The sequence below is a fragment of the Zootoca vivipara genome, chromosome 1 (assembly GCF_963506605.1).
Source record: "Zootoca vivipara chromosome 1, rZooViv1.1, whole genome shotgun sequence".
Taxonomy (NCBI): domain Eukaryota; kingdom Metazoa; phylum Chordata; class Lepidosauria; order Squamata; family Lacertidae; genus Zootoca; species Zootoca vivipara.
The window spans coordinates 49,883,430-50,133,523 of NC_083276.1; the positions used below are offsets into that span (position 1 = coordinate 49,883,430).

The 250,094-nt window shown below is 45.2% G+C and overlaps 4 protein-coding genes across 16 annotated transcripts; 1 reads left to right on the forward strand and 3 right to left on the reverse strand.

Annotated features, from left to right (window-relative positions):
• The first annotated feature begins 55,576 nt into the window (after positions 1–55,576).
• CHRM4 (cholinergic receptor muscarinic 4) lies at positions 55,577–57,370 on the forward strand. Its single transcript, XM_035115370.2, has one exon. The coding sequence runs from the start codon at positions 55,606–55,608 to the stop codon at positions 57,016–57,018; it is 1,413 nt and encodes a 470-aa protein (XP_034971261.2). The 5' UTR covers positions 55,577–55,605; the 3' UTR covers positions 57,019–57,370.
• A 4,808-nt stretch (positions 57,371–62,178) lies between these two features.
• MDK (midkine) lies at positions 62,179–85,269 on the reverse strand. Of its 3 annotated transcripts, none has more exons than XM_035115398.2 (5): positions 85,024–85,269; positions 72,187–72,266; positions 71,843–72,004; positions 65,831–65,992; positions 62,179–65,227 (listed from the first exon to the last, which is right to left on the reverse strand). In XM_035115398.2, exons 2-5 carry the CDS (start codon positions 72,263–72,265, stop codon positions 65,199–65,201), a joined length of 432 nt encoding a protein of 143 aa, XP_034971289.1. In that variant the 5' UTR covers position 72,266; positions 85,024–85,269; the 3' UTR covers positions 62,179–65,198. The 3 variants fall into 3 exon arrangements, with proteins under 3 accessions (XP_034971289.1, XP_034971273.1, XP_034971281.1); XM_035115382.2 differs by lacking the exon at positions 85,024–85,269 and adding an exon at positions 83,023–84,062; XM_035115390.2 differs by lacking the exon at positions 85,024–85,269 and adding an exon at positions 83,023–83,983 and having other exon boundaries at positions 62,181–65,224.
• Positions 85,270–96,123: 10,854 nt separating this feature from the next.
• On the reverse strand, positions 96,124–239,016 carry DGKZ (diacylglycerol kinase zeta). Of its 11 annotated transcripts, none has more exons than XM_035115464.2 (33): positions 201,208–201,304; positions 171,384–171,481; positions 139,845–139,953; positions 138,962–139,057; positions 136,686–136,763; positions 136,076–136,132; positions 133,363–133,431; positions 131,623–131,694; positions 131,168–131,284; positions 130,999–131,070; positions 128,898–128,993; positions 128,683–128,765; positions 127,435–127,495; positions 126,363–126,476; positions 125,940–126,080; positions 124,795–124,873; positions 124,288–124,343; positions 123,805–123,867; positions 123,484–123,557; positions 123,235–123,346; positions 122,396–122,595; positions 120,857–120,957; positions 120,147–120,226; positions 119,625–119,669; positions 119,284–119,353; positions 112,307–112,347; positions 111,245–111,426; positions 110,622–110,653; positions 108,574–108,617; positions 105,928–106,048; positions 104,907–104,943; positions 103,777–103,876; positions 96,124–99,380 (listed from the first exon to the last, which is right to left on the reverse strand). In XM_035115464.2, exons 4-33 carry the CDS (start codon positions 138,965–138,967, stop codon positions 99,264–99,266), a joined length of 2,520 nt encoding a protein of 839 aa, XP_034971355.1. In that variant the 5' UTR covers positions 138,968–139,057; positions 139,845–139,953; positions 171,384–171,481; positions 201,208–201,304; the 3' UTR covers positions 96,124–99,263. The 11 variants fall into 11 exon arrangements, 10 of the variants coding, with proteins under 10 accessions (XP_034971355.1, XP_034971300.2, XP_034971323.2 ...); XM_035115409.2 differs by lacking the exons at positions 171,384–171,481; positions 201,208–201,304 and adding exons at positions 141,767–142,653; positions 160,198–162,091; XM_035115432.2 differs by lacking the exons at positions 171,384–171,481; positions 201,208–201,304 and adding an exon at positions 238,136–239,016.
• On the reverse strand, positions 214,113–226,847 carry LOC132592151 (uncharacterized protein K02A2.6-like). The gene has a single exon (XM_060274540.1). The coding sequence runs from the start codon at positions 220,550–220,552 to the stop codon at positions 216,476–216,478; it is 4,077 nt and encodes a 1,358-aa protein (XP_060130523.1). The 5' UTR covers positions 220,553–226,847; the 3' UTR covers positions 214,113–216,475.
• Positions 239,017–250,094: the final 11,078 nt, after the last annotated feature.

The window sequence follows — 250,094 nt, forward strand, 5'->3', positions numbered from 1 at the left end:
ATAAATCGGCTAGATTTGCCCTGGTGTACATACATCTCCAGAGTTTTTTGGATGCAAGGAACTGGAGATGGAATTGGAGGCTGAAGAAACTAGACACAGCAGGGAAAGCCATTTTTGATGTTCCGTGTCTCACACAAGTGTGGGTGCGGAGACGTTGTTTGTGTCTGATTTTGACATCAAAAGGGGCAGGAAGGGGAGGGGAGCTAAGCCAAGCCTTCCTTATGGGAAGCTTTCAGGGCTGGAACCAGAAGCTGTTAGCTTTGCGTGTGACTGTCACAGTGAACCCAAAAGAGTCCTGGTGGATCAGACCAAAGTCCCATCTAGTCCAATATTCTGTCCCTGCACACTGGCTAACCAGGTGCCTATGGAAAACCCTTAAGCAGGGCATAGACCCCAATATCCCTCTCTTCCTCATGTTCCTCAGCAACTACGTAGTATACAGAGGCATACTGCCCCTGATCCTAAAGACAGGGTGTGGCCATCATGACTAATAGCCATTTGAGAGACAGATTTATGGAGGATGAGATCATGGGTAGGCAAAACCCGGCCCAATCACCTTCTAAATCCTGCCCGCGGACAGTCCAGGAATCAATGTGTTTTTACATGAGTAGAATGTGTCCTTTTATTTAATCTCTGGGTTATTTGTGGGGCATAGGAATTCATTCATCTGGGGGGCAGTGGACCGGCCCCCTGCTGAAAAAGTCTGCTGACCCCAGGATGAGATGATCAGAACTGCTGTTCAGAGTATCTTCCTGACTATGAAGTATTATCAGGTTGTAGAACAGCCCACCCAAGCTGGCTGCTGTTACACCCCAGCTTCCCAGACAGGAAGAGCTGTTAAAAAGAGCCTCTTTTCTGCACTGGGACCTTATCTGGAAGGCAGGCTCCTTTTGCTTCAACATGGTTCTGTGCAACCCTTGACTCTGGCTCAAATCCCAGTTCCCAGCCCCAGGCTCACTTCTGGCAGATGTCTATAGCTCAGCCTTATTGCTAGCCCTGCTTACCTCCTTGCACTTCATACACTTTACTCCCAAATTAGCTCACTACTGATATCAGAGCCACACTATGAGAAGAGTGCCTGGACTATGGAGCTTGGGGAGGGAAGAGGAGGTTAGCTCCCCTCACCCCTGCCTCATTTTCAGTGTAAAAATGACCTACAATGCTCTTTTGACACAAGAACGACAAATGCAGTTGCTATTGTTTTTCATCAGATTAGGACCCTGTCTCTCACTCTCTTTTGCAGAAGAGCTTCCCCACCTCTTCCTAGAGGCTTGCTGGACAATGTAGGGAACTTGCCTGTGGTGAGGAGAACAACAAGCATCTCTGTGCCTTGCCTCCAGTGTCCAGGGAAGATGGATTTGTCCCAGGTAGGTGGAGAGAAGCACAATAGGAGCTGCGGCAAGCAGTTTCTGTGCCTGACCTTTCCCAGAGACTGAATGATGCATCTGAAGTGTCTAACGCTGACAAAGTGACGGGAGTGAAAATGGCCTCTGTTACAATATGCTATTATCTTTGCTGTGACTCAGAAATGTATTCGTCTCTCAGGGCAGGAAATTCCAAGCAAGGGCACAGCTGAGACAGCAAGCTCACCCTCCCCCAGCTGATGTCCCTTTAGAGTCTGGGATCTTGAAATACTGACAGTCTCTTAACAAGGGGTTCCACAAAATTTGCTCCATTTCTCAAAGGAGAGGTTCTGGGGCTCAGACTTGCGTGGGAGTCCTGCTGTCTGCTTGGGAGTCCTGTAATGAGGCAAGATGAGGCAGCAGCCTCAGGTGACTTGTCTTGGGTGTCATTAAGGGCAGTAGAGTGGGAAGCAGAGAGTTCAATAGATCTCAGGAAGAAATAATCAACCAAAAAGTTCTCCTGCACAGACCTCACTGCAATGAACTGGAGTTATCAACAGACAATGCACCTTCTTTTCCTTTCAATAAACTTTGTGCAGCAGAACATCTTGGTAGAGTAATGTTCCCTACTAATTAGCAGGAGAGAGGGTACCATTTGGATTTTCTGCCACAGGCACCAAATTGTCTTGGAACTGGCTCCACTGGGAATGCCTATAAAATGTGTCAGGAAGGGAACTGAATTTTGTCGTTCCTTTTCTTTCACTAACAAACCACCACATGCAAGTGAGGAATTGACACAAAGGGAGCAAAGAAGCTGTTTAGGTGTGGCAACTCATTTCTGGAAAAGTGGACTTTGTCATATAAAGCTTCATTCAGTGTGAAAAATACAGAAGTCTTTTTTTAAAAAATGGATAGCCTGTTCCCTGCGAAAGTCTGCTGAGCATTGTCCATGATTCTTATTCATTCCACTCGCAATGCAATTTCAACTTTGCTAGTTTTATGGGTTCCACAAGAGGGAGGGAAAGTAACCAGCCCAGTTTGGATGAGGAGTATTAATCTGGCTTCCAGACACTTGACTCCCAAATCAAATTAGCTAGACCTGGTGGAGCGAAAAGAGACCATTGATCTTCCTCCTGTGAGGGATCTGGAAAGGCAATGCCCCTTCAGAGTCTTATGGTTCAATGGACTATATTGGATGTGATGAACTGGTACCTGTAACTATTATTGTGGTTGCCCTACAAATTGGAGGGGCAGGTTGCTAGGTCTAAAATGGCAGGGAGATCATTTATTTAACTTAATATAGGCTAGTCTTCTGTTTTATTTGAGGTACATCTGGTGCACATCTCAGAAGACTCCTCTTCAAGAGCTGAGTACTGTAATGTATATGCTTCCACTTCATTCACACTTCAAGGGGTGTTTTTATTATAAACCAATCAATGAATCAAAGCAGTGTCTCTTTCAGCTCCCCACATTACAAGTTTCTCTGTTGTGTAGGTGTGGACCCTCTGTCCGTGGTGCTGAATTGTGAGTGGCTGTTCTTTGGAGAGGTATGTAGCATACTGAATTCCAGAGTCAGATTTCCCCAGTAATGTCTATCCACAAGTGTTCTGTTTAAGATGACCACTAAACAGTTTGAGTTACGAATACTTTTCTGTGTGCATTAACCTACAATGACATTTGGGGGGCAGGGAGAAAGGTGCATTGAGAGAGAGAGAGAGAGAGAGAGAGAGAGAGAGAGAGAGAGAGAGGAAGAGAGGGAGGGAGGGAGGAAAAATTCCCCCATCAATATTTAAAATGAATGTCAGGTGAAATTGCAGGGTTTCAGATCAATGTGTCATCTGCTGAAATGTGAACAGCTGCTGCCTTTGTGGATGTATTTCCCTGTTTTTTTATTATAGCATCACTGATCTCTCGTCTGCCTCTGTTGTGCTGACAGGAGTATTTGAGGAATCAGAGTAGGAAAGCAGAATGAGAGACAGAGAAAGAAGTGATAAAAACAACTTGATGCTATGCCTCTGGAGTGAAATTTTATCCCCAGAGCAGGAGGATTTATAGCAAGTTCTGCTGCAGTGATGGAGTCCTGCTGTTCTTACCAAGTGGCTCCTTAGAAGAGTTTCTCTTATAACTGAGGGATTTAAGGTAGATCCTATTGCATCTCAGGGGAATGGGAGAAAATGTCCTGACTTAATAGGATTGCATGTGTTGCAAGTTTTCCATTCCAGCAATGCAGGGCAGGGCTCAGACCTATAGAGGGGAGTTTTATGGAGGAAGGCCGTAACAACAACAACAACAAGAACAAGAACAACAACAACAACTTTTATTTATATCCCGGCCTCCCCGACCAAAGTTGGGCTCAGGGCAGCTAACATAAAATATATAACATTGGTATAAAATCAAACAATAATTAAATTACCTTCTAAAAACAGGTCAGAATCAAATTAAAGTCTAATTAGATGGCTTCCTGCAGGGTTAGGGTTGGGAACAGTAAGTGCTCATTGGCCCATATGCAACAGCAAACTTCTAACTACAAATAGCTGGGTAGATTTAAAGTGATTTAGACCACATTGCCGCCATTGTTTGTTGTTTAGTCGTTTAGTCGTGTCCGACTCTTTGTGACCCCATGGACTATAGCACGCCAGGCACTCCTGTCTTCCACTGCCTCCCGCAGTTTGGTCAAACTCATGTTTGTAGCTTCGAGAACACTGTCCAACCATCTCATCCTCTGTCGTCCCCTTCTCCTAGTGCCCTCCATCTTTCCCAACATCAGGGTCTTTTCCAGGGAGTCTTCTCTTCTCATGAGGTGGCCAAAGTATTGGAGCCTCAGCTTCAGAATCTGTCCTTCCAGTGAGCACTCAGGGCTGATTTCCTTCAGAATGGATAGGTTTGATATTCTAGCAGTCCATGGGACTCTCAAGAGTCTCCTCCAGCACCATAATTCAAAAGCATCAATTCTTCGGCGATCAGCCTTCTTTATGGTCCAGCTCTCACTTCCATACATCACTACTGGGAAAACCATAGCTTTAACTATACGGACCTTTGTTGGCAAGGTGATGTCTCTGCTTTTTAAGATGCTGTCTAGGTTTGTCATTGCTTTTCTCCCAAGAAGCAGGCGTCTTTTAATTTCGTGACTGCTGTCACCATCTGCAGTGATCAAGGAGCCCAAGAAAGTAAAATCTCTCACTGCCTCCATTTCTTCCCCTTCTATTTGCCAGGAGGTGATGGGACCAGTGGCCATGATCTTGGCCATAGTTAAACACAAAACTCTCTTTCACAATAAGTGGGCATAAATGTGCCTCTTTATGGCTAGATCTTGCCTTTAACTTACTGACTACATTTGTGCTTACTTGGGCCCTGAGCTCATCACCAGAGGCATTCCTTTTGGCAGAAGCTTGGAAAGCCTTTTCAGTGATGGCTCCTCACTTGTGGAATATGCTCCCGGATGAGATTTGCTTGGCTCCTATATTAACATATTTTCAGAGCCAGGCAGAGACTTTCCTCTTCTTCCTGGCATTTGATTCTCAATATATTTTGCTTTCTTTGGGCATTCCTTTTTCTACTTGGTTAACTTATTGGTGATCAGGCTTATGCTGTTTATGGGGAGGGGCAGTTTTAGTTTGCTGGCTTCTTTTTTTTACATTTGTGTTACAGAAATTCAAAGATACATGGAAAGTGCTTGTCAATCGCATTGCTTTCATTCATTGTCCAAAACACTAGGAGGTACGTATCATATATCTCAGGCATGTCCAACAGGTAGATTGTGATCTACCAGTAGATCACTAGATCACTGGGTGTCTGTGGTAGATCACTGGCTTGCCCCAAAGAAACTGAACAATTTTTGCTCCCCTAAAAAAAGCTCAACAACTTTGCCCTGTCCTTCAAAAATTGGGTTTTCCTCCTTAAAAAAAAAGCTTAACAACATTGCCCTGCAGAACCCCTAAAAATGGGGCTTTCCTCCTCCCTAAAAAAAATCAGCAACTTTGACCTGAACCCCCCAAATGGGTCTTCCTCTTCCCTAAAAAAGGGAGTAAATCGCTGTCAGTTTTTAACTCTATGGGTAGATAGAAGTCTCTTGGGAGTTGGCCACCCCTGATATATCTCATTAAGTACAAAGGCTAAGGGGTTACTTCTTCTAAGAACAAAACCTGAACATTCAGGGAAGCGGGCTGAGATAACCTGAACATACAACCCACCCACCCCAAAAATTGTGGGTGGTCTAGGGTTTGTACGATGATAAATTGCTAAACACTGGACATTTTCTATGCTGGTTCATATCCCCAGTCTTTTTCATCTTCAACACAACTGTGCTGTGCTAGAATTGTCTTTGAGTCTTTACTCATTACCCAGCCTTCCCTAAATAGTTCTAATAGTGAACCATAGAGGTCTTGGTTGGCACCATTAGAAAAGCCTTTCAGGACTGCTGGGGGCAGGGGGGCATTGAAGCCAGTTCATTCATCTACACCGGAACCCCCTATCCATAGATATTAAGCAGGTGCCTTCACTGCATTGTTTTTGGCAACTGCTAAAAACTTCTTTGTTTAGGTATGTCTACCCAAACTTGTAATTTCATTTTATTTTGTGTGTGCACATGTGTTTATACTTTATATTTGACTTTCTCCAGTAATGTTTTCTTCTGGGTTGTTCTATTTGATGTTTTAATGTGTTGCAAACCGCTTTGAGATTTTTTTTCTTAAACACATAAAGTGGTCCAGAAATGAAATGTGTTTGTTTGTGTGTGTGTGTGTGTGCATATGAAGGGTTACATTTGGTCCCTGAGGTTCTCAGCCCATGTTTTACTGGATTTTCTGCTTTGATGGCAAGCTTTCCACACCAACAGTGGTCTTCCTTGGACAGAGCTGGCCACTGTTGTATGCCTTCAGAGGCCATCTCTTATCCCAGTAACCTTTGCACCTGAGACAGGTCTGCATTATCTCCATATTGAAGGTTGCAAAGAGGCCTGAGGCTAATACACAACGGTATCCCTCACTCACCATGTATGGTATGATAGAGGTGGCATTTGAAACAGGGACTCCCAGTCTCTGGGCTGCTACCCTACGAAGGCCTCTTGCTATGAGTGGGTCCACAGAGTCAGTTGGGTGATTAGACTAACGGCTAATGGATCCCTTTGTTTTGTAGATGGCATCGTATATTACTTCACTTCCTTAAAAATGCAATAAACGAACCTTGCTGCGTCTGGGGCCTTTTTCTGCAAAGTGGGACCTTGAACTTCTGCCCCCAGTGAGGGCACTCTTGACGCCAACAGCCTCAAAACCCAGCCAAGGAGAGATGAGGAAAGGCGTAATAAGCCTTGAGGGAGACGTTAGCAAACCTCTTAGCTGCTCAGCTGTGTCGTTGGGCTCGTTTGCGCGCCCCACTCCGGTAGGAGCTGTCCAGTGCTGAATCGCCTGTCGGGCGCTTTAGCACCCGGACGTGGGCGCTTTCCTCCAAGGCTTCCAGAACAGACACGCTTCGCTCCACCGGAGTTGGCAAATTGCTCTGCGCTCAGGGGAGCCGACGGAGCCACCCCGGCCCTCTGTTTAATCAGGGCTTAACCGGCTTTCTCAATTTCCTCTCCAGCTCACGAACGTGAAAGCTTTTCTCCCAGCAGCCTTAGAGCACGCCTTTGTCCCCAAGCAGAGCCACCCATCTCCGTTTAAACAGACGTGAACCGGCGTCCTCTCCAGGTCGCGCTCATCCAAGCTTTCCCCACTGCCAGGGCGGAGCGCCGAGAGGCTTCTCCAGGTCGCCTCGCTCCAGTGACTGGCTGGGGAGACCCCTCTGACCCGAGAAGATAGTGGAGATAGTGTGCCGAGTGAGTGGTGAGACGGATGACCTCGTGGGTGTCTCCCCTGGTCTCTCCACTCCCCGCCCCGATTTTCCAGCGGCGGCCCCAGTCCCCAGGCTGAAGGGGAACAATAAAGAGGAAGGAAAGTAGCGCTCGCAGCGCCCTAATGATTGGATGAGGCGCCATTACATCATTTTTTTCCCTTTCCTGGGCTGCCTCGCTGATTTTCTTGCATTGGGGAGAAAAGTGCGCGCGCGCTAGTTAGGAGGAGCGGGAAGCACATCTGGGGAAGAGGGAGGACTGGGTGCCCGAAGCACACACACGCACACACACCCTTCCCCCAGAGCGGTGGCCAGCGGCTTGCTCGAACTCCTTCCCAGCCCCAGGTGGTCAGAGAGGAGTTTGAAGAGCGGGAAGATGCTCCGGAGAACGTCCCATGAAGCGGATCCTGGAGGGCAAGGGCTCCTCCGTCTCCTGTGATCCGCGCCTGCCGCCCAAGTGCGGGGAAATGGGCTTTGAGAACGCCACGGACAAGCGGTGGGGCATGGCTGGTAAGTTTCACTATTGGAGAGCGGGCTCTTGCCTTGGGATCGGGGTCGCTGGGAATGCCTTTACTCCTTTAGCGTGCGAAAGGGCTCCAGTAGGTCACCCTCCGAGCTGGCTTTTGTGTGATCTCGACCCCCGCACCCAAATCCCGGGGAGCAAACGAGTTAACCGGATTGAGAGGCGGGCATCCGTTTGGGTCAAGCATCCGTTTCCCTGCTGCCTTCTCTGTCCTGTAGGAACCACTGGGGCGCCAGAGGGGTCCTCCAGCGACCTCTGCTCCGGAGCAAGGACACTCCGGGTACTCCTTAAGGCACACTGAGAAGGGGCAAGGTTGGCACGTGGGATCTAAGGAGAAGCAAAAACAAAAAAACACAACCCCCCACAGTCTCTGGGAAGGGGGGATATGACATCCAGGAGGCGAACATCTGTGGGGAGGGGGAGCACGCGGTTGTGTTCCCTCAAACTTTGCGTTGAGGGACGATCTGGAGGAAAGTAGTTTGCTTTTTTTGTGTGTGTGTGTGTGTGTGCATGAAATGGAATCACCTTTCTTCATTGCTCCCCCACAAACTTTCCCGAGGTCCATTTGCATGCAACGTCTATTGCATGGCTTCTTCTATTCATTATTTCTCTCGCTAGTATTCTAAGCGTGGTGAGAAAACCTGGTGCAGGTTGGATGGATTTACCCCTCTCAAACTGGGTACATATTTGAGAAAGAATAGCTCGGATTGCTGCCAGCTGCCACCAACTCTTGCCTTTGCTCTAGAGTCTGGACCAACATCCCGCAGCACCGTGGTACGTCTGAAAATGGGGTTCACTCACAGCAGTGAGTGTAAGGCAGTAGGATGGAGGGATGGACACCAAGGGCTGAGTTCGAACCAGGACCTACCACATGTTTTCACTGTCCAAGCAATGAGCGAGCGGGCGAGAGAGTTTCTGTGCGAGTGCAGAGTTCATTTAGTTCACTGCTAGAAAGCCACCGCCTTCCCCTCCCCCAAATATCTGGAGCGATGGGGTGCAGGTTCAAGGTGAGAGGTCTGAGCCGCTCGGCTGGCTTGAACCAGTTGATAAATATGAATGATAAAGAACAATCCTCTCTCCACTGCCCTCCCGCCTTCACAGTCTTGCATTCTCCCAAGCTGAACCGAGAGAGAAAAAGCTCTGAGGCAGAGCCCCACGTTCAGGAAGTTGTGGCATCGAACTGCCCTTGTGGCAAAGCGACCTGGCTATGGAAGTTGCGGAAGGATTAACCTGACTTCAGATCCAGCTCCTTTGATTCTGCTGGCTGCAGCGTTCCAGGAGCAGGATTCAGGATTATGTAAATGTGGATCGTCCCTCTTGGTTAAACTCGTACTTATTAGGGGATGAAGAGTTACAGTGCTTTGTCCCTTTCTCCTTGGTCCTTCAGTGTGCTGGAACTGTGGGGATGTTCGGGTGCGGGGCCTTTGGTCCCTGTCCCACGCACCAATAAAAAATGGAACTGATAAGAGGGACAGCTGTGGGTGAGATATGACCGTGATGGAGTTTGTTGTAGCTCACTTAATGCAGGCGCTCCAGTTGCTCTGTAACCAAGGCTAGATGGTGGCAAAGTCTGGGTTCTGTCCCATGTTACCAACGGTGACTGTGAAAGCCGGTAGACTTGATTATTGCTTGCACATTTGCCATCCAATTACTTGGCACTTTATCAATGAGCAAAAGCAAACTAGGACCCTGCCCCATGGTAGAGCATGAGCCTCTTAATCTCAGGGTCGTGGGTTTGAGCCCCACATCGGGCAAAAGATTCCTGCATTGCAGGGGGTTGGAATAGATGGCCCTCGTGGTCCCTTCCAACCCTACAATTCTATGGTTCAACAGTACAGGAGCAACATAAGGGAGAGAGGGAGAAATAAGGTTCATGGTGAGAGGTGAGGCATGGTAGGGGAAGGGTTGGAAAAGGGTGAATGTTAGCAAAATTGTTTTAGATGAAGGACACATACAAGGATGTGATGTGGCATACTCTGTCCTGTTGGGAGTGACTACTGTTCTGGTGACAAGTGTGTGAGAACATCAATATATGTGCCTGTGATGATACACTTTGATAGGACAGTAACTGAGGGGTGGAATCCGGATAAACTCTGAGTCCAGTTTAGGCAGAGTGATTGCTAGGATCTCTGGATGAATTTGCAAGAGTGATTTGGGGGAGGGGAGTGGTTAGTGGTGGAAATTATCCCCCACTAATAGGATACAAACAGGACAGCTTTGCTAGCACCCTGCATTTCAAAAACAAAAACAAAAGTTGACCTCTGGAACTCAACAGATTGACTCATAAATTGTGAAATTTACAGCACAATTCTATGCATTTATTCTTTACTTAGTAAAGTTCAATGCAAGTTGCTGTAGCCTGAAATACATACAATATGGACTACCTCCCCTTGTCTTTGCTCCCAAATGACTTAGAGGCATGCTTCTTTTCAAGAATTTCATCAATCCCAGCAGTAATTCCCCTTCTTTGAACTGCATCCATTTATTTTAATGTAGCTTTTGATCCCACCCATCCATGTGGCATTGCCCAGAAGCCCTTTCTTTTCGTTTTGCTCTATACATTGCAGGGTATAAAATGACTCAGAGCAGTGCTGGATAAACAAACAAGACAGAAGTATAACATGATGTTCTAGCTATCACTGTGCTCTCATTGCTGTGCTGTTTAAACAATGGCTTAATTTGGTGTAATGCTTACATTGTTCATTTCGAGGGCAGACCCATTATGCAAAGGTTGAATTTAGTGACATGAGAGCAGACGCCTCTTGGTATCTGGGCATCAAAGCAGGCACCTGCCTTTCTGCCTTCTTTGCCAAAGAGATGTATTTTTCCAGCAGCAAACTGCCTGCATCTCAGTGGTTCATTTACAAATAAATACCTACCTCCAAAAGTCTATAAGTAAATGATGTGGGTCATGATGTACAAAGTGAACAGGCTGGTGAAAGTGAATCAGGTCCCATGTTGCAATCTGATTGAGTTAGATAAGTCACAACTATTCACATAAAATAATATAAAAACACCTGGCATCTCCCTCTCCTATTTGCGCTGGGAAAAATTGAAAACACATTTTTCTTAGTAACAAAATGCCATATGCATGCAAAAATAAGTGTCCGTGTGGTGCTCATCTAGAAGATATTTATGTACAGTTGGGCTAATTAAAGATAAATGGAACCTTGACTTACCAGAAATAACCCAGATTTGATGATGTTTCAAATAGCATGGTGTTTTTTTAATAAAAAAAATAGGGGGGGGGACAACGGTTGTTGCATGTTGAAATCAAGATGGATCAACTTTTTCAGTGCATGTGCAAGTGCTGAACTGGTATTTCTTGAACTCTGGATTTCCTCATGGTACAAGGCATCCGTAAATATACATTGAACCAGAATGTGGGGGTTTTTTTTGGGAGAGGCAACTTTAATGTACTGGACCATTCTGAAGCTTGGTTTAACCATTGCAAATCTGATTAAAAAGTCAACTGCATGTTACAAGTGCTACAGCCAAATGACGGCCTGCCCTTCAAATGCTGCCCTAGGCACTCGCCAAACCTGCTGGAAAGGCAGCAGCGATGAGGAACCTATTGCTTTCCAGATGTTGTTGGACTGCAACTCATATCATCCCATGCTGGCTGGGGCCAATGGGAATTGGAGTCCAACAACACCTGGAAAGCAATAGGTTCCCTGCCCCTGATTTGCAGCCTCCTGACGAGTCACAGTTCATACAGAGCATATTGCTTTCCTACATGCATATACTGCTTGATTGCAAGAAAAATACTCAAAGCCGTTTATCTGCACCACATACCGGTACTTATTTTGGTTTTATACTGTTGTGGCTTCTCATAAACAACCCTGGGAAGTGTGATTAGGAGAAGTTGTGGAGAAGTTTCCAGTACCTATTTCTAGCCCCCTGCACAGAAATGCGGACCCCAAAGTTCTTTGGGGAAAACACTGCTAAGCCAATAAAAACCGGGCGTGTGTGCCTGTAACTTACAACATTTACACAGCTCATGCTGATTGCGAGAACAAAGAGGAGGCTCCTATGTCAGGAAAAATGGCCAGTAGGAGTTCTAGCTTTGCAGGAGTACGGATGGTCCCTCTCGGGGCAGGTGGGGAATTCATACTCTAGCTTATTGAAACACACCCATTGTCAAAGGAAGGCCTATTGACAAAGAAAGGGATGCCAGTCCCATTCTGGGAATATCATGCCTATTTCCCCAAGAGGCTCCAAATATGCTGTCTAATTGGTAGCTTCTTGTAAGGTAGTTAGTTAGGTAACTAGTGTGGAAGTCAGTAGGGCATAAAACTCATGCCAGCAGTGGAAAGGGGTGGCTAAGTGCAGCTTAAGGATGTGAGGACGGACACGCTTGACGTTAAGCTTATGCCTTCTGATACATGGATCAAGCCAGGAAGGCACAGCCTCGGAATGTGCTGTAAGCCCTGCTGTAAGATTTTGGTGGCATTTAGAAGCATGGCTCTTGAGCAGAAACATATGTCACGTGGAGAAGTTAATATTGCCATGAAAAGTGCTCCTGGCATTGGCTTTCTTTGTCTGACTTACAGTTCACAAAGTCTATACAAACTGACAGAAGATCCAGACAGTCACAATATGATCTTGAGAGAATATAACATTTAAGGGGTTTGATGCATGGGTGCCGTGGAGGCTGGCTCTGTGAAAACGAGGGCTAATGCAATACACTTAATAGGTTTCCTTGGTTTAGATGTATACTGACCTCAATGGGTGACCGTGGTTTCCTTTAACTACAATTCCTTTTTAATCTAAATTTAGAAATGACGTATCGTTGGCGTGGTTCAGTAGAAAAGGGCCATGTTTTCATGCTAAAACATGCCACCTGCTGCAGTCTATTAATCTGTTCAATTAAGTTATCTGAGGGTCTTGAGGTTTCCAATTTAATTGACAGGAACGGGATGGGCTAGTTCTTGCTTGCAGTTTGTTCCCTTGCAATGCAGGCTCAAAAGCAAAACATCATTAATATAAGGCATTTGAATTATCTGCAGAGTGTGCACGTGGAGGGGAGGAATAAGGCATAAGTCAAACTTTGCATGAACATGGAAGCTGTTCACACAAATGACAGTTTACGGATCAAGCCACTTCATATAAGAACAGGGGAGGGTTTTCATGTGTTACTGAAAAAAAATATTCCGTTCGTTTTCAGCCTAAAAAAGCAGGTTGGTGGTGAAAACTTCTGCACCTTCTTTCATGAATTTTATTTTTTTACAAAAGCAGTGCTGTTATGGATAACGAACTGGGGCCTTGTTGGTGGGCTTTTGGTTGCCTAGGATTGCTGTGTGTTTCAGCTGCAGATTGAGCTTCCCTAGCTTGTTGTCCATAAGCAACTTTGGAACTTTCAATACAAACTAGAAGGTCCATTGCTCCCAGGCTCCATCCAGCCACAAACGCACTTTGGCAAGGCCATTTCCTTTGCCTTGGTACTGTCCCTTCTCCATGGCTCCCCACAGCCCACTTGTCCCGCTAGCTAGGGATGATGGGATTTGTAGTCCCAAAACGGCTGGAGACCCATGTTTGGGAAACCCTGGCCTAGCTAATAAAGCTTACTGGACATGGGAAGCACTTAGAAAGGGATTCAACGTAGCACAATGGCAATAATTCCGCCAGATGAAACAATTCCCTCCACTTCTCGCCTTTGTGCTGCTCTGGGGGAATCCAATGGCAGGGGCACACAGGGAGAAGAGGTAGGCAAAGGTCCCCTTGTGTGGTGAAGGTTTTTGTGTGGGCTTCCACCAGTGGGACTTGTTGGCTGACTCAGACCCTTAGTATATAAGAGAAATGCCTTACTTGCCTAATAGTACTGTCTAAGGCAGTTGTTGTTAAAACGTGGTACCTCTACTTACGAATAACTCTACTTACGAATGTTTCTACTTACGAACGGAGCTCCGTCCGCCATCTTGGATGCGGTTTAGATAGGATTTTTTCTACTTATGAATTTTTAGATAGGGTTGCTTCGACTTACGAATTTTTTCTCCCAATGCATTCCTATGGGATTCAACTTACAATTTTTTTCGACTTACGAATATGCGTTTGGAACGCATTAAATTCGTAAGTAGAGGTACCACTGTATATTGTCCACACTTCACCCTAATGCCCCAAGGTGGCTTTCAGCCTTAAAGCACAATATCAATAACAACTCAAAACAACATGCAATCCTAAAAGCAAAGATGTGTCCTTAAAACAAGCACACGAGTGTCAAAAGTCAGGGTATAATGAACATGCCAGGCATGCCTCTGTGCGGAGGGAGTTATCTAGGGGCCAAGGTATACATATGGAAGTCTGTATGTAATTGCCCTAAATTGATCGAGACACAACCAGGAAACCAAAATTGGTGGCAGGGATGAGATCTGGTATCAGCGTACCTGTTTAATGACTTTGAAGACTTCCAAATCCGGCAAATAGCAACCTAACAGTGTGTCCCAATAAGCAGTATCCAAAAGGGAATGTTTATGTGCAAAACACATGCTGCAGTCATTTAGAAGTAAGGAATAGGTTCATACTTTTTTCTCTAGCTGTTCTCTATATCAGCTAAAGTAATTTGTCATTTTGAGATAAAATCACAAGTACAGTATGTGAATAAAATACCATATGTTGTGTGTTGGCAAATAGGTGTTTAGGGCTGAAGAGCAACATTGGTTGTTTGGCAACCGTGTCGCAACCCTGTAGGATGGTGGTGCACCTCCTTCCCAAGCCTCTCGAGGATGCTGCTTGGCCGCAGGTGGCTGAATCAGAGCTACAGCGGGAAGAGCAGCTGGATGCTGCCCGTCAGTGCAGTGCAAAGCACTTCTTCCCTCCAGATGTTTGTGGAGAAGGGGCACCGCTGGATCGCAGCAGGAGATCGTTGATTCTTTTACATCTCACCCCAAAGGGATTTTCGCTACCATGCAGCCAACTGCTTCTGTACCCCCAATACATTAATACTTCACATTAATCTGTGTCAATTTGATTGCAACAGACAGACATGGTAGAGGAAGTTGTTTCTTGAAAAGTGAGGCTATAGCTACATTAGCAGTGCAAAGCATTCTGTGTAGTCACACACACACACACACCCCGGGTGTAGCCAGGATTTTTGTTAGGGGAGCAGGCCATTTTGGGGGGGGGGCAGAACCGCAGTTACCTATGTATTTTTTATTGATTTAGGGGGGCAGCTGCTCCTCCCTGCCCCCCCCGCCTACACCCATGAGTCACACATCTACCTTTTTTCTTTAGGATTGTTCCCTGGGTTGTCCAGGAGACTTTGTCAATTCATTTTCACCTTACGGAAAGTGGGTTGGTAGTGAAAATGTTTATGCCATGACTGCTCCCACTTTTATTGGTTTTATTTTTACAAAAATGGCATCAGTAGGGATTGTTGTGGCTTTAAGATTGCTACCCTACATTTGTTATCAGGCCTGTTCATTTGTGACCCAGCAAGCCAAATGCTGCCTGGCAATCCGCCAGGGATTTGATAAATCTCCTGCTTTTGTTACCAATCAGGGACTTCTAAAACTGGACGGTGGGTATGTGTTGAGCACTGGGTAGGCTGTAATCGATGGCTGAAGTACTTATTCAGCTTGGCGGATCATGTCGGCATGTATATTTATTTACACAAAGGATTTGAAATAATCAGCCCTCATAGCCTCTCTTGCAGGAGTTATGGATAATTGAAAATCATTTGCTTTCTTAAGGGTTTCTTCCAATATACTTTAAAGAAAACAAAAAAAAACATTGTCTCAAGAAAGGCTCTGTTCTGCACAGGTCACATCCTGGTACTACTGGGGGTAATGCCACAGTGCTATATATCTAATTAGTCGATGCATTAATTCATTGCAAGCCTGGCCATAGCAATTTATCATCCTAGCCCTGTACTGAATGCTCCTGAATGGTAACGATACATTCAGTTAGATGACTCCCTGAACCATTAATTGACTGGATTTGTTCCTGTCCACTCTGCTTCTCTTGCCATGTCTTTGTGTTTGCTCCTCTGACTGATCCTGCGAGCAGACTCTTGGTTTTTGCTTTTCAAATTACTGTTTGGCTTTTGCCCATGATGACTTCAAGCCAGGAAATGTGTGGCAAAGCTCCATCCATCTTTTCCCATGATGGGATTAGATACCAAACAGGAGGAATGTAGCTGACACCAATGACAGTGTACAGAGAGTGATTAGCAGAGCCATATCTTAGTTAACCTAGTCAGCTTCCTCCTATAGAAGATTTGCTTTTCCTGCTGAGATGTGTGAGAGGAACCGTTTTAGCAACCAGCAAATGGTTCTGTCTGCAGGCAGATAAGTTCACAGGAACCATCTGTACATAGCTATCATGCATATTCTTTACACTTTCCTTGACTGCTGGTCAATGTGTGATTTATTTATTTTTTAAGCTATGATTTTTACTGACCCCACTAGTTTAACATGACAACTCTCTAGTCTAGGCAGGCATATAGATGAGAAGCTTTCCATGGGTGCTGCAGTGCTTTGAGTGTTATGCAAGAAAAAAAATCTGAGGGCAATTGTATACATTAACAGAACATTACCAGAGCATTCCTGGATCCCAGTTCTCTACCCATGCCAATAATAATTAGACGTTCCCATATGATCTTATGTGATTTCACTACAGTCATACTTCGGTTTAAGTACCCCTCGGTTTGAGTACTTTCAGTTTTAAGTACTCCGCGGACCCGCCTGGAATGGATTAATCCATTTTCCATTATTTTCAATGGGAAAGTTCGCTTCAGGTTAAGTACGCTTCAGTTTAAGTACGGACTTCCAGAACCAATTACACTCATACTTCGGGTTAAGTACGCTTCAGGTTGAGTACTCCGCGGACCGCCTGGAATGGATTAATCCACTTTCCATTACTTTCCATGGGAAAGTTCGCTTCAGGTTAAGTACGCTTCAGGTTAAGTACAGACTTCCGGAACCAATTGTGTACTTAAACCGAGGTACCACTGTATTAAAATGTTGCCTGGATGGCATGGGATCTAGCCATGGGGGAAAGGTGGGTATCTCTGGGTGCCTAAAGGCAGGCCATACATTTAAATAATAAACAAATAAACCCCTGTCATTCCAGTATGAACCAGTCCTTGCCACGGGCATCTGTAAGAACAGGATGCTTGACTAGATAGGCCACTGGCCTGATCCAGCAGGCTCTTATGTTCTTATTAAACTAGGCAGCTCAACTTTTCATACTAAGTGGGCTGCAAGAGGACTTGGAAACTGTGGGTCATAAACTGCCTTGTCATGTGAGGTGGGTGGTGGGGGAGTAAGGCCAAAAGCAAAGGAGGCATGAAGGTCTGGCAAGGTCTTCGAGCCCTCCCACATCCTCTCCCAAGCTGGGAAAGCACTAAATGGGCTTTGGGAAGGAGCTGGGAGGACTCGAGGACCCTGTCTGGGTCATCTAGTCCAACCCCCTGCAATATTTTGCCCAATATGGGACTTGAACCCACAACCCTGAGAATAAGAGTCTCATGCTCTACCAGTTGAGCTATCCCAGGGATCTTCCAGTGTTAAATGGTAACACTGAGAGGGCAAATTATTTTGGTTTTCTGAGCCTGGATGAACACAGCTACTTGCCTGAAATATATGGTGGAAGACCACTGGGAACCTGATCACAATCCTGTAAAAAGGGGCTCTTTCCATTCTGCAGCAACCTGTCCTCTGTGCAGCAAGCCGATTGTGAAAGTATTGCTATTCTGAGTAATCTTCCCCAGCTAGGGCTCTCCAGATATTTTGGAGTACAACTCTCATAGGACACCAGGCTGAGGAAAGCTCAACCAAGCTCATTTCAACACCTTCACAGAAGAACACTTGAAACAGAGAAAAAGATAGGATGCAGTTCTTAGAAAGCTGGGTGGGTGGGTGTGCTCCTTTGCTTTCTTCACCCCTCAGCCAGTTGTCCTCTTGAGGCCCAGTGGATTAAGGCCTTTTTGGTAGACAAGGACTGCACCCCCCACCCACTTCCCATCCCCTGCGGTGTATCTGTGAAGAGCACAAGCACCCTGCCATCTGCCCTGTAATTACTCCCTTAGAACCTGGGAGGGAGGAGTGCATCTCTCAGGGCAATTGCGTAGTTGTACTAACAGCCAAGCTTCTTGTCTCCCAGATAATGCAGATCAGGGCTGCTGGCGGCGGCAGCGGGGGGGGGGGGAGGATCTTGCTACTTACACCTAGCAAAAGGGCACTTCCCCAGTGTTTGGAAAGTGATATACACATTCTCCAGATCTATCTTATTGCGTCATGTGCAGATACTCTGTGCTCGAGTCCTAGCTCGGACCTGTCAGCTGCATTGCTGCAATCAACATAATCAGGAAGCAATTGTAGCCTTAATATTTCGGCTTAAGAATTTACTCCCACCCCTCCAAAGCATCTCATTAAAACAGCCTTGCTTGATTTTCAAATTATAACAAAAATGCTGAAAACTTAGAAAAGGGTTCATGCACAGAAAGCAAAGAAGGAAACAGCATCTCCTTCTGGAATGACACAGGTCTCGGTCCTATGCACATTTGCTCAGCTTTAAGTCCCAGTGGATTCATAGCACCACCTCCTATACCGCTGATGGTTTCAGCTAATGATTAATTAGCTGAAACTAAAATCTGCTTAAAATATGGGGTGTACTCATAATCAAACGCAACAAGAACAACAACCATGAAATTACTGGTAAAAAATATGGGGATCCAGGAAAAAAGTGAACTACAAGAAATTTGTGGTTTGGAAATTAGCAAAAAAGTAAATTATCTGGGTATTTGACTCACGACAAAGAATATTAATCTATTCCAGGACAATTACGTCAAGACCTGGAAGGAGATAAAAAAAAGAATTTGGAGATCTGGAGCAGGCTAAACATCTCCTTTAGGAGAAGAATCTCTACAATAAAAATGAACATGCTCCCAAAAATGATCTTTCTATTCCAATCAATTCCAGTGATCGGGGGAGCAAGCTGTTTCAAAGATTGACAGAGGGGCATCTCAAGATTTATCTGGCAGGGGGAAAAAAACCCAGGATTAAGCACAAGCTATTAATTGATGTTAAAGAGAGGGTTCCCTCCCCCCCCACTGCCAGATCTGAAACTGTATCATGAGGTGTCTTGTCTCTCCTGGATCTGGGAATGGTTGGCACTACAAAATACTGACTTGCTGGATCTAGAAGGATTTGATAATAGATACGGTTGGCTCGCCTATTTCAGATATGAGAAGGTCAAAGTCCACAAAGGCTTCTTGAACCATGTGATTAGGAAATCATTATATATGGCGTGGGACTAATTAGAGCCCAAAACTCCATGGTGACTATCCCTAACAGAAGCATTCTCGGTTTAAAAAAACACATGAGAAGTAATTGGGCAACTTCCAAAGATCTATTGAAAATAAGGAAAATAGGTTTAAATTTTAAAAAAATTGAAGAAATTTGGACCCATTTGACTGATTGGTTGCAATATTTCCAACTAAATGAAACATTTCCAAAGGACAAAGGGAAAGGTTTTTCCACAGAACGTTTAAGACTCGAGAAAGACCTAACCCCGCCCCCTCCAAAAAACACCCCGCTCTCTAAAATGTACAGACTTCTCCTTGACTGGGAGATCAAGGAGGAAGAAGTAAAATCAGTAATGGTACAATGGGCCAGAGACTTTGGTTACAATATTCAAATGGAATCATGGGAAAGGTTATGGAGGGAGGCCCTGAAATTCACTGCGTGCTATGATTTGAAAGTGAATTTCATGAAAATGCTCTACAGATGTAAAATTGGTCAAAATGTATAAATCCAGGTCAAGCGTTTGTTGGAGATGCAGGGAGGCGGAAGGCATGATGATCCACATGTGGTGGAACTGCAAAAATATAAGGGATTTTTGGGAAACAATATATAACGAGCTTTTAAAAATGTTTAAATGTTCCTTCCCTAAGAAGCCTGAAGCCTTCCTGCTGGGCATAATAAATAATGAAATTCTGAAAAATTTAAGGAGAATTTTATATGTGCAATAGCAGCAGCAAGAATTCTAATTGCAAAGGGATGGAAAGGAAATTCTATTCCCTCTAAATAGGATTGGGAGAACAAAATGTTAGAATATGCAGAGCTAGCAAGATTGACAGCAAGATTCTGAGACCATACAGACCAAATATTCAATAGAGAGTGGGACATTTACAGAGAATACCTAAAAGAACATTGTAAAAACTTAAATTCTTTGGCAGTCCTGGATTGACCTCTGCATGAAATAAGAGAACATTACAAAACTAATACAAATGAATAACTTACAAGAGATAAAGTCAAGTGCGTAGTCAAAAATTTAATTTAGGAACCAAAATGGGGGGGGGGGCGTTTCGGAAGTTAAGTTGGAATTAGTTATGTGTGAACTTAAATCTTTTTTTTTGGTAATAAGTATTGATTTTTGATTGTTTTGTTGATTGTTTTGTATTGTTTTGTTTTTCAAACCAATAAAGCATTAAAAAATAAATAAAAATAGAATACAATCTGGAGTGTAGCTTATACACCAGTTGTTGTGCATTTCTAGCAATGCATACCATCTACTGGTAAGTGAAGCTGCTGGTAAGTTTCCAGGCAGAGAGCTGATGAGCTGGGCTAATGATGCTAATGATGCACTACCACGGCGGTCACCAACACAGTGCCTGTGGGCACCAGTGCACCCCCAGAAGATTTTCATGGTGCTCCCCGTGTACCAGATTACCAAAACAATTTGGATTTAAATACTCTGCTTATGCAGTTTCTCTGGCTGCTTGTAGTTCCTTGGTTTGGCACAAGTCCACTTCAACGCTGATTGAGTGGCAGCAGGCCTCTAGCTTGGTTGGAGGGCAAAGAGGACCAGTGGTGGTCGAGTTGTACATGCCTATCTGTACATGGACTGAGGGGAAGATAGGAAATGTTGAATGAGAGGGCAGCACCAGTCAGTATCAGATAGCAGGGAGCAACATAATCATTTAATTTTAAGAATCTCCTTCTAGAATCCTCAGGCTTCCTGGGATTTACAGCTCTATAGTGTCTCCGTCTGAAAAGCCTTTCAATTCACTCTTTAGTTATAACTTTCTGGAACAGGAGGAGGACAGAGATGGGTGCAAGAAGGCTTAGTGGGCTGTGAGGTTTTACATGGGAGACCCAGCTTTAATTGAATCATAACTCTCACTTGTGGAAAACCCAATTGCTCTTTGCTCCAATTCAGTGCTAAACCATGGGTTTTCCTGAGGGGACGTAGCAGGGCAAACGGAAGTGTGGATAAACCCTTAGTTGACCTTTCCTATAATTGGCTCTGGCTCCACCCACTTTGTCTTTGTCCATGGAGTTTTCTTGGCAGTTCCTTCTCCAGGTGGATCACGTTTTCCTTCAGTTCCTTCTCCAGGTGGATCACGTTTAGTCAAAACTCTCCACTATGACCTGTCCATCTTGGGTGGCCCTGCATGGCATAGCTCATAGCTTCTCTGAGTTTTTCAAGCCCCTTTGCCACGACAAGGCATTGATCCATGAAGGGGACGACAGAGGACGAGATGGTTGGACAGTGTTCTCGAAGCTACGAACATGAGTTTGACCAAACTGCGGGAGGCAGTGGAAGACAGGAGTGCCTGGCGTGCTATAGTCCATGGGGTCACAAAGAGTCGGACACGACTAAACGACTAAACAACAACAACAACCCACTTGGGCCTCACCACCTTCTTCCCCACTCATTCAATTGGCATCAGCCTCCACAGGAGATGTAGTCCAACTACAGTTGGTTGTGACTGGCTGCAGTTTTCCCAGCTCTCCCTATAGATTTCAGTGTTTGAACCACTGAGCTGTGGCCTTTCCCCAAGAGAATATTTAGATTGCTTTGGACTGGAGTGACAAAGTGATATCTGCTTACCAATCTGGTTTAAAGACCTTACAGAATTCACTTTAAAGCTATTCTTAAAGTTAATTAACTAGAAGAGCCTGGTTTCCCAAAGGTTAACTAAATCTTGTCTTATTGAATGTCTTATCTGGCCGCATAAAGCTGAAGGGAGCACACAGATAAACTGCTGGCCTGTTCCACAGGAAAGATACACAAAACATTTGCTCATCATGCCCTGACATTAGTCCATTGACTAAGCAGTCCGGCTATCCTTCAGCATCTCTTGCAGAAGGCATAGCTTTGCTCAGAGGGAGGAGGCGATACATCTTTGCTAATACAATAGCACTGTACAGATCTTGAAAAAACCTGGCACTTTGATGCCTGCACATCATTAAAGGCTGCAGTCCTACGCCATTTACACAGAAGTATTCTGCAAAGGGACTTACTTTTGAGTAAATGTGCATGGGATCATAAATTACCTGTCTTTCTATACTCAGGTAGGTAACCGTGTTGCTCTGCCGTAGTTGAAACAAAATTAAAAAAAATCCTTCCAGTAGCACCTTAGAGGGTCTCCAAGGTGCTACTACTGTAGAAGGAATTTTTTTTAAATTTTGTTTCTTTCTATACGGTACACAATGCTACGACTGGGAAATCAATAGGTAATTGGGCTGGGAAGATTATCTTTTTTAATGTAGATGCAAATGATGGTAAGCCACCCTTGGTGTACACTTCATTTAAAAACAGCTTGTCAACTCTATGTAGATAAAGGTAAAGGACCCCTGACAGTTAAGTCCAGTCACAGACAACTCTAGGGTTGCGACACTCATCTCGCTTTACTGGCCGAGGGAGCCGATGTTTGTCCGCAGACAGTTTTTCCGGGTCATGAGGCCAGCATGACTAAGCCGCTTCTGGCGAAACCAGAGCAGCGCACGGAAACACCATTTACCTTCCCACCAGAGTGGTACCAATTTATCTACTTGCACTTTGGCGTGCTTTCAAACTGCTAGGTTGGCAGGAGCTGGGACAGAACAACAGGAGCTCACCCCGTCGCGGGGATTCGAACTGCCGACCTTCCGATTGGCAAGCCTTAGGCTCAGTGGTTTAGACCACAGCGCCACCCACATCCCAAGTGATTAACTTAGGCCCATTTATTTCAGTGAGTTGACTTTGAGCCAAATTCGGTTGGATGCAACCCAGTCTCTGTATGGCAGGTGGCCCATGTGTGCTCTCCATTGACCATTGACCATGCTGACTGAAGTGGGTGGGAAAGGTAATCCAAAACATTTGCAAATATCCCCAGAGTAGATTCTTAAACTCAGGGCCATGGGTTCCAGCCCACACTGGGCAAAAAAAGATTCCTGCATTGCTGGGCTTGCACCACCTGCCCTTCAAGGTCCCTTCCAACTCTACGAGAGTATTATTTTGTGATACGGTACTTTTTTCTGTGAGAACCTCAATGTCTATTTTATTTCTGTAGCGCCTCCATCCACAATTCTCCCGAGCGTCAGCAGCTCTCCATTTTCTCACTGTTTGCTCCTAATGACTATGGTGCTGAGCGTGGGAGGGGATCCTACACAATAGATTGATGGATACAAATGTGCAGGGCAGCGCCTTTGAAAAGGACACTGTGGATAATTGCTTGTGTGCAATTGCATGAAGACAGAAGTTGCTGCTCTGAATCCCGGAAACACACGGCACCTTCAAAGCTTCCGGGGTTCTAGGAACTACCACTGAAAGGCTCCATCACTGATAATTAAAATCTGATTTCATTCATGCCCAACCCACACTGGGCAGGAGGTGTGTGTGCTTTTTTTGGGGGGGGGGAGGCGCTCCTGCAGAAGCAGCTCCGCCGGTAGCAAAGCTTTTGGGTGAACACAGAAATCTGTTTTCACGGATTTAAATGCATTGTTGTTTGTATAGCAAGAAAGGTAAGAACATAAGAAGAGCCTGCTGGATCAGGCCAATGGGTCATCTGGTCCAGCATCCTGTTCTCACAGTGCACAACTAGATGTCTATGGGAAGCCCACAACAGGACCTGAATGCCACACCACTCTTTCCTCCTGAGGTTTCCAGCAACTGGCATTCAACAGTGGATGTGTAATATAGCCATCATAGCTAGTAGCCATTGATGTCCTTCTCCTCCATGACTATGTCTAATCTGTGTTTGTTTGTTTGTCTTTTTTTGGTCTAATCTGCTTTTGAAACCTTTCAAGTTGGTGGCCATCACTGTCCCTTGTGGGAGTGGATTCCATAGTTGAACTATACTTGAAGTTCCTTAGTGGGCAGTAGCACAGAGGGTGCCAGCAACAGTTTTCCTTTCGGAAAATATGGGTAAACGGCCCAGAATGACTGGTAGCTGGTTTTTTCTAGTGTTCTTCATGAGGTAAGAAGACAGATTAGGCCTAGGAAGTAGGTAACAGGGGCACCATTAATTTTATTTAATTTATTTCACTTGTCTCTGACCTTTCTTCCAGTGAACTCGGGGCAATGAACAAGGGCCTCCTCCACCCAACATCTTCCAGATGTTGATGGGCTACAGATGGCCATAAAGGTAAAGGGACCCCGACCATTAGGTCCAGTCGTGACCGACTCTGGGGTTGCAGCGCTCATCTCGCGTTATTGGCCGAGGGAGCTAGCATACAGCTTCCAGGTCATGTGCCCAGCATGACAAAGCCATTACTGGTGAACCAGAGCAGCGCACGGAAATGCCGTTTACCTTCCCGCTGTAGCGGTTCCTATTTATCTACCGGTACTTGCACTTTGACGTGCTTTTGAACTGCTAGGTTGGCAGGAGCAGGGACCGAGCAATGGGAGCTCACCCCGTCACGGGGATTCGAACCGCCAACCTTCTGATCGGCAAGCCCTAGGCTCTGTGGTTTAACCCACAGCGCCACCCGTGTCCCACAGATGGCCATACTGGAGCCCAATACCACCTGGAGAGTTATAGGGTGTCAAACAAGCCACTTCCTCAGAGCAATGATCCCCAGAGTTCCCTGGGAAGAAGGAAAACCTCTCTGAGAACAGTAGGCCCGTGAAGGGAATAGGGGTCTCCCATACCCTCCAACATTTATCTGATGAAAATAGGGATGCCCCACTCTATAATGATAATTTTTACTATTTATACCCCACACATCTTATGGGTTGTGCCAGCCACTCTGAGCAGCTTCCAACATATTTTAAAAAAAATAACTTAATAAAGCATTAAACATTTTTTTAAAAAACATTTCTCTGTACAGGATTGCCTTCAGACAGCTCTGGGGCTGCATAACTCCATACCCTCCAACATTTCTCCAATGAATATAGGGACATCCTAAGGGAAAGCGGGACATTCTGGGATCAAATCAGAAACCGAGACAGCTTCTCCAAATCAGGGATGTCCCTGGGAAATAGGGACACTTGGAGGGTCTGATGTCCCAAGCCATGTCTGTTATGCTACTGCTTTAAATGCATAATGCAGAGGAAAGAGAGGTTCATCTATGGCTATTCACCTTGATGGCTATACAGAACCTCTGAGTTCCATGTTTCTATGCCAATGAATATTGGAAAGCCACTGCTTTCATGCTTTGCTTGTGCACTTCCCAGAAACATTTCGGCACTGACAACTGTGGGAAGGAGAATGCTGGATTACACGGAGCGCTGATCTGATCCAAAAGGGCTGTTCTTTCAGCGCAATGTTCTCTCAGCTCCAGCAATGTGGGCATAGCAACACTCACTGCTCAAAAGGACTGAAGCCATGCATAAGGAGCACTTGGAGCACTCAAAGGGTGCAGCAGACATGCCAAGTATTATTATTATTAGATTTATAAACCAATCAAATCCTGAGGGCCTGAGAAAGATAAAGATCAAGAGCTGAATCTCTAGCAAAGCAGTGCTGGGGCTCCCGCCTGGCTGGAATCAAAGCCCTTCTTTTCCCTAATCAAACATGACATTGTGCTGACTACGGGCAGGAGAGAGCCCTTTGCATATTCCCAGAGGCACTTTGGACTTCACTCCACGGATTTGCAGGAGGAAACCTTTTGTTCAAAACCGTTTTTGGCACTGAGCTGAAGTGAGCCCTGCCACCAACAGAAACCCTGGTAACGACCCCAAGGTAACAGCCAAATAAAATCAACGCGTTATGTAAAGTGTCGATTAAAATAAAAAAATATTCCACCCCATGATACACGAGGTTGTCATTACTGCAGAAGAAGCATTGTCTTTAAAAATGGGAAGCTACTGTCATGCTAATGCCCCTGCTTCTTCTGCTGATAAGAATGTTAATAATTGCTAACACAAATCTAACCTAACACAATCAAAGGATTAATTGAATAAGTTTCATAAAGAGTCATAATGTCAAGGAAATAATGTACTGCGGTAATGTGCGGTGGTTTCCATCCCACCCTATTCTAAATGGAGCAGGCTGTTCTGTGTTGTGTTGTGTTGTGTTGTGTTGTGTTCCTCCCGGGAAATTGCTGTTCAGTATGAAGCCAAGGAGCCAAAGCGCACTTCAAATGAAACATGTGATCATGTGTGACGTGTGTCACTAGGTCAGTCACTCAGCTGGCCTGCTGAGTCAAGGCATTCCTTAATCCTCCCTCAAATAAGCACTTGCCACTACCTACTGATTTGCAGAGGGAAGCAGGACTATTTATTTTCTTTGCTGTGTAGTTCAAAGTCAGCGTGTGGGAGGAGATCTCCTAACCTACAATCCCCCAGAGCACAAGACATGCGTGCATTTGAAAATCGGTACATGAATTTAACTTATGGGAAACAACCACCAGTGCAAGTTATCATTTAATACAGAATAGCAAAATAGTTCTACTATCCTGATGTAGCATACCTGGTGCTCCTCTTTAACCCTCACTTTCCCCTTTGCCTCTTCTCCTCCTCCTTCCCTCTCTGCCTCCCTCCCTCCTTCCTTCTCTCTCCGGACTCTGTCTCAATTGCCACTTTCCCCCTGTCTTTCTCAAGCGACTTTCTCCAACTGTCACCAAGCATTTTGCTGCCTGCGGCAAAGGACAAGATGGTTGTCACCCCCTCCCACCAATGCCATGCTGGACTGGCAGCTAAATTTTAACTTTATCACTGGTGGTGGAAGAGCATCCTCCGCTGCACCTGTGAACATAGCCAGCTAGTATAGTGGTGCTAAGACAGGCCCCATGGCAGATACAGCTCTGTATTCCAAAAGAGGGGAAAGGGCAGGGGACTCTGGAGAATCGGCTGAGGGTGGAGGCTGCCACTGCCTCTCCACAACATCTGCCACCTGAGGCAACTCCTCACTCTGCCTAATGGTAGGGCCAGTCCTCCTTGGAGAAGGAAAGATTAAGACTGTGGGTAGGAGAGACATTATAGCGTTCTTAAAATAAATGAAGAGCTGTCGCACGGAGGATAGAGCAGACTTGTTCTCTGTTGCTAGTGACAGGCCACTCATTCTGACTCCACCCACCATTCCATCATGTTCTTCTGCTGTCACCCATTCTTCTGTTTCAATATGCCTGGCTGTGCTTTTCATTACATAGCAGCTACAATGAGTATGATTAGGACTGAGGCTGCAGCAGGGAGCAAGGGAGGAAGATTAACCCTTTCCCCCCGTACTGAGCTTCTGCAGTTGAGTATTTTACATGAGGTGGCGGTTCACAAACACTAAGTAAATAAATAAATACTGATTAAGTCGCTATTTGGCATTAGAGGGAAGCTGCTATTGAAGGACCAGAGGAGGGAGGGTGATTTACATTGGCATCTTGGCACAGGGGTAAAGAAAATACCCGTTCTGCACACCGAAGTCCCCTGATCCTGATCTCCCCATGGCTTAAATTTAACCAACAACATCCAGGCATGCTGGGTGCAATTGTGCATTTAACATAATGTGTAGTTTGGCCTTGAGAGCAAATGCTGTTGGAACCCGCGAGACTTGCATCTAAGTAAATATGATTACAAGTGAGCTGTACTAGTGGCAATGTCACACTCGTGCCGTACGTCCTCCAAACATCTTTCCTGCTCGAGTTCTTTGGGAGCTCCCTGTGCAGACTGAGATATGAAGGCTTATGTCAATCAACTTGGCATCATTTAAACAAATTGTCTCTTTCCAACAGGAGTCCTTAAACATAAGTCTTGATTCCATCGAATTGCAATATACTTCAAGAGAACTATATTAAATTACAGCTTTACTGTCGGCTATGGAATTGGAATGAGATTCCTGCAAAACAGGCTCATAAGTCATTCCGCACGGTCTACCCTGCCACGGAGTTATTACTAAGTCTATGAAAAGATGTGTCCCCTGGTACTCTCATGTCTGTTCTCCAGAAGGAAGTTGCAACACATACAATATACAACTATTACTTCCATTGGTAGTATTCTGGACAGGAAAGAGCTAAATGTTTATCATATTTGCAGCCTGCCTCAAGTCACTAAGTTATCCAACTTTATCCGCACATCAAACCTATAAGGTGGGATACTGTGAGTTATACTGAACCAGAGAACAAAAAACATCACTTTTTATAAAGCTTTGACCTTATTGGCTCCTCCCTGTTCCCAATGAATTCTGGGAGTTGTAGTTTGTTGACTGTGTGTTGGCAATTCTTTGTTAGAGATCGTCGTTGAGGATTTGGTTCAGCATAAGGAATGGGTAAGAGGGCAAATCCTTATCCTACCTCTTAAATTACATATGAGAGCCAGTGTGGTGTAATGGTTAGAGTGTTGGACTACAACCTTGGAGACCAGGGTTCAAATACCAATCAGCCATGAAGTTCATTGAGTGACCTTGGGCCAGTCACCATCTCTTAGCCTAACCTACCTCACAGAAACAAACGGGGAGGAGGAGAACAATGTACCCCGCTTTGAGCTCATTGGAAGATAAAAGTGGTATATAAATGTAATAAACAAATACTGTGTGTGTGTGTGTGTGTGTGTGTGTGTGTGTGTGTGTGTGTGTATCCCATGCAGTTCTTGTGCAGCTATTCCTGACAAATATATTTCTGAAACCACCCTGAAGTTGACCCACCTTTCCAAAATGTATTTGGGAAATGTCTATCTAGCTTAGCACAAGACCCCTGCCCATAGCAATGGCAGAACAGAGGAGGAAGACCTGAAGCTAGTGTGTGCATTACTCTGCCTGTCTTCCAGCCAAAGAAGAATATTGCTGTTGCAAGAATGCACAGAAGGCTGAGCCAGGCGGTGATGAAAGGGCTTATAGTATGCAGTGGAGGGCACAGAAGAGATGTACTGGTAATGTCTGAGTTAAATCTCAGTTTGTTTGCCCACATCAGTCCATTGCCAAATCCAAACACTGGTTGAGGATCTCAGCCTCTCTGAGATATGTTGGAAATAGAGACATAGTTGGTATCATCAATGCACTGATGGACAATGTGCCCCAAATGGTAGCAGAGGAAGAATGTGGCTGTGGAAAGTCCTGATGCTCCACAGCCAGACTGAATAGGTGGTGCGCTAGTCTAAGCTATATAAATAAGTGTGTTGTCTCATTTGGATTGTAGCATTAAGGATATTGACCATTCCTGTTGCAAGCAGTAGCCTGACATCTCCAGCCAAACCACACACTAGCCTGGCAGATGATCGAAGCCAAGAAGTTGACAGGGAAGCTGGTTCTGCTAGATGCCTTGGGTGTCATCATCAGGGGCATCCTGCTGCTCGGCCAGGATGGAACCCGGGTTCACTGTATTCTTCAGGTTGTGATCCTTTAAAGAGGGCAGGTTTCAGAAAGGAGCACCAGGGGACTGCTGACTGACACCCTGTAAATTTCCACTTTGTCCCCATGCTGTTTAATATCAACATGAAACAACTGGGAGATTTGGGGTGTACATGGATGACACCAATCTATTTCCTACATATCACACGGAGGCTGTTGAGTTCCTGAACCAGTACTTGGATTTGGTAACAGACCAGACATGGGCTAACTAACTGAGATTTAATCCAGACATGACAGCAGAGCTGTCAGTCCCAGGTATGTGAGCTGCTGAAGAGCAACAGCAGGAGAGGGTGATTGTCTCAATTCCCTGTTTATAAGCTTCTTCGGGGTCTTTTTGGTTGGAAAATAGGATGCTGAACTCAATGGGCATTTAGTATGATCCCGGGCTTTTTAAATGTCCTTCTAGAGAGTTGAATTCATAGGCAGTCAATTACGGTAAAAATATGCTTAACATCAGGAATTGCTTAGGCAGATGCCATTCTTCACTTTTGGGCTGGGGTGTTAATGCCAAGTCAATTCAAGACTTGTGTATGTTGCCTGAACTTCAAAACCCAGCATGGCTACCTTTGTTTTATGCACTGTCCGAGAGTACTTCATTTCAATCCCACTATTTGGATCCTTTACACCAGCATAGGCTCTGGAGCAGCCCCAGCCAGGCTTTGTCTCTCTCGAACATAGATGCTGAGACAGAGTTCATTTTTTTAAGATTGCCTTCTCCTCCCTAGATAATGATCATATTTCCACACCTATAAACCCCTGGGTCAATTAAACATGAATGACAACTTGCTCCTGGAGCTGAGTAAACAAATTCCTGCTTGCTAACTAACTTATTAGCATTTAAATCAGGAATTCCAGAAAGAATACAATTTCTGACAACTCTCCAGGGAAGGTTGACCAATGCCTTCTTATTGTTGCCTAGGTGACAGACACAGCAACACACATACCAAGTAAGAGAAAGTAGCATTGCCAACTCCCCAAATGGAGTTGGGTGCTTTTTTAGCTGGAAACCTGGAGGGCCAAGCAAGTGCAGGATCAGCATGCTGAACTCCAGATCATCACAGTCCCATTTTGTTGTACAAAGGGAAAGCTGAGGTGCAATAAGACCTGGATAAGGATCTGACCATTATTCAGCAGCTCCCCAGCCATCTGCTTACAAAGTTAATCAAGTAGAATTCAAGCTTACTGCTCAGGAAATGTTCACTCGCTCACATATATCTTTACAAATTATACAAACACATTACACACACACACACACACACTGTATGTGTTTGTATAATTTGTAAAGGTAAAGGTAAAGGGACCCCTGACCATTAGGTCCAGTCGTGACCGACTCTAGGGTTGCGGCGCTCATCTCGCGTTATTGGCCAAGGGAGCTTCCAGGTCATGTGGCCAGCATAACAATGCCGCTTCTGGCAAACCAGAGCAGCGCACGGAAACACCGTTTACCTTCCTGCTTGGAGCAGTACCTATTTCTCTACTTGCACTTTGACGTGCTTTTGAACTGCTAGGTTGGGAGGAGCTGGGACCGAGCAACGGGAGCTCACCTCGTCGCAGGGATTCGAACCACCGACCTTCTGATCACCAAGCTCTAGGCTCTGTGATTTAACCCACAGCGCCATTTGTAGCCATTTACAAATCTGTCATTTTATACGTCCAGTTTAATGTTGTGATTTTCAGACCTCAGCCTTGGCCATTGTTTCTCCCTGATCATCACTTGCGTGTGATGGGTGGGGGGGGGAGGAAGTGGCTGATGCAGGGATGTTACAGGAGGGCAATGAGTTAAGTCCCCCCTTCCTCACTGGTTCTCTGCTTCACGTTGGCCTCTCCCAAAGCTGCTTTTCCTTAGATTAAGTGTCTGCCTTGGTTCTGTTACACCAAGGTTACCAGATTTTTTCCCATGAATCCAGGGGCACTTTTCAACTTCAATGGATTTTATATAGGGACTGATTTGTAAAGGGGGACGTCTGGTAACCTTATGTTACACATATTTGAAAGATCATGCTCATATGCACACTTTTGCCTCTGAGAAATGGGGCTGGCATATTTCTGTTTGTTTGTTTTCTTGTTTTTTTGCTAGATTTTGTATTGTTTTGAAGATAAAAGAAATATGCAAATAAACCAGGGCCAGCCAATATGGTGCCCTCCAGAAGTTGTTGGACTCCAACTCCCATCAGCCTCAGTTCACATGGCCAGTGGTCAGGGGTGATGGGAGTTGGAGTCACATTATCTGGAGAGCAGCATGTGATCTACCCCTGCCTGGCAGGAGCGGCCAGCAGCATGGGATGCTGCCATGAAGCTACTGCATCTTCAATTCTGATTAAAATTGCTGTACTGGATTATCTCACATGTCAAAGTCACCAGTGTGAACAGAAAAAATTCTATGCCTTATAGTTTTTGAGTGACAGGTCAGTCAGTAGACCATGAGACTCTTGGATCTGTTAGGGTCATGAGTTCAAGCCCCACATGGGGTGAAATATTCCTGCATTGCAGAAGGTTGGACTACATGATACTTGTAGTCCCTTCCAACTATTCTCTGATGTGGGAGTGAAAATTAGGGAAATGTTATATACATGCATGGTGCACTTTTTAAAGCAAACTTTTTAAGCAACGTTGACTAAAGTCACTCCTGGGGCCCTTCCAGGATTTGGGGCCCTTGAAGCTTAAGCTTCATTACATACGCTCCAACTTTACTCTGATGCAAAGAGGGATGTCCTGTTTAATAATAATAATAATAATAATAATAATAATAATAATAATAATAATGTTTGTTTATACGTAACCTGACTGGGTTGCCCCAGCCACTCTGGGTGGCTTCCAACGTATATAATAACATAATAAAACATTAAATATTATTTTAGAAAACTTCCCTATACAGGGCTGCCTTCAGATGTCTTCTAGAGGTTGCATAGTTAGTTACCTTCTTGGCTCGTGGGGCTGCATAACCCCATACCCTCCAACATTTCTCCAATGGAAATAGGGACGTCCGGCCTAAGGAAAAATAGGACATTCCGGGATCAAATCAGAAACCAGGATGGCTTCTGTAAATCCGGGACTGTTCCTGGAAAATAGGGACACTTGGAACGTCTGTCATTAGTTTCATAGTAGATCCATCCCTCTCTCTGAGCAGCACTGAGCTACTTCTCTATCCCAAGACATTTCTAAGGTGCCTAGGAGGTACTTACTGGCATGCGCAAGAGCGCTCTGTTCACACTCTTGAAGGGGTGTACATCTGTCAGCTAGAACAATCGCTTGCTAAATGTAAACCCGGTGCCATGACTCAGTAACTAATTAACGACTATCAGATAAAGCTATTATCGCCGAAAACCATCCCTGACTGCATAGCCTCTCTCTCTGCAAGGCACATGCTTCATAAGCATAAATATCTGTTTATCATTCCGGCCTCCTCCCCCTCACTCTTCATCCTGCCATCACTCCATCCTCCCGCTTCCTCTCTCTCTCTCTCCCACCTTCCCTCCCTTCCATTTCTGGCTCCTCCTCAGGGGTTTAGTTCTAAATGCTGAAACCTGCATTACAGCCAGCAGTTTAACATGACAGAACTAATCCCTTTAGATCTTTACCCTTTTAGTGCTTTATGGCAGGCAGAGATAAGCAGTGTAGGGCTGGCAACTGGGTTGGAATGATTCTCACTCAGATCATCTTTGGGTTTTGGGCAAATTTTCACACTTGCTCCAGGAACCTGACTTCTCATGGCCTCTTGGCATCCCTTGACCTTTAGTGACAATTCCAAGCAGTGACCTTTGCTCCAAGCTCAGCTTGGTCAAGGCTCACTAGAGCTTAGCTTTAAGAGAGTGCCTCTGATCATGTACAGAGTGTATCCCCTCACCAATGAATAATGCCACTCCCCCCCAGTATTAGGTGACCCATTGCCCTGATCCAGTGGAGCTTTTATGTTCTTGATGATGGGAACATTGCCCTTCAGGTGTTATTCTTGCATAAAGAAAGAGCCAGGGCTTATCCACACTTACCTTTAAAATGTTTTCCCTTTTCTTACAAGTCAAATCTTGTTTTTTTCCAAATTAATGTTACATTAATTGATGTGTTGATATTTTCTTTTTATATACGTTTGCTCTTTCCACGCACCTGTACAGCTTAAAAGCTCCATGTCCAAGCATGGGTCTCTCCACCCCTGAACTTTCCCTATGAAAACCTACTCTTTAAAGCTCAACTGGAACAAACAGCAATTTGGGTTTTCTGCGGATCGCCGTGTCCTCCGATGGAGCTTTAAAGAGTGGGTTTTTATGGGGAAAGTGCCAAGGGGTCAGGGAGGGTGTTCGGACACAGAGCCTTAAAGTGTGGACCATGCCTGGAAAGAGCAGAGGAAAAGTAAGTGTGGCTGAGCCCTCTTAGGCACTATGGAGAAGAGCTAGGCTGATTGTGGGAAGCAGAAACATGTGCTGGAGAGCAAGTCTCCTGCTAAACTGCCTCCAGCGCTCTCGCTCTCTCTCCCTCCGTGTCCCAGGGGCAAACAAGAGACATTGCACAGTTGAATAGGTTAATTCATTTAAATGTATGCAAATTTCAAATTGCTCATTGCTTAGCATCGAGGCAGAGCTAAAGAGGAACGGCTGAGTGCCAAAAAAGCACCCAGTCAAGCTGCATTAAAACTAAGTGGCAACTCGGCGCCCCATCTTGAGTCTCCAGGTGATGCTCCTAGCTCTCCATGATTGCCCCCTCTGCCCAATCACGGCAAGGCGGAGCTCACAATCATGGTAATTGCATGGTGGAACAACATGCTTTGTGCGAGCAGATCTTCAGCATCTCAGGTGCCAAGCGAGGGCTCATCTGCATGATGGGTTAAATTGATACAGGGCAATGTAGGGTAATCTATGTCACTCTTACCTAGGCATTACAAAAATTAAAGTAGACAGCTCTTGCTGGGGGAAGAATGGTCTGGTGGCACCTGAAAGGCTCACCAATGTGTTGTGGTATATGCTTTTGCAGGTGGAGTCGACATTCCCAGCATGTTCAGTGACGTCTACACTGGCTTTGTCATGTCCACAGAATGGAAGATAGAAGGATCCCCAAGGATGTACCCTATGAGGAGCTGGCTTCAGGCACCAGGCCTGTTGGCAGACCAAGGGTGGATATTACTGCAAAGTGAGGCCAGACACGGGGGTGGGGTGGGGGGATGCTGTAAATAAGTCATAAATTAAATTGTTATAACAAAAGGGTGGAAATGCTATGTAAAATCACATAGAAAAGTTTTGTGCTCTACATACAGCACATCTGGTGTTGCATGTTTATAACACATTCAAAATGCAGTTTTTTGACTAATATAGCTGAGTCCCAACTCCGCACTACAAAGATGCTTGCAAACGTGACATGACGGCTGGCAACTTCAACTCCACCATGTGCGAAACTAGGCTTCATCTCCCCTAGGTCAAAGACTTTGGCAAAAAACAAAACAAAATCAAAACCATGTGCACTTGTGCACATACAGGCTGTGAGCCTCAATGGTGCCCCTCTAGAGGCTTCAACTGGGCCAAACAAATCTGGCGAACCCTGCCCCACCCTGTAGCTACAGCTCTGCATGTGGGAATCCCTTGCAGACGATCGCAGCTCAGCTCCTGGCGATAGACAGGTCTTGCATCCACAGCACTGACCAGAGGAACAATGACCACTGGGAGGAGTGCAGAGAGAAGAAATGCCATGTTGTGCTTGGAGCAGCAAAACCAGATGCCTTCATCTGCCATAGCTGCAGCAAAACATGTCTCTCCTGTATCGGTCTCTACAGCCACAGCAGGCGCTGCAACCTTTTGGCAATTTGACTTGTCCCCTAATGGTGCATTCCTCCGTTATCTCCCAAGACAGACAAATGCCAACAAGTTTAGGGGTGGGGAGCTAGTGGTGTGCCAAATTTTGCTGGATTACAATCTTGACCAGAGGCTATGCTGGCTGGGGCTGGTAGGAGATGGGGTCCCATAACATCTGAGGGACCACAGGGTTTTTCCCATTTCCATCTATCTCACTAGTTCGTGAAGAGCATCTTTAATGGGCACACACATAAGGCACAGAAAAGGAGAAGGGGATATTACTGCAAAGTGAGGCCAGAAGACCCAGGAATGGTAAAGGGAGGTGCGCTCCACTATTATGCAGAGTCAAATCCTATCGAGGTCCAGTGAAAAAGGGGAGGGGAGGGTGACTCACTACCAGCTGCTAGTGAACGGGCAGAGAATAGTGTACAGATCTGGCAAAAAGATGATCTGGCAAAAAATAGGCTAGAACTCTCTTCAGTCCCAGCCAGCATAGCATCACTTCTTGTAGTAACCTAGTCACTCCCAAGCCCTAGTCCTATGGATACTTTACCTGGGGGCAACCCCAGGGAACACTGTCTTTCTTCTCAGTAAAACATGCACAACTTTATGCTATAAGGGCTTATCCACACTTCTGCTTGTCACACTGCTTTCCCTCGGGGAAGATCACTCTTTGCCGTTTGTTCCGATTTAGAGCTAAAGAGTGGGTTTTCCCTGGGAAAGGAGTGGGGCAAAGGGAAAATGGCTTGGGCCTCTGCTTTCTAGGCACAGGACAAGCAGAAGTGTGGACAAGCTCTTAGCCTCTATTCAGCCCTTGTCTGATCATATCAAATCTGCCTTTGGATTTCTGTTCTGTGGCTTTGCACCAGAGTCTCTTTGTTTGATTTTTGTTTTTAATGCATTTATTTATTTTGTATGGCTACTTTCAAGTGTTGTCCCGAATGCTCTCCCTCTGGTGTCTGAGTTGTTACCATTTGTCATGCCTGATTTGTGCTCGTTTATTCTCGTGCCGACAACACACTTGGCCAATGTAAATGGCAGAAGGCCATGGCTGGCACATGGTGGCATATATATCATGTTAGCTGTGTTTTCCCTGAGGATGAAGAGACACAATAAAGTTGAGTTTATTATCTCATAATGCACACTGTATTGGTTCATGTGTAGAAGTGTCTCCGCTGAGCTATTAATGATGTTTGCATCGATTAAAAATGTTCTCTCTCCATGCTGTGCATTAGGGCTGGTACAAAACATCGCTTTCCTACAGAGCAATTTGAAGGTCTTAGTGCTAGTTGGTGACTTCAGCCCAGATCTTGCAAGAGGGAGAGTTACCCACCCAGAGTTGCCAGTGCTTTTGCTGAACTATTTGTATTCAGGCGCATCCTTGTGTGTGTTTGTGCCAACCTTGGCCATCTGACAGCTAAGATTGCTGAGAAGTCAGGTCACTTATGTGGACAGGTGTTGCCCCCCACCAATGCAGGTGTGCATGGTAATTTTTTTTTAATGAGCTAAACCATTCTGTATATTTAAAACCAGTTTCATAACTGTGAACCTCAATTGATGTTTGGGGGAGGAATAATTTATTATCTCATTATCGGTGATGTTGCAGGCACTGACAAGTAGGTGCTTATTGTACTTCCAAAAGAAATCATTGTATTTGGGGGAACTGGAGGTTTTTAATTTTCGCAGATAGCCTTCACTGTACTACAAACCCCTAAAAAACATTTTGCCAATGACTGACAGTCAGTAGCAATAATTGAATTGTGAATCATACACAGTACTAGGAGCACAAGTCGCCTTCTGCATCTTTGAAACACACAACATTTGCATAAGCCTTCAGCTGCCCTTCTTCTGACAAAGAGTTCTTTGCAGCTCAGATGTTGGAGGCTCCTGACTCAACAAAAGTCAGTAAATATATTATTTTGCATCAGGTGTTTTAAACGGCAATGTAGTCCATCTTTCTCTTGTGTTTTATGGTGGAAGCTTCTTTGAGGTTGGAGATCAGCTGCAGGCAGAAACATAAAGAGCATGGTTAAAAAACCAACCTTTCGCCCATGCCTAGTGTTCTATATTGGAAGATTCTCATCTACAAGGTTGAAAGGGCTAGACTTAAGTATGTATTGACAAAAAGCTCCGCTTTAGTTTACTGGCCACAATATTTGGCAAGGGGACATGATGGAATACTGACATAGGATACTCCTAGTGATCAGACCCTGCCGAGGAAAAGCAGCCGCTCACACTGCTTCAGCCAAATAAGACTACCAGCAGGGCTTCTCCATCATGACAGCAACACAGGTCCTGGGTTGCAGCCCCTCCAAGCCAGGTCCTGCTTTTCTGTAGGTTAATTTGCCCTGCGAATGAAGATGCCACCAAACCCAAACTGGATGCATCCTTTCATTAGCTGTGCATGAATTTTGTGTTGGAGTGATTGAATGTGACTGCAAAGCACATCAGCACTGTTAGAAAGCAGTCAGGCCCTCAAGCTAAACTATAATGAGAGCCTCAGGAAGGGGGGAGGGAGAATACACAGAGTACTCTGTCTGTCCACCACAGGAGTCTCAGCCTTCCCATAGTATGCACTCACAGGGTCAAGCATATTTATCTATATCTCCTCTCTATCTGGAGGGAAAGTTGTCACTATGCTTTCAGCCATACGGTTATATATATTTTTTCTGTTGTTTTGCCTATTCCCACAGTCACTTATGATGGCCTTGCTAATGGTGTTGTTTGGTTAGCCTTCTTGCCTGCTGATCATTACATTTACTTTCAGGTTCAAATTGCTTTCATTTGTGAATTATTTCGGTTTGCTTTGATTGCAGTGGAAGAGGGAAAGCATTTGACAAAGAAACTAGACGGACAGACAGACAGATGAGGGAAAATAATATGTGAAGCAAGTAGTGGATGTTGCAGCAATTGCTGTGACAACGGGAGCTGGGGAGAAAGTGCTACTGAGTACTCGGGCATTATTGTGGTCCATAGTTCTGACGACCCATTTCATACATTTATGTTTTCTCACATAAGCACATGCCTGGCAAGGTTAAGAGGAATCTGTAGAGCATCTGTTTTGCATGCAAAAGGTCTCAGATTCAATCCCTGGCATCTCCAGGTAAGAATGGGAATATCTCCAGCCTGAAACTCTGCTGATCAGTATAGTTGATGCTGAACTGGATGGACCAGGAGTCCAACTCAGTATCGCATCAGTTTGCTGTGTTCCTCTATGTCAGAAGTTTCTCCGCAGGCGAAAAGTGTATTGTCCAAATCAACCTTTGCAAACAACTGTCTGGGGCTCAGCTGGAGAAGAACCCTGCCAGTTAACAGGATCAAAGCTGTTATCAGTAGGATGCCATAGTCTTGGCAGTGCCATACTGATCAATCAGATGTAATAGTATTGACCCATCAACACCACTTACTGTTAGCACAGCAAGAGGAGGCTTTCGCTTTTTAAAGCATATTTCCCAGAATCAAGTGCGCCACCTAGTGGCTGTTGGCCACATGTGCCGGTGAATCTCTTCACCAAAACCAGGTTCCTATAGAAACAGGATTCCTTAGACTCCTGGCACATTCCATGTGTAGGGCACAGGAGCATTAAGGGCTATGGACTTCACAGAGGCAACTTCATTTGCCAAAACAGAGGCTTCTAACCAGGGATAGACTTGCGCTGGAAGGAGGGCAGGCTTATTGCACCCCCTTCCCCCGACCCTACCTATCCTGTAGAAGCTGCTCAGGATCTTTCCTCAAACTCATGTTCCAGTGAAAAGGGCATGGGCATAGCCAGGATTTTGGTTAGCAGGAGGCAGGCCTTTTGTTGTGGGGGGGGAGGGCAGAACCTCAGTTGGTTATGTATTTTTATTGATTTAGGGGGGTGCCCCTCCCTGCCCCCCTTGGCTATGCCCATTGACAAGGGCCCTAGTGTGAATCCTTCTCATACTGCACATTTGCAAAGGCTTCATTAGACATCAGCAAAGGCTTCATTAGATCTTTTTATATGCCGTTTGCTGGTGCAAGAAGTTTCCATACACTAAGAAAGAGGCTTATATTTTACAGAGCAAGTCTATATAAGTCCCATCAAATTCAATTTGACAGCTATCCCATTGAATTCAACAGGATTTACTCTCAGGTTACAGCTTTTAGCCCTGCTGCAGGCTGTAATTACAATCTCTGAAGAGGGGAGGCTAATCTACCTCTGCTTCCTCTGGCTGAGGTAATTTCTCTGTGTTTTTGTGGAACAGGTCAGGCGGTGTTTGCGTTGTGTAGTGGTTAGCACATCAGACTAGGACTAGGGAGATGCAGGTTCGAATCCCCACTTAGCCATGAAGCTCACTGGGTGACTTCGGGCCAATCCCTATTTCGCAATCTAATCTCCTCCACAGGGTTTTTGTGAGGATAAACTGGTGGTGGTGGTGGTGGAAGATTTGCAGTATGTACCTTGCTCTAAACTCTTTGACATAATACAAAAGTAATAAATCCCTATGGAGACTTTAAACATCTTGTGTATGAACAATACTACCAGGCCCCCATGCAGGGGTGCCAACTTGAATAAAATATTCGGGGGGGGGAGGTAAGCCCTGTCCCCATAATCAATCTCACACAAAGCATTTGAATGCCCATCAACTTGGTGGAGGGCCGGGCCCCCCTCAAATATTTTATTGGGGATCCGAAGGGACCTTGGCCCCTAGGAGTTGGCTCCTAAGCCCCCATGCAATGAAAATGTATCAAGATACATTTCTGAAAGTTTAGATCCATTATATATGTCATCCAGTAATCCCAAATCCTGATCATCCCAAACCTTTAAGCATATTAAGACTGCAACCCTATCCATGTCTGCTCAGATGTAAGAGCCATTGAATTCAATGGGGCTCACTCCCAGGTAAGTAAGGTTAGGATTCCCACCTCTCTTTGGCTGTGTACACTTGACCCTTTGCTCCAGGCTCAAACACTATTGGTGTTTGAAGCTGACCACCCACAAGGTTAGCCACAATCTATATGTATCCTGCAGTTTCTTGAGAAACGCTGTTGCCCAAAGAGTTTTCCCTCAAACCAGCTTCCATTTCATTAGAAGTGCAGGTGAAAGGAAATGAAGGAGGCAATGTACCTCAAGTGGTGCAATCCCTGCCCCCTCTCTGGGGTGTACAGTGATATAAAAAAATGTGACTTGAAAGGCAGTGGGGAGAGGGACACATGTAGCCTTTGTCTACCTGATTCCAACCCTCCCACCCCTTTCGCATGGCACACAGCAGTACGTTTAACACACCAACCATTACACCGATAGCAACAAAAAAACACGTTTTTAAAAAATACTTGCAAAGTGCCTTTGTCTACGAGCGCTCCTGCTAAGGGAAAAGGCGTAATGAGGAGGCGGGGGAAGGGAAAAGGAACATGGCGTTCATCATATTTTTGCACCATTATCTTATTCATTCCATCAGTGTTATCCCTTCCACATGAAGGTACAATTTCGTTTATTTTTCAAGCACTTACGCAGTTCTTAGTTCTGTTTCCTTCTGAGTATTCCTTGGTGGCATTTTTTTCTCCTTAGCGACAGTAGAACCGTAGACCGTGATATGTAAAATCCATGAACTAACTGGCTAAGCAAACAACCTCCTAGCAGCATTGCTGCGTGAACGAAAGGCTGAACCACTAAACACCCGGAGCAAACTTCTGAAGGAATGTCTAAGGAAAAAATCTATTACTTGATTTCTTCACACTTGATTATTGTTTATTTAGTGCCTGGCAGATGAGCACTACATCTCTGATTCTCCCATGCAGGCTATAATTGGCTGTTGCTGTCACCAAGCAAGCAACATGGATCGAAAACCAAGATCCCACTTACTGAAAGTAAACCTGTGTGTGTGTGTGTGTGTGTGTGTGTGTGTGTGTGTACTGTATGTAGTATGAACAGCAAGTTGATGACGTGCAGGGAATAGTAGCTGATGACTGGCAGAAGGAGACTTCTCAGAGTCACACGCTGTTTAGATTTTGTACCATTAAAGATCTCCTTAGTTTCTCTGCTAGACCTAGTTCACACAACCTTCTAACCTGTATGTGATGAGGTATGCTCCTTGCCCTCCCCACCCCCCACCCCGGCCACCACGGGGCTTGAACATGTTGTCTGAATTGTCGATCATGAACTTACACATTTTGCACGTTGCCATAGCTCTTTTAAATTGTGGGTAGAAGGGGTGCGAAAAATGGCAGTTTGCAGTTGTGATGAATTATTTATCCAAACAACCTGTTTGACATAAGCAGAATGAAATCTGGGCGAGAGATAAAAAGCAATTATTCATATGCAGAGCAGTTATGTGAATTGCAGGCATTGGAGGAGGCGGAATAGGTTTGGTAGGAAAGGTGAGAGATCGTCCGGAAAACTGTACTCAGCTGGCCATTGTTGCTCATTCTCTCAGAATCCATCATTCATTTCAAGAAGATTGTCCGCCCTTTGATCAATTCACTCACAAGTCTTGTATATGAGAACAACAATCATTCTTGACGGAGTTTTAACCTTTTGTGTGTGCCAAACCTCCATTTCCATATTTTTAGCACTTTTCACCAATTAACCAAACCTTTTCACCAGCAAAAGTGTCTGAAGTGTGTTCCACGTGTGGCCACACCATAGGTTTATTTTAAAAATGACTACCAATTGAAGATGCATGGACAGGCCCTCCTCCAAAACACCACCTACCCTAGAAATCTCCATAAATCGCCTGCCTCCTCAAGCACTCTGCTTGCTTAGCTCATGCCTTAAACCTTCAGCATCCTACATCTGAAGCATTCCTCCACCACAACTCCAGCCCTAACAAGAGCATTACAATTCTTCATTGCCTTGTCACAAATTGTTGTTTTAGAAACCTACCGCAGATCTCTTGTTCGGGTTATGGCTCTCAGTGCGCATACTTGTCACATTTATTGACAGCAAAATTGAGTTTCCTTAGAATCCAAATTTGCAGTGAGGGCTCTGCCCTGGTTTGTTTGTTTGTTTGTTTGTTTGTTTCTGGTAGGGAGAGGTATAGAGTTGACATGGGAAAGGGGGAATATGTATGTTTAAATGCTTGAGGCAGCCTGCTGATTTGGATGGGTACCAGAAAGCCTGTTTTTTTATAATGCATCTAAAAGGAAATAAATAATCACATCAACCCTTTTTGCTGTCTGGGAAGGAGACGGCCCACCAGCCTACCTCTTCCCAAGCTCTGTTCTTCTCCAAAGGTCCTGATTTAATAACCACAGATCAGAGGCCAATCTCCTCTGGGAGGAGATTACATTCATATGGCTTAGAGAAATTAATTGGTTTATCTAATTCATGTTGTTCCCGTATCTACATGTTCCTCCTACAGACTTATTAGTGTTTGTCCTTTTTCTCCCCCTGGTGATTATTCTTATTGGGCAGATGCTTCCACTTAGCCTGTTTTTAGTTGCTGCACTTTCCCATTTAGAGAACACGTCTGAGGGTATTCTAGCAAGGCGGGAGGAGACTTATGCTGCAGTCCTATATATGTACTTAGCTGGGAGCAAGCTCCGCTGAACTTAGTGGGCCTTACTTCTGAGTGGACATGCATAGGACTGTGCTGTCATTTGTGTGCATACACACATGCATGTGTCTGCAGTGTGCAGGCATGCGCACCTCCATACCTCAGGTAGTTCAGCATGGCTGCTTTTTTAAACAGAAATGGCTGAGGGGCTCTAGAAAGAAAATAAATTGGGAAATCTATAAGACAGTGATGGTGAACCTATGACACGCATGTCAGATGTGACACGCAGAGCCCTCACTGCTGTCACGCGCCCCATCGGCCCATTCGCGCTGTTGTTGTTGTCCCCCCCATTTGTTCTCCCGCTCCTCCTACAGCTTGTCTCCACTACAGCTTGTCTCCACTGTTAAAACCCGGATCCTTTTGTTGTTGTTGTTGCTGGTAGCCAGAGATTGTTTTCTAACCCTTTCTGTGCTGTTTTTTCTGGCACTTTGGCAGACGATGATAGGATGGAACAGCATTCATTTTTTAACCCGTTCTGTGCTGGGTTTTTTGGCGCTTTGGCAGACTATGTCGGTGCTGTGTGTTAGTTCCAGCGAAGGTATTATTCGCCATTTATTTCTGTTCTCTTCCCCCCCCCCCAAAAAACCTCCAAAACTTTGGTCAGCAGCTCCCCCCAAAAAGCTCAACAACTCTGGGCACTTTGTGATAAATAAGGGTTTTTTGGTTTGGTTTGGTTAAATAATTAGTTTTTGGTTTATTAAATACAGTTATATATTACAATTATACATTTTTGTTATTTAAACTATAAATATCGCGGAATTATGGTTTTTTCTCTCGAAGTGGCACACCACCTGAGTTATGCTCGGTTTTTTAGCGAATTTTGACACACCAAGCTCAAAAGGTTGCCCATCACTGCTATAAGAGCTGCCTTCACAACACAGAGCATGGAATCTAGTCACTTGCTGCCAGTTTGGGTAGCATACTGAAAACATGAGATTTTATGGTCTGTAAAATCTTATAAATTTTCTTTTTCCTATCCTTCTGATCTCTTAAAAAAATCCCGTCTGGGCAGCCTATCTTCCATGTCTCTGTACTGTAACTCTGATGTTTGGCAATTATGTCTTTGAATATTTTTGCTTTCTTGTTTGCACTTCAATCATTGCCTAAATGAAATGAATTTTTGCCTTACAAAATGGATTTTTGGGGGGAGGGGCATTCTGCATACATTCTTTTTGCTAAACCTTCTCTCCATTCTGGGGACCTGAACTAACATGTTGCCTTCTAAAGTCTAACACATGCTAGATGCACTGAGCAATTCTCCTCCTGCACAAATTCATAGGTGTATCTCAGGTTGGTAGTCCTTATGGCATGGAGAAAAGTGATAAGTAGAGTCTTCTAAGGACTTGAAAACATATCAGAATGATGCAAAGTTTCTAGTCCTCGGACAGAGGGGCTTATGTACTCTCATCATGCAATATGTCTGCGTGGCTGTATCATGCAAATTATTGAAAAGCATTGAAAGTACTCAATGCAGCAGCTAGACTGGTGACTGGGAGCGGCCGCCGAGACCACATAACACTGAAAGACCTACATTGGCTCCCAGTACGTTTCCGAGCACAAATCAAAGTGTTGGTGCTGACCTTTAAAGCTCTAAACGGCCTTGGTCCAGTATACCTGAAGGAGCGTCTCCACCCCCATCGTTCTTGTGGGAATGTTCAGGAATGTGGATGAGGAGATATTGTTTAATATATCCTATCCCCGCTTGCGCTAGCAAGCACAAAACTTTAGCAGAGTAAAACATTCCCCTTTTGCAAAATACACAGCAGAAGAACGTTTGCGCAGGCTTGATTTAAGCCACTAAAATAAAGTGTATTTTCCTGGTATTTCCCCTTTTTCCCTCTTAAAAGAAAAGACACAACACAATGCTCTTAAAAGTATAAAAGATGTTTACTTACAAGCATCTCGAGGTACAGCACACTCAAGAGGTAGACTTGCTTAGTTAAAAGGTAATATATACATTGTGAAGTTCACTTATAAGAAGTGAGACTCCATCTCATCTCTCTCTCTAGGCTGGAGGCCTTGAGGGAGAGACTCACTAAGATGTGTGTAGTCCAAGAGGTCTGGTCCAAGAGAGGGAAAATGGCTGTTTCCTTCAGGATTTATCTGCCACTTCCTCAACTCATTTGCATGTGAAGGAAGAGGAAACTACGCTTAGTCATATCCTCCTCCTCAGTCCTCCAAGTGGACTATCTAGGGATTGTTGTGACTTGACTGCACTTAACCCTTTGCATCCCACAAACCCCTTCTCAGGCAATTCACAACATACACAAAAACATACATAAATAACTTTAATCAACCACCCAAGAGTCCCAGCTTGCCACGAAGATCCTGGAACTTCTCTCTTGGCAGGGGCTTTGTTAGGACATCTGCAGTCATCTGGTCAGTGTTGCAGTAACACATTTCAACAAGTCCATCCTCGATCACCTGGCGTATGTAGTGGTACCTGACCCCAATGTGTTTGGTGCGTGCAAGGAACTTTTCACTTTGTGTCAGCTTCATACTGCTCTGATTGTCCTCCATCAAGCTGACAGGTCCCGTTCTTGGCACGCCAAAGTCCTTCAGGAGCTGATCCAGCCAGGGGATCTCTCTGCAAGCTTCCGAAGCCGCAATGTACTCAGATTCTGTGGACGATAAAGCTACACATTTCTGTTTATAGCTGCCCCATGCAATAGCTCCGTCCCCATACATAAAAACATAGCCACTTGTGGATTTATAATCCTTATTGTCCCCAGCCCAATCCGCATCAGTGTACCCAAGCAGTTTAGGGTCTCTGACAGCTGGCAGTTTTAATTTACAGTCCATGGTTCCCTTTAGATAACGAACAACCCTCTTAACTCCAGCCCAATCATGCTCAGTGGGACAACTTACTTTCCTACTTAGGATCCCCACTGCACTTGCCAGGTCAGGTCTGCATGTGGTAACCAAATACAAAAGTTTGCCAATCGCTGACCTGTATTGCGTGTTGTTTGGCAGCAACTTCGAACCTTGTTGATTCTTCAAGAAGTCTGTGGCCATCGGTGTCGCAACTGGGTGTGCGTCCTGCATCTGCATGCTTTCAATCAGTTCAGTTATCTTTTGCCTTTGGCTGAGTAAGAACGATCCATCCTCTTCTCTCTCAACTTGAATTCCCAAGTAGTATTTCACTTTTCCAAGTTCCTTGACCTCTACTTCCCTGTTGAGGTGTTTGACTATGTCTTTATAGTCTTTCTCATTTGACGTAGAAATTAAAAGGTCGTCAACAAAGGCTAAAATGTACGAAAACTGTCCATTCCTTTGTTTGGTGTACAAGCACTTATCAGCAGTCCCTTGCTTGTACCCAAGCTGCACCAGCATTTCATGGAGTTTCTGGTTCCAAGCCCTCGCTGCTTGCTTCAAACCATAAAGTCCTTTCTGCAGCTTGCACACTAGATGTGCCTCATTTGGTTTAATGAAACCTTTGGGCTGCTTCATATAAATCTGCTCAGAAATTTCGCCGTGAAGAAAGGCTGTCGCAATGTCAATATGGTAAACTGACATTTGCTTAGATGCTGCAATACTTAAAAGTAGTCTGACACTGCTGTATCGAACTGTCGGTGCAAACACTTGATCGTAATCCTCTCCATACTTCTGGGAAAAACCTTGTGCCACAAGCCTAGCTTTGTAGCGTTGCACCTCCCCTTCTGAACCCTTTTTAACCTTGAACACCCATTTACTTCCAATTGCTTCCTTACCAGGAGGTAGTTCTGTGAGTGTCCAGGTCCTGTTCCGATGAAGTGCATCTATCTCCTCCTGAGCAGCTTTCCTCCAGAGACTGGCTTCATCTGGTGGCATCCTCTCTATCTCTTCCCATTTGGAAGGTTCCTGTGGAGACGCCGACCTTGTAAGGTAGGACAGCCGTAATGGTGGAACACCTCTGTTGGTTCTGGATGAGCGTCTGACCTCTGGTCTTTCGACCGCATCAGCTTCCTCATCCTCCTCCAGCAGTGGCATATCCCCATACAGCTGCTCGTCATCATCTTCGTCTCTGGTGCTGCCAGGGGCCTGGACCTCCACGTCTTCTCGGGTGTCACCTATAGGGGGTGCTACGACACTAGAAGTTGGATTAGTACTTTGTATTGGTTCAAAAGGAAAAATCACAAATTCCTCATCCTGTGGCTCCTTGGAACAATCAATGGCAGTGTCCTTTGTATCAACTTTGCCTTGCTCATCGAAGTAAATTACATGCTGCGAACTTGTCTTGCCAGTTTGCGGATCCAAGACTCTATATCCTTTTCCTCCAGAAGCGTACCCAACTAGGATCCCTGCCTTCGCTCTGGAATCAAGTTTGTGTCTGTGCTCCTTGGGCACATGATAGTAGCACAAACTTCCAAATACACGTATATGTGACAAATTTGGGGCTTTTCCATGCCAAAGTTCAAATGGTGTGCGCTCTGCGCCTTTTGTGGGCAGTCTGTTCTGAAGATAGACTGAGCAACGAGCCGCTTCACCCCACAGCCTGTGTGACAAGTTAGCTTCCTTTAGCATGCACCTTGTCATTTCCAAAATGGATCTAAATTTCCTCTCTGCAATTGAGTTTTGTTGGGGTGTGTAGGCAACTGTGGTCACGTGTGATATGCCTTCTCTAGCCATGACGGCCTGCATCTCATGTGAACAAAATTCCCCACCATTATCGGACATTAAAATGGAAGGGGCTCGCTGGAACTTGTTCTTGACCATGTTAAGATAGTCCCTGAACAATTCCACTGTCTCACTCTTCTCCTTGATAAAGTAGGCTACGCAGAATCTCGAGAAATCGTCCAAAAATATCAAAATATATTTATTACCTCCTAGAGAAGACACATTCATTGGTCCACATAGATCTGTATGGACAATGTCCAATACTTTAGTGCTTCTCTTCTCTGCACAACGTGGGAAAGAAGGTTTAGTTGCTTTCTCACTAACACAAGTTATACATTTTGATGTTGGTGTATTTGTGTTGCTTTGCTTTACCTGCAGACCTCTCACAAGATCACCTTTCTGTAGTTCCAGAATAACGTTGGTGTCTCTGTGTCCAAGTCTCTTGTGCCAGAGTTCCAGACTTCCTTCGTCCTTTTGACTTGGTTGCGCCACCTTTGCAGACTGGTTCTGCTGGTTCTCTGAAACATTAAGCTCATATACACCATCCTTTAGTGTGCCTTGAACATAAACTTCATCATGCTTAGTCACAATACATTGTCCTTTTTCAAATGTAATTTTAAAACCTTTCCTGTCCAAACTGGACACGCTGAGTAAGTTGCAATTAAGCTTTGGTGCAAACTTAACTTCAGTTATCTTAGTATTAATTGTTTCATGATCTACGTTGAATTTCAAATTCACAGTTCCTGAACCAATTGCCTTTACAATGTTGCCATCAGCAATCTCAATTTCAGAGGTTTCATCCCCATTAATCTCATTAAAATACTCCTTTTCATAACAGAAATGAGAACTCGCTCCACTGTCAAGAATCCACTTATTGCGCTTATTTTCACAATCCTGGACAGCTAAACTCCTCTCCTGCATCAACATGGTTTGCTCATGACTCCCCTTCTTAACACCTTGTGGTTTTGAGGGGTGGGATTCAACTTTATCCCCATTTTGACTCTTGCAGTTCCTTGCTATGTGGTTTTTCCCATTGCATTTAAAACAAATTATTTCTCTAGATGTCTGTCTGGACTTTCCAAAATGCTTGGATGCATAGCTGCTATCCTTCCTCCTTGGATTCCTTTCTTGAGAATCAAGGCTATCTCTGCATTCCTCTCTTAAATGGTTGATAAGCTCATTAAAAGTTAAATCCTTTGTGTGATCCATTATACTTTTAAATGGAGCAAACGTAGGTCCCAATGATGCAAGCATAAACGTTACTTTAGTCACATCATCAAAGGCTCTGGGAGTAAGGGCAATTCTTTGAACAATCTCAGAAAAATTCTTAAAATGCTCTGTAAACTCTTCTCTAGAATTCATCTTCAACTTGAGTAACTTATCCAGCAAGTATCTATAGGAACTCTCTGTAGATTGTGCATAAATGCGTTCAATGTCCTCTAGGATCTTAGATGCATCATCTTCAAAATTTATCATTGATAGATGCTCATTCCTCAAACTGCTCAAAATTATGTGCTTGGCTTCATCATTTTTAATACTCCAAGCTTCTATCTTAGCTAAAGCTTCTGCATCGGTTCCTGTAGGCTTTTCTTCCTTAATGGCCTGCAGAACACGCCTAGCAGCAAGATAAACTAAAACGCGCTGCTTCCACTGCACAAAATTATTGTCATCCAGCAGCATAAAACTTGGTCTTGCCTCACTATCAAAACTGGAGCTTGCCATCTTAAAACTTCAAAAATTTCCAAAATTCAAAAATCTTTCAAAAATCAAATTCAAAATCTCAAAAATATCTTCACTACCTCTGAGCTTTCTCAGTGCTGTAAACTCTGAGGGAGGGGAGGGGTAGTTAATCCCCCAAGCACACTGCAGAACAAAGAGACCATGTGCTCAACCAGGAAATCTTAACTGGAAAAATCCTACAGAGTTCAAAATCACAATCCAAATCAATCCTTCAAAAATACACAAAATACGCAACTCTGGGCCGCAATAACCCTATGTGGGAATGTTCAGGAATGTGGATGAGGAGATATTGTTTAATATATCCTATCCCCGCTTGCGCTAGCAAGCACAAAACTTTAGCAGAGTAAAACATTCCCCTTTTGCAAAATACACAGCAGAAGAACGTTTGCGCAGGCTTGATTTAAGCCACTAAAATAAAGTGTATTTTCCTGGTATTTCCCCTTTTTCCCTCTTAAAAGAAAAGACACAACACAATGCTCTTAAAAGTATAAAAGATGTTTACTTACAAGCATCTCGAGGTACAGCACACTCAAGAGGTAGACTTGCTTAGTTAAAAGGTAATATATACATTGTGAAGTTCACTTATAAGAAGTGAGACTCCATCTCATCTCTCTCTCTAGGCTGGAGGCCTTGAGGGAGAGACTCACTAAGATGTGTGTAGTCCAAGAGGTCTGGTCCAAGAGAGGGAAAATGGCTGTTTCCTTCAGGATTTATCTGCCACTTCCTCAACTCATTTGCATGTGAAGGAAGAGGAAACTACGCTTAGTCATATCCTCCTCCTCAGTCCTCCAAGTGGACTATCTAGGGATTGTTGTGACTTGACTGCACTTAACCCTTTGCATCCCACAGTTCTGCCCGGACACTGAGGTCCAGCGCCGAGGGCCTTCTGGCGGTTCCCCCGCTACGAGAAGCCAAGTTACAGGGAACCAGGCAGAGGGCCTTCTTGGTAGTGGCACCCACCCTGTGGAATGCCCTCCCACTAGAGGTCAAAGAGAACAACAATTACCAGGCCTTTAGAAGGCATCTCAAGGCAGCCCTGTTTAGGGAAGCTTTTAATGTTTGATGTATTTCTGTATTTTAGTGTTTTGTTGGAAGCCGCCCAGAGTGGCTGGGGGAACCCGGCCAGATGAGCGGGGTATAAATAATAAATTATTATTATTATTATTATTATTATTATTATTATTATTATTATCTTAGGTTCAGTCCCCCTAGCATATGCCTGCCACCCAGCACCAAAATCTGGGGGGTATATTTACCCATGAATAAAGCTCAACAACGTGGGCTGCCCCCCCTTCCAACAAAAATCCTGGCTATGCCCATGTATGTCTATATATATGTCTCATTATGTTCACCGATGCCTACTCTCTTAGTGTGTTTAGGAAAACTATTTCCCCCATTTTCCCACCCAGTAATAGCCTCTCTTGCTTTTTGGATTTCTTTTCTCGAACCATACTGCTCAATCTTACCTCCCAGGTATAACAAGGCCATGAGGATGACAATATATAGGCTGCGAATCCATTACCTGCTTTAAAAGCAGGTTGTTCTTCTTTCTCAACTTGGATCAAAGCTGGTTTGGAGGGGAAATGCATTGAAACTCAGAATTTCATAAGAAATGACAGGATAGATATGGTGGAGGCAGAGTAAAGATCAGTGTGAACACAACCAAACAGGAGGTGGGAGGTAGGGGATGAGGAGGACAGAAATTGAGTTTGTCCCAGATTACTGGTCAAAGTGTGTCTGCGAAGCCATCTGCTGACCTCTCCAGAAGAGTGGCGAGGAGCAAATCCAATTGGCATCTATCTTTATCGCTCCCAATGGTTATCATGCCCAGAGAACCTTTTTCAAAACATCATTGAGTCAGATCTGCAATTTCTCTTTGGCCCTTGCACTCTCCAGATATGCCAGACAGCAGTAAACAGGGGAAAGAGACACAAGAAAGGGAATGAATGACACTGAGGGCAAAGGGAAATGGTCAGGGTTAGGGAAACGTCATGAACAGAAGACGCACGCATGAGAGAGAAGAGGGCGAAATTGATTTGTTGATGTTTTATTTCAGCTCACCAGAACGCTCACTTTGTGCCATGCAAGACTAAGACTCAGAAGCCAGTCCCACTGACTTGGTTTGCACATAATGCTAAGCAATGATTTGTTAAACTATAGTGTATTAAGCCATGGTTTATTCGAGCATCCAAACCACAGCAGCTTAGCTATGGTTTGTTCATTGACTGTTGTCAGCTTATGAACCTCAGTTTGTTTTAATTATGGTTTGGCATTATGTGCAACCCACCCCATATGGCATGAAGAAGCCATTACTCAAAAAGCAAAAAGAAACTGCATCTGAATTCCAGTTGATTCTGATGAAAAGTGGGCTTTTCACGAAAGTTGGCATGCTGACTTACATTTCTTCCAATACTTTCACTGCTTCTACCCAGCATTCATTGCCCTTTGGCAGAAGAAGAAAACGATCTAGCCTTCATCTCAACCAAAATTAGTTTCTGCAGCTAGAAATTCATCAACAAACCAAATTCCCATGATCTCCTCCCTCCCTCCCTCCTTCCTTCATATTTCTACCCAGTCCTATTTCAAAGTGCTCATTTTATCCTTTTAACAGCCTTGCGAGGTTGTCTAGGCCTAGAGATAGTGACGTAGCTTAAAGGCATTCTGTCGGCTTTTTGACAGATTCAAACCTAGCTTTCCACTGCCCATGTATAATAAGATGTCTTGTAACTGAAACATTCTTGTCACAAAACAGGGCATTTCCACGTGGAGTCTTCTTATATATATTGTTCAGTTTTGTTCTGACTTCACAAGACCTTTTCTTATTAAACCAGGCTAATAATTAGAAAGGATTTGCTAATGTTTTATTATTGCCCATGCGGCCTGGTCTCATCCATGCCTTCTCCATTCTAATCTCACTGCGTGGAAAAACTTAACTAGGGATATGGCGCTGTTTCACCAGCTTTCTCTCAGGCTGCCTCTGAGTCGAGTTCATCCTTCATTTATTCCAGCTACGGGGCCTTGGGTGGCTTGGGAGGTTGAGGAGAGAGAAGGAAACAGCCTCAGGCTGTCAGAACTGTTTCCCATCACATGGGGATTGTGCAGGATGATACACTGAAGCCATCTCTGGAAGAGCTTGTGGAAATGGGGGAGCTGCCGATTTACAGAGCAAGGATTTCATTGTCCTATTAAAATCTGCAGAACCTGGCCAGGGCCAGAGGAGATAATTGGTAGCTTCAGGCTGAGAAGCTGACCTAGAAACAGCAACAACTTCTAGGCAGTGAAGTGACACAGCCTGTCTCAGAGACTCTCTCTCTCTCTCTCTCTCTCTCTCTCTCTCTCTCTCTCTCTCTCTCTCCCTTCCCCCTGTCAAGAGTTAGGAATTATCTCGCAAAGGCTTGTTCATATATGTGATGGAATAGTCAAATTGCTTTTCTGATTGGGCGAGAGTTTTGTCAACTAGGACTTCAGGGTTTAATTGGTTCAATGGGTAGATTAACAGACTAAAACTTTGGCTGATTAACTGGTGGGTGCCAATTTTAATCAGCGAGGGCAAAAAAAACAAAAACTGCATTGCACCTATTGCTATTGATTTTGGTTGTTTTACTTACTGAACTTTGTATTTATAAACATAGTATGAAATTTGGTTTTTCGTGTGTTTTTTAAGCTACCGGAGAAGGTTTATTGATAGGCAGCCATTTAAATTTAATAAAGAATAACAATACAGTAATGCACTCATCCAGTCCCAGCTGAATTTAGAGTAAATAGATGTAACCTTGTCTAGAGGTAGATTTCACCCATCCTTTCAATACAGTATTTGTTTCATTGTCATTTCCCCCTCCCCTGCCCTTTTCACCTCAGTGTTGCCTCCTTCTCTCTCTCTCTCTGAACAGGGAATATTAATATTATTCTAACTTGCTTTACTGGGACACGGATGGCGCTGTGGGTTAAACCACAGAGCCTAGGGCTTGTCGATCAGAAGGTCGGTGGTTCGAATCCCCGCGACGGGATGAGCTCCCATTGCTCAGTCCCTGCTCCTGCCAACCTAGCAGTTCGAAAGCACATCAAGTAGATAAATAGGTACCACTCCGGCGGGAAGGTAAATGGCATTTCCGTGCGCTGCTCTGGTTCGCCAGAAGCAGCTTAGTCCTGGAAGCTGTATGCCGGCTCCCTCGGCCAGTAAAGCAAGATGAGCGCCGCAACCCCAGAGTCATCTACGACTGGACCTAATGGTCAGGGGTCCCTTTACCTTTACCTTTACCTTGCTTCACTAGCCTGACTTATGAGTCACTTACTTGAGCGAACTGGATTATTTTACTGAACTATTTGTCAAGAGACCTCTGATGCAACCTGGTACTTGTGATTGCTTGCTCCCCTTTTTTTCTGCCAACATTCCTACGTCTTTAAGAGCTGAAAAACATGCAGAAATTCAACAGGTAAAACCTTCCATCACTATGCTCAGATTTTTTTTTCCTGTTGAGCTGTATGTTCTGTTATGCCGCTGCTAAAAGCAATCCTGTCTACCCACTCAGATCCTGCTTCTCCGAGACAGATCAAGGAGGCTTCCTCTTATTGTTCTCTAGAATTTTAGAAGCGCCTGGGGAAGACAAATAATAATGAAAATAGAATCTTAAATTAGAATTACTGTGGAATTAAGGCTGCAGTCCTAAACATTTGTATGTGAGCCTTATTTTGTAATATTTATTTTCATTACATTTTTGCAGATAAACTATGGATGGAAACAATATTGAAACCAGTGTGACTTCCTTCTGAGTAAATATATTAATGATCAGAACATTGATATGAAGCAACTCTTCCCAACCTGGTGCCCCCCCCAATGTTTTTGGACTATGAAACTGCCATCAGACCTGCTCATTGGCCATGCTGGCAGGGGCAGTCCAGTTGCAACAGCTGCAGTCACAGATTCCCAACCCCTCAGTGAGGAGGAACTTGTGTCTTCCTTATCAAAGATTCCTACATTGCAGGGAGTTTGTCTAGGATGACCCTTGGGGTCCCTTCCAACTCTACAACTCTATGATTCTATTATTCCTAGGAAGGCCGGAGGAAAATGCAGACACTCTGCCCCCTGGGGCAGCCGAATATTTAAAAGGGACCCCCAGGTTGCTAAGTTGTTGAGCTTTTTTTGCAAAACAAAATATGCCGTTTTGGAGCTATTTTTATGGAAAATCGGCATGGGCTGCAAAATGTCTGGATTTTCCTGGACTTTTTTGGGGGGGGGGGGTGGGCTGATTTCCTCCTGGCCACTGCTGCCAACTGCAGTTTTCCGGATATGTCTTGGAAATTCTGGACGTATGGCAGCCCTACGTGGTTGTAGGTGTGGTGTAGTGGTTAAGAGCGGTAGATGGAGAAAAAGGAGAAAAAGGATTTGCACAAGCGTGCTTCCCTCTTAAGCCAGGAATGGTGTAATGTGGTGCACTGGGCACGACAGTGCAAAGAAACAGTGGTGGACTTTGGGCTCACAAAATTTCAGCAGTGCCCTATGTGATGTTGAAATTCAGCTCCCCCTGCCTCTCACACTCCACCCTGCAGCATTGTTTTCATGCCTCTGCATTGTGGCTCCCACTGTGACTGCACTGGCCGCTCTGTAGGAAATCTAGGCAATTGCTCCCCAAAAGCATTCGCAGCCACACTGAAAGTACCGGTAAAATCCCACGGGTCTCATGGGGCATTCCACAAGCTCTGACAGATTTGTCTGCACACAATTTAGGGAAACTGTCTCATTTTAAGTGGCTAAGGTGGCCCACACTCTACTGCAAGCTGTATCACAGGCAAACAGCGAACATTTCGCCAACTTGCACAGAGTGTGTCCCCAGGCCTAGGAAAAGTCTTCTATAAGGGCACACTCTGCTGGAAAAGAGGTGGCCTTTGCAGAAGTGCTTGGGCTGCTGATGGCAATGGTACAATACCAAGAATGTCCAGCAGAGGGTGGGCTCACCTCAACAAAACCTTACAGAATGCAGGTTCCACAACCACCCTCCCCAATCTCACTTATTTTCTCTGGAGCTCCGTGCATCTACATAAACTCATGAAATAATTTGAAAAAGGTTGTGAGCTCCTTCTGAGGCTACCCCACTCCACCAGACAAGCTGCTGCCATAAATAGCTCCTTTGGAGAGGGCTGGAGAGATTTGGGGAGCAGATGGAAACAGTACAGAAGGGATTTTTCAGACATGGGTTAAAGATAACACAGGCCTGGGAAAATGCTGGGCTTTGAAGAGACACGACTGTTCTGGCTGAGCTGACACTCCGTCCAAGGGTGGAATAGGACACCGGCTTCTTTCCCAGTTTGCTTAGCGCCCTCCTACAACTTCCTGGTAGTAACATTCAGGTTTGCTTTAGCTATTGCTGGGTAGGCTGGCCAGGTTGAAATGTTTTCTGAGACCGCATACACACTAGACCTTTAAATCCCATGGCATCACCCAGAAAGTCCCAGGAACTAGTCCCCACAGTGCTACAGTTCCCAGCAGCCTTAACAAACTACAGTTCCCAGGATTTGGGAAGGGGGAAGTCATGTGCTTCAAACACAGACCAAGTCTAGGAGATGGAAGTGCAAGGTATTCAACAAGGTGTTGTTCCACATCTGAATGCCTGGAGTAGTCAACAGGGCCAAGGTGTGAGTGGGGATCTGAGGCTGGGTCTCCCCAGTTCTCATCTGACCCTTTAATGCTTGCACCACACTGACGTTCCTGACCGGGTGTTGCAGATGCAAAATATTTCCTTAATGTCTTTCTCTCCCCGCCTCTCTTTCTGCAGATTCTGCATACAACTTGTCTTCTCAGCTGATAAAGATGCCCAACTTCACCAACGACAACTTCACCAAGGAGGGCACCCCCAAGTACAAGACGGTGGAGATGGTCTTCATAGCCACCGTCACGGGGTCACTTAGCCTCGTCACCGTGGTAGGGAATATCTTGGTCATGCTGTCCATCAAAGTCAACCGCCAGCTTCAGACTGTCAACAACTACTTCCTCTTCAGCTTGGCCTGTGCTGACCTGATAATTGGAGTCTTCTCCATGAACCTCTACACAGTCTACATCATCAAGGGCTATTGGCCACTAGGGGCTGTGGTCTGTGACCTCTGGCTGGCTCTGGACTACGTGGTGAGCAACGCCTCTGTCATGAACTTGCTCATCATCAGTTTTGACCGCTACTTCTGTGTCACCAAGCCACTGACCTACCCAGCTAGGCGGACAACCAAAATGGCAGGGCTGATGATTGCAGTCGCTTGGATATTGTCCTTTATCCTCTGGGCGCCCGCCATCTTGTTTTGGCAGTTCATTGTCGGGGAGAGGACAGTTGAGAAAGAGCAGTGTTACATCCAGTTCCTGTCCAACCCGGCGGTGACCTTTGGCACAGCCATTGCGGCTTTCTACCTCCCTGTGGTCATCATGACTGTGCTCTACATCCACATTTCGCTGGCCAGCCGGAGCCGCATCAGAAGACGCAAGCCTGAGAGCAAGAAGGAGAAGAGGTCCAAGCCGTTCGGCTTCCTGAAGAGCCCTCTGGTCAAGCAGAATAACAACAACTCTCCGAAGAAAGCGGTGGAGGTGAAGGAGGAGGCAAAGAACGGGAAAGTAGAAGAGCAGCCCTTACAGCAGTCAGAGACCACTGGTCACCAAGAGGAGAAGGAGACGTCCAATGAATCCAGCACAGTGAGCATCACCCAGACCAACAAAGAGAAGCCAGTGCTGGAAATTGCACCGGCTGATCAAGGGCAGAGCCCAGCCCCGACACGGCTTAACCCTGCCTCCAAGTGGTCCAAAATCAAGATTGTCACAAAACAAACCGGAACTGAATGTGTCACAGCCATTGAGATTGTCCCAGACAAAGAAGCCAGCTCCACCCCAATCACCTTGTCCAACAGCCGCCCGGCGAACGTTGCCAGGAAATTTGCTAGCATTGCCAGGAGTCAGGTCAGGAAGAAGCGTCAAATGGCAGCCCGGGAGAAGAAAGTCACCAGGACCATCTTTGCCATCTTACTGGCCTTCATCCTGACATGGACGCCTTACAATGTGATGGTCCTCATTAATACCTTCTGCGGCAATTGTGTCCCTGAAACAGTCTGGTACATCGGGTACTGGCTGTGCTATGTCAACAGTACCATCAACCCAGCTTGTTACGCCCTTTGCAATGCCACCTTCAAGAAGACCTTTAAGCACCTTCTCATGTGTCAGTACAGGAACATCGGCACGGCAAGATAATCTGGAAGTGAGGTGTTGTGGAGAGTTGTTCTTTTGTTCTCCAACCAGACAGATGTACTGCTGCAGCTGTGTCACTGGATTGCAGAGGGAGCCCTTCACCAAATGCAGAATTAAAACCAGAGAGAGGACACAACCCTTTTAATCATGATCAGCCTTCAAGGCCCAAAGCAGTCCTTGCGCCTATACGACCCCTGACTGCGCTTCTCCAGAAAACGAAGGAGAAACAAGTCAGGGACTGGATTGTGCAATAAGGCGTCATGGACAGACTTCATGGATCCCACTCCCTGCCTTGTTCCTCCTGAAATGCTGGCTGAACTTCCATTAACCTTTGATATCACTAGATATAAGCAGTGTCCCCTTCTGATGCCTATGCTGATGTGCTAAGTGGGACACACAAACATGTAAATGGAAGTTATTCCTTTCCATGGATGTCTTGGTGGTTTTGCCCTTGTGGTGTGTGTGTGTGTGTGTGTGTGTGTGTGAGAGAGAGAGAGAGAGAGAGAGAGAGAGAGAGAGAGAATGGGAAGGTTCAGCAATGCTAACAAAATGATAAAGTATGAATGTGCAGGCAGAGGGGGACTGTCTCATGGCCAGCCACCAAGCTGGCAGTGGATTCTGCTTGGAGCCTTAGGCTGGGCATACTCAGACTAGATGACCAACCAAGGCACACTTAATCCCTTTCATACACCCTAGCCCTTTTCCTGGTTGAGTTTCCAGTGGGATTTGTTCCCCTCAGGGAGAGTATTCTACAGCTGGAACCAAACTTGCCTGCTTAAGAGGCTTCCTAAGGAACTTTCATCCTGTGCTGACTCCATCTTGTCTCCCCGTGGCAGGCAGCTGTGCCCGCCAGCCAGCCCGCTGAACGGAGAGACTCATTCCTACCTTGAAACAATGACACACCTGAGTTGTTTTGAACAATAAAAAAAATCGCAAACGGCACATGTGTGCACGCCACAGAGAGACAGAGTCAGCACTGTGACATTTTTGACCACATGCCAAGGGAAATGCTTCTACAAAGGTATTTGTGTCGATGTGAAGAGCGACTGTCCTTGAGGCGGCAAATGCTTGACAAGGCCCTTGGAGGGTAACGTTGCAGCAGGCATCTGCGATAGGGGGATATTCCTGTACTGGGGAGTCTTTCAGAGGCCATGTAGCTTCTTATAATGTAAACAGGGTTCCCTTTCATTTGGGGTTGCTTTTTTTTTTTTAGACCGCAGTGTCCTCCTAGCTCCAAGCACTTGGTTAAAGGAGATGCCCTTTACTGAAGAGATTTTTGGTTCCTCTATAGAAGCATTTCTCAACCTTGGGTTCCAAGATGTTGTTGGACTACAGCTCCCATCATTCCTAGCCAGCCTGCCCAGTGGTTAGGGATAATGGGAGTTGTAGTCTGAGAACGTCTGGGAACCCATGATTGGGAAAGGCTGCTCTGTAGGGTAGGAATGGGCAACAGGTGACCCTCATCATGATGTTGGACTCCAGCTCCCATCAGCTGCAGCCAGCATGGACAATGGTCAAGGGTGATGGGAGTTGTAGTGCAGCAAGTGCTGGAGGGCTGCAGTTTCTTCATCCCTGCTTATAGGGGCTGGGGGAGGGAAACTAGAGACCTCCCCGCTTGCTTCTGCTCCAAGTGCCTGTGGGCATATCGAGAAGATAGCCACCGAGCTTTGTAAATGGACTTAACCTCCCTTCTAGTCGGTGTCGTCGTGGAGTCCTCAGCATGTGGGCTCCAGTGTACAGTGTACAGCCTAAATCCCAGGATATTCATGATGTCCAACACAGAACAACCCATTCCAGCTGTTGCTCAGCTTCTCCTGAGCCCAGAGGGTGCCTGCACCCTCAGGCACGTCAGCGAGAAATACAGATCAAGGACCTGGCATAGACTGGGCCATTGTACACAGGCACAGAAGTCTCCGTCTCATGGTAAAGGACTCTCGGCTTGGGAGACACCATTGTAGTTGGCCAAAGGCTGCTGCTTCATTCTGCTGGGGAGGCAGCCATACTGCCACTGCCTTTAGAATAATTTGCATCATGTTGCCCCAAATGCCTTGCAGGTTTTTTTAAATTGTTACAACTAACAGCGGGCCCCACTTAAACCAATAAAGTAATTGAAGTAAATATATTAGCTCCTTGGGTCATTTTTGGGGTCCTCTTTCAATACCCACATGCAAGCAGTTTAGGCATATGGTGGATTAAATTTGAAATTATGAAACAAGGATGGGGTGTCTCTGTGTGTCTTTTATTAAAGGAGTGCAAGAATCATTGTCGATTGACAAGGATGCCAGACTTTTCCTCTCCAGCATGGAATGTGCTGAGCAAACTTTGCAAGCTTCTTCTGCTGGGTCAAGGGAGGAGAACTGCCCCCCACAGGAGCCTACAAACAATCCTTTCCTATGATTAGAGAGTTCCTTGGGTAAAAGGAAATGGATGCTTCACTCAGCCAAAGTAATGGGATGGATCTGGAGAGGGTGACTCTCTGTCTAGTTTTCATGGCTTTGGGACCGAGCCTGAATGAGGTCCTCTGGGACCCCTGGAGACTCAACCCGCACTTTGACCCAGGTTAGCTGGGCACTGCCCTGTACGCTGTCTGCCCAAGGGAGCTTCCCCTGCCCCAGAGTCTGTTTCCAATCTTCCTGCAGCATTTCCAGCCCTGTGCAGGTCTGGTAGCAATTATGCCGCATTAACTGAGGAATTCTAGGGAGCTCAAGCGCCTGGGGCAAGGATTTTGTTCTGATCAGCGAAGGGGTGCACTGGGGGGAGAGCAAGGAGGAGGGATGGGCAGGCATTCAGGCAGCTGTCCCTGCAGGAACACAAAGACCCTCAGAGGCCCCTTTGTCAATAGGTACTGACTGGGCAGCAATGCCTGCACTCCCGACCATGTGGAGGCTATTTTGCTGGCCTCAGCAGAATAGCCGCCTAAACCTACAACAGCTGCCTCCACCAAGAGGTTGAGAGGTTAGGGCAGCTTCAGTGCCAAGAGTTCCCCAATCTAGGTCACTTGACCCATGTGGGGGAGGAGTTGCAGGGAGGCAGAAGGGCAAGCTATGTCACCATCGAAGTAAGAGGCTACTGGGATACAGGGATATAGAGAAAGATAAGGTGCGGTGTGAGATAGCGTGAATCTGAGCAAATCCTAGAAGGGAAGACAAAATATATTTTGCACCAACCCAGCTGTTATAAATGGGATTAGGTGTCTGCAGCTTTTCAGTTTAGGCAAAAGGTAAGAGAGAATATGGTAGAGGTATGTAATATTATGCAGGCACAGAGAAAGTGAGAAAGGTCAGGAGGGCCTGGATAGCTCAGTTGGTTAGAGCGTAGTGCTGATAACGCCAAGGTTGCACGTTCAATCCCCATATTTGACAACTGCATATTCCTGCATTGCAGGGGGTTGGACTAGATGATCCTCAGGGTATCTTTCAACTCTATGATTCCCCCACATCTCATAATATTAGAACTCAGAGCTAACCAATGAAGCTGAACGTTGGACAGGCAAAAGAAACTAACAACGCAGTTAAACTATGAAAACCACTCCCACAAGAGGCAGCAACGGCCACCAACTCGGATGGTTTTGAAAGAGAATTAGGCAAATTCGTGGACAATAAGTTTAACAGTGCCTGCTAGCCCTAATGGCTAGACTCCCACTGCCAGATTAGACAATGCTGGATTAGACAAGACCTGGCAGACTCTTGTTATTAATTTAAATGGATGCCCAATAGCTCCAAGCTAGGAGCATAAGAAATGAATGGATATCAAGGCAAGACTATTGATCCACGTGGCTCAGTATTGTCGATATTGTAGGCAACTAGCAGGCTACTCTCCAGATGTTGTTGTTGTTTAGTTGTTTAGTCGTGTCCGACTCTTCGTGACTCCATGGACCAGAGCACGCCAGGCACTCCTGTCTTCCACTGCCTCCCGCAGTTTGGTCAAACTCATATTGTACCACAATAGCCATCATCCTTGATCATTGGTCATGCAAGTCCAGGTTGACAGTTCACCAAATGGAGGGTTCTTCCTGGTTTACACTGATTGGCTGTGGCTCTCCTTGATTTCAGACAAGTGTCGTTTCAGACCCAACCTGGATATGGAATCTGCAAGGGGCCTTTTGCAGGTGCAACGGGCACTTCACCAATAAACTAGAACTCTTTCTCATTGGGAAACTGGCCTAAAGCTGTTTCTGCAAAAGAGGTTGGAGCATGCCAATTTGGACATACCTGCTGTAGATGTTCTCAACTATAATTCCCATCAGCCCCAGCCAGCGCTGGGAGTTGCAGTGCAAAACCTCTGTAGGGCAACAGATTGGCAGAGGCTATTGTAAGTTTCTAGAGCTCTGAATGCAACCAAACGTGGCCAATGTATCAACTTCTTCTTTCTAGCACTTGTTAAGAGCAGCAGAAAGCAATGCCACATAGCTGCCAAGTTATCCCTTTTTTAAAGGGATTTTCCCTTATGCTGAATAGGCTTCCTCGCGAGAAAAGGGAAAACTTGGCAGCTATGCAATTCCAGGAGGTCCACTTACCCGAACCCACCCATTCAGTTCATGCAACATAAAATATGGCATTTTATTGAATTGCTTCCCAGGTAATTTTATTTAATTGACTTTATGCACTTATAGATTTTACCTTCTGTAGAAAAAGAAATACAACACTATGCAGTTGAGAAACTTTTTTTAAAAAAAGAAAATCATGTTGAGAGAGAAAGCAGCAAATGACTTAATAAGCTTTTGACAACACACCCAAACAACTCAGGATAGAAATGAGTTGAAGGAATCCAGGGAGCAGCTGGTAAAATATTCACGGCATTTGCACTCCTGCTTTCTTAAATGTTTGTGAGGCGGGGAAAGAGGAATGCCATGCCACCTGCCTGTCTAGTTAATTGGAAGCCCATGACCTTGACCCAGTAGTAATCTCTGGTTCCTGCCATAACGAAAGTAGCAGCTTTGTGGCACGGAGAGCATGAGGAATAGGTGTGACTACTTAAAACACAGCAAAAAAGAAGGAAGTGGTCCTGGAAAGGGGAAGTAAGCAGCCTTCAAAGAATTAAACAGGCCCACAAAATGGAGGGCCGCTGCCAGACAACACGACCACAAGCCAGTGGAAGTTGCAATGATCTTCATACAAGAATTCTGTATGAAAGGGAAATATTGCTGATGTTTGCTGCTTGTTAAAAATAAAAAAATATATATGTTAAGTGCTTCTGCACATGAATCATTTCATAATGAAGCACCAGCTCTCTGAAATAAAATGTAAACTATATTTCTTAAAATGAATGGGTGAGTGATCATCCGTGAAAGACACTTAAGACATTTCTCCACACCGGTAAAATTTTGGGTTGATTACTTGTTTGTTTTTTGTTCTGTTTTTTTTTAATTTTTATTGAAGTTTTTATCTCTACAAAATAACAGATAGAAATGTTTACACATATGTACATGTTAGTAACACAAAGCATCCCACCACCTCACCCCCCTCCCATTTACTCCATTTGGTGCCCATTTACTCAACACTAAATTGCTTTCCTTGTCCAGGGCAGATGGGATGAGAAATCACCTAGTAACACTTGGCTTGGTTTAAGATGCAAGGTTAATTTCTGCTGTGGGATTTAGGGTCCAATTGTGACAGCCATGCAAATATGTGCACAAGTTACTTACTAGCTGACAAATAAAATAAAATACCATTAGTCTCCCTGCTCACACATTCCCTCTCGGACATTTGAGGTACAATCAATGCCTGAAGGAATCCACTCTCCTCCAGTTTAGGAATGCTTCCTTCCCTTGTTACCTACAAGGTATTCCTAAGTTGGCACAGGCAAGACTGCATTGTCTTCTATAAGAAGCCCAGTCAAGAATCAACACTGAGGGCGGGATGGAACGAATGAGTCCCATCAGTGGAAGCCCTGTCTAAAGGCTATGTTTTGCATGCAACAAGGCTCCCCCCCAAATCTTTTAGCTGCCCCATACCCTGAAATTGGCTTGGGGGGGGAGGATGGGAACAGCATGCAGCAGGAGGAAAGGAGTGACTGTTTCATCTAGCAAGCCAAAATGCTTGCGCTGACAGAACGATCAGACAAGCGCAGTGCGGAATTCCTCCCCTTAATTGCTGGACTGGATAAAAATCATATAAGAGTTCGGGCAATTAAGGGACAAAGTTCTACCAGTAGTGGACAGGGTTAAAGCCATTTCCGCACCGTATTCACACAAATCTCTCATGGGCAGTTTGACAGCAAGATGCTCTGAAGCCCTACCCCACTGCTCGGACAGTTTCTCACCAGTCAGTCGAATGTGAGGGTGGGTGGGGAGAAGGCTGCCCTGAGATCCCCCATCCTCAGCCCAGTGCTGCTGAGCCCATTGGCAAAAAGAAGGGGGGGGAGCCAAGTAGTGAAGAAAATGGGGGTGCAATAAGGCAGAAGGGCCAAGGAGGGTGTGTATGGCCTTGGAGGAAACAACAGCAGGAGAACCTGTGGACCACCCCTCCTACTGCAGGGGAAATTCACACTCCAGAACACCTACAATCCAGTCTAAGAGGAAAGGCCCTCATCCTGCTTTGTTTAACTGTCCTTGGTCTTAGTTCGAGCCCTTTTTTTACCAGCCGAGAGGCAGGCAACTCAACAGAGACTTTTGCTGTGACAGACCATTTGGCTCTGGAAAGCTGACAGGTATCTGGAGCTCAACGCCATATCACTCGAGTTCTCCTTGGCAGAGAAACCCTGTATTTATTCTCACCTTGCCCAAAGCGGTTGTTTTAAATATCCCCAACGTCAAGTTTGTTTCACTCCATCGGCCTAAAAAAAAAACCACACACACAACAGGGAAATCTGAATGGACAGCAAGCTCCTTACCCCAGCCCTCCAGTCAATGTCTGTCAAATTTTTCCTGGCCTACTGAGCGTTGTCAAGCTCGAAGTGGCGGCCATCCTCCAGTGACAGCTCAGAGTGTTGTTGTGCTCCTTCCCACGGTGGCACTGGGCCCAGCGCGGCCTGGCTAGCTGCGATCCTCCTACACAGCCAGTACTTCTCTAGCACATGGGCTTGCAGCCCTTTGACATAGAAATGCGGCCTAAACCACCACCGCCACCCCGCAAAAAAGAGGACTTTCCTTTTTTTTGTAAAAAGACTTTTATTGGAAAAGAGGGGGGCATTGTAAAAAGCAAAGAGGGCTTACCCAGCACCAGTAAAAGGAGGACAAGGCCACAGTGTCTCAGCAAATATAGAGACAAGAAGGGACAGAAGGAATGAGGACATCGTGACTGAAAAAGATAAAAGACAATGCTCTCTAGGGAGATTTTTGGGTGGCGAAGGAAAGGCAAAAGGTGGTTTGTTGACCAAAGGGCAAACACAGCTCATGGAAAACACACACATACACCTTCCAGATGGTCTGCTTATGAACAAGCCTGTACTGGAGATATATATACTGGAGGCAAAAACAGACATTCACACACAGCACCCCGGGCAGCAGGCACGGATTTAGCCCCTTGTGAGTCTGAAGGGCTCAAAGCGACACCAAAGTAAGTCCTACTGCACACAGTCGCCTTATGAGGAATGTATGGCAGGCATGGGGCCCTCCCCTCCTCATTAACTCCCCCCTTTCCCCTCCCCTCCATTACACTCTCCAAGTCAGTTTCCTTGGCTAGCTTGATTTGAAGTTTTGCCTATGTGGAGTTGCATGGGGGACTAGGAAACCACAGGCCTCGCTGCTAAGCTTGCAAGAGAGAGAGAGAGAGAGAGAGAGAGAGAGAGAGAGAGAGAGAGAGAGAGAGAGAGAGAGAGAGAGAGAGAGATGCGCCAAAGGGCCATATGGCTTCAGCCAAGGAGCCCAAAGGTGAAGAACTCTATCCACAACTTAGCAGAGCCCAGCCCCATCTCAAAACGCATCATGCGGAATTCCGGGGAAACAAACCAGAGCAAAGAGCACCGAGATGCACAGATCGGGAGGAGGGAAAGCATGGTTAAAAAGGAGGCGTTACAGGGAAGGCAAAGGGCGCTTTCTTCACGACAGGGTGGGCTTGCTCCCTAGGAAACTAGTGATTAGAAACGGTATGTCAGTGAAGGGCAAGGTTGTGGAGGCAGAAGAGGGGTGGGATGTGGCAAAAGGGCTGTCAAGCTGGGAGGGACCACGCTGGAGCTCCAAGTGGTGTGTGTCCAAGAGGGTTCAGGCACCATGCCCTGAAGACAGTGGGGCTGCATCCATCGTTCTAGTCCTTCCCCTTTCCTTTTCTGGCTGCTTGAAACAAATGGAAGATCATTAGTGCAACACAGGGGCCCCACATTCTCATTTATTTCTGTGCTGGTCTGGCATTTACTAGCACTCTTAACATGCCAGTTGACCGCTAGTCTCCTGGACTTGCATTAGCATACAAGCTATGCATCTGGAGCACATCCAGTCTTGTCGCTTTTTGGGTTCCTCCTGTCTGGACACTTGCACTTGCCTTGCAGGTGGAACGATTCTACCATTTATTTACATCTCACTCTCCATTCACACAAATGCACCCCTGTGGGACAGACACTGTGGGCTTTAGATTCCTCTCACCACCTGAAGCACCGTGTAATTGCAAACTTGTCATTACCTGGGTGCTTGTGAACTATCACGGGTGTTTTCTTGTAAAAGGTCAGCATGTATAAAGAGACCAGTGAGACAAACACTCAGCTTATGAGTCAGCTGTAGTTCTCCAAGCAATACTGTGTTGCCAGTGTGTTTTAAAGCAATATGGCAATTGCATAGAAAACTCCTCCCTAACACAGAAGTTATATCCTTCTTGGATCATCAAGAGCAATGCGTGGGAAACTATCTAAGGCAGAAAAAGGGAGTCTAAGAGCTGGGACTCACCTTTGGATTTTGACTTGGCCTTAGGAGAGCAGGGCTTGGTCACTTGTATAGTTTCCTGGCACTCGGCATTGTAGAGGGCCTTCTTCAGAGTGCCCGAACGGGACTTCAGACCTGTTGCCGAGTCACAACCACCCCAGCTCTCAAACTTATACTTGCAATCAGCTAGGAGAGAAGTTAAGAACCATTAAATTTGTTATAGCAAACAAACAATGGTCCTGTGCGTGAGATCCCATAGAGCAGGGGTGTCAAACTCAAATTCATCGGGGGCCGCATCAGCAGTTTGGTCACCCTCAAAGGGCCGGTTGTATCTGTAGGACTATGTGTCCACTCTTTATTATCATAAATTATTGTCACTGCATTCAATTATTAGTTTTTTGTAATAATGTAAGTAATAACTAGCTCTGAAAGCAGAAACATAGTCAGAATAATGGTAAGTAGATATTCAAATGTACAATTATTGTACAATTTATTGAAAAATGATTTTTGGTAACTGCACTGGGTGGTGGAGGCTCGCTAGGGTTTCATGCAGGACCTTTGCAGAGCTACTAGTACCTGGAGATGCTGGGGTCCTTCTGCATGCAGGACAGATGTTCTGCCAGTGAGCCACCACCCTTCACCAAAGGGACTGGCTGAGGTTGACTCACTGGAGCTGCTCTCCTGGTTCCAGGGTTTAAGGGCCAGAAGTATAAAGCAGCATCCTATGTTTCTGAGGAGAGGGAGGGGAGGGGAGGGGAGGGGAGGGAGGGAGGGAGGGAGGGAGAAAGGAAGGAAGGAAGGAAGGAAGGAAGAAAAGAGGGAGTGGGAGGGAGAGAGGAAGGAAGGAAAGAGGGGAGAGAAAGAAGAGTAGGAAATAAGGAAGGGAATAAAGAAGAAAAGAAAAAGAAAGAGGGAGAGAAGATGGAAAGGGAGAAAGAAGGAAGGAAGTAGAGGGAAAGAAAGAATAAGAATGAGGGAGAGGAAGAAAGATGGGAAGGACGCAAGGAAGGAAGGAAGGAAGGAAGGAAGGAAGGAAGGAAGAAAAGAGGGAGCAGGAGGGAGAGAGGAAGGAAAGAAAGAAAGAGGTGAGCGAAAGAAGAGTAGGAAAGAAGGAATAAAGAAGGAAAGAAAAAGAAAGAGGGAGAGAAGACAGAGATAAAGAAGGAAGGAAGGAGAGGGAAAGAAAGAATAAGAACGAGAGAGAGGAAGAAAGAAAGGGAAGGGGGGGTCGCTGCCTTGATTCAGCGCCAGAAAAGAGCGCGAAGAGACCCAGGGGCAAAAAGCATTTCCCGTGCAGTGTGAGGCAGCGGGTGTCTGTTTTAGGAGAAGTGCATAAAGCCTCAGAGTTGCACGTTCGTGAGGCTGAGCCGCTGCTGAGCTCACGTTCATGAGGCTGAGCCGCGGCAGGAGGAGGATGAGGTGAGGCAAGAGGAGGCGGAGGCTTGCCGGGTCGGTGCCCGGCAGCGCCGTGCGGAGAGTCCCGAGCCTCTGGGACGCAGCAGTGCTCTGTAGCATTTTGAATCCTCCTCCTCCTCCTCCACACGGCGCTGCTGGGTGCTTTGTCTGTGCTTCAGCAGCAGCAGCCGTTTCCAGGCGCCGAGCCGTGGCAGGAGGAGGAGGATTCAAAGTGCTACAGAGCACTGCTGCATTGCAGAGGCTTGGGACTCTCCGTGCGGCGCTGCCGGGCACTGACCCGGCAAGCTGCCTCCTCCTTCTCCTGTTGTGGCTCGGGGCGCTCCACGCAGCGCTGCTCTGGCCGCCTTTCTACCCCCCCCCCGGCCCCAGCTGTTTGTTGGCGCGGCGCTTCAGCAGCAAGATGGGTCCCGCTGGCTGGGGGGCTCGGCGGGCCACATGAAGAGGTCTGGCGGGCCGGATTTGGCCCCCAGGCCTTGTGTTTGACACCCGTGCCATAGAGCGTTCACCATGGCTATCTACTAGATATGCTATGAATCATGTCCATGTGGCTCAAGAATTAGCAGATCTAAATGTTATTGGGACTAAATGTTAGCCGGATCAGGGTAAATAGATTGGCAGTGACTGCTGCACAACATTGTCATGGAACTAGGAACTTTGTGGTTTGTAGGCCTGACTCTTTAAAATACAACACCAAACAAACAGGTAATTTTCAAGGGCCTGATGCATGGATAAACACCAATGCAGCATAACCACACCTCTTGTATATTTTCCTATCTACTGTAAATAGCAAGCAAACAAAGGGGAGGAATCCACAGTGGAGGGAAACAGGAAGCTAGCACTCACTGCCAAACCTCTCCTCCAGCCAGCCACAACCTAATTCCTCACTAACCTAAATAGAGAAGAAGCAGACACAGGAGCATGGAAGTAACCAGGAAGTGTTTATTTAATGATAATTACCAGGTGGTCTGGAAGGAGATTAAGAGAGATTTAGAAATATGGAATATATTAAAATTATCGTTCTGTGGAAGAATATCAGTGATTAAAATGAACATATTACCTAAGATGTTATTTCTATTCCAAACGATTCCTTTAATCAAGGGTACAGGACAATTTAAAGAATGGCAAAAGGTACTTTCAAGATTCATCTGGCAAGGGAAAAAAACCAAGGATAAAATCTAAACTATTGATAGATAAGAAAGAGAGAGGTGGATTCTCTGTGCCAGACTTGAAACTTTATTATGAAGCATCCTGACTCTGTTGGTTGAAGGAATGAATAATATTGGAAAATACAGATTTATTAGATTTGGAAGGATACGACAACAGATTTATTTGGCACTCTTATCTCTGGTATGACAGCATGAAAGTCCATAGAGGTTTTACAAATCATGTGATAAGAAGATCTTTGTATGAGGTTTGGGAAAGGAATAAAAACCTGTTGGAGAGGAAAACACCATGGTGGATACCACTGGTGGAGGTTCTAACTGTAAAGAAGTTGACTACAGAAGGGAGGTGGGCACCTATGAAGAGATCCTAATGAAAACTGACAGAGGTTGGAAATTAAAGCCGTATGACCAAATTAAAGATGTTTTTACAGGTTGGTTAAAATATCACCAAGTAAATGATGTGTTTTTAGGCGATAAGAAAGTGGGATTTGAAGATAAAACATCTAGATTCCAAATCGAGCTGTTGAAAAGCAGAAGCAAACTATTATCTAAAATGTATAATTTCTTGTTGGAATGGTTTACAAAAGATGAACAGATGAAGGAAGTGATGATAAAATGGGCAATGGATTTCGGGTACAACATTGAATATGATGCATGGTTGAAATTATGGAATGAAAGTCTAAAGTTTACAGCATGTGTTACTCTAAAAGAAAATGTAATGAAAATGATGTATAGATGGTACCAAACACCGGTTAAGTTGGCTAAAATGTACAGGATAGGTAACAAAACATGTTGGAAATGTAAAGAGAAAGATGGAGATTTTTATCATATGTGGTGGACATGCGATAAGGTAAAATTGTTTTGGGAAATGATTTACAATGAGTTGAAAAAGATGTTAAAATACACCTTTAGCAAAAAGCCGGAAGCTTTTTTGCCGGGTTTAATGAGGGAGGAAATTCCAAAGGCAGACCAAATACCATTTATGTATGGAACAACAGCGGTGAGAACATTAATAGCCCAAAAGTGGAAATTACAAGAATTACCAACGATAGAGGAGTGGCAGACGAAGATGATAGACTATGTGGAACTGGCAAAACTGACTTGCAGGATCCAAAACCAGGATGAAGCAAAATTCCAAAGAGACTGGAGTGAATTTATTGACTATATGAATAAAAACTGTAGAGGTTTGAAGACACTAGCAGGATTGAAATAAATCCTACGACATGGAATAGAAGAGACTGTGAGATGTAGAGGGGAAGAAGGAAAGCCTGATGGCAGGATGGAGGGAAGTCACAAGCTCGGCAGAGCAGTGGGAAAAGAGATGTGTTGATGAGTGTTGGAATTTACTGTTTTTTGTTTAAATTGAAAATTAATAAAAAATATTTCAAAAAAAGGAAGTAGCTAGGAAGTGGGAATAGCAAGACAAAGGGAATGTGTGAGGTGTGGCTTAAAAGTGTAGAAAGCTTTGAGTCAGCATTCAAGCCACTTAATTCTCTGCTCAGATCCAAGCTATTTTCTGGAATCTATTCCTGGATCCTCCTGGATCCCACTGCCCTGAGAGTTGTTGGGAAATGCTGGTATAGCAGGAGTTGCTCAGAGTATTGGACTGAGTATGGACAGATAATTTGGTATCTCAACAGAAGGCAAGCGGCGTGGAAGCTGTACATTATCTCTTGGTGATGGCAACCTTTTCAGTGGGACCCAGATAAAAGGGACTCTGCCCCCTTACTGCCATCACCATCTTGTTTCCCTTTGGATCCAAGACCCCCTACCAGAATCTCTCTGGCCTTCAACCATATTCTCTCTCAGCTAAGGAGTAAGGTAGAAAGGTAGAGTGTGTGCTTTGCACCCAGAAGATTCCAGGTTCAATTCCCTGGCACTTGCAGGCTGGATAAGCCATCTAGGCAAAACTGAGCTTGAGGGACTGATAGTCCAAATTGGTATAAGGCAATCTCATCTATGCTCCTAAGCAGAAGGACAGTCTTCCCCAACCGGCTGCCTCCAGATGTTGTGGACTTCAACTCTCATCAGCCCCAGCCAGCACAGTCAATCGTCAGGGATGAAGGGAGTTGCAATCCAACAACATCTGGAGTGCATCAGGTTGGGGAAGTCTGCTTCAAATGAATGACAGCTGCCAGAAACCACAGTCAAGTATCTCTGCGGAAAGCCCAGTTGCCTTCAGAAGCCACAGGATGTGCTTCTAATGCAGAAGTGCTGGATGCAGAACAAGCACATTATCAATTGCAAACTCATTGTAAACAGTAAAAACCAACACTGCATCAATGTCAGCAGTAAGTTAGCATACGGTGTGCACATGACACCCCCCAAGACTGCATGCACACTCCTCGCTAACTGCCTGCAATCATTCCAGGCAAAGAACCACAATTTCTCCAGAATTTGTTAGCCAGGGGACTGGCTGGCTTCCCAAGGTCCCATTTAAGACTAGTTACAGGAAGGTAGCTGTGTTGGTCTGCCGTAGTCGAAACAAAAATTTAAAAAATCCTTCCAGTAGCACCTTAGAGACCAACTAAGTTTGTTCTTGGTATGAGCTTTCGTGTGCATGCACACTTCTTCAGATACACTTAAACGGAAGTCACCCTTATATATAGTGAGAGGGTGGGGAGGGGTATTACTCAGGAGGGTGGTGGGAATGGGTGATTGGCTGCTAGGTGTGGTAAACCTGTTGACGACTGTTAATGTCTGCAATTGGTCTTACAGGAAAAAGCAATGTGTGAGATGCGAGATAAGAATCCAATGTCTCTATTCAGACCAGATCTTTCCAGTCTATTTCTGAAATTCTTTTGTAATAAGACAGCTACTTTGATATCTTGTGTAGAATGTTCTGGTTTCTCAGAGAAACCAGTAGGAGAACACTTCAATCTCCCAGGACATTCTATATAATATTTCAAAGTAGCTGTCTTATTACAAAAGAATTTCAGAAATAGACTGGAAAGAGAAGTTGCTGAATTGCAACTTATTACCAAACTTAAAACCATAGAGCATAGCTGCCAAGTTATCCCTTTTTTACAGGGATTTTCCCTTATGCTGAATAGGCTTCCTCGCGAAAAAAGGAAAAACTTGGCAGCTATGGCATAGAGAGATCTGGTCTGAATAGAGACATTGGATTCTTATCTCACATCTCACCCCTTGCTTTTTCCTGTAAAACCAATTGCTGTCGTTAACAGTCGCCAACAGGTTTACCACACCTACCAGCCACTCACCCAGTCCCACCACCCTCCTGAGTAATACCCCTCCCCACCCTCTCACTATATATAAGGGTGACTTCCGTTTAAGTGTATCTGAAGAAGTGTGCATGCACACGAAAGCTCATATCAAGAACAAACTTAGTTGGTCTCTAAGGTGCTACTAGAAGGAATTTTTTTTTATTTTGTTTCCTTTTAAGACTGGTGTGTCATTCCCTAAGTCTCACCCTTCTCTCTCTCAGAGCAAGACTCACCTCCAAATTCCTTCTTCCAGTTGCAGGGGATCTTGCACTTGAGTTTCTTGGTCTCTTCATTGCAAGTTCCCTCGCGGAAGCCAACACCACAGTCTTTGCTGTTAGGGATGCAGGGACCCCAGCGCCATTCCTCACAATCAGAGCCATTTTTCTTCACCTTTTCTGCAGTGGTAATAGGGGAGCCGGCAATCATTACAATGCACAACAAACAGCCTTTCCCCCCAGGCTGCTGGAAGGCATTAAATGCAGCCCCTGCCCATGCCCTGCAAGCAAGCCCTCAGAATATCAGGCTGCAGACAGGGCCTCATCCCACTTGCTAGCCAGAACTCTCCTAATCGGCTCACCTTTCTTATTCTTGCCAGCCTCAGAGGATGCAGCCAGAAGGATCAGAACCAAAAGCAAATAGAGTCCACGGACCTGCATTCTGTAGAAGGAAAGGATAAGGAGTCAACTCGTGCATCAAAGCCCTGCAGTGATGGCTGGTGCTCAATGAAACTGTTAGGGTGGAAGGCAGGGAGGCTAACAGTAGGTGGCGCCAGAGCCAATGACAGGAAGAGAAACACAGATCTAATTTTGTCCCCATCCACCTTCTCCCTGCTGACTTCTGCATTGGCAACATTAAGAGTACGGAAACTGAAACCCAGAAGGTTTGGGAATCAGTTATCAGTACGGGCTGTATGATTCTCAACATATTTTGAGCAAACAGCTCTCTTTCTGGGGGCTGTTATCAATGGTACTTTCTTTAATAACTGGCACTAAAGGACTGGCAACCTCAGTTACTTTTGCAGAGTGACTCAGTTTGGAGCAAGGAGATACAAACAGTGATCTGACAAAGAGCTATTTGCCTGAAACACACCGAGAGTAGACCCACTGAGGTCCATTAATTTCAATGGGCCTACTCTGAGCAAGACTAGCACTGGAGACGGCCCACTGGGATTAACACAATGCCTTTGAGAGCATTTCTTCCCTGCCATTGCTGGGGTGTCTGCCTTTTCTTGCTCTGTTGTGCTTCCCTTTTTTGGTGTGTTGTGCCACTTGGCAAGCCCGCACAAGGCCTGCACTTACTGAGACACAAACATGCCATTCCCACAGTGATGCGAGTCAATGGGCACTTTTCCTCACAATGAGCCTTTGGCCTACAAGGTAAAACAAAATGACGTTATTCTCCTGCACCTATTGAATCCTGCAGGCCTATTGCAGAAACTGAACAAGACTCGGGGCCTCTCCCCCTTTTAATAAGCAAATAAATAATCCGAGGAGCATTACAAACTTTCTACCCCACCCTGATCTCTGACACCCCCCTTTCCTAGACTGCAAATCTAGAGCAACGAAGTGGAAACTGGGAAAAAGCAAACCTGCCAAAGGGATTTATGCTGCTGCTGCCTTTCGGAAGCCAGAAGGCTTCTGCGGGCTGGCAATAGGGAGGCCCTGCTCCCCACTCCCCTCAAATGCTCCCACATTTTCCTTCATTTCCCACTGCCTCTTTTATCTGGTGCTCAGCAGGCTACCTCGCCGATGCCAAAGCTTCCCGAGGTCGGGGGGATCTCAGCTGCCATGGAATCTTTATCCAGCTCAAAAAGAATCCAGGGTGGGAAAAGAAGCCCCCAACAGGCAGAGATTTTGAGAACTAAAACAGAAGATTAAAAATAAAAGCCCAACACAATTAGATCTCATGTGGAGCTTTAGAAGGCAGGCTGCTCCCCCTGCTGGCTCTCTTAATGTCAGCCTATTACCATATCCCCACAAAAGGTCTATCTATGGAAACAAGGCTCAGCAAGAGAGCGCAAGCAAGAGTGTGCCCGTGTGTATGTGCGCACCATAAAGAAGGGAAACTGCAGGTGTAGAGAAGAAGCAGGGAAATGTGTGCACTGTAGCATTGCAGCATGTAGGCTAGGATGTGTTTCTGCCCACAGATGTCAGTACAGTACACCAAGAGATCTGAACTGCCTCCAGGGCAGATGTTGAGAGTGGCATTCAACAGGCAGTTTGGTGAAGCACCATTCATCTATGCCCTAGCTAGAGTGAACTAGTGGCCAGCCTTGCGGTTCTCTTCTTAAAACAACAGCAGCACTATTTTATTTCAACAAAGAGTCTAACGAGAACATTGGAGGAAAGACATTATTTTATTTTTCTAATACCTGGGAACAGATAATAGGGCACGAAAGCAAACCTTACTCACCTGGAAGAGTCCAGCAGTAAGTCTGACCAATGAAATAATAAATGCAAGGTAGATCCAGCAAACTCATTCACCTGGTGCTCCCACACAAAGTGGTGATGGAGGAAAGTGGGGATGTACCAGAAAGCAAAGGGGCTGCTTAGTTCTACAGAATTTGCTAGAGCATCATTTTCTGTATGTACAATGCTTTTCAATGGCACCAGGATGACAAACTGTGAGTATGACTATACCACAGAATTTTGGTAATTTTGACCTTTATTTGATCAAGTACTGGAATGCTGAGAGACTGCACTGCCAACAACCACTGCTGATGTCAGCTGCAGTTCTGCAAGTCCTGAAATGGTTGCAGGGGACCCCAGAGAATAAGCGGATGGCACAAGTTCCATCTGGGTTTAAAATATAGATCCTCCTACTCTCCTCCACAGTATTTTCATCACAAAACTCATAAATTAACTTGGAACAGAGAAGATTGAGCCACACACAAACCACCAAAATTATCCCCCCTTACACCTCTGAATTCTGCAATTTGCATACATGGTGCACATGTTTATGCTTGTTTTGCATATTTTATTCTAATTTCCATAGGCACGAAGCAGGCTATGCACGGTACCAAAGCTCTATCCTTGAACCAATGAAAATCCTGATCAGCCATTTCCTGGTTTCCAAGTTGTCAACACTGTCTGCAGAGCCTAAAGCTTAGAATCTTTAAAAAGATACATAAAAATAAAACGTGATTCTCAATACCATGATTGAAACATGATTTCAAAGCTGCATGGTGCTGCAGCGGAATTTACATAGTTCTATATACTAAAGGTGAGTGGTAGCACTCTAGGCTGAAGCTAAGGCCCCAGGGACCTGGGCATGAGGACTGGAAGCTTAGCTTAGCTGTTTAGTTAAGGCTTCTGGCAGATGATGGATCTGGGGCTTTTGCAATGCGGTGACTTTGCAGACACGGTATCTTTGTTGTGCTGGGGGATCTAACTAGCACGTCTTCCATTACTGTATACGCACTTGTGGGATATTTAATCCTCTTTCCAGTATGCCCACGAAGAGGAGAAAAGTGGGGGGAGGAGAAAAACAGGTTATAAATGGTGCTTTGGATGAGGCAACTTGGAAGTGTATCAGACACAGTCCTTTGCCTCTGCCCCCACTGCCAAAAGCAGTTCAGAGGAACCGACTGCATCGCAAACTGGGATGAAACATGCCGTGCTCAGTGTAGGGGAAAGAAATAGCCCGGAGTACCGAGGGAAAAGAAACACTAGGTCAGCATTTTTGCCCCTTCCCCCACAGTGTCCCCCAGGCAGCCCACTGCAGAGAGCAGCCCTCTTCATTATTCAGGCTCCACTGGGCTCACCTTTTGTATGTCTGTTGCTGTGAAGCGGCTGGATTCATTCTGAATTGAACTGTCACAGAGAATTACACAGGCTGGGGAGCTAAAGGCAACGCCTAAGGGACGAAGGCCACTTCCCCTGTCCCCTTCAGCAGGGGAACTCCCCTCAGGGGAGACAAGGGCCTGTCAAGGCAGAGCCCAAGCCTCTCTTCCTCCCAGAGCCCAAGAGGGCAGGAGCTCAGCACCAAGAGTGATCCAGATTCAAGCTCTTCCATGACTGGAATATCTGACAAGAAGATTTGCCAGATGTGGGTCATGGCGGTCTGAGCCATTTGTCCCCCTTCCAGTGGGAGTTAAGGAGGCAAAGAATGGCTTCTGCTAGGCTCAAGAACAGATACCTAGCAAGTTGAAACCTAAACCATTTACTGTAAAGCTTAAGTTATTTTGGAAAGAGTAATAATATCCCCCTAGGTGGGGGGACACTTTCATTCTGGACCAATTCTCACATTAGGGTTTGCAATCTGGTTGCTGCTTCCACTTGGTCAAGTTATGGTAAGTTTTGAACCAAGCGGGAATTTGATTTATTTGTTACATTTATATTTTGGCTTCGGATCTGTGGGGATCAGAGCCTGGGTTCTTCAATCTGAATTGAACACCCTTAACCGCTACACAATGTGGGCTGGGCAGATGTTGTTCAACTTTCTATGATAGCCCTGTGGCCTCCAAGAAATGCTGGCAGTGATGTCAGAAGTAACCCCATGTTCTGCCAATCCTTGATGTGTCTTCCTGCTTCAGAAGCTGCTGGCATGGCATGAGACCTGGCTGCACAGAGCAGCAAACAGACCTCAAAGGTAACAAATCAATCCAGGCTGAATGTCTCTCCCCACCAAACAGTGAACATGAATTATTCCCCCAGGAGATCCATCTCCAACTTCTTCTTCTTAATATTATCTGAATAATTTAGAATAGTGCTGCACAGCAACCAGGCATGGCCTGAAGGCCAACTCAGCTCACAAGATCTCTGTGGGATTCCTTGTGTTTTTCCCTGCAGCAGATGATATCTGTAATGGCTGCAACTAGTTGCAAGAAGCTAGGGAAATGATAGCCTAAATATGGAAGCAACGGCAATGCACATTAATGTAGGTTTACTCAGTGCACTTCTGTCTTGAATTGGCATTTTAAATCGGATCAGATCCTGGCTTATCCTAATCTGTTTGGATGTTATGGAGAACTCTGACTTAAATGCAAGCAAGATCGCCACACTGAAACCAGCGTATAAAGGAGGGGCAAGGGAGGAGTACATGGCCATAGTGCTTGTTCATGGCTTCATCTTCTACTATATATTTTGGAATTTTACTTTTTCTGTTTTCTGAGCCTTTGGATATTTCTTAACATCTCTTAACCAAATTTTATGTGATTGTTCCTGAGATTCAGGGGCAAGTCTTTCCTGGATAAAACTGGATTCCATTTTGAATCAAGATGGAGAACTGAACCTTTCAAAAATGTGCATTTTTTAAAAAACTACCCATTACAAAATTTCACTAGGTTTTTCTTCTTCTTCTTAGCATTCCCAATCAACATGAGGTTACAGGGCTGCTAGTAAACTATGGTGTATGAACCCTGGGACAAATGTCTGAACCTGGCCTATTTGGTTAAGTGCAAAAGCATCACTAAAATATCCATTTTGTTCTTCATTTTGCCTTTATTCCTCTTCCTAATGCTGCCTGGCTCTTGTTTGCTACAAATTCCACAGTAAGAGCCTCATCTCCTCTGGACTGGCCTATTGCAGTTCTATCATCTTGGTCTCCTGGAGCTCTAATTGTACTTTTCTTCATGCAAAAAGAAAAAAGAAACACAGATAATTATCATCCTCCTTTGACCACTTCAAAATCCAGCAGAAAACTGTTGTTCTTGTTTAAATATGCTCCATGCACTTATTCTGTCCTATGGGATGGATCCTCTGCCCTTCCCTTCTTGGCATCAGCCTGTAGTCTGCTGTTATCTCCAGCTTCAGCAATCTGCCTCCTCTGCAGTGACTGCTGTCAGGAACATGGCCAATCTCCCAAATGTGCAGTGGGAGGGTATACCATTAAAATGTAACAATTAAATTAAGAGCAAACTCAAGGAACACATTTAGCATGTATGCTGGTTGGGGGAGAAATATGTGGCAAGACAAACCCACCTGAACCTGAGCACGTTTGGCTGTGGCAGTGATATGGTCCAGTAGAACTAAGAGTAGTCATAACTAGGGCTAGAATCACAGGAATTTGCTCACCTTGTTGCAGAGTCCATTTTTAAAAAGTAAACAGAATAGTTATATGCAAGTCCTCAAATGCAGACTCTAATAGGATAGGTGAACAGTGGGCAAGGAAAGAGGGGACGACACTAGTTTGCACAGTAAACAAACAAACAAACAAACAGCAAACCAGCCATGCAAGTGACCTGTGTAACTCAATAGCGTTCTTAGAAGTCAGGACTTGTTTTGTGCTCAGCCATCTGCTGAAGGCTAATTCTGGGAGGCTGCGCTTAGTTCTGCATCCCACATCACTATCACCATCCTGTTTGCTGGTAATTGTGGGAGCAGTTGTCTTGCTGCTCCTCAGCAGAGTGCAAGCATGTAGGTCCTTTACCTTTCAAATGAGCTTAGGGTAAGAGATGGGCTGGTGGCTACTGTGAATTCATCTGAAGTGAAGAGAAAGCAAAAACCAGAAGAAGAAACCAGCCTATTCATTCCTTTTCAGTTTTGTACTTCTGTGTGTTTACTAATCTTCCTCTCCCAAAATTTAAACATTTATTTCAATGCTTCTTCTCTCCTCCAACCCTCTTGCTGATCATTTCAAGAATGTACTCTATTCCCTTGTGGGACAAAGCTTTACAAGTCCAACGGTGACACAGAACGAGACAGAAATTAAAGGGAGGGAGCACACCTACTATCAGATATTCTATTGCATGAGGGGGGGCAGGGGCAAGGAGAGACACAGTTTAAACAATCCCAAATGAGAAATTTATTGTTAAGATGAAACTAATATTTCGGGCAATCCCCCCTCCCCTGCAGAACCCTTGATGTTTTTGGTGAGCTGCTCTCCCTGGATCCTCGACAATTCATTATATGCCTGTAGTGTTTAACTTTTACTGTATCCAGGTCTTAAGAGCATACCTCATTTCTGCTAACACTTTCTCCTCACAGGCTGCACATGCTGAGCTGCAGCTGAAAATTTAGACATACTTTGGCAACAGTCAGGATTGTCAAGGATTTGTCTAACCCTGGACCAAGTCCATGGAAAACCTCTGGGTGATGCTGGAATGGGGTCGCAGGTGCCAAACACAACAATGAGGGGCCCTTTCACTTTCCCTGGCCTCTCTTCTCTGCCAAGCAAGATCCGTTCCAGGTGTCACTTCTAACCCTGTTGTCGGCACTTGGAGATTTAGATGCTGCACTGCCTCTTCTCCACCAGATGATTCATCCCACATGCACTGAGCTCCTTCACAGTGGCGATGCAAGATTCTCTACCACTTCAGGCTCACCTATTTACTTGGTAGTAAGTCCCGTTCAATTAGTGGGACTTACTTCTAAGCAAACACAGGACTGGGCTCAAAGTGTCAAAGAGCAGAGTCTTGCTATTCACACCCCTACTAGAGCCAATGTACTTATCTGTTTTCTGCTGGTGCACAGTCTCCTCAAATAAGTGGGATGGTAATCAGCAGGCTCTCCCCTGCCTCTGAGTTTAAGTGCTTACTGCAGTCAAGCAACTTGTATACTGTATTGCCTCTGCAGGGATCTCCATAAAGGATGGGAAGATTACAGCCCTCTCTCCTCAGTCACAAAACACATTGCTGGAGGAGGCATGATTTTTACAGGAACCGTCCAAATCTCTGTCAGAACAGGAAAAACTGTCAAGTCCACATCCATCCAGCTGTTCTGGTTTGCTTTCTTTGTCCTCAAAGGCATCTGCACTTGTTCCAGAATGTAAGCACTGCTCACCTGTCTTACATACAGAATCTCTCAGGATGGGCTGTTCCCACTTTGGGGGATAAAAAATAATCCATGCTTCTCTCTTCCTAGTACATACCAGCTTATTATGCAAAACTAATTTCTAATCACTCCGAGTTCTGCTGCTGCATAAATGTTGTGAAGGAAGGTCAAAGGAGCAAAGGATTAGAAAGGTGTTAGCAGAGCCACCATATGCAATACCTGACCCTGGGAGCGCCGAGTGAATCCCGCAGAGCTTCTTTCTCAAACCTTCCTACAGAGTTCTCCTCAGCCACTATGCCAAGCCAGCCACAGGGCACATAACAATCTATGTGAAAAACTATATAAACTGCCAAATGCTTATTTGTCATGATCATGGCAACCACCTGCAATCCTGTACCCTTTCCTGAGAATACACCCCATTGAACAGAACAGACCTTACTTTTGAGTGGACATGTGCAGGATCTCACCATATCGTAGGCTATGCTTCATGGCCTAGTAGGAACTTGAATAGTTGCCTTCAACCCTCAAAACTAGCACATGATCCACAAGTGACCCACACTCAAGTTTTCCCTTATTTCTTTGGCTCCAGATTTCCTTCACATCAGGCTCATACCCACACCAAACATTGAAAGCACTCTTGTACCACTTTAAGAGTCATGTCTTCCCCCCAAAAATTATAGGAATGGTAGATCATTAAGGCTGTTAAGGAGACCCCTCACAAAGGTACAGTATAGTTCCCAGCATCCTTAACTAGGGCTGCCATCCATCCGGATTTTCCTGGACATTACTGGGATTTCAAAGGCAGAATTGACATCCGGAGGTGGGGGGCAGGAGAGCCATGACTCTTAAAGTGGTACGATAGTGCTTTAAATGTATGGTATGGATGTGACCCAAAGTTCTTTCCGTGGCAAGAATTGACATCCGGAGGTGGGGGGCAGGAGAGCCATGACTCTTAAAGTGGTACGATAGTGCTTTAAATGTATGGTATGGATGTGACCCAAAGTTCTTTCCGTGGCAAGAAACAGTGTTCCTACACAATGCACTGCAGATGTCAATGTGATTACATGCTTATGTGGCAAGCATCATTATTAGCTCATCACCTAACAAGGTGATGAAGGCAGGAATATTTTAAGAAAAAGAGAGGCACCGCTTGCACACAATAAGATAGCGGTGGCATATCATTCAGAAAATGCTTGGATTTATCATGTTAACTCATTCTGAAAGTAGGTGGGAATAAACAGATTCACAAAACTTTTGAACCATTTCACCAACAGTCCTCAGTGAGTTTAGAGAAGCAGGCCAAACTATATAGAGGTTTGAGAGACACAAAGCTCGCTTTCATCACTATGCAGGACTCACATTTAACTTCTTCCCCTGCATACCGAAATGCTGCCAGAACAAAAATTCTTAAACACTGACCACTTTGAAAACCATGGGCTCCAAAACAAGGGACGTATGATTTCTTTTGTGAGTCCATAAGGGACAAAGAAGTTCAAATAAGAGAGAGCCATTAAATTAAAATATAGGGCATTTAATGGCAGCTGCAGCCATTCTGAATTGCTAAGGTGCCCTGGCCACCCACCTTCTTTTTGGCGTTCGCTTCCTGCACTGTCTCGAGAGCAACCACACGCCTTCTCCTCCCAGCCCTCTCCGACCTGTTTTACCATGAGCTTGGGTCCTTTGTGTTTCTTCATCTTTGGACTTGCCTTGCTCCTTCTTAGAAAAATGCAGGAAAAGTTGGCCTCAACAGTCCCCTCATATTTCCATTTCCTAGAGCCAAATGCAGATTCAACAATATGAATGATTCTTCCACTCTCTCCCACCTCCTTTCCCTCAGGCTGTGTCCTCCTGGCAGGTTTCAGGTCCTTCCTTCCCTGCCTCCTCTCCTACCACCTTCTATTCTCAGGCCCCCTCCCCTTCCTCCTGGGGTATACATGGCACAAGCAAAATCTCTATATAAGGCTGCATCCCACCGAGATTCCTTCCCCACTGGTTGGGCATCCATCTGGAAAGAGGACAAAGCTTACCTGGGAGCAAGTCTCACTGAAGTCAATAGGACAAGACTGCATTGTCAAGGAAGAAGCACCGAACATTGCAAATGTTTCAATTTACCTGGGCTGCCCCTACCTAGCATCTATCCAGCAAGAGGGCTGGCACTATTCCCATGCGGCTTGCTAGCCTTGGATGCCCTGAATCAGCACACCTGGCACTTAAAAAAACAAGACAAAATAATCCCACTGGGAGACACACAACTTTAAACAGGGTGGTCACACAGTGAAATCAAAAATATGTGATGCAGTCTTCTGGGTATATGGCATTTCAAGCACTGAAACCAAGGAAAGAGGTGTAGAAGTGATTATATTGTTGGACTTGGAAGACCAGGCTTCAAACCCCCACACAACCATGATGCTCACTGGGTGATCAGGGACCACCCAGTCTAACCTACCTCATGGGGGGGGTGAGGATAAAATGGGGGACAGGGAGAACCACGTATGCCAGCTTGAACTCATTGGGGGAAAGGTAGTATATAAATGTAAAAATAAATTAATAAAAGTGGTGATTAGCTAAAGACGCTAGGGTATATAAGAGGCTTTATTCTCTAAAAGGTGGAGTGAACCCATGGAGGGCTATGCATAACCAGCCTCAGGAATGGTTGGTAAATGGTTGAAAGGCAGACACAGGGGCTCCTGACTAGGGGTGGATGGATCTGTCAATTTGGGTTCTCTGTTTCTCACTTTTCCAATCTTAAATTCAATTCTCTACATTTCTGTAGCAATTTTCTATCTTCTTTTTTAATTCTCATGGAAATTCACCAGTATTTTAGCGTGAATTTCTCCTAATAAATCCATTTTGGTATGCAGTTTTTGCTCTAATACATTTTTTCCAAAGCAACTTCCCCTAATATTATGCATTTTTACGCGTGTTAGTTTACCCAGCACAAGCATTTTCTTTACACCTTTCTTGGCTGGAGAACTGCACTGCAAAATTCAGGGAAGTGTTTCTGTTTATGTATTGTTTCAGAAAGGATGAACTTGGTTAAGTTCAGCTTTGAATGCAAACCTCTACCTCATCCCTACTCTTAACATGACCTTTCGGACAGCAAAATAACAGGAACGCTACCCTGACAGCATGGAAGAAATATTATTACTTTTCTGATGGTCTTCCTTATAGGTTTATCATCACCAAACACAACGGATCAAATTTTAACAAATCATCATGGCATGTGGAGATGCAGAGGCAAATTGGTATCACCACCACCACCATCATCAAGAAACTCAAGGGTAGGAGAGCATTTGGAGACACAATCAGAGGTCTCAACACTATCATGGCTTAAAATCCAGCTTCAAATTCTGCAGAATTCCAAGATTCATAAAGTGACCACTTCCCCCAACCCCACCAACTCATTAGGACTGCAGATTGACATGAAAGACAAGACCTAAATTGTGTTCTTGAACACCCTCCTAAACACCTACTACAGCTACTCAAAAAATCCAAGAACATGGGATGGAAAAAACAGCATCCTTGCAAAAAGAACAATGAATCTAAAGTTGGTAAATATATGACAAACTGGTCTGAATTCCAGCTGTAGAAGTACCGTAGTTTCAGAAGGTTTTTTAAAGGTGCACATCTCTGTGCATTCTGGCCATAGCCCAAGATCCTGAAGAGTAATTTGGGGGGACGGGGGACGGGACAGGAATTACCTCAGTACCTCCTTGTTGCCAAGAGTTTTCAGGCTTTGGGTGTGTGGAGACCATCCCAGAACAGGTGTATGCATCACTGCTGTTAATCTATCTATAAGAAGGCTGGATAAAGATCCACTTCAAAGAAGCATGGATCAAGGCTTGGTAGAGGAAACACACTGAGCTCTGAGGGGAGCCCCCTTTACGAAGGGTTCTGAACCATGGCTGCAACAGCTAGTGAAAGGGGTTTTTAAAGACTTGGCCACCCACTTCCCCTCTCATAAAAAGAAACACACAGTTTGAGTGTGTGTGTGTTCAGAGTGAAACGAGGTGTCCTAGTTTCACTGGGACACTTCCTTCCTGGAACCAGCCATGGGGTGGCGGTGGGGGATGGAATGGCAGACAGACGACAACAACCTTCTCTCATTCTTCTCCAGGCTGGAGCAGATCCAAGTGGAGGGGCTTTTTCAATAGAGGTGCTCAGCTTAGAGCGAAGCTCCACATTTTGCATGAGACGCATTCTTGTGCTCCAAAATGCCTGGCTCCTGCCTGGCTCGGGGCGTTCCGTGCTGAGCGAGGGTCAACTCCAGCAACAACAGAACCAAAGGAGGAATGCACAGCACTGTCTCAATTGCAGCAGGAGAAAGGACCAGCAGCCATTGAAATTCTCCCTCTGTGCATAATCATAAAGCATACCACCGTGGGACTGACTGAATAGAGACCCCACTCTTCTGCTTCCCCTCAAAGAAATAAAAAATCCACAACCACAATTGGCTTGGAACTGGGTGGGATCTTAAGGGCATCTTTTGCAGACCCTTACAGGGATCAGGAAAACCCAAGTCACTAACACACATCTCCAGTCACTAGCAATATTAGCCCAAAGAATCCGGATTAGAGTGTGGCAGACGCAAAGTGAGCTATATGCACTTCTACAGCAATGTCTGGGCAAAAGAAAGTTTACTAAAGACAATAAGCTCTAGCTCACTTAAGTAACTTAGTGCTCCTTCAGCCCTGGTTGTTCCAGTTGCGATCACTTTCAATATATGCTCGCACAATGCAGACTGATCTTTCAGATTGCTTACTATGGAGAGCATGGGTGTGATCTTGTATATGTGATGCCAGATAGTATAATGAACATAGTGCTCAGAACACAAATAAAACAACACTCCCTGGTAACTAAAGGTCGGGAAACACAGGACTCAAGATGTGCATCTGGCACACAGTGGCAGACCCAGAGAAGTCTTCCCAGTCCCACCCTTTCTCTTCACCCTGCAGCACACCGGGTTTTTCTGGGGGAACTAGAAAGAAACAGGTTGGTTCCCCGTGCAGTGCCAGCGCGCCCGACAGCGTGGCGTCTCAGCATCCAGACTCTTGCCGGACTCCCAAAGATCCTGGGGCAAAGAAGTTTCAACCAACCGATCCGGCACGTCGCTTCACCATCAATGTTATCTGGCCGGGCAGGAAACAACCGGCGAAAGGGATCCGCTCTGAACGGCTATCACGCCGCTCCTCTTTCCCGCGTCCCCCTCTCAGAAAAGGTGACTTCGCGCCTCAGCCTGAGCATCATTTCGGCCCCCTTTTTTAAAAGCTGGAGAGGCTCCGGGAGCGGGGGTGGGGAAGTACCCCTTTCATTTATGATGGAGCCTCGTCACCCTCCCGCCCGCCGTGTCGGTGACCAAACGTGCGTTACAGCGTTTACACTGGGCTGGGATGATCTTCGCTCGGGGCTGCTAGAGCAAAAGTTCCCGGGGAACTCAAAACATGGGCGCTTTATGGTGCTGGGAAAAGCAAATTCAAGCGCAGTCAGGATCCCTCTTTCTGGGGACGGAGGCTTTCCTCATAAAGGTACACGAGTCGCTCGGGGTCCCCCACCCCCGCCCCCGCCCTCGGGCACGGCTCTGCGGAGCGCACCTTCCTCCGCCGCGCGCCACTTTAGGCGCTGGCCTCCCCTTTTCCGCCGGCCGGCCGGCAGCGGCGGCGAAGTTTGGCGCGCAAGAAGAGCGCGCCCGGTGCGTGACTTGCCTGGATGGATGCTGCGGGTCTCGTTGCCGGAGCCTGGGTCGCTCTGTCGTGACGAAGGCTGCTCCTCCTGCTTGCCGTGCCGCTCGCCTGGCCCTGCTCCACCGCCCGCCCCGCTATCTGGCTCCTTATCTCGCCTTGCCTTTCCCTTTGTGTCTTCAGAACTAGTTTAAGCTGGTCACATGTGGGCACAACCTTGCGCGGCACGGCGGCGGCGGCGGCCCCTGACGTCACGCCCAGCTGACCACCAAAGGACAAGGTAGTTTGGGGAGCCCAAAGTTACTTCCAAGGCTCCTCCCCCTCCCCCTCCTCCCCCCCTTCCCTCAAGGAATTGGAGACAAAAGGCGGGCCAGCCCAGAGAGGGTAAACTCAAGCTGGGCCTAAGTTGCTGGAGAGACCCCCAGAGGCTAGTCCTACCCCAATTCCCGCCCTGCGTCTTCCTCCTCCTCGCCTTCTTCCGTGGGGCAACGTTCGCCAGTCTGGAAACTGCCTTCTTGGCCTCTTCCTTCTCTCGGACACAGGCATTGCAATGCAGGCTCAACATGGGTTTCATCCCACAGATGCAATACATGCAACATGAATGTGGCCGTTCGCACCCAAGCCCTTTTTTCACCTCCGTTCAAAAATATCTTCTCCCTCACTTTTCATTTCTTTTCTGCCATTTAAAACCCAAAGATTTGGCTTGCGGACGAGTTTCATGCAACTCTCGAGAGCTTGCGCACTGCATTGTGACCATCAAATCTGAGCATTGTGTTTAGTGGCTTGGGCACTACCATGAGGGTGATGTTTTGGCACCTGTCACACCTTGATTTTGAGAATAAAGCCAACGTCATCTAAACAGGCTTGTTTTAAAACTGCTCTTTTTCACATTTTGTCCCATGCTCAAAAGTGGTGCACTGCACAGTTAAAAAGTGTTAATTGTATCTCTAGTGAAAATGTTGCCCTAGCACCTTGATGTCTGTAAGTTACCAGCCCAGTCTTAGCCCAGAAGAAATTCACAGTGCCATTTTGCACATTACTTTGTGTCATGTTTTTCACTCATAAGAGTCCTCAAAGGATTGCATTGGGAGGTGATTTAGCAACTCCTGAAATCTTCAGAGATCTAGTATGTACCATGTCAGTTCTTGAGACTGTGCTAAATGAACTGCCAGTTTCCCCATTAGATTGCCCTTTCCAGAGAGTGTAACAATGCATGTCCAGTTTTAAAATGACTTTCTTCTGCTTCCTAGAATCATAGAATCATAGAGTTGGAAGAGACCACAAGGGCCATCCAGTCCAACCCCCTGCCAAGCAGGAAACACCATCAAAGCATTCTTGACATATGCCAGTCAAGCCTCTGCTTAAAAGACCCCCAAAGAAGGAGACTCCACCACACTCCTTAATAGCAAATTCCACTGTCGAACAGCTCTTACTGTCAGGAAGTTCTTCCTAATGTTTAGGTGGAATCTTCTTTCTTGAAGTTTGAATCCATTGCTCCGTGTCCGCTTCTCTGGAGCAGCAGAAAACAATCTTTCTCCCTCCTCCATATGACATCCTTTCATATATTTGAACATGGCTATCATATCACCCCTTAACCTTCTCTTCTCCAGGCTAAACATGCCCAGCTCCCTAAGCCATTCCTCATAAGGCATCGTTTCCTGGCCTTTGACCATTTTCGTTGCCTTCTTCTGGACACGTTCCAGCTTGTCAGTATCCTTCTTGAACTGTGGTGCCCAGAACTGGACACAGTACTCCAGGTGAGGTCTGACCAGAGCAGAATACAGTGGTACTACCGGTATTACTTCCCTAGATCTAGATGTTATACTCCTATTGATGCAGCCCAGAATTGCATTGGCTTTTTTAGCTGCTGCATCACACTGCTGACTCATGTCAAGTTTGTGGTCTACCAAGACTCCTAGATCCTTTTCACATGTACTGCTCTCAAGCCAGGTGTCACCCATCCTGTATTTGTGCCTTTCTTTCTTTCTTTTTTGCCCAAGTGTAGTACCTTACATTTCTCCCTGTAAAATTCATCTTGTTTGCTTTGGCCCAGTTGTCTAATCTGTTAAGGTCATTTTGAAGTGTGACCCTGTCCTCTGGGGTATTAGCCACCCCTCCCAATTTGGTGTTGTCTGCAAACTTGCTCAGGATGCCCCCCAGTCATTGATAAAGATGTTGAATAAGACTGGGCCCAAGACAGAACCCTGTGGCACCCCACTAGTCACTACTTTCCAGGATGAGGAGGAGCCATTGATGAGCACCCTTTGGGTTCAGTCAGTAAGCCAGTTACAAATCCACTGAATGGTAGCATTGTCTAGCCCACATTTTACCAGCTTCTTTACAAGAATATCATGTTGCATATTAATAATCACATTCCTAAGTGTCACACCCCACTGTAAATGGTGGTGTTCTTCACGTCACTTGTGAATGTGGCCCAACCTAAAACATGCAATTGACTCTTAATCTCTAGCTATCAAAGTGTGGATGAGATTGACATAAACAGTTGCAAGCAGGACATATGGATGTGGGTGGAAACCTCTTGGGAAGAAGCCCAGTCTAAATGAACCCATAGCCCAAAGCTAGGGAGAACACAGACAGTCCAACCAGAAGGATGGAGACAATAATACTTAGCAGAGGAGTGTGTGCTGGGGGTGGGGAACAGTTTGTCAAATAATGAAGGAATGACGCACTCTGAAAATCCACAGGGGATGAAAACAAGCTTTTAAATTTAGCATCGTGTCCTAATGACTGTTAACCATATTCAAACTGACTGCATCCATGATTAATGGCTTTGTCTTCTTGCAGTCTAACATTAAGAATATAAAAAGAGCTTGCTGGATCAGGCCAATGGCCCATCCAGTCCAGTAACCTATTCTCACAGTCGTTAACTGTGGGAAATCCACAATCGGGTTGGAGCACAAGAACACTTCTTTCCTCCTGTGCTTTCCATCAAATGGTATTCAGAAGCATTGCTATCTCCAGCTGTGGATGTAGGACACAGCCATCATGGCTAGTAGCTATCAATAGCCCTCTAAATTTGTCTAATCCTCTTTTAAAGCCATCTAGGTTGGTTGCTGCTTATTTAACTTATATGCAGAATTCATCATGTGAAAGGCTGGACTGGATGACTCCCAAGCCAGAATTAAGAATGCCGGGATAAATATCAACAACCTCAGACATGCTGATGACACAACCTTGATGGCAGAAAGTGAGGAGGAATTAAAGAACCTTTTAATGAGGGTGAAAGAGGAGAGCGCAAAATATGGTGTGAAGCTCAACATCAAAAAAACTAAGATCATGGCCACTGGTCCTGCCACCTCCTGGCAAATAGAAGGGGAAGAAAGGGAGGCAGTGAGAGATTTTACTTTCTTGGGTTCCATGATCACTGCAGATGGTGACAGCAGTCACGAAATTAAAAAACGCCTGCTTCTTGGGAGAAAAGCAATGACAAACCTAGACAGCATCTTAAGAAGCAGAGACTTCACCTTGCCAACAAAGGTTAAAGCTATGGCTCCCAGTAGTGATGTATGGAAGTGAGGAGCAGACTCTTGAGAGTCCCGTGGACTGCAAGAAGATTAAACCTATCCATTCTGAAGGAAATCAGCCCTGAGTGCTCACTGGAAGGACAGATCCTGAAGCTGAGGCTCCAATACTTTGGCCACCTCATGAGAAGAGAAGAATCCCTGGAAAAGACCCTGATGTTGGGAAAGAAGAGGAGAAGGGAACAACAGAGGACGAGATGGTTGGACAGCGTTCTTGAAGCCAGCAACATGAGTTTGACCAAACTGCGGGAGGCAGGAGTGCCTGGCGTGCTCTGGTCCATGGGGTCACAAAGAGTCGGACACGACTAAATGACTAAACAACAAGGTTGGTGCCTATCACTGCCTTCTACTGGAGTGAGTTCCATAGTTTAACTATGTGCTGTACTTTTATCTATCCAGAATCTTCCAACCACTTTGACATCTTGGTGGAGTTGCCCTAATTTAACTGTGTGATTGCATTTGACTTTTCAACAAGAAACACTTGAGAGAATAAATCACCCTCATAGTCTGGCCATCTCAATGCTTAGATTTATTTGGTCAACTTCTCAACTGGTGCATTATTCCAGGCATAGTTTTTACCATTCTTATATCATCCATCCATCCTTATGCTTCCAATGCTTTGCATTCTGTTTGGGGAAAAAAAGCCCAGCTCCTAAGTCCATGAAAGCTTGTGCCACCATGCAATAAATTTGTTAATCTTTAGACCAGGCATAGGCAAACTTGGCCTTCCAGATGTTTTGGAACTACAACTCCCATCATCCCTAGCTAACAGGACCAATGGTCAGGGATGGTGGGAATTGTAGTCTCAAAACATCTGGAGGGCCAAGTTTGCCTATGCCTGCTTTAGACAGCACCATATTGCAGGATGAGATTTTGACTATGACTTTACCAGCAGTGTTTCCCCTCCACCCCTCTCGCTTCTTTCCCTCTGAGCTCTGAGGGATAGTTCTGTGAAACTCAGAAGCTGGCTCGCTGATTTATGGTTATTATTTGGGTCTAATAGAGTTATTGTATCACTGTTGTCACTTGAGGGCTGCATTCTCCCAGAGCCTCTGCCCTACCTCCCCTGAGTATCTCACAACTGTAAAATCTTAGGAAATGACCCGTTCACTTTTCTCCAGTCCAGAGAGGAATGCTGAGTCTGGCTCTCCTGCTGAGCTGCCAGTAGACTGTGGGAGCTCATGTCATACCTAAGGAATTGGTTTGTGGTGAGGTATGAGACCGTTTTTCCACCACCCCCTCTGGGAGGTTGTGCAGAAGGGGCTGAAGCTGTCAAGGAGTTTATGAGCTGCTTCAACACAATGGTTTCTTGCCAAGCCATCCCTACTCTTAATTCACATATTGCTGGCTGGTCCCCAACTTCAGCGCAAGGATTATCTCATGTGTGTGCGCTAAAATGCATGCACATTTCCCCTGAAAAGTCTCCTGTATGCAGAGCTGCAATAGGCAGAGTTCCAATGAGTACCTTACTTCTGCCTGGCTTCTTTTTCAGTTTGCACTTCAATATATGGGGGATCGACAAACTTTCTTCTCATATGTTTCAGAACTCAGAGACCGGTGCTTGATTTGAGGCACTGCAGCAAACTATGTTTTGCGGAAACTGAGCTTCCAAGCATATAAGCAAACCACGGTTTACTGCTGCTTGTCTGCAGGACGCTAGTATGGGGTGGTGCTGGTACTGCTACAGAAGCACTTTCGGGGTCTAGGCCTGGGCTGTAAACTCTTGAAAAGATGATTGTTGCCAAACAGTCCATTGTCCTTCTTGATTCCCCAACCTGCATCTGATGCCTGAAGCTGCCAACATCAGAGGTAACCAATGAGAGTTAAGTTTTGCAGTGTTACTTTGGATTAGTGTATGAATAGTTCCATTCTGGTAGTGTTTATATTAATTTTGATCTACATATTCACTCTTTCTTTCCCTATACTGCATATACTCCTTTTGTGTAAACTACTGTATTGGATTTCTGTGTTATGTTGGTTGCTGGACGGTTCAAGGGCTGGTCATTCTCCCACAGTTGCTTAGACCGTTTGAACCACATTATCAGTAGTTTAGTGCCTGTGGAGGCAAGCCAGAGTTGCCAAACTCCCAAGGAGACCACCCACAGGCAGTGGGATTCCCACACCCCTTGCTGTAGGGGACACATCAGCAGAGTCATTGAACAGAACCCCCTTTTCTACTGAACTACAAGGTTCACGCTGCAGTGGAGGACACCCTCTTGTTGCATTTGGTACCCCAGGTTTACCCTTGTAACTCTGATGAGAAGGTATGAAGGGTGGTGCTAGCCTGAGAAAGCACTTGGGATGTATCATCAAGCCAGTTGACCGAACTCCTTGCCTGGATGCCATGTGTCCTGCTCCTGGATTGGTCTGGAGGTGGGTGATTCTTCATGTTTGCCCACCACTGACGTAGACATAAACAGAACTGCCAGTGACATCAGCAGCAGCTTTGCGTGTGGATTTTGTCTTGGGTGGGAGCAGGTGCTTGGTGGGGTGGAGCTTGCTCTTCACCATGATCTGACCATGATCTGAGGCATTGCTGGAGGACACTGCAAGAGGGTGTTTGATCACTGGTATTCATAATACATCACTCATTATCTGCTAGCCTGTCTGTTACATAGAGATCCAGGACATTACTGGAACCTTTGTTCACACAAGCATAATAATTCAGTTTCTTTTGGGTGGCAATAACAGCTTCGAAACACAGAGAGTGGCTCTCTATGCACTGGCTGGAAAAAAAATCAGGAAAAAGGACTTAGATAAAATTGCTAAATTGTTGTGGCGATTCAGAGGTTTAATCAGAACTCAAGCTGGATTTGAGTTTGTTGGTGTCCTTGCTAACTTCTCTCCATTTGCATCATGGATTTATTATTATTATTTTTTGGATGTTATCTTAAATTATTGATGTATGTTCTGTATTATTTTATTGATACTATTGCTACATGTTTATCCTGACCTTTGGCTAAAACAATAAACTTATGAACTGAACTAAGAAGTACTGCCATTCATAAAATATTGTATTTCACAGCCTGGTTTTTAAGCATTTTCTACTTCACCTAGAAGAGCATAATATGTACTAATTCAAATGAGAGCACTTGAACCCCCATGTTACTCATCCAGTTCCAGTAACTGGCCTTAGTACGGTTGTTGTAGGGATAGCCAAAATGATCTCCTCCAGATGTTTTGGACTCCAAGCTGCCATCAGCAAAGGCCAGCGTAGTCAATGGTCATGGATGATAGGAGCTGTTTTCCAACAACAACTGGAGGGCCACTGGTTCCCCAGTCCTTAATGTGTATAACAAACGGTGGCTTTGAATGGTGGCATATCTCCCCATGCACACCCACAGATGCAAATTGTGGAACTGGACTGGTGTAAAAAGTCTTGTTATGCCGCACTGGCAAGCAACGAAACTGCTGAAGCTGCGTGGCAAAGTATGGAATACTGGCTCAGTTGCCTGAGCAACAAGAATAAATTTCTCGCTCCAGCAGATCAGAGAAACAAGAATTGCAAATGGGCATGAAAAAGTGGTAGTCCCCTGCCTCTGGCATGAATATTTTTTTGTGCCGCTTGAAATGGCAACCCTTGCAGTGCAAACCAAATCTTGGGAGATGAAGAAAAAAGCATAGCAGTAGTAGTATTTGGCAAGTTCAGTAGGACCCTAATACTGTAAGGCTGATGGGGGGCATGAATTCATTCTTAAGCACACCTGCACCACGCAGAGAAGTCTGTTTCTCCTTTGCTGAATGGGAATAAATAACTTCATATGGTTCTTCAGTGTTGAATATACAATGAAGCAAAACTAAGCACTCAATGAATTTTTCTCTCTCTTGCTAGTGCTGTTGACCTCTGCAAATTTTGAGGAACTCTACTGATCAACTTGTTGTTTAGTCGAGTCCGACTCTTCGTGACCCCATGGACCATAGCACACCAGGCACTCCTGTCTTCCACTGCCTCCCGCAGTTTGGTCAGACTCATGTTAGGAAAGCTAAAATGTATTCTTTGAAGAGAGCTATTAGGGTTAGGAGAAAACGACATCCTCTTAATGAAATAGCAACATTGAAAGTGGTCTGGGGCCTGGAAGAGCTGTCTGCGGACAAATGCCAGCTCCCTCGGCCTGAAAGTGGAGATGAATGCCACACCCCATAGGTGCATTTGACTAGACTTAATTGTCCAGGGGTCCTTTGCCTTTTGCTGCTTAACTGAAAAGGCATTCATGGATGGGTGATTCAATCTTTGAACATGAAAGTTTCTGAAAGAAAAGTGGAGCTGCAGAGAAGTATCCATAGAGGTCTAGGCTGTTGTTTTCTTGGAGAACACAAACCCATGTGCAGGTTTCTTCAAAAGTGGAGTAGGATCACAGTGGTAGAAGGGTGGGGAAAGATCAGCCAAGATCACACTGCCCGTTTGCTTCAATAGCAAACTGCCTGTTTGTCAAAATGTGAATATCTTAGTGGAAGTGTGACAGTGTGCTCAGGGTGTAAAAAGCCTTGGCTTGGTCTTTTGTATTCTGGATTGGAAGAAAAACATAGGTCTGAACACTAGCTCTCTTGTGCATGCTGTCATTCATTTATGGCAAGTTTTCCTGCTTAATTAAGGTGCTGGCAGGATATACATCCAGGCTCGGCTCGGCTGCACACAGATGTACTTGGCATATGAAAGCATGTCCTTGTACTTTTGATTTGCTTGGCTTTGTCTGTTGCCTCCCCCCCCCCACACACCTCCCCTCTGCTTGTCTACAAATTGCAAGAGTCTTCCTCGCACAATTGCAGTGTTTCCTAATGGCCATGGGAAGCCATATGAATGCAATGCCACATTTGAAGACTGATACCCTTCTCAGTAGCATGCAATAGCTGTAATCCTGCGAGAACAGAATTCTAGCTAAAATTGTACCCAAGCTATGAGAAAGTGTGAAGTGGGTTCTAACCTGGGACTTGCTAAGAAGAAACATGGTCAAACCAAAAGGTATGGAGTTTTAGGCACTAAAATATGTAGCCCCCCCCAAAAAACCACCAATGCCGGCAAAGTTCACAACTGTGCTCTTGGAACAATGTGGGCAGGTATGTTGTGCACAACTACACACATAGTCCTACTGCTACCTTTTGCATTGAATGGCATCATCTGAAGCACTTAAGAAAACACCCAAAGGATCCTAGTACACACAGGCAATTTCAGGGGTTAGAGTGAAGAACTAAATTGGACATCTTCTGGCTCTCCAAAGGAGAAAAGGTAAGTGCTGCATTACAGGAAAAAGAACCTCATCCCTTCCTAGAATAAATGTCTTTTCCCCATACAGTGGAACCTCGGTTTATGAATTTTCGGTTTACGAATGCCACAGACCCATCTGGAACGGTTTTATTCACTTTCCATTACTTTCAATGGGAAAGTTTGCTTCAGTTTATGAACAGACTTCCGGAACCAATTACACCCATACTTCAGGTTAAGTACGCTTCAGGTTGAGTACTCCGCGGACCCGTCTGGAACGGATTAATCCACTTCCCGTTACTTTCAATGGGAAAGTTCGCTTCAGTTTATGAACGCTTCAGTTTAAGTACTCAGCGGACCGTCTGGAACAGATTAATCCACTTTCCATTACTTTCAATGGGAAAGTTCGCTTCAGTTTATGAACGCTTCAGTTTATTAACAGACTTCCGGAACCAATTGTGTTCATAAACCGAGGTACCACTGTATTTAGTTTGCAGATGCAGAAGTTTCTTAAAGTCCTGCATTTTAAGGTATGTTCAAATGCCATATATTACTTGTGAAATATGCAGTCTGGTAGGTTCCCCAGAATTTTACTGAATGCACAGCACTACTACAGAGCACTCATCCTTGCAATGGAGCATTTGGATGTATTCAAGGGAGATCCAAAATCTCCCTGCAAAACATTGAGAATTATGGGGAGGGAAGCTGTTAAAAAGGAGGCGGAAATGAGATATCCCCCCCCCAATATGAGTCAGCAAGCTAAGCTGGGAGCAGAATTACAATCAGACCTCAGTCTTAAGTTTGAAACCACATATCCTTTTAGGAGATATGACCAGGCAATTTATGGGCAGGGTAGTGAATGCCAAAGAGTTCTTTTGAGGAGCTCCAAAATAAACATTGATTAAAAATTCCAAGCTATATTATGAAAAAGAAATTCTACTGCAAATGAAAAAGGAAAGTCTGATTCATGTGTGCAAGCTCACTCATAGGAGCCTGCTACCCCCCCCCCCCCGCCAGAATAAAATTGATGATGCAGCCTTCTGGGAGTCCCTGCCCTATACTTCAGGCGCAAAGCTGATCACCTCAGTTAAGCAGGGAATTCTCCACTATTCTTCATGCCAGATTGCAGCTGCAATCCAAAAAGACATTTACATGGAAGTAAACCCTGCTAGAAATAAGTGTGAACTAAAGAGGAGGGAAAGATGCATGTATGAAAAGGGTATATATATATATTTGGATGTAGTGTTACTTGCAGCTGAAAAGGCTCTTCATTCCTGGACAAAACATCATTCTTCTAATCCTGTTCAGTATTAATACCTTCTTGAGAGGTAAGAAACCCTTCCCTCGCTCAAATGAAGTAGGTTGTTTGTCTACTGAAGTGCATACCACAATAAATTGTAATGTTTAAAAAGTTTCCCCAAGACTGTTTTTTTTTTTTTGCAACAACATGTTAAGATGACGACTGTTCCAGGAAGCTGCATGAGGTTTACATGATGCAATATGACAACAGCTTCCCAAGTGTACATTTAAATCCACAGTAACATGTTAAGAAACCGCTACCTGCAATGGCACAGACAATGGGATGGAAACAAAAATGTACATTGGCACTGTAATGTCACATTGTCCACAACTGTCATTCCCACAACACACAGGTGGAAGCTGCATTTCACAGTAAGCTATCAGCCATGGTTTATGGTGCAAAAGCAAATCGTGCCCACTTTTACTGCACGGAAGAAACAAACCATGATGCTTGGGCTTAGCATTGCATCTGGCTGAACCAGGGACCATAGTTTGCTTTTTGCTCAGACAAACCACAACTGGTAAGGTAAGAACAAACTTTGGCTTATCATTGTGGTTTGTCTAGAGCGAAAGAAACCGCAATTCCTGGTTCCGACATAACTATACGTCAGGAATAATGGTTTCTTTCTTTCACATGCTAGCAGTGAAGAACAAAGCAGGCCTGCTTTGCTCATGTGGGGTAAGCCATAGTTTACAACTTACTGTGATATTTGAACATGGCCCATGGGTTGGAATACATGGCAGAAAAAGATTTGAGAACCGGCTAGCAGTTCCACATCCTAAGCTTACACTGCCTACAATAGGTACAGAGAGACAAGGAAACTAAAGGAAGGTGGGCAATCTGATCTGCTGTTTCCACTTCCCCAAAGTGGCTGGGGAAATGCAGCCAGATGGCCGTGGTATAAATAATAAAATTATTATTACTACTACTTAGGCTTAGAAGCCATTCCTAACAGTGTGTACGTCAATGTATGTGGGGAGCCCCTGTTCACAAAAGGAACATAACTCCGGGTTTTCTTGGGGTACAGAATACCTTGTCTATTATAAACCCCACCCACCGTAGGCAGAAAGAGGGAGAAGAAGTAAAATGTTCATCCTTATATTTTAATGGCAAAACCCAACAAAACATTTAAACTGTCAGAGAAAAGCCAACGGAAGCACACGCTTCCAATACAGTTACAAAAATAATAATAATACAGTCCATCAAAAGTGTCCTAATAGTCTGAATCTAGGAGACAGGAAGTAGGTATTGCACAGGGGAGGAAAAAAAGAAGATCCACCCTCAAACACATTCCTCCCCCTTGGAAGTAAAACAAGCCAAGATTTGAATTGCACAGCAACTCGGCTTAGGACACGCACGCGTGCACAAACACACATACAGAGGAAACGGGGGGAACAGTGTGCTTTGGAACTACCTGTACAAAGTTTAAGAATACATATAAAAGGAGAGAAGGAGACGGCAGGCTTGTGGGATATGAATGCTTCCAGGGGGCTCTCCTGTACATCCAGCTATAGAAGACCACTTTTCACAATTTAAGACGACCAAAGCATGAGCCCTGACGTAGCTTGGAGGGGGGAGGGCCCTGTGTGACTTTCTGCGGTGTCACACTTCTCTTCCACCTCACCTGCAAGATCCATTACTGGCTTGGCCAAAAGACACGGCTGATCCAGGCAGGAAGCATGGCTGCACCCTGGCACTAATTGCCAGAAGTGTCTTGGGTGTTTTGCCATAGCTCTGGAGAGGAAGGCAGGGAAATATAGTGTGTGCCACAGATGTAAGAGTATCTGGTTTAGGCCAAGTCCACGGTTCACCTGGGAACTGGGCCCAGAGTGCTGTGTTTGGGTGTGGCCACATCTAGATGGGAAGGTGGATTCAAACAGACATACAGGCATGTTCTGAAGTCTCAGGAGCTGTTGAGGATTGCCAATGCTTCTAATCATAGATAGGAGCATGAGGTACAGAAAGTTAGGAAAGTCAGTCTTGGAGGAGGATAGTTTTCCAGGCAGATGCAAGTTATTTCCTAACAGAGGATAGCTGGAGAGACGTAGCAAGCTCCTCACCTTCCTGAGTCTTCCGAAACATAAAAGGCCTTTGCAGTTCTTTCCCCCCAAATTCAAACCCCTTGCATCTATAGTAAACAAAGATTAGGTTTGTGTGCAGACTTCCTTTACCCACCAGCTTGTCCATGACTCTTATGCCCTCTTAAGATGCACCAATGCAAAAAAAGAGAAGGGGAGAGAGACACTGAGCAAATGCTTCGTTTGCAAACCCCTATTGCTCAGTGCTCTCCTGCCTTCCAATGTTGTCATTATCCCATAGAAAACCATTAGTCTTCTAAACTGTTTCAGAACACAGCTTGCAGCCTCACTGAGGCTAAGTGTTCTTGCTGGAAACTGGAGATTTAAACTTACATGAAACAAATTTTATCCACTGCTAGCCTGCTTTTCCTTAGACTAAGCAGAGCTCTCAGCTCCCTAACCTTCTGACAGGACTGCGTTTATAGGATTGCAAACTGCCCTACTAAAAGTCCGCTGGGTGTCTCTGTTGTTCTTGCTCCCACTCCTGGCTACCTGCTCAATGTATTTCACAGATGACAAATTAGCTTTATTGCAGCTAGAGACATGCAACTGGTTAAATGCAACTGATCCAGAAGACTCTGGAGAAACCACAAGGCTGGAAGCAAGACTCCCAGTATCCATTGCCAGAGCATGTTGAGGAATGAGTTCCTTCAACATTAGGTGACTGCCTTTTTGTGCATATAGATAGATATGCTGGAGAGACCTGGATAAATAAATTGTTTGGGGTAAAAAACCCAGATCAGCTTGCAATAGTGCTGAAGATTCCTGAATACCATGAAGGGTATGGATACCAAACTACAATAATTCAGGGTAAGTCTTGGCAGTGGGACTGCAGGGGAAGTTGAAGGTGTGCATGTGTATGCCTAGGCTGGATCAAGGAATAAATTGTGAAGACTATTCTTGTTCAGAAAAGGAACTGGGGAGGGGGACAGTTCCATCCCTTACCACTAGGGACTGGTCCCTCGACAAATGGATAGTGTGCTATTACCACTGGCTGATGCACTCGCTTCTCTATACTGCAATGTATGATATAGTTACGGCTATCGCCCTATACTGAAAAGGGAACCCTATAGCAAAAGCCCTTAGTTCCTACTGGTGATAAGAGCTGATGGCCAATTCAGGGTGGGCTTTGAGCGCCCCTCTCAGCAAACCTTAACACGTTCCACACACATTCACAACATGTTGCTATCTCCTCCATCACGGAATGTAAAAGGGAGAGAGAAAGCAGCATGTAAGAATGGAGGCAAAAAAATCCCCCCAACCAAACAAAAAAGTAGGAAAGATTGGAAGGAGGCACTTTCTTCTTCTTCAAAATTTCTAGTGCAGCAGACTCAAAAGTCAGCTTGGAGCAAGGAGAGATGAATGCCTGTGGTGTGGTCCTCCCTGGACATACCAGGCACTTTCATCCTGTTACATAGGCACCCCTTACAGGGCTAAAGGGCAAGGGGAGTGGGGAAAGGGCAGCAGGGGAGGATACGTTGTGCTGAGGCTGCAAGACTGGCCCATGACTATTTTTGTGAGTAGTCTGGCTGCTTGCCACTGCGGCTGCCACCCAAGGTTCACACCAGCAACGGAACCCAGTGGTGTGTGGATGGCACAGACAGGGGTGCAATACACCGCCAGCATTTCCATCCCTATGTTCTGCCTCGTCTCAAGAACTGTGGCAGCAACTTTCCAGTAACAGGGTATTATCACCAGGGCAATGGGCGCAGCTCTTGGTCACACTATTGAGAAAGGCAGGACCCGTTGCTGGAGAAAGTGTGGGCACTCTAAAACAGGAGGAACTCTGCCCCTTGGAGACCTCGCATGCCAGGTGGCAGGGCACCCCAAGAGGGGCTCCGACAATGGTCGGAAGAGACCAAGGTCTTCCTTCCCAGTGCTTCAAGGGAGCAGCAGGGCCCTCTGTAGGAGCTGGAGGCAGACAGGAAGGGAGCATTAGGCAGCAGAGCCCATCCATGGAATGTGGTGGTGGGGAATGTGGAGTCAGCGCTGCTCAACACCCACTACACAAATAACAGTGCCATGGCCAAGCCCAAACAAAGCCCCCAGTACTCTCCATGCTGGATATTCAAGGAAAGGCTGGCCAGGCTCCTGTGCCACTCTACTCCTGTTCCCCAAGGCAGGGATAAGGCATGCTCTGAGCACTACACGGCTGTCTCCTGGTCCTCCCGCTGGATCATCTGGTAGTGCTGACGGTTTTCGAGGTAGGCAGCCAGGTCAGGGTCATTTGCCTTCTCGGCTCTGTGCTTGGGTGTGTCTCCCTGCAAGTGGGGAAACAAAAGGCAACAGCAAGTTATTGATTTTAATTTACTTATCTACTTCATTTGTGCCCCACCTTTCCTCCAAGGGGCTCAAGCTGGCATCCTCCCTGCTCCCCACCCCCACCCGATTCTGTCCTCACAACTGCCCTGTGAAGGAGAAGCAGGGATTGGTCCAGGGACCTCCAGTGAGCTTCACAACGGAGTGGAGTGGGGACCTGAAGTATGACAACCCAAAATCCTAGTGGAACAATACACCCACATGACCAGCGGGTCTTCATCTCCTCTTCAGAGTAACCTGTGCAGCAGCAAATCTGCTGTAAGCCATTAAAATGAGTATTACCCAATCTCAAGATTTAGAAGCAAGCTTGAATTCCTGCCCTTGTTTATATAGGTGTTTAGGAATTTGTTTATTTACCCCATTTGAGCAACTTGCACCATCAATAAAATATTAAACACTAAGCTCAACCATAGAATTGCAGATTCAAATGAAAGAAAAATATTTAAGAGCTCTTACTTAAAAGTAAGGTATTTTCCTGGTGCCAAAATGGCCTCAAAGTGGGTGCCAGGCAAGCTTTCCTAGGGTGAGCATCTCTCAGCCAGGGCATCACCACCAAAAAGGTCCTCTCCTTAGTAACCACCCACAAACATTGCATTTGGGGAGACCCTGCTTTTACTTTTAGGCTTCATATCCCCATAGGCACACATCTGGCTTTTGGGGGGTATTGCATGTGTGGGTCTTCATTCAGTCCCCCTCCCGGGCCACGAACACACTAGGAAAGACTAAGAGAAGTATCCAAGGACAGTGGAATGTGATATTCTGGGGTGGGGGAGGATGAGAGAGAGAGGGAGAGGGAGAGGGAGAGGGAGAGGGAGAGAGAGAGAGAGAGAGAAGAAATCTCATCCTTTCTCCCCCTTTGAAGGCCGTTTTTACAATTTCTGCTATCCTCAAAACAGCACGGAAGGCAATCTTACTCGGCTACAAGTGATGGCTAAAGAAGAAGACTGCCAAAGACTGTTTAAAAATACATAGGTAGTGAAAAAGCTCAGAAAAGCTATATTCTACTGAGCTTTAAAACTACCCAAAGACGCCACAGCAGATAGCCAAATTCTACTATAAACAACACAATCATGGCTGAGCAGCATTTGGCGACTGCTTAAAGCCCTTGCGACATTACATGTGTAATTTTCTGCACATGGGGTGGGGTAGGGAAGAGTCTGTAGGAAGGGACTTCCCACGAGTTAAGAGAAACAAGCGAGGGCCTCTGGTATGGGCCTCGGGAGGGACATACGGCTTAGCCTGGAATATCTATGTGCACATGCAAGCATGAGCAGAAAAAGACTCCGAGCCCTTAGAAAAACGTTTGTGGCTGAGATCTGTTAAGTCGAGTGTTGCCTCAAGGAGGAGCAGGAGGAGGAGGGGCGAGACTGGAAACCAAAGGAGCATGTTGGGAAGGAATGCTTAGGGATCTCTGGGAGATTAACAGCTGACAGCTAGATAAGTCCTCAAGGACCTGCTTGCATGCTCCTGCCACCCCCCCTTCCCCTAAACCCAGTTGCTGGGAAAATAAAATAAAGGCCTGCGTTTGAATATCCTCACTACCAATTGAATTGACAGGAAAAAAGTGATTGCCTTGCACAGTTGTACAATGAAACCTTGCCATAGGCAGCTTATTTTCCTGGCCTGCAGAAGCCAGGATAATCCAAGCAAAAAGAGTGGGGGGTGGGCTGGGCTGAGGTGTGTGTCTGGGGAGTGCTCTGAAATACCATCTCCTCCACCTCCCCCCCCCCCCACCACCAGCAGCCTTACTAGAGCTCCTGGTCCCTGTGGAGGCTCACATTTCACGAACTTATTGCAGCCATCTGGACTGCGTCCACTAATGAACTCCTACACTCCATAAAAAGCAAATCTGTTAACAGCTTTCAGCCATGTCTCCCCCTCCCTCCCTCTCTACCATTCCACAAGCCTCTGCCCCCCCTCCCCTCATTAACTACCCCCACCCTCCACCAGCGCAAAGCAAACTCTGCTGCTGAGAAAGGCCAAGGAAAGCTGGCTCTCTGCCGTCTCCATTGAAAGTGGGAGAGGACAGGCCTTCTACGCTCGCATCCCAGTGGGGAGAAGGCAGCAAGGAAGGAAGGGACCTCGAGACAGTCGCCGGCCATGTTTCACAGGGGTGCACAATGGTTTAGATACAGAGGTGTTCTCTCTCTCTCTCTCTCTCTCTCTCTCTCTCTCTCTCTCTCTCTCTCTCTCTCTCTCTCTCTCACGCACACACACACACACACACACACACACACACACACAGAGAGAGAGAGAGAGAGAGAGAGAGAGAGAGAGAGAGCGAGCGAGTTGTAAATACAAGCACCTCCTCCCCCCAAAAAAGGACGGAGAGACAAAGGCAGAGCAAAGGTCATGCACAAACCCTCCCCACAAAGAGGAGCCACAGGTTCACATGTAAGAAAAGGGAAGGCAGACATAGCTGTAGCACTGTGCATGATACCACTGCCAGCACCAAAGGTTTTGCTGAATGGAAGAGATGATTCCCCCCCCCCTTGCAACAAGGAAAACATTCAGAGAGCTTCCCTACTTGTCCATGCAGCATTTAAGCTTGGAATCAGAACTTCAAAGGAGCCTCCCCCCTCCACTGCCCCTGCAGCCGCATAATTCTATGATGGGGGCAACGTGGACCAAGTCTCTGCTTAAAGACATGCTAGTACTATTGGTTAAGAATGAAGGCTCATAAATTCACACAATGCAGTTTCCTCTGTCTGCTTGAGAAGCAGCATGGGTTCCCAGCATATGCCATATTAAAGTAGGTAGGCATACTGAAACCTATGGCACGATGGCAGCCAGGCTGCGTTGTGCCCGTTGCAAATGCAGGAAGCTGTATTAAGAGAGGGTCACCAACCCAGACGTGTGTTCTGTCTCAGAAATGCAAACCCTGCTGGCTGAAGGGCCACAGCCCATTTCTATGAGCAGGGAAAAAGGGGCATTCTTACTTCACACAGTGAAAAAGCCCTACAAGCTTCAGTATGCTGGCAGTCTCAAAATTTCACCTTCCTCTCTCTCCTTGGTCCTCTTTTCCCCATTTCCATGGCTGCTCAAGTTCTGCTTCCAGCTTGTTAACGGAGCTAAAGTCACTTTTGCTTGGGTTGCATCCTGATTCCTGAGCCATCGGCGAAAGGTTAGGGGAGCAAGCGAGTTGCCAAGAATTGGCTATAAAACAACTTCACGCAGTTGGCAAAGGGTTTTTATTGCTTGTCTGAAACGCTCCAATGCTTTTATAGCTCCATTAGCATCGACTTTGGTCAGGTGAACTCACAAGCCCCAGGAGCTTTTGGCTTCATGGCATGAAGCATCCCCACTGGCGCGCTTATTGTTCAGCTTCGGGTCACAATAACCGGCTGGCAGAAAGGCCAAGCACTACTCACATCTCAACTGGCCAGAGAATACATGCTTGCTTCTAGTCTGCCGCTGGCCAGCCCCTGGGAGCACAGGGACCAAGGGACAGTCTCAATTCCTTCTCCATCAAGAAGGAATTCTGGCACAGAGACGTAAGTGCATCTTGTCCATTGTACTCTTAAGGTGCCCAGACTCTCTGACATCAAGCGATACTCCACTCGCATATGGGGGGGGGCAGAAGCCTACCCTACTGCTGTGGAGCTGCTCATTTGTATGCCTTTCCTGCTATGGTATCCCTCCCATGCAGGAGCCTTAATAGTCTACAGCTGGGAGAGAGGGAGAAGTCTACAGTGAGACTGTCCTTGCAGTGACCTCAGGGAGTAGAAAGAGGGGAAATGAGACATTCTGGCCCCTCATTTTGAGATAGAAAAAACAACACTGGCAGCAGAAGAGATAAATTTAACTCTTTACAAAGCTGTTGAGTTAAATGCTCCAGCTCAAGCCCAGATCAACCTTCTGATTCAAAGACACATTATGTCTTTTCTTCCTTGGCTCAAAAGATAAGCATCCTAGCTTTGTGTTCTCCATTCTCTTCTTGGCTAGAATGTCTCAGGGTCAGTTTACACGTTCGGCAGGATCTAACAGTGAAGGTCCCCCCACCCCACTGCTCTGCCCCAAAGTAAATCTACACTGCAGTACTTCACGTTGCACATGATAGAAGTGTACTGTGTGCGTTTGCTTATTTACATTTCCCCCTCCAGAAAAGAATATCTCCCTATACACAGAAAACTAGCATATCAGGGAGTCAACTAACCTCTGCTATTTTCCTTGGGACTCTATTCCTCTATGTCTAAGAAGTGTTTGCTTTGTTGTTGTTGCTGCTGCATATAATGGCCTGCTGCATATCCACGGGAGACTTCACCTGCCAAGCACAGAAGCTGCTCCCTAAAGTTTTGCTCTAGCCATTCCCAGCAAGCTCCTAGCTCAAGCTCTTACCTGCAGATCAGTTTTCATCAGTGAAGCTCCAGCCTCCACAATGTAATGGCAGATGGTACGCTGACGGAGGGCTGCAGCCTGGTGCAAACTGGTCTCACCGCTGGAAGGAGAAGAGAATACAATGGAGAACCAGGATCAACAACAACCACGCTTCTCCTAGCTGCTCCAAAGAGCAAAGGGCTCCAGCAGAGGGCCTGGATGGAGCCAGTTCATTGCATTAATCTCTGCCTGGGCTTAGTGAGACCAAGAGGTGGGCAGAGTGCCATGCAAGGAGGTGGGGATGTTAGCTTCACCTACTGCTCACATCAAGATGGGAGAAGGGCTGAGGGGCGGCCAGGAAGTCTCTCCCTGACATCCCAGGCCCAGCCAGTTTCTCCAGGAGGGCTGGGGAGCTCAAGGGGAAGCGTCTCCACCCCCTCGTTCAGCCTGGACACTGAGGTCCAGATCCGAGGGCCTTCTGGCGGTTCCCTCCCTGCGAGGTTGCAGGGAACCAGGCAGAGGGCCTTCTCGGTTGTGGCGCCCGCCCTGTGGAATGCCCTTCCATCAGATGTCGTCAAGGAAATAAACAAACAAATATCTGACTTTTAGAAGACATGTGAAGGCAGCCGTGTTTAGGGAAGTTTTTGATATTTGATGTTTTATTGCGATGATGATGATGATGATGATGATGATGATGGGAGCAGCCCAGAGTGGCTGGGGAAACCCAGCCAGATGGGCAGGGTAATAATAAATGCCAACTTGGGAGTTGTGGTGAGGGAGATGGACTCTGGGCACCAGGGTTTTTTCCTTTACTTGGAGTGCCTCTGTTATTCCCTTCTCACAGGTATACAAGAGCAAAGTGGAGAGCTGCAGGATGTCTACCTTACTTGTCAGTGTGAGAAACTGTTGACAGGAAAAACAGGATATTCACCTTTTCTGCTAAGCAGATCTGTTTACGAGGAAGAGACCTCCTCTCTCCCCACCCCTTAGTGGAATAGTTGTTCCACCAAGATGGCTGCAGGGGGAGCCAGACTATAAAACGGGGTGGGTGGGTCAAGAGAAAAAAAGAAAAAAGAGCCAGCTTTCTGCCTCCTCCAGCGGCAGACACTTATTGCTAGTAAGAGAACACTAAAAACCAAACCAGAGCTTACTTTTCTTCTTCTGCGACATCCAGGATCTCTACAGGAGCTGGGGAGGAAGAGACAAAACAAAGCAATGAAGCCAGCCTGCCTGACATGAGCTACGCCACTCCTTATTCATTCCGCTGCAGATGGGAGAGCAGAGCCGACTCTCCCACTACGGCCTGGCAGAGCCCCTATGTAGGAGTTGGGGCTGAGCATTTTTTCCACAGACATCAAAAGCCTTTGTGAAAATCAACCCCACAGCTGTTTTCCTATGTGAACAAACATTTAATCTCCTTCAGCCATAAATTATATAGCATTCCAAATGAGCAGTGTTTACAGAACTTTTTTGCATTCACTCCACCACAGCCCTTGTAAGATGGCATATTTGCGGTCTAAGTGTGAGAGACGGCTTTTAAATCTTGATTTTAGAAGATTTGGGGGTAGGGGGAGAGGGAAGCCAGCGAGGTGACCTGGAGTGGGATCCCAGGCTACCTATGACATGTGAGAGGGACGGCTGCTGCTGGCAATGATAGCTAGAGTGAAAACCAGGCAGGTAAGCAGGCCAGATGTGAATCAGAGGTGTGCGTGTGTATACAGATGCAGTATTTTTCATTCCAATGGAAGGAGGATTCCTTCCTTTCCACTGAATGGCTACTGAGGTTCTTCTAAGTGCAAACCCATTTTACAAGAAAATACCTCCCTATTTTTTTTTTAAAAAAAACATTTTTGCACACAGCTACTCTCAATTCCTTGGTGGGGTCAAAACTGTAGTACAACCTTCTTGGTGCAACCCAGTGTACCACTTTCTATAGTGACAATTAAGGAGAGCATCGTTGATCCCATTTTACAGATGGAAAACTGAGGCTGAAGTAATAGTGACTTTGCTCAAGGTCATACAGGACACTCAGAGTCAAAGATGAGAACCTATGTGAAAATTCACAACCTTTACTTCCTGGACTGCACCGATATTTGATTCAAACACTCACAGCCATCCTATGAAACTAACCCGACAACAAAACAACCCAGCACCTTTTCTGGTCTGGCTTACCATTTTCAATTATGTATTTGACAATCTCCTTGCTCCCTGATTTGACGGCATGATGTAGAACAGTTTGGCCTGTCTGATCGCGCATCATCAAATCCCTTCCAGCCTTGTGCAGTTCTTTGAACTGCAGAAAGAAAGAACAACTTGAGATGAGCTAGTCTCTTGTGAGGCAGGTTTTAAATCGAGGTGACTTTCACAAAAGGTTAAAAACAACCCAGCAAAGATCAAGAGCAATTCATTAAAAAAAAAAATGTTAACAGCTGAAGACCACTTAGAAAGGCTGTTGTATTAGGCAGAAGCATTAAAAAAAAAGGCTTTTCCAAACAGGTATGTGTTAATCCTTCTTTTAAAAGATAGTAGTAGTGAGCATAACAAGAGCTACGATGGCCTACCCTTGTCACCAATATAAAACTCTTCTCATACTATGGGCATATGGAGAAGGCTGGGATAGCTCAGTGGGTAGAGCATGAGACTCTTAATCTCAGGGTCGTGGGTTTGAGCCCCACATTGGGTTACAGATTCCTGGCCTGCATTGCCGGGGGTTGGAGTAGATGACCCTTTTTGGTCCCTTCCAACTCTACAATTCTGTGATTCTATTAAAAGGATCTCCTTGTAAAACAAGGTAAACACAGGCTCACATTGGTGCATAATTATGCACAGTAGTAAGTTTAGAAGAAAGAGGGAAATGTAATTTTTATTTTTTAAAAACCAGCACATGGTGAGAAATCACTCACTGTTCCTTGGGTAAAGGTAAAGGTAAAGGGACCCCTGACCATTAGGTCCAGTCGTGACGGACTTTGGGGTTGCAGTGCTCATCTCGCATTATTGGCCGAGGGAGCCAGCGTACAGCTTCCAGGTCATGTAGCCAGCATTACAAAGCCGCTTCTGGTGAACCAGAGCAGCACACATAAACACTGTTTACCTTCCCGCTGTAGCGGTACCTATTTATCTACTTGCACTTTGACATGCTTTCTAACTGCTAGGTTGGCAGGAGCAGGGACCGAGCAGCGGGAGCTCACCCCGTCGTGGGGATTCAAACCACTGACCTTTCGATCGGCAAGCCCTAGGCTCAGTGGTTTAACCCACAGCACCTATAAAATGTACCATATGGGGTTAAAACAGACATGGTTGACTCTGTCTATTGCCAGAGTCACTTTCAAGGCCATTCAATAATAATAATAAAAATCTTCCAAACTCCGAATCTGACGTGAATGAAACAGAACATAGCAAGAGCCCTACTGGATGAAACCAAAAAGGCTGTCTAGCCTAGCATCCTGCTCCCATTGGGCAACCTGAAGCTTACATGCAGGACAGAAGTGCAATTGCCTTCTCCTGTTGCTCTTCCTCAGCAACCAGCACACTGCGTCTGATTCTGGAGATAGTATGCGACAGTCATGCCTAGTAGACACTGATAGCGTTATTCCCCATTAATTTGTCTAATTCACTTTCAGCCATCCATGTTGGTGGTCATCACCACATCTTGTGGTAGTGAGAAGCACTGCAGAGCATGACACTTCAGGGTTAAATTTCTCTCTATGCACAACATTGTCCTGGTTTGCACATAATGCTAAACGGTGGTTTATTAGACCATGGCTTAGCAGTACATGTGAACCCATCCCATTAACTGTGGTTTGTTTATTATGGTTAAAGTTTGCTCATTAACCATGGTTTGTAGTTGGTTTATAAATCTTGGGTTAACATTAACTATAACTTCGTATTATTGTGAACCCGGACCTCCTCCTTCACTATAGTTGAGGAGCCATCACTGCAGCAAAATTAGAGCCATGAGTGAAGAGTGGCAAAGAATTCAAGCAGCTCTCAAGGCTCCACTTCTCTTACTGCTGCTGTTAACTATTCTGTGATGAAATAAACCAAGGTTCAAGTGATAAGTCTGCCAGAAGCCCCAGCTGTAAGTATGGCTACTTATTTATTAGATTTATTGCCCACTCCTCAACATGACGTCCCATAAAAGATTACAGCAAATACAAATTGAAAACAGATTAAAAAACCAACAACAACAAGCAAACCATGGTTTAGTGTTATGTGCAAACCAGGCAATGGTGTTAAATAATCCAGAATTCTATCAGGAGTACAATTTGACATATGTTTCCTAGTGGGGGGTCACTATGGGTATGTGTCTACATTGTGGGACTGCCATGCTCCTGATTTCAAAAGGAGGAGCAAGTTGTCTCTACGCAGAAGTAACCCCATGCCAATCTCACTCCTGACTGCAGTAGGGATGGGTGTGGGATGCAATGAGGATCCTATAAGGAACATTAAAAATGGCACTGATCTTCATGCGCACACCATCTAGGCAGTCTGATCAGATAAACTAAGCACCAGTGTTTTTAAGCCATCAAGGTGTGCTTGTGGTATCCTGACAGCCATAGAAGGTTTCCTCAGTAGGATGTTCACTGGGCACAGGAAGAGAATGCTTAAAAGCAAGCCTGCGTTGCCGGAAGTCATTCATTGGTGAAGGCTAACAAGCAAGTCGTTATCAAAAAGCTAGATGGCGCTACCAGGAGGTTGCAGTAGCAGCAGCATCATTGTATCTGACCTTAGTCAGAGATAGGGACACAATGCCATGGCAAAGATTACCACACCCTCCCTAGCTCTGCAGCTTAGTTTTTAGCACATGGTAGCTGTTACCTTGTGGAAATCGTTATTCTTGGCAGCATCTATCAAAGCATCATCTGCAAGAAGGAGACACAGGTTCAGGGTTACAAAACCAAGCAGGAGGGCAGGGAGAAGGTAGAGTGAGGGTCAGAGTGGGCAGACTGGCCAAAGAGACAGCAACTGGAAGCACTCCCACCATGTGAGCTGGAGGCTAATGAAGAAAAGGTCATGCTCATTACCCAGGGACCTCAAGGGAGATTGCCTGTGACTTTAATCTGCCCACTAAGATGTCTGGACAGTAAAAGGCAGTGGTGTACCACTGCCAAACATCCTCTACACCTCTAGACTTTTCTGACCTCCAGTTGGGGCTGTCTGGAGACTGGGAGAAGGCAGGACAAGAGTGGAACAGAGAGAGACCACAACCCAAAGTGGTGATACTTAGCATAAACGCAGAACGATTTATGTTAATCATTTTACTGTTTGGATTTCCCCCTATTGTTGCTCTCTTCTTATTTACAAAGAGCGTTTGTGCTTGTGAATGCGTGTGCAGTGTATTTGCACACGTGAGTGTATTTGCCTGTGAGAGGGAGAGATGACGTGTGCGTGTCTTGTGGACCATCACTGAATTTGATCTGCCACAGAGTGCTATAAAGGTACTGAGCTTCATATTGAGCAACTGAGAGAATGAGAGGGATCTCGGGAGTTTGGAAGGCACCAAAAGTTGTCGTGAAGGCCCAGGGAGGGCTCACAGTTCCATAAAACCCACTGATGAATAGAAGGAACAAATAATGAAGGGAAGTCAGAGGGGTATTGGGGTGGGTTGAGATGGGGAGCGGAAGAGGCAAGACCACACAGTGATGTATGGAAGGAGAGAAACATTCCAGCAGAGGGGAGGACAATTTGTCAAAGATAACTTGAAACCCGTAGGCCAATGAACAGCGAGCACGAAGAGGAGAAGCAGAAAGGGTGAGGGGAGGAGGGGGGAAAGCAGGTGTCCCCAAAGGGAAAGCGTTTGGGGATGCCTCTCCATCAGTGACCTCACTCACACTTCCAGGAATTAAGCTCTATTCAAGCTCCAGGAAAACACTTTCCATTTGCTCAACCGAGAGAGGCTCCTGAAGTTGTGCTCGCACATCCTGGAACGCTCACTGGTGCCTGGCAGAGACTAACCCTTCTCCCCAGCCATGAATCCCAAATCTCTACAGGTGGGAGATTAACTCTGCACCATGATGTTACTTCCTGGCAGATTTTATAAATGAGGTGAAGAAGGAAGGTGGCTTGTTAAGTCAACGGATGTCAGGTCTCGCCCAGCTAGTCATTCCTGCAGCTGCTCCCCGGAAGGAATTCCCTGATCAGGGCCTCTCTGCAGCACTCAATCCATACTGCAGCAGGGATGAAGCTACTGTACTAAGGAACCAATCGCCCTGCATGCTGCCACACACTGAAGCTCTCAGGCAAATCCACCCCGAGCTCTACTGAAAAAGCCTCTCGTTCCATCCTAACCTTTTGAGGCCTCACCTTTCTGTGCAAGCACAACTGCGACACACACACACCTTCCATCAATATGCATATTCAGAAAGGCACATTGAACAGATGCTTCCCAGGATTACGTCATCAAGTTCCAACGTCAAGTCCCTCAATCACTGGGTAGTAGCCCCATATACCCTGAGCTGAAAAATGTGTATTTCGACTAGGAATGGCTACCAAAGCAGCTACCATGTTCCAAAAAAGCTCCTCTAGCCACCAGAACTCAAGTTGTCCTGGAGGACTGGCTCCCACCCTTTCCAACAGTAGAGAAGCCATGGCATGGCACAACATTGTGTGAACATTCTGGACTAATGTGGAGAACAGTCTGTGTGAGTAAAATCTAGAAGGGCATATTAAAATGCTACATGAAAAAATCACCTGCGGCATTTCACTGAAAGTGATGCCGTGTTTTACAGAAGTTAAATGTAATGTTAGACCAGGGGGTGGAGGACTGGGAGGCATGAAAATGAAGCACATAAAATTACAGGTTAGCATTCACTAATTGAGATAAGGAGATATGCTGAAGGAGCACCCTAAGAGTAAAACAGTCTCACCTTTGAGGGAATTGCAGCTCCCCATTTCTGAGCTGGTAAAAAAAAGAGGAGAAAATGAAAGCTAAGAGACTAGGTCCTTCCTAAAGCAGCTCTATCCATCTGCTCAGCTCACCAAGAACTCTCTACCTGTCTAATTTGAAAGGGCCAATAATAAAATTAGCTGTGCTATATCAGAGATTCAGAATTCTATTCTGCTTTGCTCCATATGATAGATCCAGATGAGAGAAGCACAGAATTGAGGTACGGTATGTAGCAGGGAATTCGCATCCTAGCTATCTTAGTCCTGTTCCTCTTTTTGTTCCAGCATACCAGCTTTGTTTACATCTGCCTCCCTTGCCAGTATCAGCGTACCAGTCATGCTGCAACCCTGGCTTCATATGCAGATGAACTAATCAACAGCTCATCCTGGCACACTGATGCCAACGGTGTAAGAATCCCTATGCCAAAGCATTCTCCGCACCTTCACATGGAACAGAGAGCAAACAGAAGAGGAATAATGAATGCCTGAAGGTTGAACTCTCATCCTCCGACCTGTACCCATCCTTAAGCTATTCTTCCTTGCGGTCCTTCCCTCAACCTTGCCTGGTCTTTCTTACCTCCAGGAGCTAAGCAGACAGCCTCACCTGGAGACTGGTGTGGATGTTGGTGAACCTGGGAGAGCAACATTTTGCCTTATCGGTGTTGAGGGCACATCAACAAGGTCAGGCATGGCAGGAGATGTGCCCACTGTCTGGGTGCGCACCAGCTCTGGGTCCAACACAAAAAGCTCATCCTGAGAGATCTCCGTCACATAATTGAGATGTTCCTGAGAAAGTACACATCAATCATTTTATGGATGGGATTTCTTCATGGTAAACAGTTATTAATGAAGTCTATTTTATGCAATGTGGATTTTCAAGATGAGAGGTCAGCGATTTGAACAAAATCCTGGGAAATTTGCTTTTTTTCCTTAAAAGAAAGCAAGATTTCAATTTTGTTGGTCGTGGGAACAGGCCTGGAGATATAAGTAAATTTGCCTCCCTAAATTGAAAAACAAAGGATACAGAATCCAAAGTGGAATTTGGGCAATCTGTTTATGCAATATATATTCTCTTCAACTCTGCTCTCTGCTTATCCAAGAGAGTCAGTTCTATTTTCCTAGTCCCCAGAAAAAAAAGAGAAAAACCCACAAACAGCGACAGTTACAAATTCTACAATGAAAATTGTACTGAAAATTGGAAATTTGTGCACCAACTTATTTCTATTGAAGAATTTTAGCTCTTTTGTTTCAGAATTTTAAACATAATGAAGCTCCAGATCTCGTGGCCACAACTGTGAATAATACATTATATGGTTTACAGATGTACACTAGCACTACAGAGAAACTATGTAATGTCACTGGGGACAAATAAATAATTACTTTTATTTCAGGTCTAATGTATGCAGTAGCCTTTCCAAACCTCCCTAGTTTCCTGGGCATTATTCTCTAGTGACACGTCACCCTAAATATTTCTTTTTGAATGCACAGAAAATGAAAATATCTGACCTTAAGACTGAATCCCTTTATTAAATAAATATAATGGCAGGGGCCTGAGACATTTGGAAAGAAATGAAAACCAAGTTGCAAGCAGCAATGTCCTCCATGGGCAGAATGCAGGCAAACAGTCTCAGATTCCACAGTCTCTTGAGAACAAATTGGAACTCACCTGCGCACGGTCTATTCTGTAAAACCGATCGGCTGTAGTTGCTGCAAGAGAAGAAGAGAAGGACACGGAGTGTTTAGTATCTAGATATAGCTCCAGTGTATTCAAAGAAATTCATGTAACATCTTAGCAACCCTTACAACAACTGTGTGATATAGATCCAATATTAGCTCTGCACCTGGACTATGAGGGTGATAAAGCAGAGGATGGTTATAAATCAGAGGAGATTAATAGCATGCTTAAGGACACCTAGCGAGTTCTCACTTGCAAGGGGAGATTTGAACCAGAGACAACCCCTGATTTATAGCTCGGTCTCTTACATTACAATCCTATACTGTATATGTCTACTCAGAAGGCAGTTTCAAAAGGGCTTACCACCTGGTAAGTTAGTACAGAACTGCAACCATAGTCACTCTCAAATGATTTGGGTTAGTGAAACTAACTAGAGAGAGGAGAGGAAAAGCAGAACTAGTTCATGAATTATACTTTATGCATATCAAGCATGTCAGCTGCAAAAGGGAGGTATATATGACAACAACAGAAGATTGCATACTATTGTACTTTGTTCAGCTTGCCAGACAGTTGTCTCCCCCACCCCTTGCAGGCCAGGTGGGGGAGACAGGTGGGCATACCTATCAATCACCTGACATCAGGAGACCTTTTGTTTCTGCATGTGGGGGTCTTCAGTCCCCACCCCTCAAAGCACTATCTTGCCCAGAGCAATGCTTTACAATCCTTACTGTGGCTCCTTTTTGAGAAAACAATTCATGGCTTCACTGTATGCCCACCGCCCTTTAGGATGGCAGGTTTAGCAACATTCCAACTCAAAAATACCTAGTGGGAATGCAGGATAATTTTAATTTTTGTTCCTTTTGGTATGACTGTTGTTTGATGAAATATGCCCAAATTATTTGTGTCTCTTCTTGTATTTCTATATGTACTGAATTGTGGGGGGCAATGGCCTTGAGCAGTAAATTGTTATCTTGCCCACAGCTTTGAAAGGCGTTTCTGAAGATCTGATAATCAGCTGATTTTCAGATCTTAAAAAACAAACAAACAACCTTTCAAGTGCTATTTTGCTCTGTCCTTTGAAAGAAGCTTTGCAGGCACTGGGCTTGCAAGTTCCTCACCCCTGCTGTAAGCCCTCCAGATCTTATCAAGGAGGGCCATGGTCCATTTGTTGCCAGGTCCATTTGTGGTGACAATGCTGCAAGGGACATCCCCACGATAGGGTGAGCTCCCGCTGCTCGGTCCCAGCTCCTGCCAACCTAGCAGTTCAAAAGTACATCAAAGTGCAAGTAGATAAATAGGTACCGCTACAGCGGGAAGGTAAACGGCGTTTCCGTGTACTGTACTGCTCTGGTTCGCCAGGAGCGGCTTTGTCATGCTGGCCACATGACCTGGAAGCTGTATGCCGGCTCCCTTGGCCAATAACACGAGATGAGCGCCGCAACCCCAGAGTCGGTCGCGACTGGACCTAATGGTCAGGGGTCCCTTTACCTTTACCAATGCTGCAAGCTGGCAGGCAGCAATCCAAGAGACACTTGCAAGAATGAAACAGCTGCATTTCACATAGTACCGACAATAACAGAATACAACTTTCCAAAATGCAGCTGCTGAACCTTCACCACAGAAATACTACCTTGGGGGAACACAAGCAAATGAGCAACAACCTAAGACTAAGTTGGTCTCTAAGGTGCTACTGGGAGGATTTTTTTTTATTACTACCTCAGATCAACACGGCTACTTACCTGTAAAATATATGCAGACAGGATGTTACCACGAGCAACAGAATAGAAAGGGCATTAAAGGGGGTCCCCCCCCCCAACTTTTTTTTTTGTGCCACCAGAAGTAAAGAGTACTTTTTTTGTATGCTGAGCAGCAGACGGAAGCTTCCCAAATCTGCTTTGCAGCTGCTGTGGGACTTCCCTGTGCATTTGGACGATCTGCTTGCAGGTGTGGGAACTCTTGCCTTTCGCAACAAAATGATCCACATTTAAGAAGTCGCCATGGGAGTTTACATATCTTCCATATTGTGAGGATACGCAGTACGTTTATATAAATGATACACACCGAGTCAACTGGATAGCTTCTGAAGTTCTGACCTTGGTACTGGCAAAATTGATTTCCTAGCCAATATATAGATCTATCTCTGTTTGGGTAGCTTAACTACTTCTTTTCTCATGCACTTGGATTTGGATCAATAGACAGATGGAGCAAGTAGATAGGATACTAACCACGTTGATGCCAATCCTTCTCGTCACAGAGCACCTGTCAGGTGCTTTAAAAAATCACATTGACAGAGCAATCCAAACTGTGGCTGGACAAAGAGCAGGGAGTGGCTGTATGTACAGCTCCATTGCTCACAACAGACAGGCAGAAGGCAGGTGGGTGGAGAGTCAAAAGCTTGAGTTTACACCAGCCTAGTCCTGCTGTAATGATTGAGTGTGACACCATCAAATGGTAGCAGTGGGGCTGGCCTAGGATCCAGGGCCAGCCCAGCTCCTCTCTGTCCCTGAATTGCCCCATTTTGGAGCTGTGCGTTGGTTGCCACCAGCAAGAAACCACCAGTGGTCTTTCCAACCTCCCTCTCTTTCAGCAAGCAGAATGGGGAGGAGGCGCTGGCAGGGGCCAGAAGTTGTTCTGGGCTGGCACCTCTGCTCCACTCAACCCACTTTGCAGCAGATTAGGGTTTGGATTGCCCCCTAAGCACCTGTTGCTTTCTTTCTCCTTTTGCCAGCAGCGGACTAAATTCTCCTGCCTTCTTCTCATTGTGAAAAGTGAAGTTACAGGGAACCAGGCAGAGGGTCTTCTTGGTACAGTGGTGCCTCGCTTAACGAATGCCCTGCTTAACGAAATTTCCGCTTAACGAAAGGATTTTTCAAGTGGAGGTTGCCTCGCTAGACGAATTCGTTTTACGAAAAATTCGTCTAGCGAATCGCGGTTTCCCATAGGAATGCATTGAAATTCAATTAATGCGTTCCTATGGGCAAAAAAAAATCAAAAAAATTTCAATGCATTCCTATGGGATTCGCTAGACAAATTTTTCGTTATAAGAAAAGACCCGTGGAATGAATTAAATTCGTCTAGCGAGGCACCACTGTAGTTGCATCCACCTTCTCATCAGATGTCAAGGAAATAAACATCTACCTGATTTTTAGAATGCATTTGAAGGCAGGGTGGTTTTTAAATGTTTGAGGTTTCTTTGTATTTTAATATTGTTGGGGGCAACCCAGTCAGATGAGCAGCATATAAATAATCTAAAAAGATAAAGGTACCCCTGACCATTAGGTCCAGTCGCGGACGACTCTGGGGTTGCAGCGCTCATCTCGCTCTATAGGCCGAGGGAGCTGGGGTTTGTCCACAGACAGCTTCCTGGCCATGTGGGCAGCATGACTAAGCTGCTTCTGGCGAACCAGAGCAGTACACGGAAACGCCGTTTACCTTCCCGCCAGAGCGGTACCTATTTATCTACTTGCACTTTGACGTGCTTTCGAACTACTAGGTTGGCAGGAGCAGGGACCGAACAACGGGAGTTCACCCCATTACACAAAAGGCATTGTAAAATAGGCAGAAGATTTTGAGGTACACAGCTGTATGATTATGGGAGTGGGGCCGAATAAAACAAATATACATCCATTTGAGCAGGCCCCCAAATACACTCATTTTATTCACTGTATAACTGTGATCTGAGGACTCCTGGGGGCTGTGATCTGAGGGTAAGCTGGGGTGGGGAGAGACAAAGGACTACAGCCCAGGTAAGCTGACCCTGTTGCATTATGGGAGTTCTCCATAAGGCTGAGGAGGTAAGTGGTCAGACTGAGGTTGCTATGGCTGGGCCCTACAAAGACTGGGGAATTCTCCTTGGGAATAGAGCAGAAATAGTGAGGGGAGGGAGGGGTGTCCATGACACAAGCCAGAGCAGATTAGAGGAGTGAAAGAGCCTCGTTTATCCTGTCCTGGGGAGAGATTTACAGCCACAGAACTGTTGATGAAGGCCAGTAATTCAACCATTTTAATGAGCCTGCATTGCCCTTGAATGCCACTCCAACCTTTTTTCTTCCAATGCATTTTCCTCAGTTTGGAACATGCTGCTGGGAAACTGGCAGAAAAGAAGAAAATAATCTGCAGCAACTATATCTGAGAATGGGCTCCTCCTCGTGATACGCGGTGCACACAAGAGACTCTCCCCCCCCACCCCAGTGGGACCCCATAATCATACACACAACAGCAATGCTGGCAATCTTATCCCTTTCCCTCTGGATCAGAGGCTACGTAATGATGTGATTTGGAAGAGCGATTTCCTCTTATTCTGGAGAGAGCAAGGGGCTGGGACAGGGTGAGAGGGAAGCTAACAGTTTTGCAGCTGACTCAGATTCAAAGGTCAGCACCGTGCTATTCCTTGAGTTCTGCGCTGGAGAGTGACTGGAAGGGATCTACAAAATAAAAATAAATAACATCAGACAATTGGGAGGGGGAGACTGGGAAAAGGCAAAATGGGATGAGGAGGAAAGTAGTTTGACGGGAGGGTTTGTCCTTCAGGCTGTAAACACAAAAGGCGCTTGAGGTCAAATCGTTCCCTACCACGTCAAGATGTAAGAATTTAAGAGCCTCCCTGGATCAGGCCAATGGGCCATCTAGTTCTGCACCCTGTTCGTAGATTGGCCAACCATATGCCTGTGGGAAGCCCGCAAGAAGGGCCTGAGAGCAACAGCCTTCACCCTACTTGTGATTCCTACCAACGGGCATTCAGAGGCATATTGCCACTGTCAATGGAGGCAGAGCCCAGCCTTCATGGCTAGTAGCTATTCACAGCCTCATCTCCCACGAATCTGCCTAATTCTCTTTTAAAGCCATCAAAGCTGGTGACTGTCGTTACTTCCTGCGGGGTGAGTTCCAGAGTTTAACTAAGCGCTATGTGATGCCTTGGCATTCAACCCACCCATGTTAGTCTCTTGCTCTCTCTCCAGGGATCTCTCTGGGTCAGTATCAAATCCCACTGAACCAGGTGCTTCCCCCATCCCTTTGGGCCCCCAAGACACTTCTTGCTGCTGCCTGCTATAATCTTGGTGGAGGGAGGCCTCATGGCTTTGAGGTGCAGGGCAGCAAAGAAGCTCAACAGGCCATGCAAGCTGCTCCCCATGTCTTTGGGAACTCATTCCAACATTGCTTACAGGGGCACAAAAGCCGCTATTGTCCCAGCCTGTGGGAGAGTCTCACACTGTTGCTCAAACCAAAACTGAGAAACGACAGAAATAAATAAAATGTGCTAGTTAAAAGTGAAGTCTGGAAGGCTATAGGAACACAGAATCAACCCTTCAGGTGGTGGTGGTGGGGAGGAGGAGGAAGAGAGAGAGTAGGGGCTGAGAGAGGAGCTGGAACAAAGCTGTGTTTGTAAACAAGACTCTGCTGCCCTGCAGAGCTCTTGGGGGTTCATGCAAAAACACAGCCGGTTGGGTCACAGGCCCAGTAAAGGAACAAAACAAAACAAAACCAGCCAGTCTTCCTTCTCTCCCTCTCATTACTCCCCCAATGCAAAAGCTGTAATTGAATTTGATGTACAAAAGGAAACTCTGAATGCAGCATATTCACTGGTCCCAAAAAACTACTGCTGAAGGCAGCTGGGCAAAACTGCCACGTCTCCCTCATGCCTTTTCCTACAGAGCCATCTGCTGGAGAACAGCAAGACTAAAGTAGCTGAGAGAAGATGGCCCAATGTGAAAAAAAATGACAAGAGATGCAAACTTCACTCCCTGCTACTACAGTGCTCTGGTGGGAGCCAGCGGTACCTCATGCTGAGCCAGCGGTACCTCTCTCACTGAGGCCTCGATTCTGCATTGCTGGACCACAGAAAGCTGCCTTAGTTTAGCTGACTATTGTCTTCACCAGGGTTGATGAACTTTCTGCTCGTGTGGCGCCAAATTAAGGTCTGCCAAATCACCCAATTTGGTGAGAGTGTGTGGCTGTTTTGGCCAGCCGTAACCAGCTACCGCTCACCTGATGTCACTATGATGTCAGGTGTGAGACAGGAAAAGCTGCAGCTGCTGAGGAATAACCAGGAATTGAAGAGCATGCTCTCAATGGCTCCTTGGCAACATGGCTTGGTATTTGGAGCTGTTTAAATTAAGCATTGAATGCAAGTTCTGCTGCTCTGCAGTGGGATTAGATCCACCTGATGTCATATGATGCCAGGTGACTGACAGGTATGCAGACTCAGCCACCTATCCAATGTGGCCTGATGGGGGTTGGCTGGTCACTTTTTGATAAGGCCCACCAGGCAAAAGTGCTACCTGCAGATATTAGGGGTTGAATCTGGGTCCTTCCGCAAGTAAAGCATGGGCTTGATCACTGAGCTATGCTATTTACTGTATAAAAGACCATAGAAACAAATAAATGAGGACTTTTTAGGTGGGTTTATTCCAATATAGCCCCTATAACAAGTCCTAAAGTAGCAAGCCCAAATTATCTGCAGCAGGAATGGGAAACCCCAGGCCTCTCTATTTGGCCCTCAGGACTCCCCAGCCCACCCATTCTCCCAGTAGCAGAGAACATGTTTAACACACAAAATGCCACAAGTTCAATCCCGGACAACTCCAGGTAGTGTTTGGAAAGTCTCCTGGTCTGACCCTCTCGAGAGCCACAGCTGGTGTGTATAGATAAGAGAGAGCTAGATAGATCAGTGGTCCGACTGAGGCAATGTCTTGTGCTCCTTTGTACTCAGGAGAAGCAAAGGAAATAATTCAAAAGGCAACATGGAACAAGTGATGTTTCCAACGGTACTGACCAGCACTATTTGAGCTCTACATAAAACAAAATTATAATTATAGAAATATATTCCATTACAGCATCTATGGCTCTGGCAACAAATTTCCGTAGCAGTAGTCATGGAACCTTTGATGCACCGAGCCCCCACCTACTGACTACAGACTTAGTATATATTTACATATCCACTCCACACACACACATACGTATGTACTCACAGTCTAGGAAGCACCACTTGGGGGATAGTTTCTGGCATGACAATGTCTTTGGTTTGGCTCCGTCTCCTTCCTGCATCAAAGCAAGCAAAAAAGAATCAGGTCTCTCTTTTCCTACCCTCTTTTCAAAGCCTCTTCTGGCTTGTTCCAGCATAGATGCTTCAGGTGGACTCAAGGCACTTGCTTTGACACAAATCGTAAGGCACAGAGCACATGGATGCAACTCAACACAGATGCACTGGACAGATACTGATGCAAGTTCTTCATGCACAAGAAAGGCAGAAGGGGGTGGGGGGAGAAGAGTCTTTCAACAAAGGGGAGGTGGAGACAGAAAAGATACACACCTCTGGAAACAGGCTCTGAATAGTGGAAGGGCCTGAAGGAAAATCCTGTGGAAAGGGAAGGAGCTGGGTTACCACTACCATTAGGATATGCTTGGATACTGGCCAGTGTAATCCAAGAACAAGATTGCACCAGCACCAGCCAGGAAAATGGTCTCAAAGTGTGGGAAAGAAATTGAGGAGGGGGAGGAGGAAAAGACAGCGAAGCCATGTGCCACGGCAGTCCAAGTGCCCTAGTTTCACAATGAGCTTCAGGCTATGTTGGCCTTCCCAGCTGGACAATTTAATCACAGCTGCTTCTCATAATCATTGTTATGACCAAAATAAAGATTGAGAGTTTCCAGGTTCTTTTGCACTGAACACTATATCCACATCCAGTGCAGTGTGTTTTATTACCTGCCTGACACCTAAGGGCTGACAAAGGGCAAATCCGTAAAGGGAGGGAAAGAGAGAACACTTGAACAGTAGTAGAATTATAGCAAGGTTACACTCTCCCCTTCTCCAAGTGTTTTGTTTGCATCTCACCTCCTGAAGCCTCTCAATGTGGGTCCGGCAAGTCTCCAAGTCACTGTCTCCTGGCACAACGATAATTCCCAAGGGCACAGCTGGAAAATAAAAAACGTTATCAACAAATACCACTGAACCTGCTAAATACATTCCTGGCGTATCAAGCATTCACTGAGCAGAAGCTAGGGGACAATTCATAGATGCAACACCAAGGTTGCAGGTTTGATCCCCTTATGGGACAGCTGCTTATTCCTGCACTGCGGAGGGTTGGCCAAGATGATCCTCAGGGTCCCTTCCAACTCTACAATTGTATGATTTTATCTCAAGCTTCATACCATCTCACAATGCACACGGGAAGCTACTTATCTGAAGGTTATCTAATAGACAAAATCTTTGTGCATGTGGAATTTTAACATGTCAGGGAGAAATGCTAGACTAGAAGCCTTCTCTCACAGATGTGTTAGCTTTGCACTTACAGGGAATTTTGATGTGAGGCCTCTTTTTTTAAAAAAAGACTAATTATATGGTAAGATGCTGCCATGCTAGAGTAACACATCTGAATAGGCTGACAGAAGGGCAGAAAGTGCCAGCTACCTGCCCACATGCTGTATTGTTATAGACAAAGGTGTGCAAGTATAAAATGGCTCCAGAAACTTCCAGCAAGTTGTTCTGGGCACCCTTTAGCTAAAGAGGCTCCAGCAGCTAGAGCTGTGGAACCAGTTACTCACAGGCCTCCTTGAGCTTCTCCTTGTCGTAGTGAAGTGCTTCGTAGTCATGCATGCCAATTCGGCTTACGCGGATTCTTAGCCGTTCTGGAATGGGCTGCTGACTGTTTGCGCAGCAGGAAGGAAAAGTGCTGATTTAATTCGGGTGGGGCAGCTTAAGGAAAGGAAGACAGCATTGTTGTGGGAGGGAAGGGAGGGAAAGGGGGAGATATGGGGTGGGTGGGGGGAAATCCCAGAATGTGACACAAAATCCCCATGCACAACAACAACAACAACAACAACAACAAGTAGCATTGTACGGTAGTATTTAAAAACTTGTTATCTGGCTAGTGGGCAGGAACTCAAAAGAACAGTTGCATTTGCAACTGGCTCTTCAGCACTAAAATGGGCATCCAGTCTTTGAGAAATCAGAAGAAAAAACAAAGTGGCAGGCAGGACACCCCTGGGTCCCCGTTATGCCTCTAGTCGTGCAGGTTGCTTCCAACACTGGCCCCAATTGCCATCTCCCATTTACAAATGCAGGCAGGCCAAAAGGAAAGGAGGCACAATTCCTGGCTTCTTTGGGAATGTGCTTCTTTATGCAAGAATGATAGAAACTTGCAGCAAGGCCTCATGGGCACTGTAGAGAGGCAGGAGACCAGCACAGTCTCAGCACTGGGACAGAGCTGAAGATGGGGGTTAAATGTTGCTAGTTGAGCACTACAATGCCAACTGGAAGCATAACAAGCAGCCATGTAGATGTACCTTGGACAGGAAAACAGGCTTGCCAAAAAGGGGATGAATGCCAGGGAAGACACAAAGCTTTCACAGATCGCCCCTCACCCACCTTTCATTATGCCTTGAATGGGATAAGCAGCATAATAAAAAAACCTTCCTTCCCACCCAGCCCCTCCCAAGCAGTACAATGTAGGAAGCTGTGCACCTAGGATCTTGTGCCGCTCATTAGTGTCTAGGAGTCTGTGATACAACTCTCCACTCCCTTCCCCCCAAAGAAAATATAGCAAAGAAGGAACTTTGCTTCCACAGAGCCCTCTCTGTGGGCTCATATAACCCTGCTTCCTCCATTAATCATTCAGCTGCTTGCCTTTAGGACTAGGACAAGGCAGAGCCTTCCTGATAAAGCAGTTGAGAAAAGGCAGTTACGCTTTTATGGTGGTTGTGGGGTGGGGAAGGGTGCTCAATATCAGTGTTTTTTGGACTTCAGAAGACTAAGTGCTGCATAGCTGGAGAACCCACTACATTTGTCTGTAGAGACTTTAATTCTGTTGGGTTTTATATATCTTACATTTCATAGTATTAGTATTAGAACTTGCCTTTAGGGTGGTTTCCAATACATTTTAATCCAAACCTCTGGGACATAGTAGGATAGAAATCCCACTCAACTCAACAGCTAAGCTCACAGCAGGCAGCCTTGCTAAAGGATGAGGGAGCTCTAAGGCTCGCCACCATGCAAAAAGGTTTATTACACTTTGAACAGGCAAAGCCACCTTCACTCCCTGCCCCATAGCCTTGGGGGTGGTCCCTTTGTCAGGTAGAACGTACTCATTAAGCAGAGGCATGGAGTTGCGCCTCTTGGTCTTCTGCACCATGTTGGCCTGGTTGCGCAGGGATATGCGAATGCAGGAAGCCCCCAGCTTGCAGGGCTCTCCGTCCACTTGCATGGGGATGGCCTTGGACGTGGTCAACAGCACCTCCCGGCACTGGTGCAACCGCTCTCCGTGGCCGCCCACCTGCAGCGCTGCCTACAAAAGGAAGAAGAGTGTTGAACAGGAAGGGCCAACCAACGTCAGCGGGAGATGGAGATGGCACATGACCTGAACCTGGGAAAAGAAACATTTCCCCATTACCAGCAGCATCTGAAGCTGCTGTGCAGTGACTCAAATCAATGGCTGCTCCAGCGCAGTATTGCCAGCTCTGACTTGCAGTGGCTGCCCCGAGTTCCCAACAGGGGTGCTTCCCAGCTCTGCGTCTTCTGAGGACTCTTTAATGTTTAAGTAGAGATGCTAGCAGATGAACTTGGGAGCTGAGACCTCATGCATGACATATGTCTACCACTGAGCCAGGGGAGTGGGCTAGATGACTCTCGGGATCCCTTCCAACTCAACAGTTCTATGATTCTATCTAGTCTAATACTTGTGTCAGGCAACTCCTCTGGGCAAGCTAATAGTTAAACAACAGATAAAGAGGCTGGCCCTGTCCTTGTCAGCTAGGCAGGCTTAGCGGCAGCTTAACTGGTCTTGCTTACTTGTTCAGGTTCCACCGGTGTTAGTGTTATAGAGGCCAGAAGTTCCAGTCCCCCTCTCCCCCCCAAATCCAGCTGCATCTGCTGTCCTTGATGACCCCAGAGATCAGCCATCAGGAGCTGCCCTGCCCTGGCTTACCAGGGATGTCATGGTGAAGCCGATGACCTCAAGGCAGCCGTCATCATGGCGCTGGGGTTCAAAGTCATGGTGCTCCCCGGGGTTGCCCCAAGGCATGGTGCCTGCGCAGTACCTGCATGTAGACAGGAAGGAGGGAAAGTGTGTTGGGGGCAGAGGATAGCACACCTCTGATCCCTGAGCATTGGGAGGGAGTCAAAGGAGGGGGAACACAGCTTGGCATGCTCCCTGACAGGGAGAGTTACCACTCACCTTGGAATGTTTAGGAAGACGAGGCATTGTGGCTTCAGATCTTGGATTTTGGGGGTCAGGTCTGTCCCATCACACTAAGGAAAGAGGAAAAGGCAACAGTCAGCTGTCAAGGCTGGCTGCTGCACAGAAGAACCTCAGGCGTTCTTTCTATCCCTTTCAAGAGGGAACAAAATTCTTAGTGCCTTCATCTTTCCCAAAGATGCATTTGTCCTCTCAATGCCTTCCGCAGGGTTTATCTTTAACACGGCAGCAGAATGACCTTCTCAACCCAATCAATAACCAGTGCCCTCCAAGTGTCTGTTGGCCCCACAGCTCACTCACCACCACTTTGATGTGTTTCGCTAAGTCTCTGGAGCTCCCCATGAGGAAATCGGAAAATGCAGTCTGCCAGAAGAAGACAAACAGAGTTAGTTCACAGAGGCTGACCAGGCACTGACCAATTTCAAACGGCGCTCTTGAGAAGCGCTTTGATCCCCACCCATCATGCTGCCTTGGCTCCACTAACCTCTTCCCTGCTGGAAACAAGGCATGCACCCCAGTCAGGATTAAATCCCATCTTCCCGCCCATCAAATGATGTCACCAGTGATGTCATCTTATGGGTAGGCAGATTAGGGGAACTGACCCCTCAAGATTGGCTCACAGGACGGAAGTTCCCCACCCCTGTTCTAAAGGCTTCCCTGGAAAGAAAACATTACAGTATGGCCTGCCCTCCAGATGCTCCACATGTTATATTAAAAAACTTTGGGGACACACTGAGACCAAGGCAACAATTCCTAACTGGAAGAACATCCCAGTGAACTTACCCCAGCATAGAACATTTTATTCCGAAATCGGCTGTTAAATTTCTCTGGATTGGCCTCTGCATGAAAAAAAAGGTTGCTATGGGTTACTTGTTGCCAGTAAGTCACATTTCTGTCTTCATTGACTGGTTAAATCACAGAAGCACCTTCTCTGCATGCGCATCTCCCCACATTAGAAAAAAAGCAGCAGAAAGTCTCTGGTCCTACCAAAGTTGACCGTCTCTTGCCGCAATGTGCTCACACAGCACTCTACTGTATGGCAAGATTAGGGTATTAGTGCTAGTTTAGCACAAATAATAACATGGACCTTTACCCCTCTTGTTGAAAGGAAAGGCATTTGTTGTACCTTGAAGCCAATTCCTTGTCACTTTCTTCTCCCTCCTGATTAAGCCCCCTGATTTCAGCTCATGACCTCCAAAACCATAGGTGTAGTTTTCCCACAGGAGGCCATCCCTCCAAGCATGGCATACTGAGAGCACTGCCCACATCCCACCTGTTGTTGCTATTTACCTCGGGACTCGTGGAATTCCAGTGTCACCCGGGCATCAAAACCAAGGCTGAAATAATTGTTGAAGACATCAAGAGGGAGCTAAAATTGAGAGTGAGAGAAACGCCACTAAATCTGAGGCTCTGATGGAAGGTGAAATGACTTTTCAACTACTCTATAAATATCTCTATGTGACTAAGCAAAGCAGAATTCAATGGAAAAATGCTCTCCTACCCATGAGGGTGATGGATGGGGTGAAACAGTAGCTAGGACAACAGTGTTTTGTTATAGAAGTGCCCTGAACATCAAGAGACAAGAGACTACCAGGGATGAAAAGCCCTGGAGTGGGGAGCATTAAAGAGTGCTTTAAGGTTAAAACTAGAGACTGGTGATCCTTGGAAATATGCCATGCTGGATTTTTGTTTTAATTTTAATTTATAACCAAGAAACAAAACCTTTCAATAATCATTCAACAATATTTCTAACGTTTTAACCTCGACTTCCATCCTCCTCTTTCTGCAGTTCCTTAAAGTTTTTTCCCCTCCCCCCCTGCATACCCAATTGTTTCAACTTATTCTTTTGATCATCTGTTATCATATATGTTTTAGAAACTGCAAGTTTTTACAGCACTGCTGCCAGTGTCTTAATCTGTTTGCAATTTGCTTGTAAATATTCAACAAAACATTTCCATTCCTTAATAAAAAGTTTGTCGTCTTGATTTCTTAATTCTTCCGGTTAAGTTTCTCAATTTCTGCATATTCCATTAATTTCTGTAAGCCATTCTTCTCTGGTTGGGACTTCTTCTTTTCATTTTTGGGCAAATATCATTCTAGCGGCTGTAGTTGCACACGCAAATAAGTTTCTATATTGTTGAGGTAGCTCTGATCCCCCAATCCCCCAAAAGAAATATGCTGTGGTTAACCTTTTCACACTGGGCAAATTGGCTATCCTCCTCCTTTCCCCGTCTTACTTTCTTCATTGCTACCCTAGTTGCTTACTTTACATACATGGGGGGGAAAGCCATTAGGTTAGCTGGGGGCAGTTGCAGTTGCCATAACACACCTGACCCACCATGAAAGAAACCAGACAGAAGCATACTAAGAATATCTTTGGTGGGGAGACTGTAGCAGCTGGCCCTAAAAGGGCATGATGGTGTTGTGGTCCTCACCTTGTCTGCCGCCGTCTCATCCTTCTCTTCAGCGTTTGCCTCGGGATTTGGCTCCACCTGCAGACTCCAGCGGTCCAGCTGCACAATCTCCCCCTCTTCTACATGCGACAGGATCTTTGACAAGGGCTCATCCGTGTAACCCTGTGGGTCGAGATGTTCTCCGTGAAGGACTGACGCAAGATAGCAAGCATTGTGACCTCCTTTCGGGAAGGGCTGTGGCTGACTGCCAAAGGTCCCAATCCCCAGCATATCCAGCAGGGCTAGGATAGACTTATTCCTGAAAACCTGGAGAGCCACTGCCAGTCACTATAAATAATACTGACTTAAGGAGGACTGACTCAGCATATTCCATTTAATCTCACACCCCACTGCTGACCTGGAACACAGTAAAGTCTAGCATTGGTACCGAACTGGCAGTCTTACCCCACCCCAGTTCAACGTCCTTGCCAGGTCATTTCCGGTCCCCAGGGGAAGAATGGCTACAGGCGGTGGAGGGTTCAGGCGCAACTGGTCCAAGATGGAGAGGATCCACCCCACCTATTTAGCCAAGAAAGACAAAGGTTCAGACAGAAATTCTGCTGGGAGCTTCCCTTGCTTTTGTTTCGGCACATGGCTGTTCATTCCAAAAAATGGCAAAAAGAGAGAAGCTGTTAGGAACTGGGGGAAGGCCCCATGATTGGCTACTAGGCCATACATTGCCAGTTAATCTAGTTTGGAACCGACTGGTCACAAGCAAAGCAAAAAAAGAATTACCTGTGAATACTAAAGAGTTATGCAGAAGCAGCTCATAGTTTAGAGTAGGCATAGGCAACCTTGGCTCTCCAGATGTTTTGGAACTACAACTCCCATGATGCCTAGCTAACAGGGCCAGTGGTCAGGGATCATGGGAGTTGTAGTTCCAAAACGTCTGGAGAGCCAAGGTTGCCTATGCCTGGTTTAGAGAGAAGTGGCATGTTGAATGAAGGCCAGCAGGGTAGCAGTACCTGAGCAGTCACTACAGTGACTGACCCACCAGCCATGCTAATCACAAAACCACCAATGCAGGCCTTGCTCACAAAAACCACTGTCACTAGCATGCAATTCAGCTAGCATCTTGGTTGAAGAGGAAACACACGGCATCCTGGGCAATGTAGTCTTGAATGATGATGAGTGAATTATAGGACTTGGTGGACCCATGTTTCTCATTTGATTCAGAGCCAATGAACTGTTTCTTAATTGGCTATCCATGACTACTATCCATGGTGGTCGTGTTCTATCTGCACTGTTCAAGGTGGTACACCTCCAAATGCCAGTTGTTGGGAATGAAAAGTAGGGATAGTGCTGTTGCACTCAGGTCCTACTTGCAAGCTTCCCAGAGGTGTCTAGTTGGCCATTGTATGAAGAGTCCTGGGCCAGATGGGTCTTTGGCCTGATTGTGGTCCTCTTGTGGTGTTATGACATAAACCCTGGCTTTCTTCATAACTCATCAAGTGCTTAAGGGATCGCAGCCACTTACCGTACCATCTCCCCCACATGCCAGAATTCGTAGGTTGTGCACTTTGCGATACATCTCCAACCTGCACAAAGCCCAGAAGAAGTGATAGTTAAGAGGACAAGAATGGAATGCGCCACATCAACAGGAAGCACCCCCTCGTTTTCATATAATCTTTCAGAAATGTAGAAACCGAGTAAGAACCCATCAAGACACATTCGTCTTTGGAACCAGTCCTCAATCTGGCAATCTCCATGCCACCAGAAAGAGCTGTATGGACAAAATCAGAGGAAGAGGGTACTGGGAAACAAGGACTGTACTTTGGATTATGTAATTTAGACTAGGAATTCCCAACCTCACTTATTTGGGAGAAAGCTCCACTAAATTCAATAGGATTTACTTTTGAGTGGACAAGGGTAGGACACAACTATTAGATTCTCCTTCCTCCAGGAAGCAGAAGGGGTCCTGGTTAGAAGGTGTAAACAGTACAGTGGTACCTCGGTTTACAAACACAATTGGTTCCAGAAGTCTGTACTTAACCTGAAGCGTACTTAACCTGAAGTGGATTAATCCGTTCCAGACAGTTCCGCGAGTACTTAAACTGAAAATACTCAAACCGAGGCGTACTTAAACCGAGGTATGACTGTAGTTCTTTTTTCTGCTGCACTTGGTCCCTAACTGAAAATAAGCATAGGTGCTAAGGATTTGTGATGAATTTGAGAAACGAAGGTTCTGCCCTGAAGTCTGCTTCATCATCTATGTGTGAAAAGTCTCTCTCTTAGCCCAGGTGGGCCCTTCAGATGTTGCTGAACAATAATTTCCATCAGCCCTGGGCAGTGGCCAAGGCTGCTGGGGCTGATGGGAATTGCAGTTCCGCCAAAGATTCCCTAATTCACCTCATAGGACTGTTCATTTTGTTCCATTCCACTCTTCCTTTAGACCATTATCAGCACTTTTCAACTGAAAGCATTTCACTGTATATCAAGCAGTACAAGTACCACCAGTTGAAAAGCCCTGCTTTACACAGTCAACAGTAGCTTAGATTGTATGGGTCATCCAGCTTGAAAAATGACAAGAACATCAGGTGTTCCCACTCTTCTGATACTAAAGTGCCACTCTCTGCTCCTTGGAAGAAAGACAGGATGCAAATGTAAAAACACACATGCACACACGCACACACACACACACTTTCTTGGGAATTTCAGTCCTGTGTCATTTAGAAAAGGCCTCTCTACTGGGATGGAGCTAAGACTCATTCAGACAGATACTCACGCTTCTTTGGGGCCTCCCTGGCTGAGATCAAAAACTTGTCGAGGGTTGAGGTACCACATAAATGACTGGATAATTTTTGTTCCCTAAAAATTATGGAGAAGAGAAGAGAGTCAGGAAATAGGGAAACAAACGGAAGAAGGACGGGGGCTAAAATGCAGATGTGTCAGCATATGGTCTGCTACCAATGGAATAAAATGCTTGAAAAATACACTTACCTGATTCCCACCACTTTTGGGGTTCACAAACACAAGCAGCGGCTTCATGAGAGGTGCTGGGACAGGCTTGATGACGAAGGGTTTCCATCGCCCTTCCTGCAAAATAACATTAGTAATGATTAAGGATAACGACCCAGATTATGGTGAAATAAGAGCTTATGCCCAGGAAGCTCAATTTGTTTGTTTTTGTAGGACCCCAGTTACTACCGGTATCGCCATTAAAGTCTACACTACTCTGTTAGTACAAGTTGCGTAAAATTGGACAAACATGCACGATCTGTTCTACATGGGCAAATATAAGCAGGGATGTATTTTGGCTTTGGCAGAAGTTGGAGTTCAATGTTCATTTCTGGTCAAGGTCTCTGGAAACAGGCATAAATATAACGGGGGAAGTTGGGCCACTGGAAGCTTCAACCATCGGTTGCCAGCCTTCAAGGTTTCATTACAAAAATGCAAAGTTGTTTTCAGCCTTTTCTCCTTTTGGGCTTCAATCCCCACCATCCTGAGAAACAAGCTGTCTCCTTTTGGACTGCCACTAATGTTGCCTCAGGTAGGGAAGCAAAAACTCCCCAAGCCTTTAATCCCACGTGATCAGTTAGCAAGGTTTAGGATTTAGTGATATCAAAGCAGCATTAACTAAGCTCTCCTCCGTTCAAAAACAATACTTAAATTCAGTGACTAAACCTTAATGATTTAAAATGTATTGCTTGGTCCTCCATTTGCTGCAGTGCCTCTCTGCTAAGAGTCAAGAGCCATCCTGTTTACTTGAAAGGCATATGCACACAGCACCCTTAATAAACTGACAAATAAAGTGACAATACAACTAAACTGTACATTATTAGTGATCACCGGAGACTAGTAATTCTATGACAGAAATGGGGAATCTGTGGCACTCCAGATGTTTCTGAACCACAACTCCTATCATCCCTGGCTAGGGTTGATCAGAATTTAGGTCCAACTCTCATCAATCCCAGGATTATATTATAAAGGAGTCGGTGGAGGGAAGTCAGGGGATTCAAGTAATCCCATACTGTGGATTCAATATGGATTGTATATATAGTTGTTCTAAATGTTTTATTTTATGCTTTTTCTTCTTCTTAAAAGTAATGCTTTTGTTTTTTGTGGAAATTAATAAAAATATTATACAAATTTTTTTCCCAGGGTTCCTATCTTTGGAAAAGCAACAGAATGTGTTACTGAACCATATTCCCAGCAGAAATAGACTAGAATTCTATGGCTGACCCCTTTTCTCCCCCCTTTGCAGAACAGCACAATGAAATGTTGAACCCTTCAGTCAACCAGAGTTTCCCGAGGTAGCAACCACGACTTCCCAGTTTGGACAAACTGGGAAATTATGCTTAACTGGAAACTTCCTCATGTTGCTGAAGAGTGCTGCAAAGAGGATGCTTGAGCAATCAAAATGCTCATACATATGTTTGCTTATGAAGCCAAGATAAAATCATTCAAAGACAAATTATTTTATCTTTTAAAATTCATCACAGATTAGATCAGAGAATTCATCATAACTGCTTTTATCTTGCATGGTTGATCATCAGTGTAAGAGGTGGGTTTCTCCATTTTTTGTGGTTATATACATTTAGTTACAGCATTTAATCCTTCTCATGTTTGTTATGCCACCTTTAAGATAAAAATGGATTTTCTATATACAATTATTGGTTTATAATGCAAGTATTTATATTATTACATTTTGTTCAGTTCTTCTTAATTTTTGAACAGAGGATGCAGATCTGCACTCTCAGAGATTCCATTTGGGAGATTCCATGCAATTTCACTGTTTTTCTTGAAACTGAGGAAAATCAAAATACCTCCTCTATTTTGCTATGTTAGTTAGAACGTTTGTCATTTGTAAATTAACCAAGCAATTGTTTATGAGAACACAGGTTTTTAATTTTTTTAAAGTGTTCCACTCCCCCCAGCATACTAAAAACTTTCATCAGTAAAACACTGGAGAAAAAACCCAAACACTAGTCTATTGCCTGGTATTTTTTCCACTGATCTCTCAGCACCACCAGCTCTTCAGTTTGTATCTTACGCCCCTTCTAGTTCTCAGTCTTTCCCTATTCTAGTTCTGTTCTCTGACCTCAGGACCCTTCTTGCTGGATTTCCTCCTGAACGATGTCCTCTTTTTCTTCTTACTTGACTTTAGCGGGTTCTAGAGATGAGGGAAAAGAAGAAGCAATGTAAACAAAGAACTGGTTTAAATGAGGCCCCTATTTTAAATGGAAAAGGAACCCGAGGAGGCGACCTACTTGTGGATGCCGGACCCGTAGGATCCAAGTGGGGGGGATGACAACAGCGGCATGTGCCCCTAGTGAGCAGGGCTCCTCAATGTGCTGCAGCATGAAGCATGAAACTTTACTGTGATACTGAAAGGAAAGGAAAAGGAGAGAGCCAGTTAGTGTCTACAGAACTGTCCAGGACAATCACAGTCTTTAGTGTGTCTGTTCCAAACACTGGCCACGTCTACCTACACAGCAGAATGATGCAGCAATCAGGGGGTAAAGTGATAAGGAATGGGCTGTACCACTTCAGATTGCAGGGGGCAGGACCACCATTTTAAATACTCCCCCTACTTTAAAAAAAACAACGAAACAAGAAGAAGACTAGTACTTCCAAACTCTGGGGCGAGGGAGGCAAAGGAGGCAGAGGTGTTTGTGTTTAGAAAGGGAGGGCAATTTAGCAAACAGATACATGCTGCACTCACTGCTTGCTTACACCAGGAACAGCTGATGGCTACAATCTCCTTGCTGTGAAAGGCAAATTTTTGCTGGAAACCCTGCACAGGGAGACAGGAAAATAAGGAGAAAGTTGCACGTCACTTCAAGTTTCTTTTTATATCATAGCAATAAACCCGTGGTCCATGAATTTACAACAACAAAGAGTCCTGTAGCATCTTAGAAACAAATAAATGAAATGCAACATGAATATATTGTGGACATTGGCACAGAAAAGACTATTTATGTGTGCGACCATGGCTGCGTGGATGTTATTGACCCAAAGATGGAAAGAAGATAAAGTCCTGATCAGAGAAGAATGCCAGATTAAGTTGATGGATTATGCCGAAATGGCAAAAATAACCGGAAGAATCAGAAATCAAGAAGACCAAATTTTTAATAAGGAATGGGGAAAATTTATAATTTATCTTAAAAAACCATTGTAATCAGTTAAAATCATTAGTAGGATTGGAATAACACTCGTAGTTTAATGGTGAATTTTGGATATAATGGAGATGTAAAAGGTTTGGATTATTATAAAAGATGCAGGAGGAAATGACTGACAATAGGACCCACAAAGGGGAGGAGGGAAGTCCAGGAGATTCTTTGGAATCTTGCTTTTATGTTGTATGCTGGATGTGTGATTGCAAAACTTTTAATTTGAAAAACCAAATAAATAAATTTATTTTAAAAAAGAAAGAAAGAATATACTGTGGACAAATATCCTTCATCAGACACATAACTCTTGTCCCAATGTGCTAGTGTTTGAAGCACCAAAAGGAAGTGTATTCCCACCCACCCTACAGTCAGGGCTTGTTTCCCGGTGAGTTCCGGGACCTCTGTGGTGCATTCCAGCACCTCTGTAGCATTGCGGCATGGTGCTTGGGACTGCATGCCAGAGGCTGCGGGTGGAACAGTGATTGGTGGAGTGCGGAGAGGCGAGCTCTACAACTTTGGGTGGGTGCTCCCCCTACGTTTCTGAAAATGGTCTGTGAGTGAGAAGTTTGCCATGAATCTCAGTTATGACATAGGTGTGGTTGTTGTTGCTGTTGTTGTTAATGTGATTATATATAAATTATAATATGTTGTTGTTGTTTGGAGAAGGAAAACTGATCCCACAGCACCTTGCGGAATATCTTTGGGAGAAGAAAAGGCTAAGGAGTAGAATCTACACAAATACAGATTAGAGTCCCTAAGACTGTTGAATGGCGCCTTGTATGCCGCCTTCCAGCAACTCCTGAAACCTAGCTTCAAATACATTTGGTGCTGCTCATACAGTGGTTTGACTTCACCCCGCGAGGCACACTCTATTGTCTCTCAAGACAAACAGATCCCAACAATAATAGTAATTTATTTCTAAACCACCCATCATTTGAGAATCACAAGGCTGCATACGACAATAAAATTCTACATTTTTTAAAAAATAAAAATGCCAGGCAATTAAAAACATATTGTGCAGAAGACTCAAGTTCTCTCAAAAGCCTGAATAAATATGCTTTCAGATAGAAACAAAGAGGTGATACTGAAGAGGCCTCAGAAAGACGCAAAGGAGTGTCAGAAAACAAAACTTCAGTATCGCTTCCCAGCAACTGAAGCGCCTGATATAAGCTCAAGTTGAGTAAGAATATTGACCTGCAAAGTTTTGTTTTATTTTGTTTTTGTTTTTTGCAAATCCCAGTTCCAGCTTCATTGTACCCTTCAAACTATATCTGCAGAGGCATCCCCCTCACCTTTCCACACTGTCGACATTTCCCTTCCTGACGTCTCCGGTGTACCCAATGATGCCGCACAACTGTAGGCTGTGAAGAAACAAGTGAACAGTTTAAAGGACGAGGAAATGGGAGAGACACATATACCATCCCCTGAGCACACATCTAGGCTGGGATGCTTAGAAACCGAGGCCTCCAATGCTGCCTTGACAATCCAGAATGGAGTAAGCCGGCTTCACCTCCCCCTGCTTCAGAACCCCCTCAAACTCAGAAAGTATGCCTCAGAGCCAAATACTACTTCTAAACAAGGACAAATGCAGAGCACTTCCGAAGGAAAGTATTCATCAGCACCCATTACTGAAGATGAAGCACCAAACCAAAACTATTCAAAACGATATTTCATGGCACTGAATACAAGAATAGTCTACCATCTACGTATTTGCTGCGGGTAATACCTCAAGGCTATGAGCAAGCAATCCATGTTGCAACACAGAGCGATTACGCTATATGGAGCTTTTCTTTCTGAAACGAGGTTAAATACACAGGAGTAAGGGGCAAGGCTGTGCTTAGCGGCAAAAGGAACAAATCCCTGGTGCCATTTAACAATAGGGATCCTCACAGCTTCAGATTTCTTAAATTGTTAGAAGTCGAATGAGTACAGGTGGTTTGGTGAAATTACCTTATCTTAACCACAACTTGAGATAGCTGCTCATTTCATGATTATGTCGAAAATAAAGTTTGGGGGGTGCAGTCTGTAGCTTTGAAGGTGGCTGACAGGATGATTTTCAGCAATCCCATGCACTATCCCAGCATGCCCCAGGCTGCATTTTAAATTTTAATACTGTATTTTAATTGTTTTATTGTAATTTTATTGGTGAGCCGCCCTGAGCCCGGTTTTGACTGGGGAGGGCGGGGTATAAATAAAATTTATTATTATTATTATTATTATTATTATTATTATTATTAAGACTTCTCTCATTGACTGAAATCAATGGACAGGGGCAAAGAGCAGGGCTTTCTCTGCAATTAAGTGCCCTCTCCTTTATTGGATTTCTTACTCTTCCCCACCACACTGCCCCGTTGCAAAAAAGGCCTTCCTGGCTATCTTTGTCTCTCAGAAATTAGCTAAAGGCATTTTATTTCAGCTGGTGTTCAGAGGCAGAAACAGATGCCAATTTCATGATAACTTATTTTTTATTCCCTGTAAATGTTTAATTGCATACATATTTTTATGGTTGTTAATGATTTACTACCAACTATTGCTCTATTTTTAACTGTAAGCTCTCCCAAGAGCCATTTTTTTAAAGGCCATGTGGTAGGATATAAATGCAATACATAAATAAATTTGAGCAAGTATTCAGCACAGACCAGAATTTACTTTTTCCCCTAGTCTCTGTTGAAAGCAAAAGCTGCGAGCACTGCAACTCAGGAAAATGTGACCAGGTATTTATTTTTACGTCTTTTCCTGTACAATCTTCTTAACATTTATTGATTACCCAGATATTCACCAGATTCATTCCAATAATGATCCTATTAGGAGTCAGAAAGGTGAGACTCAAAGACAGGCTGCACTTCTAATGCCACCAAGCCAAGAGAAAACACACCAAAAAACAAGTCAGGATAAAACCTAAGGGTTACAATAGTGACTTGGTTACTAAGAATGAGAGTTACAGTGGTACCTCAGAAGTCGAACGGAATCTGTTCCGGAAGTCCATTCGACTTCCAAAATGTTTGGAAACCAAAACTCCTGCAGCCAATCAGAAGCTGTGGAAGCCGTGTCGGATGTTTGGGTTCCAAAGAACGTTCGTAAACCGGAACACTCACTTCCAGGTTTGCGATGTTCGGGAGCCAAAACATTCGATTCACAAGGCGTTTGGGATCCAAGGTACGACTGTACACCTTCCTCCATTGGGAATGCTATGTCTGTATGTTAAAATTGCCTGACTCTTTAAAAGTATGTTCGAAGGAAGATTTCTTTAGGTCTATATCCAGTTTGAAAGCTGGTGCAAAGTCTGTTCAGCTGAAGCACACGTTCAAGTTTTCTCTATGAAGCTGTAAGCATGTGGATGTATTAAAATTTCCCTTCAAGTATGGACGCTGCCTGGTGGTTTGCCATTATGGCTACTCATTGGCCCAGCCCTCTACCTTTCAGCACCATGGAGAGTTCTCTTCCTCTAGGGACAGAACTAAGTGGTGGAAGTATGCAGTGACTAGCCACGCACGCCCCAGCATGCACCAGTCCCTTCAGAGGTTATCACTAGTAGCTCAGGAGTAGCCAATGATGTTTTTGGACTACAACTCCCATTACCCTTGATCATTAGTCATACTGGTTGGTGCTGATGGGAGTTGTAGCTCAACAGCATCTGAATGGCATAGCACTGGCTACCTCTGTACTAACTGGCAAATTAGCCCACTCTTTCCTTAGATTAGAAAACTCTACTCATTACTATAATGTATCAATAATAGATAACGGGTGGCATCTCATTGTTGTACCTCAATGTGCAGATTTTCAAAAGAAATGCTCAGGAGGGATGGACCATAGCGTGTCTTTTACTGCTCAGACGCATGTTAGCACCTCAAATTCAGGGAGGTATACAACTTTAAACCTGGCTATGGGCAGCTTGTCACGTCAGAACCAAATGAGGCCAAAGATTTCAAAGCCACCTGCATCAAAGGGTGCATGCACACAATTTCCTTGTGCTACAAATCAATAAACAGTCCACAAAGCTCTTACCTCTCGGACATTTCTTGATCCAGATTCCCTGAAGGAAGGCTTGCATCGGAAATTTATCTGCAGATTTAACAGAAAGATGGGTGAAAAGCTTTTTTTTTAATTAAAAATAATAATAACGTAAAATGTGAAGCATTTCTGTCCTGTGAAGAATACATTATTTGACATTCCCTCTTTCCTCCCACTCATTCTTCTCAATGAATAATTGAGCATAGGCACATATGAGATTACTTTATATTGAGTCAAGCCATCAATTCATCTAGCTCAATACTATCTATTCTAACTGGCAGCAGCCCTGCAAGGCCTCTCACAGAGGCATTTCCCAGCCCTGCTGCTTGAAATCATTTAAGTGGAGATACCAGAGACTGAACCCAAGGCCAACTGAATGCAAAGCTATCGGCTTTGGCATCTCTAAATGCAAAAGTTATTTGCCTGCAGAGTCAAGAAGGAACAAAATATGACAGAGAGAGCTTGGTTCTTAGGAATTTCTCCTAGCAGGCATATAAGCGTTCATTGAAATTGGATCAGGCAGGAATGTTCCTTTTTTTAAAAAAGGAGGTTGATATCCCATCTCTCCAAGTACAGCACAAGAGCTTAACTAGATTTTACTCACTTTCTCTAGCTGTTCTATGCAGGGCGTGTGGACTACAATCTTGCAGGCAGCACACTTGCGCTTGGAGAGAGGTTTTTGCTGCAAGACAAGGAAGACAAGAAGTTTACATCATCTGCGAGTGACTGGCAAGCCTGCAACAAGCTCAACACCCAAATAACTGCTTGCGCAGAGAAGAAAACATATGGAACACACAAGCATTGGGTATGAATGCTGCAGGTAATGGCCTCCTCTTCGTTCTTCCATCCCAATATATGCACCAGGGGAGAGGATGGAGATGGAATGGATTGTGGCTGGAGTGCATTACCTCCCACTTTTGTTGGCCATAATGAAGCAAATGGAATCCAGGCACTGAAATATATTGACCGACTGATCACAGTCCCCGACCCGCAAAGCAAAGGGTGCCATCAAAGGGATAGCTGGAAATATGTATTTATTTCTATCGTTCTGTATACTTGAGGTGGATTCTCATTTTCCCCCAAAAGCCTTATAAATTAAAAACATAAAAACACCATGCAATCAGGGGGAGAATTACAAGCTAATTTAGATGAATTTGCATCAAGGAAATTTCTTCCAGCTCTACAAGATAAACATAAAGCCTGTGATTGCATTTCCTCCTGCTTTTCTTTATTTTTAAATCTTCCTGGAAAGCTTTTTCAGTGTGACTCATCCTATTGAGGCAGCCAAGAAAGCTACAGAGGCACAGTACAAAAAGTGTGGGGGTGATCCTGAAATCTAATACTAATAAGATACAGTGGCTAGAATGAATAAAACTCATTTAGGGCAGTTTGTAGAATTTGCTACTTTAAAAAAAAAAAGTTGGGAGGGCAAGGAAGGTCACCGAATGCTGAACAACAAGTATGCACAGATATGGAGTGTGTGGACATTCGGCAGAATAACCAACTTATCATCACAGAATAATAGAGGTGTAGAGTTAGAAGGGACTCCAAGGGTCCTCTTGTCCAACCCCCTGCAGAGCAGGAATATCAATTAAAGCATCCATGACTGATGGCCATCCAACATCTGCTTAAAGGAAGGAGTGCCCACCACCCCTTGTGAGAGTCTTACTGTCAGAAAGTTCTTCCTGATGTTTAGTTGGACTCTCCTTTCTTGTAACTCGAATCCACTGGTTTGGGTCCTACCCTCCAGATCGGGAGAAAACAAGATTGCTCCATCTTCCATTTGACATCTCTTCAGATATTTGAAGACAGCTACCAAACCTCCTCTCTATCTCCTCTTTTCCAGGATAACCATACCCAGTCTGGGTCCTTATGGGTGGTATTCAACTAGGTTTTACCCAGAATCAACCCACTTATTCATATTCATGAATTCCAATGGATCTACTCCCAGTAAAACTTAGTTGAATACCATCCTAAGGACACAAAGCGTGTACTCTGCCGCTGAACCATCGTTCTCTATTACACTTGAAGCTGCTTTGCACAGCATGACTAGTTTGCCCTTGCGCTGCTTTCCCTCAAACTGTTAAAAGAAGTCATGGGCGGGGGGGGGGGGGAGGCAGGAGAAATTATTTTGATCGGGGCCATGCAAGGAGCAAAGAGTTTAAGCCCTGCTTGGTGGTCCCAATCCAGTTCAGGCCCTCCACATGCAGGTTTTGTTTTTGTTGTTGGTTTTTTTTTAAGAGCTACAAAAGAACAACCTATGCAGCAAAGATCACATCTAGTTTGACCCAGAGGATGTTTCCTGACTGGCAGAAGTTCTCTGAGGTCTTGGCAGAGTTTCTTCCTAGTCCTTGTTTCAGAGACCCTTTTAAATGGAGTTCCCAAGGACCTTCTGCACAAAAAGCTCATGCTCCGCCACCAATACATTGCCCCACTTTTACTTAGACATTTTTGTAGAAATACGCTGTAAATGTGCAGGTTCTCTCTGTGCAACTAATAACACTTCACACACACACACACACACACACACACACACACACACACACACAATTCAAAACAATAAGCAGAAAGGTTTCTCATGTTCATACTTCCAGATTTTGTGCTAGACACCAAATCCCACAAATTATGCTAAGTATCCTTTAAAAATCACCAGGTGCCAATACCCACTGCACAAATAGAAGTGATGTGAAGGGTCACTTTCCCCCCCATACACCACCCTCATTTTCCTAAAGAAAAATATTTGCTCACATAACCTCTGCTTGATGGTGTTCTGGGATGTGCAATATAAGGCTTTTTTTTTGTTTCCTCCACTAGATGGTGGTGCAGACTCACACAAAAATCAAGTTTACAAGTTAGGGGCATCCTCTTGCCAAGACTTACCAGCATTTTTGCAACACAGTTTTGTTCCCCCACATAGCAGAAGTCCCCAGAGACATTGGTTTCAAACCAAATGTGCTCCCCGTAAACTGCAGCCTCCTGAAAGACACAAGTAATGTCATTCCACAGTACTGTTGCAGGGTCACACTCAGTTCAGAACCTGGCCACAATTCCATCCGGTCATTAGCTTCAGGGGAACTAACTTGACACTCCACTTCAGCCCCACAGATGAACTGAGTCAAAACTACACATTGCTTTAACCAAGCTTCTTTCTGGCAAGACTCCACACATGCTGCGGCATCATTCTGTTGCACATTCTGCTTCCCTGTTCCCACCAGTTATTTGCCACTGACCTAAAGCAGGCACAAGGAAAGGATTTGGTTCAGCCTACAAGCACAGCATACCAATGGCTCTGGCCAACGGGAAGCATAGAATGGCCAAATACTTTGGATATGGGGACTTGCCAACATGGCAGGAAGTAAACAAATTTCAACACGTGGCTCCCATTTGACCTTCACGGGTTAGCTTTGAGTTCATCCACATGCTGCCAGTTGATTGCTGTAAGGCAGAGCACAACCAGAGCTACAGGAACCATCCTTTGGAAACTCAGGTACTATCACTCCAGAGAAACGCACTACTTGTTTCCTGTCTTTCTCCCATGGAACTCAAGGTGATACTTCTACGGTTCCGTGCCATCTCCCATATAGGCACTGACCAGACCTGCTTGGCTTCAGCAAGGCTGATGCATCAAGTGACTCGACTTCAGACTACCCTTGTTCCAGAAAGTGTGTGGATTTGTACTGGGCAAAACCTACGCAGCCAAGCCAATGGGAAAGAACCCGTCCATTATCTTTCCCCGCCCCCAAAGGGAGAAGGTAGAACTTACGCCCCAGTCGACAGTACTGCGGATCTCCCTGTCTGAATCGCTTCTCAGGGCTAGTGGGGGGGTTGGCTGGGCTACCAGGTGCTGGAGACCAGACTTGGCAATAGCTTTTCTGAAAGACAGGAAGAAGATTGTCCATAAAAACACCTGGAATCATATTAATCGTTATTATTCCTAAATGCAGCATTTGCAAGCCTTCTGGGAGAAAAGGATGCTAAAAAGAAGGGCATTCCATGTGTTAATATCAATCCCAAAAAGCTGCCCAAAATGAGGCAGAACTTATCAGAAATCACAGAGCAGCTAATACTTACCCAACTCAGCAGTAGGCAGTGAGTTTCATTTTCTACCTTGTGGCAGTGAAAAACAGACTATTCTTCATAACCACTTTAAGTTATGCCACACAGCAACTACTAATAAATGCCAAGTTACTGGCATGCTGAAATTCACCATGTGGATTGGGCATTTTTTACCATGCCACTGCAAACACAAGTCATGAAGGTGGTTTAGTTAAAAAAATCCAAGTGGCAGTTGAATGAAAACTATTGCCATGAATCCTTCCTCCTAAAGGGGTGTGTGTGTAGAATATTCCATGAGCAGATCACTATTCCATGAGCAGATCACTAGTGGTATGAAGACTAATACCACAATAACACAGGCTTGTGAGACTCCTGGGAAGATGAAACAGAGCCCAGGTTTCCTGCTGCTTCTGAAGCAAAACATTCCAAGGCTAATTGGGGTGAGAGTAGGAGAAGCAGCTGGGAATCTCAGAGTTTTAGAGCACATATTTAAGATCACACATGTGTTTTACTCTAGATTAATTTATCAAGGACAAATCATATTCGTGTTTTTTTGTCTTCCTCATAGTATGTGTGTGTGTGTGCACGCACACACACACACACACTTTTATCCCATCCTTCTTCCAAGTAACTCAAAGGCTTTTACCCTCAAAAACTCTCGGATGCAGGTGAGGCTGAGAACACACAAATGGCCTGAGTTACCCCAGTCAACTTTGTAGCTAAGCAGGGATGTGAATCCACCTAAGTCAAACATGATAGCACTACACCACACACAATCAATCTTACAGTCATAAAGGCCCTTTAAAACTATTATTATTATTATTATTATTATTATTATTATTATTATTATTTTCAATCTTTGGCACTTCTGAATGCTTTTCCTTCTCTCTCTCTGTGTGTGTGCGCGCGTGCTGTGAAATTGTGTAAAGTGACATTAAAACCATACATGAAATCTTTTGTGTGCATCTTAATACATTAATTGGTCAGAGTTGCTGCTCGTTTCATACAAAGACCTTTTACAGGAATCTGGCTTCTCCATCATTCAAACACCACATCCAATTGGCAATTCTTGCCCAAGGTAAAAGGCGACCTGCAATACCAAACAGACTTCGTGGGAAGATGCAGGAAAACAGCCAGCTCTTTGATGGAAGAGCACCCTCAAGGACCACATGAAGGATCCCTTTTTCATGACCGATCCCTTATTCAACCACATTATGCCACTATTGGGGGTGGGGGAACAGGAAGCAGGGAGGGAAGAGTCACGGCAGCCAGGAGACCAATGCAGTGCATAGGTTTAAAATGTCACACTTGGAAACTCCCATTTTCAAATCCCTGCTTGGCTATGATGCTTACTGGGTGTCCTTGGGTGACTCACTTTCTCTCAGCCGAATGAACTCAGAATTTCTTGGAGGAAGAGCCAGACAGAAGTGCAACTGGCAGAAATGGGGGGGGGGGACACTCACTGCACCTGTCCTGTTCTCAGAAAGACACAGCTCAAGCGTGCTTCTTTCATAACTGATCAATCCGCAAGAAAGCACTGTGGTTGTGCGTCAGAGCTGTGCTGCTCCTCTCCCCTCCAATGAGCTTGTACCCCAATGTGCTTAGTACCCCTGATAAAGCCATACATACGGCAGTAGGGCTCTGCAACCTTCAGGGGAGTTGCTGCCGCAGCCATTGTAGACAGGATCCATTCCAAGGCATTTATGGGTAGTCAACGCCAGCCAACTGGTCCCAAGAGGAACCTTCCACCTCCTGGCAGCCCTTCGCGTCCTGCATGACTGGAGCAAAGCACCTGGCTTGAGGGTTTCACTTGAGCGCCGCCTCTGGCTCAAGCATCTGTAGCTGCCTTGTAGCCCGTAGGCTGCTCTGCTGTGCACAAACTCTGCTGGGAGGAGGTGGGAGGACCTGCGGCGCAAGTAATGAGGGTCTCGCAGGAGAAACCTCAGGTCGGCAGGGTGCTGTGTGGCAGGACCGGGACACCGCGAAAGCTCGGCTTGCAGCTCTTTCCTCTCCTGCTCTGTTCTCAGGCCAGACCCTTCAGAGCCTGAAGAGGCAGCTTCCTCACTCCAGTCGCTCTCCTCAAGCCCCTCCTTGGGGGACTCTGAGCTGGAGCTCTCAGTGCAAGGCGACTGCCTCCTTTCTTCCGCCTCATACACCTGGATGAGGCTGGCCAGCAGCAAGGAGGGCCCTATGAGATGAGTATCTATGGTGTGTACTCGCCCCCCGCGCTTCTTCTGGACGGAAAACCGAGGACTCAGGCGAGGGGTCGTGGTGCTGGATCGCCTCCTGCTGGAACTCGCCCTGTGTTTGTGCCGGGAGCCCAAGCAAGACAGCCCGTGCAGCTGAGAGCAGGATTTGCGGCGGTGTTGCGCTAGGGTGGCAGAGGGCTGGCCCACCACAGAGCGCCGCCTTGCTTTGCTGGCTGGCAGGGCCACCACACTGGTGCGTCGGGGCCCTAGTGCTGCAGGCTTCTTCCTGAAGTGCCTTTTGAAAAAGGATTCCATAGCAAATGGGGGCTGTTGACAAAGAAACCAGGTGTTTTAAATGAGGACTCACCCTCCCTCCCAACTACCTAGCCTGACCTTCAAGATCTAAATGAAGAAATCATGGGGCACCCCAGACCCCAAGCACTACTTGGACACCAGACCAGACCCGACCCTCAAAGCTCCAGCCAATTCTTTTTGGCCATAACCAGTCCTGTGTCAGCTTCTTACGCCCAAACAACAAGCCATCTAGAACCCTCTCACTCAGTGGAGCCAAGTCCCCCAAAATATCCAATTCACCACACAGCACTAAGGGAAGAGGAAGGGGGAGAAAGAGAAAGAGTTTCACTTATGGGGAGATTACCGAGTCAGAAAACTTGTACAGTCGTACCTCGGGTTGCGTATGCTTCGGGTTGCGTACTTTTCGGGATACGTACTTGGCGGACCCGGAAGCGTTTACTTCCGGGTTCGCCGCGTGCGCATGTGCAGAAGTGTTCTGCGCAGTTTGCGCATGCGCAGAAGCGCGCTTCCGTGGTTGTTTGGGTTATGTACTTTTCGGGTTACGTACCGCACCCCGGAACGAATCAGGTACGTAACCCGAGGCACCACTGTACTGGTGTTATTGTTAGTTGTGGCCAATCTGAATGTGGAAAATGCAAGAACTGAAAATGGTGCCGAAATGGCTACCATGTGGCACTTGGTAATTCCCAACACAAACTCTGTGGCACATGGGTGAAATCTAAGTGTCAGCAAGTCAATGGTTCATACTAAAATTATATGCTTTGGCTCCATGGACTTTTCCTGCATCTGCTGTATCCCACAACAAGCAGCAAGCATTTATATAAAGGCACCACCACTTGTATATAAACATGCAAAAAAATAGGAAGCAGCTAACCTTAAATGATGTGTCAAGGATAAAAGCTGCTCAGGCTACTTTTGCTCTATTTTAAAACAGCCTGAGCCTGAGTGCAAACAAAATGCACGTTGGTTCAATCTGCTTCCTGCTTGTCAACTGTACACAGAAGATCAAAACTGGAAGAACAGAACATTTTCCATTTCGTGCAATCTAAAGCTCAGTTTAGAAAATTTTGTCCAATAAAAAAACAGTCAGAAGCAGACTAATGAGACAAAAGATAACAAAAGGCGGGTCTGTGAAGCAATAGCAGAGCTCTACTGATGGCTAATAATGGAACAACAGGAATTCTTTTTCTTTTAACTACTTGCCAGCACTCACTGATCGGGTGAATAGATGCTCAATGAATAACTGATCAGAGTTCTAAAATACAATTGTACCCAAGGTCTCTTATCTTCCTATACAGTATCTGCAACAAGCACTCTGTTCAATCACAAGTGTAAAACGCATTTTAGGTCCCTGTTAGTCATTCTCTCTATATGATGCGAGTAAACTTTAAAAAGATTGCTTTTTCAAGCAACAGTAATTCTTAATAGTCAAAAGTATCCAAATCTCACTGCAAGGCTCAGCAACCATTCCAATCTGCAACTGTATATTCATACGTTTTGTGCAGAGCAAAAATGACTCATGCTTCTTGGTTTAATCTATAGCTCTTAGTTTTGATAGGATATCAAGAGAAAGTAATCTGATGATATCTAGGTATCCCACACACCTGCCATGAGGCCAAAACTTTTCAGAAGTCTGTTAAAATTGGGCAGGCAGATTATGTGGCAGTTACCCTGCATTAGCATTTCTTTCAAGCAGTCACTTTCCACAGCAAGTAATTAGGGATTCCTTTAACTTTGCATTTAGCTCCTACATACAGCAACGAAAATGTTTTTGTCACTCAAATCTGGGCAGCCGAATTTGTGCATTATACAATTTGTTTGCTAATTCTACTATAAATATGAGGCATTTCCTAAGAGCTGCCCCTTGCACATGCTACAAAAAGTTGAGAAAGAAGCAATGGAAAACTTCTCTTGCCTTGACATTTGCTCATGGCACTAAATAACAGTCCTCTATTACTCTTGCATTATTTGTATAGTGAAACCACTTATACACAACGTGCCCTTTCAGCTGTCATTGTTCCTTAAGGCTGAGAACACAGCAAAGCATGTGATGAGACTCCTAAGGTAAAGGACTTCTAAATGGTAAAGTCCAGTCAAATTCGACTATAGGGTGCAGCGCTCATCTCCGCTTTCAGGCCAAGGGAGCCGGCGTTTGTCCATAGACAGCTTTCCAGGTCATGTGGCCACCATAACGAGTGCCAGAGCGCACAGAAACTCCGTTTACCTTCCCAACACAGCAGTACCTATTTATCTACTCGCTTGGATATGCTTTCGAACTGCTAGGTTGGCAGGAAGACTACTATGACAGGCTGCTGTGCCATAATGTCCCTGTTCTTGCTGCTTCACATTTAAAAGTTACAAGGGGGAATCCTTGCTTCTCTCCCAGATTTTGAAACTTTGGCAGAACAAAGCACTCTCCCTTAGCCTGTAGAATTCAGCCCAGATTTGAAGGAAATATAATGCTTTTACACTCAGCAGTAAGGAGTAAAGCTAAAACTACACAATCTTTATTGGGAATAAATGCTGGCGTTTTGTTCTTCAAATCTATTCAATTCAGTTCAGTTCAATGGAATGTATTGTAAAGTAATTGTGAATAGGATTGCTACCTTAAATATATATTTAAACTTGTTAATTTTAAAAAAATCAGCTTCACAGCCAGGGTTCATTTTGCCCTCCGCCCCCCCCGCCCCTCGTACAGCAAACACATGTGCATTAACTTTCCCAAACACCTGAGTAATACTTGTCCCTTTGATTCTCAAGAGAACGTTATGGGTATTGGTGGTTTAAAGTGAATTTCTCGTTTCTTGACATAAGTCAGGAAAAGGAACCATATGGTCCCGTTTGACTACACTCGTTACCCACCAACTATGGAGCCCCTCCCCAACCTGGTGCCCTCCAGCTGTTTTGGACTACAACTCCCATCTACCCCAGCTGCACTGGTGGAACTTGTAGTCCAAAGTATCTGGAGGGCTGGTTGGGCAAGGCTGTGCTATGGTGAGTCAACTTCTCAGGCAATGTCACTTGCCAATTTCTAGCATGCCCTGCATAGCATATCCAGACTCAGATTTCTAGGATTTGGAAATCACCTTAGAATGAGTGTGTTTATTTAAAAGAAAGTTCCAATTGTTTAATTATTCACTTCCAAGCAAGAATGCTTAGTATTACAGTTACAGCATTTAGAATTTGGCCCTAATCCTATGGAATACTGCAAACAGGGGAGGAAATTCTAACCTCTTGCTACCCAGTGTCAGTTACTCAGCAAGCAGGGTTGTCACAAATTACTTGCCAACAGCTACTAAACCAGGCATCCCCAAACTTCGGCCCTCCAGATGTTTTGGACTACAATTCCCATCTTCCCCGACCACTGGTCCTGTTAGCTAGGGATCATGGGAGTTGTAGGCCAAAACATCTGGAGGGCCGCAGTTTGGGGGTGCCTGTACTAAACCCTTCTTCATGCTCATTTTGCTACCACCTTTTCCTAGTCTTGCTCCTATGCTTTTAGCAGCAGCTGAGATGAAGAAATTAAGAAAGTGACGCATTTCCACATCACTTTTTCTCTTGCTGTGATGCTTTATCTGTGTGTCAGGTTGCTTTTAAAGCAGCAGAATCAGAAAGAGCAATGGCTGCAGCCCAAGGACCACAAGAAATGCAAACAGGTAAGTGATAAGACTGGGAGAAAATGAATGGGTGGCTCATTCTGTCCCTCCTTCTGTGCACAGCACAGAAACCAAGTGGGCTGCCAGAGGAGGGCAGTCCCCTCCTTTCACATCCAGGACAGAAATGCAGTAATCTTCTTGTCCCTCCTCTGCCAGCCTCCAGCACAACAGGATAGTAATGATTTGTTTTGGGGTTTGGTGGGCCTATTTACAAAGCTGCCTAACACTATCCTTTCACTCCAGCAAACTGAATGTTACTGAAGATTCCCAAGTCAAAACATACACTGAAGATCAGTAAGAGACCATGCGGGGATAATTAATTCTCAGTTTTAGAGCCTGTGCACTGTGCAGTATGACCAAAAGTAGACCATAAGGGAAGTTATGTCCCACTGAATTTGGCGAGATTTGCTCCTGAACAATTGGTACGAGTGCACAGAAACATATTCCTTGTGTGAATAAAAGTTTTCCTGGACTTCAGTCTGTTTGTGACAGTACAGCATGTGCTGGTATCCTGTCAGACATTTGAAATACTCATTATGGCATAAGCTTTTGTGTGCTTCATCCTGCAGTTGACAGAGTGGGCTCTAGTAGTCCATGAAAGTTTACACCACAATAAATCTGTTAGTCTTTAACGTAGCATAAGACTTAGTAAACTTATGTAGGTTTTGCTGCAACAGCCTAAAACGTTGCTAAAAGCTGAGTTTCGGAACAAATCTGTTGTTCTAGCATATTGTTTGGCTTTAAGTTCATAAGTTTATTGTTTTAGTGATGTCTTCCATCTGAGGTTGACCAAAAATACGGGCTGATTTCCTTGAGCTGGCCATCCAAGACTGCAGTGGGCATCACATACAGCTCAATAAAGGCAATTCCTGAGGAAGCTGGTGAGAGTTTGGTCGAAAAACTAGCTTTAAAATGCTGTGTTCTCAAGCGTGGATACCAAGGGGAAAATTTGGTGTTTCTTATTAGTTGCAGGTCCTTTGAGTCAATCGCCAAGGTTAAAGCAGAGCTCAGTTCTGGAAAATAATAATAGACTGAAACATCTTGATAAGCTGCTTTCCAGAGAAGAGCTGCTGATATTCCTGATGGTAGAGAGTATAGCTTCTGGAGGGGGGATATTTTGCAGGGTTTCCAAAACCTTATTGGCGTGTGAATCAGTGCCACAGATTTCAATGCAATGGCAAAAAGCATTTGAGCAAGCACTTTGTTATCTTTAGGGCAGGTTCCATCAGCTGCCCTCTTTTACTGTAACTGAACTTAATCAATGCACCTATGGTTTGTGTGCTTTGACTTGCACTGCCTCCATACGACACTTTCCAAGAGAAGCCTTCGCTAAAGGGTAGATCCAGGTATCTAAATGAACGAGTCTGCTCTATAGTTTTCTGATCTAAATACCACCAATAATCTTGGTCTTAATTTATAGATAGGATTTCCTGTTTACTGTATGTGCTGAACACCTCCACGAGATTTCTGAGGCCCAATCAAGAAAGAGGGAAGCACTAAAACCATATGTATCAAGACTGGAGATCTTTCTGTTCATAATTACTGGAGCGGGGGGGGGGGTTGCATTGGCTAAATATGACACCAAATCATTACTATAAAAGTTAAAAATAGTGGGAGCCAGAATGCAAACTTGCTTCATTCCTCTCGAAGTCTTAAAAGCATCGGTCATACCATCATTTAAACCTACTCTGACCCTCCTTTCTGTGTTACTGTATAGTTCTTGGATCAATAGCAGAAGTCTGCAGCCAACGTTGGCAAATTGAAATTTCTCCTACAGCCTATTTCAATTAAGAGTCGAATGCAGCAGAAAGATCAATCTCAATGTATATTTCCTTACAATATGGTTCAGAGTAAAGCACTGATCAATTGCACTGTGTCTTCCTCTGAACCCTGCTTATTCTTCATGAATAATGTTGTTACTTTGCAACCAGTCTGACAATTTTTGAAGGAGATACCGGGAATATACCTTTGCAGAGATGTCTAACAAGCTAATTGGCTGATAGTTTGTTGAGCATTCCGACCTCCTTTTCTTGTAAATCGGGAAACTGATAGTCAATTTCCACCCAGAGGGCATTTGGCCAATGTTATTTATAGTGGTAAATAAGCCAGTCAGGATAGGCACCCACCATTCTGCATATTCCTTATAGAGCTCAGGTGGAAGCTTTTATCTTCTCCAGGAGCTTTATTTTATTTCAAGCAGGAAACCGGGCCTTTATCTTATTATAGGAGGCTGGTTGTCATATTCAGGTAGGTTTGAGAAATCCTTACACACTGCTGGTAAATGTGATTGCCCAGATTGCCCACCAAATACGTTGGGAGAAATATTTAACCCAATCAGAGGCAGGAATCGAGGATTTCTGTAGTGATCTCACTTCATCTAAACCCCATAACTTGTCTTCCTTCTGCTACATTACTGCTAGTCCCAATTCCTGCCTTTCCTTTGTAATATTCATGACACACACACACCTCCTTCCTATCTCTTTGGTAAACAGACTAGGACTATACTCATATAACAGCTGTCAAATGAGGACACCCCTGTAGCCAGTGGGGCAAACTGATGCACCACCTCCCCTCTCAAGCTGTGTTCCCCCACTCTCTGGATTTGGGGGAAATTGTGTTTGTGTGTGACATGACAGCCTCCCTTTTAAGAATGATAGCTTGCTTCTAGAACAGGAGCAATTTATGAATACAACCTCTGAAAAATTCAGTGAACAAGTCAGGACAAGTGCGCAACAAAAGCCTCATCTGGGAGAGCCCCCCAAATTCTGCTCACTCAAGACTTTCCCTGACTGAGGGTGGGTTTTTCATTATCACAATCGTCCTGTAATCACTTAAGCGATTCTGTACTGATTCTTGAAGAGTTAAATATTAGAACTTTGTATTTATTATGGGCTAGTCTACCTCAGATTCTCCTTTTGCTCTGCTGTTCAGTTTATCGGTAAGTTGTGTTCTCTAGTCAGACAGCAATAAGGAAGCATGCCTGCAGTAAAAAGTAAGAATTTGTTTATTCTGCAGTTATTATGATGAGCACAGGAGGACTGGGTGCTCATTGCTGAAAAGGTGAACTGTGAACCTACCATTGAGAAAGTTCACATGTATACAAAGTATTTTTATAAGTTTATAAAATGACATCTACAATGTAGTATGGTAAATATTTTACAAAGTTAAGGACTCTATCTCACTGACTTCAACAAAAAAGTTCTGCATATTTTTCTCAGCATCACTCTCCCTAAATGCTTGACTATGGTTGCATTGTAACACACTCTTACTTTGCTTTTAAACCTGTTTTTGTTTCTTGTTTGTATTGGTGTTGCAATACAATATTAAAATTTTTTTTGAGATACCTCCTCACTCCACACTAATTTTTAATCTCTAAATTACAGCATAAACTAATTTGTTTGCTTTACACCTTTTGGTATCCCCCTTGTTCACTGTATCCCTAACATCCTGGGAAAACAAAACATATGCCTGTCATTTAATTCCTGGTGTTCATACTAAATTTTCTGTTAACTTGCATAATTAGCTATGTAAAGGTCAGGTTAGCAAACTCCCTGTATTAACTTACATAACACTCCCCTTTAGGAATGGGGCTGCCCCACCTACAGAGCTGAGTGAAGAGATCTTACATAAACCAACCTGACTTTCATGTTGAACCTCAACATGAGTTTCAAACCTCCTATCAGGCTGGCAAAAGAATTCATTTAACAATCAAAACTTTTTAATGAACAAAACCCGTACTACGTTTTGCCAAAGTGAACGATATAATAATCTAGTGTTTGTGTGATGAGAATGAAAAGCTTTAGGTAGAATTAAACAACATGTTATGGTGATTGTCCTGTCACGGTAAGCATTGCAGCTTGCTAGGTAGAACGATCCCCACAGGGTGTTCTCCCGACCCCCCCCCCCCGAGCCAATTCTGGGGAGCGTTGGGGGAGGAGAGGAGAGGGGTGGAATGACAATGACAGCTCCCTTTCTCAAGCTCTGGGAGGAAGACCTTTCATTGCCTACAGACAGCCACCCAATCTTAAACAACTCCTCACCCACAATAATACAACCACCAGACTTAACATGGACACTGGTACCAGAGCCTGCAATAAACCCAGATGCCAACTTTGCTGCCACATACACTTGGACAACATCATTACTGGCCCCAACAACATCCAACATACCATCTCAGGACTATTTAATTGCTCATCTTCTAACATTGTGTATGCCATCAAATGCCAACAGTGCCCTTCAGCTCTCTATATTGGACAAACAGGCCAAACCCTACGCCAAGGGATAAATGGACATAAATCTGACATCAGGAACCACAAGACAGAAAAACCAGTAGGAGAACACTTCAATCTCCCAGGACATTCTATACAAGATCTCAAAGCAGCTGTTTTATTACAGAAAAATTTCAGGAACAGACTGGAAAGAGAAGTTGCTGAATTGGAACTCATTACCAAGCTTAAAACCATGGAGCCACCTGGGATGAACAAAGACATAGGATTCTTATCTCATTATGCATGATCAAGCTTTCTTTAGCGCCTCAGCCCTTGCTTTTCCCCCGCAGGACCAATTGCAGTCATCAGCAGTCGTTAACAGCCATCTACAGGTTTACCACTCCCATCAGCCCATCACCCATTCCCACCCACCCCCACCACCCTCTGTATATACATAAGGGTCTGACTCTTCTGTTTCAAGTGTATCTGAAGAAGTGTGCATGCACACGAAAGCTCATACCAAAATAAAAACTTAGTTATTTTTTATTATTAATCATTATGTTTATGGATTGCCTGTCCTCAAACAGATACCATTGCAACGTACAATGAATAATAAGCAACAAAATTACATCTGTAACTAAAACATATTCAAAACTAAAATATCCACAAAGCAACAAACTACACAGCTGGTGCTGCATATCTAATTGAAAATGGCCTACTGCATTTACTGAGAGCTGCTAATGCATGCTGAATCTTTGCAGCAGAATAAGAACATTTGTTGTTCTATCATTTTTGAGTACTGTATCTGAATATGCTGCATAAAGAAGTCTTACAGAATTTATTTCTGATATCCTTAAAGTCTGGGGTGGGAAGGGGAGGGGGAAGAGAGAGCAACACACAACATGCCCACACAGTTTCTCTAATGGCCCTGATTCTCAGTGCATTCGGAGCATAAGCGCTTTCACTAGCAAAGCCTGGGCCTTTGATCTGCTAATGATCTGTAATCAGGGTTGTGATAAGCTTAACTTAATGGGGCATGTTTTCCTTTCAAAAGGCAGCTGAAACTCCAGCTTAATAACCAAGCTGGGTCAAGTCACACAAAGCACGTTCCTTCCTCTCAGACTTCTCTAGCAGAAAGTGTGGGTGCCAAGATCAAGTTCCACACATTTCACTACATCTTGCCTTATTCCTTAGAGAGCTAAACAGAGCAAGGAGAGTTCGGTGCAAAGGGCTGTCAACTGAGATATCCCCAAATCCAAGGAGAGTGCCATCTTATTGTCCTGCACTGTCTCCCCTGCATACAACAGGCTTGGCAATCCCCAGCCACAACTCCCAACTCAGGAATCCTGCAAGTCACCAGGCAGTTGACTACAAAGGCTCCAACCATCAGTGCCTCCTGTGCGTCTTTTGGTGTGTAGAATGGTGTGTAGAATGTGGGTATTCCTGTGGCCCTCGCTTTGCCACTTACCCCTAGAGTAAGACACAAAGCCTGCTGTATTAAATGCAGCTAGCTTGGGATTGGTTTACTTGCCACACAGGTTAAGAGAGGTCACAGGAATGTCCATTTCTCTCCCTTCCAAAAGGCAACAGACTGCAAAGAGAGCATATTGCAGGAAGGGCAGACCCTGAAGCCTGCCAAATGGGGTTTTTCCTATAACATCAGCTACTAGCATCCCCAGGATCAGGAAACTGCTAGAAGTACAAGCGCTATTAATAATCCCCACTGTTGACACAGGGACCTCGTGGGCCCTGCTCACTATCGCTTTGCCATCAGAACGCTAAAAACAGGCAGCCGCAGAGGCTTGGGAAGCTTGGCCGGGGATTCCGCTACAACTCCGGTGCGGCTCACATGCCAGAGCTTTCCTTCAGCTCGTGTTTCCTTACTCCCACACCCTCCTGACATCCCAAGCTGCATTTTCTCATATACGAAGCTGCCTTTGCCTCCCCTCTCGATCCTCTTTCCATTCTAGCTGGGCTGTTGCATTTCCTGATCTGCAGCGGCTGCACCACACAGCACTCGACCATGCTGAGCTCGTCGAAGACATGCGGAAAGGAGGAGGGCTTTCCTTGCTATGATAGTTGCCAGGGCCTATGCTCCGCTAGATGCAGCGCACCAGATTAGATGGGCCATTTGTGGTTGAGCAGCATGACCGAAAGCCACCGTGGCTTGAGAAGAAGGAGAGTGTGCATTTCTCACAGGGTCTTCCCCTGACTCAACAGAGTTAGCTGGCCAGGCCCAGTTCCCCCTTTCATTTCCCAGTACACATGGCATATGAATCATACACCACATGCACCCACCTGGCACCAGATACATGCAGGGGATGATCCTTGAGATGCAAAGCCTCTTGAATCATCTTAGGCACTCAAGTTCTCAGTTATCGGAGAGGGATACTCAACATTTGCCTGAACAGAAGTTCTTTCTCTCTCCCCCACCAACTGCCTTTTAACCAGAAAGGATGTGCTTGTTAAGCTGCCAAGAACTCTGAAGTACACAGGCAGTTATCACAGAAGCCTCCGCAGTTTGAGTGCCTGGCCTTCAGAGCCAAGCTTGCACGTACATAACAGCCTTGTGGGGCGAGAGAACCAAGCTGGCTGTGCGCGAGCAGCAGCCAAGTCTTATTTTAGGGCTCACTGAAGAACCACAACCAAGTGCCAAGGCCTGCTCGAGGAGCAGGTGTGTCTGCTCACACTCAGACTTGCTACTGAGGAAAGCAGCATTGGCAATAAATGGGACAACAGAAGCATTTTAACCACAGCCAACTGCCTCTACCAATGGAGGATTTCTGTTCTCTTCTGCAGCTAAACAAGACTTGCCCTTGTGGCAGGGACTGGCTGGACAATGAGACTGGATACTGAGGAGTGGGCACCAAGAGAACTGGGGTTGGAGACTGTCTTGGAAGACGGGATCAGTGGTCTAGGGGAGCCTGTAACAGCTGGAAGATGAGAGCCTGAGGCAGAAGAAGCTGCAGGATTGGAGAGTGAAGAACAAGTGCAGGAGGGAGAGGTCAGGCTGGTGTAGAGAAAAAGGCTTCCACACCTCCTCCTCCTCCTGCCCCCACCTCTCCTGCAGCACTGTCTCCCAGGATCAGAGGTGAGAGGAGCAGAAGTAGGTTACATGCAGGTAGAATCTTCGCCTGCCTGTGTGCAGTTCAGGTGGGGGAGATACATAAGCTGAGGTCGGGGCAGGACCTCTCTGTTGCAGCAACTGCCTCATCAAGTGTACACCTAGAAGTACCGGTAGCTGAGAGACAGAGGAATGACGGACATGACTTTTCCAAAACTGGGAGTGTACTTTTGACAATAAAGAGACAATTGCTCACACTGGACATTCCTTGCCTGACGGCACCGTGACACCTGGCCAGGCCAGGGTAGTCACAGAAATAATTCTCCAGTTACATGTGCAGGTCTCTTGGAATGAATGTGCAAGCAGCCTCTATGCCAGAGGGGGGGAACCTACATGCTGAATAGGTCTGATGGAAGTTGGAGGCCAACCAAGTCTGCAGGGTCACAGGCTCTCCATCCCTGCTCTATGTGTTTAGTTCTTGGAATAACTACCTTACACACTGAAACCATCATGGCCCCTTCCTCCAAAGACTCTGGATACTGTACTTTTGTGAAAAGGCTCAGAAATCACGAACCCTCATCACAAAATGATAATGCCTGGGCTGAGCACCATTATGACCATTAAATGAATTTGAAACTGGTTTAAATTTGATGTGCAGGCACACTTAACTCACACGTGTCCTAACAAAGTCCTAAAGTACTTATGGAGTGCATCAACATGAAGAGGTCAGTGAGGAAAGCTCTACAGTAAGGATCAAAGAACACTGCCAACTTATTAGCAAATATTCCTTTTCTTATTATTTCAGCATTGAGAACCCACAAAGAATCAGCTCATATCCCCCCCCAAAAACACACAGAGCAACTCCATCCAACCACATCAGGAGTAACCTTTGTTCCTCTAGAAACCCTCTGAATGGACAAAGAAATTCCATTATTTTCTTTTGGTCTGTGTCTTTCAAAGTATAAATCTATAAACATATGGCACAACAATGGAGCAAACTGCCTAGGCAGGCTGTGGAATCTTTTCTTGCATTCGCCCCCCCCCCCGGTGAAATGATGGATATCCATCTATCTCTACTGGGTACAGAAAAACATATCTGATAGTCTGACTAGATGCCTTTCTGGGGATCTTCCAACCCTGTGGGTTTGATCGGACAAGCCCATTTGTAAGCCTGTGTAACTAACAAAAACAAATAATACAGAGAAGGTTTATTAACTGAGATGGGTGGGTTAACAAGGCGACCCAAAAGAGAGACATTGACCTTATTCTGAAATACCATAACTCCCCCTTACCTTTCCTTCTTCGTACCTGAAGGAGTGACAGAATTTCTGGACTTGCAGACTTTTGATAAGGCAGTGGAAATATTTTGCAGCCTTCCTGTTTTACACTTAGGTTTATTTATACCCCAGACTCCTATCATAAAGCTTAGAGCAACCTTCTCCAAACTGGTGCCCTCCAAAATATTTAAATCATACCTCTCGTCAAGCCAAGCCAGCATGGCCGATAGTCAGGAATGCTGAGAAGTGGAGGCCTGATTTGAACAGTTTACAAGAGGCTACCAACCATCTCCCTTCCCAAGCTCTGTTCAGGACACAGCCAGCTATCAAATATGACAGGGCAGGGGAGCATAATCCATAAAGCTATTTCATTTCTGTCTTGCCAAGCAGAATGCCATAATCCAGCCTTCACTAAAATACGTGTGTGTGTGTGTGTGTGTGTGTGTGTGTGTGTGTGTGTGTGTGAAATTACCAACTCCCCTGTCCAATAAAAGTTCTGTACTTCTGAAATTTAATGTAGAACCACTCTGCAAGTTGAAGCCATCAGATAATACTATAATACTACCTCAAAAAGTTGCAGATAGTTCTTCTTAATATCATTTTGTGTTTGCTGGCTCCAGTCTGCCCAGTAACCATAGCTCTTCAATCTTAATGTTACACTGATGCTAATATGCTTTTGCCCAGGATGCAGAACCAGACACAGAAGGTCACAGCAGGCAAGGGATGGCAGACTCCTGGTTCCACAGCTTCGTTCCTTATCCGTGTATCAAGCCTAATGCGCAGCAGCAGGATATATAGTCTTACTACTTAGTTACCCAAATCTGGCAGAAAGGCAGACATTCTTCACATTCACGCACACGCAAACATCACATAGATAACCATCTAGACTAGGGAAAACATGCCGTAAAATGCATTCACTGCCATGTTTAAACAATGCTATTTACACTAAAATAAACTGTTAGAAGGCTGCACTCCAAGCAGAAGAGACAAGCAAAGCAATGCTGCATACTGTGTTCATGGAAAATGGGCATTTGTGGGCTGAACTGGACCTGCTACTCACCAGGGCCCAGCCCTGCATCCTGTTTTAAATGGCAGGAAGGAACATGAGAAGCAATAAAGAAGGAGTTGCTCTCAACACATCCAGATAGGAAATAGGAAATGCTAAGTAACTATAGCCCAGCGCCCCATATCTGCAACAAGATGGAAGGTCAAATGGTGCAACTTTCATATTTAGTTCACAGGAACATAGGAAATCTGCCTTAGTCAGAACATTGGTCCATCTAAGCCAGGCATCCCCAAACTTCGGCTCTCCAGATGTTTTGGACTACAATTCCCATCATCCCTGACCACTGGTCCTGTTAGCTAGGGATCATGGGAGTTGTAGGCCAAAACATCTGGAGGGCCGCAGTTTGGGGATGCCTGATCTAAGCTCACTGCTGCCTACATCAACTGGCAGCAGAAGCAGCTCCTCTCTGGGGTTTCAGATAGTATTCTCTCCCCATCATGCTTGGAGATGCCAGGGATTGAACCTGGGTCTTCTGCATGCCAGTCTGCTTCTGAATAACAGTTGCTAGAGCTGCAGGAAGCGAGAGCACTCTTGCACTCAGGGTCCTGCTAATGGGCTTCCCAAAGGCATCTGGCTGGACTAGATGGCCCATTGGCCTGTTCTTTTATGTTACCACTCTGCTACAGTCCTTCCCCGTTAATTCTCATTAAAAACTTCTGATATGCCCAAATGGCTGAAGTGATGCATACCAAGCTGAAATGACGGAAAGTGTGCGTGTGTGCGTTTTGTAAATATATTCCTCCAACCGTAGCAGTGCAATCCCCATTTGCCTTGGGGGTTTTTTTTGGGGGGGGAGTGCAAAAGGTGCTAGAAATCTTCAATCCTCCATACAAACACACGCAGCCACCCACTTTCCAAAGCGACCGGCCACAACACTGGGTGCGCTAAAAGCAGAAACATGATCTCCCTTCAGCACCCGCCTCTCCATATACTGGTATTTTGTAGCTTGATTGCATTGCAGCCCCAATTGCCTGCTTCTTCAGCATCATTTAAAGATGGTCTGCTTCACAAACACAAGTTAGGTCATCATTAAGTCAATTAGTTTTGGCTGGATTATAAATTATTTATTTTATTTACTTAAAAATATACAATCCGCTCTTTCCCTGTTTAGGGAAGTTTTTTAAATGTTTGAAGTTTTATTCTGTTTTTAATGTTCTGTTGAAAGCTGCCCAAAGTGGCTGGGAAAACCCAGCTAGATGGATACGGTAGAAATAATATATTATTATTATTATTATTATTATTATTATTATTATTATTATTTCTTAAATCATAACAAGCCAGCTTATCTGACTGGCTTTGTGAAAACCTCATTGTTTATTAAATTTGCAGGAAGGAGTTAGATTTTTAAAGAGTGGTGCCAAAATAGCAGCTGATGAGGGCTGTGAATAGCAGTAAAACAGCTCAATGAAAGAACAAGAATCTTCCCCGTCCAGCTTTTCACCCCAAAATCTGAAGTGAAAAACATAGTTTCTCAGCACCATTTAACATGTACCTCAACTCTCAAGAACTGAACAGAGAGACCCTGCTATTCCCAAGGTCCTAAAGGGATGGCACAGAGTTCTTTGTGATATTTTTTAAAGTAAATAATTACATGCCTCCTTTTAGGGCATATCCCTCAAAAGACAAAATATAACTTGAGATATATCTGAATGATAGAAAACATAAGAATCCAAAACTGTAAGGGAATAATAAAGGAATGTGTGGTGTTCTCAACCCTTAACTGCCCACTTGTGTTTGATGTACATCCTCAACGTACATTATTATGACATTTCCCTTGCCAGAAGTATTAGCCTACTAAACTTTAAACTGGAACTATGGTAACATATTTTATAGTGCCCCCTCCCACCTTGACATTCAGACATATGTTGTTGTTTTTTGGTTCAAAACCAAAAGGTCATCACAGAAATGTCAAGCATTGCAGTCATAAAAGAAATCCAGCCTGCCCAAGAGGAAAGAGACCTCTCCCTTTGGGCTGACGTGTTTTCAAATTATGTAAAAATAGAGCTGTTCCATGCTTTAATATTACCATCTCTTTCAAATATGCAATAAGTAAATTTATACATGTATGAGTGCCTGGGCACATCTGCTCCTCAACTGTGAAGCCTTGACAGCTGGTTGGAACAAAACGTTATTATGGAGCCTGACCAACCTTGTGCAGAAAAATAATTAAGCGATCGAGAATACAGATATTGGCTATTCTAGGTTCTTAGGCTAGGTCAAGTGCTGTGAAAACCCAATCACCTGTCGACTAGGAAGGTGAATGGCATTATTAGTTTATCTAGTAAAAATGTCAGCAGTTGGGGTTCCTAAACACCTTGCTCTTTGTTTGGTCAGCAGGTACCCCGTTGGTCTAGTCCAGACATCCCCAAACTTCGGCCCTCCAGATGTTTTGGACTACAATTCCCATCTTCCCCGACCACTGGTCCTGTTAGCTAGGGATCATGGGAGTTGTAGGCCAAAACATCTGGAGGGCAGAGTTTGGGGATGCCTTTCCTACAGCATGTGTACATGTTTATGGTAGCCATATAGGGGCCATTTTAAGTCCCTCCACATGTTGGCTTCCACCATTTAGAAAGCGACAGCTCAACGTTCAGAACAGACCATTTTCGCCACTATTCTATACCTTCAGGTTTGCTGTGGCATGGAGGAAAGTCACTTCATCCAAGCCATGGAGAGCACGGCATGACACAAACCATTTGCCACTCTACATATAGATTGCCAGATGGCATACTTTAAAAAGGGTATAGTTTGGAACTACTTCTTGTATAACATCTTCACATTTCACCATAGCACACGGTACCTTGAGAAGATGAAAGCATTCTTAAGATACCTAAAGCCCAGTCTGGAAAATTTCAGGCGTAATGTTAAAAGGCAGAAGGCAGCCTTGAAAACTATGGGTACAGTGCTAAATAGTTTGGCTACAAGGAAGTTAACCTATGGGAGCTCCGCTTTGGGAATACAGAACCCTTGTCTCACACAAGTAAATTTAGACGAGCTTTGCCAGAGGGACTTGCTCTTTACAACTGGTCTGTGTAAGGAAAGCAGCTGTTGGTTCACAAATCCCTTGACAGAACAGAAGATGGGGAGGAATTTTTTAAAGAGTTTCTTTCATATTTTTTTTCCAGCATAGAATCTGAACAGGGGGAAAACAAGGCCCTGCTGCAGTCCCAGGCCTGTGATCTACTGATAAAAAGAAAAAGCCACCACTGTGTATCCTGTGATTGGGGGCAGAGACTCAGATGCAAACTCTGAAAAAACTGCTGAGGACCCTGCTCAATAAACCAAACAGGACCTCTGATACCCTCTTGCCAACCTGCATCATTCAGCAGACTAATGCCCAGTAAGGCTGCATTAACCAGACAAGCCTGTTCTATTACTACTGCTGCAGCTGTCCTCACCATCTCATCCACTTGCCAGTCACACTACCATCTGGTTCACGAGACTTTTTTTTTTTTAAGATGGTGAAGATCTTATGGGTGACTTAACATTCGGTCCTCATTTCTTTGCAGTGAGATGTCTGTATGAATCAACCCCCACCGCGAGCACTAAAAAATTGCTAAGGTACAGCACAATGCCAGTTTAATGGTTTTCTCCTAACCAGATAACTCAGGTTCTTCAACATGGATGCAGGTGCATACAAACACCTCATGGGTGAAAATAAAAACCCAAGGGGTAAACGCAAAAGCACACTGCCCTGTGCTAACTTCTGTTTCCCCACCTTGTGAAACCAAGCTCAGCACATCCCAACATATTAAAGGCAACCTTTGAAGGCTACACGACATCCAAACGCAACTAGTAAATTGGCCTCAAGTTTGTTACAATAAAATAAAAATGAAGTCACTTTGCACCTCCAGCCTCAGGAAACTCTCTCTCTTTCAAGGCCAGGTTCATAACAAAGCAGAGAGAAGACGGAAAACTCTCCCCCCAAGCTGGAAACAAAGGGGGCCCTAACTGCAAATCCCCTCAAACCTATGGTTACAAACGACAAAAGAACTGACCTACATTAACACTCCCTCCGGAAGCTTCTGAAGCTACTGTTGAGCAGCTTCCAACAATGTTTAACCCACCCGGCAAAGGATCTCATCCTGTTCTCCTGCCATGGCTAAATTCTCTTGCAATGTCTCCAGAGTCAAAGGGTGAGGCTATTTCACACAGAGATCCAGCATTTCCCTTCCCGCTCTCAAAACCGCCTCACTTCCTCACCCTGAATGGCAAACCCTAAGCAGAGAACGGTTAAACACGGGGTGGGGGAGGAAGAGGAGGGGACGGGCAGAGCCTTTGTGACCTGATCCGAAGCTGAAGGGAGAATTCTTGCAGGTGAAGAGGAGCCTGGGCAGCAGCTGCAGGAGGAAGAGAGGCTGCCAGCCCTGAAGAGATTCAGTCCTAGTTTGGAGAGAGAGGTCTCTGTTTATCCCACTGCCTCCTCCCCATGCTGCAAATCATGACAGCCCTTTTTAAAATAACCAACAGGCACTTCCTCCTACGGCAGCTATGGGGGCGGCTACCTCTAAGGGGGCGGGGATGAAATGAGTGAGTGAGTGAGTGAGACACAAACACAAACACACTTACTGACCCCAGCTAAGTTCAGCGTTCAGGCAGTCCTTGCAGAATATGAAACACACAACAGAGCTATATTACTCAGGGGCCAACTAGCAACTTTTTATTTTATTAATTCTATCTTAAAACACAACATGTCAGTGGTGGATGGCAAGAGAGCATGCAAACAATTCTAACTTCACACACACACTTTTGATTCAGAAGTATTTTATTGGCCAAACTTTTTAAAAGCATTGCATACACATCCCTTAAAGGGGACTCAAGAGAATCCTGATCTCTTGAGAAGACACCTGCATTGACCCACTTCTGCTTCAGTACAATTGCATTGACCCACTTTTGCAACTGCAAAAGGTCACTTTCTTCATTGCTTCATTTCCTTCCCATCCAGTCGTTTCTCTGCTTAAAGAGACCTTGCACTCAGTCATAAGCTTTGCTTATCAGTGACATATCTATCAAATAGTGCAGACAACCATATTGGCCCATTAGGAAAACACCTTAGTTTTATTACTTGGTTCTAATGGGGGTACTGTGCCACTGCTACTGCTTCAATTACCTGAGTGAAGAGTGACAAGCAGCCCCACCCACGGTAGTCAAAGCAAAGTGCCATTGAATGATATCCTACTCCATGATGACAACAAAAAATATTTCCCCGAGTGACTTCCCGTGCAAGCTGCGAACAGCTATTGCACTTGATACAACTCCTTTAAGTTGAGCCCTTGATATCTTCTCACATGCAATGTACATACAGATGGAACCGCAGATGGAAGGGAAGCTGATAAATTTTACAGAGGTAGATTTGCATTTCTGCTTCCTCAGCACAAATATGCACATTTTCCAGGTCTCATTTTGCACAATGTTTGTGCTATACTGCCTCTTAAACGTGGACAATGGAATTATGGGAAAGGAGCCAAGAAGAATCTTACGAGTCACACCTTTACTTTGTGAAAGTGAAAGATGTGAAACACACATGCGGGCATTAAATCAATAAGATAGTTTATTTTTGCTACAATTAATTTGTTAATAAGCTGGACACATTTTTAAAACATGTAGATGAAAGCAGCTTTCAACAAGCTTTAGTTTTCCTTTTGCCCCCCCCCCAACAAAAAGGAGATCCATCAAAGTTCACTACAATCTTCCTCTTAACTAAATAAAATACATATTACAGGATCATCATACAGGAATACATTTTAATATTTAATGAAGATAATGCTTTCTTCTCCACTGTGTAACAGAGGAATAATATGTAATTTGGAAAGCAGCCTAAAATGGCAGACTAACCAAATATGGTTAACCACAATGCTGAGCACTCTAATTTTTAAAATCATTCATACTGGAACATGCAAATATTAAGATACTTAACTGACTGCTATTTTCAGCCCTTGCAAGAGAGAGTAACTGGGGGTGGGGGGGGGGTGGAGCTCTTTAGCTCATGCTGGAAGTGTGCTGGCTATGCTACTTTATACCAGCATTTCCCGTAACAAAAACAAAATAAAAATGTCAACTGCTACAAAATGTTGCAGTATACTGAGGAAGGTAAATTGTACCCCTCCCTAGTTCCGCAAAAATAGAGTCCCACCTAACATGAGTAATCCTGTTCAGGGTTCCAGAAAGGCATTCCTCAAAGCAGGAAACCCACCCCCAACCCCAACCCCTCTCCCCCAATTCCTATTTTTCTTTTCCAAGTGACACTGAACATTATGTGGCTATTGAACACGCTCCATCCCCACTGAGATATTTGTGGGGTAAGAAAGAGCCTATGCAAACTGTGAGGCTCTGCTGGCTACAGAAGTGGATAGCCTGGTGGGGAAGAAGAGCAGCAAAGCTAGTGTCCAGGCAGCTGTGTTTCTGACACTTACCAGGAGGAAGAGAGGCTGTGAGGAGGTTGGCACAGTGTGGACACTCCAGCCACTGTGACTGCGCGACACTGGCCTCCCCATCTCTTCTCCCTCCTAGTAAGTAGCAGCAACACACCAGCTGCTAAGCTAGCATTGCAGCTTTCCCAGTTGCGCCAATTCCCCCCTGTTGTTTCTCAGTGGCCCTGCTCTGACTCTGCACCGTTAGCACTCAGCAACTGTGTTCACAATTAGGAGAACTACTGTTGGATGACCAACTCACTTTTACATGCACCTTAAAAGAAATGAAACAAGCCCTTGTGCCTGGGAAGCCAAACAACGCCAGGCACATGTACATAGGTGTTTGCTGTGGACCCACTGTGTATTTGCTATGTTAAATACCGTACTCTTGCTGTAAATGCAGGAAGCACATTTGCTGCAGGAAGTATGGAGTTGCCCTTATGTAGAATCATTTGGCAGGGAAAAACTTGGGGCTTGGAGAATTGTTTCTTCCCATACTTTAATTACGATATATTCATGAAATTTCAGCCCATTGTATGCAGAATAACTCAGCTGGGAAATAATGACAGTTGGAGTGTTAAATCCAGAAACTGCCCTACAGACAGTGAAACCATTCATTCATTCCAAGATGCTTTGCACACAGGCAGCACTTAGTAATTTAGAATACAGTGATGTTTAAGAAAAAGAAGAGACTATACAATACCATCTTAAGGGGGGGCAGTTTTAGTGCAAGAAGCATATAGTAATATGTCAGCCCATCGCTTTCTGGACCGATTGCTAGCTCTACTCATCATACTGCTGTATCAGATACAGGAGGGGGAAGTTGCCTTACCGCTACTCTGCTGATGTATAACAAGAAAACCTAACACAGGATGTCATTAACCAAAGTAAAAAGAGGGACCCAAGTCTCCATAGCCATGATCATTACATACTTATGCATTAATCTGTGAAAGTGTGACACGTCATATGACTTTTCCAAAGCATCAAGCACAATCCTTGTACACCCAAGGGGTTCTTTTTCTCCGTGGCTGATACAGCTCCAGGCCCATTCTTATGCCAGCTTAAAGGAAAGGAAGCCCAAGAGTTCTGTGACAGCCCAAGAGAAGCAGCAGGGGAAAGTGCATTTGTCAAAATATTATTTAAATATTAAATAAATGCTGAGTCCACCTTTCAACATTTCCAGGGCAGTTTACATTATTATTATTATTATTATTATTATTATTATTATTATTATTATTAGTTTATATGTTGTCCTTCCTCTGAGGATCACAGGGCAGTTTACTGTGACAATAGGTCAAAAAGCACAGTAAAATAACCAATATGCAGTAGCTGGCAACAGTAAAGGGCAGCTCTAAAAACAACCACAGCAGAAATGAAAATACGCCTGATATCAACCAGAGCCTGGGAAAATAAAACTGCCTTTGCCGGGCACCTAACAGACATTTGCCAAGTGAGACACCCTTGGGAGAGAGGTCCGCAAGCAAGGTGCTACAACCAAGAAGGCCCTGTCCCTTGTTGCCACTCACTTCACCTCAAATGGCTGGGGGTGGGAGGAGCTACCTAAAGGGGGTCTGTATCTGAATAAGATCTTAGCTTACAAGGAGGCTGATGTGGCAAAAAAAACAATCCCTCCAGTGGCCAAAGAAATTACTGGCTTGAAGAAGGTGATTACTCAGTTTTCTTCAGCAAAATGGGGACAAATGTAACTATCTCAACACTCTAGAGAAAGCGTAATTTCTCTCACTTGCCTTTCAAATTCTAGCATGAAGAGAAACGAAGTCAGATAATATCATAGCAGATGCTCTGGGCAGCTAAATTACAACCCCCACATTTTTAAGATGCTCCAGGCCAAAGCTATATCAAGAATGGCTTTTGGGTGCAATTAAGGAGCAGTTCACATCCACATTCAACCATGAAGCTCATTGAGTGGCCTTGAGAAAACTTCCACCTCTCAGTAGAAAAAAATGGGACAACTCCCTGAGCTTCAGGGAAGAAATATGAGGTGTTGCTATTAAGACACTTCTGCACTCCTGTATTTCAGGGGGTTAGACTAGATGATCCTTGGGGATCCCTTCCAACTCTACAATTCTATGATTCAAGAGGATACTCAACGTGGGTAATGAAGCTCATGGCTTTAATACAATATTTGGCAAATATAAAATTCTTAAAATTCCAGCTGCTAAAGTGGTAGGATAAAAGTTTTAACTCACAAAAGATGCCTCTAATGCAGGCACAGGCAAACTCGGCCCTCCAGACATTTTGGGACTACAACTCCCATCATCCCGAGCTAACAGGACCAGTGGTCAGGGATGGTGGGAGCTGTAGTCCCAAAACATCTGGAGGGCCAAGTTCTATGCCTGTTCTAATGTTTCATTCTTGCAATAAACTAGCTTGCAAATGTGATTTGTATGCCCCCAAAACGCAAGCGCAGAAGGGAATTTACATATCTTTGCAAAATTAACTCATGAGTTGGACCACTGAGGTTTAGGAACTTATTGCTTGAGAAAAAGAATCAACGTGGCAAGAAATACCAAAGACAGTAAGTAGGTAACAATTTTCGGTGAACAAAGTTTGTGGCAAAAGTACAATACATGTTAAAAAATCTTCACAGATCTTTTGTTCAGTCACTTAAGCAAGAAAGTTTAAAACCAGTCCTCCAGGAAAACTGGGGGTGTTACTCAATTAAAATAAATCATGCCTGATGAATTATATGAGATTTACTGAATTAAATAAATAAATAAAAGAATCAATTAAAATATTTACATCCCACCCTTAATCCAAAAATCTCAGAGCGAGGAACAATAGCTTCAATAAAGAACATGAGCACAGAATAAGCATCACATGAGGAGATAAAAATACAAAAACCCCTATCACAGATAAACATCAGTATGAATTGCCAAATTCATAGATTAAATCTGAAATGATAAATGTTTCTGAAAAAAGAGAGAGGCTTATTTCAGTCCCAAGAACTAGAGACAGACACATTTGGCCTCCAGGCCTGAGGTTCCTCATCACTGTTTTGACAAGCGATCCATTGCAAATCACGGACTGGCCTTCCATACAGCAGGACTGAGGTCCTCTTCTCAGAAATGCAAGAGTCATTTATGGGGACCCGATACAAGCACAGTTAAAGCTACACCGTACAGCTATACAAAAATATAATGGGAAGTAACTACACGCTAGTGCCTCCTGTATTCACTATGACCTCCTGTAGTCAAAGTGGAAAATGGAAATGGCAACGGCACACTCAGTGTAATGGGAGAAATGGTCCCGAAGTATAAGATTCTAAGGTAGTGATTTATTTAGTTGAAAACTTGTACTCATAAGGTGACAGCCTGCAAGTATGAAAAAAGTTTATATAAGATTTAATATATTTGGACTGTTAAAGAAAGGTGCTTATGTTAGTACTCTTATGTAGCAGATGGAAAGGTTTCTTCTATGTTGTTTATCAGCAAACAGGATATAAACAAATTGATATATTGTGTAGCAATAGTATATCCTCTTTTGATACCTCTCCCCTAAATTTGTAAGAGTTTACTTTCTATGAATAAAAACATATGATGAGATTCTATTATGAGGCAAATAGGTAATAATGAGTTTCATTCTTACCAGGCTTCACATACTGAGACTGGAGAAACTACATACTTGCCCCACTGAGTCTGGGCATTCTGAAGATACAGTACATCTAAGCATGAAAATTAAACTAAACAGTACTCCAAGGAGGATCCCCACCCCCAGTGATTCCTCCAGGCACACCCCCCCCCCAAATGGATGGTTGCAATTATTTTCACATTTCCTTGAAAGCCCTACTGAGCTCAATGTGGTGCTAAGCATGCTTAGGGGAATAAATAGGCTTAAATCCTAAGCACGTATACAGTCGTATCTTGGGTTGTTGAACGGAATCCATTCTGGAAGTCCGTTCGACTTCCAAAAATGTTCAAAAACTAAGGCGCAGCTTCCGGTTGGCTGCAGGAGCTTTCACTCAATCGGAAGCCTTGGAAACCGTATTGGAAATTTCGACTTCCAAAAAAAGTTCGCAAACCGGAACACTTATTTCTGGGTTTGTGGAGTTCAGGAGCCAAAATGTTCGAGTCGCAAGGCGTTCAACACCCAAGGTATGACTGTACTTGGAAGTAAAGTCTACTAAAATTAATGATAACTTGCTTCATAATAAACTTGCATAGGCGATGAAGTGTTTAAGTGTCCATTTATGGGCATGAAGAGCTCTAGTAAAGTGAGAACACTTTCTTACTGCAACGTCCCCTTGAATTTCAAGTACTTAGGTACAGATTAAATGTTGTTTTAGATTGCGCTGCAGCATTTAATAGATTGATCAATTTCAAAACTTTTATTCATCCCAGAGCTCCCCCAAAATTAACTGGATAGCAAGGTTTTTTCACAAGTATTTACAAGAATACAGTCATACCTTGGAAGTCAAACAGCTCAGTTCCCGAACGTTTTGGCTCCCAAACGTCACAAACTCGGAAGTGAGTGTTCCAGTTTGTGAAGTATTTTTGGAAGCCGAATGTCCGACGGGCTTCTGATTGGTGGCAGGAGCTTCCTGCAGTCAATCAGAAGCCACGCTTTGATTTTTGAACGTTTTGGAAGTTGAACGGACTTCCGGAATGGATTCCATTCGACTTCCAAGGTACAACTGTACTAGTATTTAGGGAATGCTGAATGGCAAGCACCATCTTAAAAGAGGCACCGCCACACCTCTCATTTTCTCTTCCTTAGGAGAGAATGCTTCTTCTAAGATGATGCCTGCTAAGACACAGGCTAAGACACCTAAAAACAAAGGCAGTATGCTTCTTGCTTCAGAATTCAGATCTATTGTTCTTACCCATATGCATATTTTATTAATGAATCTTAAACTCATGCAATTAATCAACTTTTTAAAATGAAGCAACAGCCCTAGTTTTGGAAGAGTGCAATCTTGCTGGTATTAAAGTTGATTTGATCATTTGAAACACACATAGCCCCTTCATTTACAGAAAGCAAAGTGGTTTTATTTTAACTATTCCCCAAGATTATAGACAGAGGTTCTGAGATTACATCTGCAAGCTCCTTTAGTACTAAAGGAGCTCCAAGGAGTTGCAGTAGCTCTCATGCATAGTTCCTTGATGGTTTCCTATCTAGGCAACTAAAAGGGTTATGCCTGCTGAGCTTCACCAGCACCACGGCATTACGTGCCAATGTCTGTATTCCTGCATTGCAGGGGGTTGGACTCAATGACCCTTGGGGTTCCTTCAAACTCTACTATTAGTTTATGATCTACTTCTACTATTTAGCTAGGGAAATTTCAACACCATTTCTTCTTGAGCATCAAAGCTTATTGGGAAATATATATTTTTCAGGAGGGCTTTTTCTCTGATCTAAGCTAATTCCTCAACATACTTCTGGGATACTGCTATAGGAAATATTAGATGCTGACTTCCCTTGTACAGTTCCTGGAAGTGTCTGTTAGCAACACCTAACAGCTGCTGCAAGTCCTGGTGCTACAGGGTTAACAATATCTATGCAGCAAGAGAGAGAGAGAGAGCTCTCAGTAGGGAGGCTAGCAAGCTCTCATTAATGGCTTCCCTTTTTAAATGAACTTCCCCTGAGCGCAAAGCTGAGTGTCAGAAAAAGCAGGGTAGAAGCTAATGAGTAAATGCTATGGAGGGTTCTGTGCTCTACAAAGGCACTAAACAGCAGCCTCCTCCCCTCTTCCCAGGGAAGTCTCTACAGGGCTCCATTCCCAAATGGACAATTATTACAATACTCTGTTTCTATTAGGCGGGGGGGGGGGGGGGAGAGAGAGGAAGGGAGGGGGGGAAGGAGACCAGGGAAGAGATACCTGCTTGCAAATATTCAAAGAGAAGCAATTCCTAATGAAATTAAGGACTGTTGGGCTGGGGCAGTGTTTCTCAGGAGGTAAAGGTAAAGGGGCCCCTGACCATCAGGTCCAGTCGTGTCCGACTCTGGGGTTGCGGCGCTCATCTCGCTCTATAGGCCGAGGGGGGCGGCGTTTGTCCGCAGACAGCTTCCAGGTCATGTGGCCAGCATGACAAAGCTGCTTCGGGCGAACCAGAACAGCACACGGAAACGCCGTTTACCTTCCCACCAGAGCGGTCCCTATTTATCTACTTGCACTTTGATGTGCTTTCGAACTGTTAGGTGGGCAGGAGCTGGGACCGAACAACGGGAGCTCACCTCGTTGCAGGGATTCGAACAGCCAACCTTCTGATCAGCAAGCCCTAGACTCTGTGGTTTAACCCACAGCGCTCCCTGGGTCCCTGTTTCTCAGGAGAATATGTTGCAAAAAGCCTTATCACTGGGTACACTTTAAAAGCTAGTGCTTGAAAAGGGGCCCATTTCTAACATATGTCTGCATTAGAAAGAGGATCACATATTCCCCCTGGTGTTTAAAGTTCAGTACCACATCTCCCAAGCTGCTCTTGAGATCAAAGTAGCTAGGGCTGTGTGACAACTCTATAATGCAGGGATAGGAAACCGGTGGCCCTCCAGATATTGTTGGATCACAACTCTCATCACCCCAGGCCACTGGCCATGCTAGCTGGAGAGTTGCAGTCCAACACCTTTTGTATTGGGTTAACTTTTGCTGGTGAAAGAGAACACAGGATTTTGACATGCATCAAACCACTTTTCTGATGGCATCATTTCAATTCCTATTCTGGCCAACAGTAAGAGAAGGGATTTTGCACAGGGAAAACACTCATCTGCCAGCAGAGTGGCAAAACTCATGGATTCCTTAGGCTCATTGAGAATATTGCTACTTGGATTACGTGGTTGACAAACAGCGTCAGGTTTTTTTATATAATAAATGTTTTATTGGAAAAATGTTTACAAATGTCAATTATTCCTGGGGATAAGTTAGCTGTGAACTTTTCACAAATCTGGTCTCTCTCAGAGCATACACAAAATGGCAACTCCAACTGTCCTCATCCACCCAAAGGAGTGACATAAAGTATTAGAGAGTGAACAGGAAGCTTGAGACTCCCACCTTTCACATCTAGCAGAGGATAAAGGGGAAAAACCAGAGACTCATTTCTGTTGATAACCTTCTATGAAGATGGAAAACTTATATGACTTACCCACTAAACATCTACCAAGAAAAGCAAGGCTATTATGAAATTGTGAATTCAGATCAGGCCCCTTGGGATGGGCATCAGTACAGTCACACTGCTCTTCACTGCTGGCAGGAAATTTTACAATGTTCATATTGTCTAGATACAAGAATAATGGAAGTAAACAAAATTATGAAAGGAGTTGCAAAGAAGATGCAGGTGGTTAGATCTCCAATATTCCTTTTCCAAGGTCTAGTAAAGTATAAGATTAACAATCTTCTCAGTGGGGTGCAGAATAGTCAATAAAATGCACACGCCACAAAATATTTAAAATACACCCCCCCCCAACCCATCAAGATTCATAATTGTTTGAAAACAACTGTTATTGGGTGGGGGAATAGGTCTTGGTCCATGTAACAATATTAACTGTAGCCACTAATGACAAATACATTATATTACGGTTGTTTGGTGTGCATGTTTTACAATGTCCACAATTAACATCAGTTCAGGTCCCTGAAGACCGGAGGCAGGCATATGTTGTCCCCATCTTCAAAAAGGGCAGGGGGAGGCAGCCAAGGTAACTACCGACTAGTCAGCCTGTGGACCCATCATTGTTCAACGTACTTGGATGAAGGAATTGAGGGGATGCTGATCAAATTTGCAGATGACACCAGACTGTGATGGGTAGCTGCTGCCACAGAAGACAGAATTGGGATTCAAGATGACCTTAGCAGATTGGAGAACTGGGCCCAAACTAACAGAGTGAATTTCAAATGGAGGGTTCTATACTCGGGCACGAAGAATTAGCTGCACAAATACAAGATGGGGAAACACCTGGATTTCTAGTAGTACAGTTGGAAAGGATCTATGTGTCTTTAGTAGACCACAAGCTTACCATGAGTCAACAGTGTGATGCAGCAGGAGCAGCAGCAGCAAACAAAACACACACACACACACACACACACACACACACACACACACACACAAACTAATGCTGTTCTAGGCTGCATCAACAGAAAGGTAGTGCCCTGATCAAGGGAAGTCTTAGTCCCCATCTATTCTGCCTTGGTCAGACCCCACGTGGAGTACTGTGTCCAGTTCTGGGCACCACAGTTTAAGAAAGATATTGACAAACTGGAACATGTGCAGAGGTGCAGAGGAGGGTGACCAAGATGATAAAGAGTCTGGAAACCAAGCCTTATGAGAAATGGTTGAGGGAGCTGGGTATGTATAGACTGGAAAAGAGGAGACTGAGAGGAGATATGATAGCCACCTTCAAATATCTAAAGGGTTGTCACATGGAAGATGGAGCAAACTTGTTTTCTCTTACTCTAGAGGGTAGGACACAAACCAATGGATTTAAGTTACAGGAATGGAGATTCTGACTAATCATCAGGAAGAACTTTCTGAGAGTAAGAGATGTTCAACCGTGGAAGCTTGGAAGGTGGTGGACACTCCCTCCTTGGAGGTTTTTAAGTAGAGGTTGGATGGCCATCTGTCATGGCTGTTTTAGCTGAGATTCCTGCATTGCAGTGGGGTGGACTAGAAGATGACCCTCAGGGTTACTTCCAACTCTACAATTCTATGATTCTAATATGCAACTACTGCTTGGTATTGCTAAGGGGAAAACGAAGTAGCTGAGAATTAAGTGGCAACTCCAAGCTGACCTCTCTGGGTACAGCTGGCCCACCCTCCAGTGTCAGTCATTTAGGGGAAAGCCTCACTCTGTAAGGTCATTTCGAAGAGATAAATTTCACTCTGTACACGCAGACACGAGGTTCCAGATTTGCATATTCAAGCACCGAACGCTGCTCCTTGGCACAAAGGTTAGTGACTCATGCAGACCCAGTAAGCAGCCTTTGGTTCAGAGGCCCCCATTAGCTCTAGCAGGATGAGATGTAGGCGGAAAAGCAACCTTTGCTCAGCCATAGACAGAGCTGCAGCCTTTCAGCACCACAGAGCTTGGGCAAGCTAGTAAAAAGACCACATACTTATATACTGCTGGCCTGTGCTTTATCCTGTGGACTCCCCATCAGCCAGGTTGGCTGCCCTGTGGCAAGGCAGGACATCACCATGGGACAGGTGGAGTCTGGGGATACAAAGACAGTGGTCAGCAAGACCCAGCCATGCCCATGTCTAAGAGAAAAGGCTGTCCTTTCTTACCCATTGTTCTGCTTCTATTGTACTTACTACAGCAGACGTATTGCACCTTTCCCCAGAACAGATAAAAAGTTGAATGCCAATGACACGTCTATGGAGCACAGAACAGCACTCAGAGCAAACAGCAATGCCATCATATAGGCAGACAATCTTTTTTCCCTTTCTGAAGTCACAAAAGGAACTCTTCTTCTAAGCAGACCCAGAGACCACTACGTAGCTATCCAGAGAACACTGCCTCTAAAATCACTTTGGGTTCTACATTCAAAGTGTGAATGTAAAAGCATAAGAAGAACTCTGTTGGATCAGACAAAAGGCCCATCTGGTCTAGTATTCTCTTGGCACATTAACCAACTAGATGCCTCTGGGAAGCCCACAAGGTCAACAGCCCTCTCCCATTGTCCTCCAGCAACTGATACTCAGAGACCTTTTACTATTAAGGGAGTGCACATAGTCATCGTGGCCAGTAGCCGTAGATAGCCTTATCCTCCATGAATTTATCTACCCTGCCCCCCTTTAAAGCCATCTAAGTTTGTGGCCATCGCTACATCTTCATGGCGCTGAATGCCATTAAGAACTATGTGCCATGTGAAGGAGGACTTCCTTTCCTCTGTCTTCAGCAACGCATGGAATTTGGCTTTCCTATGGTTAAACCACAGAGCCTAGGGCTTGCCAATCAGAAGGTTGGCGTTCGAATCCCCGTGACGGGGTGAGCTCCCATTGTTCGGTCCCTGCTCCTGCCAACCTAGCAGTTCGAAAGCACGTCAAGTGCAAGTAGATAAATAGGTACCGCTCCGGCGGGAAGGTAAATGGTGTTTCCGTGCGCTGCTCTGGTTCGCCAGAAGCAGCTTAGTCATGCTGGTCACATGACCCAGAAAGTAAAGCGAGATGAGCACCACAACCCCAGAGTCCTCCGCGACTGGACCTAATGGTTAGGGGCCCCTTTACCTTTATGTAGTTGCATAAATCACAGCACCTCTGTAGAGATGCAATGGACTATTAATGATCCAAAACTATCCGACAAAGAAATAATGATGATGATCCTCGCTTGCCGAAACATAGGTTACTTAATTCAGAACAAGGCTGGGATCGAAATCCACCAAGCAAAAATCAGTACATACCAGACTGGAAAAGTAATTGATTCTTGTGCCTAACTTAATTATTGGCATAATGAGGTTTGAGGGCCATAAATATACACGTTCTATATGGAAGTTTTCTGCAATTGGTCAACCGCAGGGGAAGGGAACCTTAGGTTTGTGGGCCAAATGCGGTCTCTCTAGGCCTCTCTATCCAGACCATGGGACATTCCCAGGCCACGCACCCTTACCCAGGCTACCCTCTTCACTGGTCCTGCTCTGTGCCCTCCTTGAGTTCCACCCACCTGCATGGTCAAGAAGGATCACTAGGGGCAAAGATGCCTTAAAATTTATTAAGATCTTCTGATTGATTAAAAAGGTATCCCTGATAAAATCAGGTAGCAGGTTTTTATTATTATTTAAATATCTACCCATACTTTGCAGGATTTATATACTGTACTGCTTGACCATCAAAAACCATTTAGCCATCAAAACATGTAATCTATTTACCTTAAAAAAAACACCATAAAATTAAAATGCCGATGAAATCAGGTATGTATTAAAAACAAGTTGACCTAAAAAAAATTCAAAAGACAAATTTATGTAAAAGCACAGCAGTTTAAAAATATAGAGAGACATAATAATTACATGTTAGAATTCATGACTCGGTAGGCTTGCCAAAACAGGCACCGAAAACAATACATCAAAGGTTCTTGCCTATTATCAATGAGCAGGGGGGTTCTAGGGTGTAGGTAGTGATAGTGATGCCTTTCTTTTTTCTTTTTAGAAAGGTGAAAACAATGGGGGGGGCAGGTACCAGCTTAAAAGATGCATTGTTCACTGCCCCTTCTCACAAACAGAAGGGAATTCCTCTCCTGTAACAGCACTCGCTACAAAGTGTGCACACAAATACCAAAATAAGAAGGGTTTTTTTTCCATAGTTATTGCTACAACCGATGATTACAGCTCCCAATCTTTTATCATCAACAGAGCTGTTTAACGTACGGCGCTTGAGCAAACTGGATGCCCCATGGTGTTTCGCCACTATTTATCCTGGCACATGGCAATGGTGAGCTGGTCAAAAAAAATGCAAGACGTGCTTCTCGCCACCAGGTGGAGTCACCTCCCTAACTAGCCAGAGGCAAGTGGCATCATCCGGTGGCTTTGTCAACACTTTCCAAACATCTCCTAGTGTGTGTGACCCAGATACTTCAGAGCAAAGCTCAGTGAGGGGAATCAGGTGGCAGATCTAACAGGGGAAGCTGCATCACCCTCCCCTCTCCTGATCACTACACCAGCCTGTCTCCTGGCGCTCATCGGCAGCGACTCACCTTGGCAGCTAGACACAGATATTGATTTGTAATTTAAATACATTGCAGAAAGGCTCCAGGCATACACTGCACTAAACTGACCCTGAAGCTTTGTTTAATCAGGACTTGAGAGAGGAGAGAGGAGAGAGGAGAGAGGAGAGAGAGAGAGAGAGAGAGAGAGAGAGAGATTTTAATTAATAAATACCCAAAGTTCCATATGTGGACAAGGGTGGTAAGACAACAAGCAGACTTGTTTAATATGGATACATTATCAAGGCAATTCCTTCTGTGTAGCAACAGGAGCTAATTAGCTATTTTAGAAAGCGAAAATAGATTTAAAAAGAGGTCCCATTTAAATTCTCCGCCTGCTTCCCATCATAAACAAATGACATTCAAAACTCTCAGGAAAGGTGCACAGAGCACAGTTCTGGAGAAGGCGAGGAGGGAGCAGAACCTTCAACACACCAGCCCCTCTGAGTAATTTTGATCTAGAAGATGATAAAGAGGAGCTCCTTTTTCACCTGACAATGAGACCTTTGAAAATTTAGCTCTTGGTTTCCCTGTGGGCAAGCGCTCTTCCCTTTAAAAACTCTGTGGGGTTGGGTTTTGTGGCTTTATGTAATCAACCAGCACCCAGATTCATCAAGACATAAACCACAGACCCAATATCCACTTATTCCCTGTGGTGACCTAAGCAACCTTAGCCTCTAACAACTATATTCCTGTCTGCATCTGTATTCAAACTATTTTTAATGTTTTTTTTAATATGTGACTTTTTAAAGTTGTTTCATACATGGAAGTGTTTTTAATTGTTTTATCCTTTTCTTGATTTCTGGTTGTCACTGTTCTACCTGTTTTATAACTGTATACTGTATTTCACTGTTGCAACCCACTCTGGAACATTATAGCAAAGGGCAAGTGAGAAATCTGATAAAATAAATTAACAAGATAAAGAATGCAACACTCTTAGTTCTTCCAACTTACCCAATAAATAATGGACCCCAGGGGGGAAAAGATGAAAAAGTTCTAGTTCCTGTCTGACTGACCCTCCAAATTCAGAGACTTCCAGGCCTCAACCCTAGACTTGCTTATCATCTGCATTTTAGCTCTGTAAGAAGCCACCTCAAAGCCGGCTGCCTGGACCAATTCTCATAGATAACTGCACAACCCTACTGGAGGACAAAGCCAGACAGATTGTGGGTCCAGAATCCTGATGGCCAGTGCGGGTGTCACTTCCTGTGTGAAAAGTTGGAACAGTGACATTAGACCCCCCAAAAAGTGAAAATCTTTTAAGGAAGAAGCACCCCAGTGTTAATTATATTCTAAAAAATTGATGTGGGCTTTCCAGAAAATTTTTACCTGGAAAATTTTCCAAAGCAAATAGGATAATTTGCATTGTGCAATTTGCATTGGGGGGGAATTCTGATGCCCTACATAGTGATCTAAATTAGCGTGTTAACTTAACTTGCAAACGAAGGTAAACACTCTGAAGTTGCCAAGATTGCTTAATGTTCTATTTTCAAATGTCATCCCTTCATTGTGAAATGGAAAATTTTCCATGGAAAAAATTAGTACTGGAAATTTTTCCTGCACATCATTGTTCTAAAAGGAAGAATGCAGAGCAAAGAGCTGGAAGGGGAAGCAAACAAGGGAATGGCCACAGAAATTAAAGTTGAGGTGAACAATCAACTCCAAAGCTTGCGACAAGTTTCATGTGCTCCTGTAAGGCAAGGTAAAGGAGCAGTGGCCTCAATAATCACAAGAATTTCTGGCATGATGGAGACACTGGATAGCTGAAACTGAGCAACGAAGACTAGTGAGCAGTGACACCTGCCAAGATCCAGCACGTGTGAATCCAAGCTAGACTAGAGAGTGCAAATCATAGCAAGCTGGCCACATTATTCCTGTAGGTGATTTATGGGCCTGCTACCAGAGCAGGTGAGAGGTCAAAACATCCCCTTATCAAAACACACCAGGTGCTTTGTTTCATTTAAGTAAGTCTCTTTTTAGAGCAGGGTCGAGAACCAGCGGTCCTCAGACTAGTTTCATGTGGCCAGCAGGAAGCAAGTTGCTATGCAATCCTGAAATGATAAAAACTTCACCCACTTTTGGCTCTGGCTATGACCACCATGGGGTCACGAAGAGTCGGACACGACTAAACGACTAAACAACAATGACCACCACTGACAGCAGCCCCCCCCCAAAAAAATACATTTCCTGAGGGTCAAACTGTCCTTCATAGGAAAAAAGGACTCCCTAAAGCAAGAAGGTTGCTTTAGAGAGACAAACTGTGTGCATGTTTTGGCCCTGTGTCACTGGTGACCATGAGCCAAACCGCACAGCCACTGTTAGATGCTACTCTTATCCCAGCCAGGATCTATTCAAGTCTTCCACTTCCCTTCTCTACAGTGAAACCACTCACTAAAGCTCTGTAGTGTGAGAGCTCGGCCTGTGCAGCTTCTTTCAGTCTGCATCTCAAAGTAGCCCTCTCAGGGTATAAGGCCACCTCCAGAAACTGATCTTGGCATAGCTGTGCATTTGCTCCATGTGCACATGTTCCACGGAAGGAGCAGTATCCTGAATACCAATTGCTGGAAACTATCAGAGGGGAGAGTGCTGTTGTGCTCATGTCCTGCTTGCAGACTTCCCGCAAGCTGCTGGTAGGCCCCTGAGAGAACAGGATGCTGGACTAGATGGGCCATCATTGACCTGATCCAGCATTATCTTCAATAACTCCGCCTACAAATATACACACAGACACAGCAATATGCAGCTGTCTTTTTCCAGGGGTGCTATCTAGGGATCTTCTATCAAGATCATTCTGTTTTCAGATCAAAACATTTTTCCACCACTCAAAACTTCAGTAATCTAACTGAAAATATGGTTAACCATCCCACCCATGAGAAATAAGATGGGGTTCACACAAAACACACATATTAGACATTACCCGTGACATCTACTAATTATATCCGGATAGCTTAGTTGGCTAGAGCATGGTGCTGATAAGGCCAAAGTTGCAGATTTGATCCCCATATGAGACAGGTGCATATTTCTGCATTGCAGGAGGTTGTAGTAGATCAGGCATCCCCAAACTGCGGCCCTCCAGATGTTTTGGCCTACAACTCCCATTGTAGTGGTCAGGGAAGATGGGAATTGTAGTCCAAAACATCTGGAGGGCCGAAGTTTGGGGATGCCTGTAGTAGATGATCCTCAGGGCCCCTCCCAACTCTACAATTCTATAATTCTATGCCTAACACCTGTACCATAGGTTTAGAAATAAAAATTTAAAAATAAACCTTTAAGTGGCTGAGTACCCCCCCCCCAGCATTTGTGTAGCCTTTAATCAGATCACATTTAGCAACTCCCTGCCTGAATATTGGAACTTCTCTTACAATGCATGCTTATGGCGACAGAAGGAAAAGAGGGCTGGTTAACATCCTCTGAGATTAAGTTTTGGGGGAAGAGCAAATGACACAGCCAACAGTGACTACTTCGAAGGGGTGTTACTGCATTAGCCATACCCTCTAGTTGGTACAGTATTTTGACAATTTAGTTCAGGCATCCCCAAACTTTGGCCCTCCAGATGTTTTGGACTACAATTCCCATCACCCCTGACCACTGGTCCTGTTGGCTAGGGATCATGGGAGTTGTAGGCCAAAACATCTGGAGGGCCGCAGTTTGGGGATGCCTGATTTAGTTCCATAAATTAAAGAGCTCCATCCTGCCATACTATATGTGATGATCAGTACAGTCATACCTCGTATTGCGTCTGCTGCAGGTTGCGTTTTTTCGTGTTGCGAACGCGGCAGACACGGAAGTGTTTACTTCTGGGTTCCGCCGCGCGCACATGCACAGAAGCGCTCTATTGCGCTTTTGCACATGTGCGAAAGCTCTGCTCGGGTTGCAGACTTTTCGGGGTGCAAACAGCACCCCGGAGTGGATAGGGTCCGCAACCCAAGGTACCACTGTAATTAGCTGGGAATACTTGTTTTTATGCATTCTGCACTTGATGTGCTTTGACTACAGTGGTATCTCGGGTTACAGACACTGCTAACCCAGAAATAGTACCTTGTGTTAAGAACTTTGCTTCAGGATGAGAACAGAAATTGTGCGGCGGCGGCAGGAGGCCCCATTAGCTAAAGGGGTACCTTAGGTTAAGAACAGTTTCGGGTTAAGAACGGACCTCCAGAACGAATTAAGTTCTTAACCCGAGGTACCATGTACTGCTTTCTTTCCAAATAAGCCCTGCTAAATGTATTCTGTTTTGCTGTGAGATCCCGATTCAATACATACCCAAAGGTTTGTGAGAGTGGGACAATGGCCGCTTTTAAACCTGTCTACCAGCAGTATCCCAAAGGCGAACCTGAAAGCCAAGTATACTTCCCCAGACTATGGGGCAAACTATGCTTTTGGGTGGCGACCCCACACGGTCGGCGGCTAAGAAGCTTAGTGCAGAATCAGGGCAGCTCAAGGCAGAAGCCACTGGTGGCGGGAGAAGATGCGATTCAAATAATCCGATTGAGAAAGAACTTTCACATGAAGCAGGCAAGCGAATGGCTTGACACATACTCCCCTCCCTCTCCCGTGCTGTGGGCAAAGGGGGCGGGTGATCTGTAAGCTTCACAGCACTTGGCAGCCTACACGAAAAGATCAGTTGCTAGATACCGGGATCTCCCCCACCCACTCTTCCTTCAAGATAAGGGCCTCAAACCACCTTGGAGCTGGCTCTTGAGTACACTCTAGGTAGTGGGCTTCCTAGGTCCAGATAGGATGAAATGTTGACAACATCAGCTAGAGAAGGAGAGGGAGGCCTTTGGTAGTGCCAGGGCCCTGCGAAGTAAATGCATATCTGGGCTACAGTTGTGTGGTCACAAAAATAAAGAAGTTAGCACTAGATATCAAAATCAGCGGGGGCGGGGAAGGGAAGGCGTAGAGGCAAACCTCAAAAGGTGCTGTGAAAATGTTTATTAGAGTAGTGGTGTAACAGCGGCAACATTAACTTCATACCTCCTGCAAAGTTTTTTTTCTTGAGGGTGTACACTCCAAAAGAGAGAGAGAGACCTCCCCATGTAGGAAATGTGGAATTATTGCCTCTAATGAAGATCTTTATGTTAGACTAAAAACCTCATCAGGTGCAGCAGATTTTCTGGGGAACTTCTCTGACAAAACGGCATCCTTTGAAGTTCCCCTCTTTTTTTTTTCATAAGTTGTCACAGCAGCTGAACAAACTTGGTTGTTTGTGGCAACAACTTTTTTTTGTGTATGTGCTTGGAGGGCAGGGAATGGGCCATTTGCACAGCTGCAGCTCCAAGTTCCACCTGTGTTTCCAGAGCAACAGTAGTAAGTCTTGGGGCTTACAAAAGACAGGAGGTCTTGGATTGGAGAAGCCAGCATCTTCAGCCAACACAGAAGACCACATCGGCAATACCGGTGGACTGGTTTCATTCCACGTTGGCTTGCATCTGTGTTGCATCTTGTGATCAACTCCATGAGTTACCATTACAGAATCACATCCTCTGCCTGGTATGTAATTTGAGTGGCCCGTGTCATTTCCCCCACGCACAAAACTTTCCCCTGAGCTGCACAGATCTTCTGCCTACACAGATTTGTTTTCTTAAAAAAAATCTTACCATGAATCGCCTCATCCTCCCCATCTTTCCTACTCAGTTGCTCATCATGGTGAGTACTGGGGCTGAATATGTACAACCATGAAAGATATGAATCAAAATTTGCCTGACCGTAACTCTTTTTTTAGCCACATACTGATGCAGGGGCTTCTGCCTGCAACTCTTCTGCAATGTAGTTAAGCTGAAGTGGAGAAATGTGTCTTCTCCAAATATGATTCAATTGTATGGAGTGTGTGCAAGCTGTATAGTGTGCACCTGGGAGATTCATACATTAAAGTTTTGAATCTGCCATACAGAGAATCTCAGCTTTTCTTTTTAAAAAAATTTCTAGTCCACATGACTGTAATGTGACGCTCAAAAGTAGTTGGACAGTTCCTAGTGAAAAATCAGAACTCAGAGGAGGGCAAATAGGTTGGATTTACAGCAATGTGTTATACATGGGGCTGCCTCTGAAGATGGTTTGGAAACTTCAGCTGGTTCAAAATGCAATGGCCAGATTGTTCACTAGAACAAGACGGTTCGAGAATATGACACCAATCCTGGCACAAGCTGCAGATTAGTTTCTGGGCCCAATTCAAAGTGCTGGTGTTGACCTATAAAGCCTTACACAGCTCAAGACCTTAAAACTTTAAGGACTGCCTCTCCCCATACAAACCACCCCCAGACACTGCACTCGTTACCTGAGGCCCTTCTCTATGTCCTCCATCCCAGAGAGGTTCAGAGGGTGACAACAAAAAAGATCATTTTATGTGGTGGCTCCCCGATTGTGGAATGCATGTCTTTAGATGCCAGGCAAAACCATTCCTCTTTAACCCAGACCTATGGCCTTTAAATAACCTATAGCTTGTGAAAGTGTGGAGGAGATGACTGTTACTATTAAGATTATTTAGCTATTAGGCTGTCTATCACTATGCTTTTTACTATGGTTTTATTATTTTTTAATAATTAATTTTTTGTAATGTATTTTTAATGTTGTGCACTGCCCTGAGATCTTTTGATAAAGGGTTGTATACAAACCGAGTAACTAAAAATAAACATAACATAACATAACAAAAATAAAGCACAGATACTACAGGTCAGATGGATTGGAAGTCCACTTCCGTTCAAGTGCCTACCCATCGTACACTCCTAGCACAAGCCTGCTCCTGGATCTGAACCTTTGAAGACTGCCATTGCGAAACCACTGAAAAGAAAAGGAAAAAAGAAGTGGCTGTCTAGATAGTTCTCTCCAACCCCTGGAGAGGGCCTCAGAACAGCATTTATTGGAATACACCCACGTCCAGGTTTGTGACCATATTTGTATCATGACTAAAGCTTGCCATTAGCTGGCACTGCCAGGAATAGCTTATGAAGAAGTGCATTAAGAGCTCAGCAGTGACCATTAGCAATGGCAGGAGATGGTCTGCAGGGCATCCAGAAAGCATTTCAAAATGCTTGCGGGAGCAAGAAAGAGCAGGTGTGAATGTAAGCACATGTAGAGGGAGGCAGGGTTAGAGCTGGAATGCCTGATTGATTCCAAACACACACACACACACACAGTTCCTTTAGCAATGGTTAGGGGGTTGAAAGTATTGCTGCCTGAACAATAGAAATCAGCCTCCTCTGGTGTTTGGAAAACGTTCATCTGGTAAGTCCTTTGGGACAAGAAATGTGATTTCTGCTGCCGCCTACAAACTGTAGCAGATACATCAACACAAGGACATGTGCAAAACAAAGGCAGGCTCTCTGAAAATGGAAGCAGATAACGAACTAAAAGATAGCTGATGCCATTCACTATATGAACCTAAGCCTCTTGGACCAGGAAGATCACCTTGCATACCATGTAGGGCGGCTGCTCTGAGTTTCTTAAGAGGCAATCATGGTAGTGTAAGCAACAAATGCCTCAAACGAAAGGAACAATACAGAAAGATTGAAATATAACAAGCAATTATGGGTACAGTCATAAACTAAGGAGAAAAGACTGCCCAAATTACGGTATGTAATGAAAACATGATTCAGGCAGAAACCCTTTCTGTATCGTTCTTTGCAAGAAAGTGAGAAAGGAGTCTGACAGTTCTAACGAAGACTTTGGTAGTGGCAGAAGTGAGGGTTTGCAGTAAGTGTTCAGCTACAAAAAAAGAGGAAAAACTTGCAAAGACTCAGTTTGGATGCACAACACTCCTAAGAGGAACATATACGGTATTAGAGCAGGGATAGGCAACCTAAGGCCCGGGAGCCAGATGTGGCCCAATCGCCTTCTCAATCCAGCCTGCGGATGGTCCGGGAATCAGTGTGTAAAATGTGCCCTTTTATTTAAAATGCATCTCTGGGTTATTTGTGGGGCCTGCCTAGTGTTTTTACATGAGTAGAATGTGTGCTTTTATTTAAAATGCATATCTGGGTTATCTGTGGGGCATAGGAATTCATTCATTTCCCCCCTCAAAATATAGTCCAGCCCACCACATGGTCTGAGGGACGGTGGACCGGCCCACGGCTGAAAAAGGTTGCTGACCCTTGTACTAGAGCTTTCTAGGGTGCCTGCACTGTGAGAGCACCTGTACAGCATGTAAAGTCATTTTAACCAAACCAAATCAGAGCATTCCACTAAATGTATCCAGGACGGGAAAGACAGGGGCAGTAGGCTGCTTAAGTAAAATTCTGCCCAGGATGGTCAGGCGCAGATTTTCCTGCATTTAATATTTTCCAAAGCACATGAGCCTGATGATAGGTTCTTGTCTTAAAACACAGGAAATAAGACTAAGTCTTCAACCAGCCTGAGGATATTGCAGGAAGCAAAAGGACAAGCCTCTCACACACAACAGATAGCAGTTGTGACAGTCCTTTTGTAAAAGGCAAACTGAATTCTGCGCTGGAAACTCTGCATTTAATAGCAACTTGTAACCGATACTTTTACTTAGCAGATATTTTTAATCCAACAAAGTGTGAAAGAAGGACAATTAACATTACAACACAGCCCACACGTCTGCTACAGTGCTATATTCAATACAGCTTATGCTGTCCCATATTATCAGCATGCCATATCTTTTCCTTTATAGGGCAAAAAACTAAGACTTGCTGTGTGGCTTTTGTTCTACCAACCTGCCTTACTATCATCATTAGCCCCAAAATAATTCTCTGAGAAATTTTTTCTAGTTACAGGTAGGTAGCCGTGTTGGTCTGCCGTAGTTGAAACAAAATTTAAAAAATTCCTTCCAGTAGTACCTTAGAGACCAACTAAGTTTGTCATTTGTATGAGCTTTCATGTGCATCTGATGAAGTGTGCATGCACACGAAAGCTCATACCAATGACAAATTTAGTTGGTCTCTAAGGTGCTACTGGAAGGGATTTTTTTCCCAGTTCTTCCAAAAGGCCTATATAGGATTGTTATTTTTATCATTTTTGCCCTCTGGAAATAAACACAAGATATATGCATGCATGTGAAGATGGGGATAATTGTGCATTTTTCATATTCACTAAGCGTGCAGCAAAATGGTGAGCACAGATGGATGAATGGCAGACAGGCACTCTCCAATGGCCCATTCGCCATTTGGCATCCATCTTGTCGTATGTTCCACAGACATACAAGTTCCCAAAATCCAGCCCTCTGTTGAGATCTCATGAAACTCTGAACCTGGAAAAGCATGCTAAACAAGCTGTGCAGCAGCCCACCACTTTGAAAGCTAAAGAGTTGGTTTTCTGCAGCCACAGAAAACCAGTGATGCTACAGCAGAGTCCATCAACATGGTGCCCTCCAGATGTTGGAAGCTGAGGTATTGTTTAGGGGTTTTTGTTGGCAGTTGTTGCTGTTACAAAATTTTGTATCTTTATTTTGTATTATGATTTATGTGGAAATTGTTCAATTTGGCTGTTTTGTTTATTGTTTATGACTACTTTTGTTATGTTTGTAGTTACGTAATTTTTATATGTTGTAAGCAGACTTGAGCATGGTCTTAACTTTGGAAAGGCAGCATAAAAATAAAATGATGAATGGATGGATGGATTGGTGTTTTACTCCAATGCCCATTAGCCCCAGCCAGTATGATCCTTGGCCAAAGTGGGAGCTTTAGTCCAGCAGCTCCCTGCTTAATGGCAATCCCATGAATCTTCCTCACCACGCACAAAAATTATACAACTACAATAACCACATTATTATTATTATTATTATTATTATTATTATTTTCAAAGCACAAATCGTAGAGGGCCATCTTGCACTAAGGAATAAATTACACCACATTACCATACAAAATCCATCAATGGAATTATAGACAACTGCAAAAGTGATTTTATCCCATCTTCAAAGCCTTATTTGGTTCCTTAAAAGCTTTCAACTCACCGGCGAGCTACCACATACTGTTGTCACAAGTTTACATAACGTCACACAATTGCACCCCAGGCGACAAGGTCATATAAACAGCCCAGAATCATTTCATATTTTAGAGGCGATCAGGAGCTGATGAATCATACAAGTGCCCTTTATCCATGGTTGATCTATCACACTCAATGCAACAACCTTCAGGAGGGGAAGGACTCCACTTCATTACCAGAGTGGAGAGCGTGGGTTTGACTTGTGTCAGCTCAGGGAGTCACCTGGGAGCACAAAGAGAAACCGGAGCTCCAAAAAGAGTAGAGCTGAAGGCTAAATATAGAAGGCTCACCGTATCTAGATGAGAAACCGTCTCATTGTGTCTCATGAACAGAAGCAAAAAGAAAACCCACACATAACACTCCTCCCTTCTATGTCACCCCTACTGCTCAACCTTCCACAACAGGGCATTCTGAGGGTTCCTTGTGTTCCATAATTCTACCCATGCACAGTGTTGGGTACAGTTTTCAGCAGACTGAGAATTCCTGCTTTCCCTCTCTTGTTCTCTCTCACACACATGCACACTTTGAATTTTTTGATGATATGTTCCAACCAATATGCAATACTCTCTCTCACACACACACACACACTCACACACACACACACAGAGAGAGAGACAGAGAGACAGAGAGACAGACAGAGAGACAGACAGACAATCAGTTCCTGGTCTCCTCTTTGGGTTCTATAACCCACAGCCTTCAAAATTTCCCTTGTTTGTCCATGCCACTCCACTAATGCCAACAGCACTCTACACCTAGATTTTGTGGGTTATTTTCCTTTAGCCCCACCCAACTAGTTATCACCTTTCTATTTAGGTCTCTCTTCTGTTAAAGCCACATGCTCCCCTTAAGTTCCTGTTCATCAGGAAGCAAGGTACTTGCATTCACACACAAATCTCTTGTGTACCAAAAAACAAACACGTAGAGCAGGGAAGCCAACACAATGGCCTCCAGAAGATGCTGTACTACAACCCATCCCCAACCACCGACCCTGCTGGCTGGGACTGATGGGAGCTGGAGGGTACCACTTTGTCTACCCCCTGTACAGAATGCACTTTTCTCATTACTGAAGAACTGCAGCTAATCCAATGACCCCCTCTACTCCCACCACCCACTCAAAATTTAAGGATCTAAACCGCAGACCATATGGCATGTCAGTAACGCAGGTCTAAGCCTCAATACTTCTGTTATTAGAAATTAAGCAGTACTTCCATATCCTTTGCCAGCATAATTTGTAAGCTCTTTATAATCAAAGAGCAGCATCCTCCTCCATAAAAGTGCCCATCCCAGCAAGTTCTCTATTCGTCACCCCTACTCAGGACTAAATTGTACCAAGGCTCGGTCCAAGAATCCGTTTTTAATATCAGTGCTGAACCCAGAAATCCGCTTTTTCCCCTCCACAAAAAAGCCCATTCCACATTCCCCACCACCACCTTCCTTCTTTCCAACCAACCATCTCTCTCCCATCTCCACCACCTTAAATGCTCCTGGCAACATTTAACCACCATCACAACATTACAAATGAGGTAATCCTTCTCAATTTATTGGTTGTTTTTCTTCAAAGAAAGTTCCTAGCCTTTTCCCCCCCTGCGAAGACAAGATCAAAGGTTCTATCAACAAAGCAGGAACTTGGAAGACACCAAGAAGCAGTGGTCTATGCAGCTTTTCCAGCGTTCCATGTGTGGGGCTTTAACACCCTGCATATTCTCCCTCATTCTCCATAGGTCCAGGACAAGTTATGCAAAGCAAGCAATTGGATGAATTGTGCATATTATTATTATTATTATTATTCACATTTTTGCACTCAGTTATCTCAAATTGATATACAAAATAAAAATAACACATTAAAATAAGCAGTAAAGAAAAACAAAAATACTCATCCATACACACACACACACACACACACATGCACATATACACTACCTAGACCACTTAAAGGATGAGCACAACAAAGCCCACCGATATATCTAACAGCCATCCCCTTTAAAAACCATAAGCCTATGCAAACAAGAATGTTTTTGCCTTATTAAGCAAATTTGCAATATTAAGTGTTGCTTTTTAAAAAAAGCACAGGGTACATCCCCACTCACACTTTGCCTCTAACAACACAGTTATCCGGTCTATGATTCAAGGGCCATTTAGTTCAGCTGTTTGCCTAAAAAGGCAGTATTGCCCACCCAGTCTACCATGTGCCACAAGTAGAAAACCAGTGCACCCCCCAAGAGGTTACTGCTGGGAATCAAGTCCATATGATTCACTAGCCATGCCAACCAGGTGTCATGCAAGTGTCAAGGCACAGGTAGCTTGGGGCCCATTGTGGTTTGCCCTCTCTCAACACGGCTCAACATCAGGACATGAAAGTACAAGGGTGTGGCCTGGGCACCAGTTCAGACAGTAAGCTAAGCTATGTTCCCTTCTGGGATGTGTTTCTTCTCAGACATCACTCAAAGTACAAGCAAGATCAAATCCGCACGCACTGTATGATATATGAAAACATGACCCTACTGGAAAGCCTCTTGACATGGAGCAGGTCAGGCCTCAAATTCAGTAGGGCAGAAAGAACAAAACTGGCAAACAGCTCTGCACATGAAGAACTGCTCCCCTCTCTCCACAAGAAACTAAGAATTAAAAAGCCGTCTAAAGGAAGCACTCACAGGTTTCCTTGCAGGTTTGAGACACGCCTGGTTAAGACTTGCAGGTTGGCAATAATACAGCACTGCGCACACACCCCTCCCCATACATGCAAACAAATTTTAAAACACACAGGCACTGCTGGGATTTCCTCCTTCTTCCACTGTTGCAGACTCTTGCATTCAGCTTCAATTTCATTTGACCAATCAGGAACAACACAATTAGTGCAAAACTACATGTGATGTTAAGGTGGATGTGCTAAAAATTGTACTAACGTGCCTGGGTCTCCAATCCAGATCACACTTGTTTCCTGCTGAAAATCACCCCCTACATGATCACTACAAAGTGATTTAAACAAAGGGTCTGCTGGTTTCTCTTTAAGGTTTCCAGACTCAAAAGAGAGCAGGGCAATTAAAGGCACAGAAGTCCTGTCCTCTATTGAGTCTGGCAACCCTAGATGCAGACTTTTTCCTCCTATCCATCTCCTGTTAGGAATTTTAGAGTGTTCCCAGCATCTGCCCCATTACTGCTGGGTGTCATCTTCACTGCCAGGTCTAGAATTGAGAAGAAAATGAAAATAGCGCACTGTCCCCCATCTCAATTCCCCTGTTGCTACCTTTCTCCGGAAACCCCCACCCCAAGCATACCTCCAAGTACAAAACTCAAAAGGCAATTAGTGCTCACCACCTGCCACTCATCAGCCCAATTAGAAGAATTACCAAGCTACAACCCCGGATGCATGTACCGTGCACTTCCCTCAATCAGCACTGCAGCCAATTTTCTACACTTCCCTTAAGACAATTACAAGGTACAGAAATAGGCCTGTTGTCAAAATGCAGGAGCCCAACCTACAGCAGCTCTGGGTTCAGAGGAAGTTGCCGCTTCCTCTTCCACAACCTCACACCCACATCACACTCAGATTATGAGCAACTGTTTTCCCAGGACAGAGTGTTGTGGGTGCCACATTTGTGGTGATATCACAGCACTGGAATATCAGAACAAGCTACCTCCCCATTGTTTCCCCCATCACTTCTTATCAGAACAGAGGGTTTCTGGTGTCAGTAATTGAAGACAGGGTAATGAATGAAAGCTGAAAACAGGCTCTCCCTCAGTTATGGTACTTTTCACCAATGCTCCATCCCAGCTAATAGGCCCTTGTTGATATGACCCATCACAGAAATCCTTTTTGCCCACAGCACTTGGAGAGAGGGCTGAAGCAAGTGATGAAGTGCCATGCTTGCCCTGCAAATACATGCCAATTAAACAGCAGCAAGATTCTGAACAGACATTAGAAATGTCATTTATATAGCACATGCCAGGATAGCTGTGGGGCTTAAACGATGAACCAATCTCTCCAACAAGAGAGTGTCCTTAATATGTCAGTAAAACAGCTTGTGTTATCCTAATCACCCCAGTTTGCGAAATTATTTTGAGCAAGTCTCAACCCTATGCATGCTAGGACAGAGAAATTAACCCATCTCCCTAATTTGCAGATAATTGCATGTGTTGGGCTATGCCCAGAGATCTAATCCAGGCCAAAAAAAGACAAGATGCCAGAGAATATCCTGGCAAGCACATTTTCGGGGTTAGGAAGTTTTTGTCTCTTGAGATGACAGCACACAAGCATGGATTTACTTCCACTGTAGAGCAGGGATAAGGAACCTTGTGGCTTTCCAGATGTTGGACTCAAACTCCCGCATCACCCCAGGCCAGCATGGCCAATAGTCAGGGATGCTAGGAGTTGTACTCCAGACACACCCAGAGGGTTGTAGGTTCCCCATCCCTGCTACAAAGCATCCCACCTTGATTGAAAAGCAAAAGAACAAGGTATTCTAAAGAACTGTCAGGCAACATTGACTGACTGAAGTGGGGGGGGGGGTTTAAAAAAAACCGCACAAATTCCTGTGCACCAAAGCCAATGGAAAGTTCTCTTAAACCACATCAACCAAGCCTAGCTTTCAGCAGGCATGCCTGAGGGATGCAGAGCTCATATTCAATCACACAACTGTGTGGGTTGATGGAGCTTACCTGGTGAAAACAGAGCCCACAACACTTATGCTGTGAAACAGCAATAACAAGCAAAACTGATCTTCAATAATGGCAGGAAGGGGAAATGTTTGTGTATCATCAAATGCTATATGGAAGTAGTTTTTTCCTTCTCATCAGAAAAGCCCTGAAGGCTAAGGACACTGTGCTACTCTAAGGTGTAGGCTTTAAGTGGTAATTCACTGCAATTTGGCACTCACTGATTTGGCCTCCAAGTGACCAGATATGGGACTCCATCCTGAATGCAGTTAAGTTCTGAGTGAAGACTCAGCAGCCACAACACTCCACTACTCCAGTGTAGTCCTTTCTAGCAGCATGCTAAGGCCACTCTCAATTCCTCTCTCCCATCAGAAGAAAGGATGCAATCGTACTTAGGCTACCAGTGCTTTCATCCTTTTCTGTTTCCATATTAAGACCAGGAGAAAAAGAGCACCAAGAGCAGCTGCCACCAGGTTATATTGCTCATTCCTGCCAGTGGGCACATTCATGGCTGTGGGTGACTTTACTGTTGCAGCAGCATCCAACTTGTTTTGTTTGTTTTCTACAGGAGTTGTGCAATGAGCATACAACGCTAACCCAGTTTGTTGTTGTTGTTTTTTAAGACCCCAAGCGGCTTAAAAAAAAAACCCATATAATTTTTTTCTGAAAGCATTTAGTTTTCGCATCAGAAGCAGCATGCTAAGGTTGTATGTTTATAAAATTCAAGGACAAAATTTTATTCGATTTACTTGCAATGATGTCTCGGCTTTCTTTTGGCGTGGCCCAAGAATCTCTGCTGGGGTCCACTGTAATTCATGCACACAATGTGCACTGATACAACACAGCTTGTAATTCATACCTGCTACATCACACCCATGCATTTTCCATGCATGCGAACATGCTTTGTTGCTTAGAGTCACATTCCAGGACATTTAGAAGCCTACACAGAGCGGCAGAAAGTTATCAGAACTGGAAATTTAAGAACACTACTGCAGAATGCTACAATATTCAAGCTTCAAGAAACAACATAAGGTCCAATAAAACTTTATTTGGAATTGGGGTGTATCATTAATATCAATCTGTTAGCCACCCTCCATCCTCCAACTGCCTCCAGGCACTCACACAAGAAGCCATGTTGCATATTTTCTGGCATCACCACCCTTATCAAACACTGACAACTTCTGTACGATTTGTCAGGAAAGGGGTTTCCATGCACTATAATTATTTCCTATATCTTGGAAGCACCAGTGAACACACTCTCTCTCTTTCACAACTGGATGCTATCAGAGGAGAGCAGTTATAATTGGTCTCCCTCTTTCCTCTCCTGGTAGTGTCCAATTAGAACTGTTCCCTCTCCTCTTTTCCAAGTGTGTTGGCCAACCAGAAACTGACAGTGAGGGGGGCACCCTCAAAGATCTGACTATGGCTGGGCTGGGCTGCAACAGTGAGAGTTGTCTGTGGTTGTAACCATCACTTTCTCTGGTTGTTGTGAAGTCTGCTTTGCAATTTCCCCCATTGGATTTATGGAGCTCAAGTTAGTGGAATTCAGCAAGGGACGGGTCGGTAGCAATGCCAATGTTGACGTAGCTCCCCTTCAACATGCGACACACGGGCAACTGACTCAGTGCCCCCGCCCTTAAAAGGGGCTGCTGGTGCCATAACTGTTCTGGCTGGGCCCCTGCTCTATCAGTGGAAAGAGTAACAAGCTTGGCAAGAGGGACTATGGAAGCAGGCATGCCACGGATAGGAAAAAATGTATTTGCAAAGCTATGTCTCCCCCACCCACCTATGTGGTCTAAGAGTTGCCAGATTCAGTATGGGAGTAGGCCATTATACTTTAAAACAGTTGCACAGAATTTCAGAAAGTGCAGCTTCTCTCATTTTAGTGAGACTATGATGGGTTAAGCTGCTCCCTTCAAAATCTACAGCAAGCGCTGCTGCTAAAAAAAGACACCTGTCTCCTTCTGCCACAGAGTCTAGCTATCTCCTAACCAATTATTGGTTAATGTTCCTATTTATATCCCATATTTCTTCCATCAGAGAACCAAAGGTGTGCACAAGTGGTTTCAATATGGTCAAAGTAGTGGCTTCATGTGCTTTCAGACCTGTCATGCTGTTAATAGACCACTTTTGTAGGGTGGGGGAGGAGGGAGGTGTCAGTAACTTCCTTCTGACATTCCAAAACACACAGTTGCTTTTCATAGAAAGCAAACACTTCTTCCAACTACCACCATAGCCCAAGGGGGGACAAAACTAAAGCACAGACATTTAGATTTGTGTGGAATTCAGCAAAGGGAGAGGCAAGTGGAAATTCCTAGGGATGTTGGGAATCACCCTAGAGCAAATATGAATTTGCATTTCAGGTGAGGCAGCAAATCTATTGTGTGAGGTAAGACAAGAACCTAGCCAAGTCCCAAGACATACAGTTTCTGGCAGAGATAGCTTTGTATGACTTCCTGGTAGTACACAGCTGTGGCTCCAGGAAAAAAAATCTACCTAGACAGGATTTACGTAAATACCTTACTTTGGTAATAGTAATAATAATAACTGATAGGCACACAATAATCTGCCTTAACCTGACCTAGCGTTTTGGTCCATCTAGCTCAGGGTTACCCAAGGGACTACAACTCCCATCATCCCTAGCTAGCTGGACATGTGGTCAGGGATGATGGGAATTGTAGTCCAAAAACAGCTGCAGACCCAAATTTGGGAAACCCTGATCTATTTCAATACTGTCTACATAGACTGGCAGCACCTTTCCAGAATTTCAGACAGCAGCTCTTTGACAAAGAAGGGAATGACCAAAGAAGAACTAAGACCTACCACAAAATTGTCCTGGCGCAATCTCATATCTGGCCCAGCTGTCTCTTCTGACAACTTGCCTGAAGCAAGATTGGTCCCTGACCAAACCTGTATACTGTATATGCAAAGGTGGTCCCCCAGTTGTCTGCACTTCCTGAACTTGCCATTGCATGAACTGGCAGTGTCGCCTGTGCTTAGAGGTTGAGTGAGTAGAGCAGCCCCTTGCAAGTAAACACTTAAAACCCAATGAGTTTACACATTGGTGCTCAGCAAAAGTGGAGCTCAGAAAGGTAAACAGGTTAGAAAATCTAGGGATGGTCAGTATGTGGGAGGTGGAATTGGAGACATGTGCAGACAGGGGGGAAAGGCAGACAGTGCATGGATATGTTCTGCCCTTGGAATGTATTCATGTCTAAATTCTCTTCATGTAATTCAAGTCTTGAATTGCTCAAAAATGTCACTTGGAATGCTCCTCCAAACCTGCCTCATGAGCCCCGTCTGCCCACCCCAACCTTACAAATTAAAATGTCCCTGAAAAGTCCTCAAGGCAAAAGTGGTAAAACTTACCACTAGCCTATTAGCGCTATAGCCTGCTGGTTCTAGTACCAGCCCACTCCTTCGTATGGGTCTACAAAATCCATAACCATCCTACATACCTAATATTTAACCCAAATGGTCTGTGACCTGAGTGATTGCTAGTGGAAAAGCTTACAGCTGGGAACGGCTACCGTCTAATACTCACCAACTCACCAATCCTCATGTCAGCAGCCATTCCAAAATGCAAACGTAAACCATGTGTAAACTACCTCAGATGTGCTCTCCTTTTATGGCTTTCACACCCAAGCTCCTCTATCCCCCTCCCTCCAGTAAATGAAACAGCATACCTAAGTTTCCCCCTATATGTCAAATCAGGCAAGTATGTATAGCTAGCTGCTACACTTAGCACATCAATAAAGCCTCTGGGTGCCTTGTTTATGCCACCATTGCTCATCATCTTCCCAACACAGTGGTCCTGGTAAAAGCAGACACTGCTAAAATGGGGAAAGTGCATGCAAGTGCTGAAGGAAACCCATATGGACCTGCACCAATTTCATCACACTCTGCTCCAGAGATAGATTGGGGGGGGGGAATTAGGACAGTCAACCAATTAAGGAATTTAATTAGTCTGCTGCCTTTTAGCTGAGTACATTTGAATATAGGGAATTTGAGATCCTGAAGGAAGTATGGCATAACTTGCAATTTAATAAAGCTATCAGTCACTGTTTTAAAAAAGAAAAATCAAAGGTGACCTTTCCTTCCTTTTCATTTCCTATTATAGTAACACATCAGAACTGAAAAATGAACAAGTGGGCCCTAAATTCAAAGCTCCAATTAAAACTAGACCTCCTTGGTTAGCCAACTAAAACTTAATTTTAATTATTACAGCTTCTTGTTGAAAAGAAGAAGGATTAAGTTCATGAGAAGAGTTGTGGAATTATGAAAAGGAGCAGGCTGCATTTGAAAAGCTTGTTACCAGAAGTTGGCAAAACTTCTATAACACTTTCATGCCTCATAATTCTGAGGCTCATCTCTGGATTTTAAGGGGGTGAATTATGTAGTTTGGCTTTTTTTAAAAACATGGACACATCTTATTTAAACCAAGGACTGGATGATTCATGTGGCAAAGCAGGGTAAGTTTCCAACCAAGAGGCCAACATCCCACTACATCTGTTCAGAATATATGGAAGAAAATTCACAAACACATGGATTCCTTTTGGCTAATGGTCACCACCAAGGATCACCTGGGAAATGAAGGATATTGCCTCTCCCTACTTCATACAGTTTTTAAAGAAAGCAATTATCCTCCATACTGGCACAAGGTGATAACACACATTCTCCCTTTCCCAACTTTTCTGTGTAGACCCTCCTCCCTCATAGGAGCTTATAGAGTCACCATATACTATTACTGTAGGGGTGGTATTCTAGAAAAAGTCAGACAGACATGCTGAACGACAGCTGTCACCATATTGCAAACAGAAACTTGTTGCTTCCACCCTCCAGCTCACATCCTGCCTGAGAGTCATGTGTAAACTAGAATGGTTTTAACACTCTTTCTAACAAAAGGGACTCCAATGAGATGAAAGAGCAATGGCAGACCACCCTGGCTGGAGGGTGTGCTTCTCTGAAGTTAGCCTTGGGGTGGGAAGTTGCAGCATGCAACAGGCTTTATCAATGACTTGGATGATGGGCTTGAGGGCATCCTGATCAAGTTTGCAGATGACACCAAATTGGGAGGGGTGGCTAATACCCCAGAGGACAGGATCACACTTCAAAATGACCTTAACAGATTAGACAACTGGGCCAAAGCAAACAAGATGAATTTTAACAAGGAGAAATGTAAAGTACTACACTTGGGCAAAAAAATTGAAAGGCACAAATACGGGATGGGAGACACCTGGCTTGAGAACAGTACATGTGAAAAGGATCTAGGAGTCCTGGTAGACCACAAACTTGACATGAGTTAACAGTGTGATGCAGCAGCTAAAAAGCCAATGCAATTCTGGGCTGCATCAATAGGAGTATAGTGTCTAGATCAAGGGAAGTAATAGTACCACTGTATTCCGCTCTGGTCAGACCTCACCTGGAGTACTGTGTCCAGTTCTGGGCACCACAGTTCAAGGAGGATACTGACAAGCTGGAACGTGTCCAGAAGAGGGCAGCCAAAATGGTCAAAGGCCTGGAAACGATGCCTTATGAGGAACGGCTTAGGGAGCTGGGTATGTTTAGCCTGGAGAAGAGAAGGTTAAGGGGTGATATGATAGCCATGTTCAAATATATAAAAGGATGTCATATAGAGGAAGGAGAGAGGTTGTTTTCTGCTGCTCCAGAGAAGCAGACACGGAGCAATGGATTCAAACTACAAGAAAAAAGATTCCACCTAAACATTAGGAAGAACTTCCTGACAGTAAGAGCTGTGGAATTTGCTACCAAGGAGTGTGGTGAAGTCTCCTTCTTTGGAGGTCTTTAAGCAGAGGCTTGACAGGCATATGTCAAGAATGCTTTGGTGGTGTTTCCTGCTTGGCAGGGGGTTGTACTGGATGGCCCTTGTGGTCTCTTCCAACTCTATGATTCTAGGGTCTGCTTGTGCAAAGGGACCTCTTCACCTCTCTACCCCCTGTGCCTAAAACTTATCTGGAGGATTGGGGAACCCCCGGAACAGATTTTGGAAACACGAGAGAGGTCACAGGAAGAAGAGTCTCATTGTGTGAGCAGAGCTTATTTCCCATGCACACTGAGTACTATATTAATTCCACCCTTAGATAGTAGACACTGGAAATTAATAATTATTCTGACAGGGGGAAAAGCTCCTCTGAGGAACATAATGGGGGTCAGCACAGCACTACCCCAGAAAGCTCTAGTAAGAAATTAGCACATCATACCCACAAACAAGGCAAAAAGTAATCCACCTCTCAAGCACTTTTCAGGAAAAGCTGCAGAGCAGTCAAGAACAACCAAACTTGGCCCTGTACTTGGTATGTTCTTTCTGATGACTGAGGAATTGACTTCACAGAACTTTGCTCACGAAAAAGGCACAGTCATCTCATTAGAAGGACAAGACCAGAGTTATTAAAATCTGAGTAATGTACATGCTTTGATATGTAGAACATGGGGTGGGGAATTAAGTGGTCCACTGAGACTGCCTGCAATTTTCAAGCAGTCTGCAGGGGATTGGAGGGGAGGGTTCAGAATCACTGTTCTAGAGGGAAGCAGGGATCAAATTTGTCAAGGAGGAAAGCATCAATTATCATTTCCATCCCTCAAGGAATACAATGATGTTTCGGGTTTAAATCTGGAGAGGGGGAAAAATCAGCTGCGAACCAAATCCTCCAAATGCAGCTTTTAATAGGTGGTTCCAGACATCCCTTTATTCACCTTGCATTCAGGGATAAAATGCAGCCAAGTCATCCACAGATTTATTTTATTTCAAAAGGGAGAGTAAAGGGCCAATTTAACTGCTTTTCGGGTAAACACGCCACATCCTGCCCCTCATGTCTACATAGTTCTCAACCAGCATGGAGTCGAATGAAGGCGACACACATAATATCCTCTCAGCATCCTTCACTAGTGACCTCTAAGTGATCAAGGGACCACATGTCTGGCTAATTCTAGAGTTGAGGGAACTCTAGGAACAGATTTGTTGGGGCACAGTGGGGTGCCTGTCAGGCCCAAGTGCATAATTTGACCTAGAAATGAGAAAGCACAGACCACATTAGCCAAGGACACACTTTTGCCTCGGCCTCTCACTTTTTAACCTCTTGCGTTTTTTGCCAATTTCTTGACATAGATGTCACAACGGCAAATTCTCTAAAGCTTGCCATTAAACATGGGCTAATACGGTTACGCACAAAAGTTGGCCAACAGCCACTAGGACTTTTAGGGAGCCCAGACATTTGCCATAACATATTGCCGACAGCTTAATCAGATACCAGGGCACTGTCTTCTGGGGTTCTAATTACATCCCTTGAAGCTGAAATTACAGCCTGCTTCCCATCTATACCAATAGCTTCCCACACAGAGGTCCTCCATCAGCGCAGTGAGACAGCACTTGTGCAGCATAACAACGAGGTGTCAGACCAACTTCTGCTTGCTTTCCATACACAGAGTGCTATTCCTACCGGTAGGAGCACCTGACAAAGTAGTATGCTCCACAGCTACCTGTGTGTAGGAAAGAGCCAACTCTCGGAGCATTTGTTCAACCTTCTAAATAAAAAAGAATGTGGTCTGGAAGGAAAATGTGTTTGAGAATGCTTTGCAGGTTTTTTAAGTGAAAAAAAGAATGAAATTTATAATATTAAAGGAAAACCTTGCCATTGTCATAAGAAATGATTCAGTTCTTTGAAATGGGTATTGCTTCCCTTAGCAGCTAGGAAGGATTCACCAGCAGGATTTTATCTATATTTTGAGTCTGCTGGCTGTATTCCTTTCACCTGGGATTCAACACCTCTCCACTCTCCTCTGCCAAACCAATTCACACTTTATCAAGCACTAATGTTTTTGCCACCTCTACAGGGAAAGTGACCGGGGAGAGGCATCCAAGTTCAGCTCTTCCAAAATGTGATGCCAAGACTAGCTTCTCCAATTCACACTTTAGGGCAGTCCAGTTGTGTCTCCTGTACCTGTGAATTGAATTTAAGTGCTACATAACCCCAAATGCTTAAAACCAGAAGCCTACAAAATGCCAGCTTTGAAGAGTGATTTCTCCCAAGCAATCAATTAGCATCCAAGTTTTGATCAGATTTAACAGCTTTAAAAAATAATAATAATAATCTAGATCTAGGGATCTAGATATACAAGACCTAATTACTTGCATGCTAATTTGATCAAGGATCACAGGGAAAAGACTATTCCTTCAGTAGCACCTTAAAGACCAACTAAGTTTATATTTTGGTATGAGCTTTCGTGTGCATGCACACTTCTTCAGATACACTAGAAACAGAAGTGTCAGACCCTATATATATACAGAGGGTGGTGGGGGTGGGTGGGAATGGGAGATGGGCTGATGGGAGTGGTAAAGCGAGTTTAACTTTATATAAATCTACCACAGGGCCTTTATAACCTCAAAATTCACCACCATCTAAAAAAAGAGGAAAGAATCAGCAAAGAGGGAAAAGACTGGCATTCATTAACAAGCAGTGCCCCTCACTAAGACATAGATGGTGTGTAACATGAGCTTCAGAGTTACCACAGCCCCAGACAGAAATGCTTCATCAATGCTTCCATTTCTGTTCCAGCAATTACAGGTGCCCTGGTTTTTCTCAGTCGTGTTAAGATAGGACAGCTGAACTGCAAGGATAGGAAGGGAGGTCTGATACTCCTCAAATGAGAAAGAGAAAAAGGAATATTTCTCTTGAATCTAAGGTCCTCTAAATATTCTACATAAACCCCACCACAGCTAGACCTGTAATTCAGGAATGGGCAAGGTATGTTTAGTATTAATTAATTCATGCTGGATTTATGTTGTGCTCTGACAAAAAATAGACTATACCCACCAAAATATTTTACATACAACCCATCCACACCACTGGTGCAGTTGCTTTCTATAAAAATCTCTGGGCAGAAGGTAGAAAACCAGCAGTGCGTTGAGAGAAGGGTACAACAGAGGACAAGATGGTTGGACAGTGTTCTCGAAGCTACCAACATGAGTCTGACCAAACTGCGGGAGACAGTGGAAGACAGGAGTGCCTGGCGTGCTCTGGTCCATGGGGTCAGGAAGAGTCGGACACGACTAAACGACAACAACGGATGACCAGAAGCAGATCAAGTGGACCCAGATTCTCACACTTGCTCCTATAAGAGTTTTATCCAGCCTTGTATTTTAAACATTCACGTGGTAGCAAGTAGCCTTTATAAGGCTGGTTTTAAGTGTATGGGTTTACCACCAGATTTAATACAGAATAGCTGCTACCATAACCACATGTTTCTATTCAGAAAGAGGTAACCAATTAGAACAATTTTTTTAAAAATCACAGATGAGCGAGTTTAACTTTATATAAATCTACCACAGGGCCTTTATAACCTCAAAATTCACCACCATCTAAAAAAAGAGGAAAGAATCAGCAAAGAGAGATTTCTGTGGACTTAGGCCCGAATTTCTACGGTAACTATCCATGGCAAAGTTCACAAACACTGTGAATCAAAATGAAAGTTTATTCAGGGAAAACATGAATTCATTTACATACAGTGCATTTGGTTGATATGACCATGATGGTCAAAACAAACAACAAACAGTACAATGCATTTTAGTTTGGTTAACCATTGATTTAACTTTTAGAGCCATCAACTGCCATATTATAGGAGAATGCCTAGGAATAAGGGCAGGCAGACTACAGATCACACCATTTTCAAGTAGGTCACAACAGAACTACCCATCCCTGGGTGTTTGGAGCACCCCCAGCATAGCTGATAATTGGGTGCAATTTTAGCCCTTGCTTCCCCTCTTTTTAATTATGTTCATTCTGTTCAAGGGTACCTTGAGAGGCATTCAAACTTGGCAAGGGGAATCCCAGAAGCACGTGTACACGTGCACACTGCTGGCCTGCATGCAAAACTAGATTCAAGCTGTAGCAAGAAGGAAGGCAAACAGCACTCGTGGTCAGCTCGGCCCAGAAAGTGGGGCTTCTGGCAGCGGCAACAGTAGTAGTGAGGACTTGCTAGCCATCCCCCATCAGTTGCCTACCTGCAATTAGGGTGGCATAAGGGCATTAGATCTGCTGGTCCCTCCAGCTTCTCCTGAAATGGCTTGGTCTGTGACTGGACCAGCAACATAACTGCAGCCAGTGAGCTCTTGTCCCAGTGGCAGTGGCAACGTGGGCCCCATGAAAGCAGCCCCCAAAGCAGTGAGGTTCAGCCTTAGGTGGCCTAGTAAGGCCAAATTCCTTTTTAAAAATTACTGTCTCCCTCAGAGAGAGAGAGCGCAAGCGAGTGTTACTCTGTCTTCCCATTCTCTCCAGTGTTTAAAGGAGATAATGTTTGCATGAATCCATGGTGAAATTTTGAATTTTGGTGCTGGAGGAGACTCTTGAGAGTCCCATGAACTGCAAGAAGATCAAACCTATCCATTCTGAAGGAAATCAGCCCTGAGTGCTCACTGGAAGGACAGATCGTGAAGCTGAGGCTCCAATACTTTGGCCACCTCATGAGAAGAGAAGACTCCCTGGAAAAGACCCTGATGTTGGGAAAGATGGAGGGCACTAGGAGAAGGGGATGACAGAGGACGAGATGGCTGGAAGGTGTTGTTGAAGCTACAAACATGAGTTTGACCAAACTGTGGGAGGCAGTGGAAGACAGGAGTGCCTGGCGTGCTCTGGTCCATGGGGTCACGAATAGTCGGACACGACTAAACAACAACAATGTGACTTGGCTTAATTTCTTGAGCAAACGTTTCTGCATACATTTTGAGATTTCTGCCATGGATTCTCTGATTGTCTTCAAAACTAGTCTAAGTCTCAGCTTTCTATAAAGTCTTCTAAATAACTCCTCAATAATATATTGCCTATACTTTGTAAAAATCCCATACACACTAATGGTGTGTGTATGTGTATTTCTATCAGCCCGTGCGTGGCTGAGCTCACCTGCTTGAGTTATCTGCTCTGCAGTGCACTTTTAGCTCTTCCTTTCTACTTGTGGCACTCTTGTAGCCTAGATTGTGTTAGCCACCACAAATCTTCCAATCATGGGAAGCTCGGTGTCAGGTCACTTGTCAGCATACACAAGAACTGTACACCAAGGGATTCCTGAACTGTGGTCATGGTGTGTCTGTGGATTTGTGGTTGAAGATGAAAGATGGCACAGCCATCGTATTAAATGTTAATTCTGGTTTTTAATTGTATTTATATCACTTCTTTTATTTCTGAATCACTCAGCATCCAGAACAGTGCACTACACTTGCTACAATAGGCAGAAAAATAATTAAGCAGTCCCCCAAGAATCTCAGCAATTTTCAAGTGATCTGTGAGACAAAAAAGGTAGGGAACCATGCTGTATACTAAAGAAAGAGTTTTCTGTGGGTTTACATTCCTATACTGTGTGACTTTTCCAGCTGAAAGACTCTGGGGCCCAGGTTTAGAAAAATAAAATCTCCAAACCTGAAATATCCCACTGTTGTCCAAGAAGCAACACAGAGATTACGAAGAGAGTCCCTATGGTATAGTGGTTAGAATGCCAGACTAGGACCTCAGATACCAGTGTTAAAATCCCCACTCTGCCATGAAGTTTACTGGGGGACCTTGCGCTAATCTCTCGCTCTCCCTAACCTACCTCACAGGATTGTTGTGAACATAATATGGCTAAGGAGAGAATCATGTATTTCACCTTCAGTTCCTTGGAGGAAAGGCAGGATATAAACGTAAGAGTTGTGTTTGAATATGAGATCAGTTTTTCCAGTTATGTTACACAGGGCTTGAGGGCAAACAGCACATTGGAAAGGACAACCCTAAGAACCATACAAATACAATAGTGTTCCTGGCAAGGATGTTTCTTCTTCCCTGATACCACCTCCTCCATTTCTGTCTCCCAGACAAATACCAACAGCCCAGTTCCTTCCAGGATTTAGGTGCCATGAGGGAATAGCAAGCTCAGTGTCACAATGAGGCAGAAGGCTATAGCCTTTGTTTTTGTAACCTCAACTAGTTTCAAAAGCTACTATTTCTTGTCAACAGGCAATAGCGCCCAGGGACATTTTGTGAAGCACTTGGTGGAGGCATGGGGTGGGTGAGGAGCTATTAACTTTTCCCACAAAAACGGGGGGGGGTGGAGACACACACACACTACAAACAGATATAACAACACTTTCATTTGTTGAATGAATGTGCTCAAGGATTAACCAGTGAGAAAGGAAAAATAGTTTTTGAGTGGTAAGAACAAGAGCAGCAATTGAAGTTCACAATGTTGCAATGCCGGTCAATGCTTTAAATGCTCCCCAAGACAAGCAATGTGAATAAGCAGGGACAACCCTTGAGCGCATCCTCCCGCACCTGCAAGTAACCATGACGCTCTACCTTCCTTCCTATTAATTCGCAGCACCCACCAGCTCTCGATACCGCGCGTTCAAAAACCCCAACACTGCAGGCTGGAATCCCGGGCTGCTAGTCTCATGTACACTGACGCTGAGAAGACGGGGAGCGGGCAGAGGAGAGGGGAATCAACTCCACTCCGGCTCCCGAGTACGGCTGGGCAGTTAACCGGATTGAAGAGGTCGCGCCAGGCGATCTCCACGACGCGCCCCAGGTGGGAATCGGGGCACCCCGGCGTCACCCAAGAACGGGGACCTGAGCCCCATTTTTTGGAGAGCTCCCCTTCCCGCTCACCTGCGGCCGAAGATCTTAAGCCCCGTAAACCTCTTCTTGCTGTGCCTCCGCGCGGGGACCTTCTCCGGCTCCGGACACATGGAGCTCTCCGAGCTAGCGGAGGACGGCGAGCTGGAGCAGGCGGTGGCCGCGGCGGCGGCACCACCACCACCGCCGGCAGCGCCGCCGCCGCCCAAGTCCCTCTCATTGCCCTCCTGCGGCTCCATGCGCCTGCCGGCTGCGCTGCTCGCTCACCTGCCCGGGAGGACGCCAGTCATTCCCGCGGGACAAGACGGCGGCGATCGGGCTCACAAGGAAGCGGAGGCGGAGGCAGCCTCTCGCCCGAGTCCATGAATCCGTGGCCAAGGCGGGCGAGAGGCGGAAAGCGCCGCCAGGCTGCTTCGTCCGGGGGCTAATCTGTGGGGCAGCTCCCTAAGAACAGCAGCAGCAGCAGTCAACTGGCGCGCCACAGCTTCGCGCGTCCCCGCGGTGGGCGCTGCATGCCCGGCTCAGCCCTCGGCTGCGATCCCCGGCGCGCCTCGTCGCGAAACTGGAGCGCTGCAGGAAGTATCAGCAGCAAGCAAGGTAAGCGCCCGAGGACCCCAGATAGCTGCCCGGGAAGCTGCCTCCTCGCAGCCCGCACACTCAGGCAAACGCAGACTGCCAGCTCCACCTGCTGTTCCCACGTGCGCACTGCATGCGCAGCAGCCGGCGGCAGAGCGAGGGGCGGGTCGGAATAACAGCAGCCGCGCAGGGAAGGCCTGGAGGAGCGCCCTCCCCTCCAGGCACCCGGCGGGAGAAATAGAACTGACACACGGGCATCTCTCTCCTCAAGAAAGACTAGGGGACAGATCTGGGTGCAGCGGGGCCTGAGCATCTGTAGGGGTTCGTTGCATCCGTGGGGGATCCGCAGGGCAGCGAGGGAATTCCATCTGGGATACTGGCCTAGGACTGGCGGGTTGGTGGCAGCGCCACGGAGTGACGAAGAAGTGCTTTTGCTCTAAGCATCTGGATTTGTCGGACCTAGCAGGGTGTTAAAATTGCCGGAAGAAATATCAACAACCTCAGATATGCAGATGACACAACCTTGTTGGCAGAAAGTGAGGAGGAATTAAAGATCCTTTTAATGAGGGTGAAAGAGGAGAGCGCAAAATATGGTCTGAAGCTCAACATAAAAAAAAACCAAGATCATGGCCACTGGTCCCATCACCTCCTGGCAAATAGAAGGGGAAGAAATGGAGGCAGTGAGAGGTTTTACTTTCTTGGGCTCCTTGATCACTGCAGATGGTGACAGCAGTCACGAAATTAAAAGACGCCTGCTTCTTGGGAGAAAAGCAATGACAAACCTAGACAGCATCTTAAAAAGCAGAGACATCACCTTGCCTACAAAGGTCCGTATAGTTAAAAGCTATGGTTTTCCCAGTAGTGATGTATGGAAGTGAGAGCTGGACCATAAAGAAGGCTGATCGCCGAAGAATTGATGCTTTTGAATTAGGGTGCTGGAGGAGACTCTTGAGAGTCCCATGGACTGCAAGAAGATCAAACCTATCCATTCTGAAGGAAATCAGCCCTGAGTGCTCACTGGAAGGACAGATCGTGAAGCTGAGGCTCCAATACTTTGGCCACCTCATGAGAAGAGAAGAATCCTTGGAAAATACCCTGATGTTGGGAAAGATGGAGGGCACAAGGAGAAGGGGACAACAGAGGACGAGATGGTTGGACAGTGTTCTCGAAGCTACGAACATGAGTTTGACCAAACTGCGGGAGGCAGTGCAAGACAGGAGTGCCTGGCGTGCTATGGTCCAAGGGGTCACGAAGAGTCGGACACGACTAAACAACAACAGCAGGGTGTTATCACCGCCGCTGCTAATGGGAGCCTGTCGGCTCATTTGCAATGTCAAGCCACGTGCCTGAACAGAGCAAACAGATTGCAATACTTTATAGAGAATGGAAGCTAGAAAGAGAATATGTACTCAAACAAACAAAAAGTTTCATTCGGTTTGGACCAAAAACACAAAGCTAAGCATGAATCAGGGGGTGCCAACTTGAATAGAATATTGTGCCCCACATACACACACTATTTGAATGGGAATGCACATCAACTTTGTGGGTGTCCAGCCCCCTGAAATATTTTAATGTGGGGGCTGAAGCCCCCACGGCCCATAAAATTGACTCCTAGGGCATGAATGCCTCATTGCAGACAAGGACTTTTGGCGCTGGTGATCACCTACATGCAAAGGCACTTGGTATCAGTTAAATAAAAAAACTCCTTCAGTAGCACCTTAAAGACCAACGAAGTTTATATTTTGGTATGAGCTTTCGTGTGCATGCACACTTCTTCAGATGAATAGGTATCAGTTAGCTATGGAATCATAGAATCATAGAGTTGGAAGAGACCACAAGGGCCATCCAGTCCAACCCCCTGCCAAGCAGGAAACACCATCAGAGCATTCTTGACATATGGCTGTCAAACCTCTGCTTAAAGACCTCCAAAGAAGGAGACTACACCACACTTCTTGGCAGCAAATTCCACTGTCGAACAGCTCTTACTGTCAGGAAGTTCTTCCTAATGTTTAGGTGGAATCTTCTTTCTTGTAGTTTGAATCCATTGCTCCGTGTCCGCTACTCTGGAGCAGCAGAAAACAACCTTTCACCCTCCTCTATATGACATTCTTTTATATATTTGAACATGGCTATCATATCACCCCTTAACCTTCTCTTCTCCAGGCTAAACATACCCAGCTCCCTAAGCCGTTCCTCATAAGGCATCGTTTCCAGGCCTTTGACCATTTTGGCTGCCCTCTTCTGGACACGTTCCAGCTTGTCAGTATCCTCCTTGAACTGTGGTGCCCAGAACTGGACACAGTATTCCAGGTGAGGTCTGACCAGAGCAGAATAAAGTGGTACTATTACTTCCCTTGATCTAGACACTATACTCCTATTGATGCAGCCCAGAATTGCATTGGCTTTTTTAGCTGCTGCATCACACTGTTGACTAATGTCAAGTTTGTGGTCTACCAGGACTCCTAGATCCTTTTCACACGTACTGCTCTCAAGTCAGGTGTCTCCCATCCTGTATTTGTGCCTTTCAATTTTTTTGCCCAAGTGTAGTACTTTACATTTCTCCTTGTTAAAATTCATCTTGTTTGCTTTGGCCCAGTTGTCTAATCTGTTAAGGTCATTCTGAAGTGTGATTCTGTCCTCTGGGGTATTAGCCACCCCTCCCAATTTGGTGTCATCTGCAAACTTGCTCAGGATGCCCTCAAGCCCATCATCCAAGTCATTGATAAAGATGTTGAATAAGACTGGGCCCAAGACAGAACCCTGTGGCACCCCACTAGTCACTACTCTCCAGGATGAAGAGGAGCCATTGATGAGCACCCTTTGGGTTCGGTCAGTCAGCCAGTTACAAATCCACTGAATGGTAGCATTGTCTAGCCTGCATTTTACCAGCTTCTTTACAAGAATATCATGGGGCACCTTGTCAAAGGCCTTGCTGAAATCAAGATAGGCTATATCCACAGCATTCCCTTCATCTACCAGGCTTGTAATTCTGTCAAAAAATGAGATCAGATTAGTCTGACATGACTTATTTTTCAGAAACCCATGCTGACTTTTAGTGATCACAGCGTTCCTTTCTAGGTGCTCACAGACCGTTTGCTTAATGATTTGTTCTAGAATCTTTCCTGGTATTGATGTCAGGCTGACTGGGCGGTAATTGTTTGGGTCCTCTCTTTTCCCCTTTTTGAAAATAGGGACAACATTTGCCCTCCTCCAGTCTGCTGGGACTTCGCCTGTTCTCGAGGAATTCTCAAAGATTATTGCCAGTGGTTCTGAAATCACCTCTGCCAGTTCTTTTAATACTCTTGGATCATAGAATCATAGAGTTGGAAGAGACCACAAGGGCCATCCAGTCCAACCCCCTGCCGAGCAGGAAACACCATCAAAGCATTCTTGACATATGTAGTTCATCTGGCCCTGGAGACTTGAATACATCTAAATTAGCCAAGTATTCTTGTATTACCTCCTTACTTATTCTGGGCTGTGTTTTCCCCTGCTGAATCATCTCCATATTCTTCAGGTCGGGCATTATCCCTGCAAAGCAATTTGAGGTCTCCCCCATGAGCCAGGACTTGGCTTGTTTGGTTTGTGCCTCCATTGGTGAAAACGACAGACATCAAGTGTCTCCAAGCAAATTTTCACATTTTGTGTATTTCCCCACTGCTGCCTTTAGCCTAAGCTGCCCTCTGTAATTCCTGGAGCCTAGCCTTCAGCCTTTTGTGAGTGCAATGTGGAACATTATGAACGAGCCAGGGTGCAACTTCCTCCTAGAGGCTTCACTATACTGCTTCTCTTGGATTCCTCCCTGGAATTTCCAGATTAGATTAGACAAATAGGACCTGCAACAACAAAAAAAATTAAGTGTACTGGTGACTTCCTAGCAGGGTTCCTGCCAGCCATCAAGTAATGTTCTCCTCCAGAATGCTGTGTTGCATTCTATTTCACTCTGCACCACCACCACCACGTTTTTTTTCTTTTCTTTTCTGACTGACGCTCAGCATTCCATGGATACCAAGAATGCTCAGTCACCATGGGGCTGTTCTTTAAAGGTGTGCCCCATTAATTGTGGTATTTTAAAAAGGGTTTTCAGTTGGTTGGTACTTCTGCAATGCTTGGGGTACATAAAACACAGGAAGCTACATTATACTGAATGAGACAATTGGTCCATCTAGCTCAGTATTGACCACATTGACTTGGTAGCATTTTTCCAGGGCTTCAGGAGGGAGTCTCTCCCAGCCCAATCTAGACAGGGCTTGAACCGGGGACCTTCTGCATGCAAAGCAGAGGCTCTAGCACTGAGCTAAGGGCCTCCCTCCAAATATACCAGTCATTCTGATACTACTACTTGTTTTTCTGTGGTTCTGTTTTGGCTTCATTTCTGTTGACACATTTAATTTCACTAACATGGAAATGATTATATTTGCATTCCTATCTTCTTCAAAAACCTCAACTCTTTTGATTAATTATCTTTCTCTTTGGAGTTACACTTGTGTGCATCTATTTTGCCTTACGTTGTGGCAGTTCTTCGTGGCAGCAGGGCTGTATTTGAGCAGCACAAATCCCAGCTAAGGCTTACGATCACAGTCTCACTATAAATATTGGAATAGGACAGAACAAATTGCCCACAACATAACAAATTGTGGCCCACAAAACATTAGCTTGTTAACTTCCTGCTCGTGGCAGGAAGAATGCTTGTGACTTGCATGTGGAAACATCTTGAGGGAGTCACAACAGAAGTCTGATACAGCAAGTTTGGTTCCTAGCTGTATCAGAGAAGCTGGCACAAAAAAATCACTTGTTCAAGGGCTAAACAAAGCAAGACACATTCTATTCAGTGTGGTTTAATTTTCTTTTGTTAGGGGCAGATGGGACTCGTTCTCATCTTCTCTGTAATGGAATGCCCTCCCATCAGATGTCCAACAGATAAACAACTATATGACTTTTAGAAGAAATCTGAAGTATAGGGAAGTTTTTAATGTTTGGTGTTTTATTTTGCTGGAAGTCGCCCACAGTGGCTAGAGCAATCCAGTCAGATGGGCAGATGATGATGATGATGATTATTATTATTATTAAAAGATCTGTAGCATAATAGGCCCTTTATCTTGCACAAAGCCCACACCCCCTGCTTTGTAATCTCTTAAACTGTGAGGCTGGATATCTGGTTCCTGACTGACACAGCCAATACAGCTTTGCTTCAACTGAAAATAATAATAATAATAATAATAATAATAATAATAATAATAATAATTTATTATTTATACCCCGCCCATCTGGCTGGGTTTCCCCAGCCACTCTGGGTGGCTTCCAACAGAAAAATAAAATAAAATAATCGATTAAACATTAAAAGCCTTCAGATGTCTTCTAAAAATCTGGTAGCTGTTTTTCTCTTTGACATCTGATGGGAGGGGAATTCCACAGGGCAGGTGCCACTACCGAGAAGGCCCTCTGCCTGGTTCTGGGCAGAACAATGGGGGTGGAGATGCTCCTTCAGGTATACTGGATCGAGGCCATATGCTCAATATGTGCTCATTTAATAAAATAAAATAAAATTGTTTGGGTTCTTCCAAGGACTACATGAGTTATATTTGATCTAAGATTTATTTTACATAGTATAGTTTCATTGAAAGCCTTAAAAAAAAAGTTGGCACAACCCTAGTATGTGTTTTGACAGCTTATGCACATGGAACCTGGCAAGAAAAGAAGGTCACCTGGTCCAGCCCACTAAGTCTTCCCAAGGGGAAAATAATCTTATACGGAGTGCAGAACTATTACTGTACCCAAGTTTACAAATTTCCAGTAGATCTCTTACCCAGTGTTATAAATCTCTGCTGCCTCAGAGGTCCTATAAGTGTAAGACCAAGCAGCATGAGGACACCACTTGGATTTAGAAAGAGTTTAGGTGCTTCAAGCAAAAAGCCAGGAAAAGAAAGATGGAGAGGGGTGGGAATCCCGAGTTAACCACTGAACAGTATTGGGGGGAAATGTATATCCCCAAATATGGGCCTTAGAAAACAAGGCCAGTGGAAGTGATGGTATTCCAGCTGAACTATTTAAAATTTTAAAAGATGATGCTGTTAAGGTGCTACACTCAATATGCCAGCAAGTTTGGAAAACTCAGCAGTGGCCAGAGGATTGGAGAAGATCAGTCTACTTCCCAATCCCAAAGAAGGGCAGTGCCAAAGAATGCTCCAAGTACCGCACAATTGTGCTCATTTCACACGCTAGCAAGGTTATGCTTAAAATTCTACAAGGCAGGCTTAGGCAGTATGTGGACCGAGAACTCCCAGAAGTGCAAGCTGGATTTCGAAGGGGCAGAGGAACGAGAGACCAAATTGCAAACATGCGCTAGATTATGGAGAAAGCTAGAGAGTTCCAGAAAAACATCTACTTCTGCTTCATTGACTATGCAAAAGCCTTTGACTGTGTCGACCACAGCAAACTATGGCAAGTTCTTAAAGAAATGGGAGTGCCTGATCACCTCATCTGTCTCCTGAGAAATCTCTATGTGGGACAAGAAGCTACAGTTAGAACTGAATACGGAATAACTGATTGGTTCTAAATTGGGAAAGGAGTACGACAAGGCTCCCTGCTTATTTAACTTATATGCAGAATTCATCATGTGAAAGGCTGGACTGGATGAATCCCAAACTGGAATTAAGATTGCCGGAAGAAATATCAACAACCTCAGATATGCTGATGACACAACCTTGATGGCAGAAAGTGAGGAGGAATTAAAGAACCTTTTAATGAGGGTGAAAGAGGAGAGCGCAAAATATGGTTTGAAGCTAAACATCAAAAAAACTAAGATCATGGCCACTGGTCCCATCACCTCCTGGCAAATAGAAGGGGAAGAAATGGAGGCAGTGAGAGATTTTACTACTGCAGATGGTGACAGCAGTCCTGAAATTAAAAGACGCCTGCTTCTTGGGAGAAAAGCAATGACAAACCTAGACAGCATCTTAAAAAGCAGAGACATCACCTTGCCGACAAAGGTCCGTATAGTTAAAGCTATGGTTTCCCCGGTAGTGATGTATGGAAGTGAGAGCTGGACCATAAAGAAGGCTGATCGCCGAAGAATTGATGCTTTTGAATTATGGTGCTGGAGGAGATTCTTGAGAGTCCCATGGACTGCAAGAAGATCAAACCTATCCATTCTGAAGGAAATCAGCCCTGAGTGCTCACTGGAAGGACAGATCCTGAAGCTGAGGCTCCAATACTTTGGCCACCTCATGAGAAGAGAAGACTCCCTGGAAAAGACCCTGATGTTGGGAAAGATGGAGGGCACAAGGAGAAGGGGACGACAGAGGACGATATGGTTGGACAGTGTTCTCGAAGCTACCAACATGAGTCTGACCAAACTGCGGGAGGCAGTGCAAGACAGGGGTGCCTGGCATGCTATGGTCCATGGGGTCACAAAGAGTCGGACACAACTAAATGACTAAATAACAACAAATGGTAGCCACTTCCACTCAGGCTACCCTCAAAGACTTTTGAAGCAGCAAATGTTCTTATAATAATTGTATTATTTATATGCCACCCATTAACATAGCCAAAGCCAGATTATGCATGGTGCAATTGGAGTGATTGCCCCCGGGGCTGTGCCTTTTATTTATTTATTATTATTATTATTATTATTATTATTATTATTATTATTATTATTATTTTAAGTAAGTCTCTAACCCTTCCAGAAGGCAAGTTATTAATCAAAATGTGCAACCTGACTGCAGGTGAAGAGTTTCCCGAAGTCAGGGACACAGATTTTGCATTGCTGTGTTTCATCATGCCACTGCTTTTAAAATCCTTGCCATTTCATAGGACAGAGCAGAAGGAATCGTACTCAAGTTATCCTTGCAGCTTGCCCAGACCAATTCTGTTGTTCTCGGGGAGCATTCAACTAAGAAACCATTCCATCTGCATGAGTGCTCTCAAGGGGATATATTCAGACATCTTCAGTGGGTCACAGGGTATGTGGGGGCGGGGGGGGGGGAGATGCAGTACAGTGTGGTAGCAGAGTGGAACGTATGGAGGGAACAGCAACACATGTTTGTGGCTAGACATTCCCCTCTCCCATTGCTTTTTGCTCTGAAGAGTTTCTTGCTGTCTGTTTTGCTTTTCCCCCTCTCACCTAGATCTGGTATTCAAAGGCCTACCATTCTGTGGTTTTAGAAATGGAAAGCTACGTACCACTTTGCCATATCACTCAACATGCAGACTATTTATGCTCGCCAAGGGAGATGGTGACTTCACCTAGGAAACCCACACCTGTTCCCTGGATATGGGAGCAGCTGTCAACATCATCACTCCCTCAAACCCACACAACACACACACACCTCTTTTTCCCCCTTTTTTGCAAAGCAAATGAACTTCACAGCCAGCTCCTTCCTTCTCCTTGAGCTTTCACACATCAGCTCACTGGGAGCCCAGCACAGAAGCAAGCCAGGCCAGCTCAATACATTTTGCTGCATGAGGCAAAGGGTAAGATAGCAGCGCGATCACACACGCACACGCGCGCACACACATACACTATTCCATGTACAGAAGCCAACTAGGCAGGCAGCTAGATCTTACTTTCAATACTGGCAATGGGCTAGCACCCTCTACAGCACCCAAGAGCAGCACGCTAGTGTCAAAGGTGCAGAGCAGATTGTGTGGCCCCCTCATCTCGGTCCACTCCCCGCCCCTCAGCATCTGCCACCCGAGGTGACTGTCACACAACATTTACATGCCACTTGTTGATACCTCTCAAAGCAGTTCACAGAAATAATAATACCATTTCATCAGTAAAAATGTTCTGCCTGACAACAGTGTGAGCCCTGGGTGGGAGCAAGTTTGGAGAGCATCCCTGGGGGAGGGGAGAGAGGTCATTGATGGAACGCTTCCAGTTCCAACCACAAAAAAGTGGCGGGGGTGGGGAGCCCAAAACACACCCTCCTTACTCCAAAACATCAGTATCTAGGAAGAAATGAGGATATCCCCTTTGCAAGCTCCATCATGACAATGACTTCTGGAGGGGGAAACATTCAGGATTCCTGGAACCGCATTTGCTCGTTCTCCCCACCCCACCCCCCACCAATTTCCTCTCCTCTCAGGACACCCTGCATCCTAGCAGCCACTCGGATATATGTTAAAGCCATTAGCACCAGGAGGAGGAGCAGCGTGGCCGCCTTGTCCCCTGCTCCACACAGGCCTCCCTTCCTCCACGCAGGCGGCGAATGGCCCCAAGGGGAGGAAGGGATTCCATGGCAAAGGCCCTTTCCCTCCACAATAGCAGGATGTAAACAACAGCTCTCCGTGCGAGAGACCAGGGCGTCAGCCCAGACGGCGAGAGGAAATCAGCAGAGTCCCAGCCTGGCCGGCCGGCAGTACCTGGCGGCGGTGCTTTTCCCGGGGGGGCTCCGCGGGACATCCCACGACCGGTGCCACCACATCTGCCCTTCGGGGACGGGCAGGTCCTCCTCAGACCACCTCGGACCTCCTCTGCGCCGCCTCGCCGCCCCTCTTCCCGCGGCCGGGCTGCGGAGTCATTCCCGACAGGGCAGACCCTCGCCAGCAGCTCCTTGCCATCAGGTCCGCAGCGCGGGGCACACTGGCTTTGTTCGCGCGCTCTCTCTCCACCCTGTTCCTCTTTTTATGGGCTTCCTGAAAGGGTAGCAGGCAGCCTGAGACGGCCGCCGCCGCCGCCGCTGCACTACGCTGTGCAAAGCATACACGCGCACCGATTCCCAGCCTTGAGCAGCCCACGTTGCTTCTCTCAGGCGAGAGAAGCCTCGACTCTGAAGCCTCTCTGCTCAGACTTGGGCAAGTGGCAACAAGTTCCCGTCCTACAAGTCTCTCTCGGGTGGCGAGAATTCTCCCTCAGGGCAGAAGCGCCTCCTTACGACAGCGGAGGAAACTCCTCACAGGGTTCCCCGCGTTGGGAAATGGCCATCTGAATGCGTTAGGTCAGCTACTCTGGGAACAACCAGAAACACGCTCGCTCCCCTTTCTAGCCCTTGTCCTGCTAACCAATGAAAGGCGTCGGCGTACTAAACACTTTGACCTAAGACGTTTGGCTGCCTGGTGGGGGGGGGGCAGCAAAGAGCACCCCTTCTCAGCACCGGATTTAGGGTGGGGTGGGGTGGGGCAGATCCCCTGCACAGGGTGCCAAGCCGAAGGGGCTCAAAACTGAGAAGATGCATAATTGAGAAGATCCATTTGGGGACGCCAAAGTTTGGCCTCGCACAGTGTGGGGAAATAGATCTTTTGGGCCTGATTTGTTAATCTTGATGAGTAACTGCTGGGATCATAGCTGTCAAGTTTTCCCTTTTCTCCTGAGGAAGCCTATTCAGCATAAGGGAATTTCCCTTTAAAAAAGGGAGAACTTGGCAGCTATGGCTGGGATTCCTGAGTAGGCTACTGAAGCTGAGCACAGGTGTCCCTTATTAGGCCTTCAAGGCTAAGGCTCATGAGAGTGGGGTGATCCAAAAACCATGATGGGAGGGGTGAGTGCTCATTATCTGTAAAGCTATACCAATTAAGTCCTATGATTGGGCATATCAAGTCTTATGATTTTGGTCAGTTTTGCTTAAACTCAGGGTTTGGGCTATTGTAAGACACCTCTCGGGACGCGGGTGGCACTGTGTGTTAAACCACAGAGTCTAAGGCTTGCTGATCAGAAGGTTGGTGGTTCAAATCCCCGGGAAGGGGTGAGCTCCCGTTGCTTGGTCCCAGCTCCTGCCAACCTAGCAGTTTGAAAGCACGCCAAAGTGCCAGTAGATAAATAGGTACCGCTAGAGCGGGAAGGTAAACGGCGTTTCCATGTGCTGCTCTGGTTCGCCAGAAGCAGCTTTGTCATGCTGGCCACATGACCTGGAAGCTGTACGCTGGCTCCCTTGGCCAAAAGCGCAAGATGAGTGCCGCAACCCCAGAGTTGGTCACGACCGGACCTAATGGTCAGGTGTCCCTTTACCTTTACCTTTTAAGACACCTCTCATCCTGCAATGATCACTGCTACCGGTCATGCTGCCAAACTGAATTCTGTTCTATACTCAGGAACCTCTTGCTCAACTTGCACCACCTTGAGTGCTAGCTAATTAATAACCAGACAAGACAGTCTTGTTGGTTTCTTTGTTTCAGAGTAGCTTTAACTTGTGTTGTCATTTGAAGCCTTTTTCTTCGATGAACCTTGTCTCCACCCCCACCGTTCAGCCCGGACACTGAGATCCAGCGGCGAGGGCCTTCTGGCGGTTCCCTCATTGCGAGAAGTGAGGTTACAGGAAACCAGAGAGAGGGCCTTCTCGGTAGCAGCACCCTCCCTGTGGAACGCCCTTCCATCAGATGTCAAGGAAATAAGCAGCTATCCTAATTTTAAAAGACATCTGAAGGCAGCCCTGTTTAGGGAAGCTTTTAATATTTAATGCTGTATTGTTTTAATATTCAATTGGGAGCCGCCCAGAGTGGCTGGGGAGACTCAGCCAGATGGGCGGGGTATAAATAATATATTATTATTACTACTATTATTATTATTAATAGTTTTTATGTGTTTTTGAAGAATGGCTTTTCGTTTGAGCTCCTGGACCTGTTAACCTTGGCTGCACATTAGAGATGGGCCTTTCCTCACACACAGGGTGCCATATTATGAAAGATTATCAAAGTCCACCCCTGCCCCTCTCCTAAGGAAAGGTACATAGTACCAGTGCTATTTTTCTAGAAAAAAAGTGGTGCAGGAGCTTACCATGAACTTCTCCCTTGTTCTCTTAGAATGGCAATTATTATAAATTAATTTGGAGATGGTATTTAGCACTAGTCAGATTAAATCAAATAAACAAGGAATATTTGGTGTTATGTTGGAGGGGATGCCAGGAAACCGGGAATTATGTTCACATGTGGTGGGGGTGTAAATATGTAAAAAATAATAATTGGAAAAGGTGTTTAAGGAGATAACAGAAATCACTGGGTTAAAGCTGACCAAAAGTCCAGAGGTAGCATTATTATCAATTTACGATGGGGTAGAAGGTTCAAAAGCTATGAAGGACTTGCTCACAAATTTATTGACAGCTGCACAAATTATTATAGTTAGGAAGTGGAAGTGGCAAGCAGAATATAAAACAGAAGAATGGTATAAAGAGGTGTGGGATATAGCTATTAATGATAAATTAACATGTGTCATTAAGGTAAGACAGGGAATATGCAGGAGAAATGATTTTGAGGAGATATGGAGGGTGTTTGTAGAATTTGTACTGTTAAAACAGAAAGGGGTCAAACCATCATAAGAGGTGTTTAAATTTTGGGAGGTTGGATAGTTGTAATGGAATGGTCTCGGTGGTGTGTACATCTTTATTCTTATTCATTTATGATTATTACTTTGTAAAAAAAATAAAAGAGAAGAATGGCAATGGTACCCACCTGAGAGGTGCCGGAGCTGAGCTCTGATGAGCTCTGGTTGGGAAAAAAAAGCCCTGCATAGTACCAAGGCTGGACAAGTTATTTTGGCACCTGAATCAGAAAATCCCACAAGCACTGTTTCCCAGCAGAAAAAAAATACTGTACGCTATTACTATAACTAACAAGTTGCTTGTTCTCTGTGATGTCCAAAATCAGCTGCCACCTCGCTCTGACTTTTACCTAGCACTTTAAATATGCTTTCTATGGACTCGTCTGCACTAAACATTTAAAGCAGTATTATACCACTTTAAACAGTCATGGCTTCCCAACCACCCCTGCCCAATAATTCTGGAGGCTGTAATTTGTCAAAGGTGGGGCATGGGGGTCTCCTGACCTAACAAATCTCAGTACCCTTAACAAACTACATTTCCCAGGAGTCTTTGTGGAAAGCGGGGACGGTTTAAAGTGGTGTGTTACTGCCATAAATGCATACTGTAGATGGGGCCCAGTATGCAGCCCCGGAAGGCAGGTCCCTTGTTATTTCTATGTTATAAAGAAAGGAACTGAGGTTGAGAGGTGTGAAGCTTGCCAAAGGTCAATGTTCATGGTGGAAAAGGAACTTGTACTCTGATCCAAATTCAGTGCTCTGCACTGGCTCTCACAGAGTTGTAGAAGATGCCGAAATGCAAAGTCTAAGTTTGCATACAAAGCGGCTTCTTCCCCCCACCAAAAATGGCACACTTTCAGTTTTAGCAATCTCCCTACCACCACCTACATCAATAAGAGCCATAAATTTAAACAAAAAGAGCCCACCAGAACATTCTAATTCCTTTAAAAATATGAAGGGAGTGTTGTATAAGACATAAGACAAGTGAAGGAGCTAAATGGTGGACCCAAGAGTGAAATTAGATATTATGTAATTTACATCTCCAGTCCTTGCTGGCTGATTCCCCCTTGCCCCAATAAGTAACCAGTACAGAATGGGACTGTGATATGAAAAGATAGTTTTCTTTATCTTCAGATGAACACTTTCAGCATTTCTATTGTTATTTTTTATTGCATTTCTTGTTTTATAATTATATTTTTATTTTTATTCTACCGTAAAGTGATTTAGGACGCCTTTTGAATGTTGTGAAATGATACATAAATATAATAAACAAAACTAAAACTAAGCTTTGCCCTGCCTCAGGCTTGATCTAAATCAGAAAAGGGCACACCTGCAATTTGTAATAAACAAAAGTATTATTTTCTGGTGAAGTCAGATATTGCCACAGTAACAAATGGGTTCATTACTTCCCTGCTGAAAAATGGTCAGAAACCTCTGCTGGCACAAGAATGCAATAGGTAGGATGCTGATGGGACCACATTTTTGATCTCCATGTTACATCTGAATTGTGTCAAGTTTGTTGGCTTCCCAACTTGTTTCCAGATCCATTTGAAAGTGCTAGCTTTGGCCTTTAAATATCTAAATGGTTTAGGACACAGACTGTGCTTTATTGATTATTGCTGTGTTTTGATTGTGTGCAGCTTTAGAACTTTGAAAATGCTGTGAAACTGAAAGGTATGAATAAAAAAAATCCTAAGCTACATTTCCCAGCTCTATCTTGTAAAACAAATATACAGTGGTACCTCAGTTTACAAACAAAATTGGTTCCGGAAGTCTGTACTTAACCTGAACCGTACTTAACCTGAAGCGAACTTTCCCATTGAAAGTAATGGAAAGTGGATTAATCCGTTCCAGACAGGTCCGCGGAGTACTTAAACTGAAAATACTCAAACCGAGGCGTACTTAAACCGAGGTATGACTGTAACAGACATAATTTAAACCAACCCTCTACTGTTCTACAGCCCCCTCCAGAATTTCCTAAGATTTCATAGGAAAACAGATGCACAGTTTACAGGGCTCATGTGACTTAGCTAAAACTCCATGAGGAATTGAAAGTATCAAGAACAGAAAGTAGGAGAGAAAGGCTCAAGAAGTGAGTAGGAAGTAGTGGTGGTAAGTGTTGTGACGTGGGGTTTGTGATTTCAGCTCTCTTGACAAAACATGCTGGAGACAGTTCTCTAGTAACAGCTCTTTATTAAAGTGAACAAGACTGACTGTGAGGGCAGGAAGGCTACATTTATAGGGACAGGGGACTGGCTAGGAAGGGATACATTTTGGAGGGAACAATATCAGGCAATCACAGTGCTGCCTTTTGGAGGGAACCAATAAGACAGAGGATCCAAATACAGCAGCTTAAATGAACCAATAGTAGCTGTACCCTCTGGAACCAAAAGGCAGTTACTTTATCCTAATGCAAATACAGACAATAATAATACAGATATAAAATCCTTTGACTCAATACACAACACCCCTCCCCCCCTAGTGAGCACAGCAGACGTAATCCCTCAGGTACTGTGGGGTCCTACAACTTCTACCTGATCTCCTGACAACAGGTGTTGCAGGTTCTGGATTGGGTGTTACCTGTGGTGGAGGGGCTGCTATAGGGGTTTCGTCAGGAACAGATGGAGTCCCAGACATCTCAGGGTCCCCTACCTGTACCTCGTCATCCTGAGGATTAGCAGACCCTGGTTCATTTGCTGAAGCCCCTGGTGACTGCACCTCTGGGCCATCTTCACTCTGGTCTTGCAGCTGTGCGTCATTAGCCAGGGATGAATTATCTGACTCCTCCCTGCTGAGCGCCCGGCGCCTCAGCTGATCTATATGTCTCTTCCAAACTTGCCCATTTTCCAAGGTCACATAATAGGACACAGGTCCACTAGCCCGGGTGATCACACCGGCCACCCACCGCGGACCTCGTGAATAGTTCCTCACCCAGACCAGATCTTCAGGGGCGAGATACCTTGTTGTGTCAGTCTCAGCCTGGGGGGTTGCTCTTGAATTACGGTTTGGCATTTTATCTGGGTGGACATAATCCAGCACCGTTACCAGTCTTCTACCTAAGAGCAGCTCGGCTGGCGACTTGCCCGTCGCAGTACACGGCGTCGCATGCTGCAAAAATAACATTCGCGCAATGCGAGCCGACCAGTTACCCTCCATTAAGCGCGCAATGGATTCTTTGGCTGTTCGTACCATGCGCTCAGCCTGCCCATTGGAGGATGGGTGAAAGGGCGCGGATGTGACCCCTCTTATGAAGTTATCAGCCAAGAATGCCCTGAATTCTTGGGATACAAAAGCTGCCCCATTATCTGATACAATGGTCTCAGGTAACCCGTGGGTTGCAAACAGCTGCCTCAACACCTTGATTACGGCAGCTGATGCCATGCTAGGGACCATCGCCACTTCTAACCATTTGGAATATGCATCAACGATAACCAAAAAGACCTTCCCTTGGAATGGCCCAGCAAAATCTATGTGCAGCCGGCTCCAGGGAGCCCTGGACTGCTCCCACCAGTGGACTGGTGCTCTGGCCACTTCTGGCCGCACCTCTTGGCATGCCTTGCATGTTCGTACCCATTGTTCTATGTTCTGGTCCATTCCAGGCCACCACACATAACACCGGGCTAGCGACTTCATCCTGACCATTCCTGGGTGTCCCATGTGAAGCGTCTCAAGAACCCTGTTTCTCAGTGGTGCTGGGATGATCACCCTATCTCCCCATAGGAGACAACCCTTATGCATGGACAATTCGTGCTGCCTTGTCGCATAAGGCCTGAATTTTTCTTCATGCGGACCACCTGGCCACCCCCTCCCCACCCAAGTGAGCACACGGGAGAGAACAGCATCTTTCCTCGTTTTCTCAGCTATATCAGTAGCTGTTACAGGAGCCCCCGGAAGTGTTTCTAGCATCATAATGTGCTCCGCCGGAGCAGGATCCTCATTGCTCCCGCCAGGAAGGGGCAATCGACTCAGCGCATCAGCGTGGCACAACTGTTTCCCCGGCACATGGGTCAAGGTGTACTGGAACCCATTCAGGAATATTGACCAACGCAACATTCTGGGGGAGAGAATTTGTGGCGTTTGTTTGTTTGGGTTGAACAACCCTAACAGTGGTTTGTGGTCCGTTTCAATGGAGAAATGGCGACCGTACAAATAATCATAGAACTTTTTGATTCCTGACACAATTGCTAGTGCCTCTTTATCAATTTGAGCATAGTTGCGCTCCGTGGGTGACAACGTACGGGAATAGAAAGAGATGGGCTTTTCCGACCCATCCGGTTCCCTATGACTCAGCACAGCCCCCAGGCCGTATTGAGAGGCATCACATGCCAGGACCAGCGGCTTCGACTCATCATAATGAGCAAGGACGCTCCTGCTACTCAGCATTTCTCGCAAGGAGTCAAAAGCCTTCTGCTGCTCCCGCCCCCATCGCCACACAGTCTTTTTATGCAAAAGTCTATGTAATGGTTCAGCTACCGAAGCTTTCTGGGGTAAGAATGAATGATAAAAGTTGATAAGTCCCAGGAATGACTGCAACTCCGTCTTGTTCTGTGGTCGTGGTGCCTCGATGATGGCCTTAATCTTAGCATCTGTGGGGTGGATGCCTGATGCATCAATTTTAAACCCCAAGAAATCCACAGTTGGCACCCCAAAACTGCATTTTTCTTTTTTCAGTTGCAACCCCACCTCCTTGAACTTGAGCAACACTGCACGGACACGCGCAACCAGTTCCTGTGGGTCTTTTCCAGCAATCAAAACGTCATCAAAAAATGGCAAGACCCCCGGCAGACCCCTTAACAGGCGTTCCATGAGCCCTTGAAAAATCCCTGGGGCCACACAAACTCCGAACTGTAATCTGTTAACTCTGAACGCCCCTTTATGTGTGACAATAGTCTGTGCTTCCGCTGATTGTGGGGTTACTGGCAGCTGTTGGTAAGCTTGTGCCAGGTCAATTTTGGCGAACACCTTGCCCCCAGCCAGTTTAGCCAACAGATGTGATACGACTGGAATGGGGTATGAGTTTCCCCTGAGTGCCTTATTGATAGTACATTTGTAATCTGCACATATCCTGACTTCCCCATTTGCTTTAAGGGGCGTGACGATTGGAGTCTCCCACTTAGCAGAGTCCACGGGTGAGAGAACTCCCTGCTTGACCAATTTATCCAGCTCTGCCTCGATCTTGGGTTGCAGTGCAAATGGCACTCGCCTTGGTTTGAGTCGGATTGGGGCCACCCCGGGGTCCAACTCAAAGTCAACTGGGGGCCCTTTATAACAACCCAGTTTTCCATTAAAGAGACCAGCAAATTCCTTGCATAATGCCTCGCTCATCTCAGGGCAGGTTTGGATTGAATTAAGCCCTGAGATACTCAGTCCCAGGGCGGGGAACCAGTCAGTGCCCAGGAGACTGGGGCGACTGCCCTTCGCAATCACCAGTTTGAGTACAGCCTGTTTGTCCCGGAACTGTACTCTCACGGCACACATTCCCATAACATGGATGCGGCCTGCTGAGTACGACTGCAAGGTTGCCGGGAAGGGCTCCAGAGGGGGCAACTTACCCCTGGGGAAGAATGTCTTCGCAGTCTGGTCCGACACGATGGTGAATGCAGATCCGGAGTCCACCTCCATGTCGCACTGCTGACCCTCAATCTTCACCTTGACGTGTGCCTTGCCTTGCGCTGGAAACTGCACGGCCCTCCCGTTGATCTCCGTTACGTAGTGGCAGTCCTTTAGAAAACGAGGTGCTGTGGGTGGTCTGCGATGCTCCAGTCTAGGTGCTCCTGTCGCTCCCGACGCCGCCGATCTACAGACCCTGGCGATGTGACCCGTCTTTCCGCACGTCCGGCACATAGCATCCCTGAAACGACAACTCTTCCGCTCATGGTTTCCGCCACAACCTGGGCAACTGCCTCGGCGATCTTTGTGCACTGTGCAGGCCTGACGCACCAACTCAACCCCACGGACTGGGCTCTGGCTCGGAGTAGCCTCTAGCTCATCCATGGCATGCGCAACTTCTATCTGTGGCTTAGTGGCCTTGCGACTGGCATCAAGCTCCTCTCTTTCATAATTCTCCGTGGCGGTGGCCTCCTTCAAGGCTGAAGCAAGGGTAACCTCTTCTTTAGCCACGATGCGTCTTCTGGCTTTCTTGCTGCTCAGACCACCAATAAACCGATCCAGGAGAGTCTCTTCCAGATTTTGGAAGCCGCAGTGCTGAGCGAGCTTCCGGAGTTCAGCCAGAAATGCGGATACAGACTCCCCAGCATGCTGCTGCCTCTTATGGAACTCCATCCGCCGGGCCATCTTGGTCTCAGTAGGCGCCAAGTGGCTTGTTAGGCAGGCAAGAATATCTTTGAGAGATGTCTCACTCAGCTTCGCTGGAGCAAGTAATGCCTTGGCCAGCTTGAAGGTCTCGGGCCCACAGTAGCTCAGGAATGTGGCCCTTCTTTTGCTGGCATCGGTGATCCCTTGAGCCACTGCAAAGAACTCGAAGCGTTCGACGTAGTCTTCCCAGGTGTGGGGCTCTGATGGCTGGAAGGGCTCCAATACCCTTGGACTCTCCATTGTCCTAGCGGGCAGGGTCGTCTTCTCAGCTGGCCAGTGAGTCTTGTTCTCAGCTGCAATCCGGACTCTGAGGCAGGGTTGTGTTTAACCGCTCCTCAGCATTCCGGATCCCATCCTCGTCGCCAGTTGTTGTGACGTGGGGTTTGTGATTTCAGCTCTCTTGACAAAACATGCTGGAGACAGTTCTCTAGTAACAGCTCTTTATTAAAGTGAACAAGACTGACTGTGAGGGCAGGAAGGCTACATTTATAGGGACAGGGGACTGGCTAGGAAGGGATACATTTTGGAGGGAACAATATCAGGCAATCACAGTGCTGCCTTTTGGAGGGAACCAATAAGACAGAGGATCCAAATACAGCAGCTTAAATGAACCAATAGTAGCTGTACCCTCTGGAACCAAAAGGCAGTTACTTTATCCTAATGCAAATACAGACAATAATAATACAGATATAAAATCCTTTGACTCAATACACAACAGTAAGAATGACCCATATTATATCATCTGATGAGTGAGAAACAGTATGATTCTACCGTCCTGATGGCTTTCCAGCACCAATGGGGAACAGAAAGACCTTTATTTTTACATTCAGACCACAAAACACTGATACACAAAGGACCCTCCCATTTTAAAACTGCGAACAGAATGCTAATGAATTTTCTTACAAATAATTGTCATCATGACCTTATATATGTTACCATTTTATTTTTTAAAAGTTAATTCTTTTTAAGGTATGAAAGGATCAATGACAGAAAAATAATAACCCTTTTCTGGTTTTCCAACCCTACAGGGAACATTGTTAAAGGGAAAGGACGAAATACTGTACAGCTTGAGCATGCCTATCTTTATTACAATAATGGTTAATAAACAAAGCTGCATATTACATGCATCCTATTATATGCACTAAGGAATATCACAATAAGATGTCCACACCTATGTCATTAATGATATCAGCAATTTATTTCATTTATATCTCAGGCCGTAGATTTCAGAGCAACTCAAGCAGCACATTGAAAGACGTTGTAGGACAGTGATCTGATGCAGACTTCATTGGGAGCAGCAGCAACTATTAGTGGATTCAGTGGGACTTATTTCCAAGTAAATCCACGCTTATCTACAGAATGAATATATTAGTTTTATAGCACTTTTACAGCCATGGAATTGTCTGAGCAATCCTAGTGACTGTAGTATGGTAAGAATGATTGCAATTATTTTAGAAATTCCTGGTCCACACTCTCCATTACAGAAGTACATGCCTTTGGGGGAAAGAAACAAGGAATCAGATTTTAAAAAATTCATTCAGTAGCACCTTAAAGACCAACTAAGTTTTAATTTTGGTATGAGCTTTTGTGTGCATGCATACCAAAATAAAAACTTAGTTGGTCTTTAAGGTGCTACTGAAGGAATTTTTTTATTTTGTTTCGACTCAGACCAACACGGCTACCTACCTGTAACAAGGAATCAGATTAAGACTGCAGATACCTGAGAGGAAGCCCTATTGAATATGATGGGGCTTACTTTAAACTGTATATATTTCCACTGCACATTTTTTAGTAAAGATTCACCTGTTGGGTTTAAACCCCTTTGTTTTCTGGGAAACAGCTGTTGTGCATACTTGACCTAAGTAACTGCTAGGGAAGTCTTGTTTTCTACACAGCTAGTGTAACCACTGCCATTGCAGGTGCTGTGTGGAATGTGGCTGCATGAATGTCAGGAAAGGAGATGTACTTTAAAAGAAGACAATTTAGAGGCTAAGTGTTTCTCTACACTATGTACAGTGCACGAAAACTTATTATGTAACGAACTGAGTGATAAACATCAGCAAATTTGCTTTCTCATCTGTTGCAACATTCTCTCGGTTTGAGAGCATTTTAGATAGATGATAGATGATAGATAGATAGATAGATAGATAGATAGATAGATAGATAGATAGATGATAGATAGATAGATGACATAAAATGAACTGTGTGTTCCCGTTTCCAGCACTGGGCTACATTTCTCTCCAGATTCTGGTGGTGGTGGTGGTGGTGGTTGAACAAGGGTGTGCTTATTTCATCAATCAAGACAATGTCACTACACTGGTGTTCAAGGGAACTCAGTGAAAGTGGCTGGCAGTATATTCAAGACAAACAAAGAAGTTTTTTCCCCAGACAGCACATAATTAACTTATGAAATTCACTTCCATTGGACATGGATAGTTCTAAAAGGGCATTAGGCAAATTCATGGAGGACAGGCAAATTCATGGAGGACAGGTCAACCAATGTCTATTTGCATGATAGCTGAGTGGAGCCTCCAGCTTGAGAGGCAACATACCTTAGAATGCCAAATGCCAGAACAAATGACAGGAGGGCTCTGCTAATGCTTTGTTTGTGGGCTTCCTGAAGGTATTTGGCTGGTTACGGATGGAAATAGGATACTAGACAAGATGGACTTTTGTCTAATCCAGCAAGGCTTGCTTTATTTTATTATGTTCTTAATTGCACCCCATCCCTTTCCAAGAGACCAGGATATCATGCTGTTGGTGCTGGGTCCATGCTAATGCAACTATAGCACACACACACACACACACACACACACACACACCACAAACATGTATGGGATTTAATATCATCTGATAAAATCTTGCATTTGAAGAGTGGGTAAAAAATTCATGAGATCTGTGGGAATTTACTCAGGAATGAATGTGGGATACCTTGACTACGAACAGCATTTATGTTCAGATGAATGCCACAATACCTAATAGGTGTGATCCAGCTTTAACAAAATCAGTGGAATGGTTGTAACGGATTTCTTTTAGAGATATTTTGAACCCGGAGCATGCAGAAATCCCAAGGCAGTATTTACATTGTGCTTTGGGGTGCTTTAAATAATGGTGCTGTGAGCTAATTTAAATGCTTAATGTGAAGCATTTTAAGGAGTGCACTAGGCTGTGATGTTGAAAGAGCCATAGCTTACAGTGGCAGCGGCAGAAGCAGCACCAACAGGAGACTGGCTCCAACAGTATCTACAGAAACAGTCGCACTAAGAAGGGTGTTTCCCATTGATGTACAGCAACAATTCTCAAATATTCTCCCCTGAGGACCATTTGAAAATTGCTGTGGGTCTCAGTGGACTACTTAATAAACTTCTGTTGTTCTACAAAGCACATACATAATTTACGTTTTAATAACTACAGTCTTGCCTTTGGAAAGAGATGGATCCTCCTGTTTTGTTGAGCAACGCACTGTGATCACTGTCACCGGGGGGGGGGGGGAATACTGTAAAAAGTGCAGCTGTTCTTGACTGTTCCACAACTTTTCCTGAATGGAGCTCATGAGCCACAAGTTGTCCACAGAACACAATCAGAGGCAGACTTTAAGCTCTAAAATTCAGTGTGTCCCCGTCCCCCCACCTCTCACGCTTTATTCTGCAGCATTGTTTTGATGCCCCCTGCATCAGAGCAACTGTACCAGTCATGCTACCCTAAAATCGCCTCTGACACAGTTTGAGACTTTCTGCTCTGTAGAGTACACTTGTTGGCCCTCGGGCTGCCAGGTGGTATCAGTTTTAAACTTAAGACTGTGCTCCCAATGTTCTATCAGCATGTTAAATGTGACTTGTTGAAGATCTTAGTAAAGACCTTCGCCAATTGATCTGCACAGCCCCCCAACACCCTTCCTGTGATACCATCAGGTCCAGCAGCCTTCCTTGGATTCACCATCCTCCATACCTGTCTCACCTCATGCTCCTTTACAGTGAATGTGTGGCTGAAAATGTGTGGGGTTTTTTGTTTCTTGTTTTTGTTTTTATGGGATAGCATCCAATTCCATTGTAATTACACAATGACAATAAAGAAATCTAATCTAATCTAATTTAAGGAGCTGTAAGGATACTTGGGAAATTTCTTGCTACACATCTGCACATTTAAGAGACCGTGCATGCTACATCTTGAGCACACCACCCTTCACCAATAAACAGGAGAATGGCATTCAGCCTGTGCCAGTTCCAAACAATCGACACGACTCACAGAAACCATAGAATTGTAGAGTTATAAGGGACCCCAAGGGTCATCTGGTCCAACCCCCTGCAATTCAGGGATATTTTGCCCAACATGGGACTTGAACCCATGACCCTGAGATTAAGAATCTCATGCTCTACCAACTGAGCCATCCCATGTGGGAGCATAACTGCTCAGTCTTTGCTGCACAGTGGTAGGGGGAAGGTGTCTTTTCCAGGGGCACTTAATGTGTTTAACTGTGTCCTGCAGCAGTGAACATGGAATGTAGAAAATCCTGCCTTATGCACCTGCCTTTGTAGCATTTTAAACCACGCTTTATAATGATATAACAGATTCTGAGTGTACATTCTTACTGACTTAAGATTTGTAGGTTTTAAATTCCATTATTATGCATTGCATATATCATAACACAAGAGTTTCTAACAGATTAGAACGTATGTACTACTTTAGAATGTATGTATCACTTTAGAATGTTTAAGCCTCCTCCCATGCGTTTTCTCAGTATCATTCAGTGGCAATGAAAACATTTGGAACTGCAGGTGCAGGTTTCTGCCAGAAGATGGTGCAAGGTTCCATAATGGAAAGGTGAGTTGTGGGGGATGCATGACTTGTCAGAACATTGATTGAGGCCATGTAGAGATTGTGAATGGTGGGCGGTAAACCCGGGAAGCGCATGATTGAACCCAAGCTGCTCTGGTTATCAGAATAGCATGTTTCTGTCATCTACAAACCCATCTGACACACTGAGAATTTCTCACAATGCCTGCTTTTGAATCTTTTAACTGTTATTTTGCTGCTGTTTCTCCATAAGCTGCTTTTGTTGTCTTTCGAAGGCCAGGTATGCGCTAAAAAACAAATGAACACATAAATTTCATGTCCCACCATAATCACTGCTAAACTTTTGTAGACCCTAAGCTGCTGAATTTGCTCTGTGACAAAAGCCAAGGTCCCTGCTAGAATCTGCTGGAAGGCATGAGAAATCCTGTTAAGAATTCTCCAGTTCCCGGATCTCTTGGTGTGTTCATCATGGACAGAGATTCTTCCTGAGAAGGACAGTCCTCCCATTCTAGTCCATCCATTCTTTTCTGGCCACAGAATGTACCGTACTGCCGATCCAAAATGTATACTTGTACTGTCAAGCCTGTGCAATTTGCAAAGAACCTGGGAAATTCTGGGCAGCAGTTGGCTTGTTACACTTTCTTGCACACAAAGCCGGATAATATTATGACAAGCAACAGAGATCAGTTCAGTTGGCCCAGATAAGACAGCCAACAAGCACACATTTCAGAAAGGTTCCCACCATCCCGCCCACCTTATAGGGCAACCTGTAGATTTTTGGTGCTAGTCCTTCTCAATCAACAACAAATCGAGCATCAGCCAGTGGTTAAGCTAAAGCCAGACAGATTGTTCCTGCCCTCTGTTATGCATCTGAAAATGCTAAGCGCAGGAAGCAGTGCCCACCAGCTGAGAGGGGAGGACAGAACCATATGCAGCCTGGCAGAGAAGAACAGACTCCCAAGCAAAGGCCAACCGACTGAATGAAGAGGTGGGATTGGCAGGAAGAGAGCACAACAGAGATGTGCACCATGTGTTGGTTCCTGCAGGCTGCCCAATAATCCCGTTGGGAAAGTTTCCAGCCAAAGGAAGGAGGAAGCATTAGCAAGTGAAGCCATCTGCCAGGGGAAGAGGAAAAACATGGGGGCGGCTACCTCCAAATTGTTCAGCTACCTAAACTATCTGAAGAAACAAGTGGGCTCAGAAAAGATCCTGACAAAGCCAGGCTCAAGCTGGAAGATATAGCAGCCTCTTGCACTGGGGGAGTCAATCATGTACAGCAAGGCCTGGCCTTATTTTAAGAGGAAAAAGCAAGAGAAGAGTGAGCTGCAGTGAGTGCTAGTGAGACACAAAGTCAGAAGACTCTGTACGTTTCAGAGGGTGCTTTCCCAGGCCTCACCCAGGCATAGGCAAATTTGGCTCTCCGTATATTTTGGGACTACAATTCCCATCATCCCTGACCACTGGTCCTGTTTGCTAGGGGTGATGGGAGTTGTAGTCCCAAAACAGCTGGAGAGCCGAGTTTGCCTATGCCTGCCCACCAGGTCTCACCAAGAATCCCAGAACCTGTTCATTTCCTATTTCTTTGAGCATGCGATATATACTGTATGTATATATTTTGCCTAAGTCAACAATTCCCTTGCCTCGTGCCCTGCTGGAACTCTTGCAAACTAGATGCACAAAGAGCTGAGTCCAATCATTACACATCAGCTGCTACGAATCTTTCAGGCAGCACCAGGTCTGTGAATAATAATAATAATAATAATAATAATAATAATAATAAATCTGCAGCAGTGCCCAGCGAGTAATGCAAGAGTGTGAACTTGCTCCCTTCGGTCCCCATTGATTTCCCACCTGTGCCAGAATGGGCAAATCTCACTCTTTGGGGGTTGTCAGTTGGCACCGGGTCTTGGAAAAAGCAGCGTTGTCCAAGTTGAAGGGCAACACAGCAGTTGTATTCATGAAGCACTGTCCTGTGAACACTTTTTCTTCTTTTTTCTTTAAGAGATGCTGAAACACAGGCTCACGTCAAAGAGCTGCAGACACAGATTGGTGGGAGCAAATGGGGATTTGGTTATGCTATTCTATGAAGCCTGATTAACATGATTTAAAAAGGATTCAAAGGGAAGGCTTTATGAGTTCATCAAACTCCCTTCCCATAAAGCATCCATCCCATCTGCACATGTCTTCCCACCTGGGAGCTGAGGATGTAACTCCTGCATCTCATTTCCCAGCCCACAAACACAATGACAGCAGTGTTCCAGGCTTCACCGTTGTCAAAGTGGCACACAGCAAGGCCACTGAGACTTCATGCCATGCAGCAGCAGGGACAGCTCACAGTAGGAGCCCCGCATCCTGGCTGCACAAAGTGCCTTTGTTTAGCAGGATTGCGCCTGTTTACGATGGGAGTGCTTGGCACAGGCCATGGCTACTGGGATATTGATCAGGCTGAAGGAAATGATGAGGCTTTTGTGGATAAGATTTGAAATGGAGCGGGGAGTACGTCCTAGTTGGTTCCAGCAGGGCAGGACTTTGGGGCAGATGTCTAGGGCTCCATTCAGCAGAATGCCTAAGAGGGCTGATCAGCAGGGCTGGCTTATCAGATTTTGAGATGAAGTAATACTAGCACCTAAGGGAAAGTGGGTGGGATAAGACCATTAAGTCCAGAGTCTGAAATTAGCTAACTGTACCACTGAGCACATCAAACCCTGTAGAGATAATTATCTTTCAATGTGATACAGTTGGCAGGTTGCAAGCTTTTGAGCTTTGTACTTTGTTCTGAAAACAAGAATGCCAAGGTAATCCTAGTACTGCACAAAATAAAGCTGACTTCTGCAGACCCACCTATTATTTTGCACACTGTATTGTTCAACTTGTGAAATGTGTGGCCTTTTCCTGTTCTGGGGAAAGAGGGGAGTTTTGGAACTCACACGGGCATATTTTAAAGGTCTAAACAGCCTATATTTTCATGCTTTACTTTGCCACATATTTTGTTATTTTAAATCTCTGCTGGGGTTCTCTCAGCAAAGAGTGTTTTCCCCCAACCTGGATCCTGGTATGAAGGAATTCATTAACAGACAGACAGACAGACAGACAGATAGATATAGATTTCTCTTGCACCAATATAATGCACATTGGTGAAGGCACCTCCACCCCCTCTCTGATGTACACAACATGCAAGAGAGGAACGACCTTGCTGAATTTTAATCTGCAATTGTGTACATAGCCTCAGTTTACTGAAATGTCTTCAGGCTTTGACCACTCACTTTAAAAACTATTTCTGAAGGTGCATAAAAGCTTGAAAGCTAAGAGTCTCTTATGCCAGGAACCTTTCATCTGGAAGCACCCTTAGGTTACTGAATTTGGCGCTCCATGACAATGTCTGTGCTTGTTCTACCTGTGGAATAGCAGAATCATAGACTATATACAGCCCTGCTCCTTGGGCTACAAGAGGTAGTGAAAGAGCTAGGGCTTTGCAAGTATTTCATTGGGTCTGTGTGATAGATAGCAAGCTCATTGTACTAGGTTTTTCTTCCTCATACTCCTCCACCAATATTTAGAAACGTTCTCTGGGCTGTCTTGTGATCTTTCTTGTGATCTTCTTTATCTCTGTGCTCCCCCTCAGAACTTCAGAATTTGTAAACTCATGGTCTGAGCTTAAAAAGTGCTACATCACTGCATGAAACAGCTGAGTCTGTGGTTCTCATTGCAAAGGCATAAGTGATGTGTTCACATCAGCACAGACTACAATCCCACCACTGGTATTGCAACACTGTCACCCTCCCTGCTGTGATAACTTGTCAAGCACGTGAAGACAAAAAGGAAACTCCAATTGACCGGGAACCAAATTGTCATGACTTTGTGTAGTTAAGAGGTCCTCATGGAAAATTACATTTTGTGCTCAGGCAGTCTAAAGCAGATTTCTAAGACGCGAGTTATAAGTGACAGGTTACAAACCTCATTATTATTATTTTTCAATTTTTTCTAAATCTACATAACCTCATCTCTTCCCAGAACATCCCATTATGCCCCTTAAGAAGTGTCTCATTTGTTTCCCTGCTATTGTGTAACGAAAGCTACAGTCCTTCATAGAATCATAGAGTTGGAAGAGACCACAAGGGCCATCCAGTCCAACCCCCTGCCAAGCAGGAAACACCATCAAAGCATTCTTGACATATGGCTGTCAAGCCTCTGTTTAAAGACCTCCAAAAAAGGAGATGTAAGCCTTATCAAGATGTAAGCACCTCTGAACTCAGCAAGTTTCCATGTAAACATATTTAAGCTCACACTGGAGAGGGTTGGACTAGATGACCCTCAGGGTACCTTCGAGCTCTACAAATCTATGATTGTAAGTTCCACACTGTAATAGTTATGCACAGTAAACAGCTGCTACAGTGAAGCAGTAAACTCTGGAGAGCACAGGGTCAAAATAACCAGTGAATCCTAAACATTCCCATAAGCCTGGAAGTAGAATTAGATCCTACAAGAATGATTTCCATTTGGGGTAATTTCCAAGCCACCTTGGAAATTCCCATCAGGAAAAGAGGTGGGGGTATAAATAAAATATATTAGAATACATATATATATATATATATATATATATATATATATATATACACATACATATACATACATCTTTTTATTTGCATGCCTCTTTCCCATAGTTAAAACCATGCTCAAGGTGGCTTTCAACATGAAAAATCACATAATTCAAAACATAACAAAAGTAGTCATAAACAATAAAACAGAAAGTACACCACCAAATCTAATGATGATGATGATGATGATGATGATGGCTGCCAGCTCCAGAGAAACAGGCAGAGTAAGTGACAACACTGAACAAATATCCTGTCTTCTGTTCTGGGAGTTTTGGGGAGCAGAAGAGCTGCAGTGATGGTTACATCACGGGAGCAACCATAGTGTGGGATCTGTTGAAAGAGATGGCTGTTTGGGGAAATGGGTGAATCTTCTAGAATTCAGAGAATGAGTCTCTCTGGTTCATAGAATCATATAGTTGGGCTGTGTACACATTACCAGCTTGAAACACAGTTCGCTCATTCTTTTTCTCAGTTTGGATTGAAGCAAGCCTGGGGGGAAAGGCATCAAAATGCAGCACTTCTTAACAAATGACAGGATAGAAGTGGCTTGTGGCTAGCATCATGTGTAAAGGGACCCCTGACCATTAGGTCCAGTCATGACCAACTCTGGAGTTGCGGCACTTATCTCGCTCTATTGGCCGAGGGAGCCAGCGTACATCTTCCAGGTCATGTGGCCAGCATGACAAAGCTGCTTCTGGTGAACCAGAGCAGCACACGGAAATGCCGTTTACCTTCCCGCTGTTTATCTACTTGTACTTTGACGTGCTTTCGAACTGCTAGGTTGGCAGGAGCTGGGACCGAGCAACGGGAGCTCACCCCGTCATGGGGATTCGAACCGGCGACCTTCTGATCTGCAAGCCCTAGGCTCTGTGGTTTAACCCACAGCGCCACCCGCGTCCCAGCATCATGTGTATACTGCTTCCCAAACCAACAGTGGAAACCACACTGGATGCAGAATCAATAGGAGTGTTGGCCCAGCCTTGTAAGACCTTTATTCCAAACTTCGCAATTCAGAATATCCTCTATCAGATGAGGGCCTAACTTCTGCCTGAAAGACCTTGAGCAAGGGAGAGTGCCCACCGCTGGCAAGTGCCCTCCATGTCAAACTGCTCTGGCCATCAAGAAGTTTCTTCCTAATGTTCCTCTGAAATCTACCCTTAACTCTGTTAAATCTAACACTGCTCTCTGGGGCAGCTGGGGACAGGTATTTGCCCTCTTCTGTGTCACAGCCAAGTGCTGAAATAGGGCTGAAAAAGTGAAATAGCCTTCCTGGTGTCCCTGCACCTACCACAGGAATAGTTGATAAGCCTGAGAGATAAGGATAACAAGTAGGCTTGTGTTCCTGCAACTGCTGACCTCTAGTGCTAGTGCTTACTAGGTAAACAAACCCATCTGTTTGCAACATAAGGTGTAGAGGTAAGGAGGCCACCATGCAGGAAGAGTAAGGGATAGATGAGAAAAGTGATGCTTAGCTCCATGTGAAGGATCACATCAGGGGAAAGTGCCCAAAAGGGCATATAGAGAACCCTCGTCACACTTTTTGTGACATTTTGGTGGGTCCCAATAAAGACATTTCCCAACAGCGGATTTTGGGAGTTTATTATCCGCTGATAATATGCAATTATACATCTGAAGGCATCCCTGTATAGGGAAGATTTTTAATGTTAAATGTTTTATTGTGTTTTGATATATATTGGAAGCTGCCCAGAGTGGCTGGGGAAACCCAGTCAGATGGGCATGGTATAAAGAAAATTGTTGTTGTTGTTGAATAGGATGTCCCTATTTTCATCAGAGAAATGTTGGAGGGTATATTGTTCCCTACCATTTTACTCCACTCTAATAAGCACTTCTGGCAGTCTTGGCGGATAAGAGCCATAGGGCCTCTTCTACTAAAGGTGAAGTGCTGACTCCACCCTTTGAGAAATCTGATCTATTGGCACCAGGATTCTTTGCACCAGCCAAACTAGCCATAGACTTTGCTACTGGCTTCAGGAAGTGCTTTCCCTTGTGCTTGCAATACCTGAGAACGGTGAGGATTGTAATGGCTCAGGTCACAGTGAGGGATGCTGGGAGATTAATAGTCACAAATCCATGTTTTAAAAGTTGACTTCCACAGAGTCCTTTTTGAGCACTGGCGGATATCCCAAGCCCACAGTTATGCTTTGAGTATCATTTAGATTCCCGCCCCCGCCCCCGCCCTCCCACTGCAAGGTGATATTTTTCAGTCAACTGGTGATGAACGTTCACAAACATTCAGAGCCTCTGAATGGTTCAGCCCACACAATATGAATTCAGCGAGCCAGGCTGCCTCACTTGTGTGAGCTTGAAAACATGTTCAGCCTTTTGTCAGCTGTGGGGCAGAGGAATGAAAAAAGCACCCTTGTGGCAAGAAAATACGGGCACATGAATTTTAGCCATAATCGGCTGCTTCATCCAAGCACACAGTGTGTAACCTATATTATGCCGTACCTCACAATCCGTAAGAGGCATATACACATTTAATTTTTACATGCTGTACAATTTTGGGGGCAATTGCCACTCGCTTGCTGACACCGAGGGTCTCAGAAGTCGTTTGAATAATGTGAGGAAAAGTAGGGGGCCTTAATGAAATTTACAAACCCTCTCTTCCTAACACCTGCTAGACAATTACAGACAAATTGTGCCCCTGTACATTTCTAAAAACAGTAGCTAAGGGGGCTGTCGTAAAAGCTAAGGAGGGGGGCATGCCCCAGTGTAATCGAAGCACCGCTTGTCTCCCTCACAGATTATGAAATCCTTCCATGGTTATGCTACCCACGCAGCAGCCTACCTAGTTTTGTAATGTGCAATATGGCAATTAGTGAAACTAGTGGCCAATTAGTGGGCCGAGAGGCTTTTGTCTCACTTGCTTCTCTGAATGACTTCCCCAAATCCCCCCCAGTGAATCAGTGCTAAAATCAGGTATATAAACATGAAACCTACTTAGGTTCTTATTGTAGCCGCTTCCGCAAAGGCTGGAGCCAGCGAGCCTTGCAAATCCATTGCTGCTAAGAGGCTTGGCTCGGGAAGTGCTATATATAACCTGCTCCGGCAGCCCACGCTCCCCCCACCAGAGACACCTACACACACACCACATTCTCTCTATTTCTGGAAGAAACATTTATTTCCAAGTCCTTAAAAATATCAAGGGTGCTTTTTTCCTCCTCCTTCTTCCAGAGGCTTTACGCAAAAGGCTGGTGCTGCCACCCTCCACCCTTCTTCCGGCTGGGGGAGCAGAGCAGGCAGAGGACTGGAAGGAAGTGCCCATAGGCAGTTAACATGACGTGAAATGTGGGGTCTCAGACAAGCTGAGGAAATTTTGCCTTCGCAGCAGTTGTATCCCAATCAGCCATCCTCTTTCCAGGGAGCCTTTTGCTAATCCTCATGCCAACCCCCCCACACTGCAAAACAGTAAAGTAAAGGTAAAAGGTAAAGGACCCCTGGACGGTTAAGTCCAGTCAAAGGCGACTATGGGGTTGCAGCGCTCATCTTGCTTTCAGGCTGAGGGAGCTGGCATTTGTCCACAGACAGCTTCCCAGGTCATGTGGCCAGCATGGCTAAGCCACTTCTGGCACAACTGGACACCGTAATGGAAACCAGAGTGCACGGAAATGCTGTTTATCTTCCTGTCGCAGCAGTACCTATTTATCTACTTGCACTGGTGTGCTTTCGAACTGCCAGGTTGGCAGGAGCTGGGACAGAGCAAAGGGAGCTCTCTCTGTCGCACGTATTCAAACTGCCAACCTTGCAATCGGCAAGTCCAAGAAGCTCAGTGGTTTAGACCACAGCGCCACCCGCAAACTAGTATAAGTAGGTTGTGTGCACACCATACATTTAAAGCGTTCTTTAAACAGTGGTGCAGCAATAAAACTGCTAGCACATTTGCAAAGCTAAGCAGGGTCCGGCATGGTTTCCTATTGGATGGGAGACTGCGTGTTGGGATTCCTGCATTCTAGTTGGAAGATTATAGAGCTGACCCTGATCCTACAGTCCTCCATTTTTTGACAAATGCTGTGGAGGAATGGGAGGTGGTTAGAACAGCTCACAGCGTGCTGTACGTACTGGGTTATGCCTGCACATCCAACTCCTTTGATGTGCCTATGGATTTCTTCCTGCCTGGGTTCTCTTTGGACCTGGTGGTTAAGACTGCCATCTGTCTGGTGTTCTTTTAGAGGACCTGCAGTGTTAGGCAACAGGAGCATCTCAATTTTCCTCTTTGCAAATAGCTTGAATTTGTCTGCATTTGCATGTGCTAACCTGTGAGCACAGACTGACATACAAATGTGATAATATCACCTGGAACTTTTCAGTCTTGGCACTCCCTTCCTATATCCAAATTCCCCCACCTGTAATATTTACAGCAGCTCCAGCATTTCGGAATGCCCTGCGTTAATCACAGGTTGGAACTATCCCAGGAGAGAAGACTAAGGAGGACAGAGAAGTACTGAGAGCCGGATGGTTGCTGCATGCAGAACCTGAATATTAAATTCCATCTCACTAGGATTGTTCTCTGTCCTGATTCTTACTAACAATCTCAGTTGCCTAGTCTGCTACACTACACAGCCGCTTACAGAGACTAGATTACAACCCAAGAGTCAAGACTCGTCCTGCATATTGCAATGCAACAGTGTGTGTCTGTGGCTAGGCCTGGCTTTCTGCACGAGACCAGTTCTGGTTTAGAGACATTGCCAGGCTCATCATCCTGTCTCTGCCTTTCTTTCTTCAGATTCCAGGTTGGACAGTGATATAAAACGCTGATCTCCCTTCCATTCTGGTCAGAAAGGCTACAGGCACGAATAATATAGCTGCCCTGTGGAACGCCCTCCCATCAGATGTCTAGGAAATAAACAACTATCTGACTTTTAGAAGACATCTGAAGGCAGCCCTGTACAGGGAAGTTTGAAATGTTTGATGTCATACTGTGTTTTAATTTGTTGAAAGCTGCCCGGAGTTGTTGTTGTTGTTGTTAAGTTGGTTAATAAAGGATATTCTCACACTGACTGATATATTTTCTTCTTAAGGCATTTAACAGGCTGCGGCACACAGACACACACACACACACAGACACACACACACACACACACACACACCAAACAGAACAAGTTTTCTGTGCCTAAAAGGTGTCTGTATGCATCCTTGACTGCTTAAAAAGCGGCGTTTTGAACATTTTGTCCTGACTGACAACTCCATGAGTCACTTTCAACAACTATCACAGAATTAATTATAACTAGAATCTGCAAGTGTCACAGGTGGAAAATATAGGTGCGAAGGGTGTGTTTTTTGGGTCATCAGAAGAGGCATGCAAAGTTTGCTACAGGTCCCAATCAGAAGAAAATCAGAACTCAAAGATGGAGTTTTCAGAACCCCTGGCCAGATAGGACGATGATGAAGCAGCTTCCCAGCAAATCCAAATAGTTCATATTAGTTTGTAATATGTTCCATTCCTCCCACAGGGAATCTGGGATAATTGCGGCGAGCTAATACATTCATAAAACATACCCTGCACACCTGGAGAAGCATAGCTTGGAAGGCAAATCCTGTTCACCTCCCTTTCCCAGCCTTGATAATCCCTCACTCATGGCGGCATCCAGGCCAGAATGCTTTAAAGGTTCAGAAAGTAGACCATTGTATGCACCATGTTAGGGGGCACCATGTTAGGGCAAGTCATCCCTCTGGCTTTAAGGTGCCCAGCTGTGTCCAGCTGCAACATACAATAAGGCACTTAATGGTGGCATTAATAAGCAGTGTGTAACCTGGAAGCAGTCCTTCGCTTCTGGCAGTAAGAGCTGTTCGACAGCACAATGGGAGGTGGTGGACTCTCCTTCGGAGGTTTCCACCCATGGGCGTAGCCAGGATTTATGTTTTTTGGGGGGGGCAGAACCTCAGTTACTTAAGTATTTTTATTGATTAATATGATTGGGGGACAGCTGCCCCACTGCCTCCCCCCGGCTACGCCCATGTTTCCACCTGCCCTGGATGCTTGAGCTGAGATTCCTGCGTTGCAGGGAGTGGGACCAGATGACTCTCAAGGTCCTTTGGTGCCCTCCAGATATTTTGGGTGACAACTCCCCCTAGCCCATGCTAGCTGGGGCTGATGAGAATTGTCATCCAAAATATGGAGGCACCGGGTTGGTAAAGGCTGCTGCAAAGTAATCTAGAGCATAGCTCACAGATCATGCTGCACACCTACTAATAATGACTACCAGTAAATGTCTTGGGCCGGGGCATTTGAACAGCAACTTTCCACAACCTCCGTTTGATGTTCAGGCATATAACCATTAAGTGTCCAGGGAAACATTTCTCCTTGGGCAACAATCTTCTTCCTGTGAGAAGCCAGAGATATGCCTTTCCTGGTCCTTGGATGAAGCATTTTGTCCATATATACTGTGGGGATCAGATGTGCTATAGTAGCACCATTCATTTTCCTGAATTATAGCCCCATGGACCCCAGATCTGCTATGCACAAAGTTGGCCACCTAAGTCATTCTAGGAGACCCTAAGCACAGGTCTATTATTAGTTAGTTACAGCCTCCCTCCCTCCCTCCAATGAGCTCAGAGCAGTGCTTTGGCTTCACAACAACCCTGCGAGGTAGGTTAGGTTGAGAAAGTGACTTGTCCTTTCAGTGAGCTTGAATGAGAATGATACTTGAATGGGGATGTAAGCCTGGGCACTTTCCACATCTAAATCTAGCATTTGAATCGCTGCAACATACAAATTCATCAGATAATTAGATCAGCCTTCTCAGATGCAAGCAATGGTGTTTGAAGGTGGGGGTATGTCACCCCCATTTTATCTGTTTGCAGCAGAAACACTAGTATCCATGAAGCAAGGATGTTTTCTATATAAAGTATTTTCCTTCATAAGCGGTTCAGGACAGAAAGTTGCTCCATGAGTGTACAGTAAATCACTTCAAAATGCCATCAGTTATTGACTGCTGAAGTGTTTGTATGGGGATGGTCAGGGAGAATCAGCATGCAAGGCTGGTAAGGCGATGGCAGCTTCTGTGGGGAAGAATGGGCAAGCTTTTTAGTATCACAAAGCTCTTCTTCAAGCAACCTGGGAAGCTTTAAATTTAGCTCTGAACTTTCAGTCATAGCGAACCATGGCTTCTTATATTATGTGACACCCAGTTTTGTTTGTTTAATGCTACCAACTTAAAGTGTTAAGGGGTTATTATAAAGCTGGTAACTAAAGTGGCATTGCAAAGTAATATACTTGGAGTTATTTTTAGCTTTAATAGAGAACAGCTCCAAGAAGCTCAAAAGCTTTCAGATTGTCACCTACAGAAACCCGATTTACAACTGTGCAAATTACAAAAACAATAGCTTAGGTTACAGGGCACGAATTATTTACTCCCTCGTATCTCCATTACTCACAGGCCCATGTAGTAGCAGCTGCCCTTCGACTTTCTCGTCCCACCACCCCATTTTACTCCTCTATAGGTACATGTGTCCTTCTGATCCCTTCAGCTAATGCAGTCACCAAGTCTTGGCATCAGCTAGAATGAAGTCTGTAGGTTCATAACAGGAGCCATGCCCTGGACCAAGAAGAATAGAGACATCACAGACATGAGTATATGGACTGGGATCTCAGCTACCGTAAGCAAGTTGGCTACTGTCTCAGACCCAAGTCGATAGCCTCACTATAACGGGGCCAAAAAGAATGGCTTGGGGTGGTGTGCTTTCAAAGGCAGAGACAAATACAGGAAACACAAATGACTGTATCTGATTTAAATTTATTTTCTCGATCACCCCCGCCTCCAGGTTTCCCAGTCATACACTTCGGAAGTTTTTCTGCCTCACTTCCTTATTTACATTTCTCTGCCATCCACAGATGCTTAAAGTGTTTTTCAGGGGGAAGGGAAAGAGATTGTATGTGAGGGTAAAATTACATTGATTTAGCCGATCAATTCCCTAGTTATATTAAATCTGTTACGACCATCTATAATGATAAAGGGGGAGCTAAGTGGTTATTGGACTCCAGCTCTCATCGACCTCATTCAGCAGGGCCAACAATCAGGGATGATGGAAGTTGCAGGCCAACTACAACTGGAGGGGGTGCCACATTGGCTATTCCTGTACTTGACACACACACACACACACACACACACACACACACACACACACACACGTAGACTTTTGGTTGCTGACTGAAAAAGACTAAGGCTGCAACCCTAGGCACACTTACTTGAGACTGAGTCCCCATAAACTCAGCGGAATTTATTTGCAAGCAAACATGCACAGGACTTGGATGTTGCTCTTCCCTGTGTCTCCCCCAGACCCGCTTTCTGGTAGTTCACAAAACGTTCAGAGTGAGCAGAAAACCACCTGAAGACTCACTGGAGGCAACAACCTGAAATGTCTTGCTTTTCCTAGAACCAGCCCCCTTGGTGACTTGACTGGAGGAAGCCCTTACCTGTAGGACACCTGTTTTCTGATGGTCAAGTGCAGAAACTGATCCTCCATCTGCGCCCTTAGGGACGGGCCTGCTTCGGCTCTCTCCTCTTCCGGCTGCGGGTTCAAGTTGTGGCCCAGCTGCAGGCTGGGGGGCAGTGACTTCCCGGCTCCTAGAACCCTCCACTCTTCTCTTGCAGAGCCTTGCCAGCTTGCTTTAGCTCCTCTGGCTGCTTCCTCTTCTCCAGCAGAATCGCATCCTCTCCAGGTCCTGGGAGAAGCTTCAGCCATTCTTTCCCAAGTAAGACGGACTCAGGCACTTGCTTCCTGGGCACTTGCTACCCAGAGGATCACAATACTCGGCGCCCACCCTGCTGTTCTTGGCGGTGGGCTTGGATTTCTTCGGAAGGAAGGAGAGAGAACAGGGAAGGCAGCTTGCTTGGCTGAGAAGATTTGACAGATTCTTCAATGGGTGGCTATTGTTCCCTTGGAATTATCACTCATCGGCCTCATTCATTCAGGAAAACAAAAGCACGAGGAATTCCGGGGAGGGAGGGGGGAATCCCATAAACTTAGACAAGACTGAGGAATTAGCCCCCCAAACCCAGCTGCCTTTCCAGAGAGGCAGGAAGATTTTTAAAAATGGGAATAAGAAGTTAATATGACGGCCAACAGAGAAAAGGAGGCAGCCAACTCGTGAAGGATCAATTTCTGCCAAAGGAGATGGGGAAGCCTTATCCTTTTTGTGTTCTTGCTGGAGGAAGAAAAGGACCAGTCAGGGTTTCTTCATGACTTGGGATCCGATGCTCTCCACCTCGGCGACTTCCTCCAGAACAGCCAGGACAGCAGTGATAAGAAATCACCCGCGGGAAAGGAGAGACTCCGCGGACCCTGCTGCCGCAGAAGACAAAGCAAAGGGAGAGACGGAGGGGGGAGAGGGAGGGAAGGGGGCTGTGCTAACGCTACACCGGAGAGCAGTGTCACCTAAGAGACACTCGGAAGCGGGCACTTAACCCTTTATAATCCAGGCAGAACTGAGCCCTGGAACTGTGACCCGATCCTCGATGCCCTGAGATTTGTTTGAGAAAGGATTCGATCTTAAAGAGAGGGGTTCCCCAGGGATCATCTAGTCTGACCTCCGTGCACACATGGAAAATCCGAAGGGTGTGAGCAAGACCACACACGAAGAAGAAAAGTGGGTGAGTGGTCTGCTAGAGTGATTTCTGATGGATAAAGAATAGGGTCCATCCAATAATAGCGTGTTTGTTTGTTTGTTTAAAATAGTGGGCGGGGCATAGCTGTTTCTTTGGCAACTGGTGCTCTCCAGCTGTTTCGGACTAGTCCCATCTAGCTGTAGTCCAAAACATCTGGAGGGCACCAGGTGCTGAGCAAAAAGAGTGAACAGATGTTTTAATTCACTTTTTTTTGTCTTAGGCAAGTCACGCCTCAGTTCTTTATCTGTAAAATGGAAATAATAATGACCTGCCTTGCAAGGAAACACCGTGAAATAATTTTTTTAAAAAAAATACTGCTTACTTATCCTTATCATGAGGTGGGAGGAAGAATGGGTGCTTGTAGGAAACAGATGGGAACGAAACTTTTATAGCTTGCTGTACTATATATAGTGCTATCAAAATAAGAAAATAAGAAAAAGGACTCTTAGGGGGTGTAAGGCTTTGGCTTCTTCCTCTGGAGAAATGGCTGCATGCTTGCCTTTAGTAGAAGGGAATAAACTGCAGGTAAATCTCATTTTCCCATGACTCTCCCAATTTATTATTGCTGGTTAAATGAGATTTTCTCCAGAGCTGGCACCCCCCTTGCTCTTGAGACTGCTATGCATCAACTAGTTGGGCAACTGTCAGAGGTACCTACTGGACAGTGCCCAGGACATGAGTCATAATAAAAGACACAACGCATGCATGCACATAATGTGGGCATTCTTTAAAGGTTTGTTTTTGCTTTCGCTTTTATCTCTTTAGTTCTTTCCAGGATGAGTGCTTTTATACTCTAAAATGCGAATACTCACGCCGTCCTTTACAAGAAACAAAAGCATGTCAACAATTAAAAATTGAACACTTTCCCTTCTCACCAATATACCCCAATTCTTATTTGTTTCCTACCCACCCCCTACTCCTTATTTGGAACCCAGTGCACTTCCCCTCTCTAACACAGGAGGGCACAGTTTCCATTTTTTATCCCACCCCACCCCCCAAAACGAAACAGGTATTTTTCTCCCAGCAGCTTAGCTATCCACTAACGAAGTTGCCTAACACATCCTCCTGTGCTTGCAGGGAACGGTTGGGGCAAGTGGAATACTTCCATTGCTTAAAAAAAAAGAAGAGGAGTCTATAGAAGCTCCTAGGTCTTGCATTAAAGGAGTCATGGAATATTGCATCAGTAAATCTTTGCTCCGTAGCCTCTACATCTCTACCCTGCTCCCATGTCTCTTGGTCGCACTGGAAAGTATGCACCTGGCTTCTAGAGGCTGAGGCTAAGACAGCACTGCACCAGAAACCAAGCACGACTTGGTGAATGGGCAGGGATGCTCTGAGGACTGGACTAAATTATACCAGTAGAAACTGGCTCTATTACATGAAGTACCCAGCCAATAGAGATGTACAGCACATGCAGATATTTATTCTCTAAAGAACCAATTTGATCCTGATGCACAAAGATCAGGCAACATTCAGAAATATTCCCTTCCTCTCTCTCCCCCTCTACCACCCCCCACTTGTATGTATGTACGTGAAACCACAGCAGGATTGTGCCTGGTCTGCATTTGTAATTCAGGGGATGAGGCATCTGACTGTCCTCTCCAGAGATCTGTAGTGCCATTTATACACAGTTTCTTAGCACCAAAGGGTGTGAATCTGCTTGGCCACCAATCCTTCCTGTTAACCAGAATCTTGGCCTTGTTGCTGACCATCACCTCTCATCTGTTGCCTAGAAGAGGAGGAGGAGGAGGAGGAGGAGGAGGAGGAGGAGGAGGAGGAGGAGGAGGAGGAGGAGGAGGAGTTTGGATTTGATATCCCGCTTTATCACTACCCGAAGGAGTCTCAAAGCGGCTAACATTCTCCTTTCCCTTCCTCCCCCACAACAAACACTCTGTGAGGTAAGTGAGGCTGAGAGACTTCAGAGAAGTGTGACTAGCCCAAGGTCACCCAGCAGCTGCATGTGGAGGAGCCGGGACACGAACCCGGTTCACCAGATTACAAGTCCACCACTCTTAACCACTACACCACACTGGCTCTCCTGAGAGCAGGCAGCCTTTCAGGAATGGAAAGGAAGAGGCGTCAGAGTGAGTTCCTCTCCTGCTGTCTCTCAGCTATCTCATAAAGCCCAACCAGGTTCAGTGCTGCCATCTTTCTTTTTCTGAGACACAGTTATCCTCCTGCACAAAAGCGGATTTCAGCAGGGCATGCGTGCATATCTGCGAGGAGGAGCTGCTTGAGATTTGCAAGAGAAACCGTGCCTGCTCTTTGCAGACCCAAAACCAGCATGAGGAAATAATGTCAGCAGCACCTGGGAAGTGAAAGAGTCCTTGAATCTGCGCACCAGAAACAAGTCATGTCACTTGTGTGACATCTCCGCCTTTTGCATTCTCTTTGCCTCACTAGGGTTACACCCATCAATCGCTTGACATCTCAGCCCCCCACACTTCCCACATCTTCCTACTGCCTTGTCGTGACTTGTCATTTAGCCAAACTCCCCAGGCTTTCCTTTCAAATCTCTCCCATGACTCAGCCCCATCAACCCCCAGATAGCATTAGTTCCTCTTCTCTAGATCAGCTGTCATCTCCTCTGCCCAAGGTGCACATTCAGCCAGTGAAATGTACATTCATTTGGTCGTATCTTACATGCCTCAGCATACAAGATACTATCAAATGGTGGCATTTTGTTAGTGTAAGGCTTGGACTATGGGCTATTTTTGCTGCATCTGTGCTCTTATTTCCACCTTCCCAAGAAGGGAGCCCAGCTCTGCATGGGCCTCACAGTAGCCAGAGTAGCCAGAAATGGGTGGCTAGATAACACACCTTTCAAAAAAAATCATTTGGCTCCAAGGACTTAATGCTCCCTTTTGCCTATGAACTGAGATCCACCTTGCAATTGCTTTATTTCTCCTCTACTAGACCACTGAAATACAAAAATGGATACTGTGCTGTTTAAAGCTCAGTGTTCTTTATGTTTCTGCCAGATAGCCAGAGGCTGATCTAGCTGAGTCAATATGCTTCTCACATTTAAAACCAGCCTAAGGGGATTTCACAGCAAACATGAGTCTGAAACTCTCCATGGGCAAAGGAAGCTGGGGGGGGGATTCTAGGGAGAAAGTGATTGTCAGTGGGCGGGGGGCGGGGGGAGTTAGTCACCCACTTGTCTCTCTTCTCCAGTGCAGGCCACTTCCTCCTGTTGGTCATTGCACTTCTGCAATGTAACGTGTGTAGCTTGCTAACCAAGTCTCAGGTTCGCTTATTGATAATCTGGAATAAAGTGGTAGGGTCAGCAAACGTTTTCAGCAGGGGGCCGGTCCACCATCCCTTAGACTTTGTGGGGGGCCAGACTATATTTGGGGGGGGTGCGGAAATGAATGAGTTCCTATGCCCCACAAATAACCCAGAGATGCATTTTAAATAAAAGCACACATTCTACTCATGTAAAAACAGCAGACAGGCCCCACAAATAACCCAGAGATGCATTTTACATAAAATGACACATTCTACTCATGTAAAAACACGCCGATTACCAGATCATCCACTGGCTGGATTTAGAAGGCGATTGGGCCGGATCTGGCCCCTGGGCCTTTGTTTGCCTACCCATGGCTTAGTTTATGAACAACTTGGATTAAGAACGCTGCAAATCTGGAAGCAGGTGTTTTGGTTTGTGAACTTTGCCTTGGAATAAGAACATGTTTCGCTTCTGGTTGAGTGTGTTCCATTTGTAAATTGAGTTCCCCACTGCTATGGGAAAGCACACCTTGGTTTAAGAACGCTTTGGTTTAAGAACGGACTTCTGGAACGGATTAAGTTCGTAAACCAAGGTATCACTGTAGTTGCTGCAGCAAACACTAATAGCAAAACACATTCTCAAAGTGTCTGCCAGGCATTGCTCAACTACAGTTCCCATCATCCCTGGCTTTTGGGCATGCTCGCTGAGGTTGATGGGAATTGTAGTTCAGTAACATCTGGAGGGCCAATGGTTTCCCACTCCTTATATACCTAAGGCAGCAACAAGAGGTATCAGCAGACGGCTGGAGGGAGGGGGTAACCCTAAGTTAACAGAAGTACTGTACAAAAATGTATAGGAAAAAAGGCCTAAGTGGGGAGACTCTCCAAAACAGCCTAATGAGGACTGGTTATGCTCTGTGGCCACTGAGTGTCTGTTGCAGGGGAGAGGGAGAATAGAGCAGTAGCCTCTGGATTTGGCCCATGAAGCCTTTGGAGTGAACCCACCTTGCCCACACCTGATGTCATTTGACAATAAGACATGGGAAAGTCCAAGCCCTTCTCCAAAGGGAGAACTGGGAGCCGCTTCTAAATGAGCTCCCAATTCCTCCTTTGCAGCTACAACTTAGGCTGGGCACCCTTATCTGAGATGGTTTCTTCCTTTGTAGCCACAGCATGAATTCAGAAGAAGTGTCAGATTCAAGATGCACCTGCAAAGGGAAAAAATATGGGAGCATTCTTCTTTGCTGTGCCCTAGAAGAGTTGTTCGTGAAACTGACCAGACAGGCAGCTTCCTATGTCTTCTTCATTTGGCCACGCAATTGTGGCATCACAGAACTGCCCAGAACATACCAGTTTCCATTCCAATGCCACACTTTCTCCTAAAAGAGCAACAAGGTCAGAAAGAGAGTCCCCCCCACAGCTAAAAAGTTTTTGCTATCTCCTCCTCCTCACTTTCTTTTCACAGTGCCTGTCTCACACTCACAAGCAAGCACTGACGCAGACATTTTCTTTTTGCCTGAATGTACCTAGAGGCACTTGGTGAGTTTTGCTGAGCTTCTGATAAGCTGCAGGAGGATCTGTTGCCGTGTGACATGCCACATAAGGATTAACGTGCCCCACTTGACCGTCCCCATCAAAACGGCAAAATTCATTCTGTATAATGACAATTGAGATCCTTAAAGAATAAAGTCCGAGAAAAGCAAGGCTTCCATTAAATTTACTTGGAAGTAAGCCCAGTTTGAAATCCGTGGGGCATACTTCTGAATAAACTTCCGTAGGATCAAGTTGCATAGCCAAATAATAAGAACTATACATAAAGCCATATATTGGGCTTCTCTCCTCTGAACATCCAGCAGAATGAGGTGGTAAAAGCAGAGGCGGATTTAGGGCAGTGTGACTGGTTCTTCTACACTGGGTGCCAAGCCTAGGGGGCGCTGCAGGGCAACACAGCTATGTGCAGAATGGAAGGCAAAAGGTGGGGGCTGCTGAATTTTGGCCTCTCACAGGGCACCACTGAAATCTGAAAGACCAAAGTCTCCCCCCCCCCCGGCCGCCCCTTGCAAAAACCTGAGATAGCTGAATGGATTGTACCACTGCAGGTAGGGGGTGCCATAATGGATCACTTCCCACATAAAATATTTCATTTCAGTTTCAAAAAATAAGCAAACAAATGCATCAGGAAGGAAGGTTCAAATTTTATAGTTGCAGGGATTTGTTTTTTTTAATGTGGGAAACTTTTTTTAAAAAAAGATCTTCCACCTGCAGTCGGGAATGGCACATGCCATTCTGTCACCTCAGGATTCTGCTGTTGCCTTTTCCCATAAGGCAAGAGGCTAATATTTTTCCATTAAAAAGTATGGGGCTATTTATTGCTCAATGCATCCGAATGTATCCCTGGATCCAGTCAGTTATGGATCCCTTCCCCACTAATCTGTGCTGGGGTTTCATGCCTTTCACCCATAATGTCTCCAAGGCAGCACGCAAATCAAAACATTTAGAAGAATAATGTAATAAGGCCATCTGACAGCCAGTGGACTGTGTGCTAGAGTTTGTGCAAACTTCTTTAACTGTGGGCCCCTGGATGCTGTCGGACTACAACTCCCATCATCCTTGATCTTTGGTTAAGATGGCAGAGATTATGGGAGTTGTAGTCCAACAAATATCTGTTACCCAAGGTTGAAGAACTGTATAGAGTGTAAGACCAGGAACAGGGAGATCCTGGCGTATGTTTGGACAAAACTTCAGTACAATCTTTATACTTGCTAATCCCTCCAAAGGGTGATTATCTTTGCTGGCAACTTACCAGGTAAAAATAGTCTGGAAGTCAGTTGTTCCAGTCTCAAAGAGGATGGGGTGGGTCTTTTCACTCTGCTGATGATGTCACATAGTCTCATTTGCTGGGAGAGACACAAAAGCCTTTGATTCAAAATTTTAGCCCATGGAAAAGATTCATCTCCAAGCGAAGTGTTGTAAATATGTCCACGGAAATAAAAATTTATCTGGGAGAAGTGCTCAGCTAATGCTTAGCTGCCTTGGTCACAGCATCTTGGTCACTGATGAGCTTGAGATTCTATCAGGGGAAATGATTGAGTTTGTTGAGCATGACCTGCTCCTTATAAACCTCATTACAATGATTTCGTCTGGCTCCATTACTCTCCAAATGGCCCTTCTGCCTGTCAACACATGCCGTGAGTGATAAGCTGCAGCAGCAGGTCAAGGAACTGCAAAGCGCTGACCCTCCTGCCCCAAGTTTCAGGACTGCTGCTTGCAGGGCTTCCCCGTCTGAACAACACACACCCTTTCCCAAAACCATAGGGCTGAAGGAGGGGGTGAGCTGTGTCTACTGCAGGGGGGAAGCATATGTCTTTGATTCAGTTATATGTACTTATAACTATGAGGATGAAATTAATACAATTGGGTTATATCTAACAGTGTCACTCAGCAGAGAGCAAGAAGGCTTCTGTCAGTGGAATGGGATGAGAAGCAATTTTCAGTAATTGTGCCCTCCCACTCCTGAAGCTCCAGAGGATTGGAGGACCCTCCTTACCATCAGTTGAATGACACCATAGGGTGGCCCATTGTGTCTACACCTACTCTACTTCTGAACTGCTTGCGGTTCTCAGCCAGTTATCATCTTGCTGGCATCCATCTGTCCTGGGAGACAATAGAAGGGTGTGCCTTTGGGGGTGAGGTCAAGCCTTTGGACGTTTGCAGTGCCTGCTGTGACTATATATACCTGAAGGAGCATCTCCATTCTCCACCCCATCGTTCTGCCCGGACACTGAGGTCCTCCTCCAAGGGCCTTCTGCAAGAAGTGAGGTTACAGGGAACCAGGCAGAGGGCCTTCTTGGTAGTGGCGCCCGCCCTGTGGAACGCCCTTCCATCAGATGTCAAGGAAATAAACAACTACCTGACTTTTAGAAGACATCTGAAGGCAGCCCTGTTTAGGGAAGCTTTTAATGTTTGAAGTTTTATTCTGTTTAATATTCTGTTGGGAGCCGCCCAGGTGGGTGGGGTATAAATAAATTGATTGCTGTTGTTACTATAGAGACCGATACAGGAGACATATGTTTTGTTGCAGCTGGGTCAGATGAAGGCATCCAGTTGTGCTGCTGCAGGTGCACCATGGCATTTCTTCTCTCTGCAATTTTTGGTTAATTGCTCATCCGCCTTTTAACTAATCAATAAATTAATTATTTTCTGCTGGGGCTTATGCTGTTGCTTCGATTTTATTAGCTGCCCCAGTCTGAACGAGAAAAAAAGGCAATGTTTCTTGGAGACTATGCATGCTGACCAGAAAATGTACAAAATACAGTCAAGATACATACATTCCCCAAAGTCTGTTGGATATTATACATAATGGCCAGAGAATGTACAAATTTCAGCTGAGATATCTACATCCCCCAAAGCCTGTATATTGACTGGCACGATTCCCTCTTCATGGAATGATTATGCGCACATTTTCCATGAGGCCTGTTGAATACGCACCAGGAGGGGGGATGTAAAGACTGGAGTTAAATTGACAGTTTGTGACAATTCAGTTACAGCATAAATGTATGCCAAATGTCCCTTCACAGCAGCAGTAAAAGATGACAACAGAATCATTTTAGCATTGCTGAGTAAAGTAGCTATACAATTAGTATTTAAATGGATGCAAAATGAGCACAGCGACTCTTCACGGCAGATGTGCTTGCTGACAACACAATCATCTCGCTGAGCAGATTCCCACCTGTCGTGGGAAACCAAATGAATAGAACTGGAAAAGTGAAATCCAGCAGACTGATGCTGGACTTTGCCCTTAAACAAGGGTCGGCAACCTAAGGCCCATGGGCCACAAGCGGCCCACAGGGGTTGTTTAAATGACCCATGAGCCGTCCCTGAACTGAGCCGCCCGCTCAGTGAGTCCCCACTGGCACAATGTAGCGCAGGGACTCGCTTCCGCGGTGCCGGAAATCGCGTCTGCACATGCGCAGACGCTGGAAATCGCATCGACGCAGACGCTGGACATCGTGCACACGCACACGATCCGGCCCACAGAGGGATCTCCGCTGGAGTGAACCGGCCCAGGCGAGGTAAACCTTGCCGAAACCTGGCCTTGAAGGTCCTTTGATCTGAGATGGCCACCTCCATCACTAAGGGAGGGAACCTGGTAGGCTGAAGGCTTCTCCTGCTGGTTCCTGGGAAAAGGTCCTGACATTCCATTGCCATTTTTGATTTGCAGCAATGACTGGTGTTGCACTAGCATCTATTCCTATGGATTAAAAGATCAATACAGAAATTGGTCCATTAGGGCAAATGCAACATTGTCTTACCATCCTCAACTGGCCCCTACCTACCTGTCTACCGACTTACGTCCCATCCAGGAGGTGGCATTTGCATTCACCTTCCTCCTCCTCCTTAGTATCAGTCTCACCCTTGCAGATCTCAGCTGGGAGGAGGGCAGGAGCAAAACTAGGGTGTGGGCTTGGCTTAGCATTGGTTCTAGCGCCACCTGCTGTTGACCTCTCTGCCTTCCTCCCTGTCATGAACTGGTACGACAACGGGGAGGAGGAAGAGGATCCTGGCGAGGGGTGTAGCCAGGACTGAGAAACACCAGGGCAAGTAGGGGATGGAGAAGGAAGAACTCACAGGGTGATGGAGAATGGCGAAGGGGTGGGGATCCGTGCACAGGAACCAGAGCAGCAAGACCCATAACCAGAGCCAGAGAGGTCCCTATCTCCATGATCACAGTGGGCTCTGAGGTGTAGAGAGTAGTGAGAGGAACACTCTAGAACAGGCATCCCCAAACTGCGGCCCTCCAGATGTTTTGGCCTACAACTCCCATGATCCCTAACTAAGAGGACCAGTGGTAGGGGATGATGGGAATTGTAGTCCAAAACATCTGGAGGGCCGAAGTTTGGGGATGCCTGATCTAGAAGGCTGAGGCAGTCGAGCCCACAGCCCAGCTTCCTGGCTCACTAGTCCTAAGGGGAGGCGTGTGATTCCTCATCTGGAGTAGGTTTAGCACAGGTGAGGGTCCTATGCCTCATCAACCCCAGATGCTGCAATCAGCATGCTAAGTATAAAAGGGAAGCAGAGCCAAGGTGGTGTGTCTGCACAACTGCCCATGTTGAGGAACCTTGCTTCGATGTTGTGGGAGCTCTGTGGGGCTGTGCTTTAGTTTGGACTTCAAACATGTGGATTGACCCTGGACTAGGGACTTGACTTGCTGCCAGGTAGGCCAGGGTTTCAGAATGCTCCCTACCTATGAGTGGCCCTGCCACAGCTGCTGGGAAGACACTGTGGCCTCTGTCACCACCACCAGTACGAGCCATTGATGTGATTTCCTCCCGGCTAAGTGTGCTTAAAGCTGCTGCCTTAATCTTCCTTCCAGCTGCAGCTCTGACTGTCCTTTTAGCACAGACCCCTTAGGCTTTGCCAATGTAAAGTGCCAGGCTTTGCTGCTGCACCTTCCACTGAAGCCTGGCAGGCTGAAGAATCACTGTAGCTCCAGGCCAGTGAAAAATTCACATGCTTAATTTCCACCTGTTGGGCAGCTGTTTAAAAGCCAGGGAGGAGAGGGGGTAATAAATAAAACTGGCAACACGGACTGGATGAAGTGGGATAAAGGAGGGAACATATAGCTACTTCTTGATGGTGGAGCCAGAGGAGAGGAGCTCTGATCTGTCTCAGTTGGAGGTCCCTTAAGGAGCCTGGTGGGAGGAGAGAGCGCCCCCTCTAGGGGCTCATGGCAACTGCATCCTCTTCCTTTCTAAGCAGGGGGTGCTGTAGAAGAACTCCAAGTTTTTTCCTCCTGTTTACTGAGCCATGGAATTATTATTTTATCCTGTGACATTTCCTCTGACACCTGTGCTCTGGTATCCCCAAGGCTAATTAGCAGAGCGACCAACAGTGAACCCAGGGGTGTGATTTCCAGTCAGCTGGAGGTGACATTTCCTCCCTTGATGCTGCTATTGCTGATGCTGAGGGACTGACCTCCAAGCAAGGGCTTTTGGGAAGGCGTTTAGCAGGAGCTGTGCATTTTTTTGTTTCAGTGAAGCTGCTGTTTTGTTGGGAGGGGAAGCGGAGACCAATCCCTGCCACCACCCCTCCCTTAGTGAAAAATCTTTGGCCCTGGGCATCTGAAGGGGTGGTGGAGAAAAAAAGCGGAAGGAACTGAAGCAAAGCAAGGTAGAAAAGAGAGGCGATCAATGGGATCCTACAGTTACTACTTCCACCCAATTTAGGTTAGAACATTATTATTGCTGCTATTTATCGATTTATGAATCGGCTTTAACACATAATACAAAGCAATTTAACAGCTGAAAATAGTTTTTAAAAAAACAGTGCAAAAACAACTAAAGATGGGTGTTTGTGTTTTATTTTTCAAAATTAAGGCGGAAATCTTGTCAACCAGCTAGAAAAAGCTTTGACAAGCAGCAAAAATTTTTAAAAAAGAAAATGTATTCCATTGTTTCCTGAAAGTGCAGATAGTGATATGCACCCTGTATTTCAAGAGGAACGTGTTGCTCCACAAAATGGGGGCAGCCACACCCAAAG

Coding starts and splice junctions, on each gene's coding strand:
- LOC132592151 (XM_060274540.1), bottom strand. CDS start 220,552: ATGGAGAGTCCAAGGGTATTGGAGCCCTTCCAGCCATCAGAGCCCCAC.
- MDK (XM_035115382.2), bottom strand. CDS start 83,096: ATGCATACACCTGTTCTGGGATGGTCTCCACACACCCAAAGCCTGAAA. Junction 72,267..83,022: donor GGCAACAAGGAGGTACTGAG/GTAATTCCTGTC, acceptor TTCCTTCTACAG/AATGCAGGTCCGTGGACTCT. Junction 65,993..71,842: donor CTGGAAGAAGGAATTTGGAG/GTGAGTCTTGCT, acceptor CTTCTCTCCTAG/CTGATTGCAAGTATAAGTTT.
- DGKZ (XM_035115409.2), bottom strand. CDS start 142,641: ATGGAATCCTTTTTCAAAAGGCACTTCAGGAAGAAGCCTGCAGCACTA. Junction 119,354..119,624: donor TTCAGAGCCTGTTTCCAGAG/GTGTGTATCTTT, acceptor GCTTTGATGCAG/GAAGGAGACGGAGCCAAACC. Junction 106,049..108,573: donor AGAATAACGATTTCCACAAG/GTAACAGCTACC, acceptor TTCTTTCTGCAG/TTCAAAGAACTGCACAAGGC.
- CHRM4 (XM_035115370.2), top strand. CDS start 55,606: ATGCCCAACTTCACCAACGACAACTTCACCAAGGAGGGCACCCCCAAG.